This window comes from Amia ocellicauda, chromosome 9 (genome assembly GCF_036373705.1).
Source record: "Amia ocellicauda isolate fAmiCal2 chromosome 9, fAmiCal2.hap1, whole genome shotgun sequence".
Taxonomy (NCBI): Eukaryota; Metazoa; Chordata; class Actinopteri; order Amiiformes; family Amiidae; genus Amia; species Amia ocellicauda.
The window spans coordinates 26386997-26635962 of record NC_089858.1 but is presented as its reverse complement, the minus strand read 5'-3'; the positions used below and the strand labels follow the sequence as shown (position 1 = coordinate 26635962).

The window sequence follows — 248966 nt, the reverse complement described above, 5'->3', positions numbered from 1 at the left end:
GAAACAATGCTCAGGTAGGCCGTGGCATTTAAACGATGCCCAATTGGCACTAAGGGGCCTAAAGTGTGCCAAGAAAACATCCCCCACACCATTACACCACCACCACCAGCCTGCACAGTGGTAATAAGGCATGATGGATCCATGTTCTCATTCTGTTTACGCCAAATTCTGACTCTACCATCTGAATGTCTCAACAGAAATCGAGACTCATCAGACCAGGCAACATTTTTCCAGTCTTTAACTGTCCAATTTTGGTGAGCTTGTGCAAATTGTAGCCTCTTTTTCCTATTTGTAGTGGAGATGAGTGGTACCTGGTGGGGTCTTCTGCTGTTGTAGCCCATCCGCCTCAAGGTTGCACGTGTTGTGGCTTCACAAATGCTTTGCTGCATACCTCGGTTGTAACGAGTGGTTATTTCAGTCAGAGTTGCTCTTCTATCAGCTTGAATCAGTCGGCCCATTCTCCTCTGACCTCTAGCATCAACAAGGCATTTTCGCCCACAGGACTGCCGCATACTGGATGTTTTTCCCTTTTCACACCATTCTTTGTAAACCCTAGAAATGGTTGTGCGTGAAAATCCCAGTAACTGAGCAGATTGTGAAATACTCAGACCGGCCCGTCTGGCACCAACAACCATGCCACGCTCAAAATTGCTTAAATCACCTTTCTTTCCCATTCAGACATTCAGTTTGGAGTTCAGGAGGTTGTCTTGACCAGGACCACACCCCTAAATGCATTGAAGCAACTGCCATGTGATTGGTTGGTTAGATAATTGCATTAATGAGAAATTGAACAGGTGTTCCTAATAATCCTTTAGATGAGTGTACACTGATCCATACCATTCATTGTTTTGTAATCCAAGCAGATACAAGTGAAGGGGCATGGTATTTATGACATATTTTCAGTTCAGCTTTGGTCACTACAGAACAAAAAAAAGTAATTATTGCCTTTGGTACAGAATTGAAACTACAACAACAGCTAAGGAACATTTCTATGTACAGCCACCCTAAGAGAACTGGATTACTTTGTCCTAGAACACAGGACATGCTGGATAAGTGATTTAACTGTAAAACTGGAACTGGTAAATACAAAGAACAAGATCCATGGCCCTTTACTATGTGTAGAGTTTTGATAAGGCTTGTGTTTTGAGCAGTGCATTACTGCTTTATTTGCCCACTTCAAAGGAAACTATACGAATCCTGTGATATCCAGCCTTTTGCATCTCCTTACAAAAGCAGTGACTTGATCAGGGGTCCGAGGTGGGGCTGCAGCTCTGTGGTTTTGGAAGGGCGTTACTCTGTGCCGCAGTGCCTGCCCTCTCGGGTTCAGCAGAAGGTCCATGCTGTTCATACTGACCTCATGATTGCAGATGGCTCCATGTGTCAGCATACCTACTAACTCACAGACTACTCCCCCGGGCTATTGACTCCACAGCAGCATAAGACCCCAGTGTACAAGTACAGATTACATCAGCCCATTCCTGTTAGTCATTCAAACTCCATCTGTGCTCAGGTTTTGATTGGTCTACTCTTTTAAACCTTTTTGGTTCTTATAATGTAAGGCTAATGTTTGTTATATATCATATGACAAGTGGTTCTGCAGAGTAACATACTCCGTCTGTTGAATGCAGATATATATGTTTACAAGATGTAGATGTAAGAAGAAATCATATTCAGCAAGGGGAATTAAGGAAATGGCTGAGCCTGCATGTTTGATTGTTTCAGGACAGCCTGCCTTGGGGCCACAGCAAGGCTTCAGTGCCCGATGCATCAAAGGTGAGCTCTAGGGACCTCCATCATTCCTGCAGTAGATGAATGAAAAGTAGTGCAAGGGACTACTAGGTGACGAGGAGAAGGTAAGCACTACTATGCAAAGTATTCTATAGTTACAGAATTTATGTGATTAATCTAAAACTCCACATTGAGGAGACCTCAAGACTGATAATCTGCCTGTGTAGTTAATAAGCAGGTACTTTTATCCAAAGAAGCTTACAGAGACTAAGGGTTAAGCTTTGCATAAACAGCTTCTACCACCTACAAGAGGACCTCGCTTCAAAATATCATGCAAAGGGCAGAGCACAATGAGGCTGGCCATCGGACAGTGAGTCAAGTGGGAGAGCCTGGGACTGCACAAGAACCTTTTATTGTACCTGATAGACTGCCAAGCTTTTGTCGTAGAGTTCTTGTGTGAACTGTATTTGCAGAGACCAGTCATTTTGCCCCTGAAAAGAAAGAATAGTAGCAATCCACTGTAATCTGAAGTGTATCGCAATCAAACAACCGTCCAGGTGTTTGGATTTCGGGAGGGGTAGCAGCCTGGAGGTGATGAGTCAAACCCCCTCACAGCCTCCTCTGTGGGAATATTGTAATTCCTTCTCATGGCAGGGGAGCTCCTTTGTAGTAGTAGTTTTGGTCTGTGGCATTGGCAGCCAATTTGGTAAGATGTAGCAAGAAGCGATTTATAAGGGAGATTGGGTGATATTTTATTATCGGTATTATTTTTTTGGGCTTCATCAACGCTCTTCTTGCTTGAATGGCTCTGATTAAAATGGTGACCTTTTACTTTGTAGAGTCCTAGTCTTTCATCTTGTTTATCAGAAAGGAAAGAGCAAATTAAAATGGAAATATGAAGAGCCATTGATCCATGATTAAGGCAGTGAAAAATGGACGAAAGAAAGCCTTGGTGCGTTGTGTTGTGGCTTATTAAACTATTTTCTGTGAGGTGCTGGATATGACGTTGTGCAAGGCGGACGCCACAGGCTTTTATTCATCCCATCCGACATTTCAACTGAAATATCACAACCATCAACATGCAACACCGAAATATCACAGGGACTCTGATGGAGACGGAGACATGAAGTTCTGTTATGACTCAGGTAGCAGCTTACTTTATTTAGTTTGGCAAATCGCTCCTAGCACATGAAGATTTCTGTGGTGGCTGCTCAGTTCAAGGTGATGAAGTGTGACGTGGCTGCAAGATGCATTACTGTCAACACGCTGCCTTTCAGATGGAGTTAAAACATATACATCTGTAAGCTACTTAAGACTTCCTCATCCTGAGTTGTTAAATAGTACCAGTGATCCAGAATAACCCCAAAACATAAATATTACAGTATTTAAAGTCTATTTTTTTAAAATTTCCATCTCCAATATCCTGTCTGACTTTCAGCCCTCAGCAGTAAACCACAGAGCAATGACTAATGTTGAATAAATCCTTCCCTCTTCCTTTAGAGTCATCTTTTCTCCCTGTGATATTCCCACAGGTTTTGTACATTACAGTTCTACAGGTGACAAAACCATTAGCAATTTACTAACCGTGCCAAATTAGAAAAGAGCATCTGAGAAATCTAATAAATGCCCCCCAAAGGCCCGACTCAAAAGGAGAGGGAGAGGCCAATTTATCAAATATCATATGATTCTCTAAATTATAAGGCAAATAAATTAGTGCACCCTGAAACATTTTTGGTTTTGGCATTCTGTTTATTTAAAGATTGTGCATAGAACAGGAGTTAACGCACAGTCCTGTGAAAGAAATAGGTGAACAGTGCGCTTGTACAATTCAAAGTAGAGATTGGTATTATATGGCCTGGGAATGGCTCAGTGTGAAGTGAAAGTTTATTGTGAAAATAGCTTTCCTTTTTTGTTTTCCTAACCTCTAGCATTTCCTAGGAAAAAAAAGCCATTCTTCCAGGTTTCCAGCTTTTCAACTGGTGCTGACAAGCGTGCAGTGGGAGTGACTCCCAGAGAGTTGGGTATAACAGTGCTGCCTGTCTAAACTCAGGCAGACTCTGCTTAAATAGGCTGATGTCACCAATCTTTTAAACCAATGAGACCATTTAGGGCAAATCCCTTCTCTCTCTCTCTCTTACTTTTTTTTTGGCAGTGATGCAAAATCTGTCTACATTTTGTATTCTGAGTGATTGGCATTATTTTTGTTGTTGCTGCTGTTATACTTGCTCCTGAGTTTAGAAGCATTTTCACGGTCCACTGATCTTTCTAATATCAAGTACATATTTTAAGCTAAACAAGCTATATTGGGTATGTGTGTGTGTATATATATATACACCGATCAACCATAACATTATGACCACTGACAGGTGAAGTGAATAACACTGATAATCTCGTTATCATGGCACCTGTCAGTGGGTGGGATATATTAGGCAACAAGTGAACACTTTGTCCTCAAAGTTGATGTGTTAGAAGCAGGAAAAATGGGCAAGCGTAAGGATCTGAGCGACTTTGACAAGGGCCAAATTGTGATGGCTAGACGACTGGGTCAGAGCATGTCCATGCTGACCCCTGTCCACTGCCGAAAGCGCCTACAATGGGCACGTGAGCATCAGAACTGGACCACGGAGCAATGGAAGAAGGTGGTCTGGTCTGATGAATCACAAGTTCAAGGTGTTGACTTGGCCTCCAAATTCCCCAGATCTCAATCCAATCAAGCATCTGTGGGATGTGCTAGACAAACAAGTCCCATCCATGGAGGCCCCACCTCGCAACTTACAGGACTTAAAAGATCTGCTGCTAATGTCTTGGTGCCAGATACCACAGCACACCTTCAGAGGTCTAGTGGAGTCCATGCCTCGACGGGTCAGGGCTGTTTTGGCAGCAAAAGGGGGACCTACACAATATTAGGCAGGTGGTCATAATGTTATGGCTAATAATTTTCCATGAACATACCACTGCATATTCATGAAAACAACAAAATTACTTCTAGGCGACTGACAGGTAATTACAAAACTTGTGCAACAGAAAAAAACAACAACATGCCAAAGCACTCCTGCAGTCTGAAGGGAGACAATGACTAAGTATGGAAGGAAAACATAAAAATGACTCTCTAAAAGTACCCGTACAACATGGCAAACAGCTTCTAGGTTGTATTCTTGAGCCAATGGAGACGGTAGTGGAGATAAGGTCCTCCCCTTCCTCTGTGTGTGGATCAGGGGTCGGTGTGGCCCGTGGTGCATGCTAGGTAGCTGCCACAGTCTGCAACAGCTTGACGCATCAGTTAAAAGATTACTCGCAGCTAAACCAGGGGCTCATCAAATCCTCCCTCTTCATCCAAGATTAGCCCATTTCAGGCATCTCCCTCGCCCCCGCAGTCCGTGCCACAGGTCTGTGCCTTCCCACGACCATCATGAATTATTGATCTGACCACTTCACTGATCGGAAGGCAAGAAAGCGGTGAACAGGGGCTGCAATGTCATATTCAAATATGTCTATTCTGATTCCTGCAATGTACAAAATACCTTCATTCATTCAATAGTTTGTTTGTTTACTTGATTTGCTTATTTGTTTCATAGAAGGTCAAGTGTCTTCATGTGGGTGTGGACTTCAATTCAGTCATAAAATGTAAACAGATTTTCATGTTTCCTCTGAACTGAATGGACCAACCCCAATTTATTGGCGAAATGTCCAATTTACCCAACTGTTTTTCTGTTTCCACCATGTAAATAGCAAGCTTTCTATTTGCATAAATCCCTGCAGGTTGCCCAAGGCCCAGCTCCCAGATACAGTGTTTGTTGTTGCTCCTCTGACTGCTGACTGTTCTGTCTCTGTTGTATCATCTCTGTGTCAATGCTCTCAGAAAAGTAGCAGTAACCCTCCCGGTCGTATATCTCTAACAAGATCTTGAGGTTCACAACAACTGTATTTGCCTGTATTGTGTTTTTGCTACAATGCATGAAGTCAATCTGCAGAAACAGAGGTGTATAGATCTCTGACTGGAGCTGTTAATTTCAGTGAGAGGGAAATAGAAAGCTTGTTGATAAGGACCTTTTGCAATGTTGCTGAATTGCATCACTTGCAGTGTGTGGGATTTGAAGCAGAAGTTTTTGTTTCTCTTGTTGTATCACCTTGCACAACTCGTTGCTTTTCTGAATAGAACAGCAATACAAAACTAATTGCATGTATATGTGAACCGACCATCATTATCAAGCTGTGTGTGGCTACCAATTTTCAAAACTAAACTGTGGTTTAACACTGAGGCGAGGGTCTTTCAATGTAATAACATCAACGGTTCACATTTTTATATTCTTTTCTTGAAGGATGAACTACAGTGCTAGGTTAAAAATAAGCTGCCTCTACACAGGCCATATGTAAGCCACACAACACACAAACGCATTAAACAAAACAAGCACAGCAGTAACTGGAAGGCAAAACCAGTCCGATGCTTTGTGCTAATGCATATATGTAAAGCAGTACGAGTCGACTACCATGTTTTAGTACTCCGCTCTTGCTCACTTTAGACTAATCATTCCCTTCGGAAGAGTTGGGAGACTAATTTACGCATCTTAGCTATAAGGCTCAATTTCATTTTTAGGCTTTGCGTGCCTTGTGTGTAAACTACAATAGCTAACTGTCTGTTTGCATTTCAGCACGACAGGAGGGAAGGAGAATGACTGAGCTTTTTTTTCCCCTTCATGTCACACTGCAGATGTATTTTACAATTTACATTTTTCTCATTTGGACTTTTGTTTATTCAGCGATAAACACAACAAAGACACGCCATTCAGGCCATCCGGCTACAGAGACTCTCCAGAATGTTCTCTCTAGAGTCGCTTGTTGAACAACAGACAGGATATTAATCCTTCATTCCTACAGACTGTAGGACAGCCCTGGGTGATTGCCAGTAATGGTAATAAAAAATGGATTTACTGGAGGTTACAAGCTCTTTTCTTATGTCATATTCTGTCCTTCATCTCACTCAGTTATCAGTTAAAAATAAGCTCCTTCACTACAGTTTCCTCTCGTTACTTCTCAATGTCAGCCTTCTGTCCAGATACCACTGTGCTTGTGTCTGTTCTGTTTTGTGCTAGGTGTTTTGTCATAATTGTAGTCTCCCTAGGTTGCGTATTTGAATAGGACTGGCCTCTGAATGTATGTGTTGGACAATGTTGCCTAATTATTATCTAGTATGTGCCTATTGTTTTTTTGTTGTTGTTTCTTTTCACTGTATGAAGCAGTGGCCTACTTAAGCAAGGCAATTTGTTGTGAAGGTCGCAATACAAAATAAAATTGTAATTGTTTTATTATTATTTTGGCATTGTGTGCATCAGAGACTAAATAATTGCCTATTAAAGCTTCTCTGAAATGATTTCAAGGAAGTTGAGCAGGGACGTGAACTGAAATTGGACAAAGCACTGCTGTCAAGCAATGTGCACTAAAGGATGTACAACAACCATGTATTAATGGTGCAACGTAAATTGCCCCTGACCTGTGCAAAACTCTGTCACGTTTCGGCCATGCTGGGCTACCTCCCTATCTGTAGATGGATTGTCTATTGTTTTATAGGTATAAATATGCTTCCTTTAATCTGATTTTAAACCCTTGGAATGTCTATATAGTGCATTGTATGAGATTTAATTAATATAAGCTGCTTTGGATAACAACAATGCAGTACATAATACATAGTCAAACAACTTCCACTTGTATTTTTATTTTTATTAATATGAATTGTCTGCACATGCTTTCAGAGATCTTGTCAGGATCATTATCTTGGTTATGAAATCATAATAAATGTGATCTAAACTCAACCCTCTGATGCAGGAATACTTTAGAATTTAACACAAACCCAGGCAGTGTGTAGGAATTGTCATCTTCCATAAATGATACTGAAAGAACTCTTGATCGTGAGCTCATTCTTTTTGAATGCCTATTTAATTCAACTCCCTGTGGAAACCCTAGGAAACTGATTTGCCTTGGCCCCATTTGAAAAGAAATGAACTCTCTGACATGGATTCGGTTTCTGCTGTGTGATGGACAGTTTAACTTTAACTTTGGAGGTTCCCCAACATGCTGCCTTATATTCAATTTGAAGAGCTTTCTCAGAGGTTTTGTAATTTAGTGTAAATTAGTCTGAAGACAAGGGCTCAGGATTACAAACCATTCAGGCAGTGGGACCCAGAGCACGTCACGTAGTACTTTAAAGCCTTTCTGTAGTTCATTGAAAATCAAATTATTCTTTCTTGTACATACCATTGCAAAATACTCCATCCTATGTTAGATCCAAAGATCCCTCAAAGTTTCTCGAATTACATTTTGAGAATTACTGGTTAAGTCCAAGCTGGGGCATGGCTAGACCCTTCAGCCCTCCTGTATTTTCTCTCAGCCCCCCTAAAAATAATACGATTATGAAGTAACAGCGCAGTCAAACTGCGACAAAACACCATCAGCCACCCCTTGTATTTTCTCTCAGCCTCCTAAAAATAATACAACAAAAGGATCCAAGAATGAATAAGTAACTCCGCAAAGCACTGTCAGCAACCCCCCCGCCACTCTGACACCGGAAAAAAACACCATCAGCACCCCACCTCACCCCCCCCCCCCCCCCCCGTCCTGGACACCGTTTCGAAGCCCTGCCAAAACATTTAAGTCTAGAAACGCCCCTGAGTCCAAGCATGGTTTGCAGAGCTTCTTCCTAGAAAGAAAATGCAGCAAGCTTTGAACCTGCTGCACTTTCCTGCAGGAAGACAAGTTAAATGCTTTTCCTTGTCTTAGCTCCTCCTCACCTCCTATCCTTTGCTACTTCTCCACCTATGTCTGTGACTTCAATTCTTCTATTTTGTTTTAAAACCATGCTGCTAATCTTGTCGCTGCTTAAGCTTTCATCAGCACTTTCAGTTCTCAATGATTTGTAATATTGCCCTTGTGTCAGCTTGACCTGCCCTTTATGAACCCTACTCCCTCACCACTATTGAACTCCACCCTTTCCATATGGGTGCTTCCACACCATACCCTCTTCCAGGTCTTCTGAAGGCCTCAACATTTCCAAAATCACTTCTCAAACTGCACAGACAGAGAAAACTGGAGAAATGCCTGAGATTCTTTATAGTCCCACAGAAAGAAGCAGGTTTTATTTTTCTGAAAAAGTCGATTTGCAGATTCTGAATGATTATGCTGTTCTCACTTTGGCTGTGTCTAAACCAATCAATTGTAAGAAGATTGCATAGTCAATATACAGCAGCTCCTGACTTGCACTTTTCTTAGCAATTCCTCAAGAGCTCTTAAACATAACTGAAGCTGCTTCTGCATACCATTATAGCAGTTGAATTAGGTGTCCGCTGTCGTTCTATTAAGGATTCCAGTTTAAGAACCAGCACATTCTATATGTAGAGAAAGTACACACCCAAAGACACTTAAGTTAAAGAAAAAACACACATATAATAATTTGAATACATTTTAAAAGTAAGATCTTAAGGGCAAAAAGAATATGGTGTGATTTGAACTGAAAAAAAATTCCAATCCAAAAGTCTTCAGCAGACTTTTATTGGTCAAAATACACCAGCAATAGATTTTGAAAGATTCCTGTTCTTGTGCAGAATATGTTTTAAAAAATTCAAATAATAACTGTACAAGTATAAAGTCGACAATAAAGGTCTGAAGAAGAGATATCAAGTCTTTTCAGATGTCTCAGCTGTAAGATATGTTTTGCAAGAATTTCCTGAAAACTTTCAGTATCCAATTAAAATATTTATAAATGCATATAAATAATGAGTATAGACCAACACATAGCTTTTACAGTACATGTGTCTTGCTCGTATTTATGGTTTCTTGGAACAGTCTGCTGTAAGTTGATATGAAAAACACATCCACCCTCTGTTTCCCAGAGCATGGCTGAAACTGCGTAGCTGACCTGAACTATAGAGGTAAGCAATGACATCATGAGAACTCGGTTCCTTAGTGTGAGGGTGTGGGTTCCGATGCTGTGTGTTGTTTACATTTGTCCCCAACTACACCTGGGACTTAACAAGAAACTGAACAGCATCATCTTTAAAAATCTACATCTCTAAATAAAAAAATACCCACAACCAGTATAGCACCTTTTGCATGGACTTCATCTAAAATGTTGGGCTGTTACTACAAGACAGAATCCACCAACAAAGGCCAGATAAGATCATTGCAAATGAGAGAAATTGTGGTAACGCCTTTCAGGTAGTGAAAATACAGACCACTACACAAATAACTCAGACATATCGACATTTTTTTTCTTCTTCTCTCCAATGCATATGATGCTGTTGCCTTAAAAGGAGATTTGCTTTTGCACCAGATCGGCCACATCTTTCACTCAACACATCCAGTTTGAAAACAAAAACATTTTAACCAAAGGCATTTTACACTTTCAATAAATATGCGTTGAATAGTCTTTTGTATTTCTTGTATAAAAAGCACATACTACACAAAGACTCTAGCTTAACACAGAAAGCAGTTCTCAATCAGTAGGTTACATTATCTCCCTCCTTCAGCATTGTAACCAAATCATTTGCCCTATCTGGCATGTGTGTCAAAATCCCAAATACCTTAACCCCCTAAAAAAAACAACAGTAACCAGCTCTCAACGTCTGGAAGGGATGATGTCATAGTTGGCTATTGGAGCCCTGTGACCTCATCTGTCTTTGATGTCTAGGGAGCCAGTGGTTACAGTGTAATAGGTGTAGTTACTTTAGCTTCAGCTTAATGAAGCAGGACAATGGCAGTGAAAAAGCACATCACTCAATCGTCATTGGTCTGTCAATAATTGTGTAAAAAAGCTTGAGATTAAGGGGTCTGCAGGTGGTCTGAAGATGATCTGCCACACAGAGTTGGACAGTCATATAGGTTCGGAAGACAACAGATTTTTGCTAGATGATGCAATGTATATATATGTGTGTGTGTATATAGGGTGGGTGGGTGTTTTCTTGTGTTAACAGAGTGTAATTTTAAGCTCTTAATCATTCTTTGACCATTCAGGAAGTTGTATTTTTTTTAAATCTCACTTCTGCTTATTCAGTTTTTATCCCAACAGATTTCATAATCTGCTCAGTTTTGCTTTAGATTTCCTCCAAGCTCGAATTCCTGACCCAGAGCTCCTGTAGCTGTGCTGCTTCTGTTCTGAAGGAAAGCTCACCCCACAGTGCAGACAGACCGATATGCCCGGCACACTGCATACTAGCTGGGCCTTGACAGTAAAAGTAATTCACTGGAGGATACACAAGAACAGGCTGCTGAGAAAATGCTGGTCTTGACTGTGGAGGTTTCAAGGTGACTAGGCATCCCTGTGGCAAACCTGCAAACCCTGTGTCTCATTTAGGGAGTTCCTATAGGTCTTAATTCAACACAGCTGCGTACAAAGTAATGTCAACATCTGCCAATGTATATAATTTCAATTCTTCACTACAGTTGTGAAATAGGCTTTTTAAAGTTACAGCCTGAAAGAATTGTAATACTTTTTGTGGAAGGAGTCTTTAATTCTTGAAGAATACTGGGTGGATATTTACTCAGACTGCCAAAGCATTCTGTAAAAGTTAACCTTTGGAATATTTGCAAGGTAACTCCTAGATTTGAGACAAAACTGCTTGCTTTGGCAGATAGTGCAATCGGGCGATAATGTTTCCTGATGTTTTTTTTCACGTTTTTCCTCTCTCTCCAACTCTTTCTTGACATGGCAAAGCTAACATACGGTACAAGAAGGAACGTGTTGAAATATGTTTGCAGATCACCACTGATAGGAGGCCTTCTCAATAATGCAATGCAAGCCAAAAACACATTCAGCCAAGCAGTGATTTAAACGCTCCATTGTAAAATCTCTGTGATACTATTACAAAAATAGTCAAAAAAGCTTTTTAAAAACAGAAGGAGCAAAACCACTAACTTGAAGATAGGAAAGTCTTCATTTCAATGTGATAATCATGTTGAGAGAGAAATAATAATTTGAATAATATAATAATTAACCGTAGATGGAAACTCAGTACACTGGAAATGTATTCCAAGCACTAAAAAATTATATTATTCGGTACACAGTGCACTTAAATTGAAAAATGCAACACTGTTTTAAGTTTAAATTGATTCATTGAATGCAGTGGACAATGGGGTGCTGATGCTTGCATTTCCTCTTATCATGCATGCATACTTCACAATCTGTATTACACAGGCCAGGTCATTGATATGCAGATTGCTGCAATCCCTGTGGAAAGAGCATGCAATTAAATGATGCAAAATCTCAGGCAAGGAGCGAGGAGGGAAAACATAGTTAATAACAGCACAAAGAAGTTCTGGAGAGCCCTGTGTGTTTTAAGACACACATGCAGTCAGGATATGACTGGTTAATGCAAGGACAATGAAAGGACATAAAATAATCAACCTACTTGTGTATCCTTTCTAGAAATGCTTCTATTATGATGTACTGCAGTGTATTTTTTGAAGTGTAATCGTACACATAGTGTGATTCAACACAGGCTTATCACTTCTGACCTCGTCTAGGCTAGAATTATAGTTCCTGTTACAGAGGAACTGTTTTTGCTCTTTATTTTGATACTGCTGACTTTAAGCTGTTTATGTTTTTTTCTCATTATAAAAACATTATGAACAATATAGTGAGAGTGAGTGAGTGAGAGTGGTAAGGCTACAACACACATAGTTCTATCAAAGGAATACAGACCCCAGAACATTATAGTATAGTGTAGTGTTTAGTACCTGGTTTTCATAATTGTTTCATGGCTATGGTGGATTTTAGAAACCCTACTGTGCATTACTGTGCCACTTCATGGTGCTCTATACAGGTCTGTGTAGCTATACTGGATGATTCAAATCACATCCCTTTTGTTGCCTTGAGCCTGGCACCAAAAAGGTAAGGGTTTGTGGGCTTATCAACAGCTGGATAGACAGCCCTGTCCTGTCTGGGGTCATACATGTGCTGTTCAAGACTCTTTTACCCCATAAGGAAAGCCCATTTAAGTTGGAGAATGAACGACTCCTGGGCCCTTCTCTACTCTCACTGTGCCTGCAGACCGTAGAAGTGAAATTTCAATCTGCTCGGCTTTCCATTTGGAGTGCTACCAGCACATCTGGTTTTCACTCACGGTTGCCCTGGCAACGGCGCTACGCCGAAGAATCCAGCGATGCTAGAGAGAGTTCAGATGGCCGGGAGCGAGATGAGTCTCACTGCAGAGACAGGCACTGAGATTCAGAAAGAATGCAGTAGCTGCCATTATTCATATCTTCTTGCCTTGCATTACAAAGCATGAAGGGACAGGTTTTGTTTTGTCTGCATTTTCCACTGGTTAATGTTCTCTCCTATGATTATGGGTGTTTTGTGTGTTTCTTCTAAGTTGATGTGCCATTGCATCATTAGCCCCAACCCCCGCTTTTTCTACATGTCAACATTGTAGAAACCTAGGAAAACAGTACTTAAGACAGGACAAGGAGTATCAATCTGCACCTAAACTGCAAGACATGTATGGTAAACTGAGCGTGAATTCTTGTGTAAATTTACATAATTGCTTAATTACGGCAGTATGAGTTATGGGGATTTTTAACAACAGTTTTTTCTAATGAATTAGTTTTATTTATTTTTTATGGGAGAACCATTTTTAATGTATATTCACAATTGGTGGGAACAGACCTGAGACTGACAGGGATGTCTGTGTGTATTATATGCATTCTCCTGGAACCACACTGTATCATTGGAGAAAGGCAGCCTACTATAATTGGCAAATTATTTTACTCATTGTTCTGCCCTATGAAATGAAATGACACCTCAGCGCTGAAGTTTTCTTTAAAGCTTTACCCGTATTTCCCAGTTACAATGAATAATCGAAAGGGGAAACCACTAAATAATTCAGCACTTTAGCTGATTGATCCCTCCTATGAGTAAACGAGGGCTGATACATTTGCAGGGCCCATAAGAGACTTTGACCTTCTCTCATCAGGAACCCTTAGTCTGACCTCTTCTCACTCCCCAGGGAGCTCCAGTACACCACAGATGGGACTGTGCTTCGGGGAATTAGGGGAATGGGAGTAAAATCAATACTAGTAGGGCTTTAAACACTAATAATATGGTTAGAAGTAGAAAACTCCCATCTTCAATGGCTTCAATGACAGAAATGTGGGAACTCAAGAACATTATTAGTGCTCTGTGGTTGGGTTCTGTGTTCTGTTTTTTTTTTTGTTTTTTTGTTTTTTACCAGGATGCTATTGAGACTGGGATTGTATTTATTTATTTTGAAGGTGCTTTCTTACTTAAATAAATAAGTCATTCAAGTAATTAAACTTACCAAGGAGGAAAACAAGTGCTGGCAAAAAATGGCAGCTGTGTTTTGGTTTTGCATTTTTGTTATATATCGCTTGGGTCACAATGTGTGTGAGTCATCATGAATGCCTTCTCCTTGACTGGTCCTTCTAGGTCAGTTCTACCCACTTGATCTTAGTATTGGAAATTACCTGTAAGATTTGTAATCATTGACTCAAAAACAGGAATCCATAGCCCTGGCTTAGACAAAATCAAACTTTTAGCCAACCTGCTAATCACAAATTACTAATCTGTAGCCTGTACTAGTCTGTAGTTTTGATTTGGTCTGGGTCTCACTGTTCTCTCTGACTGCTCAGCTACATACCAGCCCAACGATGCAGAAAACACAATCTAGTTAAAATGGCGATTTAGTGATATTTCAGTCAGTCTGTCAATTTTTATGTGACAACAACAACAACAAGAATACACGATTTTTATTCATACAAAATATAAAAGTAAACCATGAGGCATAGAAGAGAGAAAAACACAAACTCTCCTATGACAGACTGTTATAGGAGAAAATTAACCTCTCAGGGTCTAAAGCTTAAGGCCTAAACCTAACGGTTGCCTACCCTCCAGGCTATGTAATATAAACAGGCAGCATGAAGATCAGAAGGTTTTTGTATAGTTCTGCTGTCTGTGGTCTTCCCTCTGGGTTGGCCTGTCTGTCCTCTGGGAGATGACTAGCACACTGTTTTTTTTGTTGTTGTTTTTTAATCAAATGTATCATAGATTTATTCCTAACTCAGACACGGTATACCACGGTACACCCAGACTATATGGACAGTAAATCACCAGCTATTACCCTATAAATTGAAAAGCCTCCCGCTACTCTAACTTTTCTGTCTCTATAAATATTCCCCTCGGCTGCACAGGACCAAAGCAATGTGAATTCTCCATCTCTGAGTAGGTGTTTAATATTCCAGACTTGATGCATGAATCAGGGTGTGCTTCACACTCCTCTCTTCCAGACATTTGCGACCCATTTATTTTAGCTTCAGATAGAAATGTCAACACAGACAGTGCTAATGGAGTGCCCTGAAAGGTCACACAGACAAATCATCTCTCGCTCTGCAGTGGCAGTTGCTCTGCACAGCCTCCCCTCATCCCACCCACACCCAACACACTAAGCTCTTTCACACCACACTTCATTAGCTTGCCCTGATTGCTGAGCAGAAGAGATTTGGGCAGGAGTGAGTGCTCACCTTTGTCTCTATGTAAAAGAAAAGGTTGATCTGGTTCCATGTTGGTGATTTCAGTTGAGTTCAAAGGTTTTTTTTTCTGTCCCAGTATAGCTTGACGCATAATGTCTTGCACTTCACAGGCAGCCAGATAAATCCATTGTCAAAGCAGCTATAGCTAGTATGTAATAGATTCATTTTCATTCGCCAGGTTGATTATTCCCCCCATAGTATTAAAAATGAACATATATTGTCCTGAAAGCCTTCGCATAATCTGTGCTTTTGTGATTGATACACAGTATTGATTTGCCTTCTCTACTTTGTGCTCAGTGCTCCTTTCTGATGATATGAAATGTGTATTATCAGTAGACTACATTTCTTGTTCGGTTTATTCCTGTTGCTTTTGAGCCCATTAATAGGGGCTATTTAATAACTGCAGTAAAGTATTATTGATAACCTCTGAAGTCCGATGCATTGACTTTCTTTTCTTTTCACTTTCAAATTGACAGACGGTTTAGTTAGTAAGGCTTATATCATTATTCCCATGCCCCTAATGTCTAATTTAATAAACATACCTAAATTTAATAGAAAGTCATCGCACTGTCAAGCCCTCTATTCCTTGTGGCCTAGAGAGACTGTATGTGCGTGCCTGTTTCAGGTCCGCCAATTACTGGAAGAGGCCAGAATAAAAGGATTGTACAATGGCAGCCCAGTGCTGAGCGATGCTGTAATGGCAAGCCAGGCTCACACTGACCTACATTGCTCACCCCAATTAACCACCGTCGGGGAAGTTTGGCTCACACCCCTGCTTTATACAGGGAAATCCATTTGCGAAATATTATTCGCTGCCTAGATTACCAATGGAAAACAAAGGGCACTATTTAAACCCGTTTTTATAACCATCACACCATTGCCAGTATGCCCGGTATAGTTGATCTCATCACTTAAGGCTTTGTTCTGGGTTGTTTTTTCCTATTTGCAAATTGCATACCTTCAGGCCTTCAGAAATCTTTTCCTAATGCCTCTCTATGGAATGCAGGACACAGACAGCAGTAGAGATAGGTGTTTGCTCCCTGTACAGCAGTCAGCTACCTATGACTGCTTTGCTTCACAAATTTGTGAACTCGCTTTAAACAAGATAAATCAGTAGGCGGATCTAAGATCACAGATTGACTTGAACCCCCCACTGGTAAAACAGCTGTGAAACGAGCAGTCAGGTATCCACTCATCCAGAATGACGCTTATTAATGACTAGGGAAAAACAGACGATTGAGGAGTCAGGGATGTGGGTGATAGATTATTACGAACAGAATACCACCCTGCGTTCTGCCCTCAGGCTGTGCAGTGTGTAGATGCAGATGTACTGCCCTGAATAGTTAACCATCTCTGTCTGTTCCATTTGGTATCTCCGCTTTCATGTCAGCTAACCTGGCCTGAGCATCAGACACTTCAAACCAGCCAAAAACCATTACAGAGGAGGCAGGAGGCTGTGCGTGGGGGGTGAGGTTGTGCAATTAGGACCCACTGATGAATGAATGTAGTTTCCTAATTGTCCATTATTACAATTGGCTACTTTTCTGTCTTTTTCTGTGACCTGTTATTGGGTGTGCTCTTTGATCCTGAAAAGTACCACGAGTTCTCCCACTGACATTCTGGTCTTCAAGTCCTTTTACAACTATTTTCACCAGAAAACTGTTCTTCAGACTGAGCTCCATGCTGGCTAGATATTTGCTGGACTCTTTCCAAAATTGCTAGTCTTCAAAGAATAGTAAATGAAACATCACTGTGATTAAACAGAGGTTTGCTGTGTGTTTTTATTTTTACAGATTGAAGCCAAAGCCACTGAAGTCACAATTACATCAATGCTACCTTCGGGTTTATCTGCCATTGGAGAAGACGTGAAATTAATGAGTAAATGATTTAAAAAAAGGCAGACGGCAAGTCTTCAATTGTTCAGTAAACAGCTTGTCTTCTGCTGCAATTAACGACATACTTAGACCCAGGAGTGATTAATCTTTTCTTCAGAGAAATCCAAACACACCTGCCTCTTTTTTCTCCGCCTAATAACACATGGAAAGGAGTCTAGCAGGATCCCAAGAAACTGTAAAGAGAAGTCGCTTGTTGATTTATTTAGGAACAATCTGATGTGCACTGAGAAAAAGAAATCTGAACTTCTTTTGTGTAATACTCTTTAGGAATAGACTACTGTGGATATCGGCAAGAGTCATAGAGCTTCTTATTAAGACTGCCCTCAAAAAGGCTTTGAATGATACCAATATTTCAGCCTAACAGCTGAAAGTTGTGACCTATTTCTTTAATTGGACTCAATATAGAACCAGGTCTTTTACAATTTTATAAGGCTTCTATTTTTTGGATATTTATTTGAGGCTTGTTCCAAAAGACAATTGACTTATTCAGCCTTTTTTTGTGTCATAGATGTCTCACTTATGAATTGGCTGCAGAAAGACGAGAGATGAGCAGGGGAGGTAGGAAATATCTGGTCTGGTTAATGCCATTTAATCTGTGCAACACCCCCCCAACCCCCTGTTGTATGAATACAAGCTTGCAGTATCATGAAAGCGGACGGAAAGAGGCTTATAGATTAAGTAATTAGGCAGTCACGTAAACATCTGTTGGACAGTATTGAGGCAATAAGGGGAAAAAGATAAGAGAGCAGCATGGACTGGGATTGGCTGGCAAGTGGTGACCACGGCAACTCAAATATTGTTTTCTCCTCTGCTGTGGCCTAGGCTGAGGCCATTTTGTTTTGTCTGAATTAACAATGGCTTGCTGGGCTTCCTAATTAGGTTTCTGCTGAGTGTTGGCACAGGCTGTGGCTGACTCCTGCTGCTAGGCCCTTGTGAGTTACTGCCTTGTGCACCTGCTGTTCCTGAGTGAAACATACAGCACATCTCCATCTCCACACTGCTCTTGTCATTGAACTGCTTTATTTTCTACAGTCCCAACTTGGAATTTGCTGAGACAGTATTTGAATCTTCTGTGTAATCCTCATGTTTTACATACTGATTAAAACTGAAACGAAGATGGTAGAATCTTGCTGATTGCAACGGTGTCTGGGTGATGCAATGCGCCATCTATTTCTTGATGATTGAGTAGACTGCTCAAAGGGATATTCACAGACTTTTTTGTACCCTTCTCCTGACCTGTGCTTTTCAATGATTTTACACCTGACTTGCTTCGAAAGCTCCTTGGTCTTCATGGTGGAGTCTTTGCTTGAAATTCACTACCTGACCAAGGAACCTCACAGAGACAAGTGTTTTTATTCTGAAATCATGAGAACCACTAGTATTCCACACAGACGGAGGCCATTCAACTAATTGTGTGGTTCATTAAGGTCATTTTGTGCACCTGAATTAATTAAGGTTTGCACACAGCAAAGGGTCTGTAATTGACTTAAACTGGACGTAAAACTATAATTTCCATGGACCAGCAAGCCTAATCTCAATCCGGACAGGATCTGTACATGGCTCAGCTGAATCCGAGAGCTTTTCCTTTGAGCTCTCTGTTTCAATGGATTTCTGAAACAAACAAATATTTCTAGTCAAACTTATAACACAAAGAAAGAGGAATGATTTTCATGGAGATCACAAAAAAGTTTGTTGTGTTCATCTGTTTGGCATTTCAGCTCTGAAAGGCTAGTTTTAAAACCACATGAAGAACAATCCAAGTGACGTGGATTCAGTCTACTAAGGCCTACAGCATGTGCTTCCTCAGAGGGGGTGTTTTTGCCGACAATAAAGAAGAAATTGCAAAGCATCTTTTGGTTTCACAGTGACTGCTCATTAATCCACCCACATACACAGGGGTGAATAAGAGTTCAGCTGAGCATTGCAAAGTCAGAACTACACCCAGATATCAGCAGGCCATTTTACTTACCCTGCGATTGTAAATATGTTCGATTATCATGCTGGCAGAACTGCAGTGCAAGTAGTTCATATAAGTGAGTTTCACAGTTTAGGGTTCAACTGAGCACAATGTGTTCCTTATCCGTAATTCAATCAGATTTAAAAAAAAAAGATAATAATAAGTTTTGTATTGGTGACAAAGACACTGTAGAGGATCAGGGTGGATCTGTGTTGATAATGTGATGACATTGGTATCTGATCATGAAAAATACAATACAAATCCTAAAAACTTGTGTTTAGTTTAGTGATGACAAGGACAGCGAAGAGCCATTTGTGGGATGTTAATTTTCATATAATGTATTCAGAGTATCAAGATTTACAGCTGCAAGCAAGTGCTATGAAGGAGGAACAAACAAACTCATGCTCTTGAGGAGTGATTTCACAAAGATACATTTGAAAAAACAGGCCAGGATTCGTTTATTATAGCCTGGGGACATTATGCAATATGTTACAACACAGCGCATTAAAAAACTATAAGGAGTGGTCGCCTGCAGCTAACTTTAAGGCTTTTCCTTGCTGGTCTGTTAACCCGCAGAAGATGAGGATGAACACTGGTCTTATTGCCAGTTTACATAATGAACAATTATAAATTAAAAAATGCAATTTGGCTAGTTCCCAAAGAAACAGGAAGGAGTGGTATAGGATGAGTAGGATTAGCAGCACTTTATTTAAAACCTCACCCCCAAAACAGTGGGATTGGACAGCTTTGCCACACTTCAGCATGTGTGTGCATGAGGCCCTGAATGATGTGTACGAAACCAACACAACAGTGTTGTGCCCGCTCTACCTTCTCATTTTAATGTGGCAGTGCTCCAATTGCAAAGCTCACATTTAGATTGAAATAGCCTTATGTAAGCACAGCTACAATGAAGTGAGGCTTGAGGGACTGGCAAACAGACTGAGCTTTCAATTCAGTGAAGAGTCTTGTCTCTTCTGTTGTCTCCTTTGCCAGTAGCCTGAAGGTACAGTACAGAACAGACACATTCCAATAGATGCCTTCCATCCAAGACATAACCATGTGAATGTGTATTCACAAAGCTCAAGGGAGAGACATTTACAGTGTAGCCATAGTCTCAGTTCCCGAGTGTGTCCCTGAATACCATGGCATCTGTACCCGTGTCTTTCCTTCATGTTTCAGGAGCCAACAGAAACCGCTGAGCAATGGCAGACTGAAAGCCCGGGTACACAGAGCTTCCTACGCCAACTGGTACTCGGTACAACCATTGCCACACCATACAGGGAGATGTTTCCATTGTCTTATGGAAGGTACAGAAACTCTTCATCATCCCTGGCCTCAGTTTTTGGTAATATTGAGGGAGACATCTTGTAAATATTGTAACAGTCGCCTTTGCTTTTGTGAAACAACGCCTGTCACTTCTGTGCTTTTTCTAGATAGTCTGTGTCTGAAAACTGGCTTTTCCATATCACTGAAGCATACACTTATTTTACACTTGCTAGGCTGGATAAAACTAAATGAGATTGCATAACAGGACCAGAACAACCCTGCGCTGCAGTTTCATTATTCTTCCCAAATGATTTCCCAACCTAGAAATTAATCACAACCCCACTGCCTTAGTGACGTAATACATGGTACATTATTTGTGTGTGTGTGCGTCTGTGTGTAATACACTTATTTTTGTTTGCATATATTGACGTATCACAGATAACGGTCTGAAGATGTGGAGTAATGTATTTACTTACACACATTAACGCCTTCAGCTAGGTTGTAGACCCACTTCATTATTTAAATACCACATTCTTGTTTAAATCTGGAGTGCAATAGCTCCTTAAGGAGAGGAAAAGCCCCACCCTTGACCTAAATATGAATCGCATGCTGTTAGTGATGAGTGATTCTGTATTGATAGGAAATACAGTGTGGATTTAAAATAACATTTTTAAGTCCTGGTTCAAACAAGCCAACAAAAACAAAACAAACAAACTTCCATACAATATAATGAAAATGCTAAATGTAGAAATTTATCAATAAACAAAGTCCTTTATGGCTTAAAAGTTACCTGCAGTTTTCTGAAAGACAAAAAACTTAACTTTTTAGTATACAAAAGATGTTTGAGACATTAATTAAAAGCAGTGGCTTCAGCTGGAACTCTTCTATACAATCATATATTCTTCAGCAAGTTTTCTCTTTCTTGGATGTTTCTTTTCCAATAGCTTTCACAAGGGGTGTTGTCTCCTCCTAACAAAAGTCCTTCCACAATGACCTTCCAATACTTCCCTAGTTCTCTCTAATTTTGTACCCATGTAAGTTACTTTTGGATAGATTATATAATATTTTTGAAAGTGCCTGTATCTCTCACCAATCCACTAGGCTCCAGAACTGCAGTGGATTTTAGACTAGCAGAGAGCTGACTCCCACTGTGTGTAAAAGGAGCCGGTAAGATTAATTTATCCACTGTGGAGAGCTGGTACTAAAAGGGCTCCTATGCCAGAATAGATTTCTCAGTTCTTCCTCCTTTGATCGTTTCAATTATTTGGTTCACTTCTTGCTTAGGTCTGTGTTGGATGATGTTGCCTGTCTAAAGATCTTCAAAAACGGTGCAGTTTTGTTCAGTTCAGTATTTATTTATTACCATGGGTTAAGATTAATTAAACAATTCAGTTCCAACAATATACTACAGTGCCACAGTGGGAGAATATGGTAATTAAACCAACCCTTCTAATTCACTCCAGATGAGGACAAAGCAGACCAAAACGCTATTGGTCTAAACACTGCATTTCCCGTACTTGGATTTGTACAAGGTGCACACGATTACAACAGAGACAAAGAATTTCCAGGACATGTAACTCTTCTACACTTCAGCCCCAAACAGAATCCACTGATCAGCATTTGTCAGACGCTGTTTTCTGCCAGACGAAAGGAGATTCCAAGCACTGAGTTGTAGGCTACAAGTACAGGAAAAAAACAAAAAGCACAGTTCCCTTTAAAGCTATGAGCACATTCAATCTCTGAACAAATGCCATCCCTGTTTTGGTTTTGATTTATTATTTTTTTGTTTTGTTTTGCATTTTTATGATTCTTCAGCTTCCAAAAGCGCTTGTCTAGGCAGATTCTTTTCTCCTTTTGAGGCACATCTGGCAACAAAGTATTCAGTGTTTCCTGTCTGTCCCTTGTACTTGAATCAGAACCAAGCGGCTTCGAAGGGCAAGGTGCTGCATGTCAGCAGTGGTGTTTGTTCTGGCAAAGTGTACAGCTAGTTTGGGGGATTTGTTCGGACTGGCTCACCAAAAGACAGACAGTTAAGATACACACTTTCACTTTGACTGTTCATAAAGCATGTGAGAGAAAAGGGGACTTTCAACAAGCTCTAACATCCTTCCAGGTGTGTTACTTTCTGTATTTTCCACACACAAATAAGAAAACTTGGTTGTGCACTGATCTCAAAATACGCAACGGACTATAAAAGGGTGATTGCTATGTGACACTTATTTGTGGCTGGGTTCTTAAACTTTTTCTTAGCCAACCTGTACATCAGTGTTTAAATTGACAGTAGGAAGTGATACAGTCACTTCGGTGACCAAGCAGTCTATTACTGCATTTGCAAAAGAGGCTTGTTGCAGAACTGAAAAAATGTCCATGTGTAAAATATCTAAAAAAAGACACTAGTAATTGGTGCATGCTGCTGGTCAGCTGACTTTGTTGTTGTCTGTGCACCACTAAGTTTAATTTTGGAAAGATAACTATGCACCTTTGACCCAGATATCTTTCTTGCCTCATGGTCCTATAGCCCAAAACTCCTCTTCCCAGTAGACTGGCAGCAACACAGCGGTAAATCTGAAAAAATGTAAACTGACAATATGTATTTAATACTTGGCTAAGATTTCCTGTCTGAGAGGTATTGCAAGTTGTTCATTGCTTGTGTTGTGAGTTAATCACCAATTTCTTAAGACTTTTAAAGTTGACCTTAGGCCTTCACACAAAGTGAAGCATTTGTAGTGACCAAGAAAAAGAGAAACACAACTGACTCTCTCACATAAAGTGTTGGCATGGATTCCAATGAGTTTCGGTTTCTACATGGACATAATCCCCCCTCCAGCAGCTTGAAGCGCTTTACAATTGTTAATGATGCTGTTGACTTAAGTAAACACCTTGGAATGTTACTGACAGAGTGATCTCCATTTCGTCTCCAAATGCCAATACAGGCATGGGCTTGTCATCCAGCATTATAGTTCCCAGGATTTATTTCCATGCAGCTATACAGCTAAAGCTGAGAGACTGATATTGAATGGAATCCAGACGTCTCCTGGTAAAAGGTCTCCAGAGAATCCTTTATTTCTATTACCTTGTGGGAGGGGAATTCAACATTTTAAACGCTCCCTTCCTTCTTTAGAAATATGTACGTAGCAGCTGCAGGGGAGACTTGTGTTTTCATTTGAAGAGGTTCTGGAATCTGATCAATGTTGTAATGTAGAGTTAGGTCCATAAATATTTGGACATTGACACAATTGTCATAATTTTGGCTCTGTATACCACCACAATGGATTTGAAAGGAAACTTTCATCTTTAATTTGAGGGTAGTTTGGATGAACTAACATAATTATGAATGAAAATGTGAGTTTCAATACTTGGTTGCAAATCCTTTGCAGTCAATGACTGCCTGAAGTCTGGAACCCATAGACATCAGCAGATGCTGGGTTTCTTCCCTGGTGATGCTCTGCCAGGCCTGCACTGCAGCTGTCTTTAGTTCCTGCTTGTTCTTCGGGCGTTTCTTTTCAAATCCATTGTGGTGACGTACAGAGCCAAAATGATGACAATTGTGTCACTGTCCAAATATGGACCTAACTGTATATTTCTTCAATGCAATTGTGGTTAACTGCACTCAATTCTAAACACAAGGGATGTTGATGACAGCACATGACACATGGGTTTTAAATTAAGTCTCTCAATGCGGTGTCTTTCTAGTATATGAAATCACTCTGGCCCATTCCCAGGGCTTATCTCTAATGTGTGTAGCTTTTTATTTATTTATTTAAACCATCTGGACACTTGTACATAATGTTAAAGTCTTTATGTGCTGGTTTACGCTTAACAACCCCATCCCCCCTTATCACACACAAAACAAATGCACACAAGCAACACAAACACTCTCACTAATGTCCTTGGACCTGGGTCTGTCTCTCATTAAATTAGATTTTTGTACTCTGGGAGCCAACCTTCTTTCAATATTCTGATCAAACCGTTCTGTAAGCTCCCCTTCTGCTTATATTATTCTTGTGCCTCTTAATTTCTGAAGTAAACAGCTTGTGTTTAGTGTTGTGGTTGAGTGGATGACAGGACACCCAAAGTGGCGGTGGGGCTGGCACACTGACTGACTGAGAACTCGGCTGCCCAGCAATAAACACAATTTGTAATCGTAAAGCTTAAACTCATACGTAAATGTGCCTTTCCGCCTGTAGTTTCAATAAGCTTGCAAAAAGCTCTTCAGTGGACAAATATACATTCCCTTACAGATGCTTGATACATCTGAATATGATACTTAAAGGCATCCAAATAAAATGAAATTTTCTTTATGCTCCAAAAGAGGACATGAGGAAAACAATTTTAAATGATTAATTATGTAATAGTCGTGAACAACATCTGGAGCACCAGGACGGGGTCTTCTTTTAAGTCTCCTTAGTTTTGACATGGGTGCTGTGTAATTAAACAATGAAGATGGAGGCAGGCACGTTTTTGAAAAAAAGGAAATTTATTCTGAAATGGTTGATCTCTTATAATGATGCTCTTCCAAAACTCCACACAATACATACACAATTTCCACAGTTTTTTTTCCTTTTCCCAATTTTTCAAAAAAATAAACCCAGCCAACTCTCATAGAAAAAAACAAAATATTTTCACACACCACAAAACCTTTCATTTTGGTCAAAATGAAAAAACTAAATTGTGCCACTGAACTTGTACTGAGTTTTTGATCCACAGTTTTGTTTGTTTGTTTACAGCTACCTGTTGTGTACACCATACACACATTTATATCCATCTATACAGACGTATATAGATTGATATAGATAAATATTAACAAGAAAAAGAAGGCCGTTGTTTGTAATCAAGATAACTTTTTAGAAAATTAGAAAGCCAATCGATCCAATACCACTGCAAGGACAAATCAAATTAAATCTCGCATGTCCAGAGGCCTCTCCAGGATACATTTCCACATACATCCTCCTCCTCATGGGACTGCAGACAGGAGGCTACATTTTAAGGCAGATAAAACATAAAAGGGCACATTCAACATCTGCAATTAGGTGTGGGGAGGGGAAGGGCTCGTCTCTGGTTTAGAAACAGCCCCCGGAGGAGCAAATGCAAGGAAGTTATATGCCACTTTAACACTCTTCACAGACAGAGGGAACTCTCTGGACAAGCTCAGAGACCAACAGGATTGTGTCCCTTAAAGTAGAGCAGCATTCTCCAGTCAGGGATCTAACCAAAACTGATCTAATCAAAGACTGAAGAACGCTCTTCTGCATTAAGCAACGTATCACAAAGGAACTAACTATGATCAAAAGCACAATAAATTCAAAACCAATCTTTTTTTTTTTTTTTGCCCATCCACCTTTTAAACTCTGGAAAGGTCTGTATTATTGACTTAAACAAAAAGGTTCAAGTTTAAGGTAGTTTCTATTGTTTTTGAGTATAACCATCGCTAAAGATTTCCAGTTCACTTTGGCACCCGTTTGTAAATGAGACAAAGAATCAATCAGGCAGGGTGATGCTTTCAAGGAGTGCAGTTTACTAGAAGTTCCAGTTTGTTCAAATTTAGAGAAAGTGGGGCCCCTTCACAAGCAGCTACGACAGCCCACTGTACTTTCCAGAGTCTGAAGATAAAGGTGGGAGGGTGAAGAAAAAAAAAAAAAAAAAAGGAAGGGGACTAATACCTTTTGAGGCTTTTAAGTTCACACACAAGTGCCAGTCGTGCAGACCTGAAACAGGCACTGACAAACACTCTAAATCATGGTTTATTACCGCTAAACTAAAGAGAACCTCAGATGACAGGTTCAGACTGTGCAGTCAGACAGAGCCTTGCCATATTGAAACAGCCCCTGCCAAACAAAATCACATAATAGTCCACATTGTTTTCCCCAGAGCACTGTCTGTGTGTGGCTCAGATACCTTTGGCTCTGCTCTATTTGGGGCTTGGTGTTGTTTCAGGTACAGCTTACGTCAATGTCAGGGCTGTGTATTTCAATATGGTAAGGCTCCATATTACCCAAGTAAAATAAAAAATAAAACGAGACCAATTGCAGAGGGGATTGGTGGTGAGTTCAGTATACTGGATAAGAGCGATGTTGGAAAGTGGTGACAGATATACAGCAGATGTAGCCAAACAAGAGCAGGAGAGAGAGTGAGGTGGATCTTTGCACTGGTTTACATCTCACTGGGCTCTTCAGACCCCATGTCCAAGCAGCAGCGGCAGGCTGATGGTCTCCCTCTGGGTTCTTCCCTACTCCGTCTGGGCGTCATAGTTGGCACCTCCAGCTTTCTTCAGCTCATTCCTGATATAATCTTCTTCCAACTCCCTGGGGTCGCTAATCATGAATTCCTTGGCAAAGTTCTGCAAAAGGAGGATACGAGACATGTTACCAGAGAGCAGGTATGCTCATCCTGCTGGCTGTTGATACTATGCCATACTATGCTAATGTGACAATAGGTCTCAAGATTGAGCATTAACTGTAAGGGATGCTAGGTTTGTATCTTAGAAACATTTGCTAATAAACTGTGAAATCACATCTTGAGCAATCAAGAAAACATGTAACTGATCTTTCTCTTAGGGTTAGGAGAACCAACAAATAATTCTATGCTTTGCAAAGTCAAAGAAAAAAGTGACAAGGGGCATAGTCCCAGCTTATCAATTCTTGTAGTGCTTTTCCCTATAATGATTAAGTCAGCCACAATTAATAGGCAAATTCTGGTTCACAGCCTTGGACAATTCAATTGATCTATAAAACAAACACAGAGACTGACAAGTTACTGCAGGCAATCAAAAACATTGTGGGTCAATGAAAGCTAGATTACACCAACAGAAGAACTATAAAGAAATTAAAACCATTGGGTATAAATGAAGAAACAGCTGTTGCTTTTTACTTTTGGGATATTTTCACAAATGGTCTTAAATTCTTAGCATCACCTCTTTTTAACAAAAGTGTTAAAGTAACAAATGTTACACATTTTGAATTTTAGATGTAGTCGTAAATTTAAATTAGATTTTAATTAAGGTTTTTTCTTTGCAGGGGAGAGTGGGAGTAGGGAGGGGGGGTGGATACAATACTAGGGTATAAAGGCTTGATAAGTACTGGGCTTTGTTTTGACCACATAGTCAGAAGAGGCCAAACTTCCTCAACAAAATGACTGCATTCAAAAACAGGTTCTCCGTCATTATAGTTTTAATATGACGCTTTGGGCTGCCAACTAAAACTCATAAATTGCTTATTTTTGTCATCACACCCCCTTCATCAGGACACTCTTCTTGAGGCATCTTCTGACAGGACGATTTATTTACAGGGTAGAAAAAGCAGGCATATTCAGTGCATCTCTGGCAATGCTAATTTTAATGAAAAACTCTTTCAGTTGTCCTTTTTGTAATACACTGAAACATCATAAAAGCCATAATACAAAAAGGCAGAGGCCTGTCTAGCCTTTTAACCTGAGGTTTATATCCATTATTTTCATTTACATCTCTGGCTGTTTCACCATGCGAACCATTAAAGATGAGATTGAAATTATCTGGACCGATAACATCAAATATAATGTAAGTGGCATTTGCTGGCTTGGAATCAGTTCTTCAGAAAGCAGCGAGTCTTTTTTGCATTATTACTCTTGCCTTAGGCAGCAGAAATGGGGACTGAGTGACATTTAGCTCCACAAAATACTATAAATATGATCCTGTCTGGCAATAGGTTTGCCGTTCTCTAGTTATTACAATGTTTGGAGGGGGGGATGGAGGGAAGTAGATGTATGCATTGAAGCAAGTGCTGCAAAGCCCAATATTTATAAAAAGAAAAAGCAGACCGTGAATCTGAAGGCAGTTCAGTGATCAATATTTCCCCTCTATGTATTCAGGACTATTTTATGAAAGCTATTGAAGGATCTTCTATATATCCATACTTTTCACAGAGTGAGTCTGTACACAGTGTTTGAGCACCAGGGGCAGATTGTTTCATTTCTATCCCCAACCCCACACCCCTCTTCCTGTATGACCTTATCCATCCATCATTCATGAAAGGCTGGTGCTCAGCTGCACAGTATCTGATGCATCTTGACACTGATGAAACCACAGGGTTTAAGTCTTGCAACGTAGGGTCTGACTCTCGCTGGATATTATCAGTGGCCTTTTCTGTCATCGGGATTTGACAGCCTGCCCGGCCATCCAAGATATCAATACAGCAAACGTGATGGTCTCTCCAGCACCCAGAGCTGCACTCGCACACTCCCAGGCGTACTAATCTCAGTCAGCTGCACAGGGGAACCGGGCATGCTTCAATGACTGCTGAGCAGCTGAACATTATTTCCTTAAGATCGACAAGGGAGTCTCATCTCTGTCCAAGAGATCTTTATCCTCCTCTGTCCTGAATTGCCCCCCCAATCCGTATTGTTCCCAATATAGCCTAGTGCAAGGGCAGAGTGAAACCTCCATTTCAATTTGAGAGCTCAAGGTTTTTTTTTTTTTTTTTTTTTAAATGTGTTCATAAATCAACTGCTGCCTAGGTATATATAATGAGTTTATTTATTGATTTATTTATTATGGCCTATTTCTTATCCCGTCCCATTCTTTGTGGTTGTTGTCCTACTAGCACAGGAAATACCTTGAGGTATTCATACTCATAAACCAATCTTCTCCAGATACTACAGGCTGTGACTCATAAATCTATGGTTCAGTCAGATTGCAAATATTCTAAACAGTCTTTATTTAGTTATTAATACAGGCTGAGGAAGGTTTCCCTCATCCAATGACAGTATCCACAGCCTGGACATTCTGCAGTAGAGTGCGAGGCAGAGACTGGCATGATGCATTATGTGTGGCGAAAATCAGTTTTTCATTTCCATTTAGTCCAGAGAGATGTTGAAAGGTCATCATAAACCCATCACTTGATTAAAGGATGCCAGCCACCTCAGATAACCCCATGGGACTTATTCCTTGTCATTCTTAAGGGTTAGCTCAAAGAGTAGTTTCGGGGTGAAAAATTGATGGGAGGCAAATGAAGAAAGCTTTCATCAGACTGTCAAATTTTATTCAAATACAAGAAAACTCTCAGGAGCAATCCCTAAAAAGGCAAAAGACAGTCAATACTGGCTGCCTGGATGTGAAATTGACCAAACTGAAAGCACAGTCACAGCAAAAAAGCTATTAAAAACAGGAAGTTAGTCTTTCATTCCTCAATAGGCAAAGACCAAGACCTTAAAAGCTCCACTGTCATGGTTGTCAAATTGTCCAATAACTTCCCTCAGCTTGTTTTTAGCATACATCCATAGAGTGGTGCTTCTACCAGATTCTGTACCCCCCACACTTTCTTGAAGGGGTGCAGTACACATGAAGAGAAATTTGCTCCTAGAGGAGATGCACCAGGAGCCTGGCTTGTATTCCAGTTATTAGAGAAAACCCTACATGTCTGAGATAATGGCTGGCTTGTGGTTTGTCCAGTGTAAGCTGTCAAAGTTGTACTGAGAAGTGTGGCTTTATCAGGATGGGCTGGGGTGTACGGAAACCAGATCCTACAAGCAGGGAGTGGGAGAGCTATGCAGACCTATTACTTTGCAGTTTCAAAAGAGTCCATTACCATTTGAAGGATCCGTGTTTGCGTTTTATTAATGTTGGCCGGTTTCAGCTACGAAGAGCAGAGGCAGTTGGGCGTGTACAAGTGTATGTCACTTCATTATGGTATTAAACTATAGAGCTAAGATGATCCATTGTGTGATGGAGAAACTGGGATATTTTTCACATTCAGGAAATTGTATAAGGGAATTTATTTTGCCTTTAAAAATCAACATCAGCAGCTGTAGAAAATAAGGAAAAGGGGAGCTTTGGAAGCAGCACAGTGGACGAGCACCTAATCAAAACAGAAAACTAATTGTGCCTCAGTGGTTCTGTCAAGTGCCTACTGTTGAGCCTTGCAAAGCAAACTGTCTGAGGGAGTAATGTATGCGCTGAACTTTCTGCTTCGCCCGCAGTGAGGCAAGAGGCGCCTCGTTCGAATAGCTGCACTAAATCAGTTCTCAGAAGATATTAGCATGTAGCACCCATCTCAGCTCGCGATTCAGAGCTGCCACAAAGGAACTTTTTGTTCGGGTTTTTTCTTCTACCCTCTCTTTAGTGAGTGGGCATCTGAGCTGCTGGCATAATCCACTATACATGAGCTCCACCACAGTACAGAGTGGGGGGCCTCTGTAAACGGTTTTCAAAAAACCAAACAGTTTTTTTTTTTTTTTTTTCCATCCCCCCATCTTTTCTTTTTCCCCACTAATGACTGCCAATACCTCATGGGTTCCCTGTAGGCTTCAGTGGAGGGCTGGAACAAGGCACCTTCTGCATAACAGCGCGGTTTTATCTACACAATACAATCGCATACCATACAACATTACGGAGACTAGCCCGCTGAAAGTGCTAGTTAACAGATTTCCATTCCACAGATATAAATACAATAAATACAAAATAAAAGCATTGTTACGACTGTTGCTCTCAGTTATACAGAAACTTGACATCAATGCAGAGTTTCAATGAGTATATAGATTATACTGACTTTTCTGGCTGTCTGTTAGAAAGAAAAGTGCACTAAATGCTTAGAGATTGAGATATATTACACTGGAAAAATACAAACATATTCAGATGTTATGTACTTGAGTTGCAGAACTTTTCTGGTGGCAGGAGTGGCAGTTTTAGCATGATGAAGCTGGCAGTGCACAGACCAAGCTTGCATGACACACCCTGTGCCATGCCCTTCACTACGTCTTCACACCTCGGCCTCCTTACCTGTACAATGTCCTTCACCAGTGTCTTGTCTGTGCTGATCTTAGCCCTCTGTAGCCCACTCACGTTCTCACCAATCCAGGTGATCAGGGTGAATTTGGCTCTCTTGCTCATGGCGTCCCCTGTTGTGATCCGTACAAATCCAAACAATCGCACGTCATCTGGAAAACAGAGAGCGAGGGAACATTGCAGTCAACTTCCTGCCGCCCACAGTTGTCTCGAGAGATAAGCAGATGCGCAGACTAACACTTTGCCACAGGAAAGACCAGGAGAAACACATTTAGTCCAAATGGCTCCTTGTTGCACTACAGTAGCACACTGTGAAGCATTTCTTTTGTAAACTTTTCAGTTTTGAATAATTTCGTAAACTTAAAAGGATATGCACCATGTACAAGCAAATCATTACCAATGTTAATATCTTCATCCTCTAGGGCACACAATAATACACATTACTACTACCCACATTTGTGTATTTGGAGCTATAGCACATCTGAGCAGGTGAGCATTACAGTAGTTGGGGATTACTCAGTTTTCCCAGTTTTCCCCAAAAATGTATATTAAAAGTAAAAAAAATATTAAATTGTAATACCAGCATTCACTCATCCCCTCAGATCCACAGTGTATTGATGTGGGAATATATTAAACACACAGCCCTTGGGGTCCAGTCCCCTTTGAGGTTAAACATAGAAATTCTAAAAAATGATCATGCTCTTAAACTGAATTTGTCATGTAAATTAATTTCCTCTGTGCCAATTAAACGAGGCTGTCACATTGATAGGCTTGGTGCTTTTAAACCAAGTTTATTTCTCTACTTGTCTCTCATAACCATACTCTTTCAAATCGCCATTATTTTGAATTATTGTTAAATAAAAACAATAAAAAAAAATACTGAAAATCCATATGAACACTCCATAGCCTGCATTTTACAAACAATATAATGCGTCTCCCCCCACCCCAACAAGATTACAGTAGGTATTAGAAGGGATTTGTTGGTTAATGTGACCAAAAGCTTTTCCTCTTTCCCTGATAAAAACTCAACAAGCCCATAAAAGGAAGTGAAGAATGTTTCACAAGTTCAGGTCATTTTGTTAACAATCAAACAGTTTGTCTCTTAATCAGATCCAAAAAAAAAAAAAGAAGTCAGGTCAGTGCTCTAAATAAAAACAACTAAATGTTTTGAAAAGGGATATATATATATATATATATATATATATATATATATATATATATATATATATATATATATATATATATATATATATATATATATATATATTATGGTTGCTCAATTTTGCTTACAGCATTTTTACTCATTCTGCAGTTGTAATACAATTACAGTTTGTGTTTCCATTGCGTTACAGAATATTGACTTAGACTACTCAAGTCCTAACTCTAAGTCGAAGTAGTATAATCGATGATGTATAATCAAATATGTAAAGTCTGAGGATATAGTTAGTGTTTTGTTTAGGAAAGCATCTCATTATATTGTATATTGAGTGAAGGTCATTAAATACCCAAATAAACTTGTTAAGGGGAAAGCACCTCCAACCCTGATCACAATCAGAACTATTGCATTTCAAAGCTCGCTCCATTTTTTTCTCCTCTTGTACCAGGAAATAAAACTCTGTGTGGGCACTTGTGTTGACTTGTACCAGCCTGTCACATTACTTATCACAAAGGGATATCCTTCATATTTAAAGGGCAAGTAACAGGGCTGAGGAAAACACACCCCAGTGTGTTGCTACAGCTGTTTAATAAACCTGCCTGGACCTTTTGTCCTCATTGTTCCCATCCTGGTACACTCAGGACACACAGCTCATCCAGGCCGTCATAAAGAAGGAGCTGCTTTTCGCTTGTAAAGCAAATATACAGTCTGCAAGTCATAGGGTGCAATAGCCTAGCTCACAAAAATATTCTCACCTAAAGCTTTTATCTACATTGCAAAGATGGCTCTCTCTTATGCTCCACAGTTAGTCCAATCCCTGCCCCTCGAAGACTCAGAGCTGCATGTTCTTGAGCAGTGAAGGAGCTAGTAGAAAATGTGCCATTGAGATCTGTTAATCTCCACCTCAGTAAACAACATCCAGGGGAAAGATAATGCCTCCAAGCATATAGATCCAAATGATACACCTCCCTAGTCAAATACACTTCAGTGTGGGATGATAATCAAAGTGTCAGTACTGCTTTTTACATTCTGTTCTGGCCTGCAGTTTACCATACAGGTACATGCATTTCTCAATATTAAACTAACACACACCAGCAACCAGCAAACGGAGATTATGAATTAATCCAAACCTTGGGACATTTTAATTCAGTCAATACAACAAGGAAACGGACATCCTCTGCAGTAAAGGGATTACAGCTGGCATAGGAGAGGAAAACACTCCCATGCTCAAATTAACTCCTTGCACCACCAACCCCCCGTGCCCCAGCCCGCCTCAGCAGCACCTTGACTCCCCAGAGACAGGCCCACCTGGCATAACCCTGTAGAGCATGGCCACTTTAACCCTTTTCTCCGCCATAGTCTGGAAAAACACTAAATAGGAGAGATCTCTTACATATGGTGCCTTAATACCACCTAATCCTTCTTTTTGGCACCAACCCAAAGCTTCTTCATACTCTTGAGTTGGATTGCAACTTTCAAGTGCAGGGCATGGAAGTTTATGGCACTTTCTTCCCCCAAACTTAAATTAAACTATGCTTGAGTCCAATTCAAACAATCTGCAAACAATTCAATATAGCCAAACCCTACAGAGTCTAACCATATTCAAATACACAATATCTGGTTTAGCTTGGACTTGTGGATCATCAAGAGCCTGATGCAGATCTACTAATACTTAGTATTTGTGGCAAAACTGGATAATTCCACAAGTTGAGCTTCTTGCAGACATTGCATTTCATGATTCAGATCATCAAGAATCTAAACCACCAGCAAAGCGCAGAATTGTATTTATTTTTCCTTGGGTAAATTCATAACATCTCACAAGTAAAGGTTTCCGGACATCTGAGTGAAGAAGGTTGTTGATCAACTAACAAAACGTGTGCCATGGGGAATGCAATGTGCTTAGCAACTATTGGGCAAGAGCTGGGGGAAATAGTTCAAGTCCATCTGAATTGTCCGATTATGAAGAGGAAGTGTGCAAGAGTTGGACTGTGTGGAAGTCCAAGTGGAGTTGGTTTCCACAGAAAGGCAGAAAGGCAATAAACTCGATGAGTTTCCTCCGGGATCGGACACTACAGGAGAAAGCATACAGGAGTCAAGTTATTGGCTTCTGTCACCCTGCTCCGATACAGGCAAACCACAGCCTAATCCCATTTATGGCAATAAAAGAAGACATCAGGAAGGATAAGTAAACCATTCAGTTAAGACATTGATTGCAGGTATTTAAAAGGTATTGTATCTCGCTTGCGTGTTGAATACAACACGGTGAAGACAGAAAATAAGTTGAAATAATGAGTTCCTGGGTTCAAAGCGGACGCTCGATCACTCCGATGAGGCGTTTTGCTTGCCTCGGTCCCTACTTCTGAAGTGTGTGTCAGGTTTTGCTCCGGGACTCTGCTGAGGTGGTTACTTTTGAAATGGGCTCTTAAGCTGATAAACTGAAGGGCCACATTATCCGCTGTTCCATGTGATAGAAATGACCCAAAAAAAGAAATGTAATCCCAAAACAGAACAATTACTGTTCAAGAGCTAACCGTCTACATCAGGGGCTGCGGTTTTGTGACCAACAAGCTAGGAGTGCACAAAGACATAAGATTAGAGTCTCAGTGAATGGGACTAAGAATGGCAACAGTCTAGGAATCCATTTTGTATACATTATGTGGGAGAATGACAGCTTTGGGGGAACGCCAAAATCAAATCCCTCCCCTCTCGTTAATTGATCACTGAGAATCAGACGCTTCTGGGAATGTTTTGTGTTCAGGAGCACCTGATGAAGAGCTGACCCAGGGAGAAAACACCAAAAGGTTAACCAAAGTACTGCTCCTAAACAATGGCTAAACAGTCACAGCTTTCTAATTTTTGTAAAGGATGTGGTGTTAATCTGTAATCTGTAAAAGTGTCTGGTCTCTGGAAATAAAATGCATCTTTGTAGAAGGAAAAAGGTGCTTCCTTATCACATATTCCCTGCAAACTTTATATTATGACAAACTTTTAAATTTAACTTATTAGCCACAGCTTCATGCTTAACTTGAAAAGGAGTACAGAGGTCCACCCCCACACATCACATGCCTTCCTCCTTCCATCATTGTTCTGGGTTTATCATGCTGGATTTCCTGGTTGAGGAGGAAGTACAGCAGTGGCCCACTGTGTCTCACCCTCATACTCAAAAACGCCAACTTTTATAAGGCAGTTTTAGTCAGATCTTGGTTTTCAATGGGTCTATCAATATCTGCACTCTCAGAAATCAGGCAGCACCATAACATTTAAAGCCAATATTGCATATTTGTTTGTTTTGAAACATTTATGACCATACAAAAGACATGTTTCTCTTCTCTTTATGTAAAACTGCTGTTTATCACTGGCAGAGTCTCCCTTAAATTATTTATTTAAGAAAACCAGAGCTAACAAAATTGCCATAATTTTAGAGATGCAATGTCAACAGATGGCCTTCTTCATTCACTGGTTTCCAAACACATGCAAATATTTGTGATGAAGTGTGTATAAAACTGTGTGCAGGAAGATTTAGTTTAGTTTTGGAATATGGAATCTGTAAGAGTTCTGTCCAACTGATGTATTTTTACTACAGAAGAGAATAATGAAAACACATCGCCATGGTAACTGCTTTGTTCTTGCCATGTTCTGTCTGCCAACAAATGTTGCTTATTGCTGAAGTCACTGTTACTCAATACAGTTCACTGATCTGAAAAAAGCCCTTACCGACAGCACCGTGTCAAATCTTTCCCTCGTTGTTTCAGACAAACGCAGAGACCAGTTTGTCCCATACACTTAGAATAGCCCCATCTTATACAGAAATAGCACAACAAAATGATGCTTCCTATAGTTAGTCCATATGCTTTGCAGCGAGTTTGATGTTGCTGAAATGGTCTGCAGTTTTGCTTGTGCCTAGAAGAACAGTATGATATCCTCAGATGTCCTTTTTTTCTGTCATGCTCTTGCTAACATTTAGGATGCGCACTCCCTTCCTGTCCAAGGAAAATATGTGCATGCTTCTCACTCTTTAATGCAATCCAATCCATTCTATGTTGCATTTTTTCCAAAGGTATACAATTATAGTCACATTGTGCGATAGTGTTATGTTTCTTGAATAAAAATTGTTCATTAAACTATAGAAAAACTATAGAGCTGCAGTTCAATGCTTTACACACCTCCCCTCCCATCTTCGCTTCATTAACTGGAACATTTACAACCAGGTTCTATGGGCAGTGTTTAATAATCAGCTAACTAGAACTCTGATACCCGGACACAAAACTAGAGTTGTGATACAGATTTCCTGGAACAGTCACACGGCCACGTGGTGAGAAACTGGGGTGAGATGGTTCTAAGCTGTACGATTTACTCTGAATGTAGTTATCAGAATAGGTGACAGATAAGAGCTTTTGCAGAGAGGGCTCATTACTTAGATACAGCATTTCAAGGAGGAAGTCAAAATAAATTACCAGTTTTTCTATTAAAGATTAAAGGCCTCCTTCTGGGAGTTTTTACAGTATGAATTGAAACCCTGGATGTTCACTTCTGTATAGGCCAAGCCCAGCCCATTACCCCAGTTTCCAGTTCATGCATTGGTAAGATCATCAGTTCAGGCCAGCACAGCTCTGCAACAAACTGGCCATTCAGGCAGTGTTAAAACTGTTCTTCCGTTATGTCATCTAATCTAGAACACAAATGTTTTATGAAGCAATACGGCCCCAATTAGCGGGTAGGAAGAAAAAGGGGTGTGTCTTGTGTAGCTTCTGTGTTGCTGAGAAGATGCATATAAGGTTAGTGAAGACTAACTTAACTGACTTATTTCTAAACAGAAATAAATTGATCTACACTCACCTAAAGGATTATTAGGAACACCATACTAATACTGTGTTTGACCCCCTTTCGCCTTCAGAACTGCCTTAATTCTACGTGGCATTGATTCAACAAGGTGCTGAAAGCATTCTTTAGAAATGTTGGCCCATATTGATAGGATAGCATCTTGTAGTTGATGGAGATTTGTGGGATGCACATCCAGGGCACGAAGCTCCCGTTCCACCACATCCCAAAGATGCTCTATTGGGTTGAGATCTGGTGACTGTGGGGGCCAGTTTAGTACAGTGAACTCATTGTCATGTTCAAGAAACCAATTTGAAATGATTGGACCTTTGTGACATGGTGCATTATCCTGCTGGAAGTAGCCATCAGAGGATGGGTACATGGTGGTCATAAAGGGATGGACATGGTCAGAAACAATGCTCAGGTAGGCCGTGGCATTTAAACGATGCCCAATTGGCACTAAGGGGCCTAAAGTGTGCCAAGAAAACATCCCCCACACCATTACACCACCATCACCAGCCTGCACAGTGGTAACAAGGCATGATGGATCCATGTTCTCATTCTGTTTACGCCAAATTCTGACTCCACCATCTGAATGTCTCAACAGAAATCGAGACTCATCAGACCAGGCAACATTTTTCCAGTCTTCAACTGTCCAATTTTGGTGAGCTTGTGCAAATTGTAGCCTCTTTTTCCTATTTGTAGTGGAGATGAGTGGTACCCGGTGGGGTCTTCTGCTGTTGTAGCCCATCCGCCTCAAGGTTGTACGTGTTGTGGCTTCACAAATGCTTTGCTGCATACCTCGGTTGTAACGAGTGGTTATTTCAGTCAAAGTTGCTCTTCTATCAGCTTGAATCAGTCGGCCCATTCTCCTCTGACCTCTAGCATCAACAAGGCATTTTCGCCCACAGGACTGCCGCATACTGGATGTTTTTCCCTTTTCACACCATTCTTTGTAAACCCTAGAAATGGTTGTGCGTGAAAATCCCAGTAACTGAGCAGATTGTGAAATACTCAGACCGGCCCGTCTGGCACCAACAACCATGCCACGCTCAAAATTGCTTAAATCACCTTTCTTTCCCATTCAGACATTCAGTTTGGAGTTCAGGAGATTGTCTTGACCAGGACCACACCCCTAAATGCATTGAAGCAACTGCCATGTGATTGGTTGGTTAGATAATTGCATTAATGAGAAATTGAACAGGTGTTCCTAATAATCCTTTAGGTGAGTGTATACCAATAAAATCAAGCCATGCAGTTCGACGTTCTCAGATTACTGAAACCAGAAGATTGTAGGTTGAATCACAGCAGTGGGAGTGTGGTATACTCTAAGGGGTATAGGTTTTGGTGAACCACTACAATGGCATGCATTTGAAGTGCCAGATGTGACCCGTTTCTGTAACCCTCATTGAAGAAGGGATAGCAGTACTGCGGTGTCCGTCTCTTCCACGCAGGCCGGTCGGTTTAGTTTAGTATGTGCTGAGCGGAGTGCCTGGCTCATGTGCAGTCAGTCAGCATTTACTGCAGAGGAGGATGCCAGCACTAAAAAACTGTGATAAGGGGACTAGCTTGTTGGGTTCACTCTGCAGAAAACTGGGTAGTGGCTTGTGGGTAGAAAACCTCTCCACAGCAATTCTGGTGTTAATCAAGACAAACTATAGCAGGTCAGGATGGATGGGACACAAGGAGCCTCATGGGTTCATGCATTCCTACACAATGTGACCATAAATGAAACACTAGTTTAAGTCTCCACCAAGTTCATGATGAGGATTTTTGAATAGAAACCAAACAGGAAGGCAAAACTGTCTCCTTTCTCTTTTTCTAATAGTCCAACATAGTTCTCTTATCTTCCTATAGCTCCCCCTGCTCTCCCAGCTGGGCACAGACCACCCAAATGGAGTCCTGTGCTCTGGTCTCAGAAGCTCTATTATATCTAATGATTGTATCAACAGTGTTATCCAGTTCAGACCTGTTGTTGATCTTCAAAATTCTTTGTGCTTTGATTACAGTTTGCCATTCTAGTTAAATAACCAAAAATGTTAATTAACTATCTCTAGACCAGACCTTCCCTTTCAATGGGAATGGATTTGAGTGCATCACTAACATTCTTCTCCACTACCTTGTTGTGCTGAAACCTAGCATTTCACCTAGAATTGTAAGCAAAAAATAATAAAAACATAACCAAGACTATTTCGGAAAGGAATTCAAGTGGAAAAGGGCAGTCATAAAGCTTCCCAGTCCGGTCAAGTCTAGATTAGTTATAGTTTGAAAAATACAGTGTAGGACATGCTACATTTATTCTTACACAAAAACTAACAAAAATAATGAGCTTTGGAAATACTTGTATGACTGAAAGCGTCAATGGCAGCTGACAACTTTTACTTCCTGAAGCGACCACACCCCACTTTCCAAGCACAGAGATTTCAGAGCGTGTTGAACTGTATAAATGTATATCTGTAGAAAGAGATTATGTTTCCAAAATCTACTAAAAACCAAGCACCAGGTGTCCAGTTACACAGTAAAAGCAATACCATGTCTCAAGTTTAATGTCCCTGGTCTATGTGAATCAGTCACTACACAAACTGAAATGAGGGAGTTCCTGAAGTGGTTTTTGTTATGCATTTAACTGAACTACAAAAGAAAAGGGTGAAATTAGTTTTACATCTGCATTGCTACTGTCTAAGTTCCTCATTCCAGTAACAATACATTATAGGTGAGGAAGGTCTTTTCATTTTACTGACTTCTCCTTGCCGGTTTAAAGATATGAAAGTGCTCTATAATCTACTTGACTGGGTCACACCAGCCTGAATCAATTAACCCTCCCTATGCTTGATTTTGTAGTACATATGTATGCTTCTGAGAAATCAAGTCATGTGCTTTTCATTTTTGTGAATTGGACCGATTTTCACATTAGTCAACTGGTTACAAATTTGATCTTGCCGAGGAAATGCATCAAAGAAGAAAAGTTAAATGAAGAATGGGAGTGTTAACTAAACCCAGGGTCTGTAGAGAACTTAAATAAAACCAAATGGTCAGTCATCTAGGCATGTTCAGCCGCTATTCAGTGATATAATTTCATTTTGATCTTCACCCTAATCCTGCATTCCTGTGACAGACCAGTAGGCCAATGACCTTTCTTGTGGAACAGCTTGGTTCTTGGGCGGACCAGGTACCTTATGCTTCACAATTACAGCACAGTAGTAGCCTATAAGCTTGTGCAGATTGTAAAGATTAACATCCAGGCTGCTTATTTTGGTCACTGTACAGAAACTCACTGTCCCCAAAAAAAAAAAAAAAAAAAAAAAAAAGATCTAATGTCACATCCAAATGTGCACTTTCGAAATTGAAAAGTAGAAAACGTACATTATATCTCCGTAGTCCAGTTAACCAAATCCTAGCAAAATTAGCGGTTGCGTTGGCCTGTGTCAGGCAGCTAATGGTATGAAATGCACGCAGTATCCGCAGCAGTCCAAACCTCTTAATCGCGGCTCAATCAAACGACAATCCAGGAAGTGCTTCTGCTATAGGGGGAGCCACGCTTCTCACATCAAGCCATCCTATGCAGTCTCTGAATGGGAAAGGGTGCAGCTGCATTACTCGGCCACATTGATCAAGGCAATGCACGACACCTCTGGAGCGACCGCTACAAAAGCATCATACACCCGCTGGCCAACAAATCTAGGTATACATTTTAGTTTTAGACTCCTTTCCATCTCTGGAGTCTCAGTTAATCACGTCAGGTATGCCGCACTTGGGAGCCCAGACACTAATGTATGGGGGAAGGGGGGATATTTTTGTGAAGACCATTTTTGATATACGCCATTGAAACGTCTTAGCCATAAGCCCCGACTTGCGCCAACTTGCCTGCGTACACGATTCACACAGAGGTGATGTGATATGGCAGTGATTGAACATGAATAATACTACTACTCATAATAATAACGTGGTGTTTTTTTAAGGGAGGTCCTTTTTGCATATCAAAGGAATAGATCATTATTGCATCCTATAGTATAACAGTCCCAAGCAAAAACAGATAATAGTCGAGCAATTCATACAATTAACCAAGATCTTACCTGTGCATTGACTTTTAAATTCACTGTATTCTGTCCCCTGCCCTCCTGGGATGATTGTAGAGCCATCGTATACGAAAGAAGCCCTTGAACAAGAGTGCATGCATAATGAATTTAAAAAATACAGACAATACAATAGCCACCAGTCAGACCCCTTAAATCCGCTTCATTGCTCAAACGAGCTGAAATCAAATCTGTAATGCTACATATGCAGCAACTTGAATGCTACTAATGATAACGTTTTCTGTCCAGTATTATTACCTCAAAAATATACTTCATCAATGCACAATTAGGGGCTTGGCTTTCATTCTCTGCAGACGCACTCGTTTATAATGCGAGTGCCTGGATGCCAGTATTGTAGCGAAATTGAGTAAACTGATACAAATTAACAGTTTGAGCCTATTTAGTAGGATAGTTTAGCTAAATCCCCTCTGTCTTTTCAAATGAACACAATGTTGCAAAAAAAAAAAAAAAAAAAAAAAAAAAAAAAAAACGTTCCACATGTACTTGCTCAATCTCGGTCAATAAAACCTGCTTCAGTAATAATCATAATAATACAAATAATGACTTACCAGTTAATTTCAGTGTTGTCGTCTCTAACGAGGTTATAAGCCTCTCTGCAAGCTTCTTTGTCGATTTTTGTTGCCATTTTATTAGAGGTTTAGGGAGAGACTAAATAGCCAAGGAAGAAACAAGAAATCGAGGCAAAGGGAAAAAGTCACAAATCCTGGACAAAATCGGTGCACAGGCTGCAAGACGGAGCTACAGTTCGGCCGGGCAGCAGCGGGAGGACAGGCGTGTTGCGGTGCGCGGAGCTGCTCTAGGATGCGCCGGCTGGGACGTCGTTTTTTTGAATGATCACTAAAAGCGGATCTTCATGCGTCTCTAGAGGGCATATCCTTTCTTTTTTGCTGCTTTGGGCGTTGGTGATTTTCGTCAATCAGGTTACAGTACAAAAAAAAAGCCCCCGAAACTAACACTGAAATTCACCTCCTAATGGTCAAACCGGGGATTAAGGCAAATTAAATCCACCCAATTTCTATTGTTACCATTTCACTGCATTTGTCGCCCTCTACAGGAATGATCACTCTGGGCCTGTCAGAATGAATGAGCTGTTTTCCAGCACGATTCAGCAAATCTCTCCAGCATGTTTAAGAGATTTAGTTCAGGTCTGGTGTTGCTGATTGTGTTATACACCAACCATCTAAGGGAGATGCAGACTGTACCCACCAAGACTACCCCCCCTCCACTAATTGACAAATTAGGCAACGATTATATTGCATCGACAATTGTGCAGATAGTAGCAGGGTATAGAAGTGTGCATTTCCTGTGAAACTAAAACCACATGCTGTTGCAGTGAATTAAGTGGTGTCTGGAGGAAAAGGCACCTTCTCCAAGAAGCATTGAACTATTTCCACAGACACAGTAATTAGTGGTTAGTGTCTAGTTGGCTCTGAAAGGAAGTCTTTACATATCTCGAGAATTACACTGGTTTTGGATCTTGAATGTCCCCTGCTCTTTGACTGTAACTGACACTGATGTTAACATCTAGCCCAGGGTGGTCATTATATAGTGGCCCTTTCGGGAAGTGAGTTTGAATGTCCCAACCTACCCGTCTAATCATCTGTTTGGTGCACTGACCGTCTGCGCATGTACCGAATAATCATCTAATACAAATAACGTGCCAGGTCCACAAAATCAGCAAACCAACAAGTGGTTGAGATGCGAAAATTGCAGGCTGAAGAACATTTAAATGCACAGGAAACATTATTAATGGTTTTATGTAAATACAAATAATATGGTTCAATATATTGGGTGCAGGGTTTAATTACTACATTTTAGTCGAAGCAAAATATTGCATTCTAATCTGATTGCTGTTGTTTTTTCATTAGTAGTTCTACGGAAGCAGAAACAGTAAATGAGAGCCAGAGAAAAGATCCGCAGCAGCTGAGCCCAATTCAGCCAAACATGAGCCCCGCCTCCGCCTGCTGTGCCACCCGGCGGCCCAGCCCGCCAGCGCCGCATCATCCTCACACGACCTCGCCGATTGGTGTGAAGATCTGTCAATCAGCAGAGCACTTCCTGGATGAGATCATGGCTGCGGCACAGAGATGGGCAAATGCCCCAAAACTGATGTTTGGGAAAGATCCAATGTAGCAACTTAACGAAATTTATAGAGAGCGAGAATGAACTGGTAATGCATACGATACTGTATTTTGTTTGAACTGTCAATCTGTGAGCAATGTTTTTATGAATGGGGAAATGTCAAGCAGATCGTATACTGTTACCCAGACCTCACAATGGACAGCTAAATACCCTTGTATTAATAATAATAATATGGATAATGAATGCAACTATTGTTTATATATTATTAGAATGCAGCTTAAAGCGACAATGTATCTCGTTCGTGAACGTTCTCGAATTTAATAGGTTAAGGGATGTTTTAATGCTAAGACCTCCGTATTTTAATGTTTTCTCGATATCTAACAATGTTGTACATTTTCCATGCTATAACATTTTGGAACAGCGTTATTCTAGTTTTAGGAGTGCATAGACTCTACTGTTGCAGCTACAGCGGTATTAACACACCCTGGGTCTGTAAGCGATGTCTTTAGTTTAGCTTCACAATGACCAGTCTTTCATGTCCTTATTTACATATTTAAATTAATAAATAAGACATAGCGTCGCCTGTACATACATATACAAATAAATGTATGTACTAAGTTAATACCGTTTTTACCGTAATCTACTATTCATTTAAATAAATGTACTTTGAGATAATTGAAAAAGAAATCGTTTTATTATATTGCAGTTTGTTCAGTGAATTTCAATGATTTTCAAAGTAAGAGGCTGTGCCTCCACAAAAACATGTTTGAATCATTATTTTGCTGCATAAGTGCTTACTTCACAAGTGGCAACATTTCAGTCTAAGGTAACATGCATTTTGCAAAGATGTTGGAGTACATTTCACTGTTTGATTTAATAATTAAAAACATAATTACCATGGTGCCCCAGACGTAATTTACAAGGGGATACAAAAAATCCTTTTAAGTTTTACACTGTCAATATTTGCATTTGAGCTGACTGACAGAAACAACTCTGAAAATAAACTAAAGAAAAAATGAATTATACTCAACTATATGCTCCATAGCCAGGGATGTGAAAACAGGTTTTGAGTTTATGATCAGTTTCTGTTAAAGCTATGAAGCATTATTAAAAACATGAATAAAGGCAGCACTTTAAACACTTCATTAAAAAATAAATAAAACAAACATTGCTTTGGGCTTTTCTTCAATACAGTCCAGACACGTGCTGAAAAAGTGCACCCATCGCAAAAATAGTGCAGCACAAGCACTGTAAAAGTAAACAGTATTTGACACTTGGTAATGCATATTACTGACGGGTGTTTTTCCAGCAGGATTTGCTTTGCTGAAAAGACCCTCACGTGTCTGATCATAAGTGTCTGATCGCAATGGAGGGGGGGAGACAGAACCGAGTGTCCCGTCCACACAGAATCAGCGAGTCATCCAAGGTGGGGCTCCTTCAAATTACTTTGTATGTAGATATAGATGTATGTAAATGTAGTTTCTGCCCATATAAAATGCCAATCTACACCATAACCCAAGGAATTGAGGGTATATTGCATCAGATAACCCGAGCTGCCACTTTGCATATGTAAAGCCTTTTCCATCAGGACCACAGAATCCATTATATTATTGTGAATGTATCAAGTGTCAGGAAGTGCATGAATTTGCACATAATTTTTTTTGCAACAATACACTTATTCAAAATGAATGTTTGGTTTTCTGGTCCTTTTCCTGCACCTCACCATTTGTCTGTACTACTTTGCCTTGAGTTGAAGAAAACTAAATGCATATGAAGATACTTGGAAGACCAGAAAGGTGGGATAGTGGTGCAAAGTGAAGGTCACACAGACTGCAAAGAAACAAATAAGACCCATGCAGCAGTATAATCCATTGCCTTCCAAGCTACACAAACTGCACTGATGTGGCAAAAATGCAATCTCATTAATGTTATTTTGACTTAATGCATCTGTCTAGGCATACTTCAAAATAAGGTAACAAAATTTGAAATATCAAGCCCTTAGTGGGTCCCTGAAATGAATTAAAGTACACTGATGAGGGAGCTGAGAGGTTTGCGCTGCACTGTGGACCAGGTGACAGGGTGTTGTTTCTTGCAGGTTTACCGCTGGGGGGAACATGCAAGCGCCATCCTGCAGGGCCTGAACGAGCAGCGCCAGAAGGGCCTGTTCTGCGACGTGGTGCTGCTGGCGGATGAGCAGCGTGTGCCGGCTCACCGCAACGTGCTGGCGGTCTCCAGCGACTACTTCAACTCCATGTTCACCATTGGCATGCGGGAGGCACGGCAGCTGGAGGTGGAGCTGGTGGGGGCGTCCTACATCGGCCTGAAGGCGGTGGTGGACTTCCTTTACAGCAGTGAGCTGCCGCTGGATGGGGGCAACATCGACTATGTGCTGGAGACGGCGCACCTGCTGCAGGTGTGGAGAGTGGTGGACTTCTGCTGCCAGTACCTGGAGAACGAGGTCAGCGAAGAGAACTATCTGTACCTCCAGGAGCTTGCATTCATCTACAGCCTAGACCGGCTAGACTCCTTCATTGACAGCTTCATCCTGCACAACTTCGGTACTCTCTCCTTTACTCCGGACTTCCTGCAGAATGTCAGGGTCCAGAAGCTCTGCTCCTACCTGGGTAGCAGCCAAGTCCAACACGACTGCGAGCACAACCTCCTCCAGGCGGCTCTCCAGTGGCTCACCCAGAACCCAGAGAGGGAGGCGGACGCCCGGCAGATCCTGGCCAACATCCACTTCCCCCTCATACCCCGTGGAGACCTGCTGAATCGGGTCAAGCCAGCGGTGCTCTCCCTTCTCCCCAAGGAGGCTAACTGCGAGGCTCTCATCGAGGAGGCCCTGAACTACCACAGCCAGCTGATGGCTCAGCCGGTGTTGCAGAATCAGCGCTCGGCTCTGCGGTCGGAGGGGGAGAGGCTGCTGTTTGTGGGCGGTGAGGTGTCAGAACGTGGGGAGGAGCTGAGCGATGACGCCTGCTTCCTGGACTCCAGCGATGGCCATTGGATAAAGGAGACCCAGCTCCCCGCCCGTCGGAGCCACCACTGCGTCACTGTGATGGGGGGCTTCATCTTCGTGGCTGGGGGCAGCTCATCTCGGGATAACGGGGGGGACGCCGCCTCCAACCTGTTGTACCGTTACGACCCACGCTGTAACCAGTGGATCAAGGTATTCGGTCCTTCTGAACCTGGTAGAGCATTCAAGCTCCCCATGTCAGGGAACCAGATTTTTGGTGTGGGTGGTTGGTCGCTGTGCTGATAACTTACAGGGAGAATTAGTATAGCTTTTCTCCAGCCTATGTCCAAATATCATGAAGCCACAAAACAAAAACTGATTACTCAGTTGCTTCTTCCAACTGTGTGGTGTTTGTCATTACTCTAACACTAATGGCGGCGGGGTTCTATTTTTACAGGCTGCTGCAATGAACCAGCGAAGAGTTGATTTCTACCTGGGCTGCATAGCAGACCATCTCATTGCGGTGGGAGGACGCAATGACAATGGCGCCCTCTCTTCAGTGGAGATCTACAGTCCACTCAAGGACACTTGGTCTTATGTGGCAGGACTCCCCAGGTAATCTGCTCCCATTTCCTTTTCTCTCACCAGTTTAAGTAATCAGGAGGTACATAAAACAGGCAGATACAGTGAAATGTGCAATGGATTTTTGGTTTTAAGCAACATCAATCACAGGCAGCAAAGAGTTCTGATCTCACCCCACCTTCTCTTTTCCTTTGGCCATTGTCTTGTATTTGCTCCAGATTCACTTACGGCCACGCTGGCACCACCTTTAAAGAGTTTGCCTACATCTCCGGGGGCCACGACTACCAGATAGGACCATACCGGAGGAACGTGTTGTGCTATGACCACCGTATAGACGTGTGGGAGGAGAAGAGGCCTATGATCACTGCGCGAGGCTGGCACAGCATGTGTACCTTGCAGGAGCACATTTATGCCATTGGGGGCAGCGATGACCATGTGGACACCATGGAGCGCTTTGACATCCTGAGTGTGGAGTGTTTCAGCCCCCAGTGCAACCAGTGGACCCGTGTGGCGCCCCTCTTCCAGGCCAACAGCGAGTCCGGGGTGGCTGTCCTGGGAGGCAAGATCTACATCCTGGGGGGCTACAGCTGGGAGAACACGGTCTTCTCCAAAGGGGTTCAAGTGTATGACCTGGAGAAGAAGAAGTGGAGCCGGGGGCCCGACCTCCCCAAGTGCATCGCCGGCGTGTCCGCCTGTGTCTGCACCGTCAAGCCCAGGAGCCCTGAGAAGAAGCGCAAGGTCAAAGGTCACCAGGTGCGGGGCAGATGACTCCAAGGTGCTTGAGACATGACTCGCCATGGCTGATGTGCACTGAGTGGGGGAGATGGTGGGCGATCCGTTAAAGCACAAGGGAATTCCTCTTTGTATTGTTTTCTATTATTTTATTCTGCAGTAGTGTCAGGCTCGTTTCTGTGCTGCATGAGTATTGATTGAGCTGTGTTGGAGATGCTGCTGATTGAGGGAGGGGGGTTTGGCCCTGGAAGAACAGTCCTGTATTTGATCAGACTGCACCCTGTGGAGAGAACTCTGCCAGGGTGGTTAATCCATATACGTACATCATTGCTAGTCAGTATTGTTTCACATTATTGCAATTTAAGAGATGCTGATGGTCAAATAATTGTTGCAATTTAATCCCTCGTCATATATATATAAATAATATTGGTTCCCCTTCATTTGAGACAATGTTCTTGGTGAATTAGTTTAATAGTTGTTTATTAAACTACGCATTTACTAGTGGCATATTTTTAAAAGTGAACTACTAAATATTAATAGATATAGTAGAATGAGTTGCAGGCCTAACTTAAGTCTACTGGAATATTACTACCACCTGCTATGTTGAATCAGTGTTCAATAAACTTTAATATACATATATGCAATATATATAATGTGTGTTTTAAGCAGCTCTCATTCTGTTAAGGTTATCCCAGTGAGCATCATTGAATTTCAGACAACTGACTGTTAGCAGGCATTAATGCAAAGCACTAATCAGTATTTTTCTATGTGCTTAACCTTCATATTAAAGCACATGTCTGTTTGTGGCAGCTGTTTTGTATTTTTTACCCTTTGCACATGGAATGAATAATGTTGGATCACAACATGAACAAAAACAACCAAAAATATATATGGTCTGTTTACATTGTAGTCTAGTTTTTTAACAAGGTTTTCTGATGGTGGAATAGTGTGGGGGAAACATTGGTAGCATTTCAGATATACGACTCAAACTGAAAAACACTGACAACCATTCCTCTCAATTATAAATTAGTTATTTAACCATATTAACTTTACATCTTAACTTTATGGAATTATTTTAGTGAATAGCTCTTTAATGCTTGATTCCAGTGTGTAATTCCATAAAGAAACCAAACAAGTCTCCATTTAAGGTACTGACAAAGGTAATTGCGCCAAAATGGCTTATGCAAACGTATGAGGCATGTATTAAATAGTTTAATTAGCTGCTTTTATTTCTGGTATTTATAAAAATAGCCCTCTGAACTGGTGTCTTTCTGGTGTTACTGTTTTCTTTTTACCTAAAGTGATGTGCCGAGACAGACTGCACCAGATAACATACACCAAAAAGTACAGGAACAGCAGACAGAAAGATGAAAGAAGAAGCTGTAATAACCCAAATTGTTACAACACTTAAAGGTCTTTACAAAAGTTTATAAAAGGATTTTTGGAGCAACTATCAATTTTAAAGCCAAAGTTCAACAGAAGGTAGGCATATATATATACAACTATTACTTATACTAAACTGCAAACCATCAGATACTAACCCGCATCCTTCCACATACATTAAGTAATAATTTATGTAGGAAGTACTGTCCATGCAGGCAAAGTATTTAATGTTTTTAATTCTTGTTTTTATTATAATTGTTTCTTTCTCAAAAGCAGAACTATTAGGAACATAGAACACGACTAAAAAAAAGCGTGTCTGCAAAATAAAACTAACTTTTGCAAAAATGCATATTCATAGTCTGGAAGAGACTGAGCGCTCACGTCATCGAAATCCGAAACTATAAAACTGACTCGATGTCTGACGCACATGCGCAAATGCGGAGGCGTCACATGATCGGTGTCACGTGGCCAATGTCACGCGAATGGACGCCTCTGAAACCGGAAGTCGGTTTCTTGCCCGAACATGCCTTTGCGAAATTTGAAGTAGATGTGTGTGCAAGTTGTGCACCTATGCTTCAATGTAGCCCAGGGAAATCCGCAGCTGTACCGGCAGTATATGTGCTGTTCACTGTATGACCGTTTTGTAATGATCAATGCTCAGAAACGTTAACACAGTGGTAGGCCTAGTACAGTGAACATATTGGCTATGGGCTGACGTGAGTGTTGAAACGCAATGTAATTTCTTTAAAAAAACGACAGCGCGTTTTTCAAATACATCACTCATCATGTCAGAGCAGAGATGTGTTCAGCTCAACCCCGAGTTAAAAACGTGGATCTTGGAATATGCGTGCAGACACAGGTTGTTGGACATTGTTAAAGGTAACAGTTGCCTATTGATGATAATGTGTTTGTTTGCCATTAAATGAGCTTCAGTTCGTTTGTTTTATAACACTGTCTTTGCATTATTTTGTATTGATAAAATAATGTTTAAGATTCATCCATAATAAAGAAAAGCATTCAAATAAATAAATACCAGATGCATATTTTGAGTTGCATTCTTTTAGCATTTATTTTGACCATGAAACGAAATGTTAATATATTTATTGCTTAGTTTTTGTAATGCATCGGCGACACAATATGAAAGGCTTTTCCTTTCATTTTGCCGTCATGCTGCTTTAATAAATACAGCAGGCATAGTAATGCACAACTATAACATGATTTTATGTCCGAGTTTTATAATGGTAGTTTAATAATTTGCTATGCTTTCTATGCTTACTATGCTATGCTTTTTCATAATCAAAGACAACCCAAGATTTTTACCGGTATACTTTAGTCAATATACAGTAAAACATTTATAAATGTATGTTTTTTCACAAGTGCTTATGTAACAACACAAAGAGTACGTCTGGACAATGTGAAATAAATTGCAAAACAAGAAGCACAATGAGTCTTTTCTACGGACAAGAAAGATGTTGGCAGTCATGCAAATAAATAAATATACAAATTAAAGACCCGATGTTCTTCATGTTGAAGACCATTGCTATCATTAGTAATGTGGTGCCAGGGTTTAGTCTTACCAGAAGGCTATATTTAATATATTCTACACTTAGATATGTTAACCTAAAACTAATGCAGTCTTTTTTTTGTCTTTGTCTGTCCCCTCCCTCAGTCTGCTGTGAGGGGATTACTGAGGACCATTCAGTGGACAGTCCCCTGTCCCTGCGCATTGTTGCTGCTGGCCTATGGTCAGTGATGAAGAACAGAGCTGTAGCACATTATGACAGGATCGTAGACTTCCTGGATGTGATTCATAAGCAGATTCCAAACCTGGTTGAGTTCAGGCATTACATCAAAATTTGCGTGGGACTGAAAGCCAAGGTAACCTGCATAAGAAATGAAGCTGTTGCTTACGAGTGATGTCTGTTATGATATGTATTCTCTCTCTCTCTCTCTCTCTCTCCATTTCTTTCAAGATCATCCTGGACATGTTTTCAAGCAACCAGCCACTGCTGAGTATTATGAAAAAACTCAATGTGTTTTTCCCTGCAAATGGATTTGAGAACTGTACATCTGTGAGTAGATTTACTTAGCTTCATCATCAAGTGCTGTTGAAACTCATCTCATCCTTGACTACTGTTTTCCTCTTTCTTTTTTTGTCTCTTAAGAATGTATTTCAAAGTATATCATGTCTGTTGAGATTAGGGCTGCAAAGCATTCTGTGCAGTTCGATGATATTTTCAAGCCCACTTTGTCATCAACAATAACACCCCAATGTAGTCCTTGGCCATCAAAATGTGCCTTAATGCACATAATGCTTGTGTACTGTATGTATAGTTAACCCTTAATTCATGCCCTGTTATTACCCCCCACACCCTCCCCAGACAAGAAGAGACCGTCAGAAATTACGCCGATGTTGTCACCAGTTTCGCAGGCTGGTGTTGAGAATGATCCGCGATGATAGCTATCGCAAGACATACGTTGAGGTAAGACTCTGGTCAAAGAGAACTGTAACCTCTAGGATCTTCAGAGATATAATCTGTTTTTTATCTTTGTTCTATATTAAAATGAAAATTGATTACAAATTCTTTTGTAAAATAAAATACCACGAAACTAATTAAATCTCATCCCACTACACAAATAAATAGATGAGGATATTTAAGAACCTCCACAGCTTTGTTGATTGGGTTATATTGACCAATTTTATTATTTAAAAAAGTAATTGAACAGATGTTATTTAAATGTTATTTAAAGTGGTTAGGGTTTGATCTGTGCATCATTAACTGCGGCTGAGACACAATAAAGCCACCTATCCTCCATGCAGGGTATTAACTTTTTACAGAAGGGAACGTTGTGTAATGTGAGTCTTCATCTGTAAAGTGACGCTATTGTGTCTTTAGGAAGAGCTGGAAGATGAGTACGGGGAGCTGTTCACTGCTGCGCTGGAGAAGCTCCTCTGGGAGTATCTGGAAAGGCTTGAAAGTGGATTGCCTAAAACAACCATAGAGCAGGTGAGGGTCTCTAATACAGCATGCCACAGGTCATAAGCTGGGAAATTAATTTGTTTCACATACATGTTGTGTGGGAGTGTCTTAAGCTGTTCTACATCAAGTTATTTTATTAATGGATGTTAGCGATACTCAGTGCTCCTTCACAGTTCTTTCCAAAGCATATGCTTGTGGTTTTGGGGTAATAATAATGATTAAACACTGTCTCCTACATTTTAAACCATATTCTAAAACGGGGGCTTTCAAACTGGTCCCCCTGTACCCCCTGCCCTGCTGGTTTTTGTTCCAACTGAGGTCTTTTGTTCCACGACCGGTTTGAAAACCCCTGTCCTAAAACATGCTTGGGGAAGAACTTGAGAAAAGCTGTCAAATGTCTGGTGGAAGTTAGTTGTGTTCCCAGGACTGTCCAGCTGGGGGCAATGTATATACTTCATATAGACTCTAAATATTCTCTTCAGTGGTTAGTTTTACATAACATTTTAATTATGTTATACAAATACCAACACAATATAGTTTCTTTAATTCTTTAAGCAAACTAACACCAATATTTTTTCTAAATTACATTTAATCTTATTTTTGATTGATGTGTGACTGGAAATGGTACTTTAAAAAATAGCAGTATAATTCTTTCCCCGTGATATTTTTACTATCCTAAAAAAAATTCAACTAAAACTATGTTGCCTAACCCTAAAACAAATAAACTAAAATATTAAAGGGAAATTAGTGCCATATCATCAAAAGCAGTGACTTTATGAGAATGTTTATTTCCTCTGTAGCTCTTGGCCTTTAAGGGGGACACTCAATGCCTGACCGAAGGGGAGAACTTGCTGGCAGAGCTCTTGGCCAGGGAGAGCCACAGCGTCCCAACAGTGCTGCAGAGTCTCCTGCAGTGCGCAGCTATGCAGAGCTCTCCACAGGAACCAGGTACATGGTGGTTCATTGTTCTCAGTTCAAGAGGCTGAGATCACCATGCTAGCGGTTTCACAATCTTCCACTGAGCTCCATTTGTGGCTTCTTCTTACATATGTGGGAGGTTCAACTTTGTAATTTCAATCCAGCAATGTCTTCTGTCCACTCAACATAATTTTCTTTAGCTTTGCTGCATTTAGTCAATTTTCGCACTGCCCATGCCCCTTAGAAATACTGATTTTGGTTGTGACGCCTCCAAAACCTCACTTTTCATAAAATGTTGAAAATATTGAAAATGTCTGTCTCTATAGTGCATATCTTGCGCTAATTTATGATCTCGTCTTGAGTGAACATCCATTCCCAATCTCTTGGCAAGATTTGTGGATCACTGGTGCTGACAAAACTGTTCCAGATACCAAGCCATTGCTTAGGGCTCCACCCATTACCTGGATTTATTTCTCCCAGCAATTCATGCATCTCCCCTGAGGAGACTAAGGGCTTGACAATTGCACTGGCATCTCACTTGGCTTCTCACTCTCGTCATGATCTAACTGTTCATTGGTACAAGTCTTAATTAAATGGTTTGAAGTATATCCTAAATTAAACTGAATCATAATTGACTGAATGATCTTGTTTCTGTTTATTGTTTTCATTTTATTTAGAATCCCTTCCACTCAGTCCCAGCAGAACATGCCCACCAAATACCAAATCTCTTTCCAGTGCAGCCTACACTTCCTGTCTGGATAGATATGCTGAAAATCACTCTGCAGACGAAAACCAAAGGGAGCACTGCAACAGCAAAGAGATAGACTTCAGCTTTGGTCCACAAGTCAGCTCAGGAGATAGTCCGGGTCCACTGGTGAAACTAAAGAGGACAGACCCTGAGGAAACGGGGAGTGTGGACAGAAATCAGACTCTGAAGCAGTGCACATGTGACAACTTCAATCTTCAGCCTTGCAGGGAACCTTCAGAAACAGGAGATCGGACGATGATTGAGGCGGGAACTCTTTCAGAAAGAATACAAACAACAAGGCAAGGAGCCACAGAGACATCTGAACAGGTGGGACATGAGCTGGATGAACAGGAGGAAGGGGCGTGGGAAATTGAGGAGACCCCAGAGACCCCCCAGGAAGGAGTGGGCAGTTGTTCTTCACGACAAGTCAATGCGGCACAACATAAAGATGAATCTATGGCTGCAACTAAAGACAAAAGCAATAGTGGGGAGGATTTGATCTGTCTTGGGGATGCTGATATCATTTTGCTTTCGAATACCAACCACGAGAGAGACCAGGAATCTTCCAGGGTTGAGAACAGGAACACAGGTGCAATAACTAATCCTAGCGTTAACGAGGTGGGCCCTGTATTTTCCATCCTGAAGATGGACTATTCCTTTGAAAACTCAGAAGAAGCCCAATCTCCCCCAGATCCTTTCCAGTCTCAGAAACTGAGCCAGATGAATAAAGCAAGTGAATACAACCTTCCCAGAGCTGGAGTAGGGGGTGAAGGAGCCATAACCAATGTAACCTGGTGGCAGGAAAGCCAGACAGTAGGCTACAGTGAAACCGATCAGAACTGGGCCGTATCTCTCAAGGAAATGCAACAAAAAGAATGCGGTAGACATCCCAGGTTGGTGACAAATGTGGTAAAGCAAAGTGCAGCAAAGGAAACCACCCCAAGCATTATTCTCATTGGAAACCCAGACTCTTGGCTCAGACAAAGCACTGCAAAAGGACAAAGTTTTGCAGTACAACAAAAGTGTGAGCCATACGCAAGGCAACACTCCCAAAACCCAGATGTCATCACAGCCGTCACTCCAAGCCTGAAGTCCATTGGTGTGCCAGGGGGGAATCAATATGATCCTTGTAGCAGGAACAGCCTGGTTTTCAATGGAGTTAAGGTATCTGTGGAGAGACAGATATCCCTGCTGCAGCCTCCAAGACTACAGCCAGTGGTCCGGTTGAATAAGTTGACTTCAGACATCTCTGGGTCTTCCTTTACTGGTCAGTACCTAGACCAGTCCAGCTTGGAAACGGAGGAAGAGGAAAGTCACAGCTTTGGGGTCTTACAACCTTCTTGGAGTCTGCAATCCTCCAATAGCTCTCCATTGCGGAGAAGCTCGAGGCTGAGAGATCATTCGAAAGACCAATCTTTGGAAAGACTTCCGAGGTGCAAAGTTGAAGCATCTGAGGTTGTTGCGAGTCAGAGCTCCTCGGCAAGCATGATGAGTTCTACTAATGAGTCCTCTTTTACAGACTCTGACTACTCCCCGTACAAGAAAAAGAAAAGAACTACGAGAAACCACAGTAGCAGAAAAACAGGACTTGCAAACTTGTATTGATGGCAGTTTGGTCCTGTTAAGAGTTCAGAACTTGTGTATGTGTGATCTAATCAAATGTACAGCAGGGAAGGAGTGGGGCAGCTTATTATTGAGTCTGCACTCAGCAACAGACCCTTTTAATGTCTTTGGTAATTATGACCATTGAGGGAAAGAAGACAAATGTAAATGTGTTGTATTGTATTGAGTTATCATATTATATTATATTATATTGAGTGTTTATTATTGATGTAATATAGTATTTTTCTATTTCTGTGTTTTAGTAGGTGTGAATAATTCTTTCAGAAATTACTCGGGTACACAATCTTGTCAATAAAGGCTACAGATTAGTCTTTCCCCCCATGGAAGAAAATTAGTTTTGGTGATGGATCAATGTAATGTGTTGTGTTCGAATAATGATGGTTAATTTTAATTTGTTTTCGGAAATAGAAAGCTCTTGAAAAATATGTCAGCTGGGATTTTTGATTCAGTTTCAATCTTGTGTAATGTCACCTTCCTTATTCTTCTAACATTATATTGGTATGATTTAATCAATTTCAAGTTTCTTTTATAAACCCTAATTAGGTATAGGATATTTCAGGCATTTCATCTGACAGATGTCACCCTAAAATAATAAAAAATAATAAACATGGTGTACAGATATGTTTTCCGCTTTGTAAATTCTGGACAGGAGTCTGACACTTCTCATGGACACATCGGACTGCTATGGAGTCTTTCCTGTTTCTCTCGTGATGCTCGTGTCTGCAGTTCACAGGTGGTATATTTGTACTCGTGCTGACAAGGGAGGTTTTGTTCTGTGCGTTTTCTTTATAACCCTGTCTCAATATCTGCTATATGGAGGTCCCAGAGCACACACCCTGCCCTCAGTATGTTTTGAAGTACAATGTGTTTGTTTTTTAAGCAGACAGTGGATGGTGAACGCACTTAGAAAATAAAGACCTTCAGGATTGTTTGTATGACCCTGTTGGAGTGTTTCATGTGTCTAATCCGATAGCAGTTCTTGAGCATCCAACCCTGCAGTGTTCTGAGCAATAGTGAACTGCTTTAGTGATTTAGCAAGGTACTTGATTCTGCTGTGGTTTAGATTAACCTAAAAGATATTTCCACACTGAGGTAGTTTCCTTGTAGTTCATATTGTATTCATAGAGTGTAGTGAGGAAATACATAGTTCTTTTATTTTTAGTTGTCCTATTCCCGGTTCTTTAAAAAAAATATATATATAAAAATTAATATTTAAAAAAATCCAGGTATTGTTTGTTAAAAGTCTACAGTGTGAACCCTACTCAATTAATGTAAACATTGCAACAGTGTGATGCAATAACCTATGTGACCTCTTTGATTTTTCTAAAAATAAACTCATGTTTTAAAGTGTTTAGCAAGTGCTTTGTTGTACATTACTTGGATATTATGATACAGTAGATAAAGAATCTCCCAAAGCAATGTATGAGAAAACAATAAGCCTTTCTACAGTAATTATGAGCTGTAATGTAATTCTGTACCATTCAAAGAGTATTGCATCAACAGTGAATATAGTCCATTTCTGATTTTAGTGTGAGGAAACAAATCGTAATGGTTGTGAATGGCGGCTGCAAGAATATGCCGTGCTGCTTACAGACAGGATCCAGCCTAGACAGACCTGCTGTTTGAAATTGCTTTCAAATTGGAAACGCACATAATATGGGAACAAGGCAGATGTGATTGCTTGATTGACACATTAGCTTTTGTTTCTATGTACTGACCACCTGTGACTAGTAAATCAATTAAATTATTAATTAATTATTGGTATCCATGTAATTAAATGGTTCCCTCAGTTCCCTCAAATTTTAATTCTGTATATATTGGAATTGCTAGCAAGGGTATAAGTTTTGAATTACTGATCTACAGGCCCTATGAAATCATGGATATATTTACCAGAAAGGATATTTTCTTAAAGATGTTTTCTTTGTTTAGTGGTTATCTTAAGCTGTGGCAATAAAGGAGTTAAATTGCGCAAATTTTAGTACTATTACTAGATCTCTCTGCTGGAAACCAAAGACAGAATTCCGGCAGGAGGAAAACACACAGCTTTTTAGTGGGACAATGTACTTTTAAAATTGTCTTTATATTCTTAATATTTGTAATGGTTTCCTGTTATTAATTCCATTTATTATTATTATTATTATTATTATTATTATTATTATTATTTATTTATTAGTAGACGCCCTTGTCCAGGGTGACTTACAAAATATAAGAGCAATACAAAGTGCAATAATACAGTGCAGTTCAAGGCATAATACATTTTACACATTTAGAATTTAGTGTATACGAGATATACAGTAAACAATATATGAGGTCTTACATCCTAGATTGTAAAAGCTGATAAGTGCAGACAAGATGTTAAGTCAAAGTTAAGAGCTAAGGGAAAGGGAGTATAGGGGAAATAAACAATACAAGTGCTAGTAATGCAAAGGCAAGAGTATGACAAAATGTATACAGTGAGGGAAAAAAGTATTTGATCCCCTGCTGATTTTGTACGTTTGCCCACTGACAAAGAAATGATCAGTCTATAATTTTAATGGTAGGTGTATTTTAACAGTGAGAGACAGAATAACAGCAAAAAAATCCAGAAAAACGCATTTCAAAAAAGTTATAAATTGATTTGCATGTTAATGAGAGAAATAAGTATTTGATCCCCTATCAATCAGCAAGATTTCTGGCTCCCAGGTGTCTTTTATACAGGTAATGAGCTGAGATTAGGAGCACTCCCTTTAAGAGAGTGCTCCTAATCTCAGCTCGTTACCTGTATAAAAGACACCTGTCCACAGAAGCAATCAATCAATCAATCAGATTCCAAACTCTCCACCGTGGCCAAGACCAAAGAACTGTCCAAGGATGTCAGGGACAAGATTGTAGACCTACACAAGGCTGGAATGGGCTACAAGACCATCGCCAAGCAGCTTGGTGAGAAGGTGACAACAGTTGGTGCGATTATTCGCAAATGGAAGAAACACAAAATAACTGTCAGTCTCCCTCGGTCTGGGGCTCCATGCAGGAATGACCCCAAGAACACCATCCACACAGTCAAACGTGGAGGTGGAAACATTATGCTTTGGGGGTGTTTTTCTGCTAAGGGGACAGGACAACTGCACCGCATCAAAGGGACGATGGACGGGGCCATGTACCGTCAAATCTTGGGTGAGAACCTCCTTCCCTCAGCCAGGGCACTGAAAATGGGTCGTGGATGGATATTCCAGCATGACAATGACCCAAAACACACAGCCAAGGCAACAAAGGAGTGGCTCAAGAAGAAGCACATTAAGGTCCTGGAGTGGCCTAGCCAGTCTCCACACCTTAATCCCATAGAAAATCTGTGGAGGGAGCTGAAGGTTCGAGTTGCCAAACGTCAGCCTCGAAACCTTAATGACTTGGAGAGGATCTGCAAAGAGGAGTGGGACAAAATCCCTCCTGAGATGTGTGCAAACCTGGTGGCCAACTACAAGAAACGTCTGACCTCTGTGATTGCCAACAAGGGTTTTGCCACCAAGTACTAAGTCGAAGGGGTCAAATACTTATTTCCCTCATTAACATGCAAATCAATTGATAACTTTTTTGAAATGCGTTTTTCTGGATTTTTTTTATTGTTATTCTGTCTCTCACTGTTAAAATACACCTACCATTAAAATTATAGGCTGATCATTTCTTTGTCAGTGGGCAAACGTACAAAATCAGCAGGGGATCAAATACTTTTTTCCCTCACTGTATGTCTCGACACTGTTATGATTGGGATTGAATAAGCAGTACCTGAGAATCAGTGGAATGATTAATGGTACTACAAACAGACTTATGGCCAAAGACAGAAAAATAAGATTGTAAGAGTAAATTAGATTATTATAGGATGAATTATGAGACTCTTTGTCACTCCTCCATTGTCTGTAAGGACGATGTTATGTTGTTTATTTTTTTATTGGGACTAACACGTGCAATCGAATCTGTCCATTCACAGGTAAAAGCTGCACAGACTGAACCAGCCCAGCAGGACTGTCACCCATTTCAACCAAGTGACTGTGTACATCAAAGCACACAAGAGAAAGTCCTCCCTACAGCCCAGGCGGACAGGGCCCTACCAGGTGCTCCTGACCACCCACACAGCTGTGAAGTGCCAAAGGGAAACGACACTGGTGGAGACCAGAGGGATGCTCTGCTTTTCTCCTGGATCCTCTTCCTTGCTGCCTGCTGGACCATCGTCTGCACCATAACAGCCTGGGAAAAGGATGTCCTCGGTGCCCAGCCAATGGGGTCATCGCTGACTGAGGAAATCAGTCCAGAAGCAGCTGACATCATCATCAACCTTCATATAATGAGGCCAGCACAGGGCCAGAGCAGTGGCCCACAAGGAGCAGCTGGACGCATGAGTCTACAAATACCGGGTGATGTGCTAGTAACCTCTCCCCTTTCACATTTTGACACCACAGACACTTACACTGATCAAATACAACTGAGGATTCGACAATGACAACAAAACCACCTGACCAGAAGAAACACCTACAACCCCGATCGAGGAACACCGCTGAATCCTGATGATGGCCAGGGTCGGCCTCACCCTTCTGATCATTGCCCTGACGGCTCTACTGGAGCGATCCAGCTAGATTGAATGCCAACAACTCAACCACTGTCCCATGGTGGGACACAAATAACAGCCGCTCCACCCCCCTGAGGAGAGAACAAAAGAAGTTTTGCAGATCCACAAAGACTGTCAGCCTGATGACCGTTTGCTGCATTCAAGAAATGCATGGTGGACGATATGTAACTTCACTGCTAGACAATATACTAATGAATCATGTTATGTATGCGCTGCTGTTCCCCATTCTGCAGACTCCCCATGACATTTAATTCCTAAGCCCGTGCAGGGGACTTCTCTTGTTTGTACTTTGCAATTGCTACAGCAGCATCCTGTGGGTTTGGTTTGAGATCCATTCCGGCCCGTCAATGTACCACAGTCCTCGCCATAGCAGCAGCTGCTCTTAATGAGAGCAGCAAGGTTCGCAGCAACTTGGTCAGGGAGATGCACTTTTACTCATCTAACAGCTTGTCTATACATTGCCTTTAATTGACAGTGAGAACCACAGACGGCCTCCTAAAAGGCCAGATCACATGAAAAGACACAGAGGGTTTCCGTTGACACATCAGCATATGCCACACCTGAAGAACATTGCCTCACGTATAGGGCCAGGAGATTCTGGACCTCTGCCTTTTCTCCCTTCGGCACTGTGCAGCAATGGCATATTATTGAACATTTACATTATAGATTAACGCAATTTACAATGAACATTTACATTACAGATTAGCGCAATTTACAATTACACAATAACGGCTCTTGAAGCTATTAACACTGAATTAACAGCGACACGCCTCATGACAACTCAGAATCGCTTGGTCTTAGATATGCTCCTTGCTAAGGAAGGAGGTGTGTGCCATCTTGTTGGGGATCACTGTGTTTACAGAATCTAATCAAGAGGGCTTACTTTGTGATGAACATGTCTAAAATGTCTTCTTATATCTAATGGTTGAAACAACTTTTTGCAATTTTACGAAATTAATGTTTCATTAAATGTTTAATGTTTCATTAAAGAGGGCAACTGTAAAATCGACCCCTATGTATTGTATATACCCACTGTATAACTGTTTAGAAAATATAAGAAACTTTCCAGTAAGTTACTAGTTAAAACTTGTTCTTATTAGGATTTCTCTGCTCAGACTTATCTGTGTGGCAGATTAAAACAATTTCTGCTGCTGTGGCAAATTCTTCAGGTAACGAACTGAAATTATCTATAATGTTTTTCTCAGCACAGTGTGTACTGCATCCTTGATATCAGTGCTTCCCTTTCTGGACTAATTACAAAGAACACTTTATTAAATATTGTTTCTCGTGCTTTGTACTGTGTCCTTGATATCAACACCTCCATGCTTGAACTAATTATAAAGAATACCTTATCAATTATTGCTTCCCGTGTCTCGGAACTGCCCCGGGACATGTGCCAAGAAAATATCATCCAGTTTCGGGACGGCCCTGAAACTCCTTAGAAATACTGCTTGTAAATATATAAAAGGCTGTATGAAACTTTCAATAAACTGAAGATAAACAAACAGACTTCGGTGTCTGTGACTTTTTCTTCCCGAGCGCTCGTCTCCTGCTGAAAAGTCTCCTATGTTACTGGAAGCGCTCACTTTTGTCTGATTCACTGGAATCCGAAGGGTTACTTCAATTGAAGTTTTGTACCTTAATAGGTGGGAAAAACAGTCAATGGAAGGTAAGAAAGTGAGAGCAGTGGAGGCAAGGATGGAGGGGGAGATGAAGCGGAGATTGCAGCAGAAGGTGACAGAGGGAGTGGGTGGGGTGGGGTGGGGAGGAAGGGGAGAGAAAGGGCCAAGGAGATGAAGTGGTGGTCTGAGATGTCCAGGGGTGTCACAGAGAGCGTCAATGGGGAGCAGCCTCTAGAGAAGATGAGGTCTAGCTGGCGGCCTGCCATGTGAGTCGGGGGAGACAGGGAGAGAGAGAAGTTAAAAGCGTGGAGGAGGAGCAGAAATCCGGCAGAGTGGGAGGGGTTGGAGAGGTGGATGTTGAAGTCTCCCAGGAGGATGGTAGGTGAGGACAGTGAGGTGAGGGAGGAGAGAAGAAAGTCGCGTTCATCCAGGAACGAGGTGAGTGGCCCTGGAGGACGGTAGAGAACTAGAAGGAAGAGGTGAGAGGGAGAGGTGAGTTCTACTGTATGGAATTCAAAGCTGTTAGTCGTGATAGAGGAGAGAAGAGAAGGGGAGAGCAGGAGCCCTGTTCCTCCTCCCCGCCCGGTAAGATGAGGGGAGTGGGACAAGACAAACAGAGAGGATAGGGCAGCAGGGGTGGTTCAGTTCTCAGTGGAGATCCACGTCTCGGTGAGTGGGAGTGGTGGGAGGCGAATGCGGAGATGAAGTCGGCCTTGTTGGAAGCTGAGAGGGCCACCAGAGAGGGGAATGGAGGGGAGGGAGGAGGAGGGGAGAGGCAGGGAGATGAGGTTAGAGGGATTAGGGAGGCAATGGCATGCAGATGCACACTGAGAGGAAGGAGAGAGCAGGACTGAAATCGGAGAGATAGTCATGGCTTCTTTTTGTTGCTGTGCGGTGTCTCCTCGCAGTCTTCTCCTCAATGGAGTCCCACAGCTAGAGTCTCTGCCGTTAGGAATTGTGGCCCTTCGGAAAGGCAATTAATGGCTGCTTTAAATCTGAATACAAACAAGGGCGGTGCCAGACACACGCAGTTACACTGATCAATAGCTCGCAAACATTGCTAAACAATAAAAGCCAACAATGTATCCGCTTGTGATTTATAGAAACTGTGTCGATCAATGGACAAAGTGCGCTAAGTAAGTCGCTAATTAACTAACAAACAGTCACTGCCGTTACTACAATACAGGTGCAATATATATATATATATATATATATATATATATATATATATATATATATATATATATATAACTCTTAGCTAAACAAGTAACAGCTATTATCTTTAAATAATTTCAAGCAGCTACTACAGTATAAAGGTTGTGTGTTTTTGGGCACAGGTATTTGATTGGGGACTTAAGACAATGTCTTTGATAACATCTGCTGCCTGAAGAATGCTGACTAGGATTCAACACATCAAACACATGCATGTGGTAAATCTATTTGTACAACTGTATTTCAACAAGATGTCGTCACTTCTGATAGAGAAGACTTTAACCCACTATCTGTCCCCGAAGATATAAAAAGGCTTCTCCATCTCACATCTTTAGTTATTTTCTTCACTGCATGTTTACCTCTATTTATTTGTTTTTAATAAACGTGTTACTTCTTCACTGTTGTATCCTGAGAATTTCTGAAACCTCTACAGTGTCATTCCAGTTGCCCCAGTGTTTAGCATCACCGAGAGTTCTGCCCACCAGCTACCATAGTTATGATGTAATTGCATGACCTCCTCCTAAATGGCAGCTGATTGCAGATGTTTTGTTTTTACAATTAAAATGTTTTGTAGTTGTGAGTTGATGTACTCTATGTTAAATGGTGTCATTATTTTTATTTTTTAAAAGGCATTTCTCAAAAGTTGATTTATGGTGTTCCAATTTTAGGGAGCACAGTCTTTGATCTTTTTAAGCAGTGCCAATAGACTGAGGCTTGGCTAAATCAGATATTATGAGGAGGAATGTCAGTGATACATTGAACCAGTGTAATTTGCACTGTTTGTTATATTCCTGCGCTGCTCATGGCACTTGTATAACTTGGGAAATAATTCACATCAACAGATCAGTTAGTGGACTTAGTGTTAGTGTACAAATAAATGTACCAATTTCAACACAAGGGGCCCTTTTACAATATTAAAGGTTAATAATGCTGGGATTAAACCAATAGGTAGGTACAGCACAGGGCCAATCTGTAAAGAGAATGCTTTGATGTGTTTCGAATGACGCTTTCTAGAAATGTGATGTGTAATGACCCAGGGTAAAGTCAGTGACTCCTGGTTACATGCCATGGAGTAGAGTGATGCAATAGCTGCTGTGTGTACATTAGGCGCATGTTTGTTTCATAATAACACTACTGTTGTGTGTCCATTGGTTTGAAATCTTAGCTCCATGTTTTGTTTTAATATGATTGTGAACATCTCAATATTTCTGTACTGGTCACGGATTTCTTTGGGTATTATTTAATATAAAGTGGGCATTACAATAAATTACACAATTTGAATTTGAATAATTATATATTTCCTGGATAATCCAATTAATGATCTAAGAACTTCTGTTCTGTTCCAACCTGCTCCATATATATGAAACCATATGAAAGCTCAGATATGCTTTTGGCCTTATTGATGGGTGTTTTCTTCATATGTACCAGAGGCTATATCCTACCTGAATGCAAGGATTTGTATTATAATAAGAATGTTAAAAGACAGTATTGCAGGTTGGGGTTGGCTTGGATCCCCGGAATCTTAATCACTAAATATTACAGAACTGAGGTCCACATTCCACAAATCAACTGTAGTTCCCTGGGTTGAATATTGAATACAGGGGTGTGGAGAGGGTTGATATTTGGGGCTCATACGGGCAATTGTAGAAGATAATTAGGAGGAGGTTATATGGTTTGTTTCTGACAAACAAGGTAAGGAAAATGTTGCAGAAACGTATAACCCTGACCACAAGGAGTCGTCAATGCTCTCTGTTTGTTGCACAATAGCCTAAGTCCCTGGGTAACAATACACATTAAACGATCAAACGTAACTGTGATTTGGGATGTTTAAATACAGTATATTTATTTTGTTTTTGATTTTACCAAAACTTTATTCTATGTATTTTAATTCTGTAATTTCACAATATTTTTGACAACATCCCTGGAGTAACACATTTCTGTAGCCACAACATCATATATATATATATATATATATATATATATATATATATATATATATATATATATATATATATATATATATATATATATAAATCCAATGTAACTATAAAGTTGTTGTTTGTATAGCTGCTTTCATCTACAAATATTTACAATTTAAGATAACAGCCCCTTGGGATGTAATATTTCTTTTGCGTGTGGTTGTGGATCCTGAGGAAGCAGCAGGCAACAAATACATAAACATTTACTAGAGCAATATTGCGGTGATCAATGACAGTACTATTTCAGAGAGTTTTCAAATAAATTGGCAAGCCATTTAAGGAAATCGAATAGGCTTTCGTAAGATATGTATATATGTCTGGTATTACACTCAGTGATGATGGCTTATTTATAGCACGCTCACGGAATACTATTTTAAAATTAAAAAATGTAATGTCTTTGCTAGGTTTAAACAATTTGAACGTTTTGGATATTTATTAATTAAGAAATTGTGTATTAAAATAACCAGAAAAGTAGCTGCTGTTGTCCAGTGTGTATTGATTGCCTAACATGGTGAGTTTGGTCTTCAGTGTAAATGCAGACTGTTGCTGTTGAGCCCCGAGCGGAGTTAGTGTTTGTCCAGCATGAGATTGACAAGTTGCTAAACTGTAAACTGCAATTTACAAAGGGTTAAAGGATGTATCTATTACCACGTTTTTGTTTTTTTCGAATGATGTAACCGGGGTGTAGGGTACAGCCCTCATTTTCCACCAATGAATGAAATGAACTTGGTTCAACACCCATTTTTGGGGACCTCTATATAACGGGAAAAAACTATTCAGTTTAAATAATAAAAAGAAAACATTACAAAGTTCAAGCTACAGTGGACTGTTAAATTCAGTTTTAAGTTGAGAAGGTATTTATTTTATATTTATATATTTATATCAATTCAGATGCACTGTGAAATGTATGTGTATAGGCTATGTGCGTATATATATATATATATATATATATATATATATATATATATAATTTAAATATTATATATGCATGTATATGTATAGATAGATTGATATTGATGTACATGTGTGTATTTATGTTAATGTAGAATGTCTATTATTTTACAATTATATTTAAAGTAAGTTAATATTATTCAGTGATTAACTTTAAGCTGGAATTTCGATATGTTTATTTCTTTGTTTATGTAATTTAATTCAGAAAAGGGTTATCTGAGAGTATAATACATATACAGATCAACTCACGCAGGAGACACAAGGTTGCTCCTATATTATATAACTACACTGTTTCTGCGTTAACTTTAAAGATTCATTATTATTATTATTATTATTATTATTTAAATGACTGAGATTGATGATTGCATCTTTTTGTAGTATTTAACGAGGTGAAGAATAATGTATTCAGTAAATATTCAAACATCCCCAATGCAGTAGGCATAGGCATAATTATAAATGTAACTAAAGGTTTTCAGTCTATTATATTCAAGCACATTATGATAAGTAGCTTATTTTACACATGGAGTGTAGCATGTACAGAGGGGTTGATATCAAATATAAAATATAACAGGTTTGTAGATATTGGCACCATTCCATGTCACTTCATGCATTAGCAGGCACTGTCCGTCGACATTTGACGTTTTGCTTGGTTCTATGGTTACTGATATGTGATGTTAGATTGATCAATATATACTGGATATACCTGTTACAAACTCACGTGTAAACGATAGCATGTCTGGTTCTCTAACAGCAGTCCATCTTTCTCTCTAAGAGTTTCCATAATTTTGTTTTTCTCTGTAAGAAGGTAGTGTACGCACATCCAAATAAGTGTGATCCAAGTGCTGAGTATAATGTGAGAAATATAAAGATTGAAAAAATACCCGCACACTGGAATGAATGCTCCCAAGTGTTTATTACGCAACGTTTCGACCTGTATAGTCTTCGTCAGGCATGTATTTTATTTATTATATATTTTATTTTATTTTTAATTTTGTCAATTGTGATGCAGCTATTCTACCTGATAACGCATGCCCTTTTGTGCAGTATATGCAAAAATATTAGTTTGTTTTACACAATGTTTCATTTACAGCTGCAGAGAGTTCAAATGGAGAACGATTCTTACGTCATCCAGGTCAACGGGAACGGCATGCCTCACGTCAAACTGAACGGGAGCCTCTATCCGGCCAAACTGAAAAACATGAAGCCCAAATGGGACATCAAGGCCTCCGAAATGTCCAAGAAAACTCTCAACCCTATCCGAGCCATTGTGGACGCCATGAAGTGCGAACCAAACCCCAACAAACAGAAGATATCTTTGGCTCTTGGTAAGTAAAACGCGTAAATCACCATTCAACATTAGATTAATTCCCTCGGATTTTGTAATATGTAATAATATATGTCATACTATGTAAAGTGACCAAAAATGTGAATATGCAATTAATTAATTAACAAAGATTTTTGCCAGTGTTGTCATACGGGTCATTGTTTGGGAGGCAACCAGAATCTCGGACGTCTCTGACTGGGCGCACTTTCAAACTTGATGCATTAAAGAAGCTGAGTTTGAGTGTAGCGCCGTTTTCCGCAGTTCTGCGCTGCTGCACCAATGGGATCGGTGGGATTCTGCAGATCTGTGCAGAACTGTGGAAATCTGCGCAACAAGAACGTGTCCATTGTAACGCGGCTGCAATACTGTGTAAAATAGCTGTGTATATATAGACTATATAAAGTCGGCTATATAAGTATATATAAAACATTCTATCAACATTTTGAATATACTGACATTTTTACTTTTCGTTCTTCCCTTTTTCTATTCTTTCTTTTCCTTTTCTTCAATGCAGGTGATCCGACTGTGTTCGGGAACCTCCCAACAGATGACGAGGTTCTGAATGCCGTGAAAGAAGCCATCGACTCGCACAAATACAATGGTTATGCACCTTCAGTTGGTAAGGACCGCTGTGTATCTATGATCCCTGAAGATGACCGCTGAATATGGATAGATATTGCAGATTAGTTCTTGTTGCCATCAGTCAAACATTTTCAGACCATTGCTGTATGGTAAACCCATGTGAATTTGCTAATGCATTGTCTTTGGTAAAAAATACAATAAACAAACCATGTACTGTATACACATTTTAGGAAAATCAGTCTTGCTCTTTGAAGTGTTGCTTCTTCATGCATAATTGACATCATGGCTGCTGCTCAAGTTAACAAAAGTGCTAGTATGTTTCAGATTTGATAATGAGATGCAATAGTGTGTAGGATGTTCTTCTAGGAAAGTGACTGAAATCACTCTCTCACCGGCCAGGGTATCGTGAAAGCCGAGAGGCTGTCGCTAACTTCTACAGCTGTCCAGAGGCACCCTTGGAAACTGAGGTAAGGTCCTTGTCTGTATTTCCCACAATAAATCCTTAAAAGCATTAGAAAAGAATTCACTATTATCAATGATTTAATAAACAATTAAAACAATGTTAACAAATAAAAATGCTTAAACTTTTAATAAAAGCAAAATAGCACACAGCTAACATAATGAATGGAATTGTAGGTACACGTGACTGGTCTGTTACCAGTTGAATACAGTAAGTTAAGTTAGTCTTTTGCAGTTTTGTCTCAGTCCTATTATACCATAAGAATTACTCTTCAACAGGGGTGATCTAATACAGTGGTCTCCATTGTGACGCAATGCTTCCATGTTCCTTATCAGGATGTCATCCTGACCAGTGGTTGCAGTCAAGCCATCGAACTGTCCATTGGTGTGCTGTGTAACCCCGGCCAGAATATCCTGGTACCGTGTCCAGGGTTCTCCCTCTACAAGACTTTGGCAGTCTCAATGGGGATTGAAGTGAAACTCTACAATTTATTGGTAAGAGCCAGGCACCTTCCTCTCCTCAGTTTGCCAACCAAAATCTGCTGTCCTGCCCTGTTGAGCACTCAATGCATATTTAAAATTCTGCCAATTGGGATTCAGTGGTTGTGAGATGGATGCTTTTAACACAGTGGAGAAGAATAAAAATGGTAAGCAAAAAGTAACTGTTTTTTCCACTGCTCCACAATGGTGAACTTGGTAACATCTGTTCATTATTATGAGGGACTGCTACCATTGCACAGTTTTCAGACACTCCCACCCGCTGTTACCTGACTTCAGCTCCTCTATGCAAATGTACACACACACACACCCCATCTCTGGCCAATAGGAACACAGTTTCAGAATGTAAAACAGATGAACTATGGTGAGGCCATTTGAGTACATACAAATATATATGCGCACATATAGGCATGTACCATTTTATTAACATGTGGTTCTGGTTTTGATGTGTTCTGCACATTATGTGCAACCTCTACAAATCCAGAACCTGGAAAGTTAAGACATGGATTGACATAAGATACTCCACATGCCTTAGCATTAAAAAAAATACTTAGAGAAGGGAAACAATTAGCTACACATGGAAAAACTTTCCATAATTTTCAGAAGCGTGGTGTTGGTCAATTCATCAGCATCACTTTGTATTTCAAGAAGATGATGAAATGTACTTCCAAAGATTTTGAAACTGTCTAAATAGAATCTAAGTAGATTAAAATTAGTTGGTAAAAAATTAATACATTTATGTGGCAAGAGTTAACTTATTTCTTATAAATGGAAACTTGATGTATACATTAGGATCATGTCAAGGTTGTTATGCCAAGTCATTTCATGTTTACTGTCCCTCAGCCAGAGGAATCCTGGGAAATTGACCTGAAGCACTTGGAGTCACTGATAGATGACAAAACGGCCTGCATCGTCGTCAACAACCCCTCGAACCCTTGCGGCTCTGTCTTCAGTAAAGCCCATCTCCAAAGGATCCTAGCAGGTCGGTCTCCTAGCACACAGCCCCTCAATATCTTGTCTATCAATGTTGCTTCTCCACTGCACACCTCTCCCTCCTCACAGATCACCGCTGTGCTATCACTAATGTTTCCACCCAATAATTTTCCAACCAAATACATTTGTAACAGACCCCCTAGTTTATTAATTTCTAACGGTGACATCATTGCTCTCAGAAGTTAGTAGAGTATCAGGGAACCGGTCTTCTGTCATAGGGAGTTAGTTGTTCTGCTGGTGGACCTATGAGCACCAGGGACTCTGACCTAGGGTTGCGTTTGGAATCTGAATGGGCAGTCTGACTGGACATGTTACACCTCGTCTACCCCATGCTTTTACTATGGGTTTACAACACACTAGAATGGGATGGGGACAGAGATGCCAAGAGCTGTGCCATACTACACTTATGACTTGATTGACTTGGTTGAGGCACAAAACCATGAGAAATCCATAGGGAAGGTTTAAACTGGAAGAGGAGTCTCTGTGGAGTGCTGCCATACTGGACTCTTGCATATGGAGAATTTGGTTCCCATAATCTGGTGTTAAAAATCTGGCTTTACGTATTTTGTCTTACTGTGTTGAGCTGATTTCTCCAGATCTGATGACTGAATGCTTGATGCTTAGTTGAAAGCGATTGGGACGTTTGTGTGGGTCATTTTGCTACAGTCTGTTCCTTTCTAACTTGCTGCTTCACTCTTTCATTTCAGTTGCTTCAAAACACTGTGTCCCCATACTGGCTGATGAAATCTATGGAGACATGGTAAGCCCCAACAAGAGCTATATGATTATCACAAAGAAACAAAACTATGCACCCTAACACTTTGAAGAACCTGGAGATTTGTTTTCAACCAAACTACAGCATATTGCCCTTTTGTGAGAGATGTATACGGTTTGTCTATTTCATTTCACCTCTGTTGTTCAGCTACTCATTGGACCGCTGGTCTTTAAGATGTGGTCACATTGAAATAGCCCCGGGTCATCATTTCAGGATGGGCACTAGTAGGCCTCTCTGTATGACACCCAGGACGAACTACAAAGTCAGAACATTATTTTCATCTACAGTATCAGAAGTGTATTTGGCAGCTCTCTGCACCTCTTATTCTGTATGCTGTGAAGTATGTATTTCTGGGCTGGTGCAGTCACTGTTGTGAAGGGAGTTGGATGGGTTTTATTTATCAGATGTGAGCAGGACGCCAGGTTGTGGCAAAAGCTTCCTTTATTTTTTGACCTTTTATATTTTGCAAATGTTTCAAAGGGATTTATCACCACAACTGAATATCATGCACCCCCCTGACTTATACGTATACATTTGGTTTACTGATGCCCACCTTATTCTGTCATGAAAATGGGATGAACTCCAAGGCAGTTAGAAATTTTGGGTACACCAATAACAATAGAAGTAATGAGACTGTGCTTCAGGTTACAGCAGTGCAGGGTTTGAATTATGGGGGGCATTGGGGGGGGTTTAACCCCCCTAATTAAGACTTGGACCCCCCCCGAAAGAGGTAAAAACAACAGGTTGGGGGGGTTGAAACATTTATATAACGTAAACGCAAGCGTGATGGAAACGCCGGCTGCACCCACCCCCCCACCACTACCACCAATGCACGAAACACCGTATGCACCCCCCACCACGCACCGCAGAGGACACTCCATCAGCAACCCAACCGCCCCCGCCCCCATAGCACCACATATGACACTGCTGACCCCCCCAGATTGTCATTGTATATTTCGCACCCTGCAGCAGTATAATTAAGGCACCATGTTTTATTTCTTATTCACATGTTTAAGCAATAGGGATATGCATTATGTAACCAAATTTCCATGCTTGGTGGGAGGATATGTGCAATGGGTTGAAATTCATGGTGTTTTTCTGCACAAATGGATAGTCACAGTGACTTTGCACTTTGTGAACGCCATGTGGATATGATTATGTGGTTGTAGCTGTTCCAGGTGGATATGGTCAAGTTATTTAACTGTGCATTCCTGATTTGCTGCTCCTGTTTTACTGGATGTTGGAGAGCTCTGCCTCAATTAAAGCATCCTCTCTGGACATTTAGTAAGCCTTGGCAAAATGGTTAGGTAGTTGTAAGCAGAGTATCGTCTTTAACATTTTCTTTCCGTTCTTTCTAACCTCTTATTTATAAACTCTTTGAATTCATGTCATTTTTAATTGTTTTATTAAGCTTTAATTATTTGTATGATGAATTGGGAACAGTGCATACTTGAATTGAGTTGCACAGTTTTCCAGCTTTTTTTGAATTTGGACGATAATGAGGACAGTTATGAAGATTTTGTGAAATTTGAAATGAAAATTTAAAGGCTATGTATGTATAACATCCAATAAACCAGTGTGCGGTTTAATTCCGTATGTTGTAATCAGACTAATGTGACACTGGGTAACTTGCAATTTTAATCGGAGAGGTGACCCCCCCAATGAATAGTTTAAGGGTTCGTTACCCTATTAACATAGTATTAAATACCTTTGTCAGAATGCCCACATGACTGCATATAATCCGATCATATTCCAAAAATTGGCTTTCTGGAGGTTTGTTCCAAAAGGATGTTGTAGGAAGTGACCCATTCATTGATCTTAAAAGTCACCAAAGGCATTTAGCCTAGTATTCTATTGATCAGTTTATATGGATCCATTAATCATTTCATGCAAAAATGGTAAAACTCAGCCCGTTCTACACAATGGCAGGATCATATTACACTACCAGACAACAAGCAATAATGGTTTGCAGATGGTGGAAAGTATTTTAGCCTCTGTATGTTGACCAGAATCCCCCTTTGGCCCCTCTCCAACCCAATCCACCCCACTCCAACCACACTGGCACTGGCACTGGAGGAAAAAAAACACTTCTCTTAGAAGTGGTCTTGAGTGAATCCTGCAAGTGAAATCAATTGATGTAATGCAGACACTAGTTCAGACCTATTGATGAAAATTTATCATAGAAGTGATGTACATTAGCATTACAGCAAAGCTTAAAGTTTAAGTCTTTGAAAAACAAGAGACTTTCTTATTGAGTTGTCTGTGGGTGCCTTGTGTTTGTTATCCAACACCAACTCGTGCCAAACATTCGAATGGGAAACATCTGCAGCAGTGACTTTGCACTTTCTTGTAGGCTAATCACTGCTTCAGCTCTGTTTCAGAACAACTTAATGACAGCCAGATGCTTCCACTGTCTCGGCTTTGTTCACTTCACAGGTTTTGTTTTGATTTACAGTGGCTTCTCCAAAATAAATAATTAGGACTATCAATGACTTTCCTGAAGATGTATATAAGAGGAGACCATATGACTTCTCTTGCTTAATTGGTTGCCAGTAAGTAAGTAAGGCCCAGGTGAACTGTAGGTTAGATCTTGCACAGTTTGACACAAAAGGCTGCTCTATAGTAGGATACATTATATAAGAAAGCTGGTGCTCAGTGTACAGTTTTGTCTGTTTTGTAATGAGTCTTGAAATATAATTTTGTAATGTTAGTGTGTGCTCTGCACTGCAGGTGTTCCCTGGATACACGTTCCATGGCATGGCTCCTCTGACCTCCGACGTTCCCATACTATCCTGTGGAGGGCTGGCCAAGCGGTGGCTGGTCCCTGGCTGGAGGATGGGCTGGATCCTCATCCATGACCGCAACAATGCATTCGGCCCCGAGGTGAGGACTGCTGCAGTTCTACACGCAGGCTGCGCAATGTTAGATCACATGGCTTATTATAGAGGCACTGTGCTTGCTGCAAATGAATCCTGTATCATGGCGACATGTTGCTGGATGATGTACAATGTGTTCCAGGGCTCTGTGGTGTAACAATGTTGTTTGGTTGCAGATAAGAGAAGGCTTGGTGAAACTCAGCCAAAGGATTCTGGGACCATGTACACTTGTCCAAGGTGCCATCAAGAGCATCCTGAACAATACCTCTCAGGGCTTCTATGAAGGCACCATCAGCTTCCTGCAGGTGAGTTACATGAGCAATGAGTGACAGTGCTCCAAAGACCTCAACACCATCAAGCCATAGGCTGTTGGGTTGCAGAAAACTCGGGTATATCTTAACACAGACAGGACACGCAGAAGAACACAACAGCTAAGCTTAGGTTTAAAATAGGCTCCCCCAAAACCTGCTAGTTTCTGAATATATAATGTATATATGAAATTGTACACTCAGTGTTTTTCATGTTTAGAAGCATATGGCTTCTGAATCAAAGACATTTAAACCCATATGGTCACACATTCCTAAGAATGGATAGTTTCAACCTATAGTTAGAATAATTTATACAAGGCCCCTTACAGACTACTTTTACAAACATGCCATTTCTCTTAACATTTTTTTTTTTTTTTTTGGTCCAAAACTCTATTTATTTTACATGATGACATTCAAGGGTGGAATTCTATCACCCTATTTACCCAATGATAAGGATTCTGATTCACTGGCTTTTTTTGTTTGTGGTTATTTGTTTATCTTGTAGAAAAGTCACGTAATATAGCCTGACACAAATGTGCTGATCTTTTAGAAGCTTCTAACTGTTCTTTTGCTCTCTCCCACCCCTGCCCCCTCCTGTTTGTTCTAGTCCAATTCTGACATCTGCTACACTGCTCTATCTACTGTCCCTGGCCTAACTCCAATAAAGCCATCTGGGGCTATGTATATAATGGTGAGTTGCCTTTCTAAAGTATGATGCCCTGACACTGTGAGCAGAGAATGGAATAACAACACTGGAAGTGAAATGTACAACAAGTATTAGTTTCCCTGTCCTACAGGATGCCTGGACACTGTGGATCTTAGTCTTTGAAAGTACCTCTGTTTTGCTTCAAAGAACATACAGGAGCACATTAACATGAACATGAACAACACTTTCACATCTGATAGCCTGGCTTTTTGTATCTAGCATGGATAGTTTCTCAGGTTTAGCTGCACTAAATGATGTGTGTGTGTGTGTGTGTGTGTGTGTATATATATGCGTTACTAGATACTGGCCACGAATAAGAGCAGTGTGTTTGCCTCTATTGTTTCTCAGTGTCTCGTATTCATTTCAGGTTGGCATCGATATGGACCACTTCCCAGAGTTCCAGAATGATGTGGAGTTCACCGAGAGGCTGATTACAGAGCAGTCCGTGTGTTGCCTCCCTGCCACGGTAGGGCTCGGTTTGTGAGGCTGCAGTCTGATTGAGAATGTACCGTCACTGAGAGACGCAATCTTGCATGGGTTACAATCCCGCATATGTTTTCCAGCGCCTAGACTGTTCATTGTGATTCGAAATTCTAATCAATGCACAAGACCGTCTCCAAGTGCAAGTGTCCATCTTCCCTCTGTTGGACATGCACTACATATTCAGTGTTTTTTTTTGTTTTTTTTTATTATTGGTTTTGTAAAGAGTACAATACATACTTTTTTATTTTAGTATTCATCATAATCACTTAACTTATTCTAAAAGGTATTTTTTGACCCCTCAGCCATTTGAATACCCCAATTTTTTCCGGATCGTGGTGACGGTACCCCAGGATATGATGGTGGAAGCCTGTAACCGGATCCAGGAGTTCTGCGAGCAGCACTATGAGGATCAGGTGCCGGACGCTCTGCAAGACCTAGAGTGTGACAAATGAGCTGGTACAGAGAGCAGGACAGTGGCAGCTCCAATGACTAGGATAGCTCTGTTCTCCTTCACTGTAGTAATGAAGTTCTTCTTTTTAACAAACAGCTTTTTTTTACTTCTTAGAACAAAAACAGCCACAATAACCTACTGTTCTACCCAGTCAAGGAAACAATAGGCTGCTTCTGTCCAGCTGATGGTCCCTCAATCCATCTGTGATTGTCACCCATCTTGTCAAACTGGTTATTTTAATCAAAACACTCTCGATACTTATGTGGCATTAATATACTAGGACACTTTGTCGTACCCTTGTGTATTTGCTAGCTTTATAAATAATACTTTGTTTGCTTTCTACAATATTTATAAGACCTATATGTTTCCTAAATACTGAATAATTTACACATTCCTCATTTTCATAGCATTTTATTATAAAATAAGACCAGTGTACAACTTGTGGTCTGACAAACTGTCTACAAACAAAGATTTTAACTGACATTTTATAACATTTTAATAACTTTTTTTAAACCTTTTAAATGTTTTAATCATGAATCACATTACGAATTCGAAGTGAAATGATTGTAAAATATAGGGCCTGGATTCAATCAGTTCTTCAGTTGCTGGCAGAGCTTTCTGAGATTGGATTGATGTGGTTGGAATTTTTTCAATTTGCATATTTTTGCTCAGTGGTCAAACTTTTGGAAAAGTAATGCCTGAGACATTTGGGTATCATATGAGCTTTAAGAGTTTTAATATTCTTCCCCCAGACTTCTTATTTGTCTAGGTTTTGACCAGAGATTGTTCATATGTTCTACCACACTAGTTAATAAGTGAAGCATTGGTACGAATTCATGTTGTCAATTGAATGTCATTAGGCTTTGATACATAGAAAAACCTACAAATGAAACGGGCTTTGAAATATTCTATTAACTTTCCTCTTTCCACTCTACTGACACATCTTTTTGCTGATGCAAGGTTGTACATATGTCACAATCTTGTTTTTAATGTTTGTTTTTGTTGTTTTTTACTAGAATGTACAAACTATTTAAACCAATAAAAGTGTATATCTGAAGTAAGCCTGTGACTGAGTGTTAATTGAGGCCTTGCATTGATCCTTCTACTGGACTGAAAGTTCTCCCAAGAGATTGACCTGAAATGATGTGCAGCCTGCCCAAGTTCCTGATCTGCATTGACTCACATGAGAATAATATAGACTTCTCAAATCTTAGTCCCGTGCCATTCCCATGTTTATGCCATAAAAGATACTTGAAAATGTTGTAACATGAGGCAATCATCTGATGGGTACATTGTATTCCTTATACTATTGACATAACGTCTCTCGATAAGACATTCACTGTGTAGTATTAAACAGGGCCTGGGTTCATGCTGGACTTCCATGACTGTGATCAAGAGATAGCCATCTGAATACTGTGCCAGAAGGTGCAAAAGTAATTCCAATAAAGGTTAAGTTCTGAAGTTCAACAATAGTTAATACCAGTCCGTGTCATAGGCTATAACATCCGAGACTGCCAGGCAGATCTTGAAGAGATTCAGCACGTTGTCCCAAAGGTACACTGTAACTGAAGATGACACTGCATCATGTAGCTAGTAAGCAGTCCCCACTTAATCGTTCATTAAAAACTTGCTTGGGGGGGACATACCTGATTTGTTGCATTTTAGTTCGATGCATCTTTCAGGTTACAATGAGAGATAATGAGTGTAATGCATCATTAATTGTAGGAGTAGTAGTAGTACTACCTGTATTGGTAAATAGTATTTATAAAGGAATGTAAGCTGTCTTCATAGAGAGACGAAACAAAGCACCAAGCATTAAATGGAGCAGACACAACTATGCCAGGTAGATTGATTTTTTGTGTGTTATGCAAGGCCTGTTACACACTGCCTTGCAGAAGGCTAATATTTAAACCAAGGGTGAAGAGGAAATATGGGAAATCCATTACATAATATATATAGAAAGTTGATTGGTTCTCATAGAGATTTAAAATGTTTTCTTTATTCTCGTGGTCATGTGGTCTGCTGATGCATTTGGACACTGATGTCATTGCTGTTCCCGAAGGAAGGTGTGATGCAGCTTAAAAATTGGAAGCTCAGTAAGTCTGATGTTTCTTATTATGAATTAAAAAAAAATCTGCAGTGTAGACGAGGTGCACGCAATTCTTCTCAAAACAATTATGTACACAGAGACTTTGGATCTCTCGATCATTCATTTCATTTTGTATCAAAGTCCAGACATTGAAGTTCATTCTCCTTTGCCTTATCAGGATGTCGTTTTCCACAGTTACTTTGGCAGGAAAGAGCCTAATAGTGTGCTTGGGTGAGGGTTAGTGAGGGACAGGGAAGCTTAAATAATTTATCAAGGTCTTGCAGCTGGACAAAGGTCAGGGTTAACAAAGCAAACACAGCCCTTCAAATGGCAGCTCACATCTATCCTTTTCACTGTCACTTCAGACTTGGTAATGCATTAAGGTAACTGTCTTAAAATTCAGTCAGTATTAAAATGAGTTTTGGGGCTGTTGGGATCATAATATATCTGATCACCATCGATTGTTCCAATTATGTATTATAGTAAAATATTTAGGTGTTATTCCTGTGATATTCAGTCCTAATTGACCTTAATATGTGCCCATTATTATTAATTCATTATCAGTAGTACATTAGTGTAGTTTGTATTTGACATGTAATTATAACATGACAGCCGAGTCCCTGACCTCCTTCTGGTGATTACTCGAGACTCATCTTTTCAGACTACTTATAATTTAGTTGTTTATTCTCCTGTAAAATTGCACTTATACACTTTGTCATACTTCTTGCTTTGCATTACTAGTACTCGTATTGTTTATTTGATTTCCCCTTTGCTCTCTTTCCCTTAGCTCTTAATGGTGACGTCACACCTTTTCTGCACTTATTAGCTTTTACAATTTAGGACGTAGGACTTGTATTCTATTTATTTCCTATACACTATACAAATTGTAATTTGTAAATTGCATCATGCTTTGTACTGTTTTCTTGCACTTTTTATTGCTCTTATATTTTGTAAGTCGCCCTGGGTAAGGGTGTCTGCTAATCAATAAATAATAATAATAATAATAATAATAATAATAATAATAATAATAATACCAACACTGGCTTAAAGGTTTTGAAATCTTCACTCTTCAATATCTTCAAGGCGCTTTTACACTGCCATTTCTGAGCAGGATTAAACGCTACTGATGCATTTGATCAGGATCAGAAATGGCAGTGTAAATGTGTCTATTGTCTATGCTTTTGAAATGAGGGGAAGGCCACAGAAATGCAGCCTCATTGCACACTACACTGTGCCTTGCAGGGCAGTGAGAAATGACCTGAAAAGATAGACACCAACTGATTTCTACACCACTTTTAATCACATGGTTAAATTACAGTTATGCACCAGACAAAATTACAGTACAACAGTGTGTGTGTGTGTTTGGCTGACAGTACAACATTGAGTGTGTGTTTGGCTATCAGTACAGACAGTCTCAGTCATCAGCCTTTATCTGGTTGTTCGGAGGGATGGGTTTGCCCAAGTGATGCCCAACAGTCAGGCCGTACTTCTTTTTAGCCTGGGCAGCCTGGACCTCATCCTTGAGCATGAAGCCGCCCTGGAAGGACAGGTTGAAAAGCTCACAGGGGGTAAAGGTCAGGGGCTTCTCTGTCCACAGCCCCTCCAGCCTCTTCCTCCAGGAGTTCAGTATTTGGGTGCGGGCCTCAGGAGGGCAATATCCTGGTGAGTAAGAGATCTCCGGGGCCAGGACCTGGAAGCCACAGAAATGCAGAACCCCATTCTAGAGAGAGAGAGAGGAGAGTACACTTAGTCCTCAAAATGACAAAAAGACAAACAATCCCAACAGCCTAACCTAGTATAGCCAAGCTTCACCATATCGGAGGCAGCTGTGACTGTCAAATATTGCTCTGAAATACCACACAATGAAGCCTGTTAAGTTTAATATGACAGTATTGATAGTTACCAACAAACCTCTGCAGTTCAGTACGCATCCACATGATTATTAATTTCAGTCCACATAATTGATAACTGTGGTCCAATACGTGGATGTCACACTCACCCCATGTTTAGCCCATGTGCAATGTAGGTGTACCTCGTCCACAACAGTGCATAAATAAATGTGAGTCTGCCAGTGAAAGTGGGCAGGAGAGTAAAGAAAGATGTTCCTGGTAATCAATTTAATCAGTAGTTATTCTATCTAGCCAGATAGCCTGGACGAATTTATTCCCCAGGAGAAGATTCATGTTAGGAAACCTAAACCAGCAGTCTGTGTCTGATGGTTTTCCAACAGTCATTCTGATCTCTTTACCTGTAATGGCCACAGTGTCACATTCAGATCCCCATTGAGACCAGCAGGGCTGTACATGGATTGGCTTGCACCTGTAGTAAAGGAAAGCATAGCCTTCTTTTCCTGGGAAGAAAAAGGGAATAACAAATAATGAATATCCAGAATTATATACATTTCTCTCAACGTATATCTAGGCAACCTGCCATGTTAAGCATATTTAATCTTCCTGCAAAAGACTGAACACTGCCCTCTATCAGCTTGGAAACCATTATTACTTGGGGCCTCGGGAGTGAGTGCCCTCTAGTGGTACAGGCTTGACAAATTCAGAAGACAAAAGATGTTTGGATGTGCATATTAATATTTCAACTTTAACCATTACTGACCTATTTGACCTTTAACATCAAATTATAAATACATACAGATGATCTATCACTGTGGGTACAGTGGTGCTGAGTAGGCCAAAATACATTTTGTTGCCCTCAGTGTTAACTTCAGATTGCTCAAACTACGCTACTAGCAGCGAATAAGCCTGTTCTTACCTTGAAGATCCCATTGTTGTACATTGCCTGGAAAGTGAAGGCAAATCCCTGTGTGAGCACCCGGTCAATCCAGCCTTTCATAATGGCAGGAACACTGAACCAGTACATGGGGAACTGGGGACACAGAGACACACACAAACATGAGTCACTTCAAATCTAAAGGGTATGAAGGGTATTAAGAGAAATCTATGTTGTAAATCCAACTTTGATGTCTTCCTTCAGGGGGAGAAATGCCCTGTTGGTCTAGTTCTGAAGTTCATCAGACATAGTTGCCATAGTTTACAGCTTTACCTGAAATATAATCAGATCAGCTGCCTTTACTTTCTTCTGCTCCTCCATGATGTCTGGACTCAGGTGGCCCTCCTGCCAGGCTAGCATGGTCTCCTCCCCATAATGGAAGTGCTCTGGGTCCTTCAGTTCTCCTGGAGAGCACAGTGATCAGAGACACAGTCAGTCCATGTCTGCGCACTGCACCTCTCAGAGTGGCTTCAACAAGCAACAAGACTTCTTGTACAACAAGTGATTCAACTGATTGTGTCTAACAACATTTTCCAGAAGGGGTAGTGTAGCTCCATTAAACTGACTGAATTACATGAATAACCGTGTGTTGCCTCATTGCCACGCTAGGGCTCGGTTTGTGAGGCTGCAGTCTGATTGAGAATGTACAGTCACTGAGAGACGCAATCTTGCATGGGTTACAATCCCGCATATGTTTTCCAGCGTCTAGACTGTTCATTGTGATTCGAAATTCTAATCAATGCACAAGAGCGTCTCCAAGTGCAAGCTGGACATGTCCGTCTTCTCTCTCTTGGACACACACTACATATTCACAGTGTTTTTTTATTGGTTTTGTAAAGAGTACAATACATACTTTTTAATTTTAGTATTGATAATCATCACTGTTAACTTATTCTAAAATGTATTTTTTGACCTCTCAGCCATTTGAATACCCCAATTTATTCTGGATCGTGGTAACGGTACCCCAGGATATGATGGTGGAAGCTTGTAACCGATCAGCACTATGAGGATCAGGTGCCGGCCGCTCTGCAAGACCTAGAGTGTGACAAATGAGCTGGTACAGAGAGCAGAACAGGGGCAGCTCCAATGACTAGGAGAGCTCTGTTCTCCTTCACTGTAGTAATGAAGTTCTTCTTTTTAACAAACAGCTTTTCTTACTTCTTAGAACAAAAACAGAAACAATAACCTATTGTTCTAGCCAATCAAGGAAACAATAGGCTGCTTCTGTTCAGCTGATCATCCCTCAATCCATCAATCAATCAATCAATCAATTTTTATTTGTATAGTACCCTTCGCAGAGTTGCCACAGGGCGCTTTACAGACTGGTAAACATACAAACAAATGTACAGTAAAATAAAATAATACATAAATACAATAAAGTAAAATAAATGGAGGCCTGTAAACTGTTTACATGATGTAAAATAAAGTGAACATTGAAATAAATGAACCATTTAGGCACAGAGGAGAGAAAAGCAAAAAACTCCTATGGATGGCATGTAGGAGAAATTGAATCTCTGGGAGTCCAGGGCTTAGGGCCTACGCCTAATTGTTGCCTCCCCTCCAGGCAATATAGTTATTACAGCAGCAAGGCGATCAGAAAGTTCTTGACCGATGCTGCTGGCTGTGGTCTTCCCTCTTCCCTTTGGTTGACGATGGCTCGTCAGACCTTGGGTGTGGATGCCCCGTTGGCCCTCTGTGGTGGGGTGCCTCGTCGGACCCTCAGAGGGGGCTGTTGCTGGAAGACAAAAAGACAGTTGTGCTCAGATACTGGTCATGCAATGCAGGACATTTCCAAAGACAGTTGTGCATTGCATGTGCATGGCACACCGGCAGCACTATGGGCAAGAAAAACAGAGACTGAACAGATGAGTCTTCAGCCATGATTTAAAGGCTAAGACAGAGGGGGCATCTCTTACATTGGCTGGAATCCATCTGTGATTGTCACCCATCTTGTCAAACTGGTTATTTTAATCAAAACACTCTTGATACTTATGTAGCATTAATATACTAGGACACTTAATCGTACCCTTGTGTATTTGCTAGCTTTATAAATAATACTTTGTTTGCTTTCTACAATATTTATAAGACCTATTTATAAGATTATGATCACTGACATTATCATGGCACCTGTCAGTGGGTGGGATATATTAGGCAGCAAGTGAACATTTTGTCCTCAAAGTTGATGTGTAAGAAGCAGGAAAAATGGGCAAGCGTAAGGATCTGAGCGACTTTGACAAGGGCCAAACTGTGATGGCTAGACGACTGGGTCAGAGCATCTCCAAAACTGCAGCTCTTGTGGGGTGTTCCCGGTCAGTACCTATCAAAAGTGGTCCAAGGAAGGAGAAGTGGTGAACCGCGACAGGGTCATGGGCGGCCAAGGCTCACTGATACACGTGGGGAGCGAAGGCTGGCCAGTGTGGTCCGATCCAACAGACGAGCTACTGTAGCTCAAATTGCTGAAAAAGTGAATGCTGGTTCTGATAGAAAGGTGTCAGAACACACAGCACATCGCAGTTTGTTACGTATGGAGCTGCGTAGCCGCAGACCAGTCAGGGTGCCCAGGCTGACCCCTGTCCACTGCCAAAAGCGCCTACAATGGGCAAGTGAGCATCAGAACTGGACCACAGAGCAATGGAAGAAGGTGGCCTGGTCTGATGAATCACGAGTTCAAGGTGTTGACTTGGCCTTCAAATTCCCCAGATCTCAATCCAATCGAGCATCTGTGGGATGTGCTGGACAAACAAGTCCGATCCATGGAGGCCCCACCTCGCAACTTACAGGACTTAAAGGATCTGCTGCTAACGTCTTGGTGCCAGATACCACAGCACACCTTCAGAGGTCTAGTGGAGTCCATGCCTCGACGGGTCAGGGCTGTTTTAGCGGCAAAAGGGGGACCTACAGAATATTAGGCAGGTGGTCATAATGTTATGGCTGATCGTTGTATATGTTTCCTAAATACAGAATAATTTACACATTCCTCATTTTCATGGCATTTTATTATAAAATAAGACCAGTGTACAACTTATGGGCTTACAAACTGTCTACAAACAAAGATTTTACTTTTATAACTGACATTTTATAACATTTTAATAACTTTGTTTTAAACCTTTTAAATGTTTTAATCATGAGCCACATTACGAATTCAAAGTGAAATGATTGTAAAATATAGGGCCTGGATTCAATCAGTTCTTCAGTTGCTGGCAGAGCTTTCTGAGATTGGATTGATGTGGTTGGAATTTTTTCAATTTGCATATTTTTGCTCAGTGGTCAAACTTCTGGAAAAGTAATGCCTGAGACATTCAGGTATCATATGAGCTTTAAGAGTTTTAATATTCTTCCCCCAGACTTCTTATTTGTCTAGGTTTTGACCAGAGATTGTTCATATGTTCTACCACACTAGTTAATAAGTGAAGCATTGGTACGAATTCATGTTGTCAATTGAATGTCATTAGGCTTTGATACATAGATACTCACTTCTGTCAGAGAAGAAGAAAAACCTACAAATGAAACGGGCTTTGAAATATTCTATTAACTTTCCTCTTTCCACTCTACTGACACATTTCTTTTTGCTGATGCAAGGTTGGTACATATGTCACAATCTTGTTTTTAATGTTTGTTTTTGTTGTTTTTTACTAGAATTACAAACTATTTAAACCAATAAAAGTGTATATCTGAAGTAAGCCTGTGACTGAGTGTTAATTGAGGCCTTGCAATGATCCTTCTACTGGACTGAAAGTTCTCCCAAGAGATTGACCTGAAATGATGTGCAGCCTGCCCAAGTTCCTGATCTGCATTGACTCACATGAGAATAATATAGACTTCTCAAATCTTAGTCCCGTGCCATTCCCATGTTTTTGCCATAAAATATACTTGAAAATGTTGTAACATGAGGCAATCATCTGATGGGTACATTGTATTCCTTAAACTATTGACATAATTTCTCTCGATAAGACATTCACTGTGTAGTAATAAACAGGGCCTGGGTTCATGCTGGACTTCCATGACTGTGATCAAGAGATAGCCATCTGAATACTGTGCCAGAAGGTGCAAAACAAATTCCAATAAAGGTTAAGTTCTGAAGTTCAACAATAGTTAATACCAGTTGGTGTCATAGGCTATAACATCCGAGACTGCCAGGCAGATCTTGAAGAGATTCAACACATTGCATTTGGACACTGATGTCATTGAAGGCTGTTTTCCTGAAGGAAGGTGCGATGCAGCTTAAAAATTAGAAGCTCAGTAAGTCTGATGTTTCTTATTGTGAATTTAAAGAAAGTCTGCAGTCTAGACGAGGTGCACCCAATTCTCCTCAAAACAATTATGTACACAGAGACTTTGGCCCAGGATGTTCATTTAATTTTGGATCAAAGTCCAGACATTGAAGTTCATTCTTCTTTTCTATCAAGGTCTTGCAGCTGGACAAAGGTCAGGGTTAACAAAGCAACCACAGCCCTACAAATGGGCAGCTCGCATTTATCCTTTTCACTGTCACTTCAGACTTGGTAATGCATTAAGGTAAGTGTCTTTTCGGTCAGCATTAAAATGAGTTTTGGGGCTGTTGGGATCATAATATATCTGATCACCATCGATTGTTCCAATTATGTATTATAGTAAGTTATTCCTGTGATATTCAGTCCTAATTGACCTTAATATGTGCCCATTATTATTAATTCATTATCAGGCTCCCTTCCCCAAACTGACCTACAGTTGACAAATACATATTTCACAAAAAGATCATCCAAAAGCAGCGCAAAGATGATGGTACTTACCAAGTAGGTAAGGAGTTACAATGTAGGCATTATTATGAAGATTAATTAGTTTAGGTTTCTATATGAATCTTCTACTGGGTGCAAATTTTTCATTGAGGGTCTCTGCTGTAGTTTGTATTTGACATGTAATTATAACATGACAGCCGAGTCCCTGACCTCCTTCTGGTGATTACTCGAGACTCATCTTTTCAGACTACTTATAATTTAGTTGTTTATTCTCCTGTAAAATTGCACTTATACACTTTGTCATACTTCTTGCTTTGCATTACTAGTACTCGTATTGTTTATTTGATTTCCCCTTTGCTCTCTTTCCCTTAGCTCTTAATGGTGACGTCACACCTTTTCTGCACTTATTAGCTTTTACAATTTAGGACGTAGGACTTGTATTCTATTTATTTCCTATACACTATACAAATTGTAATTTGTAAATTGCATCATGCTTTGTACTGTTTTCTTGCACTTTTTATTGCTCTTATATTTTGTAAGTCGCCCTGGGTAAGGGTGTCTGCTAATCAATAAATAATAATAATAATAATAATAATACCAACACTGGCTTAAAGGTTTTGAAATCTTCACTCTTCAATATCTTCAAGGTGCTTTTACACTGCCATTTCTGAGCAGGATTAAACGCTACTGATGCATTTGATCAGGATCAGAAATGGCAGTGTAAATGTGTCTATTGTCTATGCTTTTGAAATGAGGGGAAGGCCACAGAAATGCAGCCTCATTGCACACTACACTGTGCCTTGCAGGGCAGTGAGAAATGACCTGAAAAGATAGACACCAACTGATTTCTACACCACTTTTAATCACATGGTTAAATTACAGTTATGCACCAGACAAAATTACAGTACAACAGTGTGTGTGTGTGTTTGGCTGACAGTACAACATTGAGTGTGTGTTTGGCTATCAGTACAGACAGTCTCAGTCATCAGCCTTTATCTGGTTGTTCGGAGGGATGGGTTTGCCCAAGTGATGCCCAACAGTCAGGCCGTACTTCTTTTTAGCCTGGGCAGCCTGGACCTCATCCTTGAGCATGAAGCCGCCCTGGAAGGACAGGTTGAAAAGCTCACAGGGGGTAAAGGTCAGGGGCTTCTCTGTCCACAGCCCCTCCAGCCTCTTCCTCCAGGAGTTCAGTATTTGGGTGCGGGCCTCAGGAGGGCAATATCCTGGTGAGTAAGAGATCTCCGGGGCCAGGACCTGGAAGCCACAGAAATGCAGAACCCCATTCTAGAGAGAGAGAGAGGAGAGTACACTTAGTCCTCAAAATGACAAAAAGACAAACAATCCCAACAGCCTAACCTAGTATAGCCAAGCTTCACCATATCGGAGGCAGCTGTGACTGTCAAATATTGCTCTGAAATACCACACAATGAAGCCTGTTAAGTTTAATATGACAGTATTGATAGTTACCAACAAACCTCTGCAGTTCAGTACGCATCCACATGATTATTAATTTCAGTCCACATAATTGATAACTGTGGTCCAATACGTGGATGTCACACTCACCCCATGTTTAGCCCATGTGCAATGTAGGTGTACCTCGTCCACAACAGTGCATAAATAAATGTGAGTCTGCCAGTGAAAGTGGGCAGGAGAGTAAAGAAAGATGTTCCTGGTAATCAATTTAATCAGTAGTTATTCTATCTAGCCAGATAGCCTGGACGAATTTATTCCCCAGGAGAAGATTCATGTTAGGAAACCTAAACCAGCAGTCTGTGTCTGATGGTTTTCCAACAGTCATTCTGATCTCTTTACCTGTAATGGCCACAGTGTCACATTCAGATCCCCATTGAGACCAGCAGGGCTGTACATGGATTGGCTTGCACCTGTAGTAAAGGAAAGCATAGCCTTCTTTTCCTGGGAAGAAAAAGGGAATAACAAATAATGAATATCCAGAATTATATACATTTCTCTCAACGTATATCTAGGCAACCTGCCATGTTAAGCATATTTAATCTTCCTGCAAAAGACTGAACACTGCCCTCTATCAGCTTGGAAACCATTATTACTTGGGGCCTCGGGAGTGAGTGCCCTCTAGTGGTACAGGCTTGACAAATTCAGAAGACAAAAGATGTTTGGATGTGCATATTAATATTTCAACTTTAACCATTACTGACCTATTTGACCTTTAACATCAAATTATAAATACATACAGATGATCTATCACTGTGGGTACAGTGGTGCTGAGTAGGCCAAAATACATTTTGTTGCCCTCAGTGTTAACTTCAGATTGCTCAAACTACGCTACTAGCAGCGAATAAGCCTGTTCTTACCTTGAAGATCCCATTGTTGTACATTGCCTGGAAAGTGAAGGCAAATCCCTGTGTGAGCACCCGGTCAATCCAGCCTTTCATAATGGCAGGAACACTGAACCAGTACATGGGGAACTGGGGACACAGAGACACACACAAACATGAGTCACTTCAAATCTAAAGGGTATGAAGGGTATTAAGAGAAATCTATGTTGTAAATCCAACTTTGATGTCTTCCTTCAGGGGGAGAAATGCCCTGTTGGTCTAGTTCTGAAGTTCATCAGACATAGTTGCCATAGTTTACAGCTTTACCTGAAATATAATCAGATCAGCTGCCTTTACTTTCTTCTGCTCCTCCATGATGTCTGGACTCAGGTGGCCCTCCTGCCAGGCTAGCATGGTCTCCTCCCCATAATGGAAGTGCTCTGGGTCCTTCAGTTCTCCTGGAGAGCACAGTGATCAGAGACACAGTCAGTCCATGTCTGCGCACTGCACCTCTCAGAGTGGCTTCAACAAGCAACAAGACTTCTTGTACAACAAGTGATTCAACTGATTGTGTCTAACAACATTTTCCAGAAGGGGTAGTGTAGCTCCATTAAACTGACTGAATTACATGAGGTTCGACAAATATTTTAAAATAATGTTGAATATACGGTATTGGTAAATTAATTTGCCTTACTTAATCAGTTGTTTGTTAGTCATTTGTGAATTTGTGGGGGAAGAATTATCATAAAGATTTGACGCATACACTGTGAGTTTCCCATCTAAGTCGAAAATATCCTTCAATGTATGAACAAAGTTATATGCTTGTTAAGTATACATTATCCATTAGCTTCAAATCAATACAGTATGCCTTTGGAATTTGGAATCTGGCTCTTTGAAGTCTGAAATTCTACCAAGTTTGACAAGGGGCGCTTTATTGACTACTGGACTGTAGCAGATTAGTACGGAACAGTGATGTGCAGTTTCGGTGACCGATGGGAATCGGATCAGTGTCCGCATTGAATCGTTTCTGCTGATTCACCCTGCGAGCAGCAGCGGCGCTCAGGAGCCGGCGACCCGCCTCGACAGCGCTCAATGCCTCTCTGCTTCTCAGTCTGGCTGAGTGCTATGAAACTGAACCGTATGTGCCATGTTGTTTCCAAATTCCCTCTTACAAATAACTGTGTATGAGCCAAAATGGCGCCAGTTACATCATGCAGACCGAGAATAGAGTGCCACGGATTACGCTGTCAAAAAATGAGATTAGACGTTTATGCAATATTATATACTGTACATAATGTGTGTGTGTGTTACAGTTCGTATTCATTGTGTACGTCTGGCAAACAAATAAAACAAATTCGGGCTGCATGGGTTCAGTCACTGAAAAGAACCGAAGTGCATCAGCAGTGTCCGGCGGCAGCGGCACCGGGGTCGGGCTGTTCAACTGTATGTATGAGCTCTGCATCTGGAAGTGCCTTCTCTTTTCTACTCGCTAGCTTAAAACATGGACGAGAAACTTATTATCACGGTGTCCAGTTTCCCATTATTTATGATAGAGGTGTAATTCTAAAAATGGATGCATGGAAGAATGTTTCAGAGATCGTTGGGAATCACATGTGGAGTCACACAAATAACAAATACGTATTAATAATTGCAGAGACTGTTTCCCCTATATTTTCAGGTAGCTGTGGAAACTATAACCATGACCAGTACATCCCTACTTGATCATTAACTGTTATTGCACGAATAGGATCGTTAGACCACATGTGAGTCAACGTGAAATTAATGAGTTGAGCTGTTAAACCATTTTATTATGTGATTTTAGTTTCCAAGAGGATGTTTAGCCCCTCTGTATGCAGAACTACACACAAACACTATTGTATTGAAATTACATACAGAACGCAATCTATATACTGAGGTGCACAATGTTTGTTTATAAAAGTTATAAAAGTCCAGGATTCAATTTGTTTAATTTTATAACACGCTCCTGTGGTTGGCGGTTCGAATCCCGAGCAGGGAACTCCGGCTACAATTGCCATTAATACTTTGTCTGGTACATGTTTCTAATTAGTATATTTTGTGGCAGCTTTGGTTTTTGTTTAATGACAACACAACACAAAGAAACATATCAGGCTTTTAACTAAACAGACACTGAGACATTTTTAGAAGGAATCGCAGGAGCCACCTCGTTTCAGCGCCTAGCCAGTCCTGTCGTATCGCGAGGTTACCCATAAGAACTACAAATGGTCTTGGACTACATCTTTTTTTTTTCCCACGGCAACAACTAAAAAATGAATAAAAAACTTGTAGTGCCAATGTCAAAAAGGATGCTGCAGCCCGGGCCAGGTTCAAACGGGAGTAGAAGAAGGAGACGGCACATTCAGTGACATGGCAGACAAATAGGGGGGCAGGGCAGGGAGGGAGACAGATAACATCAATATAGGGATGTCACTAGTTTACATGTTAAACATTAAGCATTATTTTCTCTAAATTCTGAAGCCGAATTGGGCGGAATCGACCAAAATTGGGGCATCTAGTACTAAGTATTAGTTAATGGGGAAACGATTTGAGATGGACGTGCGGTTTTGAGCTGCACAGAACCATGTTCTAGCTCCGTGGAGATGGCACCCCGTGTGTTCAGAATATGAATACAAATATGTCTTCGTTTGTGCCGCAAAAATCATCGTTTTGTGCCGGTTCCCGAGATATTAAAGAATATATTTTATGAGCTGTGAGGTCACTCAGCAAAATAGTCTCTTTCGTTTGTGGCGGTGGGATGCAGTGACTGCGCAGCTCTTGACTGCAGGTCTGCGCACACAGGGGGTCAATGAGTCGCCGAACCGGCGCTGCTGTTGAAACCGATACCATCCAGACCAGCCCCCTGCTCACTGATTGGGTATGAAGAACCGTCACTCAAACCTGCTGCACCAATGGAGACCCAGGATCCCCGCCTCCTTGTAAATCCCGCCCTCACGACAAAACAGCCAAAACTCGTATCGAAAAAAATAAATCGAAAGCAAAGAAACCGGCGCGACAGCGAAGATCGCAGCGTCGCAACCGAACACAGCGACTGCAGGCGAGTTTTGCTCTCGATTTAACACTATTTGCTTTCGATACATGTTTTGTTTACAATATTATTATTGTTATGCGATACTTATGGCTAATTTGAGCCCATAATGTGTGCCATATTTGTTTTCATCAGTGCAGTTATAGTTTTTTAGATATTCATTTTTAAATGATCAGCGATGACATCATCTAGCACCCAATCAAACTCCAATCGGTCCGAAGTGGTGTCATTCGTTTGTGCTGGTTTGTGCAGCCCAAATAATTGTTTGTGCGGACATGGTTCTTCAGATATTAAACATTGTATTTTAATCACTTAACAGTGGTTCTGTCCTTCATGCTACGGTTGTGCCGATTTGTGCGGTAAAATGCACAGGCTATTCTGGCCGTATGCGGCTTCAAACGCGTATTCTGCTTCAGTTTAATTCTGCTCGTACGTTGCAGTGCAATTGCACAACAGGGTCTTTATTCGGCTGAACACAGCAAAGCAGGGAGTGGGGTTTGGACTGCCGACAACACCAATCAAGCCATGTTTTGCATACACTTCTCCATGTATCGTTTTCGTAGGTTAGGACTACTTAATTTCGTATAGGCTTCAGACTAAACCCCTGCTACGAGACCAAAAACAAACACTGGAAACCAGGACACCATGAATACACTTTAAGCTCACAAATTGTTACATGTTATCAACAGGCTCACCACTCCATTCTGGGTACAAGGAAGGAAGTAGCCAATAACTCCATGCGAACCCTATACAATTGAAAAGGTATTTTTTGGCACCAGACACCAGTTATCCAGGACAACACAAACCAGCACGAACGTAGCACAAATGAAAGAGACTATATTGGCGCGATTTGGACGTTGATGGGGTGCTGAGTGACGTCACAGATCATAACATATAATCTTAATATCTCGGGAACCATACCGTCACAAACGATTATTTTTACTGCACAAATCAGCACAAATGCACCACAAACGAATGCATATATTTGTATTCATATTCTGAACACATGGGGTGTCAACATCACGGATGGCCATGACCTGAATTTGCGCACTGGTATTGTCCAAAAGAAAGGATGTTACTGTGGGATGTCCTGAGCTCTAGATAATTGATATTTTTTACCCAATCACTGACTGTGACTCTATGAATATCTAGCCAATCCAGGACCCTCTCTCAGCCTTGGAGCTCAGCTGATAAGGCAGGTGTCAGATTACGAGAGAGTGAGGGAGGGAGGAGGATGGAAAGGGACCTGTTCTGTTTGTATTTGGGCTGTGTGAGGGGAGGGGGGGATATATTTGTATTATTTCTTATTTTTTTATTGAAATATTGTCTCTATTAAAATCTATGTAATGCTTGGCAATACTGTTGTCATGCCAATACAGCAAAATTGAATTAAGAGACTTTTACATTGCAGTTTATAAATTAAATATTTTTGCTATGAACCACAATGTTTTGGTACCTATGGATTCAGAACAACTTTGGCTAAAAGATGTATGCATGTTTAATTTAAGGCAGTATTTGAGTGGAAAATGTCGAAGACACTTATTAATTAAATTCATGATGATTCAGCCTGACTATAAGCTATTGTTTACACTATGTTGCTATATTTTATAATCTTTAGCTAAAACAACTATGAATTACAACTGAATTGTAGTGTTAAGCTACTTTTCTCCAGCTCCATTCATGCTGTACAAATAAAGTTTTGTTATTATTAATAATTCATTAATTTGATCAAATGGAGGGGCTGCTGCTGTTTTAGGAATTCAATTTATATTTTAAACTAGGCTTCAGATAAAGATGGGATGTTGACACTTCAGTATGTGTTGTGTATAACTCTTACAACAGTTTACAGAGTGTGTGTTGTGTAGCACTCGGCGTGCTGGTGGAGTATTTGCAGGCCAGTTGTGGTGGCCAGTTTGGGTTAAAGTCCAGGGCCATTTTTTAGTCCCAGTCCGTCCCGGTTACTAGCTGAAGATGGATTTGTGGAAATAGAAAAGAAGCCTCAGTAGTTATTTACCAATCACATCCTCCGCAGTGGCACTGGCTTTGAAGTTAAGGGAGTAGAGGTCAGACACAGTCACCTGACACCCCTGCTTCTGCAGGACCTCCACAGCGGCGTCTTTCAGGGCGGCGTTGAAGGAACATGGACTCTGGTGCGCATACACAATCAGGACGTTGCGGGCTGAAACACATGGGGAGATATCAGAAAGGCACACCGTGCCTTGATTTTAAATGATTTGCCTGTTAGAATTAAGCCTATATAAAGTCTAGGTAGGGTGGCCACTAATGGCACTGAAGAATACTCAACACCCTTCCACTGGATGAATGGCTATCCTACGTCTAGGCCTGTTTATGTACCATTTGACAATGCAAACTGGTCTTGTAGTGATTGTTCATATTGTTTTAGTTAAATGTCCTCGTAGTTGAGAATGTAGACTTAAATGTTTAGAGAGCTTAGACTGCAAAGAAACATCTTATCACAAGATAAACCATCCACTTTAAACCTAGAAGTGCTCAATGGCAGAAATAAAACCTGGACAGATGAGAAAACACAGACAAACTTAGAATTCTAGCCTCAATACTACATTAATTATAAAACCATATTGTAGCAGAGCAATGTCTCTAGATCTGTGGGAAATCTGAATTTCGTTTTTAAAGTGCTAGTATTATCTCTAGCAGTAATGACAACCATAATAACCTAGTTGAAGCACTACATTAGAGTTCAATACCTTACGTAGTAAGTAAAGGTAATGAGGGAGATGTCGCACATAACATGTTGGATCAGTTCATTACATCAATATTCAATATTCAAGGGGAAACGCAACATTTATGCAATCCACAGATGTCTACAACTGAGTCAAGTGGCCTGGAAACGATCTTGTGCAGATGTTACAATTGTTACAATCTATCACATTATATATTAAATTACCCTCCCCAAACAGTTTTCTGCGCGGGTCTGCGATGCTATGCCAATTGGATAGCTGGGATTCCGCAGTTCTGCGCAGAAAAAGTCACCAACTGTTTGGGGAGGGTAATTTAATATATAATGTGATAGATTGTAACAATTGTAAGTCACCCTGGATAAGGGTGTCTGCTAAGAAATCAAGTAATTTCCACCTGCGTTTGTTTGTCATCCACTGGACAAGATTAGCTCGGATATCAGGGCAGACAAAAGGCGTTTAAACAAGCGGAGCACAATGTCATGTGTCATGGCAACCGTAGTGTAGGCTTTCGGGATGATATCTATGAATCAAACAACCAAAAAACAAATAACAATCCACACACTCAACATTGCCCTGAAGTCGCTCTCTCAAAGTTTAATCTGGAGTGTAAATCACACCGGAAGCAGTTCCCGGTCATGGGACACACAGTGTCAGCAAAGGCAATATTGTTGCATATATTCTACAATTCACATCGCTCAGTTTAGAGGCTACATGTTTGATTATGTCCATTAACAACAGCGATGTAAACTGAATCGTGGAAAATGCCGGAAAAACTGCAAATGCTATAGCAATACACATAAACAAATATATCTGTCCCCTACCATGAAAACAAGTTTCTATTTCCAATCACATATATATTCCAAAACTATTCCTTTGCCTAAATGAGCCTAAATAAATAGAAAAGCGACTCGGAAATGACTGAGCTAATAACTGAATGGTACATTTTAATCGCATGCATAAACAATCATATACAAGACTAATATTATTATTAAAACAATCCAAAGATAGCGTATTCTAACATAAGTGAACTCACCCATAGTGTACGTGTATAGGGTACTTTAGTTATATGAAGCAGACTGGTGTGCAGGGGTTGACTGTATCTGTGCGGCTCTTATACCGGCTAGAGGTGACAACACTACAGTTGCGTGTGAACCACGCGTGTCTTTACATTGTTATCCATGAACGATGACACAGCACTCCGGCAGGTATGTGTTGACGAAAGTGAAGTATAGTGTGCCAGATCAGGTCTGACAATATCCGAGCTAACGAGGACCAAAGCACCAAACAAACAGCCAACGGGACTGGGCGTGATTTACATGAGGGACAAATATCTAAACACAGATTAAGTAACAAAAAAGTTAAAATGCCCTGATCCTATCCAGAAGCGATGAAGCCACAATAAACCGGCCCTGTCTTTTTCTTTGTTCTTGTCCTGCAGGACCCCCTACCCTGCCGGATTTTGTTCCAAACGAACTCTCAACTTCTTAATGTAACCCTTAATTGAATTAATAATGTTCTAGATAATAGCCTTTTAATTATTTTCAACAGTATGGGTTTTCAGTTAAGTACAAAATGATATAAGGAATTCATTTTCTTATTAAGGAATGAACCTTAAAAAAATATAAACAGTTATACATTCTAAAAAATAAAATGTAAGCAAAGTATTAGTTAAATGAAGGGTTCAATTAAGTCATTGAGAGGTCTGTTAGAACAAAAACCAGCAGGGTTGGGGGGTCCTCCAGGACCAGAGTTGAGAACCACTGTGTACAGTCTTTAATAGCAGTGTTTTTCTTCAGCAGTTTGTTTTTATGTTTTGTCAGTTCGCAAAAATACACGGTTATATAGAGAAGCAGTACTTGTATAACCACACATTGATCAACCACCCTGTTTTGGTGCCGTGCCTGATCCAAGCAGAGCCGATCCTATTACACTGTCATGGCAGTTCTTCACAGATCGCTATTCATGATCTGTGTAAATGGTTCAGCCCCAATAGCGTGCAGAGAAAGCTGGCGATACAATGCAGACATGCTATCTCGCATGTTATGTCCTGTGGAATGTGGCTGGTAGAGATTTATGTTGAACTACCTAAGGGCCTGAAAAGCATAATTGTGTTGGCACGCCATCTATGATGAGTCATGCGACTATTCATTGTAATTATTGCAAACGGATTACATAATGCCTAGGCTTTTGCTTAAGAGCACATTTTTAACTTTCTATAGATGCCTTGCAAGAGTTTGAGATTTGTGATACCTTGGTATATTTTGACAACAGGTTATTTTAAAAATGAACTGGGTTGTATTAAACTCAGTGATTAATGTGTACTATGAAATTAATCAATGTATAATGGTAATGATTAAAACCATTAACAGTAATGATATAAGCAACTTTGTCATAAATGGAATAGAGCAAGAATGTGTTTCACCTTTTTTGCAAAGGTGTCTTTTCCTTTTATTGGAAGAAAACTCCTACAGAAATGAAATAATTAATTCCTTAGTTGTTTAATTCTGCAAAAATAGAAATCCTTCAGATGAAAATGGAAAGTCACAGGAATCTAAACTATTAATTTATGGCAACTGAATTTCCACGCAACCAGGATTAGTGGGCAAAACAGCTGAGATTAACTTAATCACATTCCCAATCATCTGATTTAAATGCTTAGAATGCAATTTGCATTGTAAGAAAATTTGCTTTTTACATTTGTTTTAACCCCAGGGAAACCCCAGATTTATATTTAATTATTTTCTCTGCACCTGGTGGTTATATTGACTTTTATTGGTTATAATGACTGGTCTGGAACTGTCTTTGTTTCTCTTAAATCTGAAAGCACACTTAATACCAAATGAAGACTGATTGATTGATTTGGTCTGCTCAAATGTATTGTACAGTCTTCTGCTTCTAGGGTCATTTTGTGGGGTGCTGAGGATTTTCTGCAAGTCACTGTAACCTTGTAAATGTACAAATCTAACAAGAGACAATACACATTTAAAGGAAAGAATGGGAACTGGTGTTGCAACATATTTAGAGAGAGCGAAGGTGGAGTAATGTTATTCTCCAAAGCTAGGCATGCATTTTTCAAGTAAATCCCACATGCATACTAATCACAGCTTTGTGGATTTTGTGTACTGCAGTGGTATTGAGCAAAGTGTATCAAGCATGCATCTCTTCAGCTGTATTTCACAATATGAATACCAAGCCTGGTGTACCATAGAGGATACAGTACATAAGAACATAAGAAAGTTTACAAATGAGAGGAGGCCCTTCGACCCATCGTCCTCGATTGGTCTCCATTAATAACTGAGTGATCCAAGGATCCTATCCATTTATAAATGTTCCCAAATTTTCAGCTTCAACCACATCACTGGGGAGTTTTTTCCACCGATGTGGTTGAAGCTGAAAATTTGGGAACATCTGGCAGCTATGCCTTTAAAAGCCTGGAGCTTGTTTTCTCTCTGCTCAAGCTGTAACCAACCAGAACAGCCAGCAATAGATGCAACTGATAAATGTAGGAGAGCAACCATTTTGAAAAGGGAGGACAGAAAACACTCTGCACACTTTGTCATGTAAGCAAGTATGCTGTGTTTCTTCTAGTTTGTACTTGATGTGTTTCTTAGTTTTCTTGAGAATGAACTGGTACTAGTACTGGTACTGTAAGGTATGTTTGAAAATGAATGCAGATAACACATTTTTCACCCCAGGCATGTACATGCTGTACCTCAACACACTGTGTAGAAATTGCATGCATTAGTATAGCTGCAAGGGATTAACTGACTGGGACCTGGAAAAGCATTTAACTGTGTAGTCCAGAAGATAACCAGTTTCTGCAATAACAAACAGGATTATCTTGTCTTGTATTTTAATTTCCATGGAATGTTACTCTATTCAAACATGTATGTGTATGAGTATCACATTTCAAAATATAACTCTTGTCTGTGTGTTCTCCTTTTGGAACATTATTCAGGGAGATCCAAATGCTCTGAAACAGACTGTTGTAGGCATAGAAACAAGACTTTAAATCTGTAACATGTTCATTCTGTCGACTAAATCCTCTATTATAAATATACATCATTATTATGTGTGTGTTTTTATCATTTATTATATGACCTCTGCCATCCCATATTTCGGGTTTTATAATTGACATTTTGTAGACATTGTCTTGACATTTCAATTGATAACAGAATTAACATGTTCACTTTATTTGTTTAACTTAGAATCTTGTATACAGAACAACAGAGCAGAACGGGCAGTGATGGCACACATGCTTGGCATTTCAGAATCAGTGGCTAAACTCAATGATGGGAGACTGATGCCACTGCTGGGTCTGGGCACATGGCAGGTAAAGCGTGGGGACAAAGTCGGGGTGGGGCAGCATTATGAAAATGTCCAATCTGCTTTGGTTATTGCCAGTCACTAAACAAGGCATATTTTTGTCCGACTCCATGAAGGGAAGATCAAAGTAAATAGGATTGTGTGTGTGTGTGTGTGTGTGTGTGTGTGTGTGTAAATTTAGACACTTATTTTGTTTCCTAATTTTGTTTCCTAATTTTGTTTGTCATGTCTGTGTAATGTATACATTGTTTGAGATTAAATGCAATGTGAAGATTTAATGTTATGGACCTGATTTTAGAAGCTAAGATCAACTGTTTGAACACAATACAATATTTTAACATCCATTTTGTGGGCGTGATAAGTTGTAAGTATGTTACAGTAACTATAATAAACTTTCGTCCTGCCCTTACTTATGAGTAAATCAATGACCAACGCAGAGCCCTGTATGTGTGAGTAAACAGTGAAAACAGATGCTGTTGAGTTGAACCTGTGTTAGATAACATCAATGATAACAGATAGGACCAGAAATGTGTTTTCTTTCTGCTGCAGAACACAGAACCTGGAAGTGTTCAAGACACCATAGAAACGGCCATTGCTGCTGGATACAGACACTTCGATACAGCCTTCTATTACATGAACGAGGCCGAAATAGGGAAAGCCATTAAGGCCCAAATTCAAAAAGGGGTGGTCAAGCGAGAGGACTTGTTCATTGTCACCAAGGTGAGAGAGTGGGGTTTAAAGGGCAGAGGTCTTAACAATGGAAAACAATGCCACCTGTGTCCTCACTGTGAGAGTTAAGCCTACAAGATGGTATAGCAAATCTATGTTGGAGGGTGAAAACTATTTAAAATGTTATGTGTATATATATATATATATATATATATATATATATATATATATATATATATACTGTTGATATAATATGAATTCATGCCCATATTCTTTAATGTAGTGAACTAGTAATTCATATTAAGTTGGAATCCAGAAACCAAAATAATCTGGAGAACCCCTTTTATAGTTGTGTAAAAAGCCTTTGCTCAAATGTACAATAGCGGAATCGCCACTGAGGGTTTGATGAATCCATTACAACTCCAGAGCCCAAAGTGCTACTACACACTGCTGCCCCGCTAGAATTTCAAACTGAAAGTTATCAAGGATGGATGTGCCAGTTGAGGAGAATGAATTTAGACCTTTTCCTGGTATTGATACAACACAACAACTCACTGCTGGCTGGTGTTTGTGCAGCTCTGGCTCACTTTCCACTCCCCTGAAGACGTGCCTGTGGGTTTCAACAAGTCTTTAGAAGCCCTGCAGCTGGACTATGTGGACCTCTACCTCATTCACTTCCCTGTGGCCTTACAGGTAACTGCTCAAATAGATGAGTGTTGTTCTGAAGGAGTAAGTGCTCACTTCTTGAATAGAGATGTAAAACTAAAGTTCTATAGTAAGTGACTGTACTAAAGGTGATGTGTAAACGGATGTTTCCTTTGTGTGTATATGTTTTGGGGGGATGGGGTGTGGCTGTCTTAATGTCACCTTAAGATGGGGTACAAGACCCAGGTGCGGAGATCAGGCAGCGTCTTACAAACAATGGGTCTAGGGCCGGCAAACAGGAACAAAGGAGGTCTGGCAAAAGGCAAGGTCGTCTCCACAAAACGTTATTTGCCGGAGCGCAGCCGGCAAGTTTAAAATGCCAGCAGAGACGCGAGCAGTGAGGAGAGTTTTGATTAAAAATGAGCGAAATCAGCTGCGAACAGCGGTCAGTCAGAGACACTACAGTAACAATATGGTCTCACCAGCTCAATTAACTAGTTAGTTGTCAAATGGCAGCAATGAGAGACGACTGACCGCAGCTTCCGTGACAGGAAAGCCGTGATGATGAGATGAGTTAATGCGACGATATAGATTGCACAGAAATTGAATATTGTTTGTTAATGAACTGGTCATTACCTGGTCCTTAACTGGGCAGTTTCTCCCGCCACAGGCAGAAATGCGGTGCTACGCCGAATCCAATGGCCGGGGCGCTTCTAGAGTCTGTAGGGCCTCGGCAGAACATTTTCAGTTTTTTTCCACTTTGTTTTAAATTAAAAAACAGATGTACACGAGCTGCTGACGGGGTGTTTTCCGGTGATGGGGTGTGGGGGGGTGTGGGGGTGCTGAGGGGGGTTTCTCCGGTGCGGGCGCTGCTGTCAATGTTGTGGATTATATTGTGTTGGCCCCTTGGGGGCCCCTACAGTCTTGGGGCTCCAGACAGCTGCCTGGCTTGCCTGTCCTGAAGCTACGCCTCTGTCAGCACCCCTACGAATAATGTGTCCCTGGTAGGTTTGCGCATGATTTATAATTTATTAATAAATTCATTTTCTTAGCACAGAGCGAATTACACAAAACATACATATTTTACAGTAAGAGAAGATCAAATACACAATAACTTATGTGCTGATGAGTGCAACTTTAACTACGTATGTATATACAGATTGATAATCACAATGTACATGGAATACTTACGTCCTAATAGTGTAACTAATTTAAACACAATTTACATTGTTATTGCTGCTGTATTTCAACAATTGCACAAACACAATCACTGTCGTGCAGAGGCACTAAACTCGCTCTGCAGCAGAGCTGTTACAGTCATGCGCTTTGCGATCACAGGCCAGCACTGCTGACAATGTATTATTATTATTATTATTATTATTATTATTATTATTATTATGTATTTGTTAGCAGACGCTCTTATCCAGGGCTACTTTCAAAACATAGGAGCATTGTTTCGTGTCTGGCCCAGGGACAATGCAACAGTGATATGGGACCATCATTCCAGACTTCATCAATAAGCACAATTTCCCATCAAACCATGATGGCATTAACATCACCTGAGATCGTCCGACAGTTTATTGATTTGCACACGACTTTGCGGTGAGGAATGCATGTTACATGTTGGTATTGTATTCAATACAGTAAAAGTGTCTGAAATAGCGAATAGTAAATTCCTTAATGCACAAACCCCAGTGCATCCACCTGTGGACAATTTCTTATGAACAAGGGAAGGATAAATAGTGTTCAATTGAATGCGTTTTATATAGGCTGTATTTTATGACTGTGATAATGAATGTGAAATTAATGTAGCATTTGAATTCCATGTAGCATATAACGTCCTCGTAATGAAGGAATGAGGGGGAAAACGGGTATTATTTTGTGTCAGCTTATAAACAAATAAAAGGCTGAGTTATCTTAGCATATTCGTATAGTTGTATTTTCGTATCTGCTTGTCTACATGTGATTTTGTTTTTTTACAGTGTATCTGTGCTGTGTGTAGATGCTGAATGAGTTTAATGTTGATGGTTAAATAGGGTTTAAAGTCGCAGTCGCCTCGGTGCTGATTTTTATTGCCGCGTGTTTCTCACTTCTACTCCGTGCTTGGGAACGCCCACATCCAGTGACGTCAGCGTTCGGTTCCCAGGTCGGTTCGCGAAAAGATCAGCTGGTTCCCAGTCCGAGCACCAGCACCGGCACCAGCAACACGGTGGAAAAGCGCTATTAATCCCGTCATCCCTCGGTCTCCAGTTCCAAGATGGAATTATTGTAGACAAAACCAGTGAGATCTGATACTACTTGGTCAAAACTGCCCAACTGACTTTCACATGTTTATTCTTCAGCGGCAAGGAGATGAGCTCTACCCTAAAAAAGATGAGAAACTTATGTTTTCAGACACGGATTACGTGGACACATGGAAGGTAACCTGAACATGTACATTGCACCTGATCATGCATTGCTCTGGCTACAACCCCCACATGACAGGCGTTTCTTTCTGTAGAGGCTTGAGGAGCAGCTCATCCACAAAGACTTTTCCCAAAACAGAACCTGAAGTTCAACCAGGAAATGACACCACACACTCACAAGTGTGAATTAGGGGTTGGTGCATTAGGGACTGAATATTATTATTATTATATAGAATAAGAGGCATGTCTTTACAAATGGGTTGTTTCTGTTATTTCCAGTTCATATTTAAAACAGTTTGGAAGACCTATTAGTAACCTCAGTTTAAATTCTGAACATGTTTTTAAGTCAATCAGTATATGAAATTGACATAAAAATTGTTACTGATAGGGAGAAATTTTATTCCTCTATAGATAGGTGGACAAGGAATATTCAGGGCACAATTTAATTATAATAATACCAAAATAGTTTATTCAGTTATAACAAAGCTCTCTGGAGACGGCCAGTCGGGAAGACACATCTAAAGTTTTCTAAATGACATACTATCATATATCATTTTTTTTTAAATCGCCACACCATTTGTATATTATTATTACACATTAAACAGTTCAGTGCTGCGTTGTATTCCAGGCAATGGAGTCTCTGGTGAGCTCAGGCCGAGTGAAGAGCATTGGGGTGTCCAACTTCAACATCTCCCAGCTGCAGAGGCTGCTGTCTGTTGCCAAGATCCCGCCAGCTGTCAATCAGGTAGAGCGTTTCCCAGCAGCAATTCATGACAGCACGAGTCATAGCATCTTATGGTCAATTAAGTGTATTGAAACAATCATTAACCCTCAGACTTGAGGTTTGTCTGATAGTTACAAAATAAGCCTAAATGTCAAACCGCAGACTCAAATTACACAATCCTTGTTTTCTTGAATATTGTTGTAACTTTCCACTGTGCACAATATTTAACTATACAATTTCCATATGAGGAAATATACTAACAGTACACTGTTCTCAGTTTATTCTATAAAGGCTGTCTGTTTCTGGCTGTGGGCAGAGAAACCTGCCTTTCTCTCCAGCATTGCTGAATAAATCCTATTGACTGTGTAGCGAGGGCACTGGATGTACAATTGTGTAGCCAACTATGACACTGAAGGCACCACCTTCAGTTTAGGTTAATTCAGTTATTTTTATCTGGCACTGGAGTTACAGTAAAACAATGGACGTTAAACTTTAACACAAGTTTATTAAAACACCAAGGAATAAAAGGACAAGGTATTGAAAATTAAAAATATAAAATATTCAAATATTATAACCATTAAAATAAATGTAAAAAGTCAAATATAGGGGATACACATTGAATTGGAATTGGCTTCAATGATCGTGGATAGTGATTCCCCTTATACAAACCATAAAATACACCAATAAAATAAAAAAAAGCAATAAAAGCTGCTAAAACCCACACAAATGCTAGCCACTTCAGGATTTATAATGAACACAATAAAAGTACTTTTCTCTTTGCACTTATAGTTTCACCTCAGTCAGTCTCTTGTGAACGTGGTGTTAGATGTGATGCCGTAGGCTTGAAGTACAACGGGTTCCGGCAATCACACAGCTTTACCGACAAGCAGACTGGGGAGATCGGAAACACCAGACAGGACAGACCAGGGACAAGACCTTCATAAAAGCAGGGAGACTTTTTCAGTAGCAGCTCTACACTTCAATATGGGGAGATCACAGTTAATATCGCGGCACAGAGATCCAACCTTAATAAAAGCAGGGAGACCGTTTCAGCAGCAGCTGCAGGTATACAAAAGCAAGTTCCTTTTAAAAAGGTACCACACCTGGTATAGGAGTCTCTCAATCAATCAGAGTCCAAGTCAATCAATCTAGTAATTAGCAGCTCCACACTAAATTAAACTATATGTGAATATGTAAAAGAAAAGTGTGCTGAAAGTAAAGAAATAACGTGATTAATTAGATAAACAATTAAGGTTAAAAGAAATATAAAAATGTGCACAAAAACAAGTGCAAAACAAACCTGATGTGAAGCTTAGTTTCTTCGACAATTGCCTTTGCTTTCTAGAAAGCCCAATAGTTATTTATAGAATTTAGTCAGACAGCAGCATTTTAAATTATGTATTCATCCAGAAACTTGTCTAACAATCCATTATATTTAATGTGTTGTTTGTACACAGTAATAAGACCTTTAGAGCCTAACTATTGATTACATGGTCTGTCATGTTACTGACACACGCCTCTGATTTCCTTGCAGGTGGAGCTGCATCCGTACCTGGTTCAGTCAGACCTTGTGAAGTTCTGTAAAGTCAAGAACATCGCTCTGACTGCTTACAGCCCCTTTGGGTCTCCCGGGAAGCCAAAAGAATAGTGAGCGTGACTTGCTACACAGCTTATTGTTGTTTTTTAATAATTTCTCTCTGAACTTGTGTAGTATGCTGAGGAACGCCTTATACAGCTGTCTGAGTTCCAGGTTCCTTATACTGTTCCCCCTGACCGGGCACACCTTGCAACTCTTTCATCAGGATTGTTTCTATAGAATCACAACCTTTTCTGGTAAACAAGGTTTATATTTGGACTGAAACACGTGTGAAAACACAGCCAATGACTAGACTCTCTTGCTGTTTGCAACCTGTTTCCGGGGCTGCAGTCACAGAGGGGCCGACGACCCAGGGAAACTCCTGGAGGACCCTGTTGTCAATGACATCGCCAGGAAACATCAGAGGACTCCAGCTCAGGTGAGACTGAAGAAAACCAAGGAGCAGCAGTTCAGTGTTGATCAGAAGTGAATTGAACAGCCCGATCTGCCTCAGACTGTCCAGGAGTTTTGGTTGCAGGTGACATCCCTGCATGTACAGTACAGTCAGATTTGAAGGCTGCTTTGAAGGCTGTTTTTTCATTTGTTTCTTTTTTGTGCTGACCTGCTTACGATTCACTATTTGAAACCTTCTGTCCTTCAGGTCTTGCTGAGGTTTCACATAGAGCAGGGGATTGTAGTTATCCCAAAAAGTTCATCGCCCGAACGCATTCTGGAGAACACTAAGGTACGCCAAGAAAGCAAGGCGCACTGGTTGAGTCTGATGCCTGTTTTCCAGTTTTTCTTTTTGTCCATTCAAATTGAATAGCCTTGCTAAAGAAAGTTACACCTATTACATTTTGAGGTTTTCATCTCGCAAGTTCAGTGACATCACGTAAGAGCAGGGCATGACTTGGCATCAACCAGGTGTGCTTATAATCAGACTCTTTATACTGTGTGATTTGACTTGCATCGATATCAGTAATATATTCCCATGGTCATGTTTTTGGGGATTTGCAGGTGTTTGACTTCTCTTTGGACGAAGATGATATGAAAGCCCTGAAGAGTCTGGACAGAGACTGGAGATGGGACAGTAATGATGAGTAAGCATGTTTCGGCTTCCTCTTTATTACACTTCAAGCACAGCTGATTGAGATCACTAGAATAAATTAGATTTGTGTTACATTGTGTTCCTGAATATTCATAAATTGGTAATTTTTTGATGATGGAACTACAAAACGCTTGTGTCAACGAATCAAAAATAATATTTAAAGGGCCAATAGAGATTCTTTAGCTACTATTCTGGAACATTGATGTGACAGTTGTTTCTTTGTCATGTTGTTCTCTCATTAAGGAAAAAAGTTAAAATGTTTTTTGTTAAATGTTTTATGTATAGAATTCAATATCTAGATTTTTCAGTGGAACAAATTCTATCCTTCCAAAGAGCTTATCTGGCATAAATAAGTTTACTGAACCCCTCTCTGTCTCTTGTTTTGTAGAGTGAAATCACACCAGTTTTATCCCTTCTAAGATGAATAAACCTCCTGACTTTGAAGAGGTGCCCTGTGGGAATATCAGTAGTAATCGGGACATCAGAACAAAGGCGCTCATTGAAAGTGGCACTAGTATAAAATTGACGTCTGTTTTTATCTTTGTTTTGACTGATTAAAATATTTTGAATCTACATTGGTTTGTAGTAATTTTAGTCACCTTGATATGACAGCAAGGTATTTACAGAACAGTCTTGAAAAATGGAAGGGAAAAGCAGGGGAAACTTGCTCTCCAAGACACATTAACATTAACGCATGAGCTTCCCTTATTTTTTGTGGATGAGTGTAATGCCATACCAAATTCAAGAGGGGAAACCCAAGTCCAGTCTTTTATCAGTTACCATTCATCAAGGTCTTTGTCAGTTCTCCTCTTTAGTTGTAGGTGTTTAATGGAATATTATTAATTTGGTAACAATGTCACTTATCCAATTACATATCCACTCTTGATACCCTTGGGCCATCCCTGTTTATGCTCCCTGCCTTCTCCAAATTGAGTGATCCTATTCACTCTTCATGTTCTGCCCTATCTTTTTAATGGGTCGGCCCTCCCAAGCAGACAGAGAAAGCAGGCAATACAATACAGGCATGTGATCTCTCATGTTAGTGTGGAAGAAAACAAGTCATCACTCTGAGGTTGGTTTGCAGAATCAGTCAAAGTAGTTTATTCAAGCTATTGCAGTGAGAGGATCAACAGCAGCCTGATAGAGTTTCCTCTGACAGTCAGAGATGTTTCTGTGCACACAGGCAGAATCAGTCAGCTTACATACACCGATTAGCCATAGCATTATGACCATCTGCCTAATATTGTGTAGGTCCCCCCTTGCCGCTAAAACAGCCCTGACCCGTCGAGGCATGGACTCCACTAGACCTCTGAAGGTGTGCTGTGGTATCTGGCACCAAGACTTTGGCAGCAGATCCTTTAAGTCCTGTAAGTTGCAAGGTGGGGCCTCCATGGATTGGACTTGTTTGTCCAGCACATCCCACAGATGCTCGATTGGATTGGATTGATACTCAATCGTCTGTTGGATCGGACCACACGGGCCAGCCTTCGCTCCCCACGTGCATCAGTGAGCCTGGGCCGCCCATGACCCTGTGGCCGGTTAACCGCTTTTCCTTCCTTGGACCACTTTTGATAGGTACTGACCACTGCAGACCGGGAAAACCCCACAAGAGCTGCAGTTTTGGAGATGCTCTGACCCAGTCGTCTAGCCAACACAATTTGGCCCTTGTCAAAGTCGCTCAGATCCTTACGCTTGCCCATTTTTCCTGCTTCTAACACATCAACTTTGAGGACAAAATGTTCACTTGCTGCCCAATATATCCCACCCACTGTATCAGGCCTGTATGGTGTGGAGTGGCCAGACGGAAGGCACTCCTCAGTAAAAGGCACATGACAGCCCGCCAGGAGTTTGCCAAAAGGCACCTGAAGGACTCTCAGACCATGAGAAACAAAATTCTCTAGTCTGATGAAACGCAGATTGAAATTCTGTCTGGAGGAAATCAGGCACCGCTCATCACCTGGGCAATACCATCCCTATAGTGAAGCATGGTGGTGGCAGCATTATGCTGTGGGGATGTTTTTCAGCAGCAGGAACTGGGAGACCAGTCAGGATCAAGGGAAAGATGAATGCAGCAATGTACAGAGCGCTCTGGACCTCAGACTGGGGCGAAGGTTCATCTACCAACAGGACAACGACCCTAAGCACACAGCCAAGATAACAAAGGAGTGGCTACAGGACAACTCTGTGAATGTCCTTGTGGCCCAGCCAGAGCCCAGACTTGAACCCGATTGAACATCTCTGGAGAGATCTGAAAATGGCTGTGCACCGATGCTCCCCATCCAACCTGATGGAGCTTGAGAGGTCCTGCAAAGAAGAATGGGAGAAACTGCCCAAAAATAGGTGTGCCAAGCTTGTAGCATCATACTCGGAAAGACTTGATGCTGTAATTGGTGCCAAAGGTGCTTCAACAAAGTATTGAGCAAAGGCTGTGAATACTTGTGTACATGTGCTTTTTTTTGTTTTTTATTTTTAATAAATTTGCAAAGATTTCAAACTTCTTTCACGTTGTCATTATGGGGTATTGTTTGCAGAATTTTAAGGAAAATTAATGAATTTAATCCATTTTGGAATAAGGCTGTGGAAATGTGGAAAAAGTGAAGCGCTGTGAATACTTTCCAGATGCACTGTATAAGGAGCCTCCAAAAAAGGCCTAGTCCTTCAAGAGCAAGGATGGGTCGAGGCTCGCCAATCTGCCAACAGATGCGTCGGCGATTAATCCAACACTTTGAGAACAACATTCCCCAATGACAAATTGGTAGGATTTTGGGCATTTCACCTTCTACAGTGCACAATATAATTAAAAGATTCAAGGAATCCGGTGAAATCTCGGTGCGTAAAGGGCAAGGCCGAAAACCACTTTTGAATGTGCATGATCTCCGATCCCTCAGATGTCACTGTCTTAAAAACCGTTATGAGTCTATAATGGATATCCTGACATGGGCTCAGGAATACTTTGGTAAACCCTTGTCAGTCAATACCATTTGCCGCTGCATCCACAGATGCAAGTTAAGGCTTTACTATGCAAAGCAGAAGCCATACATCAACACTGTCCGGAAGCGCCGCCGACTTCTCTGGGCTCGGTCTCATCTGAGATGGACAGTAGCACAGTGGAATCATGTTTTGTGGTCCGACGAGTCATTTCAAATAGTTTTTGGACAAAACAGCCGTCCTGTTCTCCGGGCCAAAGAGGAAAAGGACCATTCAAGCTGTTATCAGCGTCAGATCCAAAAGCAGAAAGATATGTGTACATTTTGGAGCAACATATGCTGCCATCCAGATGTCGTCTTTTCCAGGGACGTCCCTGCATTTTCCAGCAGGACAACGCCAAACCACATTCTGCCTGGATTACAAGCGCATGGTTGTGTAAGCAGAGAGTGCAGGTGCTAGCATGGCCTGCCTGCAGTCCTGACCTGTCTCTGATTGAGAATGTGTGGCACATTATGAAGTGCAAAATAAGACAACGAAGGCCCTATACAGTTGCGAAGCTGAAGAAATGCATAATGGATGAATGGGGGAAAATTCTGCTTGCTAAACTTAACCAACTGGTGTCTTCAAATGCTTAATAAGTGTTATTAAAGGAAGAGGTAATGTTACACAGTGGTAAACAGTGGACTGTCCCAACTTTTTTGGAGTGTGTTGCAGTCATCAGATTTGAAATGAGTATATATTTTCAAAAATTAATTAAATTCACAAAGTAAAACATCAAATAATGTGTTAATAATGTGTTTCCAATATAGTACAGGGTGAATTGAATTTTCAAATTACTCTTTTTTTGTGCATTTTCCATACTGTCCCAACTTTTTTGGAATTGGGGTTGTACATTGTATCTTACACAAGCTTGAATCTAATGAATTCCTTATATGGTGATCGTATAGCAGTTTCCTTATAGAAACGTACAGCAACAGCAAAGAAACAAAAGTAGAAGTACTATATAAATAGTTTCCTGTCAGTTTACAATTCGGCAGTTGCTAAAGTAGAGAATGTGTCTCACCCATTTCCAATCCAAATACCTCCACACACACAGGTCACCAAAATCTGATGACTATTCAACATTAGGAACCTGAGAAGTTAATTCCCTGTGGAATATTGGAGGTACGTTTATTCTGTATTAACCTACAGGCCCTTTATTTGACTAGTTAGTTTGCAGATCAAAGATTTGCAAATAAATATCTATTGACTGTTCTAGAGTTGAAACTTAGATCTAAGGGAGAACAGACTTCCAGATGAGATTAAGGTTGTTAAATCAGTGTCCTCTTTTAAAACCCTTTTGAAAATGTACTACTATAATGCAGCATGTAACCTAAAATCTAATCTAATAGTTAGATATCAACTTCCGAGAAGGCCTGCCAGCACCACATGAGCACAACCAGTCAGCTAACCACAAACTTCCTCTACTTCTCAGCTGACTGCTGGTTTAAAGACAACTCGGCTGTGGTGTCTGACCTCATTTTGTGACAGAGCACAGAGAGGGTGGACAAAGAGAGCTTTGTTTTGGAATTACAAAAAGTAGGAGAGCCGAAGACAATCCTGATCGAGACCCCATACCATGTAGGTTTACTTCATTTTGTTGTTTATTATTCTGTTTTACAGATAGAGAACTGGTGAAAGCGTAGTTAGGGCTCTGAAAAAGCTATACTTTTATGTTTTTAATTACTTTGTTTGTGTTGTTGTTAGACCTACATGTATTATTCCCAATTAAGTATTTGTGAATGATTGCACCATACCTCCTCTTCTAAGTCTCTTCTGTCTACTGTCTCTTATTCCCCTGAGTGGTTAATCTCTGCTGTAATTTTTCACTTCATATAATGTTTTCATCAAACTGTTTATTGTGATTTACCCTGTGCCCCTTTCCATTAGCTTTTAACTATGACTTCACTGCATCTTGCCTGCAGTTTTTAGCTATTTGTGGCGACTGCATATATTAAAATCTAGGATGTAGGACTTGTATTTTATATTAACTCTTTATTTTACCTATGCACTTTACTATGCAATTTTGAACTTGTCATTGTATTATGTTTTGATCTCTAATTTTATACTGTATTATTGCACTTTTGTAATGCTCTTATAGTCTGTAAGTCGCCTGGATATGGGCATCTGCCAATAAATACATAAATTAATAAATAATAATAATGAGAGCCCAGACATCTCCCACTGTGTTATAATATTCATCTTGAAATAAAGGTGAATGGTTGCACTATATAATATTCATTTTTAAATAAAGGTCTTTTGATTTCAGGTTGTGTCTGCATATTGATCAACTGGAGGAACACAAACATCTGTCTTTGTGAACTTTGGGATCTGCAGGGGCGTAGTATAAAGTGTGCCATTAATGCTACACCCTACCTGAAGTTTAGTATTGCATAGACATTCCTGATTTAATATTAATACTATGCCATGTTCAAGCCTGATTGGTGTCAATCCTGCTATTGGATTCTACATCACCCAACAAGGCAGAACAAGTTATTAATTGTACAGATTCCTTGGAAAGGCAATCCCTTTTTTTAAAGGCAAAGTATAAATGCAGAGCTCTCCAATTTACAATATAAGCAACCTTTCTGTAGGTCTTCATTGTTCTGGGATTTGTAAAAGTTGTTTTTAGTTTTGTTGTGGTGAGTGTGTGTGTCTATATGTTCGGTGGAAGGTTTGTGGCTTATTGGTTATTGGTTGCAATGCTGAAGTCTTTTTCAGCTCAGTTCTGTACTTAAATAAATATCAAATATATCTGAGAGAAAATGGGACAATGCAAACCTTGCCTTTATTTTATGTGACTTAATTTCATGTAATTCCCTTTGGTTTTACAATTGATATATTTATTTTCCTCCCTCCTCCCTTTTAAACAGAACCTGGCACACAGAGCAGAAAGAGGAGCGATGGCACACATGACCAGCATTTTAGAATCGGCTGTTAAACTCAACAATGGGAGGCAAATGCCACTGCTGGGTCTGGGCACATGGCAGGTAAATCAGGAAACAAAGTGGGTCTCTTCCTGCAAAACCAGCTCACTCAGAGGAAAGGTTTATTTTTACAAGGGAGAAGGAAGGAACTAAATTCCTGACTCGGTACTCACTCCACAACAGACATCACTTGCATGACCTTTTAAAATCTGTTTTGTGTCCCCACATAAATTCTGATGCTAATGAAAGACAGATTTTTCAGAGCCAGCCTTATACATGTTGTTGTCTAACTTTTAACTGTACTTATATGACCTTTGGATCCTGTTATTAATTCAGTTCCAGTAACCGCTATGATCTTGTCTTTCGATGACTCCATAAATACACATAAATACAATGTCTCTGAAACTTACTCTGCATGTGTCCCATTTTTATGGTGGGACCTAGCTGAACAGTATCAAGTATTACAGCAGACTAGTTTTTCTTTTCTGCTTGATACAGAGAAGATAGTTTGAGCTGCCTACACAAGTCTTGGGAAACAAAGTAAATGTTTGATTCCTAATTTGTAGACAGATTTCTCTCTGTGAATACAGCCATTGTTACATGCATTCCCGAATTCTTGATAATAAACTATGAAATGAGAGGAACTATCCCTGTGTGTGGCTTTAAACTGTGAAAACATCACTGGAGCTGAAGACATCAATGATAACAAATATGTTTTCTGTTTGCTGCAGAACAAACAACCTGGAAGTGTTCAAGACGCCATAGAAACAGCCATTACAGCTGGATACCGACACTTCGATACAGCCTACCTTTACAGGAATGAGGCCGAAATAGGGGAAGCCATTAAAGCCCAAATTCAACAGGGGAAGGTAAAACGAGAGGACTTGTTCATTGTCACCAAGGTAAGAGAGTGGGGCTGAAAGGTCTCCCCTTTGGGATAACAAACAAAACAAAGCTAAACAAAACAGTGTCTTCTGGTTTTTGTTCCAACCCAGCTCTTAGATTAATTGGTCTAATTAAATTATCAACTGGATGACTTTATCACTGCTCTCCAGTCTCCAAAATGTTTTGTGGGTACATGAGACATCAATATATTTGATGTAATCAGATGTAACATTGAAAAGTGAAAATCTTAAATAAGCCCAACTGAGAAAGTCAAGAAATTAACTGAGAAATTGAGAGTTCCTATTGGAACTGAAGACAGAAGGCACTGATGCAGAGTTTGACACCCCTGATCTAATGTAATTTTTTTTAACTTTCAGTCTGTATATACTGATATGTTTAACTCACTGCTGGCTGGTGTTTGTGCAGCTCTGGCTCACTTTCTACTCCCCTGAAGACGTGCTTGTGGGTTTCAACAAGTCCTTAGAAGCCCTGCAGCTGGACTATGTCGACCTCTACCTAATGCACAGTCCTATGGCCTTGCAGGTAACTGCTCATGCTCTCTTCTTGAAAAGTCATATAGTATGTGACTACAGCAGCTGAAGAAAGACCACTGGATATGTAAATGGACATTTCATTTGTGTGTGTTTGTGTGTGTAGGTTGTGGTTAAGCAGCTTAATTCTCCATATTGTGTTCTGTTTTAAACAAAATCAGGAGAGCTATGACTGCCAAGTCTGCCTTGACTTGGTAAAAACTGCTTAACTGCCTTAGAGTTTCACCAGTTTCTTTTTCAGAGACAAGGAGATGAGATATTCCCTAAAAAAGATGAGGAACTTCTGTTTTCTGACACGGATTATGTGGACACATGGAAGGTAACCCGAACACGTACACTGTACCTGAATATTGCTCTGTCTGCAAACCCCACACAACAGCAGCTAATCCACACAGATTTAAGTGGGACACTTTGATAGGCTTAAGAAGTTTCTCATGCCAACTATATATTGGCAATTCAAGGAAAGCTGCTTGAACAAACAATGTTCCAGTCCTTCAGATGTGTGTGCAGAATTCCTTGTGTCTGACGATCTGCTGTTGTAGTTGATGGGTCTGAAGCTCAGTGCTGCGTTGTATTCCAGGCAATGGAGTCTCTGGTGAGCTCAGGCCGAGTGAAGAGCATCGGGGTGTCCAACTTCAACATCTCCCAGCTGCAGAGGCTGCTGTCTGTTGCCAAGATCCCGCCAGCTGTCAATCAGGTAGAGCATTTCCCAGCAGCAATTCATGACAGCACAAGATATGGCATCTCAGTGTTAATTAATTGCATCTGCTTTCTAGAAAGTACAATACCTATTTAGAGTATTTTGTCAGATAGCAGGCAAAAGTAATAATAATTAATATGGTCATATACACCGATCAGCCATAACATTATGACCACCTGCCTAATATTGTGTAGGTCCCCCTTTTGCCGCCAAAACAGCCCTGACCCGTCGAGGCATGAACTCCACTAGACTTCTGAAGGTGTGCTGTGGTATTTGGCACCAAGACGTTAGCAGCAGATCCTTTAAGTCCTGTAAGTTGCAAGGTGGGGCCTCCATGGATTGGACTTGTTTGTCCAGCACATCCCACAGATGCTCGATTGGATTGGATTGATACTCAATCGTCTGTTGGATCGGACCACACGGGCCAGCCTTCGCTCCCCACGTGCATCAGTGAGCCTGGGCCACCCATGACCCTGTGGCCGGTTAACCGCTTTTCCTTCCTTGGACCACTTTTGATAGGTACTGACCACTGCAGACCAGGAACACCCCACAAGAGCTGCAGTTTTGGAGATGCTCTGACCCAGTCGTCTTGCCATCACAATTTGGCGCTTGTCAAAGTCGCTCAGATCCTTACGCTTGCCCATTTTTCCTGCTTCTAACACATCAACTTTGAGGACAAAATGTTCACTTGCTGCCTAATATATCCCACCCACTGACAGGTGCCATAATAACGAGATTATCAGTGTTATTCACTTCACCTGTCAGTGGTCATAATGTTATGGCTGGTAAGCCTCAACTTTTGTTGCCTGATCTTGAAAACCCCCTGTCCTGTTACTGATGCTCTTGCAGGTGGAGCTGCATCCATACCTGGTTCAATCAGACCTTGTGAAGTTCTGTAAAGCCAACAAAATCACTCTGACCGCTTTTAGTCCCTTTGGCTGCCCCGGAAGGCCCAAAGAATTGTAAGTATGACCTGTACACTGCATTAGTATTATTCCTGACTCCCATACATTATCAATCTGTCTGAACTTGTGCAGTTGTTTGAACTGCTCTCTCTACCCGCTTTACTTTTTCTGCTTAACAAAGTGTCTAATCAGTATTAGTCGACTCTGTAATGTGTGTCTTTTCTGCATATTTCTTTGTGAAGTTTTTTCTGTTTTTGTCATGTGTACCAACATTTCCCAACTGGAAAAGCGATGGAAAAAGTTTGTCAGTTCCTGCATTTACCTTAGCAGGGACTCTGAGTTGACAGATCCCTGAGATCTAGACAATGGCTGTGCTTTCAGATGAGTTTGCCATTCAGACTGTACTCAGGATGTGCTTCAAGTGGCGTGGTTAAAATGTTTTTACTGAACCTCATAAAGAATACAATACAATAATACAATACAGTAGAACTTTATTAGTCCCCAAGGGGCAATTTGATTTAAAGTTGCCAGCAGTGCTTCAAAGAGGCCAACATTCCACATATTCACGCCAAAAGCAAGATAACAACCAAACAAACACATAGCAAAACACAACGCATTAAAAGTAATAATAACAGTGAAAGTGTAAAAAACAGTAGTCGATACTGTGGAGGCATCTGTATAGATTGCAAAGTGCAGTATTACAGACTCAGATATCTAAAATAATCGAATTTGTCCTGAGGATACCACTGGATCTCTTGTAGTCAATTTCATAGCCCTATTAACCAGACGAATGGCCTCTGGGACAGACGATGCCTTGCGTTTGTTAGTGGATCACTTGAGACAGAACAGTTGGAACTGGGGGTGGAGAACATTAGTGCTGTCCCCCAGGATGTTATGTGCCTTCTTCCTGACCTGCTGCTCATAAAAAGAGGCCAGACTCCTAAAAGGCACTCTACCGATCTTGGAGCAAGTGCTCATGATGGCTTGTAGGCGGTTCCTGGTCTTGAGGCCAAGGGATGTGAACCAGCAAGTGATTGAAAAACACAAAATGCTCTCAATTAAAAGAACTATAGAATGTTTGCATTATAGATTTATGGACACTGAATGAGTTCAGTTTCCTAAGAAAGTACTGTCTCTGGTGAGCCTTTTGGAGTCTGTGTTGTGATCAAACTTCAGAGTACTATTGAAGTTGGTGCCAAGATATCTGTGCCTATCTACAATGTCCACCTCCTCGCCATGGATGATCACCGGTGACATCCTGGGGGGTTCCCTTCTGAAATCAATGATAATTTCCTTTGTTTTTGAAACATTAAGCTCCAGCAGTGCAGTCACACCAGCTGATGAAATCCAGAAGGGTGGGGCTGTGGTCTTGCTCAGACCTTGTAAGGAGTGAGAGGAGAGCTGTGTCATCTGTAAATTTGACAAGATGGCAGTTGTTATGGTCACTCTGGCAGTCATTAGTGAAAAGAATGAACAAAAGCGGTGACAGTACACACTGGAGAGCAGCACTAAACACATGCACATGGACAGAAATGGAAATAAAGATACATTTCCATCGTATGTTAGTGTCATTATGTTTTAGTTTTTTTTCCAAATGTAATTATTGTGGAAGTAGGCACTATGGCAAACAGCTCAGACTGAGCAGTATGGCAAGCTCTTCTGAACATAATTGGTAAGGACTTGTCTATTTAGCCGTGCTGTTGTAATTCAGCCTTACCCATTGTCATTTATCACTTAAAGTGTGGAATATTGTCTGCCTGAAACACGTATGAAAACACAGCCAATGACTAGACTCTTATGCTGTTTGCAACCTGTTTCCGGGGCTGCAGTCACAGAGGGGCCACTGACCCAGAGAAACTCCTGGAGGACCCTGTCATCAATGACATCGCCAAGAAACACCAGAGGACTCCAGCTCAGGTGAGACTGAAGAAAACCATTAAACATCAGTTCTGCTGACAAGTAATTTGAACAGTCTCAACTGTCATAGATTGTCCAGGAGTTATGGGGGCAGGTGACATCTCTGCACATACAATACAGTCAGATTGATCAGTCATTTGAAGTTGTTTTATAGTCTTTTTTTCTGCTGGCAAACACATGATTCCCTGTTTGAAACCTTCTGTCCTGCAGATCTTACTGAGGTTTCACGTGCAGCAGGATATTGCAGTTATTCCAAAAAGTGCATCCCCCAAACGCATTCTGGAAAACACCAAGGTAAGCTGAGCAAGGAAAGCATGCTAGTGGAGGCTAAGGCCTGCTGTCCAGTCTTTTTTTTTTGTTGACTGGCATTTAATATCCTTGCTTCAAAATGTAAATTATTGCACCGCAGTGTCTTCATCTCTTAAATGCCATCTTAGTTAAATAACATCACATTATGGCAAAGCAGAACTTGGCATTAACCAGGTTTGCTCTTAATCAAACTCCTCATACTGAAACTGTGTTCCCTATTTGGGTGGGTTTTGCTTAGATATCAGTCAGAATTGGGTTAATTCCAATTCAAGTGTGAGCAACTGAGGAATTGATCATGAATTGGAGTTCAGACAATCATAGTTGGAATTTAATTGGATTTGTTTTTTAAGGGCCTAGAACCCTCAATTCTATTACATGTCTGCTAAGTAAGGTTTTTAAAACTCTGGCAGAGTCTGCACAATTTACATGTAATTTGGTGACAACAGGACTGATGAACTAATTAGAGCTGAAGCCTGTGATCACTTGTTGCTCCTATTACTTTTATTATAGTCATACGAGTCAATTGTAATCTGAATCTTAACTCTTGTTCACAATTAATTGGTTCCAGTATGACATGATACAAAGCAGGATCCATTGATATTTGTTTAAACAGTCATCTTGCAAACAATGAAATAATTATTATAGAGGTTTACACAATTTAGTTTTCTTAGTAACCCATTGTAACATCTAGAGGCCTGTGTTCCCTATTTGGGTGGGTTTTGCTTGGATATCAGTCAGAATTGGGGTTAATTCCAATTCAAGTGTGAGCAACTGAGGAATTGATCATGAATGGGAGTTCAGACAATCATAGTTGGAATTTAATTGGATGTTTATTAAGGGCTTGGAACCCTCAATTTCATTTCATGTCTGCTAAGTAAAAGCAATATTGTCATGTAAATATTGTCATAATTTGCCTAATAGGTTTTTAAAACTCTGGAAGAGTCTGCATGTGTACTTGCAATTTGGTGACAACAGGACTGATGAACTGATTAGAGCTGAAGTTTCCATGAGAAAGAGATCGCTTGTTGCTCTTATTAAATGTACTCCTGCGAGTGTAACCTCCAGCACAATGTTAACTCTTATTCACAATTCATTAGATCCAGTATGGCATGATACACAGCAGGATTCATTGATATTTGTTTAAACACATAGAAGAGTCATCTTGCGAACAATTAACTAACTAATTAAATAACTAATTATTATAATTGAGGTTTTCACAATTTAGTTTTCATAGTAACCCATTGTAACATCTAGACACTGAGGCCAGGGCTATAGCAACCAAGAACCTGGGGAATAAACTAACCCTATGCCTTATGCACACACCCTCACAGGCTTTTAAAGATCAGGTGGGTCGACACAGTTTCCCTTCAAATGAAACCCAAGACACAGGTTGAAAATTCAAAGGTTAAACTCCTGATTTTTAAAACCCATTGTATAAATAACATTAGCAATCAGTGCAAATAAATATAAAAATAATTCTAATCCTACATAATAAAAAACACACTTGTTACACAATATTTTGTAACATTTAAATATTATTTTACTATATAAAATGTACATCATTCTTATTTTTAAACATGAAGGCACATGTTGCTGCAATAAAAACATTCTGGTTAGACTGGTTTTCTGAATTGAATGCATTGCACTAGAGGGGGAATTAAATTGATGGAATTGATGTAGAAATGAATTGAATTGGGGTTGATTTAATTTAATTGATCCCAAGCCTGATATCAGTAATATATACTTGCATTCTCGCTCTTGTGGTTTTGGTAGGTGTTTGACTTTTTTCTGGATGAAGACGATATGAAAGCCCTGAAGAGTCTGGACAAAGGCTGGCGGTGTTGTATTATTGAGGAGTAAGCATGTGCCAACTTCCTCTTGTTACATTGTTTCTATGTTTATGAAGCAGTTGTTTTTTCAATGAAGGAAAATCAAACCACTAATATCAGAGAATCAATAGCAATTCTAAAAGGGCTGCTAAGTATTCTTTATTTGCCTTTCTGGAACATTCCTGTGACAGCTATTGTCTTCATTACGTCATTCTTCCATTAGTTAAAAATACAAAGTGCAAAAATGATTGTGGTAAATGTTTTCTGGTGTCTCCCTCAGCAAAACTTCCAACCCAGACTTTTACTCCTCCAATGTTTATACACTGAGAATATTCTTTTAAGATACAAATACTGAATCCCTGTCTGTGTCTCTTGTTTTGTAGGATGAAGTCACACCCGTTTTTTCCTTTCAAAGACTCGTACGTCTCATGGAGAGCCTGTGAGGGAATATCTGAAGTAGAGAACAAGTAATAATTAAGAAAATACATCTATCCTACCTCTTTAGCTAATTGATAGTTGTATGGAAATGTGTATAATTGTTTTAACAATATTACACATGGTTTACTGCCCTGCCTAGTTTCCTCATCTCAGCAGAAGCTTTTGAACTATATATTTTCTGTTCAAGACAAGACACTGTTCTATATATATATATATATATATATATATATATATATATATATATATATTTAAGTGAAATGGTAATGAACGTTTACAGAAGCCTTTGGTTGATGTATGTGATTTCAATAATATCTTATAATTTGATATTCATTGTAGTGTATAAAGGGTTAAAATAAAATACATTTTATTTTAAAAGATGCGTTAGTAAAATGCAGTCTGCTATTCAATTTGGTGTCATGATGCCTAGTTTCTTTTCTATTTGCTATTGATGTATGTGATCAGATGGTAAATGTTGGAATCCGTATGTTGAATATATATATATATATATATATATATAAGTGTTGAACCCTTCTGGGAAATAACTGGAAAAGTCATTGAGATAACACATATAGAACTTTAATCAAGCTAGCTTGGAAGTGTCCCTCAGTGAGACTTAACTTTTACAAACACAAGTGTATCTTTTATGTAAAAATGATGTTGAATGTTGTGACCGTTCGTCCAATCAAAAAGCTTCAAAAGATGCAAGCTCCGCAAAGCCTGTAGGCTGCCCTTCCCGAGGGAGGAGGTCCTCATGGAACCAGATGTCTAGTCCTGTTACAGCATACAAACTGTAGATATTGTGGTTTTCTTAACAATGAGGTAACATCTTTAGCTTTGAGAGGAGAAACAGGAAATCCACAAACGGACAAACCCATGGGCGATACACATTCGTAGGCCGTTTCTCTTATCATAGAAAAACAGAAGCAGTGAGCGGAATTAAGAAAGGGTGTATCCTTAACAACTGCTTCGTTGGCCTTTTACTAATAAATCCAATTTGCCAAGTCTGCACACGTCATTATTTATAATATTAATGTAAAATATTATACAGCTTATATTAAACATTAATAATGGCTCTTCAATAAGCTATATACTCTTCTGGAAGAGTGCAGTAAAATGGTAGCTGTGATCAGCATACACTGCACCATGCTGATGTCTTGTTGAAGTCTAAATAAAGCAGTTTGTTCTTTGGTAGTTTTTGTCTCTTTTCTTTTATTTGTATCTGTTAAATACACAACATTCATGATGCTCAAAACCAGTTAAATTACTCTACACACATGCACATCCAATGGACTGAAACAGCAGCAAGATAAGGTGACTGTGGAATAACAGCATACAACATCCTGTGCACTCCATTCCACAGGACAAATATTCTCATATAATAAAATGCATAGAATGGAAATTAAATATAAAGAAAATGAAACAGATTAAACAAAATATATTGCAAAACTCCATGCAAAATCACACAATTGCATTTGCTATGTGTTGACATTCCAAAGATGGTCCAAAGAAATGTGTATATAGCGTTATTGTGCAACAATCAGAGAACTTTAATGAGACCCTTTGGTCAGCATTTTCCTCACTTCCTCACTTCCTACGTATCAAGACCAAAATACAACATCACAGAAGGTTGCCAGAAGGAAAAGTGTTTGCACCAGCAATGGAGACCACTGCTATAGAAGATCTGTCACTTTAAATGTTATCTGGGCTCTTGTTTACACACATCAGTTCCTGCTGGTCAGAACAGAGGTGATTGGTGGTCAGTGAGTCAGGTGGCTCTCTACACTGTTTTGTACCTTAAGAGTACACGAGGAAGAGGCAAGGAGGCGTCAGCACAGGTACAGATCATAGAGGATGTTTGTTGTGGATAAGTGTACTTTGTTCATGGCAACATGGCCCGGCTAGTCTATGGAAGTCAAGCGTTGCAGTTTTATTTGACTGAACCAGCATAACATGCTTTTACAACAAGCTGGTTAAGTTTAACCCCAGACAACACCTTCCCAAGGACCTTTCCTGCTTCATGAAGGCTTGAGACTTGCAACTCTGCAGACTGTAGTAGCATAAATAATAGTAATGATAATGGCCTCAATTTATAGACAAAGTGGAGACCTCAGATACATTTGCTTGCAAGGAAAGGAAGCTTTGTCTATAATCCACATTGTAATACAGTAGTTTCACTTTCATTGAAACTGCTTTCACAAAGTCTGCTCTCTGAGTTTGGGAAGTCCTGCTGTAAATTACCTTTAGTTTAGTTTGGGGTGGGTTGATGGTTGGAAAATGAAACACATTATCGTCTTTTAAATTAATGTAAATGTTGCCGATGCTAAAAATGATTTGAATGTGTTAATGTATCTCTTTATCTATTTATTGGTTTACTTATTTATTTTACAGCATCCAGAGTACAGAGGTAAATAATAATAACAATGATTTTCAGGTTTGTTTGAACAGCATAATACATTATTTTAACTTGCACAAGGACTGAAACAATGGGCCTGCTCTTTCGATGCTCATTCCTAACCTTCTGTATGAAATCCATGGGGTTTAAGGCCAGAAATTAGCAATATCTGCCTAGTTTAACCAGTGGCTGCATCAGCAATGCTTAATGTGGTGCCATGAGACAATTAGATTAAAATGAGGCAATTAAACTTTCTTAATGCACTTGTATGTCAACCACACAGGGAACTAACCAGCAAGTAAAAGCAGACTATTTACAATGGCTCCTTTAAAAAAAACAATAATAACTGTTTAATGATTACCAAAAAGAAAGAAAGCAATGTGGTCTCTGACCCGTGTGCGAGAGAAGCATTATTGCACTTTCTTTTCTCTTCACCGCAGACTCAGACAGCAAAGAACAGACAATGAACGTTTTGGAAGGCACAGTGAAACTCAACAATGGGAGGCTGATGCCACTGCTGGGTCTGGGGACTTGGAAGGTTTCTATTTTATTTTTACTACTTAGTCTTTTAATGGTCAAACTTTCTCTTACGCACATGTTATGTTGCTCTCCCCTACTGTTGAAGGTAGCCTTCGTGAAGTAGCCTTTGACAGTCACTATGCAGGTATCAAAGAGCAACAGGAATATGAAAGGGATTCAGGATTGTTTTCTGAAAGGTGCTTTCTGGACCAGCAGGGTTCAATAAATGCGATACTGGTATTCAAGAGGAATGGCAGGCTTACAAGCAACAGCAAAGAAAATATAAACATTTGATTGTGTTCAGCATGTTGAGCTTTCAGATTATTTGCCTGTTGATTTGACTAATCATTCCACAGTTGAATTCCACGCAGTGAACTTAGTGAGTTTATCAAAAAAGACACTGATCATAAAGCCATATTCTCTGTATTATAGGAGAATACTATATTAATACAGTCCTAGCTCAAGCATGTACAAACAACAGAGAAATTGAGCCTGAATACTTCTATATTGTGGCAGACTGTAAAATATAAAGATGGGGTGTTGCTACAGTTTCACCTTTCACCCCCCCTCAATCAGAAATCATGAAAAACATCTGTCTCATTTTCCTCATTTGTTTGATGTCCAGAGTTACTGTTATACAATACTGAGTTCTGGGGAGCAGTTTATAAGGGTCAATCACTACACCAGGTGTCACAGAAAACATACTGCATCATGATTGTCTCCGTTTTGGTTTTCTCTGTAGACGACCACAGCACAAGTACTCCAGGGCGCCACAGAGGCGGCCATTGCTGCTGGCTACCGACACATCGACACCGCCTACAGCTACAAGAATGAAACTGAGCTAGGGAAAGCCATCAGAGCCAAAATTCAGCAGGGCATCATCAAACGTGAGGACATGTTCATTGTCAGCAAGGTGAGAGCCTCCACTTCAAAAGGACACTGCACATAGGACAGTAATAGTGCAGGGCATGGGAGGGGAAAAAATGAAGCCACCTCCTTCACTGTCTATAGTGCCTATCAAAGCGGCAGGATGACAGGATCAGTGTTGCACTGTGCAGAACCCCCCACACAGAAGGGTTCCTTTAAAAAAACAAATGCATTTCTTGCTAAAGCATGACTGAACCTACAACACGAAAAAAAAAAAAGAAATAACAATGGAATGCATATAGCTTCAGATTGAAAGTCCTTCCCTGGTTCTAACTAATTACTAACAAATTCTAGTCAAGAAAAAATGGTTAGAACCATAATAGGGGAAGCAAGACAGCTGGCCATTTTGAAATCTTAATACATTACATTTTCAAGGTAATTTAACCATGGATAAATCATGCATATACTTGGCTTTGCCATAATCTGCCATAATTTGTAAAATGGTTTACTATCCCTCTCTGTAATTTCACTTTGCTTTCCTACATGTTCTTGTATTTTACCATGACATATTCCAGTAAACTGCAGGGTATAGGGCTTAAGAGCCAGACTGGGGTCAGTTATAACAGAGACTGTAGTTTATATTCTGCTTAATGGTGAATAAGCCTCTTTGTTTGTGCAGCTCTGGTGTACATACCATTCCCCAAAAGATGTGCCCCTGTGTTTGAACAAGTCCTTAGAAGACCTGCAGATGGATTATGTGGACCTCTACCTCATTCACTTCCCTGTGGCCTTCAAGGTAACTGGTTGAACAGGAAGCCTCTGGATGCTCTTCTGTTTGGATGAGGGTGGTAGAAATGTTCATAGGTCACACTTAATGGCCTTATGTAAACATAAACATAAGCAGGTTATGTTAATAGTTGTTCTTGATGAATTGTTATTTTCACCGGGGCACAGACCTTTGTTCTCCCCTCCTTTGATGTAAGTTATAGCAAATTATTTGTTTGTTTTGTTTTGCAGCGAATAGATGATGAGTTGTTCCCCATGAAAGATGGCATGGTTCTTACCGAAGACACAGATTACATTGATACCTGGAAGGTAACAAAAAGGCTATTATATTGGTGCTCCCTTTGACATGAGAAATGTTGGCAAAAGGCATGCAAGGTTCTGCAGAGCTATTCCCTAACCTGTAACCTACTGCCGGGGGGTGAGGATGGTACATTTTATTGCAGTCGTTAAACTACTGCAGCCTTAGAGGCCAGCTGAACAGGGCATGTGCAATTTAAGAAGTCATAAAAAACTAACAAGCCAGAGAAACTGGCCTGTCTTGCTAGTTTGGCTGGTAGCTGCTTGTGGATTTCATCAGATGTCATTATTTAAATTTGTATATTAGGTTCTTCATTCTAGGCACCTTCGCCTGGACTCTAATTTTGTCTGGGTACCCTGTTGATAATGTAGTAGCTGACTGGGTTTGTCTGCTGTAGTTCAGTGAGCAGTGTGTGTTTTCCAGGCAATGGAGTCTCTGGTGAGCTCAGGCCGAGTGAAGAGCATCGGGGTGTCCAACTTCAACATCTCCCAGCTGCAGAGGCTGCTGTCTGTTGCCAAGATCCCGCCAGCTGTCAATCAGGTAGAGTCCCTTGTTTTTTGTGTGTTTTCCAAATGGAATGAGAAGAGGTGGCATCCTTTCTTGATGGCAGCTCACAAGAGAACAAAAGCAAAGACATTATTGAGTGGTGTCTATGTGGCTGATCAGTGATGTCTATCCCTATCTCAAATGTAGCTGATTGCAGATCTTTTTCTTCTTCTTCTTTGTATATTGAAGCATAACTAAAGTGTAAATGCCATTCCCAAATAACTAGCAGACTCCCTTAAGAAATTCTGAATTTTATTTTGTGAGGTAATGTTTAGACATCTTACACTCTTGACACAGTCTTATAAATACGAGGGGAAAAAAACAGAATGATTGTCCTTGCACTGACACAAACCTCTGATGTCTTCAAAGGTGGAGCTGCATCCATACCTGGTTCAGTCAGACCTTGTGAAGTTCTGTAAAGTCAACAACATTGTTCTGACTGCTTACAGCCCCTTTGGGTCCCCGGGGAGGCCCAAAGAATAGTGAGTATAACCCGACACAAGCTACACTGGATGTTTTTTCTGCTTTGAGTGAATTTGCATCGACAGATGTGAAGTTAACATAATAGTAAGACATATATGCTCATTTTTTCTTTTGTGCTTCAATTATCAGCACCATAAAGGAACATCAGTTAGTTACTAGGCTTCAGTTTGTGTTATGCACAGAACAGATTGAAATCTTTATTCAGCACAGGGGGAAGCCATTGCATTTTCCATTTAAACGTAATTGATTATGATTGGGTAACATAGGGGTTGTGAAAGGAGCATTTTAAAATGGTTAGCAAAGGTCAAAGGCCAGGGATGGTGAACCTGCAGCACGCAGAGCCATATAGGTTGGCACGCAAAGTGAGTGACTGCATTTTTTTTTTGTTTCTGTTTGTTTTTTGCCAGCCCGCCCCTTAATTGTCTAAACTGATTGGCACTTTAGAAAACCAGTCAGTATATTTGGCAGTGATGGCACCGCCCCCAAGTAATTGAGCAGCAGGGGAAATTGCATTTTGTTTACCATTATCTCCTGTATCAAATGGAGAAAAGGCCACATTCATTCGTATTTAAAAACTTCATAAAGTTTGCAAAAGAGAGCTGTAAATTCTCAAAAATAAATAAATTATGCCTTTGTTTTGAGAGTACATTTGTGCACACTCATAATCACGGTAGATTGATACTACTGCATTATTTTTTTCTTAAAACATAAGTGGCACAAAATGTATATTAATCTATCAGTTTTAATTATTTTACAAAATGTAAAAGCAGTAGATATGAAGTAAATATACGTTGAAAAAAGGAGCATTGGTAATGATTGAGTGCAAACAAACACAAAACAATATGGAAGGATTACTAATGCAGCCAAATGAACAAACTTGTACTTATTGTACATGTAATGGCAGGGCAATGGGAGAATCTGTGGGAGCTTGTTTTGGGGGTAGATTGTGATTTTAATGGGGTTTATAAATGTACTTTATCATTATAATCCTCAAACTTAATGCGTGATTAAATGTGATTCATGCATTTTACTGCACTGTATCAATACTACAAACATTTAAATTATGTATTCATTGTATGATGCACTTATTTGTATTCTTTAATGCTTTGCTTTAAATGCTTTGGCATGGTGTTCCACAATATTCAATTAAGACTGATTGATTTACTTTGAATGAGAATTAAAGATTCCCATTGTCCAAAATAATGGGGATTGGCAGTGGATGCAGGTGGCAGGTGGGTGGTATCCGTCCATAGTTTTTAGATTGTTCCGTATTGTGTTTTGTTTTGTTGGCATGTTTGCTTAATAAATTAATAAATATAAATATTGGTTTAAAAAATAGACGTTTAGCCCCTGTACAAACTTTAATATCCCTAATTTATCATTGGCACCCTTTGGCACTTAGCAAAGTATACAAACCAGACTTTGGGCACTCCATTCAAAAAAGGTTCATCATCCCTGGTCTAGGCATTGTATTTACAGGCTGAGAAATTGAAAAAATAAATGAGCATTTGCACTTCCTACTGGAGTTTGTACATTTTACCACAGCTCTTGTGTTCTTTGTTTACAAACTTGTTTATGTGTGCTTTGGAGGACAGCCAGACAGTAGATTTTTGGAACCAATACCAAAAGTTGTCTCCTCTTCTGTGCAGCCACAGAGGAGCCATGGACCCAGAGAAGATACTGCAGGACCCAGTTGTGGCTGAGATTGCCAAGAAACACCAGAGGAGCTCAGCGCAGGTACTCAGTGCTCCACAGTACTTTGAATATTCTATAGCATGATATAAAAATGAAATAAGAAGCAGAGTGATCACTCTGTGCTGAAGCCTGTGTGGTTTTGCTTGACAGATCTTACTGAGGTATCATGTACAGCAAGGGATTGCTGTTATTCCAAAGAGTGTCAAACCCAACCACATATTGGAGAACACCAAGGTAACAAGGTCTTTATTCAACTGGAACTTGATATTTAAATAATATCTTCTGCTAAGGTAATATTTGATAAGATTACACTGAGCCCTATCACAAGAAACATTTCTCAAACCTGCAGCAGCCCCTAAATTATAAGCTTTTCATTGCTATCCAAGAAAGAGTGGTTAAACATTTATTCTGCAGTTTGCCACAGTTTGTTTTTTGCTTATGCATTCCTGTTTCTGTGGCAGCTTATGGCCAGGCACTTAATTTTCTATTGTAAATGAGCATATAAATTGGTTATCCAACAGATTTTTGACTTCTCCTTGGATGAGGAAGACATGAAAGCCTTGTGTGGTCTGGACAGGGGGTGGAAAGCTTGTGTCCTGGATTCGTAAGTATTTTGTTGTTGCCCTTCATTAGCATCCACTTCTGTTTCAATATCTTTTTAAGGTTTTTACACTTAAACAGTCAGAAACTGCTTAAACAGTCCCAACACCTGTTCTTGAAGTTTCATAGGACAAACATGTTTTTGCTGTAAACAAGCTCTGTGCCCTTTGCACAGTTTTCTCCTGCTAATATAAAACAAATAAAACCGGGTATGAGATTTGAAGGAGGAATACAAGTTCAATTTCTGTTTTTTGGCAAAAGCAACCAATATTAAGAGAGATTAGATTTTGTATTTTCCCATAAAATCCAAGTTTTCAAGAAAATATTTCAGTATTAGATTTGTATTATTTTTCAAACATATAATTGGGTAATTTAAAATGTCTCCTTTTCCATAGCAACAGGGAATCCTATACAATAGAAACACTAAATGTGAGCACAGTCCTGAAAATTACAACCTCCCCTTTAATAAACCCATATTCAAAGTCAAAACAATCTTACATTTTATCTTACAATTTGAAGATTGCATCGGATACAAAAGCCTGAAAGACTGTGTGATTTTTTTGTGTATTTGCAACAGGGTCAAGACACATCCTTACTATCCTTTCGAATACTGAAGCATCTCAGAACTTAGCCCTCAGAGGAACACTGCGGTCTGGTGACAGACAAGAAGACCAGGGTTATGCATTGAGATCATGAAGACAATCCCAGGGTCTCAAAAAACGGTGTGCTTCCACAGCCTATTCAGTCCCTTCTAATACCAGAGAGGCATCATGTCCACAGTGTATTAAAATACTACTTCTGTTTTAGGAGTAGCATTTTCTGTCTGGTGAAGTAAAGTGCCTAAATAATCCGCAACATGTTAATCTAAAACAAATAAATCAACCTGTAAAAAAGTTTTTGCTTTTTCTTTCATAATCTTTACATAATCTGAAGCTTGAGTTGAATCTCCTTGAGAATTATTTTGGACTTTTACTCAAAACCTATTCTCCCATAAAATAAATGCATACATATTTTGTGGTGATCATGACAAACACAAACTTAATCTATTCAATTGTCTATCTATGGGTATGTTGTTTGGAGTTTTTTTTTATATATATACTGTATATAATGGGTTGTTTGGTCCTGTTATTTCAGAAAGTTGGCTGTTGTATAAATTATTCATTTAAAAAATAGGAACATTTAATCATATTTAAAAAGTAAAAGTTGTGAGGAAATGTTACAATTGTTACAACATTTCTGAACTACAACACCCATAATCCAATGCGTGCAGTGCCATCTCCTTTTGAAGACGTCATTACAATGCGAAAGATGACAGCACAACCAAACATCCTTTTTTTGAGCATCATGAATATCAAATTATGAGACATTATTGAAATCGCATATTAAACAATGGGTTCTGCTAAAGTTTATTACTCATTTCACATGAATGAATATATAGATAGATAGATAGATAGATAGATAGATAGATTAGATAGATAGAACAGTGTCTTGTCTTGCCATGTCTTGAACAGAAAATATATAGTCCAAAAGCTTCTGCTGAGATGAGGAAACTAGGCAGGGCAGTAAACCACGTGTAACATTCTTAAAACAATTATACACATTTCCATAAAACACCTAGAACTATCAAATAGCTAAAGCGGAGGTATAGATTTGTTTTCTTAATTATTGCTTCTGACACCTGTTCTCAGATTATGTACGTCAGATATTCCGTCACAGGCTCTCCATGAGACATATGAGTCTTTGAAAGGAAAAAACAGGTGTGACTTCATCCTACAAAACAAGGGACACAGACAGGGATTCAGTGAAGCTCCTTCCAAAACTCTTGTTGAGGGAGACACCAGAAAACATTTACCACAATCATTCTTGCACTTGTTTTTTTTATCTAATGGAAGAACAAAATTAGAATGGAATGTTCCAGAAAGGCAAATAAAGAATCCGTATTTGCAATTTAAGAATTGGTTTTGATTCTGTGATTGGTTTGATTTTACTTCATTGAAAAAAGAAAAACAAAAAGCTTCATAAAACATATAGAAACAATGTAACAAGAGGAAGTTGGCACATGCTTACGGCTCAATAAAACAGCCTCTCCACCCTTTGTCCAGGCTCTTCAGGGCTTTCATATCGTCTTCATCCAGAGAAAAGTCAAACACCTACCAAACCCACAAGAGTGAGAATGCGAGTATATATTACTGATATCAGGCTTGGGGGTCAATTCAATTAAGTCAACCTCAATGCAATTCATTTCTACATCAATTCCATCAATTTAATTCTCCCTAGTGCAATGCATTCAATTCAGATAGAACTGCAATTCCAGGGCTGGGGTCACATCCGCCAATTCAGCACCAGTTTAGTCCATGATATCCTAGAATTCAATTCCTTCTGCAGATGAAGTCTTACCATTCAAATTCCATCCCATTGTTCGAGTCTCAATTTTAAGTCTTTAAGGGCTGTCTAACCAGTCTAACCAGAATGTTTTTATTGCAGCAAGATGTGCCTTCATGTTTAAAAATAAGAATGATGTACATTTTATGTAGAAAAATAATATTGAAATCTTACAAAATAAGTGTGTTTTTTATTATGTAGGATTAGAATTATTTTAATATTGATTGGACTGATTGCTAATGTTATTTATACAATGGGTTTTAAAAATCAGGAGTTTAACCTTTGAATTTTCAACCTGTGTCTTGGGTTTCATTTGAAGGGAAACTGTGTCGACCCACCTGATCTTTAAAAGCCTGTGAGGGTGTGTGCATAAGGTATAGGGTTAGTTTATTCCCCAGGTTCTTGGTTGCTATAGCCCTTGCCACAGTGTCTAGATGTTACAATGGGTTACTATGAACACTAAATTGTGAAAACCTCAATTATAATAATTAGTTATTTCATTGTTCGCAAGATGACTCTTCTATGTGTTTAAACAAATATCAATGGATCCTGCTGTGTATCATGCCATACTGGATCTAATGAATTGTGAATAAGAGTTAACATTGTGCTGGAGGTTACACTCGCAGGAGTACATTTAATAAGAGCAACAAGCGATCTCTTTCTCGTTGAAACTTCAGCTCTAATCAGTTCATCAGTCCTGTTGTCACCAAATTGCAAGTACACATGCAGACTATTCCAGAGTTTTAAAAACCTATTAGGCAAAGTATGACAATATTGCTTTTACTTAGCAGACATGTAATGGAATTGAGGGTTCTAGGCCCTTAAAAAACAAATCCAATTAAATTCCAACTATGATTGTCTGAACTCCAATTCATGATCAATTCCTCAGTTGCTCACACTTGAATTGGAATTAACCCCAATTCTGACTGATATCCAAGCAAAACCCACCCAAATAGGGAACACAGTTTCAGTATGAGGAGTTTGATTAAGAGCAAACCTGGTTAATGCCAAGTTCTGCTTTGCCATAATGTGATGTTATTTAACTAAGATTTCATTTAAGAGATGAAGACCCTGTGGTGCAGTAATTTACATTTTGAAGCAAGGATATTAAATGCCAGTCAACAAAAAAAAAGACTGGACAGCAGGCCTTAGCCTCCACTAGCATGCTTTCCTTGCTCAGCTTACCTTGGTGTTTTCCAGAATGTGTTTGGGGGATGCACTTTTTGGAATAACTGAAATATCCTGCTGCAGGTGAAACCTCAGTAAGATCTGCAGGACAGAAGGTTTCAAACAGGGAATCATGTGTTTGCCGGCAAACAAAAGACTATAAAACAACTTCAAATGACTGATCAATCTGATTGTATTGTATGTGCAGGGATGTCACCTGCCCCCATAACTCCTGGACAATCTAAGGCAGTATAGACTTTAATTTAATTTTACTCAGCAATGATGAACTGATGTTTTATGGTTTTCTTCAGTCTCACCTGAGCTGGAGTCCTCTGATGTTTCCTTGCGATGTCGTTGACAACAGGGTCCTCCAGGAGTTTCCCTGGGTCGGCGGCCCCTCTGTGACTGCAGCCCCAGAAACAGGTTGCAAACAGCATGAGAGTCTAGTCATTGGCTGTGTTTTCATAAGAGTTTCAGTCCAAATATAAACCTTGTTTACCAGAAAAGGTTGTGATTCTATGGAAACAATCCTAATGAAAGCAATGTGTGAGCGGTCAGGGGGGAACAGTATAGGGAACCTGGAACTCAGAGAGGAGGTCCTCAGAATACAACACAAGTTCACAGAGAAATTATAGAGGAAAAAAAAAACTTACAAATAATGATTACACAAAAACAACAATAAGCTGTGTAGCAAGTCACGCTCACAATTCTTTTGGCTTCCCGGGAGACCCAAAGGGGCTGTAAGCAGTCAGAGCGATGTTCTTGACTTTACAGAACTTCACAAGGTCTGACTGAACCAGGTACGGATGCAGCTCCACCTGCAAGGAAATCAGAGGTGTGTGTCAGTAACAAGACAGACCATGCTATCAGTATTTAGGGTGTAAAGTAATTATGACAATGTACGAATAACACATTTTTAGCAGCCTTTTAAATTATATATTTTTCCAGAAACATGTATGACTAAATAATCTAAATAACTAATGGAATTCCTAGAAAGCAAAAGTAATTAATTGACAATAAGATGCTATGACTCGTGCTGTCATGAATTGCTGCTGGGAAATGCTCTACCTGATTGACAGCTGGCGGGATTTTGGCAACAGACAGCAGCCTCTGCAGCTGGGAGATGTTGAAGTTGGACACCCCGATGCTCTTCACTCGGCCTGAGCTCACCAGAGACTCCATTGCCTGGAATACAATGCAGCACTGAACTCTGTCTAATGCGCAATAATAATATGAAAATGGTGTGGAGACTAAAAATAAGAGAGAATAAGTAACAATGTTTATATGGCAATTTCATAAACTGATCTACTTAAAAACAGGTGTAGAATTTAAACAGAGGTTGCAAGGTTTCCAATAGGTGTTGAAGTCTTCCAAATGGTTTTATGTATGAACTGGAAATAACAGAAACAACTCATTTGTAAAGACATTCCTCATATTCAGTCCCTAATGCACCAACCCCTAATTCACACGTATGACTGTGTGGTGTCATTTCCTGGTTGAACTTCAGGTTCTGTTTTGGGAAAAGTCTTTGTGGATGAGCTGCTCCTCAAGCCTCTACAGAAAGAAACGCCTGTCATGTGGGGGTTGTAGTCAGAGCAATGCATGTTCAGGTGCAATATATATGTTCAGGTTACCTTCCATGTGTCCACGTAATCCATGTCTGAAAACAGAATTTTCTCATCTTTTTTAGGGTAGATCTCATCTCCTTGCCGCTGAAAAATAAACAGGTGAATGTCAATTGGGCAGTTTTGACCAAGTAGTATCAGATCTCACTCAAGGGAACAGAATGTGGAAACTAAAACACTTTCCCATAAACACATTCACTTATGCAAAGATTATTAACAGGTTCTTTTATCTGGGGTCCACAGAGTCTGCAACATGGAGAGACATAGGGCATAATTTTATTACTTTATTATTTATTTATTTGTTTTTTATTAAAAACTGCAAAACTTAAAAAGTTAAAAGCCAAGGCATTCCAGAAAAAGTGAAAATCCTGGACACTGTCCAAAATAACTCCCAGAGTCTCTGCCGCAAGCAAAACTTCCAGAGGGCTTCAAGAAGGAGATGTCTCTCTGAAGAGTCCCTTGCTGTGTCCGGGTGCTCTCAATTAAATGCAGACTTTAAAACTCTTGTAGTCTGGAAGAAGTGCATCCAGGAGCAAAAGTCTTTGCGGAAGTAATAAAAGATTCTTGAAGATAAAACCAACAATTTAAAACCCCATATAAAAACAGTAAGCATAGCAGCAGCAGGGAGGTTTAAAAACGCACACAAAAGCTCAAATTAAATCATAAAGATATGTTCTTGCATTGGTCATCTTTTAAGTAGGGCTGTAAACCTATGTTTAATAGCGCGAATATGTGTGACGTCATGAATACCGGTCGCCGCCATGTTGGAGGACAAGCAAAGCGATGCAGAGGTTAATGGTCTTAGTCTGCTGTGCACTTACGAGTGTGTGTGATTGTGTTGTGCCTTTCAACTACCTCAAAAATGTAATCAGTGCATGTCCTGGACATTTCTGTGTGAAAATATGTGTCAGGTTCCAATCTCGATTCGATAAAAATGTAATTAAATAATTATTATTTTAATGATTATTATCAGTATTACATTTTGTGACGCATTCAGTGTAAATCCGAATCAACCCGCACATGTATTTTATGCATTCTGATCAGGATCAGCACTACTCTCTAGTGACATAGATAGTTTATGCATGGTACCGCCATGATCCTGATCAGCTTGCCAAATACCCCTTGAAATGATGGTTAATAAATGTGTTAATTCAATAATGAAAACTTGATTGTATTGAACACGAATCTAATCATATTGACGTGTAGATCCAAACTAGCCTGCAAAACTTTGCTACAAGTTATAATAACACAATGTAACACAATTTTTGTTCCGGGTAGTAAGTGTTATCTCCTAATTGGTTATGCCAAAAGTATAGTAAATGGCTATTACTCCCCACAAACTTTGCTTTTGTGAACAGTGATATTGAAATGTAACTATTTCCAATGAGAAAACAGACAAATTTGTCTTTACGTTCACATAAAGTCAGAAAAAAAAACATATGAATCCAAATTAACATGTATTTAATACAAAAATGATTACAAAAGATTTAGAAGTGAGTAGATTTTCAAGATTTACGATTATACTGTATTTACTGTATTAGCTTAATATTGAAGAAAAATCTATTTTCTCACTGAACAAAAAATAATAATTGAACATAAAACATGTAATGTAATTGAAAGACAAAATAATAGTAATACTAAACATTTAGGCTTATACGCACAACAACTAAATCCCCCAGCCACTGCACCAGAATGTGGTGCTCAATGCTCATTAGATCGGCAATCATTGCAAATCAATCAATAAAACAAAACCAATCATAAGTGTAAAAATCTCAAATCAAGAAATCAAACGAAAGTGTTAAATGTATAAACAAATGTGTAAATAAAACCAAGCTAAGCTAATTAAGTATGAATGCAGGCTACCACAGGTGACATCTTACTTTAGTACAGTTTTACATCTCTATTCAAGAGGTGAGCACTTACTCCTTCAGAACAACACTCATCTATTTGAGCAGTTACCTGCAAGGCCATAGGGAAGTGAATGAGGTAGAGGTCCACATAGTCCAGCTGCAGGGCTTCTAAAGACTTGTTGAAACCCACAGGCACGTCTTCAGGGGAGTGGAAAGTGAGCCAGAGCTGCACAAACACCAGCCAGCAGTGAGTTGTTGTGTTGTATCAATACCAGGAAAAGGTCTAAATTCATTCTCCTCAACTGGCACATCCATCCTTGATAACTTTCAGTTTGAAATTCTAGCGGGGCAGCAGTGTGTAGTAGCACTTTGGGCTCTGGAGTTGTAATGGATTCATCAAACCCTCAGTGGCGATTCCGCTATTGTACATTTGAGCAAAGGCTTTTTACACAACTATAAAAGGGGTTCTCCAGATAAGTTGGAATCCAGAAACCAAAATAAATATGAATTACTAGTTCACTACATTAAAGAATATGGGCATGAATTCATATTATATCAACAGTATATATATATATATATACATATATATATATATATATATATATATATATATATATATATATACATAACATTTTAAATAGTTTTCACCCTCCAACATAGATTTGCTATACCATCTTGTAGGCTTAACTCTCACAGTGAGGACACAGGTGGCATTGTTTTCCATTGTTAAGACCTCTGCCCTTTAAACCCCACTCTCTCACCTTGGTGACAATGAACAAGTCCTCTCGCTTGACCACCCCTTTTTGAATTTGGGCCTTAATGGCTTTCCCTATTTCGGCCTCGTTCATGTAATAGAAGGCTGTATCGAAGTGTCTGTATCCAGCAGCAATGGCCGTTTCTATGGTGTCTTGAACACTTCCAGGTTCTGTGTTCTGCAGCAGAAAGAAAACACATTTCTGGTCCTATCTGTTATCATTGATGTTATCTAACACAGGTTCAACTCAACAGCATCTGTTTTCACTGTTTACTCACACATACAGGGCTCTGCGTTGGTCATTGATTTACTCATAAGTAAGGGCAGGACGAAAGTTTATTATAGTTACTGTAACATACTTACAACTTATCACGCCCACAAAATGGATGTTAAATTTTCCCATAAATGATACTGTATTGTGTTTGAACTACTGGTCTTACCTAACATTAAATCTTCACATTGCATTCAGAGCCGGGCGTCCCTATACGGTCTCTAGACAAGTTGCGCAGGGCCCCGCAAATTATGCAAGGGCCCCGCCTCCCCCGCATGTCAAAGCAGGGGTCAATGTTTACAACTTCGATGAGAGGATGAAGCGGAACTATCCTTCTGATCACGAAAAGGGAAAAAAACTCCATGAGGGTAAATTGTGGGAACAGCAATCAGATAAACTTGTGTTCTCTCCTCTCCAAGTTTGATGTCAGTAAATAACAGTAACGTTAAGTTGATGTGCCAGCTTGCACTGCATCTCTCTCTAGTCTGTCTGTCTTGCTAGCCTAGCTGGGCAGTGCATCTCTGGGTCTGTCTGTGTCTTGCTTGCTTGTCAGCCACTTACAGGGCTGCGTTCTGTTACTTTGAGCCTGACAAAAGTGAGAATGAAATACAACTATTTATTACGTTTCTTAAACGCCAATGGGCAATGGTGTTTATAAACTGTAGCTCGGAAAAGATAACCACGTCATGCATGTACATGCGTTCATATGCGCGTCCACGAAATGAAACTTTCCAGCAGCTACCTCTGTGGGGACCAGTCCAAACGGGCATGATGGCATCATTTTAAAACAAGACAATGATTATCTAGTCTCTCAGTCAAGGTTTAGTTACAACTCTAAACTAATGCAAGATGGAAAGCAATGGGTTGACATTGACTATTGATTTGTTTATTGAATTTAAAATGTTGATTAGCTGGGCATACTGGGCAATATTGATGCACATCTCTCAGTAAATATTAACCATCAAGTATTAAGCCAAGCCATAGTATAAATAGTATTTTATATTTGAAAATGCATAAAAGGAAATCTGGGGGAGCCAGTTTGAATGGGCCTGATGCAGCTGATACAATTAATAATAGTATTGTTATCTATAATTTACAGGTGCTGTGCTTAAGTTTGTCAGTAGAGGAGATGCTGGATCATCAGCCAGTACAAGCACAGACTCACTGGACTAATTACCAGGCAGCAGAGCCAAAACTCAGTGTTATATTTTATTATTTTCTACATTTTATATGCTCTACAATTTCTTATTCATGTTAATGTTAATATTCACTTATCTTAAGATTATATAGAAAATATTATATTCAATAAATATTGTTTGTTTATACCTCATTCACTCACAGATGGAGCAAATTGTTTTAAAGGAGGGAGGATTGCAGTGGGAGCAATGGGGTGTCAGGTGTGGCAGTGGCAAATGGTTTACATGACTCACGGGTTAGGTAGGAGGGCCCCTTAGCAGAATTTTGCTTAGGGCCCCAGGGAGGTCAGGACCAGCTCTGATTGCATTTAATCTCAAATAATGTATACATTACAAAGCCATGGCAAACAACATGAGGAAACAAAATAAGTGTCTAAATTTACATACACTCACAATATTATTTACTTTGATGTTCCCTTCATGGGGTCAGCCTTGTTTAGTGGCTGGCATTAACCAGAGCTGGACTGGACTTTACCTGCCATGTGCCCAGACCCAGCAGTGGCATCAGCCTCCCATCGTTGAGTTTAGCAACTGATTCTGAAATGCCAAGCATGTGTGCCATCACTGCCCGTTCTGCTCTGTTGTTCTGTATACAAGATTCTACGTTAAACAAATAAAGTGAACGTGTTAATTCTGTTATCAATTGAAATGTCAAGACAATGTCAACAAAATGTCAATTATAAAACCAGGAATATGGGAAGGAGGAGGTCATATAATAAATGAGAAAAACACACACACACACAGTAATGATGTAGCCTATATTTATAATACAGGATTTAGTCGACTGAATGAACACAACAGGGACACCTTTTTTCTCAGCCTCCAACAGTCTTTCAGCTCATTTGCATACCCCTGTATAATGTTCCAATAGCACAACACACTGGAATACACTTTGAAATGTGATATTCATATGTACTCTAAGGTAATGCTTCAAATAAGAGATTACACTAGCCTGTATATGTTTGATTTGAGCATTTGCCCGCCTACAGACGAAATTCTAATTCCCAGCTAGTTTAGAGTTATATTGCTCTACGATATGGTCATATTAATGTAATAATATCAAGGCTAGAGTTCTAAGTTTGCAGGTGTTGATTTTCTGCTAATGAACACTTAGCTATAGGTCCTTAACTTTAAAGCCAGTGCCACTGCGGAGGATGTGATAGGTAACCGTGACTACTGAGGCTTCTTTTCTTTATTTCCACAAATCCATCTTCAGCCAGTAAGTCAATAAAGCACCCCTTGTCAAACGTGGTAGTATTTCAATCGTGCAGAGCTTATGAGACAAATTCCTGAAATCATTTTTCTAAGGCATATTGTATTGATTGTATGCTAATGGGTAATATATATTTAAAAAGCATATCACTTTGTTCCTATATTTACTTATTTGTAATGATGCACAAACTAAACAAGCACAGGTCAATGGCTGTGCGATCTACTAGGTGCTATAACTTCCCTTTGTGAGGGATCATAATATTTTTGACTTAGATGGAATAGGATAACACACAGTGCATGTGTCAAACCTTTATGATGATTATTCCCCCAAACAGTCACACATAAATTACTAACACACAACTGATTAAGTAAGGCAAATTAATTTACCAATACCGTATATTCAACATTATTTTTAAATATTTGTCGAACCTCATGTAATTCAGTCAGTTTAATGGAGCTACACTACCCCTTCTGGAAAATGTTGTTAGACACAATCAGTTGAATCACTTGTTGTTCAAGAAGTCTTGTTGCTTGTTGAAGCCACTCTGAGAGGTGCAGTGCGCAGACTGACTGTGTCTCTGATCACTGTGCTCTCCAGGAGAACTGAAGGACCCAGAGCACTTCCATTATGGGGAGGAGACCATGCTAGCCTGGCAGGAGGGCCACCTGAGTCCAGACATCATGGAGGAGCAGAAGAAAGTAAAGGCAGCTGATCTGATTATATTTCAGGTAAAGCTGTAAACTATGGCAACTATGTCTGATGAACTTCAGAACTAGACCAACAGGGCATTTCTCCCCCTGAAGGAGGACATCAAAGTTGGATTTACAACATAGATTTCTCTTAATACAGTTTTGCTCATTCTTAGTGTTCTGGAAGATTTGAAGTGGCTCATGTTTTATGTTTGTGTGCATCTCTGTGTCCCCAGTTCCCAATATTTGACAGTCACAAATATTATAGAGTGTAGAGTGTACTCTCTCTACTGTCATTGTTGCTGTGGCATAACTGTAATTTAACCATGTGATTAAAAGTGGTGTAGAAATCGGTTGGTGTCTATCTTTTCAGCTAATTTTTCACTGCCCTGCCAGACAAGATGTAGCATACAATGAGGCTGCATTTCTGTGGCACATTTCAAAAGCAAAGACAATAGGCTTGTTTACACTGCCATTTCTGATCCTGATCAAATGCATTGGTAGTGTTTAATCCTGCTAATAATATTGAAGAGTGAAGATTTCAAAACCTTTAAGCCAGTGTTATAATTACATGTCAAATATCATCTACAGCAGAGAACCACAAAGAAAAATATACACCCAAAAGATTCAAATAGAAACCTAAACCAATAATATTTCAAAATAATGCCTACATTTGGTAAAAGAGGTGTACCTGCCCCATTTCTGCTAATGTGATTTATGAACTACCCCAATATAAGAATCTTGCACTTTATTTTGTTGTGATTATAATTATCTAGATATAATTACGTCAGCTAGGTCTATATTATATGTACTCTTTGCATTTTTGTACAATGTTTTCAACATGGACAGCAAAGTGTGCCAACCCTGTTATGGACATTTGCTCATCTAACAATTTTTTTTTTCTTTAAAAAGAGTCTATCTTGAAAATCTTATATACAAAAAATAAAAATACATTGGTTGTGTAGTTCATTTATACACCTATAAATTTGAAATCCCATACAACTTCCACACATAAGACAATTTCCCTAACGAATAGGGTTAGTTGCCTTCAGGTTAGTAGTGTGGAGTAGTGGTTAGGGCTCTGAATGCTGGAGCACAGATTTGTGGGTTCAATCCCAGGTGAGGGGCACTGCCATTGTACCCTTGAGCAAGGCACTTTACCTAGATTGTTCCAGTAAATGCCCAGCTGTATAAATGGGTAAAATGTGATATACTGTAACAATTGTAAGTCACCTTATGGATAAGGGTGTCTGTTAAGAAATCAAGCAATAATAATAGCAGGGTTGACAGTAACAGAGCTGAGGGTAAGGTTGGCCATTACTCCACTTCTGCAGATTTGGGGATGCAAGTAAATTGTGAAAATGTACTTAATAACATATAATATATAATAACAAAACAAAAAAATGAATTGGGATTTAATCACATATATATCAACCAGAAAATGACCAAATGGGGTTGGGGACAAGTGAAAATAATTTTTAAAAATAGATGAACTCTTTAAACATCTTTAAATTCATTATTATGGTCATTTTGACCTCAGATTATGAAACATTTTTAAATTAAAAAATTAGGCAAGATTTTTACTGGATTTACACTAAAAATATGCAAGGGATGCAAAATGTCCCTTATTCGTGGAATGACCCAAGTCACTCTGGGGAAGGGAGCCCCATACTGAATTAATAAATAATAATGGATACATATTCAGGTAAATTAAAACTAAACATCACAAGAAAAACACCGGAATAATTACTATGAAACATTATTAGAACAAATCAATGCTGATAAGATATATTATGATCCCAACAGCCCCAAAACTCATCTTAATACTGACTGAAAAGACACTTACCTTAATGCATTACCAAGTCTGAAGTGACAGTGAAAAGGATAGATGTGAGCTGCCCATTTGAAGGGCTGTGGTTGCTTTACTATCGCTGACCTTTGTCCAGCTGCAAGGCCTTGAAAAATTATATAAGCTTCCCTGTCCCTCACTAACCCTCACCCAAGCACACTATTAGGCTCTGTGCTGCCAAAGTCACTATGGAAAACACCATCCTGATAAGGCAAAGGAGAATTAAGTTCAATTTCTGGACTTTAAACCAAAATTAAGTGAATATCCTGGGCCAAAATCTTTGTTTAAAGTGAACTTGTAAGCTAATGTGTGGTCAGGATCCCCTATGGCACTTGATATACTGGACCAAGAAACCAGAAGTTATGGACTTCTGGTGCAGGTACTAGTAGTTTTATTGTTGTAGCAAATTAAACAACTGTTTACAACCAGTCTCTTTTTACAAAATCACATTGATTTTATATCCCCCACAGGGATGCTTAACTACCTCACTTCTTCCTTCCTACCTACCTAAGAGAGTACATGGAACTTTAAAAATATACAGACGACTGGTTTCCAATCCACTTCAGGTACATCACTTCTGATTCACACCCAGTCTCTAATTATCTCTCACCCATTCCTTCTCCATTGATGAAGCCCTTCAAGCTCAGCTCTCTTCCTTTTTTGGAGTTTTGCGATTTGTCTCCCTCTGCTGAGCACTGCTGGGTCTGCAGGCTTTGGGTAAAAGCTGAAGTCCCGGGGTTGGAGTCTTTAGAATATTAGTGGTTTTATTATTTATTTATTTGTTTGTTTTGTATTGTACTTTCTTTGGTTGCAGAAAAAAAAACAGTGGTTGACTCGTTATAAGTGTGTCTGTTTTTCCTTTGTTCATTGGTACATTTGTTTATTTTTAACCCAGTACCTCCTTACATCTTTTTACTTTAATGCAGTGCTTTTACTCACCCACTGCTAAACCTTTTCCAAGTCTTATTTACATATAACCCAACATATATCAAAAAACATGTTACCTATGCAGTTCTGGAGAACCTATCCAACTAAAGTTTTCCATCTTCCACAATTCACAATTAAATGTAAAATTCACAATAAGAAACAGACTTACTGAGCTTCTAATTTTTAAGCTGCATCGCACCTTCCTTCAGGAAAACAGCCTTCAGTGCCCTCAGCATCCAAATCCATTAGCAGACCACATGATCAAGAAATGAAAGGAAGAAACATTTTAAATCTCCATGAAAACCAATCAGCTTTCAATATATATTACGTAATGGCTTTCCCATATTTCCTCTTAACCCATGGTTTAAATATTAGCTCTCTGCATGGCAGTGTGTAACAGGCCTTGCATAACAAACTGTGAATCTCTTATTTAGATAAGTTATGTCAATAGGAAAAGGAATATGATGTACCTGTATGATGATTGCCTCATGAAACAACAACAATTTCAAGATCTTTTATGGTATAAATGGGAATGGCATGGGACTAAGATTTGAGAAGTCTAAATTATTTCTCATGTGCGTCAAGGCAGATCAAAAGAGCTTGGGCAGGCTGCACATCATTTCAGGTCAATCTCTTGGGAGAAAAGTTTCAGTCCAGTAGAAGGATCAATGCAAGGCCTCAATTAACACTCAGAGTCACAGGCTTACTTCAGATATACACTTTTATTGGTTTAAATAGTTTGTACATTCTAGTAAAAAAAAATCATATGTGTGTGTGTGTGTGTGTGTGTGTGTGCGTGCGTGCATGTGTGTGTGCAGTCCTTCACAGTCCCTCCCTACCTTAGATTCATTTAATGCATTAAATCACCAAAACTTAGTCTTCTTAATTACTAAAATGAAAACTACAACCTGTGCACTAGACCCTATTCCCAATTAAAATGCTTAAACAATCTCTGCCATTAATTATTCACCTAATATACAATATTATTAATGCCTCTTTATCCTCAGGATCTCTTCCATCATTCTTTAAAATAGGCGTAATTTAACCACTTCTTAAGAAATCCAGTGCTGACCCAAATTCACTTAAACAGTACCGACCCATTTCAAACCTTCCCCTCATTTCAAAGGTTCTACAGAAAGTAGTTACAAACCAATTGCAAACTTTAACTGATAATGATATTTATGAAAACATTTAAATCAGACTTCCACTCCGCTCTGACTTTTGACACAATTGATCACCAAATCTTGATACACTGCTTATAAAACCATAATGTCTCATAATGTTCTATCATGGTTTAAATCATATCTGTCAAACAGACTCCAATATGTACAGATTAATTAAATCTACTCAAATTTAACTGAGGTTAAATCACAGGTCTTGGTCCTCGGACCTACACTTTTTTAATTGTACATGCTCCCTTTAGGTGATATAATTCAATTACATAATGTTAAGTTTCACAGCTACGCAGACGATATGCATTTATATTTGTCAGTAAATCCTAACAATACCGTACACATAGAAACACTAATCTGCTGTCTGTCCGAGATTAAAACTTGGATGACAAGTAATTTTGTTATGCTTAATTCTGATAAGACAGCAGTCCTAATTTTAGGGGACAAAAATGTAAATGTTCACCATACACTGACAAAACTGAGTAACGATAACCTTAATTTCTCCCCTCAGGAGATGGCATGAAAACTGGGTGTCATCTGTGACTTTAATCTATCCTTTGAATCACACATTCAGAATGTGTCGAGATCTTCCTTCTTCCATCTTATTAACATTGCTAAATTAAGACAATTCCTCTCATTACATGACACTGAGAAATTGATACACACATTTGTTAAATCTCGATTGGATATTCTGTAATGGCATTCTGTCAGGTAGTTAAAACTGCTGCTGCAAGAATCTTAACTAAAACAAAAAACATCAACACATCACTCCTGTATTGGCTTCTCTTCACTGCCTCCCTTTCTACAGGATAGATTTCAAAGTTCTCTTATTAGCATTTAAAGCACTAAAGCGACTGGCACCTTGTGGCAGGGAGGGGGTTAATTGTCCCTCCCTGCCTGCTCATGGACTGCAGGTGGCTGGGGTGATTGATCAATTAAGGTCAATCAACCCCAGCCACCTGCTATATAAGGAGGCCTCAGCCTCCCATTAGGAGAGTTGGTGTTGGTGGGTTGTAGAGTTGGGTGTGAGAGGAAACCTGCCTAGTTTGCCGTTTTGTTGGGGCTTTCTGTTTTGCTCTTTTTGTGGCACGGTGAAGTCCTTTGATCAACCCGTGTCTTTTTGGTTACCTGTTTTGTGAACCGTTTCTGTTGGCCTTGGTGCCTGTTTATTTGCTGTATTAAAGGTCTTGTTTTTTGTTTACCCATAGTCTGTCTCCAAGTCTCCATTACTGGATACCCCACCACACACCTCCTTACTTAAAATATCTCCTTATTGACTACACTCCAGGTCGGCCGTTGAGATCCCAGGAAGCCGGTTACTTAGTTGTCCCTGAAAACACATGAAAACTGCAGGTCGTAGAGCATTTAGCTATAGGGCCCCGAAACTGGAACAATCTTCCAACCTCTAGCCTTTAAATCATGGCTGAAGACTAATTTTTAGTCCTTGTTTTTCTAGTCCATGTGCCATGGACATGCAATGCACAATTGTATTTCGAGATGTCCTGCATTGCATGACCAGTACCTGAGCACAATTTTCTATTTGTCTTCCAGCAATAGCCCCCTCTGAGTGGCCGACGAGGCACCCCACCACGGAGTGCTAACCAAGCACCCACACCCCAAGGTCTGATGAGCCATTGCCACCCAGGGCTGGTGAGAGGCCCCCACCAGAGGGAAGACCACAGACAGCAGCAATGACTAAGAACTTTCTGATCTCCTTGCTGCTGTAACAACTATATTGCCTGGAGGGGACGCAACCATTAGGCGCTGCCCTCAGAACAGTGTTGGTTTCCAAAAACTCAACTGAGCTGTTACATAGGTAGGTAGGTTGTACTCCAAGACAGGTTTGAGAACCACTGCCTTAAGGAACGAGTGAAGGGAGCCTAATCAAGTTTTTGTGCCTTTTACTGCCTCCATTCGATGGAGTGTACAAAACAATACACTTAAGTCCCAGAACTCATTGCATTAAAGGCATAGACAAGTAAACTGGGAAAATATGGCAGCGGTGGCTGCATATCAAGGTAAATATACAGACAAGTAACAAATTCAAGGAAAACCCAACATAAAGTGTCTCAGTAAGGTGTTGGCCACCACAAGCCACCAGAACAGCTTCAATGCTCTTGGCACAGATTCTACGAGTCTCTGAACTCTACTGGAGTCGGTCCAAAATCTCACATAGGTATTCAATTGGGTTGAGATCTGGTGACTGTGAAGGCCATAGCAAATGATTCCCATCATTTTCATACTCATCAAACCATTCACTGAGCCCTCGTGTCCTGTGCATGGGGGCATTGTCTTCCTGGAAGAGACCACTCCCATCAGGATAGAAATGTTTCACCATAGGATAAAGGTGATCACTCAGAATACCTCTGTAATGATTTGCAGTGACCCTTCCCTCTAAGGGGACAAGTGGACCCAAACCATGCCAGAAAAATACCCCTCACAGCATAACAGAGCCTCCGGGGGTCAGCAGTCAGGCCTGTACTGTTCTCTTGGTGTCCCACACATGCACTCGCCCACTTGTCGAGAACACGAGCCAGCTGTGCGTCTTTGTGACTGAAGCTCCTGCCATTCGTGCCCCAATGATGACCCCTCTGTCAAAGCCACTTCTGCATCGTTTCCTCTGGATGAGCGTCCGGACGCGCCGTGTTTTGTGTCGGTTAACTTGCTGGTGCTGGACGTGTCCGTAACGTCCGTCCCACTAAGGACATGATTCACTATCAGAGCGGAGGTGTGTGTTTGACTGGAGACACGGAGGAGATCAGACACATTGTGTCGGAAGATATAATCTCAAGTGCCGAGTGGGATCACGAAGAAATTACAGCTTTATTAGCAGCATGGAGTGAAATCCACGTACAGAAACAATGACTGATACAGTTAATACCCGAGTGCATTAAACACTGTGATTCACAGACTAGTTACAATAAACTGGAGGATAATAATCGCACCAGCAGCCGATGGTATTAATACTGAAGGACAGCTGGCCGTGTTCAGGCTGTGTGTTGAATGTGTGCAGGACAATCCAGACACAGTCAGTGTGAAGGAACACGAGTCATTAACGTGTCCATTGACAAGATCAATGAATGAATAAATTAATACAGCAGATCTGGGTTTCCCTCTAAAACATTAAGGACTGGTTTAATAAATGCGTCCATAAACGCCATGACTGAGACGCGCACTTTAGTTCAATATAACCTGCTATATTGTATCCGGATGATTAATGTGAAACGTGTGTATTTTGTTTCAACTGTAACTTGCCCTGGTTAAGGACGTCTGATAAGTACATTATTAATAATACGGCAAAAAGTGTCGTTTGCATTACAAATCTGCAGAAAGAGTAATAAGTGAAGGGCAGCACAAATGATAACGATAATAATACATATTTGCTATTTAGTATTATTTTTGCGCATGGAAACGTATTCTTATGTGAACATGCTTGTGTGAATATAATGTTGTCTACACGTTCAGCTCTTTCTGATATCTCTGAACAGAAACGTGTGTTTATTACGCTGTTAAAGCACAAATAATAAAACACACAAAGTCCTCTCTCGTCAGGCTGTGTCGCTCGTGTGTTTTATTATTTTATCAGCTGGGCCTGCTCAGCATTTGTATACATGCCCCAGAGCTTGCTAGGCTGTTAATAGGCTGTCCTTTAATTTGTCACCTGGACAGTTGTAGATATTGCTAAATCAATTAAATTATAATACATAGATAATATAAAATTATTCTATTATAAAGATTAAAATATATAATTAGAAAGTACAGTAAAAAAAAACGGCACCTATCAGTTCATTCCTGAAGTACAGATACTACTTGCCGAAAAAATAATAATCTTAAAACATTATAAAGTACTTTATAATTATTGTTGAGTAAGCAAATTGGGTGCCAATTATCAACAAGTAGTAAGTCTTTCCGAGGTTTTGGAATGAAGGTAATTTACCCTTATATTTTCCCAAACAGGAATGGGGCCAGTCGCATAGAACACATCTTACAGAATCCAGCAGAGGCGCGTCTCTCTTATGACGTTAATGACGTGTAGAATCTCAGCACGTCATCACCACAGCGTCCACAGCGGGGAAACTGTCCCAAAGCGCTTCAACGCAGACAACAATAAGCAGGAAAAATAAGTAACCGAGACAGAACAAGATATACAAGGCAGATATTATTATTATGAATGATTATTATGACATTGTTTGGCACTTTTGCTGTAGTGTGCTGTAACCGAAGGCTCTCTTCTGTTCCCAAACGCCGCTGCTTGTTAGTCCTGTTTCTAAGTAGCACTTGCCGTATTACGCGCTTCGTCGCAAAGCTGGTTGTTGCTTTACGTGAACTGTCGCAGGCGCATGTCTAAGATGGCGCTGCACATTTGAGCATTTGGCCATGAGCGGACAGTCACGGGCAGTGCCAGCAGACTGAAAACTTGCGATGTTTATACTCGTGAGTAGAATTCATCTTTGCAAGTCTAATGGCAGGCAGAAGTGAAAAACAACACCGCAATTTAACAGTTACATTGTCTAGAGTATAAGTTACTTTACCTAGACTGCTCCAGTAAATGCCCAGCTGTATAAATGGGTACAAATGTAAAAAGAACGTGATATAGTGTAACAATTTTAAGTCAAATTGGATAAGGGTGTCTGCTAAGAAATCGGGTCAAAATAATAAGTTAATCATCAAAATGGTTAACTTCTTATTATGACCCGACACAGCTTCGTTTTGCTCAGTGTTAACACATGCTTCTTTATAAATTCGTTTTATTTCACATTTTGTACAGCATTGTTTTTGCAAATTCTGTGTTTGCAGCACACTGCAATAGTATTGCTAGCGGCTTGTCACAACGATTCCATACAGTGAGACAGAGTGCTTTCTTCCCCGGCAAAGCCAGGCTGTTTTTAAAGTTGGACAGAGCGCCAGCCCTGTGTCACAGCGCCCCCCTACGGAAAGCCACAGCATAAACGCGTTTGGAAATTCATCTGAATTTCCCAGTGGATTTTACTGTGAATCTTACATTCCAGTTAATTTGGATGAAGGCTAATAAATATAACATCAGTCTGAAGAACTGACTTGAAGTACCATTATAATACAATAGTGTTATATTGACTAATCTGTATCGAGTTGGGTGAGTGCAGTATTTGGTCTTTGTTCCAGCTAAAAACAGCTGAGCAGCTCAGTTGTCCACACCGTATTTCATATGTTCTTACTATAAACCACCTATGCTTAACTGTTGTAAAACGTTGATTGACATTTGGAGTCTGGCTCATTAAAGCACAGCTAATTACACTAGCTGATGTAATGAAGCTCTTGTGTGTTGTTTTGCAGTTTGCTGAGCTCCGTCCTACACGTAAATGACATCAAAGACTGCATCAAGGTTATTGTGCCTTGCTCAGTGGAGTTTGGCCCCCAAAAGACACTTTCCTGTCTCTCAGGTCTGCATGCCCATCGCAACAGCATGCAGCGCCAGCAGTGCCCAGGTCCGGCCGCACTCTTCTGAGGTCAAGCACAGGACATACTGGCAATACCTGAAGCGGAAGGTGATCATGCCCTCCTCCCCCCCGTATAAACATGTCTGCCAGGTGGGTGACCCCATCCTTCGCTCCAAAGCGTCCCAGGTGGACCCCACTCAGATCAACAGCCCGGAGATCCAGAAGGTGATCCGTACACTGGTGAAAGTGATGCGGAAGCTGGACTGCGTGGGGCTCAGTGCCCCTCAGGTGGGCGTTCCCCTGCAGATCCTGGTGGCGGAGTACAGCGAGCGCATGCTGTATGAGAACAGGCCGAGCGAGAGGGAAGCCAAGGGCCTGCAGCCTTTTCCCCTGAAGGTGTTCGTGAACCCCAGCCTGAGGGTGCTGGACTCCAGGACCGCCTCCTTCCCCGAGGCCTGTGAGAGCATCTCTGGCTTCTGTGCTTGTGTTCCTAGATACCACTCAGTGGAGATTGCAGGTAAACTAACACCACAGGGCTCCTCAACAGCTACAGTCTAGAAGCTGTTATAGGACATCTCCAGAGAGAGGGCTGTGTAAATATTGGGCCGCCACTCTGTTGTATAAAGACACACACAGTTAAGACTCTACTATTGAATCAGTGTTCAGTAAGCTCTGAAAGTCTGTTGTTTGTAAATAAGTATAGTTCAATGACAAATTCATTAAATTAAAAGAACCACAGAAAAACATTGTTTAAAAGGAAGCTTGTGAACACAACTTATGGAATTCCAAATAAAACCAAAACAAACAAAGTAACACAGCTGACAGCTTTGGTATTTGTACCTACATGAAACATGTTCAGACGTTGGTGTCTTATTACCCAGTTTCTTAGCATACACCCATATCCAGGGTGACTAACAATTGTTACAACATATCACATTGTTTTTACATTTGTACCCATTTATATAACTGGGCATTTACTGGAGCAATCTAGGTAAAGTACCTTGCTCAAGGGTACCACCTCCACTCCAGTGTCCAGAGCCCTAACTACTACCCCACACTGCTGCCAAAAAGAAACACATGATCCGACAAGAATGGGAGTCGAACACATGCATGCAGAGCACAATGGATTAGCAGTCCATTGCCTTAACCACTCGGCCACCTCATCTTAGTTTTGAATTAGAACATTTTCAGTTAGAATATTAAAAATGACTTTACCTGATTTGACCTGTTTCCTGGCCCAGCATTGCTATGGGCATCCTTCATTAAACATTAGGGGGAATAACAATACAATTGTCAATTTAATGCAATTTAATCCCAGACTGTGTGTGTTCCAGGGCTGAACGAGAGAGGGGAGCCCGTCACCTGGGAGGCCAGTGGGTGGCCGGCCCGCATCATCCAGCACGAAATGGACCATCTGAGCGGAGTGCTGTACATTGACAAGATGGACAGCAAAACCTTCATTAACTTTGTCTGGATGGAAGAAAATGAGTAAACCAACACCGACATTTTGGGGGGTTTGTAAAACTCAAGTCTTTTGTTTGATGCCAAAGGAATCATTTCAACAATGGCATTTCTTGGGCAAACTGAACATTTGCACAATGTAGAAAAGCAAGCTTCAGTTCTACCAGTCATTTCCCCTAGATATACAGTGAATCTCTCCTATCTCCACGAAAAGTGTAGTCACCATGGGGAGGATATGTACAATATTGTTTTTGTGAGTTTGGCATTGTCTGTGTGCTCATCTTACACAAGTCAAGTCCTTTGAAAAAACATTTCAAATTGTAATATCAATACATTGATTTTAAAGTTATGTAAAAGAGGATTATTCAATGATACAAATCTGTGCAATCTAACTGAAAAGGAAAATCTCTTCCCCCACTATGATCATCCACTGTTCTAAGTGTGAGTTTAATAAAACATTTTATGTGCTGATGTAACTGACTTGCTTACTTTATTTGTAAAGGTCACTTTTCAAAGATTAAATTATTTTCATTCTTGTCACATAAATACACTGAGTTTGTAGTTATTTATTTAGATGCATATGATGATCTGTGAATGTACTCTAAATCTGGTGACCCATAAGGATGATATATTGCAGAACATATTTTATATGTATAAAGCTTTTAAATGTTGTACATCCAGGTTAACATAAAATGGAAGGTGACATGCAATCAAATCCTTCAGTTACAAAACTTCAAATGGAAAATTAAAATAAACCACACAGTTGCATTGACCAATGTCAATTTTCTGTGTTTTGAGACTAGTGCTATTCTATGACAATGTGAAATGATTATAATCGATAAAATATTTGTATTGACATGCTCTGTAATGTACAGCAGTATGGAGTGCAATACAAGTGATGAATATTGTCAAATAAATGAACTGTCACAGCTTTATAATATATTGAGTTTAATAGCATCAAATAACTTTAATCAAGTCATCAACAGTTCTAGCAGAGTGACACTGTATTTCAGTGGATAACAGACTGATGGAAGTAGCAGTGTTAGATGCATTGTATGGTTATATTTGAAGTACAGAGATCTCAACAAGAACTTTAAAAAACAAAAAATCACTAAGATCCAGAAACAAAAAACAAATTAAATATAGCTCCTTTACTACTGATTCATAATTGTTTCATATTTCATTCAAACTATTTTCCACTGGTTGGGTGTACTTTATCAATCCTAACATGCAGGTTATCCCACAAATTATACTATGTATGAAGCTGTACAGGTATACATTGTAAGTTTGATGGTACATGTAAGGAAATTTAAAAAATAAATAAATAAATAAATGATACTACTGTTGAAATGTAAGTACCTTTTGCAATCACAGTTTCAATATCTGGAATTGGACCTACATGGTAAATCAGTATTTTCCTTACTTTTTCTGCTACATATTAAAGTGCCTTGCTTCAGAATAAATAAGCTGCATTTTTCCTTTGTCCTGCACTTGAAAACCCACCAAGAACATTGTCAGTCTTAACAAAAACAAACAAAAAAACATGTGTGGAGCTCCATGGATGAAACTAGTGTTACAATGCAGCTGCTCAGTTTCAGCATGCTGACTCAACTGTAGAAACCGCAAGTTGCATTCTGGCAGAGAATGAGACTCGGCTTGACCGGACCATTCACTGCACCGGTTTGGCCTCCAGATTGGGTCCACAAGGTTCAAAATGAAAGCAAGCTTTGCTCAGATACAAAGGCAATCAGAATGACAAGGTGGTAAATGTTGGGGTGACTGGAGTTAAAAGCTGCCTGGAAAACAGTTTGGAGAGCGGCCTGCTACAGTCGAAGTCTATACATCTGTACCCTCAATCAGCAAAACGGATACTTCTCCAAGAATCAAACAGCAAGACACCAAACTGACCTTGTGAAGGAGACAGAATTACAAACCTGGAGTGGTGGCGTCTCACTGGGGATCACCACTGTGTGACTGAAAACATTTGAATAAACAGAGCGAGAATGTTGACAAAAATGTTACAGGGACAACCTGTACTTGCAAGCAGACAGTTAAAGAACTCCATTCATCGTATTGATCTTAAACTCGATACTTTGAGTTTTCTATGTTTTGTAGCATGAATTAATAAATACACAAATAAATAAATTTACTCAACCTCTGCTCAGATATTGCATTCAATTTGCAGAATTCAATCAATATCTTTTAGTTGGTCAGAAACTTTGAAATGGTGTAGACCATCTAATAATGCACTGTGCATTAACACATACAGTACCACATACTGTACATTCAGAGTGCAGCATCAACCACAAAACCTGTCATTCTGCTGTCAACTGATGAACCCTGGGGGTCTCCAGTGCCTGGAGAATGAATACATAGGCAAAGGAACAATTCAATAACATCTTGGGGAAAATGAATAAATAAGCATCTAATTTCCAGCTATGTAAAAATAAACACTATACATTAACAAGGGGTGGGGGGAATCACATTAAGTCTAAAATACTTATGACCAGAATTGACAAAATGAAATGGACTTCTCTTTGGAAAGTAGAGAACCCCTTACATCTGATCTTAAAGGTTGGAAGAACAATAGAATACATTAAAGCTCCTTGGTGACACCTATATCTGAAATACACACATCTGCCATGACTGCCGGATCGCCCTCCTGGTCTGCCTACTGTGAAAATACAGCAACTCGAAAAAAGCCTGAAACTGAACATGTTTGATGACCTATTATATATATATATATATATATATATATATATATATACACACATACACTTTTTTGTTTTACTGGAGCCTCCTTCATCTACCCCCATAAAAATAAAAATAAATGGATTGTGAAACAGCCTTCTAGATTCAGACACTGTCAAGTCAAAATAAATAAATACAATTCCTTTTTCCTTTTTCATGCCCGTCTGAGTTCGTGAAGTCAGCCAACTTGATTAGGCGGAGTAATAGCAGGCGGAGCAACAGTAGTGGCGTTTGTGGTGGCGGTGCTGGGGAGTTTGTTTTAGCTTTTGATTCGACGTCCCTGTACCAAGCACGTGTCTTCAACCCTCCTGGCCAAAGTCCTCACTGAACTTCCTGACTTTCAGGAGGTCTTCGGCATTGACGGTGGGTCTTGTGGTCGCCAGGGACCTCAGCATGTCCGACTGCAAGCAAACAAAACAACACAAACTAGCCACCAGAGATTTTCACCTGCTGACTGTAACAACAGACATCACCACACATCTAATGGGAATAACAGGGCAGCCAGAACTGACTTCAAGGAGGTGACAAAGAATGAGTAGTTTGATTAGAGTAGAACTGGAATGGGCAACTCCAAACCTCAGGGTCTTCTGGTTTTAGTTCTTCCCTAGGTCTTAATTACTTAATTTTTTTTGTAGAGGAAGTCACATCAGGTTTTAATCAGTTGCTAATTGAAAGGTTAAAAACCTACAGGAATCAGACCCTTGATTACCAGAGTCGCCCAGGAGCAGAAAAAGACACCTCCACTCCACGAGAATTCATTTTTTCTCACTCAAATTTACTATATATATATATTTTTACCATTTGATTATCAATTTACATATTTATTTCTCATACCCTTCTCAATTATAAATCACCAGCTGTTGGTCATCTCAGTTCATTACTCCAACCTGCGTGCCACACTAGGAGAGAGACACAGCCGACGTGGGGAGTGGGGGGACGGTGTTTGTGTCTGTCTATATAGGTATGCGTGTGCCCGTCTGTGCGCCAGGGCCTACCATGCAGACGATGGGCTCCAGCAGTTTGTCACTAGGGACCTCCATCCAGGTCATCTCTATGGCGTCGGGGTCGCCAGGGGAGCAAGGGGTCAGCAGGTCGTCCACGATCACGTTGGCATTCGTCCGGGAAGGACCGCGAAACTGAGGACCCGGAAACAAACCCAAATGGAACCCATCAGAAAAACATCCGCGACGACACCCTTCACGGTCAAGGCGCCGCGTGACCTCCGACCCTCACACCCACCTTCTTGAAGTGCGTGGCGGACTGGACCTTGCGCACGGGCTGCATGAGCGCGTCGCGGACAATGACGCTGATGTCGGCGCCGGAGTAGCCGTCCGTCTTCTTGGCCAGCTCCCGGATGTCTGTGTCGGACAGGCTGTGCGGCGTGTTCCCCAGGTGCAGCCGGAACATCTGGGCTCGGGCCGGCTCCTCTGGCAGGGGGATGTAGATGCGCTTCTCAAACCTGCCGACCACAAATGTGTCTTCCGTTTCATCTACTATTTACTTTTATTCTTAACTCACATCTGAATTACTTAATTGAACAATTAATTTGCAACAATTAACCGATGCAGCATTGTGTCCAGATGGCACGTAGCTGAGAATGTGAAGAGAATCACAGGACGTACACAACTGGGTCGCCCTCTGCTGCCTTTGCTTCCTCCGATTTCCAAAACACATGGGCTGTTAATTAGTTAACTGAACTTATTATTCACTGAACTAATTATTCATTTAATGCAGGTAGGGATTCAAAGAGACCTACGAAACCTGGGCTCAAGGAACATCTTGGGAGGCCTCTTGGATGGTTACATCACTGACGACCAGCTGACCAAGACACAGTGCACCGGAAGTGGTTTATGCTCCCCACATGATGACACTTTATTACTTCCCTATGTTGTAAACGTACAGGAGGGTTTTCAATGCTTTCGCTCCAGAGAATAAAAAGTGCTGTCTTTGCTGTAACTAGTAAGGTGGAAAATAAGCCAGAAGAAATACTCTAAAAACAATACTTAGCGAAAAATGGATAAGAGCTGCATTGGAGCAAAGCGCTTTGAAAGTGGCCCTGCAGAGCGGATCGGCTATCTCACCTCCTCCTGATGGCAGCATCCAGCACCCAAGGGATATTCGTAGCTCCAAGGACCAGGATCCCATCGTTATTATTGCCCACACCTGAGAAGAAGGGCACAATCTGTACATAACCGCTAATCCTAAAGCAAACCAGAGCTGCTGTGAGATTCCCAGATGTTCTACTGGAATGGACTCCATGGCTAAACTCAACACAGGCAGGAAAACCTAACAAATAGGCTCACCTTGCATTTGCACTAGAAACTCTGTTTTTATCCTTCTGGCCGCTTCACTTTCATTCTCGTTCCTCGAGCCGCACAGGGAATCCACCTCGTCGATGAAGATGATGGAAGGCTTATGCTGCCGAGCCAGGTCGAAGAGGTTCTTCACGAGCCTGAGGGCCGGAGAGGGGAAACGGGTCGCTATCGCATCTTTGATTGGCAGTAATTTGCCTTGAATGTAGATGCCAAACACAGCCCCAGGGCTCAGGGAATATCACACAGGTACTTACTTCTCACTCTCTCCCAGCCACTTGGACATGAGGTCTGAGGAGGACACAGAGAAGAAGGTGGAGTTGTTGGCCTCGGTGGCTACAGCCTTGGCCAGGTAGGACTTGCCTGTGCCAGGAGGACCGAAGAGCAAAATCCCACGCCAGGGAGTGCGCTTGCCTGGAGAGAAACAGCTGTCAGAGAAACACACAGCAGGAACAAGAGAAGACACTGAGTGTGGGAGGGGGTGTGTATTAGGATGGTGGGGCTCACCTGTAAATAAGTGTGGGAATTTGATGGGTAGGATGACGGCTTCTTTCAGAGCCTCCTTCGCTCCCTCCAGTCCAGCCACGTCATTCCACCGCACGTTGGGCTTTTCCATGACAATCGCACCTGGGTGGCAGACAGACGGACACATCAGTAAACCCAAACTGCAACTACGGAGAGTCCTCAGTCCTTGCCCTCAAACATAGCCACTGAGCCGCCTACCCATGAGCTGCTCTTGGAGCTTCTTCCTCTCTGGGTTCTCCCCCTCGCTGTCACTGTCACTCCTGTAACACAACATCAGCACCAGCCCAAGTTAGGACACAGATACACACTGGCTACACACTGGATACTCTGCAGCTACTAAACAGACTAATATAACAGACTGCCTTAACAAACAGACACACTGCTCCCATGGTTCCACAGGTCTGTGTTTTGTACCCTTTGTCATTTTGCATCTCCTTCACCGGCTTCTTCCCCTGCTTATCTTTGTTTTTCAGATAGTCCTTCAGCTTCTCGGCTCGGTCCAGGTACTGCACACATTTCCCCCGGATGCTCTCTTTCGCCTTATCGCTGTGCGCCTCATCTGCAACACCAGGTACGAGTTACTGTTACTAGCAAAGGGATGCAATTGTCGATTTAGGAAATCCTGTGCAATCAATAGCATTAATAAGCTCTATTCACATCTGCACATAATAGATAAATAAAAAAACACCAAGGGATGGGACTAAATCAACTAATAACATTTTAAAAGAATCAAAATTCAAATGAAGTATTTATCAGGCAACAGCCAACATGCACACAGACTGCGGAGAGATGGGATATAGCCTGTGCTGGCGGACAGGTTTTAAATTACAGTCCGGGTGCTGCACAATTTGTATGTGTAGCCCGGATATGCTCAGACCTTTTAGAAACAAAGAAATTTGACAGGAATCCTGGGCTCAGTGAGGTCTAGGTAGTAAATTACAGAATTTGAACATGAGTGTAAGAGTGAATATTTTCCAAACTTACATTTGATGGCGTGTAAGAAATACTCCACCGCATGCTGGTACAGCCTCAGCGCCTCTTCATAGTTCTTGGCCTTGTCTTCTTCTGTGGCTTTGGTCACAAGGTCAATCGCTTTCTACAACACAGACACCACAGTAAAGCACCAGAGGCACTGACACATCCCTCGACCGTGAGGCTCGGCTCCGGGAGTCTCTCGGCAAACAAAATAAATACATAAGGAATAAAATTGACACTTTCAATCTCTCCCTCCCACAGACCAGCAACTTCCGTCCTGAGCCAAACACTGGGCTCATAAGAGCTTACTGTACATTTGATTTAAACTTATTTGTGTCCTGCTGATCATACTATGGTAATTAAAAGACAAAAACAAAAAAGTTAAATTCTGTAATATTCACTTTGCCCTCATAAATTATCTTAGACTCAAAACTGTATGTATGTATGTATGTATGTATGTATATATATATATATATATATATATATACACACACACATAAATAAGAGAGAGTCAGGGGAGTACAGGTGTCCCACGTGGATCATTGTCATTTTGGGGGGCTTTGGCATATTTCAGTATTCGTATCCTTTTTCATTGTATTGATTTATGTATTTGAATGATGAGGATGCCAATTCCCCATTTTACAAATCAACAAAATAATATTTCCAATTAAGAGAATAAACTATTGAAAATGTGCTTTTATATATATATATATATATATATATATATATATATATATATATATATATATTTAAATAAGCTGTTGTCCACTCAAGAAGAGAAGGTGATGTACTGCAAACGTGATCTGTGATTAGTCTGCTAATTGACTGGGTGCATATTCACAGCCGGGCAGGGCAGGGTAAGCACAGAGAGGTGGTGAACACAGGGTCATCACATGTGCCAAACCTAAACATTGACTCATAGACGAAATGTAGTGTATAGAAAAAGAAAAAGAAAAAGTTGACCACGCTCTTTATAAGCACTGCATAACCATAGTCTACAGCTTAAAATTCACAAGGTCTCTAAATCATTCACAAACACGTAGAAATAAGCCATTATTTGTTACTTTGTTGAAATATGCCCATGGTTGCCAATCCCATCCAGTATATGCATAAAACAAAAACAAACAGTCATGCCAAATCCCAGCTGCTTTTCACATGACTCTGAAGGCCCGTCTGCCAGACTTTAATTAGAGAAAGGGTTTGAAATGCCCCACTGATATTGCAGGGCCAGGACAGACACTTTCTTTTGGCCTCACAATTAATGTATGTACAATTAATAGTTAGAAGGTTTAGTATAATTTAACTCTCCCTTACATTGTATATTATGTATTTACGTTTGTTTTTACAATATGGACTTACTTGAAAAATGCATCTTATTGCAATAACTGCAATTCTAATTATAAACCAACTATATTAGTAGAAATAAGTCCTTATCCGCTTTGCATGCAAGACAGCATCCCTGCTTTGACTGTGTTTAACTATTAATGTGCGATTATTAACCTTTCATGTGATTCAGATATAAGGGAAAACGAAAACACCCCCTTTATTTAAACATGCTTTGCATTATCTTACAAAATGTCAACATTTCCAGACAAAACTGGGAGTCCGGCACCTGATCATATTTAGCTCATGTTTAATAATACACTACCTGTAATGTTGACGTTGTCATTTCATCTCACTCCTCAACAGGGAATCATCCAATCGTCAACTAACGGATCCCCAACGAGAAAGCGGTGACAGATTTGTCCTTTTGTGTTTGTAGTTCGTAAATCCTCCGGGGCTTTGCAGTAAAACCGATAATAAACAACAGGGACTGGGATATACGATGAAAATGGAGGAAACGGATGCCACCATAGACATTCAAATAAAAGAGCAAACCTAAATAGATCATTGGCAGCCACAGATTTAGCGAGAGTAAAAAATGCTGCTGCCCTCTAGCGGCCAGTGCAGAACCGGCACCTCTTCGAGCACATCCATTGTTATATTTATGCCCTGCATGGTTTATTACCCTAGTCGAATATAGCGGCTGATTTATAAAGTTACAATAACAGCATTACCCTCGAATTGCCTTCCTGAATATCATGATTAACAATATAACCCTTCATGTTTTACTGTAGGCCCTATACATTATACAGGCCTATATACAGAGGGTATTCCTTAAAAATCACAAGTGGTTCTGTGTGTCAGGACTGAGGTTTTAAATTGTGTCAAAATGGTTCAGGGAGTGTCCAGCATTCACTCAGTGATGATCTCATATTGGTGTGAATGTCTTGCCGGTCTGGATCAATTACTATACATCAACAGTAAACACTACTGGCACCTTTACTCCATTACACTTACGCCTCTTTCCAAAAACAAATTCCTGTAAATCAGGATGTGACAATTAATAAAAAACAGACCACTCAAAAACAGGTAAAAGCATATTGATTTTATTCATATATTTACAGTTTAAGAATATTATATATAGATATATTTATATATATTTTAGGGTGCAGGTGTTGCAATAATATACACCATTCTATAAAATGGATGCACAAATTCTCTTTGAGTATCTTGTTTCCTGTGTACATGATTGTTAAGAACGCAAGCTGCCTTAAATATCAAACTTTGGTACTTAAAGCCTTAAAAAAAAAAAAAAAAAAAAGACAGAACTATTCTCTATTAAAGTAAATAGCACTGTAGGTATTCAGGTACAGAGGAATATAAAAATAGAGTCACAAGTATGGCAGTTTTATCTACACAGTCCGTACCAAGACGGATTTGATGCATTTAAATACATTCATAAAAAACGTGTTCAGTTGAAAAGTGAAGGAACCAAAGCTGATTTCAAAGTAATTGACTGATGATTTGTGTGCTCTCGTCCAATCGGTATAGAGTCCTTGCCCTCTTTAATATGATTGGCAGCAAAGGCAATGGTCTTTTGTATAGGCCAGGGTCATGTACACAATGGGAATAAAAAGAGAGGGTCCACTACATAGATCATATTATAAAGCAATATTCCAGTCAGCATTTCCTGTTGGTAGATGTGTTAAATCATATGAAGAATTCATTAAAATATAAATGCAGACTTTATTCCCCCATAATCCATATAAAATGGGTATATAAGTGACACTAGAAATGCACTGTATGATCATTCCTCATGGCCTTCTACTCCAGTTTTCAGTTTAGACAGTTTTATAAAACTGTGCCAGTCTGCAAATCCTTTATCACCTCTCAGCCACCTTTTCAACCCTGAGTATTCTGTGCCAGCCTTGTATATGGGTAAACCTAGTGCTCCAACTACTGACATCAGGATACTGCAACAGCTGGAAATGGACTGTTTGTGAATCTTGTTTTCTTTAAAACATTGGAGCAGTAACAATCATAGTGTGGATTACAGTACGTTGATCAGAAACCTGCACCAGCAATTTGTATTCTCAGGGTCTTTGTATTGGATCACCCATATTTTCAAGGGGAAAAGCAAAATAAAACACCTACTAGGAGGCCCAATGAGGCACTGCGCTTATGCATCAAACCAACCTAATGTAATGCAATTGTTAGCTTATGTTTACAGAGTATTTAAAGGTCACTTTCCACAGCTACAGAAAAAAAATCAAATATTTTCAGTGAAGCTTTGAGAATATAATTCAACATCAGCCACGTTGTCAATATGTTTCCTGTTTCTTCATGAAAACTATGACATTAGCATTGCCAGCCACAGAACCATATTAAAAGAGGTAATAGATGGGGGGCAAGGATGAAATGGGAGAGCTTGACAGGTGCAGTTTTTATTTGATAATAGCTGCATGAGCACTAGCACTATAACTAGCACTGGAAAGACCCAACACAAGCACTCCTGACACTGGTTCATCTTTAACATCTTTCTGTTTTTTTGCTTTTTATAGACAATGATCCCTGCTACACCGGCATCAGCCAAAGGAATACGTTTTTTTATCCAAGATGAAAAATGTGATGCAGCAATTGAGGGCATGTGAACACTAGGTGGCAGGCTTACAGATCACTCAAATCTTCACTCCCTGCTCAGCCTTCATTGAATGCAATGGAATGTAATGTTTTCGCAAAAAGTCATGAGGAAATACATTCTGGCAGCAGTTTACAGAGCCTTTCTTGTTAAAGCTTGTGTTCACATGCACATCACTGAAACAGGCTGAAAAACAATCTTCAGTAACAGCACAAATATGTCAATTGCATTTATCTACACTCTTGGGTACATGAAGATCAACTTAAATATCCAATTGTGTTATTTTTTTTCCTGGAATCAAGTGGTACGCCACTGCTTTATAGGTGGTTACACACTCTTGCAGAGGGTTTTTTGTATATCTAGTTTCAGATGTCATGTCTGTTTTGGTTATGTCAGGAATATTATATCTTAATATTAATCAAGACTTAGCCACTAGTGCAGTGCCCACAATTATAAGGGCAACGCTGGCCTACCTTTAACAGGCTAAGGCTACCATGCGGTGTCTTATCCGCAAGTGCACAAAGTCACAGTGCTTAACGGAACAGTCCTTCTCCTATGACCTTGAGCGTGAGTACTGCGCATTTACCCTAGATAAGCATGCATCCACTTGACAGTCCTGATTCTGCCTGCCATGGAAAAAAAAAAAGAGACATATACTGACTGTAACTGGGAGATCAAGGACAAAATTGTAGCCTTCAGGAAACAAATAATATTCGTCAAAATGCTTCAAATTGAAGAGATCCAAAGTAGGTTGTCTCTCTCCCTGTAATTTAGTTTTGAAACAGTGATTGTAATTGCTATGAGGAAGTTTCTCTGACTATGCAAAATGAGAAAACCAAAACAAAAACGAAGTGAATTTCTTCTCTAAAACGCGGATGGCCTCCTCTCAACAGTATAATAGCAGGCAGTTGTTTTCTGCATTTATGTATGACTCTCAAATGTGTCTTGTTAAGTAATAGCAAGCCAGTTGTATGAATCACAATTTCCCCCAATCTCTATTTTGAATATATCACCAGTCCCAAGATTCATTTCAATTGCCCCTTTTTATTTTTTTTTATTTGGAGCTTTTTCTTTTAGCCGATAGAGAATGATCCAGTAACGGGAGCCAAAAAATCCGGGTGCACCTTCACTAGCATCTATGAACTGTGCTTAGAAGGCACTGCCAACTGGCATAGTGTTGGGCAAGGTGTCCGTTTACAACAAGTTTCAGGATGTGGAGGCTTTTTAAAAAAAACATTGAATTGGCCCCAGGCCTAGGCCTTCAGGCTATGATAGCAGTTTCCCATCGAGGAGGAAGTGTTTATGGTTTTTCCAGGAGAAAGTGTCATTTTTCGCCCACCTCATGCTGCCTGTGCAGCACAGAAGGGTACAGCATAGAGAAAGCAAACAAAGAGAGCGATCTTTAATGGCTTAGTGGATTTGTCCTCTGCAGCGCATTGTTAAGATTCTCACTATGGGGAGCTGATATCATGATGACTCAGCTGTATTATCTGGATGCCGTCCCCCCTCATCCCAAATCAGGCAGCGAGAGAGATAGGGGCTGTCTGTTTCACACTGTAGCAGCTTTTACACTGCACCACCACATCACATTGTTTTTGTCAAACGCCAAACCGCAGCCAGTGGGATCTCAGTTCAGGAGTCACTTTAAAGAAGATCTTAACAATAAAGGTGCCATTTTAGTTTTAAAAAGCAAAATGGCCCAATGGAAACTTATCTGACCTCTTAACGAGGCGCACTGAAATGAAAACTGTGCCTAAATAAAATAAGCCTCTACAAACATAGTGGAACTACTTGGTTTTATATTTCACTTCCTTACAAGTGGTGTTAATATCAGCCTTGATGTGTTTGTGCCTGCTCCATTTTGTGCTTGGTGTTGCGTGGCATATTCATTACATCTGTAGCTCCACAAAACTGAAAAGAAACATAGCCATAGTCATAACATAGTAATGCTCTTTTCAGACTGAACTGTACAAAAATTACCTGTTTCCCTAGATTGCTGGTTTGTTTTACGTTCCCTTAAAAAACTAAAAGACTTAAACCAGCTAAAACCAGACTTAAGTTTGCACTGGCAACAGATGTGGGATCAAAACAACTGGATGATGAGCAAAGATGCGATTAAACAATGCTGGATATAGTACTAGCGTTCACACCCTGATGAGCATCCAGGGAGAAGGCCTGCAAATATTAAAATGCACTTAAACTTAAAAAGAAATAGGAATGAAAAAAAAAAAGAAGCCACTGACTAGAATGACATACTGAGAAGAAATCCAAGCAGTTTACATTGTGTAATTAAAGTGAAACATTCCAAGGATCTTATGATAGAAATTAAGTGGACAATCCAGAGTGGCAGCTGTGCTACAGTGTGGGGATAATCCAGATGAAAATCTAAGGGGAGCAGCAGTGTTTCCTACCTGGGCTGCTCATCTGTCTTTTCTTTTCCTCATCCTTTTCTCTGTCACCCTTGTGTTTTAGAAGAGGAGGCCCTTAAATGCTCATATCTCAGGAGTGGTTGGCTGGGTCGATCCCAGAACAGGCAAAGACGAGTACGTGTTTTTGATTTTTCAAATTACTTTCAGTAACTGCAGCATAAAATTACACTCCGGGGCAAAACGCTCAGACCTCAGTACATTAACATACTAACCCCCTCCCATAAAAGCCTTTTGCTTTCACATTGAGACGATTGCAAATCTGCAGCAGCAAGATTTATAGTAATTGTACTAAAGATTAATGCATCAATGTTGCCAGCTCCAATAAGGATTCTGAGGACACACAGCACAACAGCTGTTTCCTGCTATCCTATAACGCTGCAATTGTCTCAAATGAAACACTGTTTACAGCACTGGAAAAACCACTCAGGCATTCTCTCTCAAAGCTACTGATGTGGAATTGCTTTTGAGCTGAAGAAATTGTTCAGAGTCAAGAGCAATGCAAGTATTGTCTTGAAAGTTGGAAAGTGCACCTTATTCATTCTAAGTCATGCAAGAATATGAAAAAGAAAAAACAAAAAATATAAATGATATAAAGCTACTCTTTTTTTTTTTAAACGATGGCCTCTTGTAATGTGAACATATGAAAATCTTATATAACATTTTCTTCATCAACAAATAAAGGCACATTTGGCAATAACAACAAGATTGAGAAAAAGGATAATAAAACAGATGAGAGTAAAAAGGTTAACAAGCAAAATCAATGGAAATGCTCACTTTCTTCCTGCTTGGCAGTCATTTCCCCCTAATCTCTTCTTAATCTTCTTAAAAAAAGCACAGTACTCAGTTTATGATCTCTACTGAAGTGAGTATCTGAGACAGGGCTGTGGTTGAATCTCAAGCACAGCGTTGTTGTGTACACCTGCACATTCCCAATCCTCTTTGCAGACACCTACTGGCTGCTCCTATGTATTCCAGAGCAGGTCTTTGGTCCAACCAGTGCATCTAATTGCATAACAGGCTTCAATCCAAGATAAACAGTCAAAATTCAGGCCGTGCCCAAACCTTGAATGGGAATTTTCAGGAAGGGCTGCTATTGGACTTGCTCTACTCTGTGCTTTTAAATCAGAGTTCTGTGAACCGGGTCCAAGAAAGTCTCAGGTTCTTTTGCTTTCCATTCCAACCTAGCTCAGGCAGATCCACCATTGTCGTAATTAGTCAAGATTTTCACGATCTCCACTCTAGAATCAGGGCTGCAGATTGATGCTTTGGATACTGTACCTCACTGAAATGGAAGTGAGGACCTATATCAGTGTCAAAGATCTCCCAGTGACATTGGTGGTGTTCAGGGCTCTCTGGAATATGAATGCATGTCCAGAATGTATGAAACTCCAAGGCAGCTTAGCATGCTTTTTTCCACACAGCCCAGAGACTGCTCAAAAAGGTAATCTCATATTCGCCCAGCCACAAACCACACATGCACTGAGACTTTCAGACACTGCCATGTTCTGAATTCTGGCTCCATTGTGGTTTCCTGAAACACACTGACTACAGGAAAGGGCAAATAGCAAGTGTGAGATAAGAGTACAGTGTATAACGTCTGGAATCCTTGAGAGAGGCTCATTTTGCACATCGTTTTGATATTGTTTCCCCTTCTAGAAATCCCACCCCTGATGTGATTAATGTAGGCAATGTATGTCTTTGCATGGTCATTGGTTTTCTTGCAGACCCAATCCCGTCCGGTTGAAAAGACATGTTTAGAAGCTTCATATTTTGACATAATCTCTCAGATTTACACATTGTTCAGTGAAAAAGGAGGTAGTGTTTCTCAAGGAGATTCAACCACTTCTCCCTAGTATTTTGACTCTGACATGCCCATTATAAGACAATACCAACTGGGGTGTTTCTCAAATGGACATTCTCCACTTATGTCAAGCTTTGCATTTCAACATGAACTCAGTGGTCATTTTTTTTTTTTTTTAAGTTTTAAAACCAAACAAACTCTTGACAGAGACCGAAAGAAGCTTTATATTTCACATCAAGCCATTGCATCAACCAGTATGGTGGGTTTGGATCTTAATAAATTTCCTGGCAAAACAAAGGAACATGTTTGCCAGTCAAAGTGGGGAGAAGCAGCTCTGACACTGCATGGTCCTGTACTGTGAGACAGTGTGGCTCTCTGTGTGAGAAGGTGAATCGGGGAGTGAGGTAAGGGTCAGCGGACTGGATGGGCAAACACTTACGACAATAATAAACTGTGAGTCTTGGCATGCTATACTTAAGCAGAAAAGCATCACAGAGGTTAAATAAAATATATCATACAGTGAAAATAAAATAATCTTAAGGGTTGAGAAGAGTAATATTGTGCTATATGATAAAATAAAAAATACCAGTTAGGATGTTATATCTGGAAGCTTATGGGCCTCTAAGATAGGTATAAAAATACAAGGCCTATATCAATATGAAGGATTACTATGTGTAATTTAAAAAAACATTACAATTCTTTCCATGTCTGTGGTTAAATGGTTTAAAAATGACAAGTGTATTGAATTCTCCTGGCTCCCTGTAGCGGGTCTCGGGCTATTTTAAAGATCTATAAATAACTGCCTTACAAAATGGCCAAAATTACAACCCTCATCCATATGGACTTCGCTCAAAGTATGTTTTGGTAGTAATAAGAGCATTACAAAGTCTTGTTGTCACAAATTGTGCCTACAAAATTGTACTCGTGTGGTCACTTCTGGTGAAGAAATAATTTAGTTTATAATTTAATTCAGATTTAAAATAGCTTTTTTGTGCACTGGGGTGTCAAACTCGAGAACTCCAGGTCAACAGGGTTTTCTGGTTTCCCTTCATTCTCAGTTTTTCACTTTCCTACCTGACAAAAATATCTGGATAAACTAGCATCAATGGTTGTCTTGGCCAGGAGTCAAGGACAGCACTATTCTCAACTCCAATGACTAAAATGGATCCATTTCTCACAGTGAAAGCCACATAAATTTCAAGCTTAGAAAAGGTACAGTACTTTCACAGAGGTGTGCCATTAAAATTAATACCTGCTTTCCCCAGATGAGATATTTAAGTGGTTAGTTTAACCCATTACTGCTTAACATCCCATAGAAAGATGCCCCTGGAACTGAAGCTTAAAAAAACTGCCTTCCTGACATCTTGAGTATTCCTCTTAGTTATGACTGCCTTCTCTGAAAAGTGTGTTTGTAGTCACATGAGCACACAAGTTCACCACGGGAACCTCAATGATAAACATTCAGGCACAAATGGGCAAAAAGGAAAGAGTTAATTTCAGTGAGGCAAACAAGCCGATGGAATGAAAGCTGGACATTGGAGTCTGCCATCCCTGTCTCCAAACGTCACTGCAGGCGGCTCCACCCATGAAGGGGGTTATTATAAGCAAGAATCTGGGGGGGAGCCAGTGAGGAGAGCGGAAGGGGCTTGCTGATTGGTTGATGATGTGGTGTTTTGCCGAGGACTGCATTTTTCCTAGGCCCAGCATTTCCCTCTGTGTTGCCATTTTCGGATGCAGATGCAGAATTGTTGTGCTTTTGTTTTAAAAATCCAAAAGAAAGAAAGAAAGGAAAACAGACAACGGATAAATCCTCCCCCCATCACCCTCTCAGGCACTGTGCGATGGCAACACCCTCACGCCAGCAGTCCCATGCGCGTCACTTTGGCGGATAGGAACGAATGCAGCACAAACACGACTGGTTTGGGGCCAGAATGAAGATCCAGGACCTGGAAGGAAGACAGAGCACTTTTATTATTACTGTAGCCCACATCCTGACACAGCACTGCCCCCTCCACCCACACCCTGACCTGAAGTCTAGCTCTCTACTGTGTTTGATAATAAACACACGTCAGAATTCAGAATCCTACTCCAAACCCACCATCTCTCCTTCCGGTCCTCCGAAGTCCAGGAAGAGACTCCTGATGCCGTCGTCCCCGGACATCTTGAGCTTCTCGAAAGGGTAGCGGTAGAGTATGGTGGTGCTTCCGGGACCCGCTCCTTCCTTGGTGATGGTGAATCCATTCTCATAGTGAACCATCAGTCGGATATCCTGCCCGTTCAGTGTACAAGCTGTGATGAAAAGCAGAGGGAGGCCGATGTTATTATGAAGGAAAATTAACTGTTCCCAGTGTCCATGACAATGTTTCGGGGGTCGAGAGTTTGACAGGATTGTGTATGGGCAGCTATACATGGCAACGCTGTTCTGGTTTGAGAACAGCAAGAACAGCACTGTGTTTATGCTGCTCATACACAATATTTTATAGATTCAGTGTCCTGTTTCATTCTGTGCAGCAGTAATGTAGCTAGTATAGCGTTAGTTATGAACTAGATGGAGAAGAGCAGAGATTTTCAATACTTCTATAAATACAATGGCAGTAAAGCTGTTATACTGATATACCAATCAAGTTTAATTTTCTGCACAAACCCAGTTCATTGTCAAAGTACTCTAAGTGCTATAAATGAAGATTATGATTATTCTGAATTAATAAAATCCTTCACTTCAAGAAAAATTCTTTTGGATAAGGTTTAAATCCAAAGTCAGCCCAATCCTACTACATAGGGGAGCAGGGAAGAACAGTGTTGAGAACATCTCTTACTACTGTAGGGACTTAAAAATGTTGTTTTCAGGCCTTGTTGGTTTCAGCCTGTGTCCAGTTTTCCCCACATAGCCACTTGAAATTAATGTAATGGATTGAATCCGACTGCAGACCTAGACTTGGTTTGTGCATGCAACACTGGAGGTTACCACCAAAAAGTGAAAATTGCAGCTTTTAATTTAAACCCAAATCATACAGAACTTTGCAAGATCAGATTTTTCTTCTCTGCTTTGAGCATTTTCCCTGTGCTACAATCAAGTGAGATTCCAGAAAAAACATACATGAGTTTGTATCCCAACATGGCTGCGCAGTTAAGGCACTGACATATGCAGCATATTTTGTCTCCACCTATTGTCCTGAGGGGCTGCTTCTGCAACAGCACACACAGAAACAGGAGTGCAGGACGGGGGCAGGGGGATGGAGTATGGAGGGGGAGTACTGCGTACCGTATCTGAGGACAAAGCAAAGCAGTCTGAGGACTGAGGAAAGGTCAGTCTGTTCCTATAATGAATAATGCTAAGAGGGAAAGAATACCAATCCAAGGGGAAACAATAAAAAATGAAATACCACAGGAAGCTTTTTCAATTGTATTTTAAGCATTGATATTTTAAGCAAAGGACAACAGACCAGACAATAGGCCAAAGGAGTTGACAGAGACACGCACGTTCTACCACGACCAACAATAAGCAGCTTTAAGGACCCAGATATAATTTAAAATGTGAAGGAGCCAGTTAAAAACCTGTATGCTGACAATGTTTTCTCACACCGGGAGACAGCGGTTGGTTTTAACATCAGGGCTTTTGACCCGGAAATGTGGAGTGCTGACAACGTCCATAGACCTGGAAGTGCCCTAGTGAGTTGAAATGCAGTCAGGCAAGATTTGTTTTTCTTTTTAAATAGCTGTGAAGCTTCCGCTATGTAGTCTCAGAAGACTCCAGAAAATGCTAGCAGGGCAGAGAGCAGGGAATTCAATCTCCCACACTTGCACCTGGATTAGGCAACAGTTAAGTTTACATTACCATCACATGTAACACCAGTGTCTTTGGTAAAGTAGGGAAATTGATATGAGGGCCCTTGAGCAAGCTACAGGTCTCCCAGGCCTACCCATAGAGAAAGGGTTCTCAGTTTCTCTACCACTTTTAGATTCAGACGGTGATTCAGTGGAAGCGAAAGGGCAGGGCTGTTGAGATCTAGTCTGAGGAGGCAGAGCTATTGGAAAAGCTTTTCTTCGGCTCTACTGGCACAGTATCTCCCCTTTAGAAACTGAAATCTCTCTAAAAACCTTACACAACAAAAGGCTGTAATGTATTAAAAGATACCAAGGCTTACCAAACCAAGGACAAACACTGCATTTATTGAGCAGGATCCTGAGCTTCTGAAAGTGGTGTGAAACAGGATAACTTAAAAGAGTAAAAGCTTATGCCCATAAGATGGGGCAAAAAGACTTGGAACAACAGCACCCAGAACATAAATGCAATGGCAAAATTATTTCATGAGCAAACTACCCCTTTAAGCTTGCACATTAAGTTAAATTACTACTGTTTAACGCATATTTGAATTGATTTAATCTTCCTATTATAGATAGCACTTTTCACAGTCTCTGAAACGGCATGGTAATTTGACCATGTTTTCCAACTGTTTTGCCTTTCACCAGACTATGGTAATACACTAATTTATTCTGCTGGTATAGGAGGGCCAATGAAGAATGAGGGATGTTCAATACTCTCACAAATATATCCAGTGTTAAATCATTTTATGAGTACAGCCAAGTGTCATACAGTCCAGTACAACCATGAAACGGCCACAAGAAGAGAGTATCATACTGTGAAATGTAGAGGAAAATCACAATGGAGATTTACCACAGATAATCTTTTACAAGAGATCCAATCAACAGCCAGATTTCTCACATCAAAGAAATGACAAACAAGCAAATCCAGGCAACCTTGCAAGGTAAAAAAAAAAAAAAAAAAAAAAAAAAAAACCCTGTTCTGTATTAATAAGTGGATTACTACCTCATTAAGTGGGAATGCAACAGTTGACGGGTGGCACAAAACAAATCACTAGGGCACTCGTTAAGCCTTTGGATAGTGAGTGAGAAAGCAGTCTAATCTTGCTTGTATTAGTCAGGAACTTACAGGCTATTTGGAGGTATGGACTTGACGGGGAGGGGGAGGCGGACTAAGTCGCACTAGGAAATTCACTTTCCTGCCCCCCCAAACTCTCTCTTTCACTGCCTCTTCTCTCTCGTTGTCTCTCTCTCTCTTCTCTGCCCTGTGTTGTTAGTCGGGCAGCCACGGGGTCAGAGTATAAGAGGATAATGTGGAGTTGCTCCGAGGTAACAAAGACATTCTTGGACTCCTCTCGAACAGACTAGTCTAAGCGGGTTAAAACCGTGGTGCTGCGGTCGCGTTCACTGCACACTGGCCACCCATTCCTGCTTGAATTACTACTTGATGTACGTGTTGGTGGGGGGTGATATGACCTGGAAAACAGAGCAGTCTTGGTTCCCTTCTCCAACATTGCCTTTGCTGCAAACTGAGCTGCATGAATAGTTCAAGTACAGCGGTATTAGGCTCAGTACACTATAAGGTTTGGCCCCAGGGCATAATTGTGTAATAAAGAGCTTACAGGAGCGTTTTGTGTCTTCCAATTAATTCACTTCCTCTGTACACTTCCTGCTGTTTTCAGAAGATTTATTTTTTTGATGGTACAATTATTACTGGAATAATAAAGTGGAAAAACCAAGAATGTAAAACAAGTAACACTGAACACAGGGAGCAAGGACCAGAGAAAACTATTAAGGAACAAAAAACTAAACAAAAACAAAAATGCGAAGGTGAAATACATCCGTCTCCATCCTGGTCCTCAGGAGCCACTTGTGCTTGCTGGTTTCTATGCCAAACAAGCTCCTAATTAATTAGGCACATTGAGCCCTTAATTGAGTACACTTTCAGACCTTGGTTAGGCCCATTCAACCCAAACAGTTGAAAGCACAACACAAACTAACACAACTGTTTTCTGAAAGGGTTGAAATTAACCGGGATTAGGAGCTCCATTGTAATAGGAAATTATAGACAAGGCCTGAGAACCCCTGGCCTGTGCCTTTAAAACATTTCAAGAGCATGGATCTTTGCATGCTCTTGTATTTAACATTCTGGCATAAGCACTTATGGTTTTTGGCACAACAGCAGTCTTGTATGCCAACTGGAAAACAAAGAGGGAAGGCATATTTTGAAGTTGAGCAAGAGTCCAGTAAGTGAAATAAAGAATCCACAGTGTCCACAGTGAGTAACTATAACTCTGTGCTGTGTAACGCAAAATCAAGGAGATATTTTCCAAAGGGTGGGGAAGCTGTGTGGACCTCACCAAGGGACATTAGATTAGACTTTACAGTAATGATATGCTTTTAGACTCTACAACGATTATTCAGGAACTACTACATTTAATGTGTTTCTACTATTGTATGCTTTTATAGAGCAAAACACAAGATACCTATGTGTATTTAGTATACACTATATTATTTAATCCAATTGGACTCCCTACACAGGTAGGTGTTTTGTTACAGTTCTACACATTCTATATCAAGGCTTCTCATTTGATTATGTTTGGCTGTGTAGACCCACTGCCTGGTGTATGTTAGTAAATGGGAAGCTGAGACTGTATGGCGTGAGATATGGCACAGCTGTGATCTAAGTTTGTTTGTTTTGTTCTCCTGTCAATGCTTGGCCCTACAATACCCCTTCTTTACTGCCACAGCGGAAACCGTGGATTAAACCCTAGAAGCATGACAGGGAGGGTAAATGGGAAGGTGCAGCACTGCATATTGCAATTTAAAAAAAAATACACAAAATGAACCAGACTATGACAGCCTACTATTATTCTGTTTACCCTGGAAAAAAAACAAATTTTCTGGCTTGACTTCTACATTATTCCTAATGCTTTATTGATCCTGTTTCTATGACGATAGTGCCTGCTGAACTCTGCTTTTGAGGTACAGTGGAATTATGGTATTAAGGAGGCAAAATTATATATGAATCACAAAGAGAAGCTGTAGAGGAAAAGTTGTAGCATGAATCGATGTGTTGCACTAGAGACACCTTCTGAAAAGTTGACATTTTTCTTGGTGTGCTACACTAATTTATTACTATGATTTTTAATATTCGTGTCGATACTGCAACCAATATATTAGAGTTTCCTATTCCCGACCCGTACACATAAGTCTTACATAAAACAAATCTTGCTCTGATATTTATGTAACCTTTGCGTGAATGGGTATTTTGTTAGTCCAGTTGTATTTAATTAAAGAATGCGGGTTTCTTTTGTGACTGTTGCAGTTTTTAATTCCCCCCCCCCCCCAATTATATGTTTTAAAATGCACTACTTTTTCTTTACTTTCTGGAGAGGGTTCAATCATCCCAGCAAATATATTACCCAGACTGCCTATCAATCAATCTCGGTATGTAAAGTTCTGCTGTGACCACACTTGGGTTAGGTCACAGTTTCCCAGAGTGCACCACAAGCATGCTGTCTCCACTGATTCGTGCTCCAAACTCAGGCAGACCACAGAGCACTTTCATATGGCTTTTGAGGTTCACAAAACAGACTGGTTGATTTTAGACAGTGTAAAACTTCCCTTAGGCAGCTGGATAGTGATGGTATTCACATTCTCTAAATAAGCTCCTTTAACATGATCTCGGCCAGAAGCATAATTAAAAACAAGCCATACAAACAAACAAACAAACACTTCAAATCACAATTGCGATAGGAGAGAACATGACATTTATTTTGTTTGCCATTTATAGGTACCTCTACCAATCAATTATAAAGAGAGGCATATTCTGATCATTTGAATTACACAACTTTCCTTTTGTTGTCGATTATGATTCAGCTGATGAAATAGAACAGGATACTATGAATCAGAAAAGGAGTTTGCCTGTCCAGCAGTCAATGAAATGGGATCCCTGCCGTCCACAAGACAATGAGAATTTAAATGTCTGTAAGAAGCAGGGTCTCTGTCAGGAGCAAGCGCCACCCCTAACTACATCTCCCAAGACAGTTAGATAATAAGAGTAACAGCAGTGGCATAGCAAGCCAAACAAGCACCGCCTTAATTCGCACTGTATTCTCTATGGCAGAAAACTAAAATGGAGTAGGAAGCAGAATGGCCTATCCCCACGACATACTGCGCTAAGATGTGTGCTTTCATAATTACTCTAAATTAGGTACTGCTGGGATCTCACTGGGCATTTAAACTATTCGTGTATAAGAAAATAAATAAATCCAGAGGCCTATCTGTCACGGACTCACAAGCTGCGAGGTTGAAATGCTGAGCTCACATTATCAGCTGCGAGGGAGCTGCCTGGGGCTTCATTTGAGAGAGAAAGTGTAGGAAACTGCTTCAGAAAGTTATTTGCCCACTCACTGCTTACCTGGAGATTTGAGGAGGGCCTACAGTTTTAACTTTTGGGGAAAAATATAGGGCCGGAGGGGAAAGAAACTACGTAATAGCAGGAAAGATTCTGTTCCGTTTGGAAACGAACTTACATGAGCTTCCCCACAGTCGCTTTTAGCCCATGTGCGCAGAGAAAATTCGGATATAAAAAAACAAGCTGATGACCAAGAGTGCCTAATGATTTAATGTGACAGTCATTAGATTCAATTATATTATCATCATGAATACAACTGCATTGAGATAATCAGAACAGCTTTAAGATTATGTTTATGAACGGCAGACAGTAGGGTCTTTGTAGTGCAAACACCCCTACTTGCAGGAATGGAATAGTCCAAGTGAGTTATGGCACAGCACTTCCATTTGTTGTTCCTGGGGTTCCAATCCTGACCGATGGAGACCAAAGACTTAAACAAAGGAGCGCTGATCTGTGGTCAAAAGCTCTCAGGGGATTCACACCCCAGACGCCCACTAAATCATTATTGTCCTTTTTCTTATAATTGCTGTTCACTCACCTATTGAGACCTCCTTAATGAGCTCGGCGGCGCTGTGACAGCCCTGCACCAGCATCCTGGTCCAGGAAGAGAGGTCCCAGTGCGTCTCCACCCGGAACAGGTGAGCCTCGATGCCCTGCCGTGTGCCTGTGCGCGTGGCAAACACCAGGTCCGAGCCCAGGGCCGGAGAGCTCCTGGCACTGCCTGAATGAACCAGCCTGCAGAGACAGAGACGGATAGACTTTTAGCTCTCTTCATTTTAACATTTGCAAAGTCAAGCCAACACATAAAAAATAACACAGTGCCAAGAAAATCAGCAGCAATGAATGGAAACAAAGGAGCTACCTGACCAACAATTAAATGCAAAAATAATACCAAGAAAGCTCTAAAGAAATTAACAAAGCCACATGAAAAAAGATGCAAACACACTTTCCCTCACCTCCCCAGTGCAAAACCATAAGTTAAAGAAAGATCAATTAATACATATATAACAAGCAATAAGCAAATAAAAAACAACAACAAAAGCACCAGTAAAACAGCTAATAAGCACCAATAAAAATAGTAAAACAAACCACCCCCAGAGAGAGAGAGAGATGGAAGGAATCAGTGTATGTGCTGAAAGAAAAAAAAAAAAAAAGCTGACCTCTTTTCAAGACGTTTTATTTGATTTTTTTCTTAATTTTTTTTTTTTTTTTTTTTAGGTCAAAATGCAGTATTATTATAAATGAATGCAAAAACAAAAAGAACCTGACGAGTCTCTGAGCGATGCAGGTTTCTGGTGCAAGTTGGCACACAGTATTGCACCGCACCCGTTTTGCTACTAATTTCCCTAGATAATCACAGGCAGATTCCTGATGAGCCCCAGTAGGATTAACCAGTGATGCGCAGTTCTCTTCAAGACCTGCAATACATCACTGCACTGTGTGCTGTAGTTTGCCAAACTCTCCATTTAAGAATAATTGCTGGCCTAGTTATAGCTTTTATACATCCTGGACTGGAGGGACACTTCAGCAAAACACACTGAATACTAATAAAGCTGTTTTAGCAGCAACTTAAGATGTTCTGAAGCAGGGAAAGCAAGAATGAACTGATCTGATATCCAGGAGTAGCCGAGATGATGAAATTGTTATTTAGTGCGTCTTCCAGGCCTACTGAGAATCTTGGCACATGCCATCTCCTTGATTCAATATCATTTAAACTAGTTCTCTTTGTCTGTTAACTCAACTTTTTATTCTTCTGACATGGCCAACCACATCTGAATGAGACACCTGTAGGATTATGGTTGACAAAGCTTTGAATGCACAGAAAGCTGTAGGCTTTTTTTTTCTACCAGGGACACTGCCTGCCTCGTGTCAGAGAAGGCCAGCCATTTACCACAGTGCAGCACGGTTAATGTGGTGTCTCACGGTGCCAGCTCACATGTTGTAAAGGAACGCCAATGGAGTGCATTTTCTGACAGCACAGTGTAAAGTCCATTAGCACTGGAAATGAGCTTATTTAAAGGTCAGCCTGTCATGCGGTGAAAGTACAGTGATGGAGCCAGAGAACAGTAGTGCAAAAAAAGAAAAAAAGGAGCCCATCGTTTTAAGGGAATAAAAAGATTCTGGAGGGCTGAGGAGAAATACATCTCATTTCAGATTGGCTGGCTTCTGTTATTAGGGTGAGCTGGTTCTGTTTTTCTGCTGTCGAAAAGACCTTGCAAAAGCATGTGATCGATACACTGTAGAAGGGTCAAAACCACTAATCCAAGAAATCCTGCTGGGGTGAGATTTTCTCAGTAGTGGTTTATTCAGGCCTATGTAACTATTGATTCCTTTATTAATGTATAACGAACTTCCTTACAATGCGAGGTCATTAAAGCTTAGTGGTTTTCTTTCTCCCAACAGGTGTCAGAACGTGACCTATACGGTTTCAGAGAGACCAGGGTTAATGTGTCACTACCCTCCCTCTACATCTGGACAGTGACTTCATCAGAAGGCTGCTGTAGGGTCAGAGGGCCGAAGAGTGATATTACTCAAAGTCTCCATTTTCCTCTAGGCATGTTCTGAGCTGCTACTGGAAAATTCATCTGTGCTTTTGTGAAAACGTAATCAAGACAAGTGTGTCCTGGTAAATGTACTATACTTTTACATTTAAATATGATTTCCTACGGTTTTAATGTGCCTTCACTGAGCTTCAGGGAAAGCATGACAATTATAGTGAACCACTGTAAAACTATGGTACAACTACAGTTAAAAATTAAAACATCCTTTAGTAAATTTACCAGGGCAAACATGCATAAGGGCAGAGGATGGTAAGTCAAAAAAGGAAACTGAACTGTGATAAATAATATTTTATAAGGTGGAGTAGCTATAAGACCTATTATATTCATGACCTTTCCTTTTAATAATTAATGTCTGAGGAATCCCAAGATTGTTTTTTTTTTTAACCAACTGTGGTTTTGAAAACAAACTCAACCAAAAAGTGCAGTACCTAGAAGATGGCTCTGTTTTTAGGCCATGACCAGATTTTGCCTGGAATCTGATGATTCACAGACACACACTTGTCATTCTTTTCTAAACAAGTCTAACAATGGCTTCATTTTTATTCCCAGTTAATATACTTTATTATATTAGCTCTTTAACAGAAATCTTTTGTTTAAGCATCTCTTGGTCACCCAGTGTAAAGCAGTAACTCATCTCTTTTTAAGGACACACTTAGCGAAATGTCTCTTCAGTCACACACAATTTAATCAAGAGGCAGCAATGACGTATCTATGTCCATTACAGTCTTCAAAGCATATATTAAAGTAAATACTGAACAACAGTGGAAAAACCCCAGTATGAAATGTCTGGAGCTGCAAAACCATAATATCAGATTGTCTATGCTCCTGTTAATATATTATTTACAATAGAATTACAAAATGACCCATGAGGAGTCAGCTGCTTTTTTGGAGCGAGGATATCAGGAAAAATCACATACTGTTTTCCAGGACTGGGAGAAAAATTTCAATAAAAGACCTCCGCATTTTTATTTTATCATGCAATCTTATCCACTCCCTGTTCAAGCCAGGAACACGGTGTACAGGAAAACCAGTGCGGAAGTCATGTCATTTCTGACATTGACCTTAAAGGCACAACTCGTAGAGTAAATAGCAGGAAAGAGGTGTTAATGGCAGCCAAGACCAATAGCATTGTTCTCGCTCAATCTGTTCTTTTCCACTGGAACCTATTTGGCAGTCGGATATAGCCGTGTGCAAATTTATTGGAACACAAATCAGAATTACTGCCATTTGTTGACCCTTCTTTATTAGTTTTTTTTATTTTTTATATTTGTAATCACATCTAGCATGAAACAAATTAAGTTTGACATTTTCTAGAAGGTGAATTTTGGGCAACCATTCTGTTGTACCCAGGCTGACCCATGATTCCACCTCTTGTATGAAGGTAACCAACACTACACATCTAAGGAGGCCCATGCAATTTTCCAGGTAGCTTTTCCTTTTCTATGGGTGTTTTAGACTTATCAACTGAACATCTTTTGAAACCCCTCCAGCATTACCAGGATACAGGGAACTGATTTCAAACAGACAAGCCAAAACTACAGAAAAAATACTGTGATCTAAGAATGGAAATGTGCAGTTCAACAAGCTCCAACATGCTGTTCTTTTTCTTGGTTCCTCTTCCTTAGATTCACAGAATCACAGATTTTCAGCAGCTCACATCTGCCTCAGTAATGAGAATTAGCAAGATCTACAGTCCACACCACACCTGGCCTTTAATGGTTACCTAAAGGCCATATCTTTGGAACCTTGCTTGAGGGAAATCTATGAATCTAGAGGAGGTTGCAAAACACAAGAGAAGAGGCTGCTGACCTCTCTGGATTTGTCCACAACTAGTGCTCAACTGTGCAAGATACCAGTGTTTCAGATGTTAAATCTTTGTATCCCATCTTATTTATAATAAAGTATTCTTGTCATTGTAATTTTATTTGGCTCCTGCTTGTATCCAAGTTATATATACTGAGAAGGATCTGTTAATGGACTTGAAGAGGTGGAAAGGGTAGGTTGAAGATATAAGTGTCTTCCACTGTCCCTGTCTGACAGCTCTGTCTGTTTCTCACACACACACACGCCCTCTCTCAGACCTACAAAGACACTTTACCTAGGCTTTGTGTGGATACAGGTCTCTCAATGGCTCTGACAAACTAAACATCTATCCAAACTCCATGTAGCCATGAATCCCCAATGTCATAAAAATGTATTTTTTGGAAACCTGGGCCTTGCTTCACACTGTATCTGTTTCCCATTATTATTTTGCAGAGCAAATGTTGCCCACAGACACACACATGCTCCACATTAGGCTCCTTGTTAAACTCCAGACCACGAGTTCTGGCAGATCTTCTGGAATTCGGTACTAGGAGAAGTGGAGGGTTTATTTTCAAACAGACGGGCCTGAATGTATGAGTAAGGGAAATTAAATCATATACAGTTCCACTTTTGCCACAGAAACAGACAGTCTTGTTTTGTTTCCTTGACAGAAAAGTCAATCTGATGCCATGGAAGCAAGTGCTATTGAACAAGAATAACACTCTGCTTCCTCGGTCTGCCTCTCCGAGACAGTTTTGCAAATTCTGCACTTTTTTGTTTTGATTGTTTACATTGACTTCCAAGAAAATGCCACGCTGGAAACAAACTCTGCATGAGATGAATGTTGAAAGTGTGATGAGCTGGCCAAAGTTACAAAAGAGGATAGAGTTTACTAGGGCAGTGAAGTAGAATTGCCATGTCTGGTTAATGGAAGATCCAAACAATAGCACAGCACTTTATTTATTTGCAATAGCAATTCAACCCAGCTGCTTCCATTCAGATTGCTGCAGTCTCGTGTCAGATGCTGTCAGTACTCTCCTAACCATTTAGTATGGCTTATGGGCCATGCTGGTTTGTCTCAGTACCTGCAAAGACAATACGGTGCTGGGCCATCATTCAGAAGTCATTAGCAGAGTTTCTCTCTCACCATGTCATCTTTCTGCATAAGCCCTGCCAGCAGACAAGAAAGACAGATACCGCGCGTGTGTGTGTTACCACAGCAGGCTATTCACAGGACAGAGAACTTACTCCTTGACACTCCATTAACTCACAGACATCCCAGAGTAAGCTTGTAAAAAACAGAGTGTTGGCAGGGTAGCTGCACATATTTTCTGCTGGTGTCCAGACTGAAGCCAGAGCACTTTAGTTGCCTTCCTGGTGTCATAGAGGTAATGAGTTTGGGAGTTATTTGATGCTTTCTTGCCTTTACATACTAACTGATTGCTGTTTCCCCCCCCCCCTCCGTTCGTAAGAGCTCCTTCATACGTGGGGCGACACAAAATCGATTAATTGACAAGTGTCTTGGAGTGTATTGGTCAGACATGATCAGCTGGTGGTGACTAGCCCTGAGCAGAGGACTGAGAAGAGGTAAAGGGGAAGACCAGGGTTCTCTATGGAGTGCTCCTGTTTTGCTGTATACTGGAGATGGCGCACAACACGCGGTCTGAAAGAACTGAAAGTAGTGATATCCAATGCTGACCTCACTAACCCTCTCAGGTGGTGACACACTGCATGCCCCCCTCCACAAACTAAGCCTACCCCACCGCCACACCCTCCTGTTTTACGTGTCAGGAAAACACAGTTTACTTGGGGAAGTGGCAGTAAATCCCCCTTAATGTGTTACATCTAAATAAGACTTTCATCAAAGAAAATTGAATAAAGGAGGGTGAAATTGCGGCTGGACAAGGTAAACTTTAAAAAACAGCAAGAATAAAGGAAGTGGGGCCCAGGGCTTTATGGGTAGAGTTTGATGTGCTTGTTTCGGGGGACGTACTGACATTTTGACTGCAGTATTTCAGTAGGCCACCCCACCTAGGGAGCCAGCCTCAAAGGAATTTGAATCAAAGGCCTGCTCGTAAGTGCAGTCCATGATTTATGTGATCTCTTTTGGATACCAGGAAACGGGTATTCCCTGGGGGAAATCGCACTGGCGTAATTGGATTTTAATTTGCAATATTAATGGCCAACAATTTGATGTTGCTAACACCACAAGACAGGCTTAAACGGGAATTTAGAATAAAAGAAAAGAGAAATTAGTTCTGTTATGAGCAATTCCTTATTTTGCACTGTAAGATCAAAACTTAATACATAATTTTGTAGGAGCTGAGTGTCAAACTTATTAAAGGGATACCTCCTGGTACTATTGTTAACTGGTGTGGCTAAGTACAATGAAAGCATGAAACTACAGCAGAAATTAAAGAAAGGTAAAATGCAGATGGTAAAAGTTTGCCACAGAGTTTTAATTTAAATAGTGTTGCTTGGACTTTTCTCTTCCATGTTGTTGACGAGACCGTTCTAGTCTCAGGCTGTGCAAAGTGTTATCTCTTTCCTCCAAGAGAGATGTTCAGTTCATCACAAGCCTGTCAGAAACCTGGATGAGAAAGAAACATTGATCTTGACAGGTGAATCCTTTGGGTTAAAGCAGATGAGCTACCGTTGAAAATGGAAAAGTGATGCGTCTTTCTGCAGTGACTCTGATTTCCTGCACCAAGCACTCTCGGGAGGTTGAAAGAGGCCTCTGTGCGTCTGTGTGTCGAACATGACTCAAAGATCTTGTAATGGCACAATCAGCAGTTTGAGCTTTCTGGGTTTGTTGGCTATGATGTCTGGGTACCAGTCTGTAGCAGCAGTGGAGCAGAGTGGCTTTCTGAGCAGCAAGCTTTTCTGGTCTGAAGGAGTTGTGCAGCTGGCTAGGATTTTGTGTGCAGCCAGGAAGAATCCAGCACGTCTTCCAGTTACCAAGCCCATGTGCTTTGCTGGCAGAACAGCCTAATAACCATATGGTTTGTGTTAAAGAAACGTACTGAGAATAGGAGAGGCCGAATCCAGCTTGTGTGTGTACGTATACATGTGTGATTATAGTTATTTTGTGGGTTAGGATATAACGTATGATTATTCATTTCAGGTATTCATTTTTTTTTTTACCTATCCTCTTAAATCCTCAGTATTATAGATGTACTACAGACTGCTATGGAACAGTCTTCCACTTTTCTCTTAGAAAATGATTGATTTATACTTCGCATTTGCCAAGGTTGATAGCTCACCCACCTAATTCCCTTCAGTCTGCTGAATCTGGGGTTTAAAATTCCAAAGGAACAACAGGACAATCCTACCATTTTTGGCTAATGCTCATCTTATTTATTTGGATGTCATTTTAGAGTAAATCATGTCACGAATGAGTCTCCAGAAGCTTCCCAAGACCTCTCCCTTTTTATTCCCTTACCAATAGTTACCAACAGATTCCAACACTACATTCACATTATTGGACGGAGCCCAGACATTCAGCAAAGATTGGACTTGAAACAAAAGGATTCCTTTCACCCCTTTTATATTTCTTACATCACTTGGCCAGTTTTATATATGCTAAAAGAACTTAAATACATTTCCCAGTGAGGGTTTACCAGGGGCTCAGTCCAAGTAAGCAGCAGGCACAGTGGTACTCCAGGACATGGATTTAAAAAAAATAACTGTCCTAGATATTTCATTAGGTTGTCACTGGAATGATCACATGAGGCCACAGTCCAGTGTGTGCTTTCAAGATAATCACCTCCTTTCCAGCAGTTTTAAATAGTTCACAAGAAAATGGTCTGAAAAAGAAGGAAGGAAATGGAGATGCATCAAGTCTTCTAAATTGGTATGGCCTTTTTATGTGTAACATTTCACCCCCTTCTTAAGGAGTTCATGTGTGCTTTAAATGCAATAAAATTTACATTGGCTGTATAGTTCATGCTGTGGTGGTTCACGATACTTTCATATCACAAATAGCCAGGGACGTGTGTGAGAATATTTGGGATCCACCAAGTTAGGAGACTGCTAGAAGACCTTTAAAAGATGCACAGGAACAACAGTTTACATATAGGGCAATTTAGGAGCTTCTTTAATGTGTATGGAAATATCTACTGTACGTAACCTATATTGAATGGTTAATACAGGCACAGAACAAACTACAAACACATTAAATACAGTTTCTCTCAGACACTGCCAAGATCTCACGTGTATCACATGGGTCATTATCTCTGAAGCACACACAGCTCATGAAACATGAAAAAATCCTTGGCAGAGCTGTGTTTGTGAAGTAACCTGAGCCACAGACTGAGCCTTTATCAAGATCTTTCAAAGAACAAGCATGAAGTGGAGTTTGAACAAATAAGCTACAACCAACCCACCAATTAATTCTGATGTTCTGAAGTGTGTAACCAAATAGTACACAGTTGATAAGTTATATTTGTTTGCTTTGAACCAACACATTTTTTTTTCTTCTAGTTAATGTGAATATCCACCGTGAAAATATACAATGTTTTTGGGAGATAAATTAACTTTTTTAGCAAATAAAGGATTGCATAAAACTGGGAATGTACAGTGTGTGTTCTAGTGTGCATTGTCATTGATTGTTATACTAGCATGTTAAAGTACATAAGTTATATATTATGTGGAAAAAAAAAGTTTGATGCCAATTGGCAGTTAATTCAAACACAATTTTAGGTTTCAGCACAGAGCAAAACCTTCCTGAAACATCCACTTCCCAGTCTTACAAAGCCAGCATTGCTTGAACATATTTAAACTGGAATGTGCAGCCTTGTATCCTTGTAGCCTTGCCACTCTTTAACACTGAATTCCTCCAGCGAAGCATGTTCGAAATGGATTGTATGGGAAGCATTTACAGTCTGTTGGTAATCTGTTTCCAGCAGAAGAGTCAGAAATCTGCAGTTTTTTAAGGGCTGCGTGTTCCGAATGATGTATGCTCTTCACATCACAGTAGCTTACCAAAAAAGAAAAAAGAGAAGGAGATGAATCTACATTGTCAGCAGAAGTGCCTCAAAAGTCAGAATTACAGAGCTCTTGTATTGAAAAATTAAATGAAAATATAAGCAGGCTGTTTAAGTCTGAATACAAGTAACCACAGAATGAGACAGTGTTGAAAAACAAACCCACAGAAAAAACACTGCAGGGCTTGTATACTGCAAAATAAGAGATTTCCCACAAGTCAGTCTTGGATTCAAGGCTGGGACTCAAAAGGCCAAGGCTGGTTGCCTTTTAGGTCAAGGCCGGTCAAGGTCAATGACAAGCATTTTAAAAGACAAGGCCACAGTCATGCAGTATATTAATTGGTTTAGATGTAGACAGTTTTAATCAAATATGTACAACAGTAAACTGTAAATGAGGTACAGTACAGTACATGTTAATACTTTACTTCATCAGAGTAGAAAACACAGCAAATTAAATTTTGACCAGATAGAGGTTTATTCAAACCACACTGCTCTCAAGAAAAAAATGCATTAGAGTTATTTGATGAGTTACAACTTTAAAAACACCTCTCTGACAGAAGCTTGTCTCCCATTCTTGCTCTGGATGCTCACATTTAAGCAATAGTTAGAATGCTTTCATATGTTGTAGCAAAATAAATCATTGCAAAATATTGCCTAAATTCCTAACAATACTTTAGATTACTGTACAAAATAATTCAAGTTATAATAATCAATACATTTCATTCCCATTCTCTCCTTTAAAAACTTTACATTTACATAATACATGACTATATCCAAATTCAGCAATATTGAATGTGAATATTGAATTATTTGTCCAGTATGCTAATATTTGCCTATTGTTTTTGAATATTACATTGTTATACTTGCATTGTAATATAGCATTTATTATTATTGTGATAATTAGGAAATGTAATTGAACAGTGTCTTATTGCTCTTACTAGTAATTTAGTTATTGTAATTGTCTCTAATACTTGCTCTTACTAGCACAAAAATTATTGTATATTGTAATTTATTGTATTTCATACCTTGCTCTTATTGTATTGTAATACAAACAAATAAATACAAAATATACATAAAGTATTTAAAAAGTCAGCCTGGATAAGGTAATCTACTAATAAATAAATAATAATTATTTGATTAATGATACTTTTATAAAGGAAACAAACAGCTCTATTGCAACTATCAGATTAGAAATATAAATTATAATACGGAAGACAAAATAATCAGACTGACATAATTATGAACAGAAGACTTCAAATACACTATAGACGGCTCATTTTATGTTTGTTTCAATTTGCTTCAACTATATGCATCTATAAACATTTTAGTATAAATATTTTATTTAATTATACAAAATAAAAATGAATCTAGAAATTAAAAATGAGCATTTATTTTAATAAATATCAGATATTTAAATTAAATTATCAGGTTTTAATGGACATGCAAATCTTTAAATAGGCTGTAAACTGTCAAACATCATTGTTATATTTGGATTACCACACATCGGAATAGCAAAGTGCACTATCCCATTCAATGTGAATGTAGGGAACATCTGGATTTTTATTTATTGAAGCCATTAATATACATTTCATAAAGAGGAATACGACAAATTCTTGCTTCTTATTTTTTAAAACCAGACATTTCCGGCTCCACAATCTTCTTGTTGCATTTAAGATATTTGGCACTACATTTGTTTGCTTCGATGCAGAAATGTGAAAATGCATATTTAACCATTTTTGGGTCAGTTGCCATTATAAACAAATAAGAAATTACAAATAAGTAAGATAATTTGTGTCTGTGAGTCCAGTGTGTATTTCCAGACAGTCATAACTGGCTATAGTACAAATAAGAGTCAGACACCATTTTTAGTTGCCCCCCCATGCGTTTAACTAGCTAAAGTGAGAAAACTTGTGTTGCAACAAAACTGATCAATGAAACCTGTTGAAATCCACACAATAACCTTTTTTTGAAAACAGATTAATTTTAAAAAGTAAAATTCACAATCAGTTATCAGTATAAGAAGTTACATGTGAGCACATGTAACAAGTCCCCTACCACACCCCTGAGGCCAAAACCAAGGATGAGACCGGAAAACCATGGATTCTACCTCCCTGCAGGGGAAGTGCAGGGGAACATCACAATTTAGTTGACTAATAATACACAGAATACAAACTACAAACTATTTAAAAAAAGAAACTGCTTAACAACTAGTTGCATAGGATTTTATGTCTCTCTGTGAACTTAAAACACATTTCCTGTGATAGAAGAGTCTAGTAACTGGATAGTGAATGAATGGCTGAATGGTTCAAAAGGTCTCAAGTGTGCGTTCCCCCTGTGTATGTTTACAACAGCAGCCTGTTTGTATACGGCTGTGATGGTAAGGACTGGGCAGGGCCTCTGGGATTCAAAACCAAGTAAGGAAATGGTAGAGGCAATTGTTTATACAACCGTTTACAAAAATCCACCACAGGCTCATCCATCGCTCGGCGAGGAAGATAATGTAAACACGACACGCTGCACTGCGGCCCACAATAGACGAGGGGCAGCTAGCTTCCCCCCTAGAAGGCCTAATCCTATAGAAGAATATATAAGTTTCACACTGAGCTGTCTGTAACTGTTAAACTGTAATTAGTGACAGACTGGTTTAATCTGAATTAAGTTTTCACCTGGTATGTGAAGGACAAACATACCACAAATAATGCAAAACTTACTTATGTGTTTTTTTTCGTAACGTGTTGAAAATTGTAATTCTTATGATTCAAACACGTGTCCTGTACCCCAGCACAACTCAGCAAAAGAATGATGCAACTGTGACCTCACCCTGGGCTCCCTGCTGCCTTCCTGAACTCGGTTTAACCACACCGGCTATACTCTGATGTGGTTTCGGCATGGGCTTCTTCCACTGTGTCAGTGGGGCTGTCCTGACATGCCACTTTGTGTGGCAGTGTCGGGATCAGATGACCAGCACTCAATTTTCCTTAATCCCCAAAACAGATTAGAGCAGCACTGGGAGGCAGAGTTGAGCGCCCCCCTCTCGCTCTATAATATCAGACTCTCATCCCCCATAGGCTGGCTTTTCTGCAACACCCCCCTGCCATCTGTGATGTCTGGTTAATACCATTACAGGATGGTGCTGTGCTGATGTGGTGTATTTACCAGATCTGCCCAAAGACATAGTCATGCCACTTCTGTGCTTCGAATGATATCTGGCAATGAATTCTACAGTATGGTGCTGTAAAGTTGTAATCTACATCTGCTGTTGCAATACAGTAACACATTCTTGTCTATACATTACAGTTGAGTGATTTCTGATGATCTAATGACACCAATAACGGGGTCAGCTGGTCTTCTAGCTTTTTTCATAATTTAATGAATAAATGCTAATGACAGATTAGCACATGGACATAATCAGATCTCCAGCAACAGGAAAAAAAACACACTTATACATCCAGATTTTCTTTAAAATCTCGTTTGTAGTTCCCCATTTAATTTATCCACATATAATGCTCCAGTGCCTAGCTGGCCTTCCTTAGCACCTCTATTTAAATGAATCTGGATGACATTTCAGTGTGCAGACTAAACTCTTATAGTCTGGCCTTTGCACTCTCATGGGCAGGGCTCTTAACTGTGGTTGAGAGGAGTGCCACTCAGCTACTTTCACTGTATCAGAGACCTTAATTAGTAAAATAAAAGAATTTTAAAATGGCACAGCTCCATTGTTTCCTTCCCATCTCTACTCTTTCCTGTATCCATCGTTGCTCAGAACCGAATCAACAGCCTGGATGAGCAGCAGGCCCCCTTACCTGGTGGCAAGCAGCGGGTGTGTCTGGCAGGGGGCAGACCAGGCCTCTCTGCTCCAGGGCATGCTGTCGTAGAGCAGGATGTCCTTTTCGGTCAGAGCCATCACGACCGGGCGGTACTGGTGCCTTCCTCCGTCCAGCTTGACCTGCAATCACAGCACAGGCCCACCTTACTGGCTGGGGGAATCACCTTCGCAAAGTTTGAACTCACAACTCACATTCTGCTTAAAGTTAATATAATAATATAATATAATATAATGCTTTGATAGTAATAAAGGATTGAACCTGGTTCTGTGGCAGAAACATTGTCAGCAGCCTCTAGTCACGATATGTGGGTCTTAACATGTGATTACATACTGCTTGGACCCTGTGAGAGTGAGGAATCATAGTGGGGAATTAAGTGATTTAGCCATGGGGGAGGAATGGTTTAAAATATTGCAGTGCAGTCTTTTTCTCGTCACAGCTGCAGTTTCCTTTTATTTTTTTTAATCTTGGGTATTGCATGTGATGAGGCAAGACCCACACGATCATGTGACTCCACGTAAATCCAGAGGCAGACAGAGAAGTCAGCCTGTGCGAGCAAGAGAGCGAGAAAGGCAGAAAAAGTTAAGCAATTTTCTAATCACCAACATGAAGGTAGTTGGATATGAGTCGCAAAGTTGAACTGCAAAGAGATCTTAAAAGGATCAGGAAAGCAAAGAGGGAAATAGAAAGAAACATAGCTCTTGGAGCTAAAACTAATGCAAAGAGTATTTTTCAATACTACAACAGAAAGAGGTCAATAAAGGAGGAAGTGAAACAAATAAAGGGCAAAAACTGAAGTATCTTGGAAAACGAACAAGATGTGGCAAATGTTCTAAATGAGTATTTCACAGAGGTTTTTACAGAAGAAAAAACAGATAACAACATGCCACAGGTTAACAACCAGTCCAGCCAAACCCTAAGAGAGATCAGGATAAATGAGGAGGAGGTACTAAAGGGATTAGCAGAATTAAAAACAAACAAATCACCTGGGCCAAATGGTATATTTCCAACAGTACTTAAAGAAATGAGGGAAATTATTTATAGGCTGCTAACTCAATTATTCCAAATGAGACTTAGAACAGGGGATGTGCCAACTGACTGGAAGACAGCAAGTGTCAAACCAATCCACAAGAAAGGGGACAAAACTGAGCCAGGAAATTACAGACCAATCAGTCTGACCTGCATCACTTGTAAAATGTTGGAAAAAATGATTAGACAGAAAATAGAGGAGAATCTTAATGAAAACCATATTCTTGGAGATAGTCAACATGGGCTTAGACGAGGCAGATCATGTCTTACTAATTTATTAGACTTTTTTGAACATGCAACTGCAGCTGTAGCTCATGTGAAAGCATATGATATGATATACTTAGATTTTCAAAAAGCTTTTGATAAGGTTCCACACCAAAGACTGATCCTCAAATTGGAAGCTGCAGGCATTCAGGGTAATGTAAGTAGATGGATTATGAACTGGTTGATGTATAGGAAACAGAGGGTGTCGATTAGAGGAGTTGCTTCTAACTGGAGTGAGGTTGTTAGTGGAGTTCCACAGGGATCAGTATTAGGGCCTTTGCTTTTTCTAATCTATATTAATGATCTGGACTCTGGGGTAGTTAGCAAACTTGTCAAATTTACAGATGATACTAAAATAGGTGGCTCAGCAGATACAATCTTGGCAGCACAGGCTATTCAAAGGGACTTAGATAATATTCAGTTGTGGGCCGACACCTGGCGGATGAAATTCTATGTGGACAAGTCCAAGGTATTACATGCAGGTAACAAAAATGTCCACTATAATTACACTATGGGAGGAATAGAACTAGATGAAGTATCACATGAGAAAGACCTAGAAGTCTACGTGGACTCCTCACTTTCTCCATCCAAACTATGTGGGGAAGCAATAAAAAGGCAAAACAGAATGTTAGGGCATATTGTCTGAAGTGTAGAATTTAGCTGAAACTTTGGGAACATTTAAAAATAGACTGGATAGTATCCTTGGATCATTTAGTTACTAATGGACACCTAACGAGCACGAGGGGTTGATTGGCCTCCTCTTGTTTGTAAACTTTCTTATGCTCTTAAAGTACTTCCATCACTTTTTTGACTCTGTGGGAGAGGACTCCATTACAGTTTGTGTTAGCGGTGATTATCCTGTGGGAAACAAGCTAACCAAAACACCAAAACATTTTTGGAGGGAGCAGATGCCGATGCTGAAATTGCTAGAACAAAGTTTGACAAAACAAACCCCAGAAAAGAATTACGTGGTACTACTTATCTTTATGTCACAATAATGTTTATCCTCAGTGCCATGCATTACTACTACTAAACAGGTAAAAAGTGAAAAGAGGAAACCGTGGTATTGGTAATTTCTGACAGATGCAACATGCTATACCCCTGGATGGCACATTAGCAGCCCTCCACTTGGTTCCGGTATGGCGCCGTCAGAACATAATGAAGACAATTACTACTCATGCAAGATAAGCCGGCAGGGTACAGGACCGTGGTCAAAACTGCTTACAAGCAGTGAATTCTGTTATGAAAAGAAGGATAACATTATGACCAAGAAAGAGTGACACTGACGCCTTAGGAATGATTCAATATTGTACAATCATTTTTCAAACGTTTCTTTTATTACAGTGTAAGCTTTCTTTACTGGGAAAATTTGCGATTAAATGTTGATCAACACCATTTGCGATCACAATAGGGTCCTTATTTAGCGAGCAAACCCTCCTGGCTTGAACATCAGCTATGGGTAAGTGTAGGTCATTGGCCATTTATCTTTGGGAGGGGAATACATTTTAAGGCCAGTAGCATAAGCAAGGTTTAGATTAAGGCAACTGCTTGGCTATGGCAGTGATTCCCGCTTGGATGTTTGCCTTGGCTAATCCAAAGCTGAGAAACCAGGACACAGGGGACAGAATTGCCAGGCAAGACAAAGCCGACAAAAGGCCTCAGCCGAATTGTCACACAACAGGCAACAGCTCTGTCTGACCGCAGCCTCCCTCCTTCCCTCAGCCGGTGAGCTGGGACAGTACACACTGTAAGGAGTGGGCTACAGAGTGTCTAGAGGACAGTAAGAATGTTGCTATGCAGGGAAGTTCAACAGAAGGTCAGCGTTTACAATGAATAACCAAAATGTTTCTTTTTTTTTGTATAGATATCCACAAAGTCTGCTTTTTTTATCTGCTGTGAACAATCATTTCTCTTTTAGTGGGGGGGCCACCTGCTGTAGTTTTAAGCATACGTGAAAAAAATACTTCATACATTATGTTAAACAATAACTTTTATATTACCAAAAGGCAAAAAACAATTCTTTCCTGCTCGGACTTTCAAATGAAATATTTTGTTACAATTTAAAAGTGCGAATCACCATATTGTTCTGAAATGCATTAATCTACACTTGGCTCAAATCCATAATCCCCTTATCAAATCTGTACTAATTTACTTTCAGACCTCTTTGCGATACGTCAAACTAGAATTAGAATTCTATAATTCAAAATATGTACACTAGACTTCTTTACAAGCATTGTTCCAGATTAAATTAAGCTTGGTGCATAAATTCTTTCTTGTTTCTGCGCCCTGCTATGGATTTCACTGTGTGTGTTCTCCCAATACCAAATATTTTAAAGCAATCCACTCTCAGCTGGGTAATAGAAACGCAGTGTTTCCATGTTTGCTGTATTCCAACCAGCAAACACTGGGGATGAGGATTAAAGCTGCCGACCTGGCACACACCAAACATTCATATTCCACAGCAAACAGCAGCCCCCCGCGTGACAACATGCTTCTACAGATGCACCGAGATCACCGTAGCAGGGAGTAACTACACTACACATCAGCACACAGCTCAGAGCGGCAGTTCGCATTGGTTCTTTCCGTCCTTTCATCTGAGCCCAGCTGTCAGTTACAAATCTAAGCAGTGATCAAGCAAGAACAGAATGAACAGGGGAAACTGGCTATGAAAAAAACAACCACAAAAAAATCTTTGTGAGGTCTAACAGCCACCTAAAAAAAAAAAGTGGTCAAGAACATCTCGTCTCTCAGTTTATGTGTCTGATGTAGAAAAGGGAAACAGTCTTGACAGTAGTTGCATACCTCAATGTTATACTGGGTGAAAATCACACAAGAGGTTGATGTGCTTATATACAGGTGAGGTGGGTAAAAACAGCTCTGATATGTTTTCTGTTAAGTGTGGTGAGGGGTGGCGCAATTCATCACCTGCTCTGCCAGCCAACCGATGTGCTTGACTTCTCTGTTGCAGCTGGTGTTGCTGGAGCCCAACATTGAGTTGAGCTGGGCCAGGACTTGAGGCAGCAGGGCAGCAATGTTGGTGTGGATGGCAGTAAACCAGGAGTGCGCTGAGGGGCTGTCCTTACAGCGCAGGACCACGGTGTTCCTGCCATCCGGAGAGTGCAGCTCGATCAACCTGTTAGGGACACCAGCAAGGACAATGGGTGAGACACAGCATTTATATGCCCCCAACACCATTTCTGTAGGCTAACCTCATAGCCTTACCTTGTGTAAAAATGTCATAGAATTATCAGGATTAAAAAATTATTCCGTTACTAATGACATTTCAGAACACTTAATGCTAGTGGTGTAAATTACAAAACATTTTTAGATGGAGAGAAATTATGTTTTCCACTGTAAATATATTTGTGTCAAATCCTTACATTAGTGATTTATAATAAGTTAATAGGTCATAAGTTGTTTCTTATTGTAGGAGACTTTATTTTGTGCAGTTTGTGCAGCCAGCTTCCTCACACCCAAACATGACATCTCTTACACAATAAGAAACAATTCAACTGACCTATTAATTTATAAGAGATTAGATGCCATTTTGTGCAATTTGTGTGGTCAGAACCGCTCAGCTTAATTTTGCTGTCCTCTTGCCAAACTGTACGAGATGACAATACACAGTAAGAGACACCTTTTACACGACCTATTAACTTATATTATAACTAAGCACTAAGGGTTTATGCTTGCCATTACTGCTCACAATGTGAGAAACGAAACAGGGGACACAAGGGTGTTGTGCAGATGAGCATTAGCACTGCCTCTTGAATGTTTGATCTGATTAATCCAATTAAGGGAAAAGATATATGGTGATAAACCAGACAATCTAGAGCTGCAATCTCTGAATGAACTGCCATGCATAAACAAAATCTATCTTTCCATTCTGAAGGTATGCTTGATCAATATTGCATGATCACAAAGGAATCAAAGTACTGTTTTTGTTTTGTTTGTTTACACTTTAATAAAGGATTAATATCTGGTGCACCAATTAGGGATACGTGGGCATCTTGCATTTAAGAGAAATACAGAAAAAGACAATCTATGAAATAATCAACAGTGCATAACAAAAGGTCTGATACAGGGACAGTAAGCTCTGTGAAACACACAAATCCAGAGGTCAATATAATCTGCTGTGCTGAAGCATAATCCTGTTTACAGTATATGCTGCTTCACCACAAATGCAGGTGATTTAAAAAGAAGAGCAAAGTATTACAAACTGGGCAACTGTAAATTTCATAATATATTATTTCAGCCAAGCATTATACCTATTTATGAATAAGTCCTTCTTTAAATTTAGCACTGCAACTCTATTACCCTTTCAGCATCAAGAGTGTGTTCAAGACTGTGTTAAAATGCTTTATCCACTGTGAAGTTTTAATGTGCGGCTAAAAATACTTACATTCACCACTTTAATGGTCGACAGCGGCACAAAACAAAGGGGATTTCCAGGGAATCTCATTAAACATGCAGTGTAAGCCATTTACTAACCAGGGATCACCCCACAAGCTATTTACAGCCTACTATAAGACCCTCTGCCTAATCCACAACTGTGAAAATTTCCTATTATTCCTCTCTTGCAAAGTAACAAAAGTTAGGATTAAAAAATAAATCAAATAAAAAACCTGTGTCTGTGTTTAGTGCTAACTGAACATGACTTGGGTAACAGAGTGTAGGTCACTGGGAAGAGCCATAAGAACATTGTTGTTGTACGTTTTAGAAAATAACAAATGGGAGTGTGCAAGGTATTGACTTTTAATGCATTCTAATATCTTATAACTTTTATTCCTTAAAATGACCCTCAAGTCTTTCTACTAGAGCACTCTGAAATTCAACTGTTTAACAAATTTAAACACAAAGAAAAAAGCTGCAAATATCTCCATTCTGCAATAACAATAGCCCCTCCCATCAATCTATATTTCCTGTTTACTGAGCTTTGAATGAACTGCATTCAAAGCAACCATTCTGACAGCAGCTCTTTTGTTGCACTAAGAAATATTTAATGTATGGCTGATAAAAACAAGTTCTAGAAACTAGTCTCTGCATCCCAAAAGTACACAGAAGGATAAATCCCTCATTTTTCCATGCATGACCCTGCTTTGGTGTAATTAATTGCTTTGAAATTAAGAAAAACAAAGCAGCCATTTTTCTCATACATGAGAGTTCAAAGGACACACAAAGGGAAGAGGATCAATGTGTTGTGCGAGTATGTTTTTCTTGGTATGACGATCGTGTGGTCTTGAAAAACGACAGTCAGTCGTGGAAAATTAAGTTCTCTTTTCTCAAAGGATAAAACAGGATTCAAAATTCCCATGCTGCACAAGACAATTCCACCGCTAAATGTTCAGTCACCCATACCTCTACATTGCCTTCAATATGTGTTGTCTGCATGATGGCTTATATCTACTGGGACCTGCAGTGAAACCACTGACTCACATGGTCACTCTGATAAATCTGACTCCAGTCCTAAAGCTTATGAGTCAAATCACTTAGCCCTACACATCCTACAATAGGCAGACTTCATAAAACATTCACTTCCCTACTATGGTTACAACATTCTTTTCTGTGAAGAAAACCAAGTCAAATGTGTAACATAAATCTTACATCTTGCTAATTTATGAGCCCTAAATGCCATTAAAAACATTTTATTTTTCATTGTGTAACTTTTTTCATTTTAAAGAGAAGGGTGCTCCAATTACAGTGCCAGAGATGGCTTTAATTAATGAAATCCACTGTCTTTGGGCAGTGACAATATTAAGAGTAAGAATTATAAGAGTTCATGCTTTTCTTCAAAACTAGAATCTTAGGGCACAATAAACCAAATCAACCACATCACAGAACTCCTTTCAAGAAACACAGAGCCAGCATGCCCCTGATCATTTGTGTTCCTTTGAAACAAATAAAACTCACAACCATAAGGTTGTGTATGTTGTGATAAGGCTCCTGATTGGAGCTGGAGAATGGATGCAAGCTAAAGGTATGGATATTAAGTGCTGACCAGATCAACAAAACAATCCTGTTTCCTGCTGAAATTCCCAAAAAGCTTTGAAAAGGAAAAGGAGATCAGATGTGACATCAGCCTCACACAACAAGCTCCCAGGGAGAGGACATTTTATGCTAAACTGAGTCAATACAGGATCTCAAAGGCTGCACCTCCTAAAAAGTGTGCTCCCTCTGACCTTTATCTTACCTCCCTCAGGGGGGGCCAACATCTGTGAATGCTTGAATAGGACTGCACTGAGACTGCAAGAGCATTTTTGTGTGAGAAGACTACATGGTCACAGTCAGATGATAGTGTAAGGCTGCAACAAACTGTAAATTACTGTCAAATGTAGAGGACTACCACGACAAAAAGAACAACATTAACCAAGCATATTTATCACATTATACACCGAACAGCCCAGCGAAAAAGACAAACAAGCCCTTTAAACTACAAGGCAACTCTTCTCCGTACAGAGGAAAAAAGCACAATTGATTCAACATGACCTGAAATAAAGAGACTGCCTTTACTGGGCCAAAACGCCATGAGGTAAAAGAACCATTGAACAAAAGGGCAGGAGGAACTGGTCACTTTCCATAAAGGGAAAAGGCATGACAAAGAGGAAGGAGAGAGAGGAGAGAATCAGAGAGAGTAATACATGATAAGCAAAAATAAAAGTGTGCTGTGCATTTCACATCTGGAATTTAAAGCAGCACCAGAGCTAAAATCATGAACCTCCAACAACAGGACAAAAGCAGCACACAGGAAATAAAACACAACTTATTTAATTTTTTTAGAATAGTTGCATCATCACAACAAATCTCAGTGAAACAATAGAAGCCTACTATGCAACAATATCACACAATGCAGCTTAGCCAGGCCTTCACTGTAAATGTTAATGCTACAGTAACTGTTCATAAGCAGGTTGTGATACTAAATATTTCCAACAGTAAGTGGTGACGTTGCCTTGGGAGTGATGTAATAAATCACAGCCAAGGCACAGAGACGGCACAGTGAAAGTTTGCTAAATTTGTGTAAACTGTACAGGAAAACCGCAGTAAAGGTGTCTAATGTAAATGTCAGTTTACCACGATGAAATGAGCCTTCATGCCAGCCCTGACTATTTAGCACTGTCAGGCTCACCTCCGTGCCGACCTGGCATTTGCTGCCTGTGTGGGATGAGTTGAGACGCAGTTTGACACTTTTGCAAGTTCTGAGTGACTTGAATTATGGCCTGGAACAACGAGAGCCTACCACAAGACATGACGGGGCGAAAGCAAAACAAACACGGCTGCTGACAGGCAAAAACTCAACCCCACTGTGTGTGCAGTAATTGAGAGAGGCAGGCCTGCACAAAGATAGCATTGAGTGGTGGGGTGAGAGCAAAGAGTGGGGGGTGGCACACCTACAGGTAAGTGGAATGAATTATGGGGGAGCAAAGTCATATTGGATATTTTTTATTTTAAATATAGGGATCGTGGCCAGTTCTGCCAGCAAACCTCCGGGGAAGAACAACTTGGTTAAGAGCCAAAGAGCTCAACAAATTTCCTCCAAATTACAAATACATTTCTGTCCAATGAGTCAAGCGACCACAGCTGCCTAGCAACTTTATCCTGCTGAAATCAGTTTGGATTACAGCTCGGGGCTCGCTAAGTACAGAGCTTTTGTAAATCAGCACGTACTCTGTAATAAAAACAGCATTAATGAACTAAATGAGCTCTTCAGGTGGGCATTACTTACTGATTTACACCCTGAGGTCCCCCTGCGACCTGCTCAGCAAAGTGTAGCTGTGAGAGCTGCCACTACCACACGCCATGTTAAAATATAGCACATTAACAAGCCACTGTAAAAAAAACTATAATTCATGAAATTACTCAGTTCTGCCCTGAGACATGATACCACATAGACTGACACTCAACTGCACTGCTGGCAGCTTGCAACATTATGTTAGATCTGTAGGATTCTAAAGGTCACTCAAACCGAAAGTGATTTTTTTGTATTTTCTGGTTTCATTTTGCATCGTAAACAAAATACATGAATTGTCTAATACTGGAGGGGTCTTAAAGCAAGGCCTTCAAGTAGTCTGTGAAATTTCAACACCACATATTAGTAGTTGGTCTTCCTCAATCTGAAGGCAACCATTTTAATTTTTCTGCAGTTCAAAGTGAATTTGGGTAAATATACCCATTTTATCTTGAAGATGTTTAAAGCATTTTCTGTTGCTGTTGCGCATTAATTATCAAGAGTTCAATAGGAGCAACAGAGGAATACATGATGTCCCTTTCGCAGCCTCATTGCTTTGCACCAGTGGACTGCCTTTCTTCCTCAGCTGTAAATGCACATCCTGCCCATATGCTGTATACATACGCATACTGCATTAGCAAAGTACTGAAATAACACAGAATAATTATGTGAATGTGAATCAGTGTATTTTAAAGCTTGAGGGCCATGGCTGTCAACTCTTGCCTTGCTGAGGCACAGCGGCACAGGCCTCATTGCCCCACTGGAAGCCTGTCTGCCAAAACAGAAAGTGGGTCTGATCGGCCGCTGTGTGCTAAATCTGCCATCTCCTAGAAATGACAAGTGGCCCTGTATTACATTCCAGCATCTACAGTGGGGGAAAAAAGTATTTGATCCCCTGCTAATTTTGTACGTTTGCCCACTGACAAAGAAATGATCAGTCTATAATTTGAATGGTAGGTGTATTTTAACAGTGAGATACAGAATAACAAAAAAATCCAGAAAAACGCATTTAAAAAAAGGTATCAATTGATTTGCATGTTAATGAGGGAAATAAGTATTTGACCCCTTCGACTTAGTACTTGGTGGCAAAACCCTTGTTGGCAATCACAGAGGTCAGACGTTTCTTGTAGTTGGCCACCAGGTTTGCACACATCTCAGGAGGGATTTTGTCCCACTCCTCTTTGCAGATCCTCTCCAAGTCATTAAGGTTTCGAGGCTGACGTTTGGCAACTCGAACCTTCAGCTCCCTCCACAGATTTTCTATGGGATTATGGTCTGGAGACTGGCTAGGACACTCCAGGACCATACTGTGCTTCTTCTTGAGCCACTCCTTTGTTGCCTTGGCTGTGTGTTTTGGGTCATTGTCATGCTGGAATACCCATCCACGACCCATTTTCAATGCCCTGGCTGAGGGAAGGAGGTTCTCACCCAAGATTTGACGGTACATGGCCCCGTCCATCGTCCCTTTGATGCGGTGCAGTTGTCCTGTCCCCTTAGCAGAAAAACACCCCCAAAGCATAATGTTTCCACCTCCATGTTTGACGGTGGGGATGGTGTTCTTGGGGTCATTCCTCCTCCTCCAAACATGGCGAGTTGAGTTGATGCCAAAGAGCTCGATTTTGGTCTCATCTGACCACAACATTTTCACCCAGTTCTCCTCTGAATCATTCAGATGTTCATTGGCAAACTTCAGATGGGCCTGTACATGTGCTTTCTTGAGCAGGGGGATCTTGCGGGCGCTGCAGGTTTTCAGTCCTTCACGGCGTAGTGTTACCAATTGTTTTCTTGGTGACTATGGTCCCAGCTGCCTTGAGATCATTAACAAGATCCTCCCGTGTAGTTCTGGGCTGATTCCTCACCGTTCTCATGATCATTGAAACTCCACGAGGTGAGATCTTGCATGGAGCCCCAGAACGAGGGAGACTGACAGTTATTTTGTGTTTCTTCCATTTGCGAATAATCGCACCAACTGTTGTCACCTTCTCACCAAGCTGCTTGGTGATGGTCTTGTAGCCCATTCCAGCCTTGTGTAGGTCTACAGTCTTGTCCCTGACATCCTTGGACAGCTCTTTGGTCTTGGCCATGGTGGAGAATTTGGAATCTGATTGATTGATTGCTTCTGTGGACAGGTGTCTTTTATACAGGTAACGAGCTGAGATTAGGAGCACTCTCTTACCTGTATAAAAGACACCTGGGAGCCAGAAATCTAATATTTGATAGGGGATCAAATACTTATTTCCCTAATTTTTCTGGATTTTTTTGCTGTTATTCTGTCTCTCACTGTTAAAAAACCTACCACTAAAATTATAGACTGATCATTTCTTTGTCAGTGGGCAAACGTACAAAATCAGCAGGGGATCAAATACTTTTTTCCCTCACTGTACAATCTGCCAGGTTGAATTGGTGTGCCTGTGTTTGTTGACAGCGACGCCTGACATGAAAGTAAAGTGGTCACTCTCAGAACAAGGCAAGACGCAAGAACAAGATATTGTTCACACGCTGCTCGCTCTGTTTCCTGGTCGGTACCAGATCCTGAAATCTCATTCAGATGCAGAATTGCAGAGATCCCAGTGATTTAGCTTCAACAGTTGAAACAAGAGGGGAATTTTTCCAGGAAACTGCAAAGCAGGTAAATAGGTTATCACTCAAGGCATTAAGATAATAATTGTAATGGTCTTTATTCATGGTGGGGGGAAAAAAGAGGAATTATAATAAACAGAAGTCAAGCACGCAAATAAACCTGAAATTAATGGGATCATTAATACGAAAACAAAAGAGAAAAACTGAAACTGGGTGCACATGACACGACCTAACACAGCAGCATTTTGAAACGGACAACCCGATCCTTGCTGTGTACAGAACATAACTGAGATAAACTCAGTGGAGAGGTATTGCAGGTATTGGGGTTCAGTGCTTCTGTTGCCAGCCTGTGTTGGTCCCTCACCGTTGGTCCCTCTCCATGTTTGACCTCCTTGTGTGGAAAAGGAGTTGAAATGAGGCGTGACACAGACTAAAGACACAAATTCCTGATGCAACCAGCAGGGGAGAAAGCCATGTAACCCCTGGAGGGGCTGTGGCCTTTCCCTGCTCTGGTTTAACATTGTTCAATATGCTGTAATCTTGCATGCAGCTCTCACTTAGACATTATCCTGTGCAGGTCGAATGAAATACACACAGCACAGTACAGAAAAGGAGCGTGTATGTGTACATTATGTTCCAGTCGGGGTATAGACAAACCTCTCCACAGCAGTTGGGGAATGAAGTGCACTTGGGTGTCAGCTCATGTTTTCAGACTGGAACACTATACAGTTGTAAAGATCCACCTCAAAAGCATTTAAACATCCAACAAAGCTTCTCTTATTCCAGAAGGAATTCATTCTGCCTCATTTAGTACTGTTTTCTAAGAAATTCTCATAGCATGGACTAACAATTTTTTTGGTTTGGAATTGATGTTCAGAATAGAGTGTATTAAAGCACAGTGAAGGCATACTAAAACCCCTGTAAAACCACAATAAAAACATTTGAAAAGTGTAAAGGCCCTACCAATCTACCAAGGTAAACTTGTATAAGGGCCTAACTTAAAATCTGCTGTCCAGGATTGCAGGGCCAATACAGCAAGATCAGCACTCTCTCAGTAAAACCTTGTTCTCTGCACAAGGAAGTGATCTCATGTTAGAACTCCAGCCCTCTCCCCCTCAAAAGAAATTTGTGTGTGTTGGGGGGTTGTCTTCTGCCAATTATCTAGTTTGGGTTCAAGAAAAGTTTCCAAAGAGATTTCCATCAGAGAGGAATATGTGCCTTAAGTTTGAAGAGTTACTAGTTAAGTTTGAAATACCAGTCATCTTAACACAACAGTAACATTTTGCAATTGCTTATCAAACAAACAACAGAAAAGAGTGTTTGTTTTCTATAACACAAAGCTTAGGAAAACTGGCAGGCGCTTATCTCGATCAGGTGGATCAGGTTTGGCGCTGAAGCAAAAGCGTTTGAAAGTCCCCCTTTAGTTGTCTTGTACACCAGACTCCTACTTAGCTTCCAAAAAAATGAAGGCAAAGACCCAAACCATTGAGGTAAATCACTTTTATGCCCGCCTGAAAAATTAGGATGACTTTATTTATGGTGCAGCTCCAAGCAGTTATTGGCAAGAGAAAAACAGCTGTTACGTTCCCTCCCTGGCGGCTCCTGAGCTAGCAATAATTAGGCTGCTACCCGCAGGTGTATCCTATAATTGTGTGATTGCTGTTGGAGGGTTATTTGATTGCCACACTCCCTGATGTACAGCAGGACTTGAGCACTTTAATGGTGTGTAAACACCTTGGGGTGAGCATGAAGATCACGGATCACACAGTATCCTTGGGATTTTAAAACTAGGGAGCACTGGAACACTTTCCCCACTGTGCCGCCCACCCGTATTCACCAGCTTTGAAACACAAAACTTACAAATCACAGCTGGCAGAGGACTAAACTTTAAGGAGGGTTAGTCTGTCTGCTAGTCAAAATCTTTCCTCTCCTGCCTTTAAAATCCTTTGCTTTCTTCCCTATGAAATTATTCTTATCTGGGCTTCTACTAAGCTCTAACACATTCCATCTGCTAAATACAATTAATATAACCAAAGAAGAGATTAAAAAACTATTCTAATTGAGATATTTTCTAGATGCGTCTGTCTAGTCTGATATACCTTAACCGCTATTGCAGGCCTTTGATCCAGTCACCACCTACCTAATCATGAATTTTATAATCCCTGCTGCACAGCGTGTTTGAAACTCTAATAGTTTCTGGAACGTAGCAAATTTTCATTGGGCAAAACTCAGCAAATAGCTTTTACATAAATCATTTTGAGGAACTTAGTGAAAACAATGTGGGCTTAGGTGAAACACAATCACTAGGATGTGGATCCACAATTGCAGTACATCCATTTGTTTTTTCCAAATGTATATTTATTAACCAGGAGACGTTGAAACCAAACATTTTATGAAAAACTGACCCAACCTATTTTTGTAGTACAGTCAGATTTGTACAGTCGCAATACATTTTTATTTGCACTTGGCAAGCGAGGGCATGTCTGTATAACCTCTTGAGTTTCTATTGTAGCTTTATATCACACTTGGTTAAACTGCTTTCTGTCCATGTTAATGAGAGCAAGAGCCTTTGATAGCGTTTTCACCTGACAGGAAACTCCACTCAGACAGAACATTTTGCTCAACTGCAGATAGCCAGCGAACACTGTTAGAGCAGATTCTCACAGAAGTGTCACATATTACACAAATTCAGATGACAGGAAAGCGATGAGTTGTTAATGAATGTATGTACTGCAGTCAAAACAACAGATACTTAACAAAAAAGGTTACAACCACCTGCATGTCTGAATATATGGACTAAAGTTCAGTCAAAAAAGAACATTTCAACAGAATACGCAACAAGTATTATTCAATGAATTAATGGAGATTTACCTAACTTAATCTCCATTAGGAGATTAAAAGGGAGTAAAAGGGAGCACGGAGTTGTTTGTTTCAGTTGTGAACCCTAAACTGAACAGCTGATGTTAGTGAATTAGACTTTTTCAGCTCTGTGAAGCAAGTCTGGAGATTAAATATAAGTGCTCAGCTGGAAGGAAAACCAGATGACATTGTGGATCTTAGAGAAGTTTCCCAATCCGCCATTATCCATTCCAGACATTCGCTTAAATTGCTCAGAATTGTTGTGCCCTGAATTTAATTTTATTCTTAATGAACTCTGTCATACGTTTTTTTTTTCGTGATCTTGGTTTCAGAAAATTCCACTTCAGGCGTATAACTGCCAAGAGATGGAGGAAAGTGAACTGTCCTAAACTTGTTTAATAATCTGTTGCTCGATCAAACCTGACTAAACAACTCTTCACGTGGAGCCAATTCATGATTGACTGGCACAAATAATCACTTTGTATTAAACACTCCCACAAAAAGTATGGTTTTCATTCATTCCTGGGCGTAAGACATTCAATTCTACATGTGGGTAGTTCTCAAACTCAGCACTGCTATTCTATAATGCCAAATTCACTCATTAAGAGTCTGAATTGGTTTTAATTAATGTCTTATCAAGTAATTGAGGCATACTGATTAACCTCACTGATAAGAGCACAGGTGGAATGAAAACCAAAAGACATAGTTGGTGTCTCAGGATCTGGATTAGGCAACCCTCTCTTAGCCCTTGCTCGCATGTAACCATTTCCTAAGGACAGGTGGTACTCTGATTGACTTCCTCTCGTCACTGGTCCTGCAAGGCAATAGTTGCATCAAGATCATGGCGGGGTTGGGGTGAGATCTGCCCCAGGGGCTGCCTTCTCCTTGAACATCCGTCACATTTGCTAGGGCATGGGTGGCTAACCCTGGTCCTGGAGCGCTGCAGGGTCTACAAGTTTTTGTTCTATCCAGATCGTTAACTGCTTAAATGAACCAATTGTGGGTCTTAATTAGGCAAAATGTCCCTGCGTTCAAGGTATCCATTAATTGGTAATTTATAGAGACCTGGAAAACGTGCAGGATTGCAGCTCTCCAGGAAGAGGGTTGGCCACCCCTGCACTAGGGCAACCGTCGGAGTATCAATAGGTGTGTACATGATCTTGGAGAAGAACTGAGAAACCCTGTCCTAAACAGTAGTACAGCCTTACTGCGACATGCCCAGGTTACTTACGGACAAAGCGATTTATAGAGCACCGGTTCTGTGTGGGTGAGGAGTGGGGGTACCTGTTCTCCAGGTCTGGCATGGTGAGGTTGCGGCTGATGAAGCCCATCTTCAGGGGGATGACCTTCTTGTCCTTGGCGTTGACGGAGTGTTTGGGGGAGCCAGAGTCCTCGCTGCCGCTCAGGTTGGGGGACTGGGGCCGCACCCCATCCCAGGGCAGGTCCGCCACCAGCGAGGGCTTCTTAAAGAGTGGGGTGACCTCTTTGATGTACTTCACTGTGGAGAGGAAGAGCACAGGACAGCGGTCAGCACAGGCAAACACAGCGGTTTACACACAGCTAAAACACTTCTGGCAATTCTGGCAGTGTTTTGCGTGTATTTTGGTTTGGACATAGATGACATCGGAAAAAACCCTGTGGAAATGTGTTATCCTGACCACAGAGTGTCGTTAATGTTCTCTTGTTGCTGCACAATAATGTTGTCTGCATGTTTCTGACATTTCAATGCATATCAACCACAATTGAATTATTTTACACGCATAAATGAAGCATATTTGGTTCAATGTTTTTAAGAAGAACTTTTCATTCTCTGCATTCTGTCATTATTTTTACTGGAATGTAGTATATAAATGTCATTTTAAAATGTTATTTTACCATGTTTTGAAACACACCCCTGGAGTCTACAAATTTGTGGTTTTATATTGTGCTGTGATCACTTTATTACAATGCTGCCACAATGTTATTTTGTTAACTAGCGTGGGCAGCATCACTTATTCTTAGTGTTTTTTGTTACTGGTCTTTATATTTGTAATATACCTTCAGTAAGTCATCTGTGTATTGTATTTTGATCAGCATGTGTCTATTAACAAAGTAAGAAGTTTAAGAAGTTTATTACAGTTTGTAAGTTTGTTTTCACAATGTAGCCTACACAAGATATATTTTGCTTTATTCTTTGTGCATACAACTTGGTGGAGATTTCTATGTGTTTACAGGATAAAGCAGGACCAAGCAGATACACAAAATAAGTGGGTCTGGTAATATCTAGGTATTTGCATGAATGCTTGTTACAGTTGCAGTTTGCTTCTTGATACCTGAAATAGATGCCTTTTTTCTGCAATCATCACCATGACAAAAAATCTATTTGGGCTATGTATTAAAGCGAATATATGTTAAAAGGGAGTCAGACAAACTGGAGAAGTAAAGGCATTACATTTTCAAGACATGACACCACAGAAATGCAACTCAATTATATCATCTGTGTTTGCTGCCTTCTAAGTATGGACACCTAGGAACAGTGATTATTACTGCAGAGTGATGCATGGGTTTTATGCAGTTGCTGTAGCAGAGAGGAGGATATGTTATGCAATATCATGTCAACAAAATTAAATCTTGCTTGGAATTTTTTCTGGAGTTTTTACCCAGGACTGGAGTGATAATTTTCATAACAGTTATTCCCATTAAAGTGTACATGACTATTACTGCAAATACGTGATTCAGACCTATGGAAAACATAGATCAAATTTTAACACCTCTCGACAATCTAATAAAGAAATATGTATTTATGCAAGTAGGAATATTGGTGGGTATTGGTCCTATAAAACAATGTGCCATAGCTCTAGTTTCCTTGAAAATCTATGACCTTCAAACTGTATCAGACATCAACCACAGTCACTTCTAAAGCATTAGAGGAAAAATATTTCAACATATCTTTTATAAGAAAAGTTAATGTTTTTTTTTTGTTTTTTTTTCTATGACATGAAAACTGTCCAAAACCCCAAAACAAGAATAATTGCTCTTGGCATCTCCACAGACAGGAAATGAGTCAACCAAATTGGCCTAAAGTTACACAGTACTCAAAAAAGGATTGGGAGGCCACACAAAGCAGAATCAACTACCACCCCAACAAATAAAATGAAATAAATTGTGCTTTCAGAACACTGGGCAGGAGTTTATAAGCTGTCACACTGCTCTGGACAACAAAGCTTTTCCCATTAGGGTCCAAACAGTCTGCCCCATTATCTGACTGAGCTCCTGTAAAATGATGGTTTGCAGGCATACCGCAAATTTTTAAATAAACAGACAAGAAACCCCGCCGCCACAGATGTATTCTCTTTTGTACTGACGCCCTGAGGTGTTCACAAGAACCTTATGAAAGACGAAAAAATAAAAATAAAAACATTTTAAAAATCAGCCCAGGGTGTCTCCTCACGGTCTTGTACTTTCGTATTTACATCATCTGAAGGCATCCTGAGAGCATTCCCGAAACAATTGAGCATTAACCTGTGGTGGTGCCAGAGCTCTCTCCTGTATGGTTCGGCACAGTCTCCTCTGTTGTGGGAGTGCTGGACTCCCTCGTCGGCACAGACACCAGTGGAGCGCACAGCGGAGGGGTGCTATTTATAGAGTCTGGCCCCAACACTCCCACTCCCACAGGACAGCTCGATGCAGGGTCAGAACATCCTCTTGTTGCATAATGGGCTCCTTCCTTCTCTTTGATGTGACGTACAGTAAGTGAATGTGACAATTAGCATCAATGGTGCCTCAGTTTACTCGCTTAACTCCATATTTCTGGTCTGAACAGCCACATTTCACAGCCCGGTGTCAAATCCACTTTATGCTGATGCCCCTGGGTGTACCACAAGGTCATAGGCCACAGTTGTCTATTGAGATGAATGCAGAGGTACCCCTTCTCATTTTTATGTACTATCAGTGAACTACTGTGATTCTAAGTTCCAGTTTTAGGGTGCTGTTAACTATTTTGTGGATCCAGATTTCGATTTTTTGCCAAACCATCAAGTATTCTGGGACCCAAATGAATTAAGACAGGTTCTCCTTGTACACCACCAGATTATAAAACGAGATTCAAATTCCAAAATTGTCAACTGAATTTGAAATCTTTAACCAAAAACAATTAGAAAGGTCCAAAGAAGTAGTCCAATAACAGGTTTAATTCATTCACTCAGTGCTGGGGTGGAATTAAATCACAGGAGCACAGGTGTCGTGAGAATAGTTTTTGGAAACCTTTTTAATAAGGAGTAGAAGAACTAAAGGAGAATGAATAAAATGCACAATAAATGCATCACTGCATTTCAAGAATACGAGCTAATAGACCTGCATCAGGATGCAGTGGGCTGCAAACCCAAGATCCGTGCTGCAGTGCAGTGCTCAGCAACAATTTGGGACAAAATGATAAACAAATCCACAACAGAAAATAGACATAAAAAAGCAATGGACTAAACAGACAGTAGACAATTTACCCAGTAAAAATCAATAATAAACCACATTCTGAACTGTAGCTGGCTTGGCTTCCGCACTAGGTCAATTGAAGGGATAGTTTAGTAATATGCTTCAATGGCAGGGAGGCAGGTCATTAAATAAAACACAAGACTCATGCACAGTTCCAAGGCTGGTTGAGGTACAGTAAAGCAACCACTCTGTCAGTTGGGACACAATCTTGATCACCAAACCTTTGAATGACAGACTAGACTGGACCCTCTCTTTACACCTTCTTTGCAAACCCGGTGGTGTGTTACAAAACAGGACGTGTGTTAAAGAGCGTCTGACAGCATGGCTTCTTAAACAGGTCCAGGGGGGAGCCAAAGGTCCACATGTCAGGCATACAGGAAGTCCCCACGGTAGAGAACAGCCACATTCCAAGAGACAGGAATGCACAGCAACAGGAAGTGAGCCATGAGGCAGCAGGAGAGCCACACGACAAGAAAAGCTACATGGGGCAAACCATGTTCTCCTTTTCCGGTCTTAAAAACATGGGGGGAAAGGGTCTATATTATTTTGAAGTTACAGTGCTGCTTCCATAACGAGAGTAGTAGTTTGTGTCTTCGTGCACGTAACCTTTATTTAACAATGCCAAAAGACCCATTGTGGAAGAGTCCTGGGCCTGCAGCCAATCTAAACTTTGACCATTAAAGTACAAATTACAAACTTCTACCCAATCACTGTTTAACTTACTGCAATAAGTCATCTTCTAGTATTACATAATACAAATCTAACATACAAGTGTGTTATTTATGATTCGCAGAAAAGTTAAAGTTTAGACAACAACACAACTCATAGTTGATACATGGACACTTGGCACAATCTAGTGTACTCTCTGATGAATGACCTACCACTAATTACAACACTCCACGAGCAGGTATCTTAAATATATAATGTGGACCAGGAGATAATTGCTTGCACTTTAAAGAACAAAGCTGATAATCAGATGGGTCTAAAATGTTGCCCAGAGCGTCATTTCACCTTTATTCATGTGAACAAAAGTTTATTCTGGTTTTAAGTGATAAGTTCACTTCCAACATAAGCTTGCCTCATTTTGGTGACAGGTTTTGCAATCTGTCGTTCCATATGCTGTCAATCTAAACTTGCTGCACATTTGAAACTCAACATCATTTCTGACATTATACAGCGATGACCAAAGTAGTTTCTGCAGGCTTACATTGATTTTAAACTAAGTAAAAAAAAGAGGCATGAATGGTACTTCTGCATGAAGTACATAAAAGATAGGAATCATTAGCCATAATATTATGGAGCAAACAGACTGTAACTCCACCCAGTCCAGCTATGACAAAACTCAGCCAATCAATCATGGCCACAGTAAGGAAGGTTGGCATATGCAGGCTGCAGGGCCCATTGTGCAGAGTGGTCAAAGCTTAGTGCCAGATGAGCTACTTGGGAAATGTCCATGTATCTTTAAAAGTTTTGAAGCAGAAGGATGCCAATTCAGTTGCCCATTACAATTTTAATTTCAAATAAAGAATCTAGGCTAAATCTGATTTTAATAACTCGTTCTTGGAAAAGGGGCACCCAAGAGGCATATAAAGACCACAAAGAATTTTAAAGAGGTGTGGGTTTCATTTTGCTTGTTTGTTTCTGCGTATATTAAAAACAGACATTCAGTATTAAAAAACATTGTATTAACTGCTTGTTTTGACAATAACTGCGGCTGAGAGAAAAATTAAAAGTCTTGCAATGTACAAGAATAAGCTGAATAAATAACGTCTTCAGAGCATTTGTTTTTCCCTCAAGACGCATTGCACTGCCATGTTGCATGCTACCACCAGTACAATTTACTTCATTACATCTTTTACTCTTTCACACTAAATCACAAAATGTCTATTAATCTCCCAGTTCAGCAATACATTTACTGTCATGTGGGAGCCATCATGCAGAAGTATAAAATTACGTATTTACTAGGAATTGTCAAATGCTTTGTAAGCTAATCAATTAAAATATATATATATACATTAAGGAAAGTCATAGTTCAGTTAAGGTCTCTATGTAGTAACCGAGCACAAGCAGCAAAGTGGGGCCCCAGTACCAGCGCTGATAACCACAGTCTTAGAGGAAAAGACAGTGGAAAAGGGAATTCAATAGAAATGAGAACTAGAAGTAAAGACATGCAGTCTATAGCACCGCAGAATTCAGAAAACACATACGTGTGGCTTTGCACAGACTGAGAAAACATCAGTGAGCTGCCCTGACATTTACCACACACTTGCAGTATTCCAAGAAAAAGCTAAAAACCGTAATGCAAGATGATAGAGATAGGCACAGTCAAACCAGAGCCATTACTCTGGAAGCCAAGCACTCCGCATCTCTTTTAACCAAGCTCATTCTCCCAGCCAAGTATCCACACTGCGATGATTTGTGGGTGGATGGGGTTTACTGCAGCTGTGACTTTTTTTTTTTAATGATAGTACAACTGGTTCTGCTGAAAATAACAGGATTACAGGGGGTTATTTCTTTTTATAAATATATCAAATTAAATGGTTTTCTATAATATTTTCTACAGGCTCTGTTACGCAAGATCTCCTTGACGGAGACTGCATTAACAATGACTTGTCACTCTTAAATGTGATGGGAGGAAGAAGGTTCACTCAGACCACAGCCTTGAGACAGTTATCTCATACATTGTTTGACTCCAGGTTGACTGGGCCAGCTAACGGATGCTGCTGTTGTTGTGTAGTCAGCAGCTTCAACATAATACCCCTATTCACGCATCAGCTGCTCACATATCTGTGCCATTATGCATTCCCTTATGATTAATTCAGTTTTTTCAGCTAGAAACCAAGTGAGAATCAAAACCCTGGAAACAGCACAGCCTATACATTGAAACTATTATTTAACCCTTAAGAGCCTAGCCTGATGTGTATGTCAGAAATATTTAAGAGGCTTGACAAAAATATATAAATCACAATTTAACAGGCCTTTGTACATGACACGTATGATTGAAACTGGCATAGATTTGAAACATTTAGGGCTTTTAAAAGTTTACATGCTTTCTTTCTCCGAACAAAGTCCTACACTCTCTTTTGTAGCAGTGCAACACTAGGTCGCCTTCCAGACAAAATCAGAACGTTTTATCACCGGGGTTTATGGGTTGGAGGCGGACGATCATTAACTTCGCAAAAGACCTGTAACGGCTGGCCCTCCTCCTCCTATTTCTCTCTTAACTGCAAAATTTGATACAACAATAGGAAGAGGAGCCGTTCAAAGCGCTACCAAAAAGGTGTATTGCTCGGCAGATACTGTACCGTCTGATCGCGAATGCTGCTACTGGCAAGAGCAGTAAGCAGGTCTTCTCAATAAGGGAGTCATTGTGTGTGCGGTCTGGCTAGTAGAAGGCAGCAGGAGAACAAGAGGTGGAGGGAATGACAGGGAATGCAAGCAAGAATGCAACCTTTCCCACTCAACCAAGCGGGTGGGAAAGGGAAGGTCTGCAGCAGGGGAACACAATCGCTTGGATTGAAATTAATTGAATCTGGGTGTCTCAGGGTGGCACGCCTCTTAATGAAGGCCCACTGTGCCTTTGAATTAGTGGCTTTCAAAAAAGGAGATCAAAGTTGAGGTTTCACATGGTGTATGTCAAGAAGGCAAACTTGCCCTAAATTAATTACCTTAATCAAAGGCAGGCCCATATCAGGTCAGGGTAGGTCATGCTCCCACAATTCCCGAAGGATCATTATCCAAGTAATTTCTGATTTTGTTATAAAGTCTGGAAAATTCCCATTTCCTATTTACACCAGCCACTTCTGAGCATTATTTTTTAAATATACCTCCACATTCTGGGCTTGGTTCCCCTAGGGAGCAAGATCAAAGTCATTGATGACTATTAATGAGCCGAGTGTCTATTTATTAATTTTTAATACCGAGTCCCCGAGGGCATGAGTTTCCTGGAAAGTGCTTTGGTCCAACCCAGATGTGGGAGACTACATGACATCAAAGCCAGAGCTGCTTTGAATTTCAGGTTAAAAAAGGAATAGAATAATGCATTGATTCTTACGGTTTCCAGTGGCAGAAAATACAAATACAGCCTCTCCAGGCAGAAGTGCATGTCTCTGACCATATTATGAATTTAACACATTGATTGACGAAGGAAGTGCATGGAGTGGAATGGAGCTGGAGCACGGAACAGTCGCGCAGCAGGTTTCTGTCCAGAGCTGTAGCAAAGAAAATGTCTACTCTGCACGCCAATCAAAAAAACTAAAAATCATGCTGGAAGTTTCAAATAAGATGGGATTACAATTTTACAATTGAATTATTAGAATTATCATCAACTAGAAGGTGTTCAAGCATTTGATGGATTTAGTGCAGAAAAAAAAAAAAAAGTCACATTCCTTGTCCAAATCCCTGGATTGTACGAGTATGAATAAAGAACATGCGGTTTGTTTCCTTAAATACATTTTGGGTACCGCAGGAGGAGTCCCAAATGAATGAGGCAGGAAATAGCAGGGAAGTCCAATGTTCCCATCTCCTCTGCTAATAATATGCAATGACCTTGACCTCTCAGCAGCCAGATGGAGAGGACTGAAGCTCAATGGCAGGGGTCAGCACAGGTCAGATCTGGACTCTGTTCATCCAGCTAATAACAGAATTCACGGCAGCCGGTCAGCAGATGACTGTTCTGTAACTCAGGGCGTCCCACATGCGATTGCAACTGCATGGAACCAGCATTTCATTAAAGACCAAAATAGTTTTCTTCCCTCAAATGCAGTTTCACAATCCTTTGCCTACTTTGCCTACAGTCCCAAGCAAGCAGGTAACTGAAAATGTCTCTTCAACCAAAAAAATAAATAAAAAAAAGTCATCCCCAGACTTATGTCGTCTCTTCTTACGTCAGCAACGTTGCACTGAGCAGCGCATAGGAGGGGCCCCAGAGCTTCATTCTGCAGTCAGCACATGCACCGAAATCATCTCTGCGCTCTAATAACATTTTTTAAAGTTAATTTAATGGTTTACGGTTTACTCCTGAATTTCGCAATGGCTTCGAATAGGGACGCTTCTGCTTCAACATCTGTCTTTACTTATATCGCCGGCCTCTGAACCAGTTACGACATAACTTTGGGGGGATGACTGTACAGGCATTGCTCACTAATTGAAATGTATTCTGTGAAGGGACAGCTGTGTGGGAGAGGGGGACATGTAGGAGTAAGATCTTAGAGGAGGCCTTATCACTGCCACACAGATTGTACAGGCTTTGGCTGGCACGGAAGCACTTGGGAAAATCAGTGCCAACACTCCCTTGGTCATTCTCTCAAGTAGTCTACAGTTACAGCAACATTGTCGAGAGTTACCCTCCGTTTCCCCCCTACTTATCTTCCCCTTAAGGACTTTAACTTGCCCTACAGTCTGGATCCAATTTCAAACTTTGTTCATTCTACACCCTGATACACTGTAGAGAAAATCTGCCACAGGCTAAGTGTATTTCATTGATAGCTATCTCATTGTCAACAAAAAGAGCTCTAGGTCCATGGAATGCTGGAGTACAGTGCAGCATATCAATAAGCAATGCAGGCTGCAGGAATATGCATGTTGTCCTTTCTCTGCATTACCCCCGTGCCTCCCAAGTGCATTTCTACGGATTCTCACTGACCATCCCCGCTGGGATGCAGTAAGCCACCAGCCTCCATGCAGCGTGTGTGGGACAATAATAGCTGGCATTGGCTATATGCAACTGGCATGCCAAGATGGCTTAATTCTCCACAAAACCCAACTACTGATTCTAATTCCAGAGCAGGCGCATCCTCATTAAGAGTCCAAGTTCAAGGGGCTTTCAGGACAACAAGGCCTCTCAGACATGCATTGTCTCCTTGCTTCTGCTACATCTTCATTAGTACTAAAAGGCAGAGGACAACAGGGCCTTCTTCTAATGTGGCACCTTTTGGTGGAGAATTCCTGAAATGTATCCACAGCCATTACGAGAGTCTGAACACTTTGAACACTCATCATTTTGCTCAATGGTTGACCAATAGGTTTGCACACCCTACAGGAACGTTGCTCTTTTTATCCCTCTGTTCTTGTCCCCCACAGAAACACCATCACAGGATTGTAACATGGACTGCTCTTCTGGTTACAGGCAGCAGTTGTGCAGAAGTTTCATTCATACTTTGCAGTCTTGTTCTTTTAATTTAATTTTCATTAACACTTACATTTAATCCATTATATGTTTAAAATGTTGTTGTTGACATGATGCACAAACAGAGACTGCATCAGGGTGAGGGTTATTTAGGATGCCCATAAATGAATGGCAAAAGACCAGAAAAGCCTTGCTTGTCAGACGGTTACTAGGCTGTCCTGGATAAAATGCAAATAAAAGGCTCACAAACTTTTAAATCCTTCACAGATCTCTGCTGTATCAATAAAACCCAATCAATGGACTTGATTGATGGCTGGACATCAATAACATCACCCTCCAGAGTTGCTTTACAGGAAACCATTGGCCCAGTGCCCATAGTCTCCGAAAGCTCAAGAGAGAATTAGCAATGGGAAAAAAATAACTGATGTCCTTGAAGATGACCTAGAAGAAACAGATTTAACTTTATACGACTTCTATAAATTCAGGGCGTTTCTCGTTGATGCTAATCCTAGTTCAACAGCTGCAGATGCTATTCCAATCAACTTGCTTTCATGCTTCTGATTAGGAACCACAATGGAATCACAAAGGAACCCTGCATGCTGCTACAAAACTCACCCGGAAGCCGTTTTCAATGTATTTGACTTGATTGCCAGAACTCCAAGTCTTTCACCCTATGGAGACAGTATGGAGACAGAGGGCGGGGACCAGGTGATGTAGGTTCGACCCTCACCAGGGCACTCTGAGATATAGCTTAGCACATGCTACAATCACTATAGGATCATGTGGTACATACAAGATGAAAACCAAACACACAGTGTCCTCCACCCCTCCCAAGGAAAGAACCCAAATTCGCCCAGATCAGAAACCAGCCTCAACCACAGCAGGAGACTAAAAACATAGATGTGCACTGTTTAGTCTTTAATGTGCAGGATTTGCAGGCTACCTGGGAGAGAGATAAAACTTGCATTTGGGAAGGAAGCCCTGGAGCGGCAGAGTCTGGCTTCTCTGCGTCGCTGCATTAGATAAAGGCTCAGATTCAAGTATCTATTTCTTCCGCCAGGGCTCAAGTCTCTAGTCTAATAAAAGCCCAGTGGCTGTCAGACACAGCGAGCAGGAGATAATATTAGCCTCCCGTGGTCAGGGCCTTAATCTCTGCCTTAACTCTGATCTCCTTTCTTCTGATCATGCCATTGGAGCGTCCTGCAGACAAAGCCACTCTCCTGCGGAAACGCAAATAATGAGATACTCCATGGGCCAGGAGTGAAAGGCGCTGCAAAGCCATATCTGTCGAGAATATTGTTTCCCTTGCACAAGCCCTGTGTGAAGGGATGATCGGCATTGGTCTGGAAGGAAGCACACTCATCCCCCGTCTTAGGTCGATGAAGGGTCATGTACATTAATTCACCTCAACTCTGCTGGGTTGACTGCAATCTGAGTTTGTTCACCGTTTAGCTAAAGCAAACCCTATTAAACCACACAAATTCTAAGATTACACGCTTAAAAAAAAAAAAAAATCGCACAGACAAGATTTGGAACCGTGCTTAAAGCCCGTATTTTTTTTAAATTATTATTATTATTTTTATTTTTTTTAAGTACAGCTTGTAGAATGGAGATAAAAAGAGTAGTGAATCTAACCAAGTCATTTTGGCACAAACCTCAAGTTAGATGCCTGATATGCAGTAGTGTGGTTAAAAATTAGAAACAAACCAGCAGTGATGCTAAAAATGTAAACTGAAAGAACGTTTCGTTTTTTGACAAAGAGTCTTGACATCCATCTTCTTTACTGACTTCAAAAGGGGTGGAGCGGGAACAAACAGGCAGTGGAATGTGTCTTGGAATGTCTGACAGTGAAGCTCCGAATAAAGGCTTCATGGGTATTGGATCAGGCATAGGAGATGGATAACAAGCACACAAAAATCAGAAGTGTTTAGCGATAGCAGCCTGCTGATGAAAGACTGATATTTCTGTGTCCGTACACAGGAAGGAAAAGAGCTCTAATAAAAGTACGTGTGGGAGTTGCCAAAAAAGTATTTTGCCAAACACATTGTGTGTGAACTTCTGTCCTGGAGAAAGAAAAAACACAACCGCCTCAAAATGACTTTGAATGTAAACACTTAGACTAATTGTGATACCAGCATTTCCCATTATGGAGGTTCTGACGTAGTAAATCCATTCATTAATAATCAGTGTGAATGTGAATTTCAACAGTAATATTTACGCTGAGTAAGCTCCAAATGCACTGATTAGAGTCCTTCATATTAAGAGGTGTTATTGTATCTCTCATTGTACCTGTACCCCCCCCCCACACACACAAATGTTGTCTTCATCAGAGACCGTGAATGCATGTAGAAAAAAAAAAAAAAAGGAGTACAACGCCTCAGTTAAGAGTATTGAGTTGAGGTCTGTTCAGTGGAGAAATTAAAAACACAAATAAAAAACTTTGAAAAGGTCTTTGCCCGTTCCTTGGCTGCAGTACATCCTGACACACAAGTCTCAAATCTCATTCCAAACTTCTGAAATAGAGACAGGCTGCTTTTCTTTTTTTGTTCGTGATCTAATTGAGACTGTCAGTCATGTTTCAGAATTCACCACTAAACTCCATTATTTTTCTAATTGGAACACTGCTCAGTTGTGTAATGTGCAGTAAATGGACAAGTCCCACTGGGCGTAGCCAATATACAGTACCCTTTTTTTTGTAATTGCTGAAGCAGGATACAACTTCTATTTTTCAGGAAAAGTACAAGGGGTGGAGGGGCCTGAGCAGTTGCAGCTGTAATGTTTTACTTGACTTCATCGAGTGTGAATGTCGGGAAGAAAGTAAAAAAAATAAAAACAGCTTCAGTTTAACTGTTCCATCTCTTGCACATTGGTGGTTTAATATAGGGTTGGTACTGCCATTTCTTTATAAGTCAACATATATTCATTATACATAGCAAGTTAACTGATCTACAGCTGTAGTCAACATTTTTCTTCGCACTCCTTTAAAGAGAAGAAAAATAATTTCACTTTCAACTTTTCTTTCACTTGGAAAAAGACGGTGAGCCTTTAAAAAATAACTGTATATTGGTGAGGTGAGAAAAAATGCTGTAAAGTGAGAATGCTTTCTAAAATAGACATGTTAAGATTATATTTATCATTTAACTAAATGCAAAATGAGTGAACAGAAGAAAAATCTACATCAAATCCATATTTGGTGTAACCACCCTTTGCCTTCAAAACAGCATCAATTCTTCTAGGTACACTTGCACACAGTTCTTGAAGGAATTCGGCAGGTAGGTTGGCCCAAACATCTTGGAGAACCACAGTTCTTCTGTGGATTTAGGCAGCCTCAGTTGCTTCTCTCTCTTCATGTAATCCCAGACAGACTCAATGATGTTGAGATCAGGGCTCTGTGGGGGCCAAACCATCACTTCCAGGACTCCTTGTTCTTCTTTACGCTGAAGATAGTTCTTAAAGACTGTCAGCATGTTTTGTCATGCTGCAGAATAAATTTGGGGCCAATCAGATGCCTCCCTGATGGTATTGCATGATGGATAAGTATCTGCCTGTACTTCTCAGCATTGAGGAGACCATTCTGACCAAATCTCCAACTCCATTTGCAGAAATGCAGCCCCAAACTTGCAAGGAACCTCCACCATGCTTCACTGTTGCCTGCAGACACTCATTCGTGTACTGCTCTCCAGCCCTTCGGCAAACAAACTGCCTTCTGCTACAGCCAAATATTCAAAATTTTGACTCATCAGTCCAGAGCACCTGCTGCCATTTTTCTGAACCCCAGTTCCTGTGTTTTCATGCATAGTTGAGTCGCTTGGTCTTGTTGCCACGTCAGAGGTATGGCTTTTTGGCCGCAAGTCTTCCATTTCTGAGTAGACTTCTATGCTGATGGCACTGCTGGACATCTTCCGATTGTGAAGGGAAGTAAGCATGATGTGTCTTTCATCTGCTGCAGCAAGTTTCCTTGGCCGACCACTGCGTCTACGGTCCTCAATGTTACCCATTTCTTTGTGCTTCTTCAAAAGAGCTTGGACAGCACATCTGGAAACCCCTGTCTGCCTTGAAATGTCTGCCTGGGAGAGACCTTGCTGATGCAGTATAACTACCTTGTGTCTTGTTGCTGTGCTCAGTCTTGCCATGGTGTGACTTTTGACAGTAAACTGTCTTTAGTAACCTCACCTTGTTAGCTGAGTTTTGCTGTTCCTCACCCAGTTTTATTCCTCCTACACAGCGGTTTCTGTTTCAGTTAATGATTGTGTTTCAACCTACATATTGAATTGATGATCATTAGCACCTGTTTGGTATAATTGTTTAATCATACACCTGACTACATGCCTACAAAATCCCTGACTTTGTGCAAGTGTACCTAGAAGAATTAATGCTCTTTGAAGGCAAAGGTTGGTCACACCAAATACAGATTTGATGTAGATTTTTCTTCTGTTCACTCACTTTGCATTTAGTGAATTGATAAATATAATCTATTAACAAGTTTAATTTGGAAAGCCTTCTTACTTCACAGCATTTTTTCGCACCTGCCTAAAACTTTTACACAGTACTGCACATTGGACGGATATCTCAATATAAATAGAAATAGAGATGCAAAGAAAGATACAGTACTGAAGCACATTCCCCACTTACACCTCACAACCTTCAAATTGTGTTCCAATGCATTTTATCATAACACAATTTCCCTTACAAGGATTCAAACCCATGACTGGCACTGGGTTTTTGTAAAGCTTTGGTACTTCAGTAGTCGGACCCTCTTCTGTTAAGAACCCTTACCATATCATAGATAATGTCAATGCACTGTTTTGTGAGTGTGACTGTTGTGTGGTATCATTCAGATGTCCATTTCAACCACCAGCAAGCCAGGAGGATGAGATGAGTCATCTAGACAGCATGAAAATGTCCATCATTGAAAAACCCCACACCACACAACAGTCACATACACAAAACAAGCTGTGGTGACATTACCTAAAGTTTTTTTTTTTTTTTTTTTCCCCAAAAACCTTGCTCACATCAAAAAGTACCATATTCCAACATTTTTCCTCGGCACAAAATAGTCTGAAATGCAATGTGATGTGTGACCAAAGTGAGAGAGACCCCTTGTTATGAGCAAACCTCTAAAGGGGAATATCCGCAGAGCCTAAACTATCCTAACATCTACATACGTTCGATTTCACAATAGATGTGCCAATGGGGAGCTCTGAAAAGAGGCAGGTGCATTTTGTCAGAGCATCGGCTAAGGGTGGTTAAAAAACAACAATGACGACAACCACCTCGGAGGCTAAATAAAAAAAGCTTCTGGATTAGGAGACTGTGAACCCTGCTACTGCTCTGCATCTCCCTGGACCCAGATGTGTTGAACTCTCCTGTTTCTCTGAGATTAGGTTAACCCCCTGGCTATTACACCGGCTTTTAAGTATGTCTCATCAATTTCTACAGGAGCCAAGATGTCTTGTGGGCCCCTTCATTAATCACCACCCCATGGCTGGAAGCTGTTCTGCAGCCAGAAGAGGACCTCATGAATGAATTTAATTTGGAGCAAAGCGTTCGTGTTCGTCTACTGATTGAGCATGTTTTCCAAGAATTGATTAAAATTACCCACCGAGGTGGAACAGGATACTTTAAATGAAGTCTAGGGAAGTGTGGAGACAGCATTAGCTTTTGCTACAGTGAGATGCATTTGCATTGCCAGGGAAGATTTGCATCCCATCGCTACTGTAATTTAAGGTTCACTTAAGATGTACATTATTACGGTTCTTCCAAAGGTTAGTGTTTTTAGATTTTTTCTTGGCAGCGTGAAGAAAATTGCCTGGTAGTTTACAGTCTCAAGTGCTGGTCATCCGAGACAAATTAGCATATAGCTACTGTCCTAAGACGAGCTTTTCCAATTGCACTTCTTGTGTTACACAAAAGGGGTTTTGAAATCGAGTATCTTGTATATGCAGTGTGATGATGTGCTTATGGAACAGTAATATCATTCTTGATGGTCTCACTGACAGGTGCTAACTACTTGATCACATCGCAGCCCTGAAGCAATAGGCCTTGAGACTGCGCTGGGAGCTGTGGAGGTATGTCTGAACACCACTATATCTATCCTTTAGCCAAGGATGAGGGTGTTAGTACTGTGCCTGTCCTCCAATGATAGCTTCAGAGAAGGGTCACACTAAATGTCTCAGTCAATGTGCTCTTGACGTTGATGTAATATCCAGTAAGGAAAGGTATATTACAGAATTCCACCTCAGAAAAGCAGTTACGGTTGAGATTGTCCAAGCTGAGCTCAAAGCGTATTTTTACAATGCTGTAGAGAAGTCATGTCTATGCACAATACTGGAAGATATGTGGTGTTGCCTGTAAATAAAAACCCATAGGATTCATTGCAGTACACAAAGATGTTAAAAGGGCCATTTAGGATGCAGTCTCCATCAAAATAAGTGAACACAATACATTTTTTATTTTTTTATCCACAGTTTCTGTCAACATATCTAGGACAGTCCCTTGCAGGGAAAGGAAACGCACAGGACATCCAAGGTTTATATTTGGGTTGGGGATGTTAAAACCCAAAAGACCCAAAGCCTTTCTGTTTAAGCACAGTGCAGTTTGGCACCACTATAAAGAGGAGCACTGACAAATCTCCACTGATTAGACTGCCGCAGTACCATCTGGTAGCGTTTAGGGGATTATACATAAAGATGGACTGAAAGGCCAAACTGATGCTTGATTAGAATGAATGAAAAGACCTTTTTTTTTTTTTTTAAATGGCCTTACTGAAAGAACACACTGGAAAAGGCAATTCATATTTCCCCTTGCATCATACACAGTGAGCGGTCTTCTTCACTTCTATGATGAGCATGTGGATTGAAAACAAACCTTTACCAATCTCTTTCAAATTTGTATTTTATCAGTGTGTTGGTCATCATTTTTGTTTTATGGTTTAAATTAAATATTAACCAACTTTAATCTATAGTCAGGCATTTGTTTGTCAAGCATTTTCTCATTCCATCTGATGCATGAAGTAAACTTTCCCTTATCTGTCTCTGTCTCTCTCTCCCTCCGTCTCTGTCTGTGTCACCTTCTCCACGCTATCAAGGCCTTCTTGTGCAACTGCCAACTTATCTTGGGAGAGTAACCTGCAAGTCTCTTTTTGTCTTCGTAAAAAAGAACAGTCGTGTCTTTGATTTAGTCAAAACAAAGAAAACATATTCTTCAGCCAAAGCCAGGAATGAAAGGCACTTTCACATTGATTAATTTATGGAGAGAGAAGTCTTGATCTAACAGACTTGTCAAGAAACCTCTGAAATCTCTTATAAGAAGTGCATGCAGGCACAAATTGGACAAATCGATACATTTGAAGAGAGATTTAAATGTTAATCTACAATGTGAGACTTAAAACAGAAATGCACTGATGTTAAGAGTCCTGCCAGCCTGCTTACATCCAAGTGGCTGCCAGCTGGACCACCTCTATCCAGCATCTCTCCCAGAGTGGGACAGTGTTTGTGTTTATTGGCACACCCCTCTATGCCTAGGCGCCCTGGTCGTGGGTGCCAGCAGTTTAGCGTCTGACTGTAAACAATCTGCCTTGCAGCCTTAGCCCGGCCTGCTTTGTGGGAAACCGAAACCAATTCCCCGGCTTCTCTAGGCGAGAGTCATCAAAATAGTCTTTGTAAAACACAGCATCTTGCTTTATCTTTCCTATTTTTCCTAGAGACAAATGATAAAAGGCAGGGTTGGTCTGTGGATGTAATGGTGGTGGTCTGGGGATGAAGGGGGGCTTCACAAACAGACATTAATTGTGCCATTTCACAAAATGACTAGAACTGCATTTTTGTTGTTGTTGGGAATTTTGTGCATTAGTGCACTATTTCACATCCTTTTGTCTGTAACTGTTATTCTTGCCTTTCTTCAGCTCTTGTTTGGTGTCTGTTCTAATATCAGATGGGAAGACAGTTACAGTTTACAGAAACAGCTGTTTCCAGGATGCATACAATTTTGTCAAACTTACAAAATAAAAAAAAAGGAGAAATATAACAGTATTGAATTGAAATAGCTCAGGACAGTATGATACAGAAAAACCACAAAACCTCTTCTCTAGAGGGGATGGTGTTTACACTGTGTGTGCTCAAGAGACCTCTTTCACCTCTTTTATCTTCACTGTGATTTTCTCACATGGATGTTAATAACAGTAAAGGGCTATGCACACTTCAGGTTAAAAGTGATAGCTTGGTCCTCTGTGAAATAATGTTAACCAGGCTGAGCGGTAAACATTGACTCTCCCTTCACTAAGAGTCCAGTACAGCCTGGGCTTCTGTGTAGTTCTCATCCACAATCTTCTATGCACTTTCTAGAACACCAGTGCCACAGAATGAATGAAAAGCGCTCTCTTTGGAAAACTTACCATGAACATTTTTGTATTTCAGGGCAGTAGTGTGGAGTAGTGGTTAGGGCTCCAGACTCTGGAGCACAGGGTTGTTGGATCAATCCAAGGTGGGGGGCACTGTTGTACCCTTGAGCAAGGTACCTAGATTTCTCCAATAAATGCCTAGCAGTACAGATGTAAAAAAAATAATAATAATTGTAAGTCACCCTGGATATGGGTATCTGCTAAGAAATAGAGTAATAATTTCAGGTTTTTCTTTGGTTGTACCCTAGGTTTACAGTGGCTTCACATGGGTTAAATAAACTGCACTAGGAATTAGATGATACAGGCTACCACAGGTTATAATATTCCATGGTCAAGTCTAGTAAAGCATGTTTCAACCAAAGCAAACCTGTAGGAAACAATTCTAGTATCCATGATAAATGTTGGAAAAGGCTGCCACTTCGTATCCTATTAAAGCCCATCTCTGTCCCATGGCTGGCCAGTGTTCTGAGGTCTTTCATCATTGTTACGAGAAGCTCTTTCATGTTGGCGTTTTATTTAAATCAATCATGTTTATCAGAAGCCTTTGCCAGATGTGCAAGTGAGACGGTTCGTGAAAACACAATCTTGTTATTGACTCTCACTGAGAAATAAATCAACAGAAGCTACAGGTTACATGCAATACAGGCCAGAATACACCAGCTGACCAGAAAGCAGACCTGTTTTCAACAAGTCCCACTAGAAGCCCAGTCAAGCCTTTACATAGGGATCACTTACACATAACTTAGGGAGCTGTAGGTTGCATATCATGGAATATCTGACATAAATGGTTGTGCAGTATATTGCCAATTATGTCTTGGGTGTAGAAGCACTGTGGAAAAACTGGAATTCACCACTATGATTTAAAGGATGTTTGCTTTGTACAAGCAGGGCCGTCTTTGCTGTCTGAAGATTGCTGACAGCAGTATCTGCTAAACAGGTCACAACTGTACTTTTACAAGGTAGTGTCCATGTGGGTTTAGGCAGAAAGGCCCGGCCAGTGGGGCTCCATCTTCAGCTTTTGCTCCTGCCCCTTAAAATTGTCAAGGACCTTAAAATCCTTTCGAAAACATGTTTTAGCACATTGCATTTGTTGGCATTTCGCACTTTGTTCCAGCTCTTCTCTTGATTAGGTGTAATTAATCTATTTGGTTCAACAGTCTTTCTTGGGAATAAAAACATAACTATGGAACAAAGCTCATTTGGAGGAGCTGGGCTTATCCATGATGAAGCCATCTGCACTTCTTCTGCAATATGTATTGGAGCTACAAACATGTACATCAGGAGACTGCATTAAGGAACTTCTCAGACAGAAAGAGGGTTATATAAGTCCATTAAAATAACCCAGTTAGGTTTGATTTGAATGTAATCGGTCTTCCTATGTGTACAGTTAGTTTCCATAGCTACAGTACACATAGTGCGTGTTGCTCCTAACTAAACAATATCTACAAAAAAATGTAAAGTCCTTCACAACACATAGGCTTGCAGCAAGTGATGTAGAGCTGGGTCTATTTTCCCCCTGTAGTTCATGTACACGCTACATTCCTGAGTGACAGTCACTGATGGCTAACTAACACCACCATGTTTTATTAGCAGCAATAATATCAGCAAGCACTTAATCACCCCCTCTTAGAATCTGGTAGATTAAATTCTGTGAGTAATACAGCTGCCATTCACAGAGAAGACTATTATTAGTCTGAAAACCTTTCATTAGACCAACCAGATCCATTGACTCTCCTCAGGCACAGCGATCACTAAACAATTGATAAATACAGTCTTGAAATAAGAAATCACATATTTTTTTCCACTGAATCTCTGACTTCCTTAAAAGAGTCTTAAATATGGTGGTCAATGGAAATCGCGGAATTCGTGTACGTTAAAAACGTTGGGAATTTTGCACGTGTCCTACAATCTTGACAGTTCCGAACACAGCGCCTATTCAATTATCAGAGCATTCCGGTGTTTGGAATTAATTACTACAATTGTACACATGCTTTAACGTACTTCACATGGTATTCCCCATGGCTCAGTGTAGTTAAGAATCCACAGGGGAAACCACTGTATAACTATGGCTAAAAGTGCAACAATCCTATGGTAAATTTAGTAGGGTAAACTTGTATAAGGGTAGTGATGTTTACTAGACTGTTCCAGTTGTTATTGTTTTGCGTTTTGGGCCTTTTTGTTTAATCCCCCGTCCACTTTCAATAAATGCTAATCCAATCTCAACAGCTGACAAAACCTGGACGGAGTTAATTTGTCTAAGCAAATTCTGCTCTCAGCAAATCAGGTCAGCGAAGTGGCTGGATATTTTTTTATTTTTTATTTTATTTATGTTTGACTTTCTTCCCATGTGTCAAGACATTTTTAAGTAGAAAAACATCTGCTTAGAGATTAAGAGGTCAAGAAAACATTCATAAAAATGTGAAGGATTTACTTTAGTTCTTAATGAAAATACATTCAGTTTGAGATCCATGGCTTTACAAATCTTAGTAGCAGAGCAGGTCATTTTTTTTTTTTTTTTTTTTAAGTAAAAGGTTGGTCTCCATTTTTTATGTGGCTTCCACCAACTTGGGATCCAGTTTGTTTTATTCAATAAAAGGCCTATGTTTGGAGATTATTGGATCACATCCATATCAAAGGTATGCTCAGTTGAGGCCCAACGTAAAATCTGCCTGAAGTGAATGGGGGAGAAGGTGGTTGAGGATCAGTTTGCAAATACAACAGCATTTCCTGTCTCTGGATCAGATACTATCATTTTTATAAGGGAATGAAATGAGACTCACTTCATAGGAGATAGATCCACCTCAGGTTCTCTGAGCTGCAGGTTGTACAAATTGTTCTTAATAGAATTTAGAAGCAAATATATTTTTTTTCTATTATTTTCAATCCAAACACTGAAGCAAATTAACTGAAGGAATTGACTACTGGTGTGAGAACTTGAGATTAAGAATAATCTTTGTACATATTTGCTGCATGAATCTTTATTAACTTGTTACCGAAAAACAATCACAATGCGGCAGATCTGCAAAAGACGTTATTAAACCCACGGCAATGCGGTCAAGTTATGCAAGCTACTTTCAAAGAAGTGAGACTCTGAGGTTGGAGAGGAGAGAGCAGAAGTCTGTCATCTATAAAAGAACAATAACATTTTGATGAGGGTTTCTCATTCAGTACTATGTTCTCGAGACTCTTGACAGTTCCAAATGTTCAATTACAGCTGAGATCTTGGTTACTTTGGTCATTCAATGGTTAATCTGGCTACAATCGTAATCAGATATTCTTGCATTCTATGAGCAAAAACAGCCCGTCAGTCTGTACTCTGCTTTCTTTAACTGTTGCCACCCTACAGCTTCTAATAAAAGTATAAAACAGGTTACCAATTAAGAATATACAGACACAGAGGGGAATTATATTGCATCAAACATAATAAGCATTCCATGTTTTGAAAGACCTCAATTACTACAATTCCAGAGAAATAGCCATATATTAAAAGGAGGAGTTCCGCAGCCCAACATCCGATTCAGGGTTTATTTTCTGATGTTGTCCACCTTTAAATAGTTGTAAATGGTTGGATGGGCCTAGGTAATGAAGAGCTCACCTGAGGCGCACACTTGTGCGCCTGAGGAATTGAGAATAAAAAATGTTCAGAGCCCTGTATATTGTGATCATATACCAAAATAGGGTGCTTTGCCAATTTGAAATTTGAGTCTTATTTTGCATCTTGAAAATATACAGTATATTTTGAGCATATACTGTAAATAAATAAATTGAATATAGACTCGAATCCATTTAAAATATATCCCATATATTTGTACATCATCTACCATAAATAAAAAATATATATGTTTGTTCATATGGGTCTACTGCATTTGCTCCTCTCGTTAGCACTGGCATCCTGTGAAGAACAGAGCTGCCCGAGACGCCGTCTAAGGAAAGGCAGAGGTGTTCCTCGCCGTCGCTGTTCCAGCTTTTGTTTATCTCTCTGCCTTTTTGAAGATTATAAGCAGATGCTGCCTCTTAAACATTTTAGAAATCTGTTCATATAGTCTCACTGTCACTGTGTGGCCCTTTTGCTGATGCAGAAAATTAAGGCGTGCGATTCAGTTGTAAACAAGGCCATTGAGCCCGACATAAACAAAGCCATTTGTGCAACTGCACCCTTGGCCTTTTATTTTTTCTCTCCATTTGTGCTTTCCATCACCTTAACAAACTGGGATCTCCAGAAGCTTATTAACATTTCATAAAACAAGTAAAGCAAATGAAATGCAGCGTTTCAGCAACACTTCAGCCCCACTTACTGTTAATAGGCATTGACAGAATCTGAAAAAGTGTGATGTTTGGTGAGAGTTGTATCCACAATCCCCGGCTCAATGAAGCCCATCTGGTCCAGTCAAGCAGAGCACCAAGCAATACCCCGGCATTCCCATTTGAACTGCATTCTCAGGTTGTTCGTTCCGAAAATGTGCACCGTATGTCGCCTGCCAGGCTGCTTTCATCACAGGCTGGCACTGTGCAAGAGTTTCTCACACACGTGAGCGTGAGCTATTTTTAAGGCCATTCGGGGATGTTTTTTCCCCCATCGGCAGTGCTCATGACTTTTTCATGTGCAGCACGTTGCTGGTTCAATCTTTCAGCTTTTGTCTGAGCTGAGCTGCTGGCCCAGAGTTGCTCCACAAAGCAACAGTCTAAACGGCTGTGCCCCCTGCCTGCTGACACTGAAGGATCCAAGGGAGGGATGTACACACAGAGACCAGAGGGGAAATGCAGTTGCTTTAACAGCAGGGACCTCCCATGTCTTGGGACCTATAATGGGTCCATTCTACAAATCCTCTTAACAAACTTTACTCAGATTCTCAAGTGTTTATCAGTGCTTCCTGTAAATAAAACGATGTCAGCTTAATGTAGTACTTTGGCTCTTCAGACCCCACTGCATGGTTTACACAGTAGGTATGTCAGTCTCCTGTATCTAGGTAAAATATTATTAGGCATTAGCAGCTTTTTCAAGAGTGCAACGAAAGTGGATTGAAAATACTTCTCTAAGCAGAACCAGAAGACGTGGGTCAGTGTTGCACAGTAATGCTTTTTCCACAGAGTTAATGGTCAGGGTGCAACACGAATTTGATTCCCTACTACAACACCAAGCAAAATCACAAAAACCATTGAAAAACGCATTCAATGAGAAAAGAAACATGCAAGAATGCAGAGGGGTAAGATCATGTCCTTTAAAGGAAAAAAACATACACTCAGCCCTGGAAAAACAGCCAGTACAAAGAATTGTCAGTAACAAATTGCAAACAAATACGGAAAACTAAGAAAGGATGCTGGGATTGCCAGGAGAATTGTGGGCTGTACGACTGCTTGCCGGCATCCTCCCTACTGATCTGTGTGTGTCAAAACCCTGCGCCGCCTGGGCTACACTGCGGAGCCACAGACACCAAAGCGTGTGGCTTCTGCGTCTTCACTGTTTATATTTCAGAGTAAAACCCGGCACATCAGAAGACATGGCAAAGTTTTAGTGTATGTTCTGATGACTCTATCAAAGCTTGCCACTGATTTTCTTTTTTCTGCAGTCTTTTGAACTGTTCTGTGGTTCTCAAAGCACTAGGGAGTTCCAGATAAGGCTGTCATTGTAAACTATTAAAGGGAACAGACTGAGAAGCCAAAGTCACGTGAATGCTGTTATCTATATAATGTTACCAGTAGTATCCATGCATACAAAAGCCAGGCATTCCTTCAAGTACACCTCACCTTGACTCCCTGCAGCTTTGTCACAGCTGAAGTAGTAATACAAAAATAAAAACTTAAAAGGGTCAATATATTGAAACGCAATGCAATGCAAAAAAACAACATCAGAATTAAACTGTAGTGGGGCAGCATGGTTTTATCAGTATCTACTCCACATCCACATCACTGCAAGAGAGACAAGCTTGGGAATTATAGTTGTTCATTTAGTTGTACTTTTCCTTAGTGAGACACAGGGATCATGGGGTGGCGAAATCAGTCACAGAAGCACTCACATTCGAATCTCAGCTTCAAGTCAGCTTCAGCACTACCCCTCCACCCCACCCTAGATGAACAGCATCTCAGCAAGACTGGAGCTCTAATCCCAGATTACCACGTTCTCCCAGCCTGTGGACTTTGGGTTATGCAACTTGAAAGGGAAAGCTAATTATGATTATGCCAAAGCCGTAGCAGGCACACATTCTACAACTTTATTCTGTAACATTTCTTTAATGCCTAGGCAGGTTAATTGCTTTGGACCCGTGCATCCATTTCCCCTGCCCTGCCTCAGTCTATTCACGGCGACCTACATCAAGGAACAGTTATGAAGACACCTGCAGGCACACGGTCATGCACCTGTTGGCGCGAGCTCGATTAAGCCACTGAACTAAATGGGGCCATTACAGATCACTGTCCGAACAGTAGCAGGATCATCACTTGCTGGTACTAACAGCAGAAACAGCCAGGACACAAGGCACAGAGCAAGCCTGTGGGAGACCAAATGCTTATGCTGCAGACACATCAAAGGAGAAGAGTAATCTGTTGGCATTGCCCTTACACTTCAAAACTATGCCCTTGCTATCTCACTGGTTTTGCAAACTGGTAACGCTGGGGCAGAAGCACTCATCCACTTTCCATAAACACTGAGGGACTTGCATTAGCCCTGCCACTGGTATTCATGAAAGGGCCCGTGCCAGATTTGTCTAGGTGCCAGATATGTACGCGATGAATTAAGAAGGATCTGTTGTGAGAGCCTAGTACAACCAGGCTTAAAGAAAGGACTGTCAAAGCTCACCCAATTACCTAGATGTGTAACAGCAGTGGTGTGGGTTTCCTGTTGACACTTATATCTGCACTATCATGTATTCCTGCTATAATTACCATCGTTAAGCCACATCTATTTACAGCATGAGGTCTGTGTTGTAGGCTAAACTATCTAGTGCCTGCTCAATGCCACAGACTGTAGTGCCCCAACGCTGATTTAATCTGGATTGTTTGGAGATGCGAAACATGGCAGACGTAGTCCCCACATAGCACACTGCTCGTTAAATAGCAACAGCACTGTGGTGAAATTCAGCGAACAAACAATTGTGAAGATGTATTACTCATCATCATGTTAAAATTGAGTCATAGTATTGCACCTGTGAGAGCAATGAAGCAGTCATAATTTTGGCACACGAGTCGTGTACAGTCAGGTACCTTTGTTAGGTTTACACTTTGGCAGATCTGGTCGTTACACTCAGAGTACCATCTACACTAGGTGAGATAATACCTTATTCTTAACAGAATACAACAGGCATCGAGATTAGGTTTCATTTCTTATTTGTGATTAGTCAACCGCACTTAGGAATCATTCCAACTGATGTGATCTCATAACCAGCCTCAGGAAAAAGCTATTGGTCGTCTTCCACTGTGCTCTGACTAACTGGAAGGAGTACTTTTCGTTCTGCTGCTGCTGATGCATAAGGAACACTATCTAAATTCTTAGAAAAATAAAAAAAGCCATTTTTTGGTTCATGCATATGATACAATAGAACTAGATTTTTGCACACACCCAGAAAAGAAAGGCAATAGGCCGTCTGAATTCTCTTTTTAAGCCGTGCAGATAAAGTACCTGAAATGGATTTGCTATGAAGAGAAAACTGCTTTCACTGATAAAATACACAGACCCATCAATGACAGTTTTAAAATAACAAGCATTAGGCTGAGATAACAACATTGATATAACTCACTGTAAAGCGCTGTGAGAGAGTGCCCATGAAATATATCTAGAAAATACACATCGGATTAAAAATGAGAGAGCCAGCCCTATAGGTCATGGCAAAAGCAAAAATGCAAGGGGAAAAGCGATCTAAAGGGAAATACGGATTATCCCTTTTAAGTTTTAGTATTATTTAAAATTAAAATCACACTGTTGTACTTTTACTGAAACTTTGGAGAATCTGTAACAGGAATGTCCTGCTCAGTTTTTTAATTGCCGCAGTTTTAATTAATTCCAATATAAAACTACTCTACAGGCTTAAAAGTGTCTTCCATCACAGTAGTGGAATGTGCCGCATCTTTACAATCCTGTATCCTACATCCTTTGACCAAAACGATCACACAGTTCCTATGCAAACCAACAATTAGATAAATGCTCTCCCAGTCACTGAGCATGTATGTGACATGAAAACCAGAGCCCTATAACTATTAGCAAATACTGAAATGCATGCGAAATTACCAAGACCAAACGCTGTGAATCTCATACCAAAAATGGAGAGTAAGTCTTGGCTTGAATTCCCTGGATAATAACAGTGGAATGCAGCACTGTAATTGCCTGCTTTATTTCATATGAATGATCCCAACAAATATGTTTCTTCATTTTCAAGAGCCCTCCCAGAAAGCCAACCAGCTTACCCTCAAGCATGTTTGTAACAAACAAACAAACAAACAAACAAAAAAAAACAGAATGCATCATGGTACTTCTTGGAGTGTCATGGTTTATGTTAAATATGAGCTTCAGACTGTTAGTGTAGGAACCCCATTTACACACAAGTGTCTTCTTTGACCTACGCATTGAGGAAACCAGTTTGATCTGGTGTCAGGCAGTAATCTTGTCATGCTTTACCCTAAAACCCTGTTCAGCTGCCGTGTAATAACAGGAAACTGTAGCTACAGCATACATTAATCCTGCTGTTCTCAAAACAAACTAAAATACAATTGTGTGGTCTAAGTTTGCCTGCTACACATGAAAGCCAGGTCACAGTACTGATGTGAATAATAAGGTGCGGCTGTCTTTATGTATGTGTTTTCATTAAGCTAGGCCCACCAGCGTGGACACAGCATGGCAGATTCATTGGACGAGGTGTGTGGAAGCTGCTCGAAAAGCCTAATGAAGCTAATCCATTGTATTTTTCCCTTTTTTTTTAATAATGGCCTTCATAGTGACATCCATACTTAAATACATTTTAAAAAGCTGCATGATTGTATGATTCTTTTCTGCAATATTGTAAAAGGTCAGCAATTGGGATTCACTCATAAGGAGCCGTCAGCTACTTCGCTGTGGTTAATTATTCACTTATTGGGGCCAATTAATATATGCCAGACCTCAATTAGAGATTAATAAAAGAATAATACAAAAAATATAAAACCAGATGACAGCAGCACATAAGGCATACACTCCTGTAATTCCCCAGACACTTTATTCTCTGTAAATAGTAGAGACATATGCAAATCTCTGGGAAGGTAGTGCATTAATGCAGGGAGCAAGACTACCTTCACATTGTTCACATCAATCCAGATGTGCCACATTTGATGTCAATCAGTTGAACCTAGAGTCAACTCCGAGAGAAGAAAGAAGATACACAGAGCTGATTAAAATGTTACTGATTTCACAAATCCTTCCTTCAAGCACATAAATAGATCCCTTTAATGTACTCTTTCCCCTGTGGAATAAAATCTAAAAATTGGAGGAAACAAAATGTATAATTAATAAATATTCAAAATTTCCCTCAGTTGTGTTTTTTGTTATGTAAAGACATTTTTGCATTCACTGTACTTGCTGCAAAAGCAGTCTCTTTGGTGAAACTGTTTTGGGTTATATAAAGCCATAATTAAGACTACCAGCACATTCTGTTAGCCTGCTGCAAGACACCAAGTGAGAAATGAAAAAAGGTATTTGCACAAGAAGAGGAGACAGACTAATGCAGTAAACTGGAGTGAACAATTCCACCAACTGGATGGTATTATTGTGTGTATTGTTTAGATCTATTTTTCTACTAAATATTACAATAAGTACAAATATGGATGACAGGCTTTCCCTGTCAGGTTGATTACAAACAATCTTCAGCCACTTACATTTCATTTAATCACAAGTAGATCTTCCACCATAGTGCCATAGTCTACAACAGTGGTCCTCTAAGTGGTGCCTGCAGGGATTTTAGTGCCGGGCAGGCCAGGCTGCCATGCACACTGCAGCTTAGGCTCAGGGTTGTGGGGTTTACAGTAACATATATTGAAAAGACAAAAACACATGCACATCCAGATCTTATAAGGTGCTGCGTAAAGAAAGTCAATAATTCAGAAGAATAATACCCGCACACATACATATATGTAACATGGCATTTTTTCTTTGCATCTGCTGTCAAGACGTGACTAATAAATACTGCGAGGAGGGTGTAGGACTTGCAGATGGGAACACATGTAATTCAGTTACAGGGTTTAGGTTTCTGTCCATGGGGCATATGGAGAGGCAACTATGCCCAAATACAGACTTGCTTGAGAACCACTGGTCCAACACATGGTGAGGGTGGTATCTGACACACCTGCAGGTCAGTTAAAACCAGCATGAAGTTCAAGTCTTTTTGTTAATGAATGCCCTGGGCCACCTGCTCTTTTAAATACAGCACAGTTACTATTGTTAATGATCATAACACAAGGAACAATGCAATCTATGCATGCAATATAACTCGAGCAGAATTGCAGTAGGCCAGGTGTAAGAAGGTGTTATCGCACAGAATGCAAATACATTACAAATAAATAAATAAATCACCGTGCATCTGATTCGTGTGTAAATACATATTCACATATTTGTTTCTAACCACAAAGACCAACTCTGAAGAAAAACAAAAACTGAAAACCGAAGTTGGGTTTACAGCGGAGGACTTCCTGTGCCACACACAGACGCTCATGCGTGAGTGGAGGAAACTGACACGATGGCGGTGTCGCTGTGGACGGTGCACAGTGACCAGTTCTGTGAAAGCATCTGCGGGGTCGTGTTTCTGCCCTCCCTGCGCGGAGCTGTGGACATGTGCATCAGCCGCACCGCAGACAGGGTGTAGATGTGTCCAACACTCACACTCACCTCCACATTTCCCACTTTCCCATGGTATGCATCAAGTGTAATATTTCACTCGACCCACAGCTAGCTATGCAACTTCAAAAGACTAGCATAGTTACGCGCACTACTCTACATCCTGGCCATCTGCGCATTTCTGTGGTTTGAGACACTAGCAGGAAGAAAGCGAAACAAACCTTCACAGTTACTCTTAATAAGTGGCGTTTGACTTCACAGGAAAGGTACGGTGCCACTGTGTGCATTTCACATCACAAAAAAGTGAGTCACCCCCGTGGCCTAGGTGCATCCGCGACATGGTGTGCGAGGTCTTACCTTCCAGGGTCACCTCCTTCCCGGCCTTTTTGAGCGCTTGCACGGCCTGATCGTGAGTCGCCTCCCGCAGGTCGTTCCCATTGACGGACAGGATCGCATCGCCGACCCGCAGAGCCCGACTCTGGTCTGCGGCGAGCCCGGGGAATATCTTGGAGATGAGGATCGGCATGCGGTTCTCCCGTCCTCCTTTAATGCTGATGCCCAGCCCGCCAGACTCCTGCTTCACGACCCGAACTTTCCGCACCAGCTCGGAGCCGCTACTTTCCAAACTAATGTTAGTCTCGCCAATCCGCAGTGCCCCGCTGCTGCTAAAGCTGGAGCCGGGGCTCCCATAGCTGGAGCCGGGGCTCCCGATCTCGGAGTTCGTCCCGTTATCGTGGGCTACCCTGCCCGACCCGGGACTGCCGAAGCCGTAAGTGTTGTCCGGCTGAGCCCGGCTCACTCCCCCGCCCGCCGGGCTGCCGGTGCGTCTCAGCGCGCTGTGGTTGGGGGGCTGGTGGGCGCTGCGGCTGGCATTACCCGGGTCGCTGCCGTTGGACAGCCCGTTCCAAACCCCCGGCGAACTGGACAGATCCACACCGCCCCCCGGCCCGATTATCTCCGCATCAGCCGTCAAAGTCAGGGTCTCCCGGGTGAGCTCTGCCAGAACCCGGATCCAGCGGTCCCGGAGCAAAAGGTCCAGAAGTCCATTCTTATCCGCTCTGGTCCAGACAGCCATCGTGTGGTTTCAAACTAAGCGCATAGTTTAACTTTTTTAAGCGCTACATTAAACCTCGACACACCCACACAGACCCATTGAGAAGAAACTGAGCTGAAGAGCCGAGTTGCAAAGCGGAAAACAGTGTTCAGACACACTTTTTATTTATTCATGAAGGAAAGCTGAGGAGACAGACAGGAGGGAAAAAGCACCAACTTTACAAACGGGGCAGGGTGACATGGCAGCCAATCGTCAAAGCACATTAATGACTATTCATGAGGAGGAGGCGCCTTCCTGCCCCATGTCCTCCTCTCAGTGCCGAACTTGACACACATGCATGTATATGTGGTACATTAAATAGTTGATTATAGGGGCTGTACGTATTTGGAATTGAATACATACTGATTGTACAGGGATTTTGAAAACCTCCTGTAGGCTCAGGCAGGGTGTACTTGGATGCTTTTGCATGGATCTGACATGGCCAGTCTATAGTTAGGTGCCCAACAGGCTATGGCTACACATCTGTGGTCTGTGTTGCTGCGGCTGCACTGCTTACCCTGAAATTGATACATTTGTTTTTGGAGAGATGACTCTTAACAGACCAACAGATGCTCGTTTTGAAGAATCCAGATGTTTTTGTGTTGTTTTGGGGGGAAGATAAGACCCCCATTAACAGATCACAAGGAAGGAAAGAGAGTGGGGTCATCACAAGTGTCAACGCATTCCCCCGGGTTCAGTCAAACAGACTGAGGGCCAGGCATGAGCTGCAATCCCCATAGATCAGACAAGAGTGCTGATCTCATACGAACAAGGTGTAAAGCATGTTTTGTACATCATGTCAAGTCTCTGAATTACTTAAACATGTGTTCTATTCCACTGCTTTAAACTTAGCTACAATGGTGTTGCTTTCTGTCCAGGGAAAATGCACAAAATAGTCTTGGTTAAGGCGGGCACCAACATTTGTTATTTGTTTAGTTTATTTTCAGACGGATTGTCTCTACAGAACTATAAAGGAGAAGCACCTGTGTGATCCATCCATACTGCAGCCGTGAAAACCACTGAATCATCTGTCAACAAATACACTGAAATACAATCATAAGGACAAATAGCTGAACACAAAAGCTTTTATCATACACTGTACAGCTATGACGTGGGGGAAACTTTTCCTCAAGTGACACTAAAATGTATTGTCCTGATTATGCAATGTCCAGGGCTTACTCAGTCATTATGCCACAGGTTAACAACCAGTCCAGTCAAACCCTAAGAGAGATCAGGATAAACGAGGAGGAGGTACTAAAGGGACTAGCAGAATTAAAAACAAACAAATCACCTGGGCCAGATGGTATATTTCCAACAGTACTTAAAGAAATTAAGGAAATTATTTATAGGCCGCTATCTCAAATATTCCAAATGACACTTAGAACAGGGGATGTGCCAACTGACTGGAAGACAGCAAATGTCACCAATCCACAAGAAAGGGGACAAAACTGAGCCAGGAAATTACAGACCAATCAGTGTCACCTGCATCACCTGTAAAATGTTGGAAAAAATGATTAGACAGAAAATAGAGGAGAATCTTAATGAAAACCATATTCTTGGAGATAGTCAACATGGGTTTAGACGAGGCAGATCATGTCTTACTAATTTATTAGACTTTTTTGAACATGCAACTGCAGCTGTAGCTCATGTGAAAGCATATGATATGATATACTTAGATTTCCAGAAAGCTTTTGATAAGGTTCCACACCAAAGACTGATCCTCAAATTGGAAGCTGCAGGCATTCAGGGTAATGTAAGTAGATGGATTATGAACTGCTTGATGTCTAGGAAACAGAGGGTGTCGATTAGAGGAGTCGCTTCTAACTGGAGTGAGGTTGTTATTGGAGATCCACAGGGATCAGTATTAGGGCCTTTGCTTTTTCTAATCTATATTAATGATCTGGACTCTGGGGTAGTTAGCAAACTTGTCAAATTTACAGATGATACTAAAATAGGTGGCTCAGCAGATACAATCTCAGCAGCACAGGCTATTCAGAGGGACTTAGATAATATTCAGTTGTGGGCCGACACCTGGCAGTTGAAATTCAATGTGGACAAGTGCAAGGTATTACATGCAGGTAACAAAAATGTCCACTATAATTACACTATGGGAGGAATAGAACTAGATGTAGTAACGCATGAGAAAGACCTAGGAGTCTATGTGGACTCCTCACTTTCTCCATCCAAACTATGTGGGGAAGCAATAAAAAAGGCAAACAGAATGCTAGGGTATATTGTCAATAGTGTAGAATTGAGAACAAGGACAGTGATGTTCAGACTGTACAATGCACTAGTTAGAGCTCATCTGGATACTGTGTACAGTTCTGGGCTTCACACTTCAAGAAAGATATTGCTGCTCTAGAGGCAGTTCAGAGGAGAGCAACCAGACTTATTCCAGGTCTGAAGGGAAAGTCCTACTGAGAGACTGAGGAACTGAACCTTTTCACCCTGGAACAGAGGAGACTACATGGGGACTTGATTCAAGTCTTCAAAATCATGAAGGGCATCGACCACATCAAACCAGAGGAGCTTTTCCAGATCAGCAGGGACACACGCACCCGGGGACACAAATGGAAATTTGGCTTCAAGGCATTCAAGACGGAAAACAGGAGACACTTCTTCACAAAGAGAGTCGTCACAATCTGGAACAAACTCCCCAGCGATGTGGTTGAAGCTGAACATTTGGGAACATTTAAAAATAGATTGAATAGGATCCTTGGATCACTTAGTTATTAATGGACACTGAGAATGATGGGTCGAATGGCCTCCTCTCGTTTGTAAACTTTCTTACGTTCTTGTGTGTAGCGTACACTTTTAGTTCTCCTCTGCAGAACTTCAAAATTTACTTCAAGGGATGCAGTAGGGGAATGTGTGTGGGTGAGTATTGCCCTCTAGTGCAGACATCAGGTATGCCAGGGGTTGCCAACACTGGTTCCTGGAGAGGTTGGGCTTAATCAGTCACAATTTCCATATATTCACATATCCAGTGATTGATAATTTACAGAGACATGTAAAACCTGCAGGATTGTGGCTCTCCAGGAACAGGGTTGGCCACCCCAGATAAATGTTATACCACTGTTTTGACGGAGGCGTACTGTATGTCTGTGAAATCAAATACATAATCACACACATCCCAGCCACACTCCACATCTAATATGTAAAGTCATAAGTTTAAAACCTTGCGCCATTTTCTCCCACTTTTCTAAAATCTAGAGGTGCATATCTACCAAGGGAAGAGATTTTGTGGTGAACTTGAAATTAAAAAAAGAAACGAAGAATTATACAAAAATCAAATTTATTTATTTAAAAGCATATGCATGTTTATGGGAAGTGTTTTTCTAAATGGTGTGGTACATTAATGTGTATCACAGTGAAAATGTGAGAAAAAGTGGGGCATATTGTATATTATATGAACTGTTCTTCCCTAAGGTAAATAAAATCACTGTCAAACCAAGCATTTTTATTGCAGCGTAGATTTATTGAATGTTTACAAGGTCCTTTCAGAGAGAGAGAGAGAGGAAAAAAAAGGTCTTGGCACCATCATATTTCTGAAGCCAGCCAAGCAGACTCTGACACACTGAAAAAGCCTGGTGCACTTTCCCAAAAGCACGGCGATCTCTAGCCCTTGCAGTGGAAAAGAGCCACACACAACACCTGACCACAGACTCGGAAAGCCACATCCACCCGCGGAAAGGAACAGTGATCCAAAATTATGAATAAATTAGAACAGCCAAGGTTGCAAAATAAAGGCTGACATTAAAACAGAGTCAGCCAGTTAAATACCTATTCTTACATTCTGTAATCCACAATCTCAGTTGAGATCGATTGTTTGGTTTTTGGTACATTGTGTTCTGACCAAAATAAGAGCAGATATAAGATTCATTTTCCTCACATACAGAGTTAAGACACAACTGTCCTTTACTGTGGATTGAAAGAAGCACTCCGTGACAGAATAAAAACTAAGAAAAACAAATAAGCCAAAGAGCATCTGGATATTTTGTTTCTGGTTCACATTTGTTTTGCAGAATTTAATCACAGCAAAGCAGCCATTAGTATTGTCTGGAACCCTAGCAGTGCAGCAATATTTGGCTTTCTGTAAAGCGTCGAGGGAATAGTGCTGCCCTGCCAGCATTGTTGAGTCTGTTTGTTTCTTTTGTTGTGGTATTTCTTAGTAAATATCCTTTTCCTCTGAAGCAGGTGGGGGTGAGTCGCTGAGAGTGTCTAAATTAACTCCCAGACTGGGCGGGAGACTAGCATCTGTGAGTAAACAATGTAGAACTTGGATGATACATCCTCCAGATCAAAGACAGAGAGAGAGAGAGACAGAGAGAGAAAAGCCTTCAATTCACCTTTCTTTATGGCCGGTGCATTTGGTGTGCAAAATAATAATAATAAAAATAATAATAAAATGAACTGTGAGGGAAGTCCTCTTCTGCCTTTAAGGCCCAAATGGTCCAGTCATTTTCTCCCCTTCATGCCTGTGCTCTTTGTCAGTGGTGTGATGCCCACATTATTCCCACAGTATTCCCTTTGGCTCATCCTCTTGTAACGTAAGCAGCACTTATTCAGGTAAGGCAGACTCCGATACATCCCCAGCAAAGTGTTTCCCCAGAAAACCTTTAGTCTTTTTTTTTTTTTTTTTTTTCCTTTTATTGTGGTAAAATCAAATCAAGAAGCTTTCCACACAAAAAAAATTAACAATAATCAGGGCATCTGGGAGAAAGGGATCTCATCCGAGGAGCGGGAACTTGTGCAGATAACAGCCGTAAATATTACGCAGAGAAATCCGGAAGTGGGGCAATACTGGAAGTCATGTCATGCCAACAGAGAAACACTGAGGTTTGATTCTGTACACAATTGTTTTGTTGGGTTTCCTTTATTAAGGAGGAGGGGAGTGGGGTTTGGCGGGTGAAGCGAAAAAGGCAGAGGTTTATTTGTACTTGGCACTCCTCCCTGGGGGTGCCCGGACTGACTGGGCTTTTTTGGGCGTGTTGTTCAGGATGTCCAGGCTCTTGCGGCTCGAGGTGATGACGTCGCCCACAAACTTGGTGCATTCAGAGCAGATGTCCTTCAGGCTGCAGCCATTGGCATAGAGGTGAGGGAACTCCTCCTCCACAGAGCGCCGCGTGAGGCTGCGCAGGGACCTGGGGGAGGGAGAGGGACACGAGAGACCATTATGGGGTGTCCTCCTGATCGAAGCAGAGTCTACTAAGGCTGGGGGACTGTGGGAGGCACAATCCCAGACAATCACATTTCGTTGTGGCAAAATTGCAATAAAATAAACACAGAACAAGATGACGCTGTGGAAAAGCAAATATGTGCACTCTGGGGGATGTGGTCAAAACATTGTAAAATGACATGTATAACTCCATTCAAGATTAAACAATATTCACAAATCAAAATACACAGAATTAAAAGTTAAAGTAAACTTTACAAGTATATATACCTATTCAGTGCCTTGTAAAAGTTTGCAGATCCTCTCACACTTTTCACATTCTGTTGCTTTAAAGCTTGCAGTCATGACACTTTAAAGTAGGAATTAATGTGTTATATACAACCTACTCCAAGCAAAAACAAAAAGAAATCGGTAAATAGAGAATTTATATGAAATACAATCTGAAAAGTCATGATTGCAATCCATTTACTGGTTGAGCCAAAGGCCGGCAATCACCAAAAAGACAAAGGTATGACTGCATCATACTGACTTCAGAGCTGGGAAAGTTTTTTGTAATTGGCAAAATATATTAATTTGTTGTGAGTATTTCATTCCACTACCATACATATTATGGTTCAGGAATGATATAAGCTGGAAAGGTGTGAGGTCTCGTTTGTTATCCTGTAAGCTGTATAAATGCAGGGGGCACAGCATTCATACAAAGCCGTGGTATTGGCTTTGCAGTGCAGTGGCAGGCTGTCGTGAGGGCAGCAGTGCACAGAGACAGGCGAGGGGACGTACTGAAAGACTTCGCTTTTCCGGGCGTTGCTGCTGCTGCTGCTGCTCTCGAAGCCCACGGTGTACACAGGGATGTGGGCCGGCTTCTTGGACGGGATCTTCATCTGCACAACACACACCATTGCACTGACACATACAGCCACTGCAGTGATGCATATATACTGCATGAAACTGCCTGATGTGCCCCAGCAAAGATTGAGTTACAGCCTGCAACCTTTGACTACATTGAAAGTACGATCATCCGGGCTAACTCTTAGGCAAATTTACCATAGGAATTGTGCATTTTGAAAATGTTGTTTACTATGGTTGTACCACAGTGGTTTCCTATAGCTTTAACTTCACTGTGCATTACTTCACATTGTTTCTAATAAATGGTCTACCATACTAAACATGCCTTGGCAAAATGTATCAAGGTAAAGCAAGGTATTCCAGTGTAGTAATGCCCAGTGAACGCATGTTGAAGTCTTAGCCTATAGGATACATCTGTTAAACAGTGGTACAACTACAGTATAAAATATGAACCTTAACCATCACATGGTAACTTTACCAGGGAAAACCCACATAAGGGATATAAAGTGGAGATGTGTCTGCACGAACAACTCAGAGAAAGACTAAAGCCTTCATTGACTCAGAAAGGACTACAATGAAAGTTCCTTTCTGCCTCGGCTCTGCACCACTAATTGGAACGTACATTTCTCCCCGCGGTGTATTCAAATGCATCAATCGGTTGTCTGCATTGTAGACATATAGCACTCAGTTTAAGTGTAATCCTTATAAAAGCTCCTGCACTGACTCGGCACGGCGTCCAGAGCCCGTAACTTTATATTGATACTGACAGCCTACGATCACTGCCTTGCTGCAGTGAAAAGTTATTTTATTATATATGTTGGCAATTTTCAAATGAGTTTTTATTGCATTTTATTTTCTTATGTGCACAAGCTTGGTCGTTAGTTCTGGGTCAGCTGGTTTATTAAGTATCCAGTGGTGGATTAGATGCATGTGCAGCATCATAAAAGGTATCTTTGGCATAGAGGCTATCTGTGCTAACTACCTCTCAGCTTATTCACAGGCAAGAGTCCAGACAGTGGCTCTGCTATCGTCTCCAGTATGGGAGGGGGATAAAGACACCGCCAGACATATTTTAAAGTGCAAATCCAGACATTTGTTGATTAGTGGTATGTATTTTTTTTTGGAGTTTGATTAACATTGATTCAGCCTGGAAAAGCTGTAGAGATTCTATACGATCGACCTGACCAGGGGGGTGTAGATTGTTTAATAGAAATTTGCCTCAGCTATCCATTTAAATGAGTTGCCCTGTGATAGTGATGAAACAAGAGATGCACACAGATACCATTCTCAGTCATAAGCAAATGTTTTACGTTTATCTTACCTTCACACTGCAGGATCCACACACTGATCTGTGAGGGAAGAGCCACAGAGAAAGACAATAAGAGGTAAGAAAAGACCAAAATACCATGCAGTATGGGATGGTGTCATTAAGCACAACAACAACCAGGTAGCATTTATATAGCTGCATTATTTTAGTATCTTATTCCTTTTCCATGACACACACACACATTATATATATATATATATATATATATATATATATATATATATATATATATATGTGTGTATGCATATACACACAGTATATGCATAATATACTGCACTTTTTTACATAGTGTACCTTATTTTACGTCATTGATTTTAATGAATCCCATATATATTAATTGTATTGCTAACCGACTACATGTGCTGCAAACAAATGCCTTTTCACATCCTAATTAAATCACACACCCCTTCCCAATCTGCACTGCCTTAAAGTGCCAGTAATAGTAATGGTATTTTAAAGCACATTAAACGTGTTCAACATAAAGCATGTCTCCTCTGACAATTTGCACTCTATAAGTACTGACACTACGTGTTAATACATTTAAACTGGCCTCTATTCAATCTCTTTTTCTAACTTTGCGATTAATATTATTTACAACAACTATTGCTACTACTTCCATTCCTACTACTACTACTACTACTAATAACAACTTACATTTACTTACACTAACTTACATACTATCACTAAAAATATGAACGTGCCTGCCATATACAATTACTAAGCTGCATACTTTTACATACTTTTATGAATGATGCTCCCATTCAAAATTATTATACTTCTGCTGAGTGGTTACAATTATATTAACCTGCATAGTATTTCATATTTTTCAATATGTTTGTCATACTGACAAAGGCCAACTTAATAATAATGATAATAATATCATACAACTTCATATAGCGCCCCATAACATTTCACAATATCATTTTTTCATAGTGAATAATAATAAATGCAACCTAAACAGATGACTGATAGTATACTGTAGTACCTTGTCATGTACTATAGTATAGTATAACAAATACTACAGTTCTACAACAAATACTATGGTAGTGTCTTATACTATAGTATACTGTATTACCTTGTGATGCATTATAGTAATTACTAAAGCAGTACAACTCATACTGTATTATACTTTATTATACCATAAAACACTATTATACTACAGTAGCTTGTGATATACTATAGTACAGTTATACTGTAGTACACTGTGACATACTATGGTACACTAATGAATACTGTAGTACCTTGTAATATACTAGTTTTACAACACATACTATTGTACAGTGTTGTATACTGAATTACTTTGTGAAGTATTATCAATATTACTACAATACAAAAAAACACTATAATACACTGTTTTATACCATTTTACACTTTTATACTATACTATACTGTAGTATCTTATACTGTAGTACACTACTACATGTACACTGAAACATACTGCTTATTATACACAAACATACTTTCACATGCAGACAAAGTTTCTCCAGGAACTTTAGCATTCTAGTTTTAATTGTAACCCTTTGAAACCTCTTAGGATACAGTCACAAATAAATAAATCATACTTTGTTTTTGATGCCAGGCCATCTAAGGTGAAGGTACTAAATGCACTGAGTGTTATAACCAAAATGCACAGGAGAGGGTGCTACTGTGTCGCACACTTCTTCCTGTATGCAACACTGTAACATTACTGTAGTTATCTGCACAGTAATGGGTGGCATGGTGATGGGGATGCAGTTTTAAGAGCTGGTGCTGTTTAGACCGTGCTGTAGTGGTTGGTCAATGATGGGTTTACATTATAATGGTCCACACTATAATGGGATGCTCAGTGATATTGGAGCAGGCTAATGGTACTGTGATATGATCCCACACTGATTAACTGTTCACACTGGAGTCCAATGGAAATACATGTATAGGTGACTGTTTGGATCTTCTTGGGTATTAGATGAACATATTACTGTGCATTTTTTGATTTTGTATTAATTATCTCATTATGTACTTGATTTATCCATCTGTTTTACATTATACATAAAATGAATCCAATTTACATTCCATATGTCACCAAATAAAATAAATACATCTAAAAGATATCACCCTAAGAGAGGCTCAATCACACCAACACTCCCACTTAGTAATTAGCAGCGTTTCTCTTAATAGCAATCACTCCTGCCAGATTGGATCACATCCCAAAAATACATGAAAATGGCAGACATGCATAAACAGATATAAAACTGTAATTTAATTGAAGTGGGTATGTGTTTTCAAAAGGCCAGCCTGTCTATATATTTAAGCTGGTAAATAAAGCAGTTTGTTTCCCAGCTGAAGTCTTGAATTGTCTGGGTGTCTCACCTTTTACACAGAAGGCAGGTGGAAGGCCAGGAAAACAGTGGGAACTTCCCTTTACAGCAGCAGCACACCTGAGTGGGCAGAACAACACACAGGTCTGAATCACAGTCACACAAACAGTGTGACACACATCACAACAGACACAGCACTGGAAACCCCAGCCTGACCCCAGAAGGAAGAAAACAAGACTAGTTTTAAATCAGGGCTGAATTCCTATTAAACCATCAAGCTTTTGATCGACTATTTTCCTTTTTTTAATAAAGTGCAAATCGATTCACACCAATAGGACTGGGAGCGTCTAGCATGTTAAAGAAAAATGAAAAATGAGAAACATGCCATATTGTTCTTACTGGTTCATTGGCCTTCAAGATGACAAAACAAAACCACATGCTAGAATGTGAAGGATTATGGGAAAACTGGATGATTCTGCTATGATGTGTGTGTGTCTGTGTGTGTGTGTCTGTGTGTGTGTGGGCGGAGCAGTGTCAAACTTAACAATAATAGTCACAAATTCATAACTAATTAATACAATACTAACACAAGAGTAACACAAACACTGAGTTCTGATGTTAATCACATGCAAAACAGTGCTAGAGTCAGGGTTGGGCCCAGGGAGTGAGTGAACTATTCAGGTCTTATTCCTGTGCTATTCATACATTAGTTCATCAGGCGATGGGTGTACTCTCACCTTGCCTTTCCTCAGGTTGTTGTAGAGCTCCTTGCTCTGTAGGAACTTCTCCATCTCGGCCTTGACCAGAACCTTTCGCACATTGATGACCTCCTCAATGGTGAGGGCGAGGCTCTCCACTGGGTGGCTGAACTCCTCCTGTGGAAGGGGACAGACACACGTCACCTCCAGCACCATCTTTGTGACGAGCGGTTTGTGAACCTGTGTACATTTCCTCTAAGATTTTTGCACATTTGACATGGTTGTAGCTTAGTTTTACAGTGGTGTCCTATTTCTTAACCTGCCTTCAATGTGCTTTATTACACTATGGCATTAATAAGCCTTAGAAATATTTGGGATTTGACAGCATGGCTTTCCCATGATCCAGTGAAGTAATGCACATTGAAGGCATGTTAAACCCATAGGAAACCCTGTAAAACTAAACCACCTGTGAAAGGTGCCAAACATTCTCCGATAAATTTACCAGGTTAAGCTTTGGATAAGGTTAGTAGTGCAGATGTCTTCGACTTCATTTATTGTGTGATTTCTGAGTGGATTTACACCCACACAGAATTCCAGGACTTTTACACCAAGGGTTAAGTAGGTGGAGCACATATCTGTTCCAGATAAACACAGAGGACAATAATAGTTTGAATAATGGACTCAGCTGCCAATGACAATAACATTAAAGGGCTGGAACTAAAATAGGTTATGCATCATTAACAGTCTTTAAATCATTACTAAGGAATGGAAATTTGTCAGTTAATCATTTGTCAGTTTACTAAGAAACCAGAAAGAAAACACTGTCTCAATATATACTGTCCCACTCTCTCTGTCTCCCTCTACATACATACACACATTATATACATGTATGTATATATATCTGCTCATAAATGCTTACAGATTAAATTAAACTACAGTGCATGCGTGGCCATTGAAAGTTTTGAAACACAAGGATGCTAGCCTACGGCAGTGCATCTAAATGAAAGCAGCAGGAGATTTAAGCAAAATAAAATAATAAAATAAATATTGTACATTTTCCAATCCCCTTGTGTTACTTTAACACAGACGGCAAAGATGCTCAAGTCATAATAGTGGCATTAGCACAACATAGCTCTTCTGGTCTCGCTTGGGAAGTCAAATATGTGGTCATATTGTATGTCACAGCTCTACTTAATCACTAGTATTTTGAAGAGCTGTTGTGTGCTCAGGAAAGGCAACGATGCGTGCAGCTGTACAAGAACAGTTGCAGCAAAAAATGGGGAGGAAAAAAGTGTTGGACTGGTCTTTGCTTTGCGTGCAACATTGATGTTAATGTACTCAGTGACAATGCTTTAAAGAAAAACAGCAGACAGTATTAGTATGAGTCCATGGTTTGGACCAGCGAGTGTGTGTGTGTGGGGGAGCTAATCTGGCAACTTAATTTCTGTTGTCATGAAAGCCTAGGAGTATATACAGGTTTCTATGGGGACCACCATGAACAATCTAACCTCCCTTATCATATCTGTGAAGCCTGGTTACATGTCTAGCTACAGGAAGTCATAGGCAGAAGTTGTAGAACCAGTTTCAGCAAAAAAACATCCACACTCCATGTCAACACTATCACACTGTCAGCAAGGAAGTCTCAGACATTAGTTACTTAGTTATGCAACACTGCTGTCATAAAGAGAGGTGTGACATATCCTTTAACACACAAACTGTCTGGACCAAAAACATCACCTGTTCAATTCTTATTTGTTTTTTTTATAGTGGCCTTTATGCAAAAGCATTCCACAGCTCTGCAGTGAGCTGAAACACCAAGCAGCACAGTCCCTGGCTACAACACTAGTTACTGCTAGTTAGTGCTGCATGTAAATGGGATTATACTGGAAAATTACTGACCTTGTGCCACGTTACACAGTAACTGTGACACAGTACTATTCCAGTCCAGTTCCCCTGTGTGCCTCCGTCTCACTCATGTTTGAGCTGTTCTTAAACACCAGAACTAAGTTTCTGCACTGGGATAGACAGGAATGGAGCTGGCTGTAAATTCTTGTCAAAAGTGCAGCTGATATTTAAACACATCAAATTGTGTTGCTTTACTTATTAAAGGATTAAAATGACATTAAAATTATATTATAATAAATATATACAGTATTGTGCAAAAGTTTTAGCCAGGTGTGAAAAAATGCTGTAGTGGTCGGCCAAGGAAACTTACTGCAGCAGATGAAAGACATGCACATCTGGAAACCCCTGTCTGCCTTGAAATGTCTACCTGGGAGAGACCTTGCTGCTTGGTGGCTATGATATAAGAGGGGATTATGTATATATTATGAAACAAATAATACTAACTAATATATATATATATATATATATATATATATATATATATATAGCCACCTTAAGCCTTTCAGTAAGTTTCTTTCTGGATCAACTGCACGCAATAACCTCGGACAAGGCCTTATATGTGTATTCATTTTATTAGACTTTAGATTAGATTCCAAATTTGCGTGGATTGACACCAGGCATTTTATTTGAGTCCACATGTCCCAATCCCTCCCATGTAATGCCTCAGTCACATGCACATCTGCTCTAAGAAGTTTGGTTAGGGCGTTTCACAGCATATGAAGATGAACTGAAACAAGGAGTGCGCTGTTAAATTATAGATTTTGCACCCTGTACTGTTTAGCTTGCTCACAATGGAGTTAGCATATTTTTTGTTATATAACTCTCTATATAGAGTTATATAGCCCTGCAACAGCATTGTGTATGTCATTGAATTAATCTGCATGAACTCTTTGCAGCTGCTTCTTGTGGACTGTTTTGCTGTTTATCTTCCTCTCATTAACCAGTGAAGCCCAAATAAACCACTTTTTACCTTGAGATTCTTCTTGAAATTGATCAAAAAATACATATATATTGTTATTGCTTTTTATGTGCCAGGAAAAACACAGAATGATAAAAAAAAAAAAAAAAAAAAAAAAACATTCACACACTCTGATGCTAAACATCTGGGACGGTATTTCATTCAAAGGTCCACTGCACTCAGACTTTGTGGTGCACTGTCCTATAAGCATATTCTTATTTTCATAGGTGTAGATTTAGGGGGGGATGTTGAGAGAACATTTGATAGTGCCCCTGATAATGTGTGCCCACCTCCATAGGTATAGGCCATAGGTATAGTTGACACTAAATCTACGCCACTGCTTATATTATAAATCAGGGATCACACTTGACATATTAGTTTATTTTCAATTCATTTATTTAGAACAATGACAAAAGGTCGAGTGCAATCTCTGATTTATAATATATACGTAAACAGCTGGGTGGCACACCAAATAATCAGGGGCTATTTTGGTGGTTCTGTAGGGTCATTTTCATGGACTATGTATGTGTACACTCCTTCCTGTCTTCTTATACTTCTTACATAACGAGGCCCTTAACTCAACTTAGACCCAAACCCAGTCTCTAAGAACAGAGTTATACTGATACTTGATTGTATAAAATCATCAGATGCAGCAAAACTGTTACCATCCATTGATGTTTGGAGCCCTGTCTCAAAGGGGAGCTGCCATCAGCCTCAGTCCTCTCTTCAACAGAGCTGAGGGAGCTTCGGCCCGGAGAGAACGTCCCCGGGGAGTAACTCGGACGCCCCCGGGCAGGTAGAGACCCTGTAGGGAGACACGGACACATGCCACAAGTGTTAGCTTGTGTAAGCTCCACAACCTCTACCTTAAAGACTCACAGAAGCAGCCTGGTCATGACGTATCAGTACTGTGTGGCACAGACTTTGGCAAAAGAAAAGTATGTTAGGATATGGGAATTTGTAACTTGAAAACCCCTTGGAATAGAGATATTTTTAGGAGTAAATGCCAAAACTAGAGAGGTTTTTAATTAAACTATAAGCTTGTGTCACATGCATTGCTTTTTACGTATTTGGTGTCCTATGTGCAAATAAACTACATTATAACAATACGAAACCACTGTAAAACTATAGTGTAGCCACAAATCCATGTCTGTACACAGAGGGGTAAACACAAGAGCTGTAGACTCTTACTGACCCCGGTGATGCAGGCTGCTCCCCGAGCTGCTCAGCATGCTCAGGGCCCGTGGGCGCTCTCCCTGGCCAGACAGCTTTGTTGACTCAGAGTGGGACAGCGTCATCTCGCTCTGCAGCATAGCGATGTCGTGCTCCGAGAACGAGCGGTCCCTCTTCAGAGGCACTGGAGAGCTCTCCACCCTCCTCATCTCCCCGCTGGGCGACTCCTCCTCCTGGAACACAGCAGCAAGGAAACACTGAGGCTGCAAGACAACACACTAAGCCTCAGGCTCCAGCTGCAGCTCCTGTGTCCAGCAGTGACAAGCCTCTCACTTCTATTTACTTAACATTGTATATTTGCAAACAAGTGTTTTAGCACCTGCTGATGTGATTACAGTTGACTTTATCACCGACCTACTCATGCGAAGTTTACATTGATTTTGATGTTGCAATTGAAAGGAAACTAGCAGGTGGTTTCAGAACGTGATCATTTCAATAGACCAATACATGTTCTGTTATTTTTATAAGAGTACAACTGCCGAGGCTTTGAAACCAGTCCTTTTGTGACCTTCGAGGCGTTCTTTTGCAGACTGTGAAGCATGTGACTGTAACTGTAATGAATGGCTCAGCATTGTAGATCAGAATCATGAAGAACAGCCTTGCAATTTCAGATGCTTGAAGAATGGCCTGTGTCTCAGTAATGTTGATAATGTCAATTATTTGTGTCAGCTGAATCCAACTGAGACCAACACAAGATTAATTTAATGTAGGTTTTGGGTCAAAGAACATAATTAGTTAATTTAAATATTTAAAATCTTAAACCTGTTTTTCCCAGACAAAAATAATAACTAAAAACTCTTTGCCTTTTCACACAGATAAGTGATATGTTACTAATTGAATCCACAAGAAAGTTATTAACCTTGGCATGTCACAGGTGCCTGAAAATTGTAATATTATACTGTACTACTGACACATCAGTACAGTAAATGTTTTTTCCCTTCCCATAGGGCCACAAAAACGGTGACGCTCCTGGACGTATCCTTGGGGTGCTCGTTCTACAGAAAATAAAGCAGAGGAACCAGAGGAATTGTGACACTGAAGGGCATTTTCATGGAAATCAAGGCTGTTCAGCTTGGCGAAAAGGTAGACAAGAGGTTCTGTGGATCTTTCATATGTTAACAAGGGCCAAACAAAAAGAAAGGAAAGCAGAGGAACCACCACAGGGCAGTGCAAACAATAAGGAGACATGGAACTGTCTCGCACTTGGGGATTTGAGAATATACACATGACTTTATAGGATCTGAATAGTCAATCATATAGCCATACAGAATATAGGGCATATTACAGATCATTGTTGTTGTTTTAGACAAGAACCAGGGGCTTTAATGACAAATAAATTAATTAATGAATCCGCAGATGGGGAGGAACAAACCGAGGAATTAAGGACAAGAGATGAAAATCTAAAGCGCGAGGGTTCTATCCTGTATTGTTAGAAAATCAACAACAGCAATAGGAATCTGCAGGAGACCCCTGAAAGCAGACACTGCATCAATGCACCTCCGGTTCAGTCCTAAAGTGCCAAAGGGTAATAAATGCAGATTCATAGCTGAGGCTTTGGAAATAGAGGTTCAGTGTTTTTTCATTTTGATACAAATTAATTTAGTGTCTGAGATTTTGGACAAAAGCTCTATCACAGCTCCACACAGAAAAGGGGCTGCTAATCAATAGTAGCTGTAAGAAATTCAAAAGATGTGTGAAACATGCAAAGTGCTCTTTAAGTATATTTAAGCCATTCACTTCAGAAGACCTGAAATGCAAAATAAAGGTGCAGTCTGAGAATATTTAACAGCCTGCCCCTCCCCCTAACTGCAGGCAGAAGAAAGTGAAACAGTGGAATCCCATTTCAAACATTTATTATGTAGGTTTTGTGTGTGCATTTCCTCAGACTGAGGACTCTCTGATACATGTATGTTATGGAAAAACCAACAGACATAAACACTGGCCTCTCTTACCTCTGATATATTCATCTCTTCCATTTCGGCCAATGTGGGGGCTTTGAGCAGGATTCTTGGTCGCTGAGGTGCAGGGCGGCTGGCCCCTTCAGAGATGGAGAGGTTGATGCAGGATGTGGACTTCACAGTGCAGGAGCAGGCATGGACCAGACAGGGCAGCGAGCCGAACGCTAAGGACGCAGGCAGAGACAATGACCATTAGACATCACTCTATACTCTGCAGTATGCTGGAGGACGTATCTTTGTCTGTTTTGGGAATTGTAATAGTTATGTTTTTGATCTGCTCAAAATGTGCAGATATCAGGTTAGCTGCAGACATAAGATGTCTAATTAACGCAAGCATATTATCAGTTCAATGGAAAGGTACAGCTAGTTTCGAGATACTTTAATGGGAATGAAAGCCAGAAGATTTTGCTCTGTAGCTCCAGGCAGAGAGAGGCTTGTGTGTGTATTGTCTGTTCTGACTGTCATTATGCAGTTATTGTGATGGGGGTGCTGCATTACATACATCTTCCTCGGCAAATGGGCTCCACTGGCTTCAGCTTCCTCTCCTGACGGATTTCAGCGAGTATCCTCTCATGAAGGGTGTGTTGCTTCTCAGGCAGGGGCCTCAGGCTGCGCTCAGAAGCCTGCGAGGAACAGCAGAGGAAGACACAGAGTCTGAGAGAAGGCTGGAGTCCCAGGTGACCCTAGGCCACACTCAATTAGTGTCCAGCACACAGCAGCAAAGAAAAGTGTCCAGAAGAAGCTTTCCTTCTGATCTCCTGATTTTTCCTAATTTAAAAAAATTGGAATAAGCCATTCAGTCCTAAAGCAGGGGGCTAATGAAGCAAATGCTGGCAGCAGGTTACTCACAGGTTTCAGTGGTGGTCGTGACCGGATGAAATCAAGGATCAGCTCGTGGGCGTCTTTCTTCACTCGAGTTGTAATGGTACCGTCAACCTGGAGCAGGAAGTGAGAGCAGGGCATTGTTCTGTTATTTGTTTTTATACTCCGAGCATGTTTTATATACAGTGCCTGTAGGAAGTATTCACCCCCCTTGGACGTTTTCACATTTTGTGCGACTCTGTGATATTAATGCCTTTCAGTCTTTCATTGACAGGAAGAAGCACAAGACACACAACTATTATTTTCAGAGGTTGACAGTAGTCTAACCAAATTGTTAAGGCAGGATTTCCTATTCCATTCAATGTCAGGTTTGCAACTGAACAGTGTGAGAGATGTTCAGGGAAGTGGGTTAAGTGCTGTGGAATGGACTGGGCTGGAATGCCTGGGCTGCCTAAAGCCTGTCCGTCACAGAGTGCAGGAGCTGTGATTGGCTGTGAGTGTGTGTGTGTCTCACCATGACTTTGCGCAGCTTGTAGTTGCGAGCTCGGATGTCCTGCATGAGCATCTCGAAGGGCGTGAGGCGAAACTCGGTGGGCAGTGGGTCAAACTGCTGCTCCTGCACTTTCTTTAGCTTCACGCCATGGCGGAGGTCTCTCATCAGCTGGACCCAAAGGCGGGCCTACATGGGCACAGAGAGAGAGACGGGGGGCTGTCATAGTGGGACACATGCTAACCACCCCGATTGACACCCACTGAAATAGCAAGGCGTACATTGCATTCCTTACACACCTGCAGACTCCATCCCACACCTGTACCATTGCTGTTGGATTGCCAAATAATAATAGACCAGGGGTCCATTCTTCGTACGTGGATAAGTAGGTTGGCTGGCTAAATTTCAGGATAATTTGGCATAAACACGTGATTTTCCGTTCTCCGAAGCGAGCTCAAAGTTCAGCCAGCTATGTTACCAGGGCAACATGTCCAGCATCTTAAACCTGCTCCCTGGCAGGTTAACTTGAAGTTAGCCGGCTAAGAGTCTGAATATATTTAATCCTGGCCAATGAAATGACAGCTGACACGCCCCCAACAATGACCGCGCCGTTCCTAGTCTTCTTAATGAGGCAACCTTTTCGACGAGAAAAAATTAATAGAAATGAAAGATTCTTTAATTCATACAGATGATATGTTTTATTTTGCGTTACTGGTTTGGTCAGAAAGGGATTATATATTTAGTTAATTAATTAGGACCACATATCACTAATGCCAACCACCGCAATCATGCATTGACACAGAGCCACAGACCTTCTGTGTGGCTACGCAACTTAGCCCCAGTGGTGCGTTCCAACACGGAATATTTGAGCAAATCTGCAGTATTCTTTGTAAGTACTGTGTAGATAATACACTAGTTTTGATTATTGCTATCATTTAGTTTTTGCTGATTAGTATTTCTGTGGGAATATAGTGTTAAAACATTGTGAGGATAATTCAGATTGTAAGCAAGATCAAACACAGTACATGTTCCAACAGCCTAGAAATAATATAGACGGCTACATGATGAATAAATATTTCTGTACGGTATTCTGCTGGCCAGCACAGAGCTCTATGTAATATATGCATAAGTCTGGAATAAATTATATTGAACACCACTGCATTTTAGAGTCATTAACACTGATGCAATTAAAAAACAAACTAGAGCATTTAACTTATTTGCAATTGTTTGTCAGGCTTCTTCCCTGGCTTTTGCAGATGCAGCAGTAGTGGCTTTATTCAATATAATGTTATTTGCCTCCTCATACCCTTCCATAATAAGTGCTGAAATAGGCAGCACGCTCTTTTGTCTTCACCAAATCTTGGTCTTGACGCACCACTGAGCGTCCTTTTGTGTCCAAACGGAAACGCACACTTAGCAAAATCTGTCTTAAGCTAACGAGCTAATTAAATCCGAGATAGATGTTTGCAGAACCAAAAATCCCATATATCAGTTAGCACGTTAGCTTAAGTCAATTTAGCCTGGATTTGTTAAACCATGCACGAAGAACGGACCCCAGAAAAAAAGGTTAAATGAAGTACAATTACTGAAGAAATGCTGCTTACATATTTTGCGGGTACAAGCTTGTCAGACTGAACTGCTTGAGGCTGCAGCTGAGCATACGTAACATCTTTGGGAAGGTCTGACGCAGTCCTTGCATCTGGTTTAAGCGAGTTGCAATAAGATGCGTCTAAACTAAATCAATCAGCGCTCAAGTGGAAGGAAATGAAGGCCAAACAACTGCAGCCCCTGAGAAACCGAGAAGCAGAATTCTGATAAGCGAAGGTGAGCCTTCAGAGATCTACCAACTAAGCTCTTGTGTACTAATCGTGTTTACGCAGACTACTTTCATGTTTCTTGCAGCTGCTATAAAGCCTTTTTTGTTGTTTACTTAAAGTGATTATGATATTTTTGAGAGTTTTTTTTTCTGTATTTTGGAAGACACCAGCAAAGACAACTGACCCTGAGCTGCATCGGTAAGCCTAACTAAGGAAAAAA

At 40.4% G+C, this 248966-nt stretch overlaps 14 protein-coding genes and 1 non-coding gene across 32 annotated transcripts in view; 7 read left to right on the top strand and 8 right to left on the bottom strand.

Moving 5' to 3' along the window:
• Window positions 1-24832: 24832 nt before the first annotated feature.
• Window positions 24833-42072, bottom strand: cotl1 (coactosin-like F-actin binding protein 1). Its single transcript, XM_066713949.1, has 4 exons — window positions 41746-42072; window positions 41177-41259; window positions 31124-31281; window positions 24833-26713 (listed from the first exon to the last, which is right to left on the bottom strand). Exons 1-4 carry the CDS (start codon window positions 41820-41822, stop codon window positions 26603-26605), a joined length of 429 nt encoding a protein of 142 aa, XP_066570046.1. The 5' UTR covers window positions 41823-42072; the 3' UTR covers window positions 24833-26602.
• A 991-nt stretch (window positions 42073-43063) lies between these two features.
• Window positions 43064-48449, top strand: klhl36 (kelch-like family member 36). Of its 2 annotated transcripts, none has more exons than XM_066713948.1 (5): window positions 43064-43367; window positions 44592-44705; window positions 45375-46448; window positions 46693-46850; window positions 47036-48449. In XM_066713948.1, exons 2-5 carry the CDS (start codon window positions 44646-44648, stop codon window positions 47583-47585), a joined length of 1842 nt encoding a protein of 613 aa, XP_066570045.1. In that variant the 5' UTR covers window positions 43064-43367; window positions 44592-44645; the 3' UTR covers window positions 47586-48449. The 2 variants fall into 2 exon arrangements, with proteins under 2 accessions (XP_066570045.1, XP_066570044.1); XM_066713947.1 differs by having other exon boundaries at window positions 44589-44705.
• Window positions 48450-49382: 933 nt separating this feature from the next.
• Window positions 49383-56554, top strand: LOC136759103 (serine-rich adhesin for platelets). The gene is made up of 7 exons (XM_066713945.1): window positions 49383-49811; window positions 50602-50810; window positions 50906-51004; window positions 51314-51415; window positions 51830-51940; window positions 52714-52861; window positions 53509-56554. The coding sequence occupies exons 1-7, from the start codon at window positions 49718-49720 to the stop codon at window positions 55182-55184; spliced, it is 2439 nt and encodes an 812-aa protein (XP_066570042.1). The 5' UTR covers window positions 49383-49717; the 3' UTR covers window positions 55185-56554.
• Window positions 56555-61307: 4753 nt separating this feature from the next.
• On the top strand, window positions 61308-76075 carry tat (tyrosine aminotransferase). 4 transcript variants are annotated; one of them, XM_066713943.1, is made up of 12 exons: window positions 61308-61468; window positions 66654-66888; window positions 67402-67506; window positions 67869-67936; window positions 68265-68423; window positions 69270-69408; window positions 70127-70179; window positions 72925-73077; window positions 73247-73375; window positions 73986-74069; window positions 74452-74550; window positions 74870-76075. In XM_066713943.1, exons 2-12 carry the CDS (start codon window positions 66669-66671, stop codon window positions 75017-75019), a joined length of 1359 nt encoding a protein of 452 aa, XP_066570040.1. In that variant the 5' UTR covers window positions 61308-61468; window positions 66654-66668; the 3' UTR covers window positions 75020-76075. The 4 variants fall into 4 exon arrangements, with proteins under 4 accessions (XP_066570040.1, XP_066570037.1, XP_066570041.1 ...); XM_066713940.1 differs by lacking the exon at window positions 61308-61468 and adding an exon at window positions 61762-61859; XM_066713944.1 differs by lacking the exon at window positions 61308-61468 and adding an exon at window positions 61840-61913.
• Window positions 76076-78385: 2310 nt separating this feature from the next.
• Window positions 78386-80324, bottom strand: LOC136759100 (NAD(P)H dehydrogenase [quinone] 1-like). The gene is made up of 4 exons (XM_066713939.1): window positions 80165-80324; window positions 79874-79987; window positions 79356-79457; window positions 78386-78827 (listed from the first exon to the last, which is right to left on the bottom strand). Exons 1-4 carry the CDS (start codon window positions 80249-80251, stop codon window positions 78522-78524), a joined length of 609 nt encoding a protein of 202 aa, XP_066570036.1. The 5' UTR covers window positions 80252-80324; the 3' UTR covers window positions 78386-78521.
• Window positions 80325-85448: 5124 nt separating this feature from the next.
• On the bottom strand, window positions 85449-94056 carry LOC136759099 (NAD(P)H dehydrogenase [quinone] 1). The gene is made up of 6 exons (XM_066713938.1): window positions 93718-94056; window positions 91979-92143; window positions 87228-87358; window positions 86937-87050; window positions 86419-86520; window positions 85449-85890 (listed from the first exon to the last, which is right to left on the bottom strand). The coding sequence occupies exons 1-6, from the start codon at window positions 93719-93721 to the stop codon at window positions 85585-85587; spliced, it is 822 nt and encodes a 273-aa protein (XP_066570035.1). The 5' UTR covers window positions 93722-94056; the 3' UTR covers window positions 85449-85584.
• Window positions 94057-96099: 2043 nt separating this feature from the next.
• Window positions 96100-104710, top strand: LOC136759098 (1,5-anhydro-D-fructose reductase). Of its 3 annotated transcripts, none has more exons than XM_066713935.1 (11): window positions 96104-96244; window positions 96893-97017; window positions 97560-97730; window positions 98256-98372; window positions 100667-100744; window positions 101358-101474; window positions 102988-103100; window positions 103381-103468; window positions 103691-103774; window positions 104047-104129; window positions 104526-104710. In XM_066713935.1, exons 2-11 carry the CDS (start codon window positions 96931-96933, stop codon window positions 104554-104556), a joined length of 969 nt encoding a protein of 322 aa, XP_066570032.1. In that variant the 5' UTR covers window positions 96104-96244; window positions 96893-96930; the 3' UTR covers window positions 104557-104710. The 3 variants fall into 3 exon arrangements, with proteins under 3 accessions (XP_066570034.1, XP_066570032.1, XP_066570033.1); XM_066713936.1 differs by lacking the exon at window positions 96104-96244 and adding an exon at window positions 96263-96336; XM_066713937.1 differs by lacking the exon at window positions 100667-100744 and having other exon boundaries at window positions 96100-96244.
• A 3839-nt stretch (window positions 104711-108549) lies between these two features.
• Window positions 108550-118756, top strand: LOC136759095 (aldo-keto reductase family 1 member B7). 4 transcript variants are annotated; one of them, XM_066713928.1, is made up of 12 exons: window positions 108550-108685; window positions 109374-109455; window positions 109978-110094; window positions 110763-110933; window positions 111343-111459; window positions 111697-111786; window positions 112048-112164; window positions 113017-113129; window positions 114902-114989; window positions 115200-115283; window positions 117072-117154; window positions 117511-118756. In XM_066713928.1, the coding sequence occupies exons 3-12, from the start codon at window positions 110008-110010 to the stop codon at window positions 117596-117598; spliced, it is 1038 nt and encodes a 345-aa protein (XP_066570025.1). In that variant the 5' UTR covers window positions 108550-108685; window positions 109374-109455; window positions 109978-110007; the 3' UTR covers window positions 117599-118756. The 4 variants fall into 4 exon arrangements, with proteins under 4 accessions (XP_066570025.1, XP_066570024.1, XP_066570027.1 ...); XM_066713927.1 differs by lacking the exon at window positions 109374-109455 and having other exon boundaries at window positions 108551-108685; XM_066713930.1 differs by lacking the exon at window positions 109374-109455 and having other exon boundaries at window positions 108554-108685; window positions 111709-111786.
• Window positions 118757-119313: 557 nt separating this feature from the next.
• Window positions 119314-126647, top strand: LOC136759097 (aldo-keto reductase family 1 member B1). 3 transcript variants are annotated; one of them, XM_066713933.1, is made up of 12 exons: window positions 119369-119400; window positions 119954-119969; window positions 120398-120495; window positions 121219-121389; window positions 122023-122139; window positions 122361-122438; window positions 122851-122967; window positions 123343-123455; window positions 125106-125193; window positions 125302-125385; window positions 125673-125755; window positions 126329-126647. In XM_066713933.1, exons 3-12 carry the CDS (start codon window positions 120421-120423, stop codon window positions 126363-126365), a joined length of 963 nt encoding a protein of 320 aa, XP_066570030.1. In that variant the 5' UTR covers window positions 119369-119400; window positions 119954-119969; window positions 120398-120420; the 3' UTR covers window positions 126366-126647. The 3 variants fall into 3 exon arrangements, with proteins under 3 accessions (XP_066570028.1, XP_066570030.1, XP_066570031.1); XM_066713931.1 differs by lacking the exon at window positions 119954-119969 and having other exon boundaries at window positions 119314-119400; XM_066713934.1 differs by lacking the exons at window positions 119369-119400; window positions 119954-119969 and adding an exon at window positions 119975-119996.
• A 498-nt stretch (window positions 126648-127145) lies between these two features.
• Window positions 127146-139921, bottom strand: LOC136759094 (1,5-anhydro-D-fructose reductase). Its single transcript, XM_066713926.1, has 11 exons — window positions 139844-139921; window positions 135472-135596; window positions 133537-133707; window positions 132885-133001; window positions 130935-131012; window positions 130369-130485; window positions 130006-130118; window positions 129618-129705; window positions 129319-129402; window positions 127819-127901; window positions 127146-127521 (listed from the first exon to the last, which is right to left on the bottom strand). Exons 2-11 carry the CDS (start codon window positions 135556-135558, stop codon window positions 127410-127412), a joined length of 1050 nt encoding a protein of 349 aa, XP_066570023.1. The 5' UTR covers window positions 135559-135596; window positions 139844-139921; the 3' UTR covers window positions 127146-127409.
• Window positions 139922-144898: 4977 nt separating this feature from the next.
• Window positions 144899-148195, top strand: pdf (peptide deformylase, mitochondrial). 2 transcript variants are annotated; one of them, XM_066713925.1, is made up of 3 exons: window positions 144899-145280; window positions 146267-146780; window positions 147598-148195. In XM_066713925.1, the coding sequence occupies exons 1-3, from the start codon at window positions 145269-145271 to the stop codon at window positions 147753-147755; spliced, it is 684 nt and encodes a 227-aa protein (XP_066570022.1). In that variant the 5' UTR covers window positions 144899-145268; the 3' UTR covers window positions 147756-148195. The 2 variants fall into 2 exon arrangements, with proteins under 2 accessions (XP_066570022.1, XP_066570021.1); XM_066713924.1 differs by having other exon boundaries at window positions 144900-145280; window positions 146160-146780.
• On the bottom strand, window positions 147347-147428 carry trnas-gcu (transfer RNA serine (anticodon GCU)). Its single transcript has one exon. It is a non-coding gene; the product is annotated as a tRNA-Ser (tRNA).
• Window positions 148196-148655: 460 nt separating the features above from the next.
• vps4a (vacuolar protein sorting 4 homolog A) lies at window positions 148656-156132 on the bottom strand. Its single transcript, XM_066713923.1, has 11 exons — window positions 155936-156132; window positions 154297-154408; window positions 153727-153871; window positions 153511-153572; window positions 153295-153414; window positions 153045-153201; window positions 152779-152927; window positions 152557-152638; window positions 151715-151934; window positions 151471-151611; window positions 148656-150876 (listed from the first exon to the last, which is right to left on the bottom strand). Exons 1-11 carry the CDS (start codon window positions 155954-155956, stop codon window positions 150775-150777), a joined length of 1311 nt encoding a protein of 436 aa, XP_066570020.1. The 5' UTR covers window positions 155957-156132; the 3' UTR covers window positions 148656-150774.
• Window positions 156133-156700: 568 nt separating this feature from the next.
• On the bottom strand, window positions 156701-229395 carry sntb2 (syntrophin, beta 2). 2 transcript variants are annotated; one of them, XM_066713921.1, is made up of 7 exons: window positions 228487-229392; window positions 199633-199846; window positions 188112-188319; window positions 183873-184015; window positions 171259-171455; window positions 164577-164767; window positions 156701-164424 (listed from the first exon to the last, which is right to left on the bottom strand). In XM_066713921.1, the coding sequence occupies exons 1-7, from the start codon at window positions 229202-229204 to the stop codon at window positions 164332-164334; spliced, it is 1764 nt and encodes a 587-aa protein (XP_066570018.1). In that variant the 5' UTR covers window positions 229205-229392; the 3' UTR covers window positions 156701-164331. The 2 variants fall into 2 exon arrangements, with proteins under 2 accessions (XP_066570018.1, XP_066570019.1); XM_066713922.1 differs by lacking the exons at window positions 156701-164424; window positions 164577-164767; window positions 171259-171455 and adding an exon at window positions 178424-180062 and having other exon boundaries at window positions 228487-229395.
• A 3274-nt stretch (window positions 229396-232669) lies between these two features.
• Window positions 232670-248966, bottom strand: part of spire2 (spire-type actin nucleation factor 2) — a 42043-nt gene continuing 25746 nt past the window's right edge. For 3 of the 5 annotated variants that reach the window (XM_066713918.1, XM_066713916.1, XM_066713920.1), the window contains 11 exons: window positions 246954-247118; window positions 246467-246553; window positions 246120-246240; window positions 245612-245781; window positions 243622-243862; window positions 243092-243231; window positions 239603-239740; window positions 238918-238985; window positions 236566-236593; window positions 235179-235279; window positions 232670-234366 (listed from right to left, as the gene is read on the bottom strand). In XM_066713918.1, coding sequence (XP_066570015.1) covers window positions 234153-234366; window positions 235179-235279; window positions 236566-236593; window positions 238918-238985; window positions 239603-239740; window positions 243092-243231; window positions 243622-243862; window positions 245612-245781; window positions 246120-246240; window positions 246467-246553; window positions 246954-247118 — 1473 coding nt within the window. In that variant the 3' untranslated portion in view covers window positions 232670-234152. The remainder of the gene's footprint in view (window positions 234367-235178; window positions 235280-236565; window positions 236594-238917; window positions 238986-239602; window positions 239741-243091; window positions 243232-243621; window positions 243863-245611; window positions 245782-246119; window positions 246241-246466; window positions 246554-246953; window positions 247119-248966) is intronic. The other 2 variants (XM_066713917.1, XM_066713919.1) reach the window with 2 other exon arrangements.

Bases quoted from the DNA above. Each gene is read 5' to 3' on its own strand.
- cotl1 (XM_066713949.1), bottom strand. From the start codon at position 41,822: ATGGCAACAAAAATCGACAAAGAAGCTTGCAGAGAGGCTTATAACCTC. The intron at 31,282-41,176 runs GTAAGATCTTGG...TCTGTTTTCCAG, and splicing joins ATTTAAAAGTCAATGCACAG to ATGACGTGCGATTGTTTGGA. The intron at 26,714-31,123 runs GTAAGGAGGCCG...CTCCTTTTGCAG, and splicing joins TGGTGAAGGACATTGTACAG to AACTTTGCCAAGGAATTCAT.
- klhl36 (XM_066713948.1), top strand. From the start codon at position 44,646: ATGGAGGGGGGGAGACAGAACCGAGTGTCCCGTCCACACAGAATCAGC. The intron at 46,449-46,692 runs GTATTCGGTCCT...CTATTTTTACAG, and splicing joins GCTGTAACCAGTGGATCAAG to GCTGCTGCAATGAACCAGCG. The intron at 46,851-47,035 runs GTAATCTGCTCC...TATTTGCTCCAG, and splicing joins TATGTGGCAGGACTCCCCAG to ATTCACTTACGGCCACGCTG.
- LOC136759103 (XM_066713945.1), top strand. From the start codon at position 49,718: ATGTCAGAGCAGAGATGTGTTCAGCTCAACCCCGAGTTAAAAACGTGG. The intron at 51,941-52,713 runs GTGAGGGTCTCT...TTTCCTCTGTAG, and splicing joins CTAAAACAACCATAGAGCAG to CTCTTGGCCTTTAAGGGGGA. The intron at 52,862-53,508 runs GTACATGGTGGT...CATTTTATTTAG, and splicing joins GAGCTCTCCACAGGAACCAG to AATCCCTTCCACTCAGTCCC.
- tat (XM_066713940.1), top strand. From the start codon at position 61,776: ATGTTGAAGTCTCCCAGGAGGATGGTAGGTGAGGACAGTGAGGTGAGG. The intron at 70,180-72,924 runs GTAAGCCCCAAC...TCTGCACTGCAG, and splicing joins ATGAAATCTATGGAGACATG to GTGTTCCCTGGATACACGTT. The intron at 74,551-74,869 runs GTAGGGCTCGGT...TTGACCCCTCAG, and splicing joins TGTGTTGCCTCCCTGCCACG to CCATTTGAATACCCCAATTT.
- LOC136759100 (XM_066713939.1), bottom strand. From the start codon at position 80,251: ATGCTAGCCTGGCAGGAGGGCCACCTGAGTCCAGACATCATGGAGGAG. The intron at 79,988-80,164 runs GTAAAGCTGTAA...CTGTGTCCCCAG, and splicing joins CTGATCTGATTATATTTCAG to TTCCCCATGTACTGGTTCAG. The intron at 79,458-79,873 runs GTAAGAACAGGC...TTTTCTTCCCAG, and splicing joins ACAACAATGGGATCTTCAAG to GAAAAGAAGGCTATGCTTTC.
- LOC136759099 (XM_066713938.1), bottom strand. The intron at 87,359-91,978 runs GTAAATAACTAC...TGTGCTCTCCAG, and splicing joins CACTGCGGAGGATGTGATTG to GAGAACTGAAGGACCCAGAG. The intron at 86,521-86,936 runs GTAAGAACAGGC...TTTTCTTCCCAG, and splicing joins ACAACAATGGGATCTTCAAG to GAAAAGAAGGCTATGCTTTC.
- LOC136759098 (XM_066713935.1), top strand. From the start codon at position 96,931: ATGGCACACATGCTTGGCATTTCAGAATCAGTGGCTAAACTCAATGAT. The intron at 101,475-102,987 runs GTAGAGCGTTTC...ATTTCCTTGCAG, and splicing joins TCCCGCCAGCTGTCAATCAG to GTGGAGCTGCATCCGTACCT. The intron at 104,130-104,525 runs GTAAGCATGTTT...CTTGTTTTGTAG, and splicing joins AGATGGGACAGTAATGATGA to AGTGAAATCACACCAGTTTT.
- LOC136759095 (XM_066713928.1), top strand. From the start codon at position 110,008: ATGGCACACATGACCAGCATTTTAGAATCGGCTGTTAAACTCAACAAT. The intron at 111,460-111,696 runs GTAACTGCTCAT...GAGTTTCACCAG, and splicing joins ACAGTCCTATGGCCTTGCAG to TTTCTTTTTCAGAGACAAGG. The intron at 117,155-117,510 runs GTAAGCATGTGC...CTTGTTTTGTAG, and splicing joins CGGTGTTGTATTATTGAGGA to GATGAAGTCACACCCGTTTT.
- LOC136759097 (XM_066713931.1), top strand. From the start codon at position 120,421: ATGAACGTTTTGGAAGGCACAGTGAAACTCAACAATGGGAGGCTGATG. The intron at 123,456-125,105 runs GTGAGTATAACC...TCTTCTGTGCAG, and splicing joins CCGGGGAGGCCCAAAGAATA to CCACAGAGGAGCCATGGACC. The intron at 125,194-125,301 runs GTACTCAGTGCT...TTTGCTTGACAG, and splicing joins ACCAGAGGAGCTCAGCGCAG to ATCTTACTGAGGTATCATGT.
- LOC136759094 (XM_066713926.1), bottom strand. From the start codon at position 135,558: ATGGCACACATGCTTGGCATTTCAGAATCAGTTGCTAAACTCAACGAT. The intron at 129,403-129,617 runs GTGAGACTGAAG...TCTGTCCTGCAG, and splicing joins ATCAGAGGACTCCAGCTCAG to ATCTTACTGAGGTTTCACCT. The intron at 127,522-127,818 runs GTAAGCATGTGC...CTTGTTTTGTAG, and splicing joins AGAGGCTGTTTTATTGAGCC to GATGAAGTCACACCTGTTTT.
- pdf (XM_066713924.1), top strand. From the start codon at position 146,186: ATGACATCAAAGACTGCATCAAGGTTATTGTGCCTTGCTCAGTGGAGT. The intron at 146,781-147,597 runs GTAAACTAACAC...TGTGTGTTCCAG, and splicing joins CCACTCAGTGGAGATTGCAG to GGCTGAACGAGAGAGGGGAG.
- vps4a (XM_066713923.1), bottom strand. From the start codon at position 155,956: ATGACAACGTCAACATTACAG. The intron at 152,639-152,778 runs GTGAGCCTATTT...CCTTCTTCTCAG, and splicing joins GTTTCTAGTGCAAATGCAAG to GTGTGGGCAATAATAACGAT. The intron at 151,612-151,714 runs GTGGGTGTGAGG...CCGGGTCCTCAG, and splicing joins CCGCCACGCACTTCAAGAAG to TTTCGCGGTCCTTCCCGGAC.
- sntb2 (XM_066713921.1), bottom strand. From the start codon at position 229,204: ATGGCTGTCTGGACCAGAGCGGATAAGAATGGACTTCTGGACCTTTTG. The intron at 199,847-228,486 runs GTAAGACCTCGC...TCCTCTCCACAG, and splicing joins GAAGGAGGTGACCCTGGAAG to TGAAGTACATCAAAGAGGTC. The intron at 184,016-188,111 runs GTGATGAATTGC...CTGTGATTGCAG, and splicing joins TCGGTTGGCTGGCAGAGCAG to GTCAAGCTGGACGGAGGAAG.